Genomic DNA, 288358 nt, shown 5'->3' with positions numbered 1-288358 from the left:
AGGAGCATGAATCTGCCATTTGAATGGTGAAGTAAGATGGTAGAAAGAAGACTCCTTAAAACTTTTTTCCATAGAAAGCATTAATAAAAAGATCAAAGCTATATGATCTCATAAAGAATCTTTTAACAAAGTCAGTTTATGTGTTAATTTCTGAGCCAATGGGAAACAGTCAAATCACTGTCTTTTTTATTGTTGTTATTATTGCTTGAGCTTGTGAGAGATTTATTTTGCCCCTTGTTGATCCACACATTGACCTCTAACTTCAGAGGAAGCTGGACAAGGTGCGTCCTCACAGTCTGGCATCACCCTGGTTTATCCCAGCACCCACCCACATCACAGAACTAAAGTAAGGTCAAGAAATTCTGCCCTCAATCACAAGGGAGGTGAGGTCCTCTCCACTACTAAAAGCAGAGGCAAATCTATTTAAATACAAGCAAAATGCAATTACACATCTGGTAATCAGTGTTGGTGCAGGTGTTGCTGGAATAAGATTCAAGCAGATTAATTATTTACACAGATTATGTCTATGATTTGCAATGGACTTAAGGGAGGCTTCCTGGCAAGGATTGGAGGAGGATTGTTTGTGATTAACTTAAAAGCAAGGATAAAGCAATGCCATTATTAAGTAAATACTGCAGTCTGAATCAACATTTACTAACTGCTTGGTAAAGTCTTGCATGCTGATTGGCTTCAGTAGGCAGGCTGGAGAGGAGGCAGGAAGAGTATGGGGCGGGCAGGAAGGGGCAAGAGAGGAGCATCTTAGCTGAGGTTGCCCAAATTCTGTGTTTGTGTTTTTGTGCACACTGCCTAAGAATGACTGTCTCGCAGCGAGAGAGTAGGAATGATTTAAAATTCTCTAAACACTGAGATTCTGTTGCTGTAATGTGCTTATAGGCATTATAGTGGAAATGAGTATCTGGAGGCAGATTGAAAGACTTGACCTAATGCCCTTATCTCTCAGTCCTCCAACTCCAATCTAATGAACATATACCCATAATTATTTCTCAAATAGTTTTTATCTAATTTTAAAGTGGATAATTTATAGCACTTGTAGAAAAATGCTCTAAGTTTTATTAAAATATTCAGCATTAGGAGAACTTTGAGCAGAATATATTTCCTTACTGTTCTACAAAGTCATACATATTTATAATATTAAAAACTCTTCAGTTGCTTTAATAATAGCATTCTGTTCCATAGATCTGAATACTAATGTTAATATATCTGCTTCATGCACTAGACGGTTGTGCACAGGATAACATACATTTTATACTTCCTTTTATTTTTGTGTACTTGCTTCTGATTTTCATTACTCTGCCTTTAATTAAGATTTGTTTTGTGATAAAAAACCATACTGTAAGTAAGACATAAAAGCATTGGGAAGAAAACTAGTGTTTTCTCACAGCTGTCAGGCCCCAGTCTGATAGTGCTTAGCATTTAGAATAGAATTGTATAATCACATAATAATTTAGTTTGGCAAAGACCCTTAAGATCATGAACTCCAACTCTAAAGCTAGCACAGCCAAGCCCACCAATAAACTATATCCCTAAACACCACACCTACATGTCTTTTAAACACTGCAAGAGATGGTGACTCCACCACTTCCTTGGGTATCCTGTTCCAGTGTTTGACAACCCTTTCAATGAAGAATTTTTTTGCAATATCCAATCTAAACCTTCCCTGGTGCAACTTGAACCCATTTCTTCTCATCCCATCCCTTGTTACCTGGGAGAAGAGACCAAGCCCCACCTCATTACAACCTCCTTTTAGGTAGCTGTAGAGAGCAATAAAGTCACCCCTCAGCCTCTTTTTCTCCAGGCTAACCAACCCCAATTCCCTCAGTCACTCCTCATAAGACCTCATTATTATGAAGTGCTGCAAGTCTGATTGCTGACAGCTGAAAATGCTACATGCTTTGGAGGAACAGACCTTTTGGTTGCAACCTGATTTTACTCAGAACAAAGGTGAGACAATGGCAGTGGGTGGAGGTGTGAAGAATGGATGTTCTCATCCACCATATATTGCCAAGCCCAGAGCAGGGGCATTGAAACTAGATGATCTTAAAGGTCCATTCCAACCCAAACCATTCTGTGGTCCTATAATTCTGTGAATCTACACAATGTGGCAACTGAGCAGAACTGCAGCTTTCAGAATGTTCTCTGATTTTTATATCCTTGCCCTATATGAAGTGCAGAACCAGTCAAAATAGGAGGCTCTTTTTGAGCAGGAAATTCTAAAGCAGTTGGGAAAAGTAGAACAGCAGAAGAGTAGTGTCAAGTTAAGGATCTAGGAGTACCTTTTCCTTGGCCTTCTTAGCTTATCAGCCATCTTGATCCAGGATGGTAGAGGGATGTATCTGCTGAAAGAGTGGCTACAGAAATGGACTTGAACTGTGACTGGAGAGGGTAGTTATGTTAGTTATATTTGGAAAAGATCATAGCTGTGCATCAACTACCAAAAAATTCAGATCTGCTATTACCATGAAACAAAGCAAAATATACTGGTGCTTTTTTCATTTGTTGTTCATAACTGCAACAATAGGAAAGGCTCTATTTCCTTATCTTTCCTGATATGCTCCAGTCAGAAAAGACCACAGGTACCTAAGACCCATGAAGCAGCTATATAAAGCTTTTGGACAAGCAGGTAACAGACTAGACCTTCTACATCCTTCTCACATTTAAGCTCCTGCTTCTCAGTAGTTTTTCTACCCTTACACAAATAATTCAGGGATCTAAGGACAAGGAAGTTGGCACAGATCCATGGGTTTGTCTGACTGACTCACAGCCATGATAATTTACACTACACAGTTCTAAATACAAATAATGGGTTTCTTTTTGAAGACAAAGAAGACTCCTGTCCTGTTGCATAGGATAACTTTGTTTTCTAGCTCTGGCAAGGCAAAAGTTGTGATCTTCTAGATGTGGCCCAGGAATCAAAGGGGTCCAAGTTCTAACCTCACTAGTCTGTAGGGAACACTTTGAACCTTAGGAGAACAATTTTTATCAAGTTTTAATTTCTGTCTATGCTTGTTTTCTCTTTCCTATTGGTAAGAGATTTTGGATTTATTTACTTTTCTTCCTTTTTTTTTTCTTCCCCCCCCCCTTAATACTTTAAATACTTTTTTATATTCAAATTCTGCTTTAGGGATTGATCCCAGATTGGACACCAAGTGTTAGTGGTATGATGTCTAGCAGAGAAGAAAGATAATACATAAGCAGGTGTATGATTCTAGTACCAGGGAAACCCAGGAATTTTTAGATTTAAAATGCACACACAAAAAGGACCTTGCAGTAAACCTGGAAATGTTGTCTGCAGGCAGAAGCTCCAGAAATGTCTGATTCATTCATTGAAGCTTCAGCATGCTGGTGTTTTCATTGAAATCTCCTCCTTCAGTTCACCATGTGTCTTTTGCTATGTGTGAGCATTTGCTTCTGTCTGCACCTATGGTTTTGGCAGCTCTCTGGGCATAGTGGACAACTGGTAAGAGGGAAGAAGGAACCTTGAAAATAGAATCCTTAAAGACAGAAAATTAACTAAGGTTTATGTTATCTTATTTTTACCAGAAAATTAAATACTTGAAAAACTCTCTGTTTTGTTTTATAAGAACATGAGCCTGTGATCTTTTGACAATGCTTCACAATGACTACAAAGCAGATTGTGAACTGGGCAGTATGAAATCAGCAAGCAAGAAAAACCAGGGAGAACAACCATTAAGGAAAACAGTGTTAGAAGAAAAATATGTGTGCAAACCCAAGTGCTATTTAGTAATAGGCACAGCAGGAGTAAAAAGACCTGCACTATATTGCTGAATAAGGAGCTTCACAAGGGGATTAAGAGAAACAAATCAGCTTAGGACAAATATAAAATATTAGAGTAGGATGGTGAAAACATAAACATCAAATGAAGGTTTACATAAGTACGTGTCCATCCCTCATCCATCTATCTGTTTATGTAGGCATGAGCAGGGCACAATAAATTTTTTAAAAATGCAGGAAATTTTGCAAATGTTTACAATGCAATTAACTGAAAAGATGGGTCAGCAGGGAACCCTATCACCATTTAGTATAGTCAAGCTGTCTACTCTCGCAATTTGGCAGCTAGCAGCAGCCAGAATAAAGTGAGGTGGTCTATCAGGACTTGCCCATGCTCACAGGAAAACAAGAAAGCACACTCAGACTCACAGACAATGTTATAAAAGGAATGCAAGGGCTGCAGTCCAATTTATTATTTCCACTTCCAATCAGCATGAAACTGCTGGGCCATTTTGCACAGTATACCTTTCTGTTCCTGCAAAACATGGGAGCCCTTGTAGAAAAGTGTTCCTTTTGTTGTGAAATGTCAGTTCGGTAAAGCTAGGATTTTCTTAATGGGGAAAAAACATGGTGTGATGCCTTTTCAGCACTTAGCATTGGAGAAAAATTTTGGCAATAGGTGAAAAATTAATTTCAGCTTTTCTTAAATGGAAATGAGGATTTTATATCTTATCAATGCATTAATCTTCAAATACTGCATTTTGAATGTTTAATATGCAACTAGTAGTGACCTAACTGAACAACTTCTCAAGTCAGCAAAAAGGAAAAAATAATAGAACAAAATAAAACTGTTTTCTTTCCACGTCCTACAGCAGCATAGTTGTAGTGAGTTTTTTCTTCTGAAAATGTGCTGAGGATAACATGTCTCCTGAATTTAGAATAGAAAGGGTTTAGAATGAAAAATTTGGGGGCTTTTTCAGATTCACATATTTTCACAGACAAAAATCTACTTTTACACACCTCTAATCTCCACCCACTGCTGTAAAGATAGCAGCTGTTACTCTAGGCAGTAGGTTACAGAATTACAGAGCTTGAGACATGCTCTTCTGGGGGAGAGGGTGTATTCTGCTATGGGATGTTGCTTTTTTTATCTGTAACAGAAATTTTGCAGAAAATACAGCCTTCAAGAAGTGCAGTGCTATGGAAAAGTAAAAAGTTTTTTGATATGTCAATGAAATATCCATAAAAAAACTCCATAAAAAATCCATTTTGAATGGGAGATGGAAATCAAAATATGATGTCACTTCCTCTTTGAAATCATAAGAATTTTTTATTTTAACAAAAATAATCCAATATTTTTGTAACCTAAAATTAGAACACAATAAATGTCAAATGCCAGATTTTATACTGGACTGACAGTTCTGGTAAGGAATGTGAATGTGGAGTACTGGTTCCTAGTTATTTTTCCATTTTGGAAAAAAAAGAGGTTTTTTTTAGCGCTTTACCTCCAGTGCTTTATAAAGGATAATGATAGCATCTCCTTCAGTGTCAACATTATACAATTTATTACCAAATCAGAAGAAACCCAAGAAGATGCAACACCCACCACAAAGGATCTCCACATAACAATGCTGAAGGAAATGGTAGTTGTAGATAAAAGCATCATAAGTCAGAATTTCCTATCTTTAAAATGCTGTACCAACTTTAAGTACTGTAACAAGAGAAAAGACAGCATCAGTAGAGATTATTGACAATATTCCCTATCAAGGAAAGAAAGGCAAAATTTCTAAAGCTGAGTATAGTATCAATGTTTAATGTCTGGTTTTAAAGAATCAGAAAAACTTTGGCTTTATGTTGATCATTCAGGTATGAAAATTTATCTCAAAGCAGCTTATGAAGTAATCATGAATCAAGACCAATATAATGCAGCAAATGAAGTCATAGTAGGAGCAGGAGAAATATATAGATAGATCTATGCAACTCTAAGCAGTCCATCAAGCTAACCTATTAATCCATATTTGTGTTGAGTGCTTAAGTTACTGATATTTTTACACCCCCAGTGTAGTGAGGCCAGCGCTCATTGTTTTGACATTTGGATACAGTACAAAAATATGTAGTTGCAAAAGAAAATAGAGGACTGCTTACTAAATTATTAGTTGTGGTACTACAGAAAGACTGTAGCACAGCCTGCCACAATAAAATCTTTATACTGTCCTGTTAATATATATGAAACTAAGTACCTGCTTTTCTGCCAGATCACTAAAGTTGCCTAGTGGAGAACAAGGGTTGCAGATGAAGAGTGTCTCCCAAAAGTCTCCTTTAGGCGTGACTGCACTGAGTAACCAAGCCAGGAGATTCCTTGTATGCTGAGCTGTTGTGTCAAGCACGAGGGCTTTTTCAGATGTTTTGCTTTGCTGAACTGCTACAAACAGTTCCTGTTCTGATATTGTAAGGGTTTTCCTGTAGGAGATGAAAAATAAAAGGCACATTTATTAATTGGTGAGAAAATATTTTAAATATCTGAAATCAAATAGACAGAGAGCATAGGTCTTAGCAGAATGAGGCCCTGATTAGGACTGTATAAGATCCTGAAGAAAGAGAACCAGATTTTCATGAAAGCACTGTTTGAGATAATTTAGTCAAAAACAGAGATAATGGATTTATGTTAAAGAAAGGATTAATCTATAAGCAGTTCAGACAGAATATCTTTATGCAGAGGGTTACTGAATAATGGAACAAATTGTCAAAGGCAGTGATAGAAGCAAGTGTGAATTATTCTGACACATTTCTGGAGGAGAGAATTGGAGACTACAGTTGTGAGCTAGATTTCCAAGATGATAAATGGTGATTTATGATTTGACTTTATTTCAGGCAAGGGAGGCTAAGGGTGGGAGGAACTGCATTAAAAAATCCCCAGGTTAGTTATGGGTTATCTTAATGGACCATGTGTTCCTCCAAGTTCCCTTAAAATTCTTTTGGGCTATTATGAGGCAATGTTTTATATAATTGGTTATGTAATGGACTAGCTTAGAGGGGAACCAGCTATTTATTGGTAAAGACATGAAAGATTATAGGATCACAACACATTCAGTCACTTTGCTTTGTACCAACTCTTTCTACTGAAATAGATTTGTAGGTATGATCTGGGAACTTCAAGGATACGAACAGAGAAAAGTATGCATTAAAAAGAAAGACCTTGTTAGGCAAAGCACTAAACAAATCCTTCAAATGTAATATCCGTAGCCCTGTGTTCATACTGTCACTTCTGTTGAAGCCATTACCACCATCAATAATTGGTTTTCAGGTGTTCTTAACATTAGAAGAGGTTGTAAACAAAAAGGCCAAGAATGTTTCATTTCAAAAAAGAACACATTAATATTTAAAACTAAAAGAGAAGCACTATGAGTTAATCACTTTCATATACAGATTGACTAAGGAACAGAAAATGGGACATTAATTTGGCTCCTTTCCTCTACAAGACTAAAAGTCCACTAACAGTAATGAAAAGTTTAACTGGAAGAAAATAAAACCTGAACACTTTGCATAGAAGTAAAGCAAAATTTGATATGCACCTGATGGATAGTTACTGTCTTCTTTCTCAGTCCCCAAGTCAAAATAATGCTTACTAACAAAGGTTATGCTAAACCTGAAACTGCACATTAAAGAGCATGTGATACACATATCATGTTAAACCTTGGAAGAAGAGTCTTTCATAAACATCTTGTTTATCTATTGTTATTTCTTCTTGAAATAGTTATGCTGGTGTTAATTTTTTTTTTCCTTAGGTTATTTTTGGCATATAACTTCCATCACTGAGTGAAAGTGTATCAGCACAGGCATGTTCACTACTACAACTACTGTGAAACCAAATATGACTGGGTCCCAGAGGATTACCGAAAATCTAATGAAGTCTGAGTGAGAGAATGCATAGCTGTGCAGTTTTTTGCCTGAAACATTCTTCTGTTGAATTTATATAAAATCCAGGGTGTCCAAATTTCTCACAGGGAAATTAAAATTGTGACTCTTACTGTCTGTGTGCTTTTGACGGTTTTCCTGTCAGGTTTACTACAATGTCATAAAATACTTTTAAGTAGGCAAAGCAAATTTTAACCAATTTGAAATTTTTATTTCATTAAGAAATAAAACTGTTAAATTTAGCAATGTTAGGTTGGTGCAACCCGGAAAATTATCAAATCCTCTCAATTTTTATGGAAGGCCCCTTTGCATAATCAAGGATTGTGGAACAAAACTCCTATAAAAACAAACAGTGGATCTACAGACTAGAAAAGCAGCAGATCACCCAAACTTCTGCTTGAACTCTTTCAAGAGACATCTTAGGTGATAGAGACAGGAGGGATGGGCTTCAGGATCCCTTCATGGCTTTGTGAGCTCTGAAGAAGTCTCATTAAATCAGAGGCAGGTCTAATGAAGTAGGCTTAAAAGCTAGGGCAGCTAAAGAGGACGGTGGCCATTAAACACAATTCTAAAGATGGGGCTTTGTATTTCATCTAGATTATTCCACTAAGGAAAATGTATGCTTTTTAGTGGAATATAACTGTTTGTCCTAAACCTGTTCTCATCATAGGTGCAACTGGATCACCTGACATGTGAGGTATTCTGGTCTCCTCACGTTGACAGATCCACTGCTCTGCCATGCTAAGTCAAATTTCCAGAGACTGCGTAACCCAACAGACTGTCAGATGTTGGACAAACAACTAATAAAGTGAAAGCACTCAACAGAAGACTAGTACATTAGGCATCTTGATGGAAGGCCATTGGTGCCTCTGAATTATATTTGTGTTCTTTCTTCACAAGCACTGAATTCAAGGAATACCTCCTACTTTTTTTCCTGTTCGCCTACAAAACAAATAAAACTGTATATTAATTACTGCTCTAACCACAGTCATTCCTAAGCAGATTCTCAGATGAGCTGAGTCAACTGTGGATTCTCCCTAAGGTCTGATCTGGTAACAGCAACACCAATGATGAGAGAATGAAAAACAGAATGGGACTGTCCTTCCCATAGCCCTTTCACAAAGGTTTCTGCTCTCTCTGTGGGATATATTTCCATGTCCCAGTGAAACCCATTATCTAGTCATTATTTATCATATCAAACAACCCTTTTTAATTTCTACTTCAATAGATTTTGTTGTTGTTGTTGTTGTTGTTGTTGTTGTTGTTCTGCACTCTCCACCCCTCCCGTATGTTTTTTTTAAGTTACACAACCTTTAGGGAAAAGGAAAGTTGTTTACAATTTGTAATTATGGTACTAAAAAAGAAATCAAACCACAAATTCATTGCAGAGTGTTTGATCCAGTATATTGTTAGAAACATAATTAATAGCTAAAAACATTTGAAACAACAGTCCTCAACTTAGTCATTAGAAAACCAGAAAAATAGACATGCAGTTTTCAAGCTTTATTATATTGATGCTTGTTTTCCATTTCAGTGTTTGAAGAGTTAATTTGGTGGATCATGTTGTTTTCTTCTATAACCTGAAAACAGAAATTTTCACCACTTTATAATCTGAAAATACTATACTCGTTTAAGTGCCTGTTTAAGGCTTTAATTTTGAAACCCCATCTTCAGAAATTCAGCAGGTCTTCAGACACAGGAAGTACAAATGGAACAAAGCATGCAGGCTGGGAAGACCCACTGACTAGTGAGCTACCTATCTAAACAGGTTTTAAACTACATGGGAGCAGCACTATTTTTCGTTTGTTTCTCCATCTGGTGGAAGCCAGTGGATTCATGTGACACAATATCAGCTTATGGGGGTTTGGACATTACCAGAATACTTCACTGTTTCCTTGCAAGTCTCTCTTGTTTCCCATAGCCTTTATTGTACCTGAAAAACAAAAGAGGTTAGTATTTTAAGACTTTCTACTCATCTATTAACACTCGGGGGGGGGGGGGGGGTGTTTGTTTGGTTGGGTTTGGGTTGTTGTGAGGTTTGGGTTTGTGGGGGTTTTTTTGGGGGGGTATTGTAATTTATTTTTGTTTGAATTCACACTATATATAGGTGAGTCCATCTTAACGAGCCTCAGTTGTTCAGATTAATTATTTTCTATTCTTTTACTTTTCTCCCTCTGCCCTTTCTTTGGTTTATTCATATCACAGTAGTGCCTCTTTATGTAAGAGGATGTCATTGCACACAAGAAAAGTGTCTCAGTGCATGAACTGATATCTGCTAAATACGAATATCTTAGGTTGTACCTGTTAATTTTGTGAAGGCATATTGCTGCCAAGAGTATACCAAGAAGGTACGTAAATGTCTGCAGTTTTCCATGTCCATTGCAATACTGGAGCAGGAGAAAGGCTTGGCACAGTATGTGGACATAGAAGCCAGGTAAATTCCTTCAAGAACCATTGATGACATCTTGAGTCATGCTGAGTTTTCTGGTGGCCAGATACTACTGCTTCACACTTAGAGAATGACAAAATGTGGGAGGGGTTCCTTCTTTGTTACTTACTTTCTGTTATAACCATATCTAATAATGTTTTCAAGACAATGGAGTTTCATCAGTGCTCATACACTGGGGCAAGCAGACCGTGGGCATAACATGGTATCTCTGTACCCAGTGTTACTGTGGACAGTGTCACAGAAGAGCAGTTAGCTTCGGGCTATTCTGTCCAGGGCTGCCCTGTACGCATGGCAGGTCTGTCCTTGCTGATGGAACTGCACATCCTGCACAGTCTTGCCTCTCTGGCATTGACTTTCAACAATATCTATCAGGAATTATCAAATCTTTGAAGTCTGAATTATAAAAAACAGTGAATGGGGGGTAAACTGGAAAAAAATGAAGATGCTCTAAACAAATTTTCTTTCTTCATTTTATGAAACATATTCTGCCAGCTCAGCCTCTTTATCAGCATTCTTGACATCAGGGTTTTGTAACAGAAGTCTGTATTGTGAAAGGAGTTGTAGAGTTTCTATTTAATTTACACACTAGAGATTCTAGGAATACTAGTCTAACTGATCATAATTTGTTTCTTGCCCATTTCTATTTCAGTTCCTCTCAACATTGCCCTTATATTGCAAGGATTAGAAAACTTAGGCTGGGTTTCTGTTAATTAAGTATATGAAAGTACAGTGATTTGGGAATTTCACCTTCTATAAACCAGCTAAACTTTCATCATCTCCTAAGATCTGCATAACTAGTAAGATTTAAAATGCAGATGCTTCTTGCCTTTCTCAGAATGCTTTGTTTCAGTGCATCACAAAGATGCTGTAAAATCTCAAACTATAGTTAAAATTCAGTTGCAAGACAAGTTTGCCTCCAATATAAGTACAGTAATGATCATCTTGTGTGTGTAAGTAATAATGATTCAAGTGTTCCATTGGGATATTTTAGAAACATATGGCTCAACGGCCTTCTACTCATGCAGCAAACTGATGAGAAGTGCATCTATTTGTTATTAAATACAAGCAGATATTGTTATACAACAAAGGCAGGAGTCAGGTTACTGTCTGCCCCCATCACCACCCCACAAGAAAGCATGAAAACAGCAACTGCCTTCCAGCTTTCCTGTCTGTTAAACAGAAAACTGGGGTCTAAACATCCTGATGCCTCAGTAAGACACTAAGAGGGGTCTAAACCAATTAGCCGAAACCTCCAGCTGGTGTCTTTACTAATTCTAGTCCAGACGCGGGCTGTCTGTACTAGAAGTAACAGAGAAAATCCCACAAGACTGTTACGTGCCTTCTGCGGGAGTCAGCCATACCCAGCAGACTTCCTGAATCCTGTGTAGATTTTGATGTGCAATTGCAACAGGTAAGAGACCATGCTGACTACTGAGGCTGGAATATACATCTCTTGTCCTTCACCCTACCTGGGACCCAGGTGTCAGTTGGGGAAGTATTTGCTCCCCATTGTTTCTGCCCCTAGCTTGACAAGTGGTTTTAATAACTTGAGCAAGGGCATGACTCCAAACTCTTCCTGGAGGTGTGATTTATACCTGGGAAACGACTCTGGGATTAAGTCAGGGAAGAGTTTCCTTGTCTTTTTTAAAAGACATTTCTTACAAGGTGACTAAACTTGGGATACCACGTGGCTCACAGAATCCTTGAGAACTATGAAAGGTGGTGAAAGGACATTTCCCCCTTTTTTTTTTTTTACTTCATTTAATGACTATGTGTTATTCTTTCACAAAAGGAACGAGGCTCAAGACCTCATGTCATTGTAGCTATGTGCTCTGTAGTGGGTGCTATCTTTACATCACGAAGTTGAGCTGGATCAAAAATACCATTTGAATGACAGTTAAGTTTTCCATCGCACCCAAGACTTAATGAAATAATTCTGGCCCCTTTCCTTTTTATTTTTACTTCTGCTTGCATTCACTTATAGCCTGTGCATTATTCAAGCTGACCTTTCAACCAGAAAGCTCCTGCTACCAGACTTGCAAATAAAACACAAACTATATACTGTGAGGAAAATTTTTGACCAATGAGGTTTGCAAGAGGCCTAAATATGGCCATTATAAAACCATTCCACTGAAGTAGTTTCCTGTAAGGCTAGCCTTGGAAATTACTGTCTACCTATCACTGTCATTGCATGTGTCACGACTGAATTATCCTAAGAACACTGCATTTTTTTGATGTAAGTAACACCAAAAGCTATCTTCTTCTAGCTGACTCCACTCCTTTCCCCAGTTTTTTTTCTGTCTTTGACTTGCATGGATTCAGCTCTATGAGTCCAGTGAGTCAGCTCCCACATTTGCTACCTAAACTCCATTACAATGCATCAAATCTACTATAAAACAGATGAGGGAAGAGGGGAGCAGTGGTGGACGAGGGAGCAGGAGGACAGAAAAATATACAAACAGTATGTAAATAGTAGGAAGTATGTTTGCTTGCAGTAGTTTCTATAAGAAAATTGTAGCTTTGCTTTAGCTATTAATAAAGTAGGTATACCTTTTCTTTGGTTCTGTAATCATAAACACATTTGTAAGTCACTGTTCCTGAAGTTCTTGCAGGACTTGGTTGCATACTTATTATCCAGACAATATTTGCCATTTAATTAAAATGTGCCATTAACATAACTCAAGCAGAAAACATTGTAAGATCTTGATTTTCTAGAGTTGTATGTTTTAGAATGTTTTCCAGAAACAGAATTATTTTTTTCATTAGGCTGTAATTACAGGAATTACGCAAATCTAAATCTAAACTGCATGAAGAATTACATTAGATCCTTTCCTATTTTCCTAAAATCTTCACTGCTGAAAACTTTTAAAGGAATTTTGTATGAGAGGAACCTTCAAGTATACATGATATTTTCAAATCTATTGGGTTTGGATACATTTCTCTAACCTTTCATTAAGGCACATCCACAAATAAATGGCTACCATCTTACCCAATGTCAGGTCTGGTTTTCAGAATGTACATATTTTACCCAGGTCTAGTATGCATTTTAGAGTGGAAAGAACAGAACATGTAAAGAAAGTGTTTTACACTACAGGGACATAAATAATGAATGAAAAGGAATGTAGAGTATAGCTCCTCTGTGTCTTAAAAATACATAAGATTCAAAATTGACTGATTTCATTGGATAAATCACACTAAATGTCATACTTCCAAGAAGAAATGGCAGGATTGTGCAATGCACAGAACAAAAGTTCCATGATAACAACCAGGAAAAGAAAGATCCTCAGAAGATGCAACTAGATTTCAGGAGTCACGTAATATTTTTCTGTCCTATACAATTTATTCTGGACTATATTGGCAAAAATAATCTTTGCTGTTTTCTCTTTTTTTTTTTTCTTTCTTCTTTAAGCTTACATATCCATTACTATTGAATTTACAGCACAGCGGGTTAAAAGTGTATGAAGTCGTCCAGTGTGTTTAGCTTGAAATTTCATCATGTCTGAACAGCTTAACTGATAGCAGGCTGATAATTCTTTATGAAGCAGGTTTTAATAATGCTTTCATGTTTCTGGTTTATGGTGCCATTAAAGTCATCTTTTGTCATATTAGTAATAGAGATATTCTCAAAATAACCCAAGCAGCAATTTACTATAGCTTTTAATGTCAGCATAAATTCCTATATTACTAAACTTATTTGAAATGTTAACAGTGTTGTTTGTATTTCTGAATATATGTTTCATGTTATTATGGAAAGCAAATCCCTTAGGCTAACAAAAATGTCCATTGTCTGAAAGTCAGGGGAAATTCAGTAATACTTTCGGCACATGATTCTGGGATGCAATTCACTGAACAAGAAAATTATGGATTTGATTATAGTGTTATGGATCAAGTAGATACCCATATGAAAAAGCTCCGATTTTCAAAATCCTTAGCAACTAACAGCTCTCTTGAGGATATTCAAATTAGATCATGTAGCCTAAACATGGAGCCAAATGTGCCAATAAACACAATACCTTGACCATGGTTTATAATTAATTATGGCAAAAAATTAACAGCTTTATAGCATAGAATTAAAAGTTATTCCATATTGCCTTATCCTGATAAACCTATGAAAAGGACAATTATTGTACCTGATGCTTTTCACCTTCCTGCCAAGAAATATATAGGGTCCAAACATTTGTTTCAATGGAATTTGTGTGCAGTTTCATATTCTGTCTTCTTTGCTAGACTGAAATCAGAGAGCTGATGAAGTATACTTACAGAAGGAATAGGTTTCGAGTGTACCTTTTATTGTCAAAGTTGTTTGCAGTACTGTTTTCATGAAAAAAAAATCCTCATACAGAATGAAAGTAGGCTGGATAACAATATTATCCTGGCTTGGGGAAAGAAACACAGAAGCTGCAGAGCTGTGTAAAGTACCAGCTGCAGCTGTACAAGGCACTATACTCACTAAATACCAAGATGCCAGCATGAACCAAATTCTTCCCTTAGTCTGTTTCTGCTGCAAGCAAAGGCAATTCTGGCCTCAGTCCAACAGACCGCTGAAGCACATGCATAATTTTGAGATTGTGACTAACCCTGCTGATTTCAATAACCTTCTCAAACGAATTCTTGATGCATACCATAGAAAGGAAAAACAAATTATAGCAAGATTGTCTCAACTAGATAGCCATTCCTTGACAGATATCTGGAATTTGTTAAAGCTAAATTGTTTAAAAACTTCCCAACTGAGAAACAAGAACATGCATAAATTGTTTATCCTTTAGCCAATAGAAAGCACTTCTTTAAATCAATGGAGCTTCCTTAGAATTGCATGTGTGAGGACTTGCTCTAATAAACTAAAAAACAGAAAAAAATGTCTTTCCTACAAGAAAACAAGGACATCTCCCACTTTTCCCTGTGGACTCAGCACATTCTATTCTTGTTGAAGCTGAGAACTTAAACTACCTATTCTAAGAAGTGCATATTTTTAAGTGTTAACAATGATGGGGTAAAATCAACTGTAAAATGATAAGGTTACTGAGTAACTTTTATGAGGGGGAAAAAAGCCCTATACTTTTGCTTCTCTAGAATGTGATTCCAGTTCTCAAGAAAGAGATGTTTTCCTCAGCACAGTAGAAATGTAAAATTACAGTCTCTTTAATTAAATGTCACTTGTCAAAAATTTAACAGGATATAAGGAAGATCATATGATATCAAAGAGGAAAAAGACTTTTAGTCTTTTCTGTTTCTATACACATTTAAACATACTCTCATAAAAACTGTATCTAACTCAGAAGGTATGAATTCAGCATATCTATCTCAGTGACATCTGCAATATAACTTAGATTAAGAAACTTGCCCATATTTGATGAGAAAAGTGTTAAGTAACCAGCAAGTACCATGTCCTGCATCTTGCCATTCTCACATTATGTTGTATAATTCAGAACTCCATAAATACTTGGTTTACTAACATTTAAATCTTGTCTGCATTCTCACTCTTTGAACAGTTCTCTTAGATGTGAAATAGAATATTTATGGTATCAGATTTACGATGGAAGGCTATCTTCTTCAGAAAAGATACATTGTCACAGCTGGCTCAAATTACCTTACTGATATTTTACAAAACTATAGGTGAAGAAAATGCAATAATCTCCATGTATCTGTGCACAGGTAAACACTATAATGTGAAGAGGGAAATATTATCTAGGTTAGAGAAAAGAGATCAAACTTTACACTATGATAAAAGCTTTCTGCAGAATAAGCAGCTGCTGTTCCTCTTTCAGTTCAGACTGGAAAGAGGATGCCAGTAGAATCCATCAAAATCAAATTCTGGAACTAATCTTGATTTTTAATTTTTTTTTCAATAGAAATAAAAAGTACACATACCCTGATACATAGGAAGAACAGGATGATCTAGAGGGCCATATTTATACATCTATATGTATATATAAATATATGTTTATATACATACATGATTACTAATGAGAACTACTATTTTAAATTGTATGCCCATCATTTGGGACTGACAAAGTAAGAGAAAGAGAAAAGTACAATTGGCATTAGCCAGATTTTACAATAATTCACCTAAATAATGAAGGTGTGAGAGGTGTGATCAGAAAAGATGCATTGTGCAGTATATTCCCAGCAGAAAAATGACTTGGCAAAAATATTGCAGAATCTGTAGTTGGAATCTTTCAAATGCCTATTGTACAACTTGTAGAAAGATCCAAACATTATCAGACACCGAAAGATGATTGAATGGTTCCCCAAAGAAGACACAAAAGAAAAAGACTACATTATCCTAAAAAGTGAAGACTAATTATGAAATATATATGCACACTATTAATAGGTTTATTGTATAAAGAAAGGACCATGGTGGTTTGACCTTGGCTGGAGGCCAGACACACACCAAAGCTGCTCTTTTCAGATGGACAGGGTAGAAAATACACATTGAGAGGCTTAGGAGTCAAGATAAGGATAGGGAGAGATCATTCTGCAATTAGAGTCACAGACTCAACATGGGCTAAAAAGAAAAACAAAGCATCTAATTTATTAACACCCCTTCCCACACTCCAGATCTTAAAGCACCTTCCTCCACCCCTCCCTTCTTCGCAGACTTAACTTTAGTCACTTACAAATTGTTTTCCTTTTTAGCAGGGATGGCGGCTTTCCTCACACCCTTACCCTGCTGCACTGTGGGGTCCCACCCACAGGAGACAGTCCTTTATGAACTTCTCCAACATGAGTCCTCTCCCATGGAGCTTCAGCTCTTCACAACCTGCCCCAGTGTGGGTCACTTCTATGAGGTGTTGCCTCTCAGGCCCAGGCTTCCCCAGCCTGGTCCCCCACAGAGTCACGAGTCACCTCAGAAAATCTGCTCCATCACGGGCCTCTCTCCACAGGCTGCAGGTCCTGCCAGGAGCTTCCTCCAACACAGGTCACAGCATCTTCCATATGTCTCCACCAGCTCCAGTGTGTGGTCTCTCCATGAACTGTAGACAGGATCACTGCTCCCGACAGGGGACAACCTGCTTCACCATGGTCTTCTCCAAGAGCTGCAGGGGAATCTCTCTCTCTAGTGCTTTGAACACCTCCTCCCTCTCTTCTTCACTGACCTTGGTGTCTGCACAGTTTCTGACATTTCACTCCCTTCTCTGCTGGCAAAAAGTGGGTGCTTGCATTTTTTTTCTCTTAAATGTGATTTCCAGAGGTGCTGTGACCATCGCTGATGGGCTCGGCCTTGGTCAGCAACCACTCTGGCATTGAGCTGGCTGGTGTTTGCTCCGTTGGGCCTGCAGAGAGCTTCTGGCTGCTTCTTGCAGAACCACCCCTGCATCACCCCCTTCTCTAGTGGAACCCAGCCACACAAAACCACCACAAGGATATGAAGTGAAAGGAAGTATTTTAGAATATATATATATATATACATATATATATTCATATATTCATATATATATATTTGTATCAAAAATATTTATTTTTTGTCTTTTGAGATCACAAAGTTGGGCAGTTTAGTAGAATCTGGACTACCAGAGGAATTCTGAAAGAGCTCTCCAAAGAAAGTATGAGGATTAACATAACAACTAAGCACAACCAAACAAAACCTTCATACAGAGCCTAGCAACCTTATGAACAACATCACATCTCTGCTGGAAAACAAAACTGAAGACCCATTGTATCTATGCGCCTGTTGGGGTTTGGGGAAGATTTTCTTGAAAAGAAACTTTCCTCTAGAAGAAAAAAATAACATAAAAAAAATAACAGTTTAAAAGACTTTTAGATGAGGGTCAAGCTGTATGTTTTAATGTGTTTCTACCTATTTCAAACTCACAACTATTTTGCAGGCACGTTGCACAATTTGTTTGAGAATGCTTGAAGATGTTGAAATTATCAAGTCATATGTGCATACTGCTTATGCATTCTTATGCACAATGTTTCACTTGAATTCAGAGTACAGGGTTTATGCACAGAGATGCGTTGCCTTACCTACTTTTTTCTGTGGGAAAATGTTGTTCATTTTATAATTTGTGCACTTTGCATTAGTGAGTGATGCTCCTTGATAAAGTTTGCAATTCCTAATGTATATTGTGTCATATATACATTCAAGACATTGATAAACTACTAAGAACAGCATGTGAAGCTCAGCAAAACTATTTTGTAATCTTTTGACTTTAGCTTAAAAAATTATTCATTTGAATATGGAAATAATTTTTATGAATATGGGAAATAATTTTCATTAAACAATGTGCTATGAAGTGGTCATTAAAGTAGATACAGGAAACTCAACTGCTAGGGCTCGCACTGAGACATTAATACTTCTGCTCCAGACAAAAAAAAAGTTTCAAAGTAAGCTGGCATCCAAAATGACAGTTGCTATTTGTTAGGTTTTGTTACTTATACAGAATTACTTACTTTTCATAATGGCAAAAAACCTACAACCCTGCTGTGATGTATCTGAGGAATTTTTGTTACATCCAGAGAAAAATGTTTCAACTAACCCAACATGTAGGCAGAGAGAAAACTTCAAGTGTCATTTCCAAAATGAATTACTATGCCTTCATATTCCTATTATCCCATCAATTGAATAAGTTTTCAACTTTGGGTTTGAGATTTTTTCAGACAACAGTGAAAATGAATAAATATGAAATGCAATATATTGCATTATGAAAAAGTTACTTCTGTACTGTATAGTAATAGACAAAAATAAGATCATTCTATTTTGATAGAGTAAAATAATGAAAATGGCAATAGCAAGGTGAGAACAGTAAGGAAATAGAATAAATCAAAATTACGCTGCTTTGCTCATCATCTCTCATTTCTTTCCCCTCTATTTTTTTCCTGTATTCTCTACAGAGGTTAGTCACTGAACTTACTACCAAAATAATCAATATTTTCCCTGAAATATGGAGGGGTTTAGAAAGAAGCAATGAATTTATTTCATAAGCCCCTTTGCTGCCCAAGCACTGTTGCAAGTGATCTAGACTTAGAGGTTGTCCTTCTCTCAATGCCAAGAGAGGTGGTGTCATGGCCAGCATACTGATGGGGGATGGAGGGTCCAGCAGAAGCTGAAGTCAGACTATAAAATGAAGGCTAAGGGATCTGTAGCTATGTAAATTAATTCTGGCTTCACTGTAGCTTCACCATTTTGCACCAGCTGAGTTTGGCACAAATCTTAGAGGATATATCTTAATTAAAGATGGGACATGGAGGATGAGAGGCAAAACAGTACTGCCCAAGGCTAATGTTAGAATCCGAATAATTCTTTCTAACTCTGCTGTGCTTTAAGATCCTTTGTTGGGGGACAAAGAAGTTAAGTGTGAAGCAAGAAACAGTGGTCAAACTGCATTCTGTGTACCTGATGCCTTTTTGTTACACATGAAATACTGAACAATTTCAAATCTACATAGCTTTGAAATAAATTGCTGTTCCATTTGTCAAGCTGTAAGAACAAGGTGCTTGGCATAGAAGGTTAAAGTTAAGCATCTGCTTAACTTTCCATACAGTATAAACTGAAATTGGATTTTAAAGTCAGCGAATGAAAGCAAGAGATGAATGACAGTGGTACATGCATTGTGTCTACAGTTCCTCCTTGATCTACCACCCTGTGGCAGCTATGGGTTGGCAGATCTCTAAACAGCAAAAGTAATTAGCTTTCATACCAGATTTTGTTATTGTATTTCCTCTCACTGGTCACAGAATCCTTACTGTATTAGTCAGAGTTAAGGAAAGACAGAGTAAGAAGATCTGTGGCAAAGATGATTCTTGAAAAAAAGGCACAGTTAGATTTCTGTCATCTTCAGTTTTGCCACTGCTGTGTTATTCACAGCATCCAGACCCATTTAAATATATTCAGCCTGCAGCTTCCTCTGGAAAGGATGAGGGTAGACCGTGCAAAGATGTTCTCATCATTGGTAGAGCCTGTTATCCAGTGGAAGTGAAGTGTGTCTCTGGGTGAGTTTCAACATGGGAGTCATCTGGCACCCTGTGAATGGAAGCAGGGACGCCCATGCTCAAATGCTGAGGTTGCTACTTCTGCTTTGTCCAAAGCTCCTCAGGTCAAAGGGCATGACCACTGCCTGTCTGCTTATGAATCCTGTTTCAGTTTTGATTTAAAAAGAGAACTATTTGTGTATTCAGGTAATAAAAAATCTTTTCCCAAAATATTAACATTATGAATGCTACCAACCTCTTTTATTGTGTACAGTCAATAACGTGTGCGCTCAGTTCAAAAGCAAATGAGATGATGCATCCCTTCCCAGGAGAGCTTGTGCTCTAGTTCAAATACAAAGTATTTCAGGCACGGACAGCACATGGTGTACCAGTACAAGGTGTTTGGAAGTAAAGTTGGAACTGGCCTGGTTTTCTTGTTCTAGCTCTGATAAATTGTCTCTGTGTACTTTCTAATTTCTTCATTAATGCTGAAATAGTGTCAGAGCAAAGGGATTGGTAGCTCCTTTTTTTATTATTATTAAAGAGGCAAAGGAAGTAGCAGAGGTGCAGGGAGAGCAAGAGACACTGCTAGTCAGTGTGGCTAGCTGGTTACAATAAACTGTACTGATGTATGCATCCCTACGCAAATTCATTCAGTAAAGCTGTACAGTTAGCATATACACCAACTTTCCAATTGCATTACTTGAATAAATGGATTTAAAGACAAGCTCAGAACATGGATGCAGCTCTCAGTTTGGTCTTAGAACTTGTAAAATCTCATTAAATTAGAAAGAGATGTCTTAAGCTGAGATAAAAAGCGTGGCAAGTATATGCAGTATTTGAATACAAACATGTACCTGATACTCTTAGAAATTTTTTAAAGGTCTCTCACACATCCTTAATCCATTCTACTGATAAAGAATTAACGCTTGTTGGGGACATTCCTTTCCTTGTTTCTATTTATTTTTTTTTTTTTTTAAACAGTTAAATTGGGGCTTATGCATGACAAAATACAGCACATCTTACACAGATTTTGCTTTTCCTTAGACCTCAAAAGTGCCTAACAAAGAAGGATAGCCTTCAAAAAAGACAACACTTACAAGAATCTTTTTTTCCAGCTAACTTAATATTATACCTGACACTAGGACAGACTGGCTCTATCTTCAAAGTGTACTTGTAATGACTATGACACTGATGTGACACTGCGCAGATCCTGACATTCATCATTTGTTTGAATAGATACTGTTAAGATCACATTATAAATATTAGTTCTGGTCCTTCTGTCACAGTAAGGGAGAGCAAAATATGCCAGCAGTGGTACTGATAAACTCTTTCCCTTACGGTTTAAAATAAGTATATATTTTTCTTTTCAGGAGAAGACATATAGAATTTGTAAACCTCTGTACAAGTGTACTTTCAACTGAGTCTTGATCAAGCTTGTATTTATTTGTGAATGAATCCTCATGGGGAAAAGAGCAGTTCAGTAGAGCAGACCCACTCTATTTATATAAAAGAAAGAAAAAAAAAAAAAGAAAAAAGAGACAAAACAAGTTAAACTAGTTGCAGTTATACAACATATATTTTTGGCTAAAACTGTGTGAGGTGAGAATGCTGTTTCAATTACAGGCAGTAAAAAATAACTTGGTAAAATCACACAGGAAGTCCTTATTCAACACTTTGCTTTGCTCTTTCCATTTCTTTGAGTAAATCTGACGTTATAAGCATAACAGACTCTCTGAGGACCTCTTAAATAATTTAAAGATGCTGAGCCTCATATTCTACAGGAGAAAGATGCTGACATTATTTTAAATTAGGTTTTTTATACTTAAAATATATTGATGTGCATTTTGGGGAAATGAAGTTTTGCTACCTGTGCTTTTTCTGAGACCTACAATGTGTAGAACAATACAGAGACTCTGGGTAGAATAATGTCCACGTGTAATTTTTTAATATTTTAAAAAACATTGTTAAGCACAATACTGTCCTTTTCAGAGATTATCTTGAAATATCTCCATTACCTTCTGGAAATGTACTGGGACTAGGATGGGGGTTTTTTTGTGAGTCTCTATACCCAATAAAATGCAGGCAATGTTTAATTAGAGTTTTGTGAAGAATTAAAAATAAACACCTGGCAAAATCTTACACTGGCTCTTCCGAAGGGTTCTGTGACTTCGGTGAAGGTCGTAGAATCATAGAATCATAGAGGTTGGAAGGGACCTCAAGAGAACATTGGGTCCAACCCCCCTAAATTTTTCCAATTGGCTTTTTTTGTCCTAATTTGTCCAATTTGGGTTTTTCTGCTGGTAGCTCCAGCACAGTACCCTCACTGTTATTTATGCTTCCAACTCTTGATACTTTGTTATTTGTCAGAAGCAGCTGGCCTCTGTCTTACTCTCCCACATTGTTCTCAGATGTCCTTCAAGTCACAATCCAAGTGAGAACATGTAAAAAAGAGACTCTTGGATAAACAAAATTTCCTCTTTAAAATACGGGGAACACTGAGTGGAAGAGTTGGCGTTTGTATGTCTTGTTTCTCAGGTTTATTTTTGTCTTCTTAAGGCTGTTGGATAATGCTAGCTTAGCAAGCAGATGACAAATAAATCTTCAGTAATTTCCCTGAAAATAACCAAAACTGAAAGTGCCCCCAAATTGTTCTGACTTTGCTGCTTGCTAGAACCAAGTGCATTCTGGGATTGGGCATTTGCCAGTGAGCTTATTGATCATGTCTGATAGTGCAGACATGATCAATAATGCCAAGAGTTGTGTATCTCCATATGAAATGCCATTGCCTCATCTGTGAGGTCCTAGAGATGAAAGCACGCCACAAAAGCAGCATTCTATGCTCCCTCTCAGATTTGGAGAAGAGCTTAAAACAAGGCAGCTTTTGAAATCATAGAGAAGTCAGCTTTACTGTATTTGCCATCTGCTTTTGGAACCATAGGAGTCTACCTGATAGACTTTTACAAGCTTTGTTCTGAAACTTGGACATCTAAAATCATCTTTTCTTTCTTTGTAAAATGTTGCAGGTGCAACAGCCATGTATTTTTGCCTTATTAGGAAAGGCATAGGAAATACATGTGCAGATCTAGTTTCCACCTTGCAGATAGTGCGCTTCCCAAGAGAGAGGAGGAGCTCACTGTTCCCCTAAACTCACCTGGTACGTTATGAAATAGTGTCATTAATGTCTCGTTTTGCGACTGCACTTTGGGAAGTGAAATTTGGATGGTAGCAAAGACATGGGCAGCCTCTCTTTCCATCTGTTTGCCACATTTCCAGCAGTCCTCCAGCTGCCCTCACTGATGGTGACCCTTGGTGCTGGGTGTGGCTGGTGGGAAAAGCAAAATGAATATGAGAGAGAAGGAGGTAAAGGCTAACATCACTTCAATCTTTCACAAGATCCTACCTTTATTTCATCAGTTTAGTCAATTTACTTTTACATTTCAGTGAATCCAAAAGCATTTTTCTCAAGGATGGTAGAGCACTTGAACCAAAGAACTCATAGCACTTCCCTGTTAATGAAGTTGGCACAGAAGGTTATGGGACATTGTTCCCTCTTTGTACTTCAATTGGGATGCCCTAAGAAAAAAGGCATTTAATTTTTTTTTCAGCTTTAATGGTGGTGGCAGCAAGCTCACACAAAGTATGATATGAACTCTCATACTGACCAATGGCTTTATGTTCAGTCAGTTCTAGGTGACACTAATGACTGTTGTCACTTATTAATGAGTTTGAAGAAGAGAATTACTTTCATCATAGCAACAACTATGCCGTGCCTGCTGCATACTAGCTAGAATTGGACTAAACAGATTAAAGAAGCCCTAGGATTGAAGGCTGTAAGCTCAGTGACCTGAAAACTGCAGCTTTCTGAAGTCATCCAAAAGGGACTTCCACTCTGGTCAGAGCAGTAGAGCTGCAATAATAATGTCTTGGATGGAACATACATTTTTTGGTGTGTAGACTAATACCTCATACACATGCATGCACAAAAACACACACACATTATCAGAGGTAGACACTTATCCTAGATACACCATATGGCAAACTGGAATGAAAAGCAATCAACACTTCTGCATAAGACTATGATCTTGTGATGGAGACTGTCAAATTGAGACACTGCTGAAAATTATTTGCCTGGAAGTCTTGGAAGTCCAGGCAGGGAAGGCAACAAAGAAATTATTGGATCCCTTTGTCATTTATTAAAGTCTGTATTAGAGATGGGAGTAAAATAAATGTTGTTGCTCTAGGCATGCTTTCAGTGTACTTTTATTTTATGGTTGCTACTCGGTTCATTGAGCTGGTTTGCTTTTAATGGTTCACTAAGCTATGGCTACTGTAGAGATTATGGTAATTTCCTTTACTGAAGTAGTGTCTTGGACTGAGCATATGTTGGTGCTTTCAAAGCACCAAATTAGGTAAATATTAATAATGAAAATAGTTTTCTCATCTTAGACTACCCTCTGGACTAAAAAATTACAACATTGTTAAGTGGTATACATAAGTAAAGGAGGACAAGGGTTATTGTTTATTTAGGAATTCATGGTCTGGTTTGGTTGTGTGGTATTTCAGATATCTTGATTTGGAATTTAAATGGACTCTACCTTCAGTAGAGGTTTGACTGAATTGGAATTAAAATACAGTTGTTTAGAGTCACCAAAACCGTGGGGTTTCTAAGCTAAACTATGTTCACAGACCTTTATCTTAGGAATAGACATCCATGTGTGTCTTGTCTTCTGAACAAGCAAGAAGAAGGATCCAGAGAACTACAGACTAGTCAGCCTTATCTCAGTCCCTGGGAAGGTGATGAAACAGCTAGTCTTGGGAACCATTTACAGACTCTTGATGCACATGAAGATGATCAAGTGTTGTAAGCATGGATTCACAAAGGAAGAGTCGTGCCTCACTAACTTAATAATCCCACAAAATGACTGGTTTGGTGGATGAGGGGATAGCAGTTGATATTGCCTGCATTGACTTCAGTTGACACCGTCTCACAGGAGATCCCTGTAGGGAAGATAATGAAAAACAGGCTGGATGAGCAGACAGTGAGATGGATTGAAAACCAGCTGGAAGATCAGACCCAGAGGATGGTGATCAGTTTTGAAGTCTATTTTGAGGCCAGTAACCAGCCTGAATCCCAGGGGTCAAACTGGGTCCAATCCTCCCCAGCATCTCCATTAATGATCTGGATGATGAGAGAGTGTACCCTCAGCAAGTGGGGTGCTAACGCAAAACTGGGAGGAGCATCTGATGCACTGGAAGTGCTGCCATGCAAAGAGACTGCAACAAGCTGGAGAAGTGGACTGAAAATTCAAAAGTGAAGTACAACTGAAGTTCAGAAAAGTGAATTGCAAAGTATGGAAAGAATAATCCTATGCACAAATGCCTGCTGTGGACAAACTCTCTGCAAAGCCGATTCAAAGAAAAGGCCCTGGGAGTCATTGTGAACATCAAGTTGGGCAGGAGCCAACAATGTGCCCTTGTAGAAAAAAAAAGTCAATGTTATCCTGGGCTGCATTAGTAGGAGTGTTGTAGCAATTCAAGGGAGGTGATCCTTCTCTCTTCTCAACACTGGTGAGGTCACACCTGAAACATTATGTCTGGTTCCTGGGCTACTCAGTATACAAGAGATAGAGACATACTTGGAAGAGTCCAGTGAAGGGCTGTGAAGATAATTAAAGGACTTTATTATCTCTCCAATGAGAAAATTCTGCAAGAGCTAGGACTCTTCAGGCTGCAGAAAAGAAGGCTCAGGGAGAGTCTCTCCAATCAGTAAAACTATCTCAAGAAAGGGTGAGAAGATGTAGCCAGTCTCTTTTCAGTGGCTCACAGTGACCAGACCAGAAGCAATGGGTGCAAATTGAAACACAAGAGATTCCCTCTGAACATGAGTAAACACTTCTTCACTGTAAGGGGTAACCAAACATTGGCAAAGGGTCCCCACGTTGTTCTAGAGTCTTCACCCCTAGAGATCATCAAAGCTGTCTGAACATGGTCTTGGGCAACTTTCTCTAGGTGTCTCTGTCTGGGCAGGATGGTTGGACCAGATAACCTCCAGAGATCCCTTCCAACTTCATCCTTTGTGTAATTCTGCCTCTGCTCGGATGTTGAGGTTGGTCGTGAGGTTCAGAACATAACGGAAACATAAATCATAGAGGTGTCACTATGTGTTGTCAGCAAGAAGTAATGGCCTCCTCAAACATAGCCTTCCTTGAAGGGCAGGAACAGGCAAGATGTTATGTTGACATCTTGTCCAACTCTGTAATCCATAGTTTCAATTCCAGTAAGTCTAGAAGAATTCTTTCGGATTTCCAAATCATTGTTTTTTGGGGGGTTTCTTTTCCCCATTGACAGTATTAAATGTTTCATATAGCAAGCAATTTAAATAAGATGATTTCATGATGCTGAAATTATGGTGCAAGTAACACACAAAATTCCAGTAGTCTTGCAGCTCTATCTCATTTCTCATTCCACTCTAACCAATACATATATCTAGTCTTAGTCACATCTGATTCATATTAAACAGATTTACTGTTTTTTTTTCCCTCACAATGATCATCATGATTTTCTGCCCTACAACGAATAGAAGTAAGAAAAAATTTCATATAAATTTCTTAACATATATAATGAGGAATTTATTTTTTTTATTTTGACCTCTCAATTATTTGACTGTTGCTTGTGTCTTATCAATGTAAACAAAAAAGCTTTTGCTTTTCTTACCCTAAAAGATGCCTCTATTTGATCCTTATATTGCAACAGAGTGTGTTGAAAGTTTTTAATACTATTTTGAGTGTATGTTGTTTCCAGCCAGTACTTGCAGACATCATAGAAGAAATTTTCCTTATTCAGAATTTAGAGTCTTTGCTGAACTTTACAATTCTCAGCTATCAAGTGGAACTCATATTGTGTAGAGGAAAAAAAAATTAAAACATGAAAGTCAGTGACATAAAAACTTTAGAAAAACTTTGAGAACTGAAATTCTGAGTATTCATCCAGTTCAGCTGTTTTATACATTTTTGTGTAGACATTATTGAAAGCTGTCGGAACAATTGCTTGAAGAAAGCAAATTTGTACATAATCCCTGCAAAATGCAATAGTATGTTTTTAACTTATTATAAATGATCAAATATTTTTCTCTAAAATTAGTATGGTTTCTGATATTGTTGATTCTGGCCAATGGGGTTCAAAACATTTATGAGTAATTTGACTTGAATAGATAAAAAGGTAGCCTAACAAAAATAATTCAAAAGAATATTCTTGCTGTTTCAAGAGCTACAACAAAAATGTGACTATGAATATGTGGTGTATCTATTTTTGAGTATTATTGTACTGTTATTACACCAAAACATATTTCCAATCTTAATTGAATATAATTGTGCCAAGGGTAAGGTAATAGTGGGTCAGTTTTCCTAATCTCAAGGTCCTTAGAAACCGTGAAGGAATACATGAAAAAATAGAATGAAATTCAAACCTACTTTTTGATATCTTTTGCCTTTTTCCAGCCTGCTACACTGCTATCCCTAGAACTCTGTCATGATGGGTTTGGATGGCATAATTGCTGCCCTTATGCCATCTGAAGCCTTTCATTTTATAAAAGAGAAACTACAAACGGGAGGTTACATTCCCTTGTTTTGATTTTAGCAGTAAAAGTTTAAAACAGTGCAATAAGCAGTAGAAATGAGTTTTGAAGCTGCAATGGTATTGACACTAGATCTTCAGAGATGATCTTGAAAGATTCTCAAAAATGAAATGCATTCAGAAGTTAAATCTGCCTTTCTTCTTTCTTTCATTTTTGAGTTTAGCTTTTGTTTTAAAGATTTAGTGTTCATTAATTAAACGTTTTATGCACTGATACATCCTTTCTGCTCAAACAGGAGTGAATTTCAATGACTAGTACACCACAATCATGCAAATTTACTGCTTTTCATATTCATAAACTCTACACCTAACATATCCAACTTCACAGCCTCACTAACACACCTCAAGGGTGTACAACTGAAAAAGGAGGCAGTCAGCAACTACTTTACATGACTTCTTTTTTTTTAAGACTTGGAAAAGTTTCAAAAATTTTAGGAGTGCAAATTATTTCTGCTAAGGGCAGAAACAAAGTTTGTAGAGTCTTCTTAAACACTGACAGAAATAAATTCTTAGTACTTTTTTTCTTCCTGTAGAGGAGCGAGATAACAGCTTGGCTAGTGCTTTGAAATGGTTGCCAGCACCAATGCTATACATAAAGCTGTTTGTTGCTGTTCTTTTTCTTCTCTGTTCTTCTTTATTTCATTTCTAGTTTACATGGAGTCAAATCGCAGTCATAGTGAGCTTTCACAGTGACTTAAAATGGGATCAAAATTTTACCCAGTCTTTCACTACATGCTTTAGAGGAAGAGAACAACAACTAATTGTCTGGCTAGTAAATGTCTCTGCACCCTATTCTGAGTCCATTGAGGCTTCTGCAGGCACTGAGCAAGGCCAAAAATTTAACTGTATCAAACTTGCAGACCATAAAAATACAGATTAGATTCCTATACACTCATAGGCCTTGCACACAAAACAGTGCCAACCAAAGGGCTCCAAAACTAGCAAAGAGAACAAGGGGGAAAAAAGTGAAAAAATTATATCCAAACCAAAACTTCATTATATTTTCAATTGCCTTCCATTCATGCTGTTAATTGATAAGCCCTGTAGTTCCTGCACTGTTAGGACATTTACCCTGATGCAAATCAAGTTCTACAGGAATTCTGTCTAAAGGTCACAACTGAGCACAAAGCTCTGATAAATCTGTGTGGGCTTATGGTTGGTTCTGTGTCTTCCAGTCATTACAAGTGGAGAAGTTTCAAAGTCAGGACATGACCTCAAATAAATTAATTATCTCCTCTTACAAAGCCATTCTCTTTCACTGTTTACATCCTTTTGGACTAGATGAGATAATATTTGAGCTTCTAGGGATATGATGAATCATCCTCTGTGGAGGTTTCTGTCTTGTTTATCATAAGCTTGGCAGACTTCAAATGAAAAGCTAAGTGCTATGTAGGTCCAATTGTACTTTCACATTTTTTCAGCAGTGTTGTATCTTCCAAATGTCTATAGATATAAAATAGGACACATGAAAGGAGAGTCAAGCCCTAGAATAGCAAAGTAACATCATTTTGCTCTCTGTTGTTTTTCTTCCATGTACTATTCCAGTTGTGATAGTTCTTGTACTCAAAATCAATGGCAATGGTATAGCAGTCTATATGCACTGGGCACATGTAATTTAGGGGGCATAAAGCCTTTCTGTTGTAACAGGCTTCTGAGACCCATAACTTCTTCCAGCCGCACTGGCAATAGGTATACGTTACCTTGGCATCTTCTGTCACATAACTGGATCTATTGCACATACCTGGTTCAGTAATGCTGTGATGCATCCAAAGGCTGATGCTACCTAATGCGCTGGGTAGCAAAAGAACAAAGGAATGTGAGCTGGGAGTTGCCTGAATTGTTCATACTGCCCACTTGCCATAAGACTGAGTACTGAGTGAAAAATAATCTGCTAAATTACTGTGTCTACTCTCCCTGCCCATTTACTTACTGGCTTTCTGGAACAACAGCATATTCCAAATGTAACAAAATTCTATCACTTCCCTGCTTGCTGGTCCAGATTGTTAGAAGAAGGCAGCAAGGGAATGTTTTCCACATCAAAAAAATTAATGTCCATGTCCAACTAACTAACTAAAATGGGACTGAAATATGCTGAACTTTACTATCCCATGTAAACCTAGCACGTTTTGATAGCAGACGTGGTTTTCAAAAGGAGCATTAACAAATTTGGGAATTAGACTGATCTACATTTAATGTTCGGCTCTGAAATCCCTAAAGGAATGTCAATTTGTCCATATTAGAGCATGCAAACTTGTCAATGTTGCTTCCATAGTTAAATTAGTTTATTTAGAGCTACCTCAGGTATCTATGCATTTATTATGCCATGCAGATGTTTCAGAAAATTTTGTCAATCATCTGTCTATCTTTGTAACTCAGCTGGCTGGTCATATGAGAAAATGGGATTAAAACCACAGAAAGGCACTGAAATTAAATCTTCAGGTATTTCATTTTCTTTTACAAGGATTTATCTTTTATATATAAATATATATATAATATATATAAATGGAAAAGATGCAAATGGGAGAGGAAAAAATATATAAGGTCTCCCCCTTCACACACCTGTCCTCTTTCACCTTTTGTATCCTTCTGGACTAGAGAAGTTAATAGAACTAATTAGTCTTCTGTCCATTCCTTGTATGGTAATCAGGAGGATTTCTAGCTACAATTTGTACACTTTAAACTATAAAAATACTTCAATACTACGATAGAAAAGTGAGCAAATTGTAGTCCGCTAAACAATAGGTCTTTTCAAGCTTTCATATCCTAACAGTGAGATCTCCTGGTGTAGTAAGTATAAAGCTCCCTTCCTCCTGCACACATACACACGCACACACACACACATGCGCACACACACACATACATATAACAAGAAGCTGTTAGAGCTCTAATTTTCAAAAAAATCCATTTACTCTCCAGCAAAGCAGAACAATTCTTCAAAGGCATCCAGATTTTATTTTTTTTAATCAGAGGTACTGAGTGATAAATTTGTTGGAGATCAAATGCATTCAACTACATGAAAAAGATTGTGATAGAAACTTATTAAGGCATTACATGAAAGAGGTAGAGAAGCATTCCAATTCAAAAGGAGACCAGATGCAATATAAAATGATCTCCTTGCTTCCAGGTAGAGTGGAAGATGTAAATGTCAAGATGACTGTGACAAAATGTTCTGCTTCTCCAACTAAATGAATAGGGTGTAGAGAAATTTGGCACCTTTTGTATCCTTTTGCATGGGTTGAATAAATATGTCCAAATTGCTCATGAAAGCAAATATTTTTCTCATAAGGCATTTGTGACCTACATGGACCATTTGCTTTCTTTCTCATTATTTATCCTATTACCAGATACTATAAGCTCTGTACACGCACATGCATAACCTGGTAATGAATATTGTACTTATGCAGACAGATATTAAGCTTATTCTCATGATGGTCCTGACTACTGCGTCAGTCAGTGTCCTCTATCCCATTTCAGTGGCATGCCTTCACACTGGAAAAGATGGGCCCTTTACCCAGATTACCCAGTTTGAGGGTAAATCACCTGCTGATTTTAACAGGACCAGTTTGTCACTGTCAATTCCTATTTAAAATTATCTCCATTAATTTGCATAAATACCCTCTATGTGTTATCCTTACAAGTGTCGATTAAAGAAGCTGACACCTCTAATTTACATGTGGCCTGATCTTAGCAATGTTTGTACCATGGACACAAAGGTGAACACAAGGCTAGCACTGCTGCTTTAATTGCTATTTGTTTTTAAAATTAATCTAACAAAAATATTGCAGAGTATCTTTTGTTTGCATGGGTGTTGGGGTTTTTGTTTGCTTTTGTTTGCATTTTTTTTACGATAACAGTCAGGTTTTTCTGGTGATAATAATCTAATGAATTTCAGATACATCAGTTTAAATAGTCCACTTCATTGCTTCATGTGTAGAGAAAAAAAGGATGGGATGTTCAGAAATCCCTTTATCTTCTTGGTTGGGGAACTCCATAGATTTCACATAATTTCTGAAGGGATCTCTTTTTAATTTTGGAAAACAAGGATGACATGGAGAAAGCATGTCTCAGTGTTAGGAATGTCTTAACCAGAGGATGAGGGATACTCTGCCCCGCCACAGAATTTTCTGTTGCCTTGACTGAGACATTTAGCCTCTTGTCTACAGCTTCCCATTCAGTGGGAATAGGTGATCACACCTGAGAAACAGCCTTAGTCTTCCCCTACACCCATTATTAATCTATAAAATGAGGATTAGCAGCCTATCTCTAATTTACAGAAAGTGTCCTATAGGACAAATCATTTTAATGTAGTAACATATAGTTATGTCCTGCTCTCTTCACATGTCAGTGTTCCCACAGAGTCTCTGAAGAAGAGTCACATCTAAAGTGACTCAAAGAAAAGGCGAGTGAGGTAGCAATAGTTTGCACCCAGCCAGTTAAACTTGCCCTTGGATGCTAGTTAATATGAGTGAACATATTGTTATCTGGGATGAAGCAGTGTAAATTCTAAATATACATTCCTTTTATAAAAAATTAGTGAAGGGAATATGCTAGAGAGCAGGAATTGTTTGTAGTTCGATGCCTGCTATAAGTAACTTCAACTAAATGATCAACAGAGTTCAAAAAGGTCTCAATTGGACATACCTTATGCAAAGGACTGTCTGGAGCTATTAAGCAGTGTTAGGTTAAGTTATCACACATCAGTGAAAAAGATTTTTTTTCTCATCTTTTTTTTAATTCCATACTCTTTCCACTAAAATTTTCTCCAGTTCTTTTTTCTGTGTTTTCCATCGGTTGCATAATTCTGCAGGGCATTCTGCGTTAAAGCTTCCTTCAAAGGTAGGAACATAAGAAACATCACTAACAAACTGTCTCAGATCTTTCATCTCCTTTGCATTATAAGGGCATTCAACCAGCTTAACAAAGAAGTAATGCTAGCAGAGTGTTGTACCTGCTTAATGGCCTGGTCAACTTGCAACTGCCAGACCTTGCTAGACAGATGATAGTAAAATTAATAATGTGTCATGCCTCTCAAGCCACAGGATGCCATAAGTGTACTGAGCAATTGATGGCAAACACTTTTATGGACAATTCCATCATCCAAAAGTGCTTGTAAAGAAATGAACTTTAAAGTAACATGTACCTTCTTCCCATTTTAAAAAACTTGTGAGCTAGTATCGTATTAACTTGCCTTCCAGTCACACATCTTTCACTAGAAGTTGCCATACTGTCATAGTATTAGGAATCAAAAATCAGGGACAAAAGGAGGACACATTCTGAAAATAAAACCATGAGTTCTAAGGGCATTTCTGTTTTGAATCTCATATCTAACAAAGTGTAGTACTGCAGCTAGGCTAAAGTTAATCAGATCTCATCATCTGTATTCACAAACTCCAACCACATACAGTGCAACTTAATTGAGATGTTAAATTGGGAAGTGGTTATCTGTACTACAGAATTAATCTATTACGAATTTACATCCTTCCCCCATCCAAACCTAGCCCAAAATATCATCATACATTTTCTTAACCCCATGCATTCCATGTGTTGGTTTGAGTCAGGGCAGTGGGGGAGTTTCTGCTTTCTACAGCAGTGCTTATTAAAAGCTGTATAGCATTGCATGAAGTTGATGCTCCCACACAAGTTCAGTTTAGTCTTTTAATAACTATGTGCTGGGTCTAGGGAACTTAAAAGGTTGCACAGAGGATTTGGGGATATATTTCTTTCTCTTAAAGTTGGCTGCTTGTATCCTGAAAGAGTCAGAGCTCATGGCCTTTGAAATCAAAACCAGAAAGTTAATGAGGAAAGTATTAATCTTCTTACAGAAATGTAACTCCCTTTTAAACTAAGTAATAAATTCACTTTAAATCATTTTCAATAAGTTCTTCTCTGACACTTGAAATTCCATGTTTGCATGGCAACAGTGACAAGGATTGCCAAACAGAAGAGATACAATGAGGCCGGATCCTGGTAAAGCAGACTGCTGGCTTTTACAGTTTGAAGAGTTTGTCAAGTAGAAAATGTTAACTAGTAAAGTCCAGGTATTTTTTTGAGCTGTTGGAGAAATTATATCAATGCCTTTAATTCCAATCAAGCAAAAGAATTTCCAAACACAGTATTATTTCAACGACTTACAATGTTCCCTTGGTAGTTTGTACTCCCTAGAAATAGTGAGACTAATTCATCTTTCAGTTATTTCAGACTGATTGAGGAATCTGCCTGTTGAATGTTATAAATAAAAACATTTTAAATAAGGGAGAAATGAGAAAGCATATTTCTCTCTCTAAAAATGAATGTGTGCATACATACACACATGCATATTAAATTCTGATATTTGTTAGTCCAGATATAGGAGCTTTGTTTTTCCATACTTGAGATCATTTCAATCCAATTTATTGGAGGTTTTCACTGTCTTTTCCTTAAGGATCATTTTTAAGTCTTCTAAGTGGTTTAGGAAGATTAAAACATATTGGTAATATTGGAGATGGTATGCACCAGGGACTGAGTAGCACGAAAACAGAGCTAATTCCACCCCTGACTATCACTCTGATAGAGTTATATTAAGCATGTATTTGGCACCACATAACTAAGGATCAAGGATATGTGATGAAAAAATATCTGCTGCTATCTGCATTATTTAACAAAACTCAATTCTGTGACAATATCTTTGAAGCTGAGCACCCAGTACTTTCTGTGAGTGGCACAATTTTAGTATTGCATCCTCAGCAATGAAGCTGAAGTTATTTTTGAAAAAAAAGAAAAACCCAAATATTTTATCAAATTTCTTATTACCCTAGTACACAGAAAGCAAATCAAACTCTCATCCGATTCCCTTGAAATCAGCTACTGTGTTGCAGTGGGAACAAATGTCTTAAATGCTGTTGTCCACCATTTGCTACACTTTTTCTCACTGCCTTGTTTATTTTCCAAAATTATGTCTACATCTAAGTATTTTTCAATATTTGTCAATTGATCACTTATTATAATAATGAAAATGACAGTGTTATACAATAGCTGGAATATATGTTGTCAATTAATTGCTTTATTTTTAGCAATAGAGTGTATTTTTCTCCATGATCATGCTGTTTCACATTATGATGAGAAACAGCCTCTCTTTCTGGGGAAAAAAGTGAGCTAACCCAGAAACTATGTATATGCTGTGTTATTTTCACCTTTTCCATTAAAGTTTATACACCTTCCGAAGGATGGAACTGCACACATTTGTCTGTAGCACTACATGTTTATTGCTGACTGAGGCTACATAGGGTCTTGCTGCAGATTCATATATGTCATGCCATAGCTTGGTTTTGGCTGAGAAGTGGTATGAATGCGAAAGAGCCCAGTACTAAAATGGATGATGGCATAAATAATTCTGAATATGCTTGAGATATTTGTTAAACAGATGGCAGATAGCCCTTAGAGTGGTGAATACAGCAAAGAAATCCTTTCCAGTATTCACAGAATCACAGCATAACAGAACATTAGGAGTTGGAAAGGACCTCGAAAGATCATCTAGTCCAACCCCCCTGCCAGAGCTTGGATCACCTAGACTAAATCACACACAAACACATCCAGGTGGGTTTTGAATGTCTCCAGAGAAGGAGACTCCACAACTTCTCTGGGCAGCCTGCTCCAGTGCTCCGTCACCCTCACAGTGAAAAAGTTTCTCCTTACATTCACATGGAACTTCCTATGCTCTAGCTTGCACCCATTGCCCCTGGTCCTATTGCTGGCCATCAATGAGAAGAACCTGGCTCCATCCTCCTGACTCTCACCCTTTACATATTTATAAATATTAATAAAGTCACCCCTCAGCCTCCTCTTCTCTAAGCTAAGCAGACCCAGCTCCCTCAACCTCTCCTCATAAGGAAGGTGTTCCACTCCCTTAATCATCTTGATGGCCCTGTACTGCACTAAACTCTTTCAAGGAGTTCTATGTCCTTCTTGAACTGAGGTGTCCAGAACTGGACACAATATTCCAGGTGTGGTCTCACCAGGGCAGACTAGAGGGGGAGGAGAACCCTTCTGACCTACTAACCACATCCCTTCTAATACACCCTAAGATGCCATTGGCCTTCTTAGCCATGAGGGCACATTGCTGACTCATGGTCATCTTGCTGTCCACCAGGAACCCCAGGTCCCTCTCACCTACACTTCTCTCCAACAGGTCAGTCCTCAACCTATACTGGTACCTGGGGTTGTTCTTGCCTAGATGCAAGACCCTACACTTGCCCTTGTTAAACTTCATTAAACTTCTCCCAGACCAACTCTCCAGCCTGTCTGAGTCTTGCTGAATGGCAGCACAGACCTCTGGTGTGTCAGCTATCCCTACGAGCTTTGTGTCATCAGCAAACCTACTGACTGTATACTCTATTACCTCATCCAGGTGACCAATGAATATATTGAATAGTATAGGTCCCAGTACCAGCCTCTGAGGCACTCCACAAGATACTGGCTTCCAGCTAGACTCTGCCCCATTGATCAAAACTTGCTGGCTTCTTCCCTTTAACCAGCTCTCAATCCACTGTTCCAGACCACACTTCCCCAGTTTAGCCGTGAGGATGCTGTGGGAGACGGTGTCAAATGCTTTACTGACGTCAAGGTAAACCACATTCACTTACCCTACCATCATCTATCCACCTTGTTACATCTTCGTTGTCATTTTGAGCTGCAGAAGAAGCTTAACTAGAAATGTGTCCCAATTTCAGTGACAGTGTTGAAATGGATGCTCTGTGTCTTAGGGAAAATTTTTTGCATTGGATAGGATAGCAGTATGCAAACTACAAAATTATTCAAATACTTTTCACCCCTCAGTCTTCAGAGTTTTGCAGTCTTTCTTTGAAACGAAGTCATCTCTAAACATAAACTGTTCCCACATAGTTCTCTACCAGTACAGTAGAAATATACTGAATGGTGCGAATATCAAAGGTAAAAGCAAACCCTAGCTATGTAAAGACAGATTTTATTACTTAAGTGCCATAATTGCTTAGTACAAAGAATAATGATAGGTGGCAAATAGAAAGTCAGGCAGGGAGCTCTTCTCACAACTGCTAAGGGAAGGATGCCAGCCTTGGACTCATTAAGCATATTTATTAATTACAGCACAACTGCATTAAAGGAAAATTAAGACTGCAAAGTAAAGCAAGGAAAAGTTAAGAAGTGCCAAATTAAAGTGGCATGTGCACTCTTAATTCATCCCTCGTGTGTGTGCCTTAATTACATGATCAGATGCTATCTTTTTTCCCCCGGACCCCAGCTTCATTCAGTGCTTATGGCTTAGCTGCCAAGTCTCTAGACTCTCTCTGAGATTATTTTAAAAAAAAAAAAAACATGTTCTGCTTTCACTGTACGTGAAAGCATGTTTTCCCCACATATTTGAAAATGTGAGATTCTGCCATAAAGGACATCCCTCTCTACCTTTAACCTTTCTTTACCCAATTTTAAAGATGGAGGTCCTATATTTTTTCCAATACTTGACAGATTGTTCTTAACGTGAGTGAAGACATGTATTTATCCTGTTATATATCTTCCAGAAGCAAATGTGACTTGTGACTGAGGAATATATATATATATATATATATATATATATATATAGTAATGGTAATGTTTTGAGCTTGATTTGTTAACATTTGACAAATTCAGAAGCATTGGCAAACCAATCATGAAAGAGGGGTGATAGACTTAATTATTGGCAGCACTCCAGCTGTATAATAGTGATCTACTGCAAAACAGGTAGAATTGAACATAAACCCTTTTAGGTAAGGCAGTCAGCCAGTGTAACTTCTTCTCAAGAGAGAGCAACTGTAATGTATAGAACACTGCCTCTTATTCTTACTGTCTTGTGGGTAAGAATTAAGAAGGAGACTAATATGGGTTACACTGTTGTGGGTGTGTACTACAGGCAACCTGATCAGAAAGAGGCCTCCTATTAACGCCTGGAAGTAGCTTCATGAGCACAGGCCCTGGTCCTCATAGGGGACTTACTGGAAAGGCAGCACAGGCAGGCACGCACAGTCTAGGAGGTTCCTCCAGAAATTGATCATAATTTTTTGACACAGATGATGGAAGAGCCCATTAGGAGACAGGTGCTGCTGGACCTTGTACCAACAAAGAAAGAAGGATTGGTTGGGTATGTGAAGACTGGGGGCACCCTTGGCTGAAGTAACCATAAAATATTAGAATTCAGGATCCTGAGTGGAAGGAGTAGAGCAATAAGTAGGATTACAACCCTGGACTTCAAGGCCTCTTCAAAGACCTGCTTGAGGAACCCCATGGGTTAGGAGTCTTGAATGTGTGAGGTTCCAAGAGAGCTGGTGGATGCTGAAGAACCACTTACTTGAAATTAAGATCAGTGCATCGTGAAGCATAAGAAATCAAGGAGAGGAGGCAGGAGACCTGCAGGAGAACTGCCACCTGTGAGGAATATAGGAATGTTATCAGAGTATGCAGTGATGCAAAGAGGAAGGCTAAGGCCCACTTGGAATTAAATCTGGCAAGGGATGCTAAGGACAAGAAGAATGGCTTTTTCAAGTACATCAGCAGTAAAAGGGAGACTATGAAAAATGTGGGTCTGCTGGTGAATGAGGTGGGTGCCCTTGTGGGAGAGGTTACAGAGAAGGTGGAGCTACTGAAAGACTGCTTCAGTCTTTAGTGTTAAGGCTGGCCTTCAGGAATCCCAGACTCTGGATGGGGGAAAATCTGGAGAAAGGAAGTTGTTCCCTTGATGGAGGAGGATAGAGTTAGAGAACATCTAGGCAAATCTGACACCCACAGATCCACAGACCCTAATGGGTTGTACCCATCAGTGCTCAGGGAGCTGGTAGATGTTATTGCTATTCCACTCTCCAACACCATTGTAAATTCATGGAGAATAAGAGAGAACTGTAGGAACAACAATGTCACTCCAGTCTTCAAAAAGACCAAGAAGGAGGACCCAGAAAACTACAGGCCAGTCAGCCTGACCTTCATCCTAGAAAGGCAATGGAACAGCTTATTCTGGGGGTCATCTCTAAGCATGAGGAGGAAAAGAAGGTTATTGGGAGTAGTCAACAGATTCACCAAACGGAAATCATGCCTGATCAATTTGATAGCCTTCTACAATAGCATGACTCGGATGGTTGAGGGGAGAGCAGTAGGTGTTGTCTACCTTGACTTCAGTAAGGCTTTTGACACTGTATCCCATAATATCCTCATAGGTAAGCTTAGGAAGTGTAGGTTAGATGAGTGGCAGTGAGGTGGATGGAGAACTGCCCACATGGAAGACTGCAGAGGGTTGTGATAAGCAGTGAAGAGTCTAGTTGGAGGCCAGTAGCTAGCAGTGTGCCCTAGGGGTCAATACTGGGTCCAATCTTACTCCACATATTCACCAGTGACCTGCATGAAGGAAAGAAATGTAGCCTCAATAAGTTTGCTAATGATACTGAACCAGGAGGAGCGGGCAACACACCAGAAAGCTGTGCTGTCATTCAGCAAGACCTGGACAAGCTAGAGAGTTGAGTGGAGAGGAATTTAATTACATTCAATAAAAGTGTAGGGTCCTGCACCTAGGGAGAAGTAACCCCATGCCTCATTACAGGTTAGAGGTTGCCCTGCTGGGAAACTGCTCTGCAGAGAAGAGCCTGTGAGTCCTGATGGAAAACAGGTTATGTGTAAGTAAACAATGTGCCCTCGTGCACAAGAAGACCAGTGGTATCCTGAGGTGCATTAAGAAAAGCATGGCCAGCAGGTGGAGGTAGGTTCTCCTCACCCTCTACTCTCCCCTAGTGAAATCACATCTAAACTATTGTGTCCAGTTCTGGTTTCCCCAGGTCAAGAAAGACAGGCAACTACTGGAAAGAGTCCAGTAGAGAGGTCTAAAGATGATTAGGGGACTTAAGCATCTCTTGTGTGAGGAATGGCTGAGAGACTTGGGTTGATTTAGCTTGGAGAAAAGAAGAGAGAGTACTTCTCATCAATGCTTATAAATATCTAAAGAGTAGATGTCTGAGGAAGGGGGCAGAATGTTTTCTGTGGTACCTGGTAACAGGAGAAGGGGTAATGGGAACAAACCAGAAGAGAGGAAGTTTGGTCTGAATATGAGGAAAAACTTCTTCACTTTGAGAGTGACAGAGCACTAGAACAGGTAGCCCAGAGAGATTGTGGAGTCTCCTTCTCTGGAGATATCCAGAACCCATTTGGACACAATCCTGTGCGATTTGATGTCAGTGATCCTTCTTTTAGAAGGCCTATTGGACTGAATGATCTCTAGAAGGGTCTTCCAACTCCTGCCATTCTATGACTCTGTGATTCTGTATTGTCAATGAAAAGTAGTATGCAGGTTCCCCCAGAGAGTGGACAAATACTTGTCAAATGCATTATCTAAGCCCTGTTAAACAGGTAACGTATACAGGGATCAATAAAGCATCTAAATTAAAAATTTGGTTGGGAAAGTATTGCATTTTCTTGTGATGTTGTTAACTTTTCCTAGACCTCTACTTCCGGTGCATGCACTTTTGTCCTCTTCTGACTAGATTGGTCTCACGTTTTTTCTATGTCTTTGCTTTGTGGCTCTGTATTTCCGCAGGCAACAGTATAACCTATATATTGGGCAGTGTACGCTCCAGAGGGACAGTGACTTTCACTTTGTTCAGACCATTATTGAGGATGGCACCCTGCAGATGCTTAGCTGGAACCCTGATATCTTCTTGTCCCCAGAGATGTCCCATTCAGATAGAGTTTATCCTGCTTTAAATATCTAATCATGGTGGATACGCCCACCTGGTCACTTTGCTCACTCATTCAAAAAAAGGGAAAAATAGGAGCTTTGGAAGAAGGGGCAGGTGTCTTGGGCCAACTATAGGAATGTAGTGAGATCATGTAGGGAGAAAGTCAGAAGGGCTAAAGCTGAACTGGAACTCAGACTGGCCAGTTCTGTAAAAGATAATAAAAAGTCCTTCTATAGGTACATTAACAGTAAGAGGAGGGGCAAGGAGAATCTCCAGCCCTTATTGGATACTGAGGGAACATTAGTGACAAGGGAGAAGGACAAGGCTGAGGTCCTTAATTCCTTCTTTAACTCAGTCTATAATAGTAAAGATGGATATTCCCTGAGTACTCATCCTCAGGATCTGGCTGACAGAGAGGGGAGGAATAGAAAAATTCCCATGGTTACGGAGGAAATGATTAGCGACCTACTTGGCCAGTTAGATATCCACAAGTCAATGAGGCCAGATGGGATCCACCCGAGGGTGCTGAGACAACTGACAGATGTGCTTGCCAAACCCCTTTCCATCATCTACCAGAAATCCTGGCAGACTGTGGAAGTTCCACTCGATTGGAGGCTGGCAGATGTGATACCCACATATAAGAATGGGTGGAAGGAGGATCCAGGGAACTCCTGGCCTGTCAGTCTGACCTCAGTCCCGGTGAACATCATGCAGAGGGTCATCTAGGGAGCTATCATGCAGCACATGTGTGATAGCCAGGGGATCAGGCCTAGCCATCATGGGTTTATAAAAGGTAGAGCCTGTCAAACTAACCTGATCACCTTCTATGACAAGGTGACCCACTTAATGGACAAGGGGAAGGCTGTGGATGTGGTCTACCTGGACTTCAGTAAAGTCTTTGACACGGTTTCTCACAGCATTCTGACTGAGAAACTGGCTGCCTCTGGCCTTGACAGGTGGACCCTTCAGCTGGGTTAAAAACTGGCTGGATGGCCGGGCCCAGAGGGTGGTGGTTACTGGAACCAAATCCAGCTGGAGGCCGGTCATGAGTGGCGTCCCCCGGGGCTCAGTCCTGGGTCCAGTCTTGTTCAACATCTTTATCAATGACCTCGATGAAGGGATTGAATGTTCCCTCAGTAAGTTTGCAGATGACACTAAACTAGGAAGAAGTGTTGATCTTCCTGAGGGTAGGGAGGCTCTTCAGAGGGATCTGAACAGACTGGATCAATGGGCTGAGACTAATGGGATGAAGCTTAACATGGCCAAGTGCAGAGTGCTGCACATGGGACATAAAAACCCCAGGCGGCACTACAGGCTTGGTGGAGACTGGCTGGAGAGCTGTCAGGCAGAGAAGGACCTGGGGATGTTGGCTGACTGCAGGATGAATATGAGTCAGCAGTGTGTCCAGGCAGCTAAGAAGGCCAATGGCATCCTGGCTTGTATCAAAAACAGTGTGGCCAGTAGGTCTAGGGAAGTAATTGTGCCCCTGTACTTGGCACTGGTGAGGCCACACCTTGAACACTGTGTGCAGTTCTGGGCTCCTCACCGTAAGAAGGACATTAAGGTCCTCGAGCGAGTGCAGAGAAGGGCAACCAGGCTGGTGAAGGGGCTGGAGGGCAAATCCTATTAGGAGCGGCTGAGGAAGCTGGGGCTGTTTAGCCTGGAGAAGAGGAGGCTGAGGGGAGACCTTATCACCACCTACAACTACCTGAAGGGAGGTTGTAGAGAGGTGGGCGATGGCCTTTTCAGCCAGGTGACAGGAGATAGAACAATGGGAAATGGCATGAAGCTGTGCCAGGGCAGGTTTAGATTGGATATTAGAAAAAAAATTTTTCACTGCAAGAGTTGTGAGGGCCTGGAACAGGCTGCCCAGGGAGGTGGTTGAGTCACCTTCCCTGGATGTGTTCAAAAAAAGGGTTGATGAGGTACTCGGGGATATGGTTTAGCATAGGATGGGAATGGTTGGACTTGATGTTCTTCAAAGGTCTTTTTCAACCTTGTGATTCTGTGATTCTGTGATTCACTGATATCGGATCAGGATCTTTGCCCTTGTACAGCAAGTGGTCTATGTTGGTCACAGGAAGTGGAATGCAACTTAGAAAGGGTGAAGCTCTTAAACCTCACCACCCAGACACATAGCTTCTCCTCTACGTCCTAACCTCTTGTGGATATCAACTATGGCACTAGTTTGCATGGAGTATTCATCTCAACCAAGAGAGTTGTTCTTACATTGCTGGTAACAAAGACTAGCTTAACAGAATCCTGTTCCAGGAAAATGGTCAGTATACTACAGCCCCAGCAGGAATTGTGCAGAGAGTGATAACCTGCAGCTAGAAAAGAGAAGGCAAGTAATATTTTTCTGTAGACAGAAAATGTAGGATGTTTCAATGTTTTCTTTCTCATTCCTGCCACCAGACAGTAAACAAAAGCTTTTCATAAGATCTGAAGAAAGAGTACAACCATCTGAGTGGCCCGCTGCTTTTCTGAGTCCCTCTAACCAATTTTATCTGTTTTATTTCCAGTAAATTTAAGGGGTTGTACAAGAACTCCCTGGCCATTGCAAAATAGACCAGATGCTTGACTGTGCTGTAGTATTAAACAAACATCCTCCCAAAATCTGATGAATTTTGACCTACATATATAGGGAAAGGGTTCTGCATATGTTACAGTGACTCTAGATCTCAATTTGCAAGCACTGTGAGAGAGGTATTGCCTGTGTGAAGGGAATTTTGAGAGAAACATCTTGAAGATCAGAAGGGGAAAAAAAAAAGACTGAATTATAAAGAAAAATTGGCCAGCTGTTTGCCAGCTGTTTGTATATACTTTGCGGGGGGGAATATTACCGCTTCATATATGCAACTACTGTCATAGAACTGAAGTTGCTTTTACAGGGGACAGAATGCAACTAGTTTAAGGGTAGTAGACTAAAGCAGAGAAAAGGATCAGGATTGGGAAGACTACTCTAGGACTGATGTCAGATGAACAGCAAGTCTCTCTCTAGGGTATGGGAGAGTTTTCAACATATAAATCATTTAATATTGAACTGGAAAGGTTCTTGAGAACATTCTGTTAGCACAGAGAAAGGCAGGACAATTTTACAGAGCTTTCTTCAGTATGCTAATGTAGGATTCTTTTTTAAGGGTATTCATCATCTTGAAGCATGTTCCATTAGGACACAGCAGTTACGTAACTCATCCTTTGAATCAACCTTTTTTGCAAATAAGAGTCTTTCCTTAAAATTAAATTTCACTCTGCTGTGAACTATCCATGCCTTGAGTATTTCTCCTATTTTGTAACAAAATGTATGTTCAATGTAGTCTAACAAATAACAGTTTTCAAAGATTTAAATAAAATTCCGACAGCATACAAGATTCTGTTTGTGCTTTCTGAATGACACTGGTAGAACTATATGATGATAGCAAGCAAGAAAGAAGGATAATACAATGAGCAGGACTTTTTTTTAACTTTCCTCTCCGAGAAAACTTGAGTTGACCACAGAAGAATATGTTCTTCTTGTCTCTTGTGTGATGAACATTTTGAATTACCACGAGTCCTGAGCTCAGAAGTGACTTGTGGCAATATTTGACATGTTAAGCACAGTAAAACTTCACTGCTAAAACACAGCAACCCCTTTCCTCTGTACTTACCATCTTACACGCCTTTTAGGACTTTCTTCTTAGTGCTCCCAAGTGGACACTAACTGTTACTGCGTCTGTAAGGCAGAAAAAAATGTACCATAACACCATACAGAACAGACAATCTTTAAGGGCCCCTGCGCTGTTCTGTACCAGCCTTGTCTGTGAAAAGACTGGATTAGCATAAACCCTCTGAACTGAAGGGTAATTCCAATGGAATAAGTAAAACAAAACCTTCAAATTTTCCAAGATACACTTTTCACATTAAATTTGCATTTTATTCAATGATAAGTTGCTTTGTAAGATGTTTTCCCATGGTAGGGACCTTTTAGGTTTTCAGTTTTATTAGACTGTGAGGAAAAAGTCTCCCATATACTGAAGCATAAATTACAACATAAGCAGATGTTTTGCTGGGTTCTGTTCAAAACAGGATGCATCCTGGTGTAGGGATACTCTTGGGTATAACAGGCTGTCTTGCTAGGACATGCAAATCTTAGAACCTTGTGTCCAGGCTCAAAAGTCCACAGATCTCTCAGGATGCATCAAGTCCACACTTCTACTTGTTTCAGTGATTTTTATGTAAATTTTGACATTTCTGTACCTTTCATTTTTCACTGTTCTCTCTAACCAATCTCAATGAGAATGTGTCTTTCTGACTTGGGTCATAGAAGACAAAATAGCCACTGCAATTTTAATTATGGGGAGCAATAAATAACATTTTTTCAATGATATTATCCTCTTTACATTATTGGGTTTTTTGAAAGTAATTTGCTTTTTATTAATTTTCTTTTAATTTCAAAACATGAATTAAGTAATTCATATAGCTAATTCTTAGCTTTTAATTTATTTATAAAGTTTGTCATTAATTTCTATTACTCTTAATAAGGTATCTCAAAGCTGCACGATACTGGCTTTGTATGTGTGCTGAGTAACATTGATTTTTTCAATTTGTCTACTTTCTTCACATATTCTGAATTAAGAATTTGCATTGTGCTCTCAATTGCAGCATACACAGAGCTCATTGTTTCCATGAACACTCCTGGCAGCAAACTCCCTACCCAGGTTATTAACAGAGAACAACAATAAAATGGGGCTAGTTCAGCCAAACAAAATGCAGCCATAACCCCAGGTTGCTCCCATCAGCACAGCACCATTGTAGTGAAAAGAATTATGTTAGTAAATACTGGTGCATTATATGCCAAAGCTTGAGGTAGTCACATGAATCTCGTTAAAATTGTGAGAGTTACTACCTAGCAATACCACTCTCTTTATCATCAACCATGTCATTATGCTTGGTACCAACGTTTCTAAACAGCTTTCCTATGATATGGATTGAATGTTTCACAGACAGTGCTGCTTCTTTTTTATCCCACACGTGCATATTATGTGGCAGTTTTTGTCTCTTTCAATGAGTACTTTCAGATTGAAGTTCTCTCACAGATGATAAAACCCAAATGGGTCAATATCTGATGTTCCAGATGAAGCAACTCCACTATGAGATCAGTGAGATCAGCACATTGATTTTGAAGATCGCAATCCCCACAAAAGCTGTCATCAATGGCTAGCATCAGAGAATACTGGGTTTCCGCACCTGAATTGTTGCTTGATTATGGTTTTTTTGCACATATTTCAAATTAATAAGCTAAAATTCTGCTGATCACAAATAATGACAGTGAAGTGCTCCTCACAAATTTCAAAGTTGTGATTAATGAGCTGTCTTGAGGTTATTTTTGTGCTGCGTGAAGAGGCCATGGTCCTTTAGATACCGTTTTGCTGTTCTATTGTTGGACACACAGAGAAGCGGCGTTGTTTGTGAGAGGGTGTCATCCTTGAGCACAACCACGTTGCACTTGCAGACCATGCAGAATTGTATTTCTGCACAGCCATGCACGACTTGCTGTAAGCAAAGCTTTTTAACTCAGAGTGCCTGAGGACATTTCTCCCTGCAACAGCAGGATGTCTTGTGGACTGTTCCAAAGCTCCAGTTTACCTGCTCGGCAAAGATCCCTGTGTTCATCAAAGCTATGCCAGTTTAGTCAAAACTGAGAATGAAGTCCTGAAAGTTTGGAGTTTTTGCCTTTCTAATTTGGTGGTCAAAACATTCATTGATTCTACCCGGTAGCTAAAGAAACAAGACCTGCTTCCAACCTGCTTCTTGCATTAGGCACCATTTTATGCCTTTACATGCAAACTATTTGGAGGAGGTCAAAGCTATTCCAGAGTGTGTATGTTTTCTGAAAAAGGGTATCCCAGTGATGCGTTAATATATAGTCTGATTCATGCTGAATCAATGAAGTAATTTAACTGTTGTGAGCCTGTGGCCAGTGATGCATAAATCAAAAGATGGGGCCTCACAACAGTCATGCTCATAGTCTGTCAACATGATCACCACTGCATTCCCCTTACTTATTGTCATCACTTACAGAAGTCTGTGACAGTTTGCCTATTATTACTACCCAGAAAGTGTTTTGACTAAAAATAGTCCTCTCCACACTACAACACACCACATCATCAGTTTCTGACTGAGAAAATACTGGCATTCATAGGTTGCAGTTTGTTGATTTTAGCCACTCACTGGTAATTCTGCTGGTTTGGCAATTGGTTGTCAGCACAGAAAGGTCTGCAGTGCAGAGGGCTGTGCAACTTTGTTCAAGCTGTGTCTTGATGAGATGAATTCTAATGAATCTCTCCTCTACATGCTGAAGCTTAATCCCTATTCAGAAGGGATTAGTATTCAAATTTATCATAGAATCAAGAGTGATTAGTGATCTATCACATACAGTATGTCATGGAATATTCACTGGAAATCTTAGGATGTTTCTTCTTTATTTCTTTATTTTTATGATATTCCTACAGATAGCAGGGTGGTCTTTCTGTCTGTTGTCATTTGCCATTAGAAATTGGTCATTAAAATGTTGCAAGACGCTGGTAGGGAAAACTTCAAGTCTGGCTGTACTGTGAGACACTTAGCAGCTGTATGCAAATGACAAGAAAAGTTCTTAGTTTCCTGGGGGAAGGTCAGTATGAATTCTGGTTGGGTGCATTTGCTCAGTAGACATAGTTTTGATCCTGCCTGTCTAAAGAAGTTTCTGATAGAACATTTGATCACAAGCGTATGCTACAGTGGAAGGCATGTAATAGAGCATTTGACTGAAGAAGACTTGCAGATGCAGGACACGGATAGTCCATAAAAATGCACTTTAAAAGTTCCTCCCTTGATAAGATGGAGCTAGGTTTCTTCCAAAACTTAGTTAAATTTGTATCTTCTGAGGGATTAGATAGAGCTTGTTTGGATAAAATAGGAAGAGTAGTACACCTAAATTCACCACCAATCAGTTCAAACCGGCAGTGGTTGCAACTGTGAACTAAATAGTTCTGAACTTCTGGAGTGAAATTTCAGCACTGGAGTCTCTGTTGACTAATGATGTGGTAGTGGGCTGCAAGATAGTGGCTAATAGATTCTGTATGTACATTCTAAGAGCACCTTTCTGTCTCTTCATTTTCTTCCCCAGTCCACATTAAGACAAATATTTCAGATTAACTCGTGGCAACAGGGATTATGAAGCACAAATAAAAGCAGCATTTCTTCCCATTTGCATTAAAAATGTAAGTATGTACTGTTTTCTGGCATACTTGTTACAAGTTTTTCATGTTAGTTCCTGATTCAGAGATGGCTGAAATCAATGGAAATCTTTTTCTTGATCTCAGTGTTGTGTGAGTTTTTGTTCCAAAGAAGTTTGAGATACAGAAGAACTGGGAGTGTTTTCAGGTCAGCAAAAGAGGCAAAGCACCTGATTAGTGTCTGGGTAGTGGATTAAAAAAAAAGACCAAACATCTTGTGGTTTTATTAGACAACTCAGTATTTATTATTTGCATATCTATATGATCTAGTTAAAGGTGTCCCTGCCTACTGCAAGAGGTTGAACTAGATGACCTAACACATTCTGTGATTTTATCTATGATTTCATGATTCATATTCATACTATGAACCGGTCTCCTGCGGTCCCAGAATGTAGATAACCGGTCTGATCATGGAGGAGTCCAGTGCTTCATGCATGTATGAAATATTTTATATAAATATGAAGTGTGAGCAAGGGACGGTAAGTGAGGGCCTAGAAGCAGTAATGGTTGTCCACTCCCACTTCATCTTGAAGCTGTAGTCTGCCAGGTAACGTGACACCAGTTTGCAATTCCTTATACATAACTTGGGTGTATGGTATTTCCTAATCTCAGATGCTAGGTGAATATGACTTCTTTGGTGCCCATCACCACATTTTTAGGGCATTCTGCCATGCTGGCATTGTGCTTATAGAAGCAGTAAGGAGTTAACTGAAAGCTTAAATTGTCAGATGTGTCACATAAGTACCTTAAAATCTAGTTTGCACATATATACTTAGCTTTTACTGACTCTTAAATTAGATGTAGGTCATGGTCAAAGTGAACTGCTAGTTTTGGTACGGAGGGGGAAATCATGTTCTTAGGTGCAAAAACTGGGCTACTCCTTTGTTGCAATGAGTTTCAGCTTGCTTTGTGATCTCTTTGTTGAATATCAGTGCTCTGAGGGCAACAGAGTACTCATTCACTGGTGTAAATTAGCTGAGCATCAGTATCATCAGCTGTCAATACCACCTCTGCAAACAGCTGATTATACTGAAGGAAGCAGGACAGCCAGGCGAATTGGAAGCCATAAAAAGGATGAGAAAAGCTCTAGGAGATGTGACATTCCTATTACAGCTAACCATGCTGTATCAGCTCCCTGGTCACACAGAAGCCAAAGCCAAATAACTGTGGATTAGGCATGTCCCCTCCCCCTGCAGTCTCCAGTTGCAGCCTCATTCCAAAACCATGTTTATTTAAATGAGAAATATTGTACAGTATATGCTGGAGCTTGGGAGCTATTCCCTACCAGTAGCAAGCAGTCATTTCATACCTAAGAGTGTAGAATTAGATTACATTACTTGCCTAGCTTCCTGAATGTTGTGCTCAGGTTGTGAAAAAGTCATCTAAAAATCTACCGATGAATACTTCAAAATAATATTTCGTTTATGGAAGAATCCTGCCAAAAAATATGAGAACAAGGAATGCAAAGGGTCCAGAGAAGACAAGGCAATGACAAAGAACTACAAATGGCTTGGCAAGTGATAAAAAAAAATTTCTGTTGAAAGTCCCACCCTTCAAGAGTAAAACCAGTTTGAATAAGACTCAGGAAAGAAAATAAAAGACTGGTCCAACAGTGAGGAAAGATATAGATCACCTATCCAGTGAAGGTGAGCTATATCTTTGTCTGCTGTAAGACAATTCAGTTCAAAAAGACAATATGGCCCACAAGTCTTAATTGCCAGTGTCTTCATGAACCCTCACAGGAACAGATATTTTGATCCATCTCAACACATGCATCACTGACAAGATTGTGCTCTTCTGTTTCAAGGGAATCGACTAGAAACCCTGACAAATAGGAAAGATGAGAACAGGCATACACCAAGACGTAGGTAGGGAGATCCTGGTAACTGGTGAGGTAGTATGTGGCAAAGAAAAAGATAAAGATGATCTCTAACTCATTCTTGAAATCTGTTTTTTGAGCATAAACTAGGCACATGGCTAAAAGAACCACGCCTGAATAGTCAGATCGCTACATCCCTCTCACTGGAGGCTCTTACGTGGCAAAATACCCTTTAAAATGCATGCTGTACTGCTGTTTTGTTTCATGAAAGAAAAAAAAAAAAAAAAAAAAAAAGCAAAACCCAGCAAAAATAATGTGTGGCCCCAAAGCATCCTTGTTCAGGCAGAGTCTCTCAGAGAATCTTCTCTCCTTGAGTGCAGTGCTTCTATTCCCATTTCGGTGCTTCTGAGCACATAAACCTAGAACCAAATAATACACATAGGGATTTAGCTAAATCCCTCTGCTGGGTAATTATTGATTAATCTTAGTAGCTTGAAGGTATTATAGCTAAAAAGGGGAATGAAAGAAGAAAACTGTATAGCCAGGTGTCTTTTATTTCCCTTTTGTATCTTAAAATAACATAAGACTTCACAATGGTATGTTGAATAAGTTCAGGGCATTAATACAGAGGCTGCTCTGAGACCGACTGTGAATGGGAGAACACGGTAAGAAATAGCAAAGTAAAATCTGTAATCCTGTTTATCATCCAATCAGAAAATTTACCACAGTAGTGTCTCCTGTTCTCTTATGCTCATGCAGTTTAAGCAGTAATCTTGTTCATTACATAAGGGATACTGATTGCCTTCCAGGTGTCTTGCATTACTCAGAGTATGTTACCTAAGTCTTGGTTACATTACATCCTGTTGGTGCCGCAGCTGGCTGTGCTACTGCTAGCTGTTATGGATTATACTGTCTCTATCTCCTGACCAGGTATTAATAGAGTTTCCTCAGTAAACCAAAAGTGATTAATGAGATGAGAAGATAAAATGCTCCACCTGCTGCAGCAGCCATGAAAACTGAATTAATGAGTAGAGAAAAAAGGGAAAACGAATCTCAAGGCTTCACTGTGCTGAACAAGTCAGATCAGCTGCTTATTTGCCTCAGCTCCTAATGATGCTGTTTGCAAATGAGTTAGTGCTTCCTGAATTAGACCACTAGCAGACGGTCAATCCAGGGAAAATTATGCATTACTATGATAATTACTGTATACCGTAAAAAAATGCCTATCTGTCTTCAGGACTGTAATCTTAGGAAAAATGCCTTATAATCATTCCTCCATTCTGTAGTATTTAAGAACAGTAAATTGCCTATTAAAATACACAGTGGAATAAATGCATCGATGAGATTTTTAGTAGGAAGTAGAGAATGTGCATTGGATATAGCTGGTACATGTGTTCCCAATGTTTTGTTTGCAATATGAAGAAGGAAAACTATTATGCTAAGCAGTTTAACAAACATAGGCTTGAGGTGGGTCTAGAAAAGCATGGAGAATTCTTGTCAATCTATATTTCAAATATATTAGTAATCTTTATTTGAAAGATACTACAGGTAAAACGGTCCTTTCTTGACTTAAATCCATTTTCCCTGTTATGTTTAAAATGACAGAAACCATAGCAATGCAAATCTAAAGAGTCCACAAGTACTTTACCAAGCAAACAGGCAACCCTGTGCCCTCTTTAAATATGTGAGCCTTGCAACAGTGTCCACAAAGTAAGCTACTCAAACTGTTGGACCAAAGGGAAACCCAGTCATAGAAGATACTGACTGAAAATGTAGTCACTACTCCTGTTGCTTATAAAAGGAAAATGCCTCAGCAGCCAGGTGGATGGAAATGTAAAGGCTTTTACATTTTAAAATCTCCCATTTTAAAACTAGTTTATCAACTTCCACTTTTTTTTTTTTTTTTAAGAGCTGCAGAGTTTTGAAGACATCATTTGCAGCTGATTTTTTAAACCAACACTTGCAGTTTTCAGTGAACAGTCAGGAACTGACATCTGCAAGCGAGAGTTCTCACACTCAGCTACTGACTGCCAGCAGTCTTTTCACTTTCATTTCCATGGAAACTGGGCAAGGAAAGTTTGTAGAAAGTTTTTATTTTAGTTATTTTTTTATTCCTTATTATATTCACCCAACCACTCAACTTGCAACAGTGGGAATTAGCCCACAGCGTCTAGGGGTGTTCATATGTGACTGGTCCTTTCAGCAGATGGAGTCTAAAACTGCTGCAAGATCTAAAGATCATTGACTGGAGCTCCCTATTGTGACATTTTTACCCTTTTCAGTTTTGTTTACTGAAACTCTCAAAAGCTTTGGTGTTTTATTCCTTAGGTGCATACTAAACAGAGGGCTAATAGAAAGATGTACATCACTTGGGTAGACTTTTATATCCCGTTTCTATACTCCAGCCACCATCTAGCCCACTGCAAGTGTATGTGTATCAGAGATGGTGGTTATTCAGTTCAGAGCTTTCTCTTATCAGAATGACAGTTTGTACTTACACAGGCTCTGAATCTGTTCTTGTTCACTCCAGTTCACTCAATTCAACACCACCGAAAACATAGGTCCTGACTCTGAATTTGTTTCTTTCTTATTTGCTCATAGAGTCATTCCTCTTCTCTGAGCTGAATAAACTCATCCTGGATTTTCCTGAAAATTAGATCCAGTTTAATTCCATTTACAAATGCAAATGTCAGTGAGTACTTTGGAAACCATTGCAACACAGTATTTGGTAGTCATGTCTTTGACAATACTGAAGCTGCCCAAGAATAATATTAGTGCAAGTTCTAGAAACCCACCTATTATAACCAAATGAGTCTCTGTGACTCTGTTTAGTCCTGTACAACAGTGAGCACTGTTTGCAAACAGAAAAAAAAACCTCCTTAGAAAAATCAATTTTATTCACTTTTTCTAACAGTCTTCATGATGGTGCTGGATCTCATTAGTCCACTATTTTTGAGCAGCCTAAGATATTCAAGAATTCCAGAAGTGGCTGGATTAATCAGGTGTCAGTGAATACGTTAAGATGAATAATGAAAAAAAGAAACCAAGTCTATGAAAGTATTCCAATGGTTGGTAATAAAAAGTTCAGCAATTATTCGATCATATTGCTGAATAATTAAAAAAAAAAAGCCTGAAATTTATTCTGGAAAAAAATGTCAAAATTTGTATTATGAATAATTCATAATGAATAATTCATCCATCTCCACACTATATAGAAATGTGCTTGCTATTTTGCACATACATTTATACTGTTACTTTAAAGCTTCAGTTCCAGTGGCTCCAGGCAGTGTTCAGCAGCTGAATAAATCCAGGACCAGAGCAACCTGTCCATGCAAACCAGAAGACCTAATAAACAACATTTGCTTGTGACAGTGCAATTGACACTCTCACCATGTTAGTCCAGTCTGATTATGGGTGCCCAAGAGCTGTTGAATGCACTTCCTTTTCAAGAGGGTGTACTGAAATCGCCAGGCTTCAACCACAACAAATCACAGTATTTCTGAGATTACATCCCCTGTTCACATGCAGAAACCTTTCTAGAGACACCCTTCTCATCTGCAGCTTTGATTAGCAGGGCTTTTATTTCTCTTCCTGGAACCCATCTTTTTCTCACTATCACGCTGAACTGAAACTTCGCTTGTTATATTCTCCACCTTACATGTCTCTTTGAACTGCCTCTGAACACTCAGACCAGAAGTAGACCTGCCATTGACTAACATATTGGATGCAGTCCAAAGATGGGTCCTTCACTTGCTACTAAAGCACGGTATACTGTTATCAACCATTCATTGGTGCAGTACACGGTGACCTCATGCATCAGCTATATGCTCTTGTAAAAGAGAACAATATTTCTGGGTTGCTTTACAGTTGCTGTTACAGTTTTCACAACTTTGATTCTAGGGGACCTGCAACTTGAATGTCCCACTGCACCGCAGCTGTGGCCTTTAAGTCCACTCAAGCATTTTGACTTCAGCCCACTTGTCTCATTACTTTTACTAAACTAGACATGAAGCTCCCTACATACAGTAATGTAAACCATCACAAGCTCTATAAGGAAACAGTTAGGTTAGTGCATGTAGTGCGTGCAGGGAATCTTTTTAAGATGCAGAACAGAAGATGACAGGAGCCCCCAAATATTTCCCTCCTACACTGACTTTGATGTTTCAATTTGGATAATTATATTTCATCAAGTAGGAAGTCTGGCCATTTTCACTTCCTTTTTCAAAAATGTAACCTGCAATGTTTTTTTCTCTCTCAGATTTCCCTTTTATGTAATTTTATAAGTTTATTGTGATAGCATTCAAAAGGCTGCGCCTGAAAAGTTCTATAACATATGGCATATATTTAACATTGCTTGTGAATTAAAAATAACAGCCTGCCATCTGCCTTTGTGAGCAGATTTTATCAAAGTCTAAATGAAAAGCCCAAAGATGTGAATGTTGTCAATTAAAATATGAAACACTCAGGTTCATGACAGGGTAAAAGTGCTCAGACTTACCTTACTTGAACCTGAGTCACTAACAGCTTAGCCACCATGTTTGAATAGGCACTTTATACAGGAATAAAACATTGTATTGAGAATCAAGAACAAATCTTGTTTTGAGCAAATGTAAGCTTCACAAGTCAGCCTATTGCCTGTTGGTTTATCAGATACGAGCTGTTGGAGAAGGTGTGATATTAGTAATTTTCACTTATGCTAGTTACTTAAATGAACATTTCTATAAAATTCCTACAAATATTTTCAGTAGCTATTAGCTGATGGGTTCAGAGTTTTAGCTGTAGTAGAGCAATACATTATCAGCAATACCATTCTCCATCCTTCCCTGCTCTATTGAAGTTACAGCTACTAATAATTCTCATAGGTTCCTTTTGCAGCTTCAGGGGGTTTTGCCAAGCATGTAGATGTTTTTTACTTTTTAAATGAGGTAAATCTCTAAATGATAATCCATTTTAAAATAGAAAGTCAAAATATTTCATTTTGAAAATGTCAAAAATGAAACATTGAGACTTTTAAAAGAAATCTCCCTCTCCCTCAATCTTACTTATTTTTTGGCTAAAATTACTCACTAACTTGTCAAAAGATATAATGCTAGCCAAGCTGACACTGTCTGCCCATAGAGTTCTATATTCTTATGACCTTCTGACTTGATTATTGCAACTTTTTACATGAATTGCTTTCAACTGGCGTAACAGGACCTGTCAAGAGAAAGTTGATCCAGAGTTTTGTTCCGTTTACCTGCCGGGACTTGTTGAATCCAGAATATAACTGAAAATACACACTGGTACTGTATACGGTAATAGGACAAAAATCTCAGAACTCTGCTGTTAGCTGATCTGTGGTTATTCATTCTGTTAGATAAAAATCTTTTTGCTATTCTGCACAGGCTCCTTAAATCCGTGCACTTTTAAACCGATCAAGCTTTCTGATAAACTGAGAAGAAAGAGAGGGAGGAAGCACCACTTTTGTGTGTATGTGTGTTTTAATATGAAACATGACTTCAGATGTCATAGTGATGCTGTACAGTATCCACATTGCTTATAACATCCTGCAAAATGTCAGTGAGAAGACAGAAGCTGATCAGTATTTCAGCCAATTGCTCCACCCTTTGCTCATGTACATACCAAAGCTTACACAAAGCTCTTAATGCAAGTGAAACAAACTAAAATTGCATATGTAGGTAGTGGAGAACTGAACCTTTACACTTTTAGTTTAGGTGGCCCTGGACTGTTGAATGCTTTCAAAAAGAGGGATCCAAGAACAATGTCTACAATCTGATTGCTGCACAAAGATGTATTTAAATTAATTATTGAGTTTGCTTTCATTATTTTTAGTAGAACTTGAGCAATTTCAAAGAAAGTAATGAAAGCAAGATTTCAGGGGCGGTTTGTTTTGGTTTTTTGTTTTTGTTTTTGTTTTTGTTTTTGTTTTACAGAGAAAGGCTTGAGATACCCTTTTGAGCAGCACTATGAAGTAGAGAAATACAGGTTTGCAACCAGCACTGGACCTAATCAACTCTACGTTAAACAAGTCGGAATAGATTTGGTTTAGATTTAACTAGGAAAGTGTTGGAGGAAAAGTTATGCTTTATTTAGGTAAAAGAGAAAACAAGTCTTACAATCATGTTCTCTACAATATGTAAAGCAAAAGGTGTGACTCCAAATGTGGATTGTTAGGGAAAAATATAACTCCATGAAGATTAATTTTCTCTTCATAAAGGTGCATTAGCATCAGAAAGTGTCTTGCAATAAAAGCCTTTGAATTAGTTTCCATAAGACAGGAAAAAAGGTTCTTCAAAATCAAGAAATAACTCAAAATTTACCCTCACATGAAAAAGTGGAGATCTGAATAAATAGGAAGATCTTACATTAGGAGCTCCAGAAAACTTATGTGGTTGCAAGAGCTGTGATTCCTCCCTTACTTTTTGATAAATATATCTGATTAAATGCATTAAATTTTCACAACCCACCAAGTTCAGTATATCAGTGTCCTCTGAGATACAGTGAATTTGGCTGGCTGCAAACATTTACAGGTCCTCTGTAGGACAGCCGGAACTTTTGGATTTTTACCATTCCATTGGCCTTGACTTGCCTGCTCATTTACACCATCTTGTTCTCCTCCACCAGCTAAATAAAGAAAGAAAACCAAAAGGAAAATAGAGCTGTGCAAATTTTTGTCACAGATCTAGTGAAATTCTTGCATTATTTTCTGTGCAAGTGAGGAAACAGCAACATTAGGCAAAGAGAGGTTTTGTGGTGAAAACACAGGACTGGGAGTCAGAAGGTGGGCCCTCTTCCCCACTTGCCACAAATGTGCCCTGTGATGATGAGTCTGGTTTCTGCGTGTTGATATTCAGACTCAGCATTGATTCAGGTGGAAGCAGAAGCAAACACCTAATCTTGCTCTGTATCGCTTGTCATTTGGAAAATGAGCATCTTCTTTCATCCCCTAGAACAGACTGTGATCCTATAACTGTCCTCAAAAGGCTCTGGGAAGAACAAAACCTATTGTGATGACAAGTAGGCAGTCAATACTTACAAGTTTATAAAAAGGATGCACCTATGAATATATAATTTACAATGCATTCTATGCAGGCCTAAGTAGATAACAAACTTTTTGGAAAAAAATGACACTACATTTACCGCCTAATTATCTTTCCTAATGAACTCTTCCACATTTGCCTCCTAATATCATGCCCATTCTCTGTAATTTTTATTTGACTATACTGCAATCATATGCTAAACTATAAGAAGCAGTTGTAATATATATTTCCCAGACATTTCTGAAAAAAAAAACCCACAAAATAAAACACCAAAAGAGCTCCCCCCCAAAAAAAACCCCACCAAACCAATCTGTAAACCAGTTCTCTCCTTCCTCTCCATATTTACCATTGGCTGGGGAGCTGGGAGCATAGTTCTGATGTCATTGCAAGAGTATGAAGTCTCCTTCAGTTGCATGCTTGTAACTTAATAAACTCTGCTGAGTTCATCATTACTTTCAGATTTACTTAAAGGTCAGGTGTCAAAAAAGCCGTACCAAGAAGTATCTATCTTCTATAGTCTACTAAATCCCATCAGCATGTGAGAAATATCAGAAGATCCCTGTTCCTCAAAGATCCTAGAATCACCTAGACCTAGGGATCTAACAGTATTTTACAAATAACTCCATGTACAGTGAAAAATCCTGCTCCTTCCCATCTTCCTTCTGTAAATGTCTGTTCTTCTTTAGAGGGACACTTAGAGTTTGTCTGGGAAAGGCTTTATGGTTACACGAGAAAAAGCTTTTTTTTTCTTGTTGTAGGTTCTGAAATAGAGAAGCTAGCATCCAGTGATCCTGACTCTTTCCTTAACTGGCAGCTGAGAAAGAGAAATGTCAAAATGTCATTTACCCAGTGCAAACACATAAAATCGGCTTCCTGATGCCGGAGATTGGGGAGAGGGAGAGTACAACAGTTGCTCACTTTGGCTCTCCCAAACACAAAAGCTAGTTTTGACCACTGGGACAGCAGCTGGGGGTGCCATACAACAGAAGTCATCTCCAGTGCCAGTCATTCAGTTTCCCTGGTGGAACTTTTGCTTTCCCTTTATCAAAAGCAGCTATAAGCCCATATCAGCCCCTTAGTTTGAAGTAGTGTTCTCTCCAGCATTGACAAACCCTGACCCCACCATTAGTTTCAATCATGAAACACTTTACTTTCAAGTTTTTAATGTAGCAATCACTGACACTTTATTAGTTTATTTTAAAATTTAAATTATTTTTAAATGTTATGATTTTGAGATTTTTCAAGAATTTTAGGAAAATTATTAATTTTTAATCTCACAGCCTCAGTTTTGTAGCAACCATTATGTTCCTGGCAATATGTTTCATGTATTTACTTAATTAAATTGCATTTTTTGAGGAGGCAATTTTTGCTTCAGAATTTTTTCACTGATTTCTACCAAAACACACAGAAAATATTTGGGTTCCATAAGAGAACAAATCAGCAAAGTCTATCTCCCTGTGTATGTAAAACCTGCAAGATTTCAATTTAATACAATGCTTTTATTATTGTTATTTTTTCAAAGCAAGTCTAATTTCTGCCAGTGCTAACTACTGCCTGCAATAGCAATATAGTTTCTTTACCTCACTCATTTTACATATTTGGGAAAACGCAGCAATTCCATCCTAATTTTCTTCACATTTAAGCTGCTAATGAGAATTCTTATAGTTTCTGTTGGAGAATGGACCTTCCTATGCATTTCAAAAGGAAAAAAATGGACCTGGTTTTCATTGTAAATGACTTGTGTTGTTTCTGGTAGCATCTACAAGAGGCAGAGGACTTTTGGATCCATGTTCCTCTTGCTGTGCCTGACTTGCTAGCTTTACAATGCCAGTGGCCCTGCAATACTTTGAAATGTGAGGCATGCTGTGGCTGAGGTGAACTTGTGTAACCACATAGAAAATTTAGCAGTAGTGGGATATGGCAACTGGTTGATTCCAAAGTGGGAAAGGAAAAGGTTTTAGCTAAGGAGAGCTGAGAGGCCAGCAATCTAGTCCCCACTGAAGAAGGACTGAAGAAATGGAGTGTTGTGACCTGGGATGCAGGCAGGGTTTGGCAGCAAGGACAACAGCTAAGCTCTTTCATTTCATCTTTGAAGATGCCTGTGGGGCCCTAGCACATTACTGAAGTGAACAAGGGCTGCCAGGTGTTGCTGACAAAGCAGGGCTTCCAAAACTGCAGATCACCATGCAGCAGCACCCTTGCCACATGCCTAGAGCTACTGCTGCCAAGCAGCTGATAATCCAGCCTCCAAACAAAGGGAACCAAGAGGCCAGAAATGCACAGCTTTACAACCATGGGCAGAAAGCAGGTGCCAGCAATCCAAGAATGACAATAATAAAACATCTGGAGCTCAAGCCTTGAGGCAAACTGCATAAAAAGGGAAGGGAAGAGAAAGTAATCCCAACAGCGCAGTAAATCTATACTGGAAGACGAAGATATCAAAAGATGCCAGGACTCCTACAGAGACAGAGTAGCAGAAACCACTCTGTCACCACTCTTCATGGTGTGGTGTGCTATTAGTTGTAAGGCATTGCCTGTTTTTCTCATGCCTCTTCTCTGTAGTTTACCTGGGGGGAGGAAGGGGGGATTTTTTTGGTTTGCACACAGTGGTATTGCAAAAGGACTTCTGAGAAGATTCATGTTGCTTTAAACCCTGTAGCCATTCTGAAACAAATAGCTTGTGATTAAAAGATCAGTTGCTAGCAATAGTGACAGATGTTGTTGGGGCTTGACTGGGTAATGTGTACTCTCCTTTTGAAGCAAAGTTTCCTTTAAAAGATACATCTAAGTGCATCTTCCCCTGGGGATTACAGTGGTAAGTAGGTTTTGGGTTGTGGTTTTGCCTGTATTTATTTCCCACAAAGGTCTGTCCAATATGTTACTTTTCCTTTGCTTCAGATGATATGTTGATCGGGAAGTCTATTTTTTCGAAGGGAAAAGGATCGTTTACACAAGTAGCCTTAAAATATTCAGGGGGCTTTTTACTGTTTAGCCGAGGTGAGTCTACCCCAAGTTGCTCTAATAAAAACATAAACCAAGTTTAAGAAGAATTCACTAATTCCCTTTTGACCAGCATAAGAAACTGCTGTTTTATGCAGTTTGTGAAGACCAGTTCAAAGCCACAGAAATCAATGTGAGGCTTTAGTGCGATCTGTGTAAATCCTTTCCTATATAATTTAATCCTCTCCTATATAATTCAGTCCTTTCCTATATAATTCCAGCCCTTATTCTTTGCATGGACTTCAGCTTCTCCTTTTCTATGTGCCCCTGGGTTCATACAGTATCATGCTTGGACCAAATTAAGACTAGAGGAGTCAAAAAAACCAAACCAAACCCAAAACTAAAGATCCCATGTGGGATTAAGTGAACTGGGATTCTGTATTAATGATAATATTCTGGAAAGACCTTAATTTCCCTGTTGTCCATGTGTTGCAGGTAAGATGTGATACATCTTAAGATTTGCTCTGGTCACTGAAAATTTCTGGACTTGTTACCCATCTAAATAAGTCTGCCATACAAAGTGACAGAAATAACTCTTGCCAGCTCTGTGTAGAGACATCTAAATTCCTTTAATAAAAGCACGTTATGACTTAGCGATATACTGTTGCATAGAGATAAACGTAATCCATACTGATAATGCTGGAAGAAAAGGAATTAGATTCTTACATGTCCTTAACCGTTCTTGTTTAATTAAAATTGAGTTTAAACATTTCTCCTTCTAGAAGTAGTAGAGAAAATTGGTGTTTTGGGGTTTGTTTGTTTGTTTGTTTAGTTCCTACACAAACCTTTGTATTGTATCAGTGTAAAAAATCCAACAGAAACCCTAGAATAGGGTTAATTTTTGTAAGAAGGTGGGTTGGGACACAGCTGGGATGGATGACCTGAACTAGTCAAAGGGGGTATTCCACGCCATAGGCTGTCACGCTCAGTATAAAAGGGGTCTAGTTGGGGAGGGGTGGAGTGTGACTCAGGGACAATCCAGTTTTGGGACAGGTCTGAGCATGCAGTCTGAGCTGTATGGTTTTTGGGAGAGAAGCTGCATTTTCACCAGTCCATATATTCCGTTACAAGTCTTGTTGTTATTTCACCCTCCCTTTGCTGTCCCAGTAAACTGTGCTTATCCCAACCCACAAGGTTTACCTCTGTCTTCCCATCATCCTAACCCCGAGGTCGTGCATGGGGGGTAGTGTGAGCAAGTAAGTTTGTTGCATAAGTGATGTTTGCTGCATTCCTTTTTCCTTCCTGTCATAATCATCATAATCCTGTACCTCTTAATTATGTTGGGTACCTTGGAAAGGCAGACCTTGTAGTGTTATCATGCCCATTGAAAATATAAGGGCAAATCACATTTAAAATATATATTTTTTAAAGGAAAACAGTTTGCAATACAAACTTAATATCTTTGAAGGCTAAAACATATTTTGTGTGCTAAAGAGTAAATCAACAACATAAAGCTGTTACAAAAATGCTGTGTTTCTACCCCTTTAAAATTCAGCAAGATGGTACTGTTCCTGTTACTTCATCCCTGCTGATGAACTTAGATCAATGGGAAGATTTACAGAAATATCCACCATTGGTTTTACTAATGTGACTTAACAGCAACACTAGAGTAACCCTATGCTCAGTGATTGTTATCTGACTTCAAGTGCCAAAAGAAATATATAATTGACAGAACAGGCAAATACAGCGCATTTCAGTCAAGTCACGATGTAGGATTGATTTATTACAGAACACAGAAGCAGTGCCAGTGGTTGATGATCAGATAAGATTCATACAGGACACTTGAGGCTTTTGAATTTGTTTTCTTTTGCTAGAGAGCTCCTGTGAGGAGGAGGCATAGGTTATGACCTGTGTCTGACTCAAAAGGGGAAATGAAAGAGGTCTGTTTTGAGAGTCATCGAAGTAGTTCTCTTTTGTAAGACAGTGAAATTTTGGTATTTGCCAAACAGAAGTCAAAGGTTGGCTTCCTTGAAACAAACACCTAAGCAAATCTGATGTACTGGCATATGATGACAGACGGAAAGTAATGAGGAGACCTTGGCAGGAGGGCAATGACCTTTGTACTTATTCATACCAGCTTGGTTCTTGAGGCTAAATATAAAATGGGAATGAAATACATGCTATCTAGACAGGTGGAGCGGCTGTGATGTTCTTTGCATGCCTTGCTGCCAGCTACTTCATTAAGTCACACTGGATTTGATTTAAAAGGGACCTATTTGCTCTGAACTGGCTAACTGCAGCCAGTGGCACAAAGAAGATATAAAAGGACTAGAGTGGAGAGTGATGGGTCCGTAGAAAAACTTGCAATAAAAGCCCATGAAGGGAAACTTATACATAACCCGGAAACACCCTTACAAGAAAGTCTTTTAAAAAGATGAAATATGCATAGATTATTAAACTGAAATCTCCCATTCATCCCCACAGTCATCCTAGAGACAGTGTGCAGGCCAACTACAACCTTTCTCCCTATCTTCCTCCCTTGTTAGCATGCCAGTCCTTGGCATAGAAAGCTTAGATCAGGAAATGAGGAAGTACGTGATACTCAGATGAAACTATGTTGGAAATTTAAATAGCAAAATGTAGTTATCTGAAAAGAAATTTTGCTAGAACACTTAATTTAATGGCTCAGTCCTACAAGACAATAGGCTTTGTATGCTCTTGAACATTGATTTGCACACTTTGCCGAAAGAGAACAGACTACTTAATTTCCACTAGTGTAAATACAGAGTATCATCATCACAGTTAGGATCACTTTTCAGAGAATATAAAACAATACTATTCTTCATAGCAACTCTGTACATATAGTCCTTCTAATGCCTTTTTGATACAGAAAAGACCTGTTGCTACTCATGTTTTGCATAAGGCTTTTGGCTATGTCCAGAAGCATTCTTTCCCTGATTATAACATGGTGCCGATGCGGAGCTATGAAGCAGGAATGGGAAAGCACCAAAGACATCTAACAGGAAGAACAGACTGACCAAGGAGTAAAGAACTTCTAACAAGCCACAGCACTCATATGTGTTTTATTTTGGAGATTCTTCCAGAGGAAGGGAGTCATCAAATCATCTTGTTCAGTGTAATAACGCATAGTCCAAACTCATGAATAGTATCCCTTGCCTTTAAGCATCACAGCTCAGGAGTTCTATGTGAAGATGAGAGAAATCCTGTACCGTACACAAATACTTCCCACCACACATCTCCTGGTCTTGGTAAGGTGGCTTTCAGATTTCTTCTGCTGGTCCAGTATCTAAGACCTAGCCAGGATGTGTTGGGTTTGGAACCCATTTTGCTTCTGGCTTTTAAATTGGGGAAAGAAAAACAGTGAACTTGAAAATTTGGTAACTGTTCAGCCCTAGCACTGTAACATGTTTATTCAGCTTTGGCTCAGAGCAGTTCCATTTAAGTGACAAACACAGTTTTCCCTACAGGTCGGTGTTTGATTTGTTGATTTATTTTTTTTTTCTTTGCAAGGCAATGCCCCAGTGAAATGAGGAATTACTCTGGTTTTCTTGCAATATATGGACAGATCGTTTCATGACAAATAATGCTAATGGAAACATTGGTCTCAGGGTCTTGCCTCATTGTCATAGAGGCACTGTACAATACCTACACAGTATTTCAGTTTTGGTGCATCCCTGGGAAGATTGCTTCACAATTCATATTTCTTGATTCTTTTGCAAAAGTAGAGATTTGCTGCTTACTTCCTGGTGTGCTTATGGATAGCTGCCCGCTCTGTTCTTCACTTGTGCTTTGACCTAGGAAATGTGAGTTTAGATTTTACTTGCATTTAATAGGGATAACCATGGACTTTTTTTTATCATTTCGCAAAATTCCATTGTTAATGACAGTAAACAAGCAAGAAAATACCTCATTTCCTTCTTCATTTTCTTATGACTCAAGCGGCTCTGGCAGATCTTCAGCTCAACAGTGAAGAAGTTGGGGAATGTAATTGCCCAGGTTTATCAGTGCATCCTGCTCTGTACAATGAAAAAGCAAAATCTTTGCTGTAACAGTCCAGAGTGCATTCTGTGTCATTGCAAAGCGTACCAATGAAAGCAATACATGCTGAAGTGAGAAGCTCACTGCTTTTCGTTCAGGTGCAGTTCTGATCCATCCCTGCTTCTCTGGCTATGCCCCAAAGGATACATAAAGCACCTATTATAAAGCAACTATTGGTCTCACTGAAAATGATACATATGGCAGTTTACAGTCAGGTAATGATTCTCATTTCTTTTTTATTTTTTTTTATTTTTTTTAAACTGAAATACTTTGCACGACATAAAAAAAATTAAATCTCATGTAGGGTTTTTCTGCGTTTCTTTCGGAAATTGAAAGAAGAAAATTTTCTGTCAAAATCATTTGTGTCACATATGGTCTTGTTACATGCCATTTTCCTGAGCATTTCTCTGATCCCTTCTTTGCCTAATGCAGACACCTTGACAATGCCAGTACTGACAGTATTGAGGACCTTAAGCAATTTCTTAATTTTGTGACAGTAATTTGTTGATGTTGTGACAATATAGAGAAAGTAGAGAATAGAGTACAATAGTACATTTGTAATAATATCATGTTATTTATAGGGGGTATGTATTTGATCTCTAGCAAACTGTGACAAGCCTTTGACTAAAAAGGCAGATATTTTTTCTGTCATGTGCTAGTATGTGGCTCTAGATGTGTAGTTTGCTACAAGAGAAGTTTACTATGGGTTGGTTTTCGTCCTTTTATCAATGACTTCAGGATTTATTTTATTGTAGCATACCTTTTCAAGCACTTACATTTCTTTATAATTGGAATGGCAGAATAGTAGGCTAAGAGCTGGTGTGGGAAAGTGCTGAAGACACAGAGAGACTTCACCTCTGTTCTTTAGGTGAGAAACCTTTTTTCTGAACTGTAGTTCAATTCTTGTCTTCTGTGCTGGCAGTGGTCCCCTCATGTACCCATACCTGATGGCTTAAGTGATATGCCTTATTACAAACACAGTACCAGGCTATGCTCTGTTCACTCTTACGTGCACTGTTTCCCTGAGCATTGCCTTGGCTCTACAGGGACAGTTACGCATGAAATGTTGATGTGTAAGGGCTTTTAATGTGACCTCCAACAAATACCACTAACTTTATATGTGACAGAAGCATGACAGGAATGGGGCATACTGTGTGTTCAAAACAGTAGCAGAATCTTGACCTTGTTTTAAGAGAAAGATGAAGAAATCAGACCTGCACCTGTTCCCTCCGCTCCTAGGCTGTTGGGACAATCGCACTGTCATGTTTACCATTTGTCTCTGTTAAGCAACTTTGGACAACAGAGTTGACTGTCACGCTTCACTTCTCCCTGTTTTGCTGTCTAGCACTAGTGACTTAGCATCACTAGTACAACAAAGGGAGGAGATCCTCACTGAAATCAAGAGCCATGGCATGTGATGCTTACAATGATCTGTGTTCTTAATAACACCGACATTTTTAGAAAAAGACAAGAGAACTATAGGTAAGAGTAAGAGAAGATGTGCTCCAGCTCTTTATCTTGTAGTACACAGACATTTCCTTCACAATGAGATGGCGTGCCAAATTGACACAAGTAAGTAAAAGCCTATGAACCCTTGAATTTGGTCATTTCTTGTGGTGGTCGGAGGTCTCCCTCAGGTACGTGTTGAAGGATCTTCCTAGACTTGGTTGACAAACACTAAGACTACTTGCTGCTGAGGCAGCTGCAACTGGTTCCCCCCCTGCTTTTGGTTGCATAAGAAATTTGTTGCATAGACATTAACAATGGTCCATCTGACTTTCAGGCATAGCAAGCATTCTGTTGCTTTGAAGTGAGGCTGTATATTTGATTAAATAGTATGTCAGCCATTTATTTCATCATTAAGAAAAGCACAAGGTAATTCCAAACTCCCAAGCAAATGACAATCTTAGTGTTCTGTAACTGGATATTATCTGCAAAGGTAAAAGATAAATACAAAGCTTTGGCAAAAATGCTCTCTGTTTTACTTATGAAGTGGAAAAACAACATCTCTGTTTCCCACCCCAAACATGTCAGTTACATAACATGTATGATAATGGAAAGCAAATTGTATTCATCACTTTAGATGCTGAATATATCTCAGCACCATGCAATATTAAATCATTTTTAAAACATAAGCAGAATTAAACACTTCTACTTTATGGACCCAGCCATGTCCACATATTCCAGGTGAGTCTAAAATGCTATCACATCAAAATGGTTCACATCTACTGAGAACATTTTCAGCAAATGTATAGAAGACAGTGATGATGTCTTGTCCATGAAAATATAGCACCTATTCAATGTGTCATCTGCAAAAGGGTGGAGTGGAGTGGGTTTTTTAAAGGGTTGTAGCACACACACAGACTCCAACAACAAAAGATTTGCCCTTAAAGGGTAATTTTATACAGGCTCTCATTCCTCCACAGACATTCATGTGTTTAAACTAAGCTTTCACGCAGACAGTTAATTTTTCCAGTGACATTTCAAAGTAGGGGACTAACCAGGGCACTTTAGATCATTGCCATGAAGGAAGTCATCTGTACCTCCAAGTTGTAGAGTAAGGGTGGGATTGCCACCTGTAGGTTTGTGTTGGCCTTAACTCTCCTCTAAAACCTTTGCCTCCAAGACAAGATTAAGTAAGCTGGTTTTATCTATTAGAGAAATAATGATTAAATAAATGGGGAAGGTATTTGTTGCTATAATTGTGATCAAACAGATGGACTGAAGGATAGTGGGATGAAAGCAGAAATTAAAACTGTTGCTCCTCTAGAGAAAGGATTTCTCCAGAACACAAGAGGCATTAAACTTCATAGATGCTTTCAAGAAGGTTTGTTACCTAGCTGTTGGGTAATTGCTTTCATTCTAAAATGTTCCAGACACCTAGGAGACACTGAGCAAGCTGTGCACAGCAGTTCTATCTCCATACTTGAGAGTTTAGGGGGTTTTAATTTATGGTTTCAAAACTGTTTTGAAAAACTTTCTCAAATGGCCTAGCTTTCATTTTCTAATTGTGCTTTTTATGTATAGACTGGGATTTTCCATTTAAAAGGATTTGAGTGATAAAGGCAACAATCCTGGCAAACATTATGGTAAATATTTTCAGAGGGTTTGGGGACTTTCTTTCCTTATTTTTTCACATTTTCCTTGTGCAAGGTGTTAAGTCAATATTTAGCAATAAATCAAATGTTTGGGTAAGCTATCAGCACAATATACCACTGAGTCTATTATAAACTTCTGGGATTTACTGTAACAGTGGAAGAACAAATTCAGAGCTACTTGCTGAGTTTTGGCACATAAACATGTGGTTATTTTCTGATCTTAGATTATATACTCAGCAAACAGAAATGCTTCTCCTAAACTAAATTGACCAAAACACCAATCTGCTAATAGTTTGAAAATGTAATAACCTCAACAGAAATGCAAAAAAAGAAAAAAAAAAGTAAGTTTCTCATTGGATAAAAAATATTTTATACAGGCATTTGATTTAATGACAATGAATCAGTACTGTAAATGTATGTATCTGCATGAACATTTGTCAATAAGGGATGGAGTGCATCAGATTTGTATTTTGACTATGGTGATGTAATGCTAGCCACAGAAAAAGATGTGCAATAGTGTATTTCATGAAAATTAATGTTTTAAAGATTATGGATAAATAGCACGTCCAGGTAAGAAGATAGTTATATTCATGCTTTCTGCTGTTTCCTTTTATAGACATTTATGATGCGTGGGTTTATTTATCAGTTAAGAGAGAAAAATTGTCAGAATTTCCATTAGAAAGGGTTTTTATATTTTTTTCCTCAAACCTTGACTAAGTGACTAAGTGACCTGAGCCATGTGACTAGCTAATTCACCAAAGAGAATTGTGGGAGATGTGCAAAGGACAGCAGTGATGTGTTTACTCAGAAATAAGCATCTTCAGTGGTATGTTTAGAACACAATAGGCTTACTTTTTGCCTTGAAAAGCTTCAATAGTCTCATCTGAAGTCATTTAATTTTGTACCAATAGTAGAAATGTCACATTTGTAGAATGAATATCACATTTTTCCATGAAATTCTTTCTGGTTCTTGACATTAAAAAAATTATTGCCCCAATACTTTTAAGAGCAAAAAAAAAAAAACCAACCCAAATCTGTGAGAAATCCTATGTTTATTTTCTGAGAACTGGAGATAAAAAAGAAAACTTTTAAAAAGTAAGAACTGCTCTACAGTTCTCCAAAACCTAGAACTTCTTTAGTTCCATTACTTCTATGGATCAATACTCACACACAGGTTCTACATTTTTGTATGGTAGGTACTATATTTTTGTACAAGGTTACCAGATGTGTGTCCCAGGAATAGGTGTTTGGTTTTTTTTCTTGGTTTTTGCTATTTTCACTGAAATGTAAACCAAATGTTTGCAAAAGGCCTAAGTCATAAGTCTGATCTTTTACCTAATGTCTTATTCTGCCTACTGCAGTAGTCCTAAGGGATTGGCAGGACTAGCACTGTCTTTGATGCTTGTGAAGCAGCACAAGTTTTATGCCATGCTGGGCTAATGGGGCATCATCAAGGCAGGGAAAACATGAGTCATTAGATACCTATGCTGATGGAGCATATTTATAGCTAATTGGGATACCTTCTCTTGATAAATAGATTTAGGGGGAAAAGTCTATATTTACTGTATTTCTGACTAGTATGGCAATATTTTAAAGTTTGGTAAGATGGCTAAAGATCCAATTGAATATATGTAGTATAAATGTAGTAAGGTCATGTATGAATCAAATCTAGGGTAATGCTGCTGTGCTGAAGGCCAGTACAATTGCCCATTTTTATCTCCAAAGGATACAAAACCCCCAAAGAAACGAAACCAAAACAAAACTTACATCATTAGAAAACCCAGCACTTAAAAGCAAGAGTATAGTTATGAAACAGTTACATGAAAAGGGATAACAAAGGGTAAACAACAAAGTTGTTAGTCATACTAGGTTCAAAGAAATGCATATTTAAGACAATTTAATACACCACCCCATGTTTTCTTGAATTTAAAGTTTTATTTTGGTTATCTTGAAAAAATGTATGACATTATATAATTAAAACTGTTGTATGAATATTATTTCCATTAACATATTTGTCAATTGGCAGTACAGGTCATTGCTAATGCACTTATCATTGTTGTCTCATGAGAATAATGGTGTATCCTTAACATAATAAAAAAAGTATTGAACACTGTTCATACTAAAATTAGGTCTGTGTGATTGCATTTAAGACAGATCAATACATGACATTGATGTAACTTATTTCATCTTCATATTCCCATTGCAGGAGCAATTTGTGGCAAGTTCATAGTTCATTAGACTGCTGTTGAAAGACCTGAATATCTGTGAGGTTTGTGTTTGTGATGATACATTATATTATGCAGACAGTGTGGTGCGAGTTTGGTCTTAGATTTGGTTCAAAGAATTGCAGTAAGGAAGGTTATATCACAGAGATTGTGTTACACCTTGGTGAAATGCTTTGCATACCCAAGAATATCTTGCAGAGAGCTGGAATCAACATGGAGTGTTCACCAGAACAACTCCAGAAGTTTTTAGTAATGGAAAATAAAATCTTCTTCATACGGTACTCCTTTTATTTAGAATTAAATGTGGAGGATCATTCTAAATAATGAATAATTAATAATTAATCTTCCAATTAAACATGGTTTTCTTCACCAAGATTGACATTCTTTAAATTTGTTGGAACTGGATATTTATTTTTGTTTTAAATCATCTCTACATCTTAAAGCAATCATGTTATGGATGCATATACCAGTGAGAGGGAATACACCAAAATGTTTCCCAACACAGTATCAGTGGAAAAAATGGAGAGAAAATACATAAAATTACAGTGATTAATATTTAAATAATTAGGCTGCATGATATTTTAAGTATTATTGCAACAAAACTGTGAGTATAACTTTAAGCTCTAAACATCAGAGCTTGGACTCCCTTAGGTCTCATATGGGTCAGAAATACTTCTTCATTTAGATGTGAAATACATTTTTCTGTCTCTAAATATTAAGCACCTAAGTCTGCAGTGTACTTTAAGGGGTTCAAGAAGCAGGACTGATCTTGAAATCCCCACATACAACCAGTCACAATAGCTTTCAGGGCCAGCCACAAAATCACTTAAGAAATAAGGAATGCAGGGTGTGCTCTTGGGGTCTGAGTGAGTAGAGGCAAAGGCTGCAATACCAACAAAGTCATACTCATATTGGCAAGATGGGCTCTATGTCTGAGTTAAATTGAGATGGGTTAGCTTAAAAAAAACCCAGAAACTGTTTTTCATCCTGAAGTGCGCTAGGACAGAGAAATGGGGGCAGTTTCTTGCCTTGCTCCAGCTGGAAACACAAGATGTCTGCTGCAACTACTATATGTAGGTTCACTGGCCTCTGGCAGGAAAGCAATGAATTTCAGATCTGTCCTCCAGTGGGTGATAAGATTTCTGTTAGCTTTCTTCTCTCCCATGCTCTGTATTTCTGTATTCCAAGCACTGGCAAGTCCACAGTGAAAAAAGTCAAATCAAATGAAAATCAACTACATGTAAATATTACCACTAAATAAGTGCCTTCTAGTTTTGCTTTAGCGAGGCAGGACTCATTTTTCCCTTAGAAGAATTTTTATATTGCTATTGCAGTCTGGTGTATTTGCCACAACATTTCTAAACTGTAGTTTCTATGTAGTCTCAGATGGAAATATATTTACTTGATGTAGCAGAGAATTTAAAACTTTTTGTTTATTTTCTTATCAGGTGCTGTTCTTCCCCTCTCATTTGGGATTTTCTGTTTTTAATTTGATACGTCTTCTTTTTCATTCAGTAATGTGAATCATCACAACTTGCACTGGGCTATTGTTCGTAGTTAATGTGTCACCTCTATCTGTTCTTTCACAAGCTATGTACAGTCAGTTCCCAGCTGATGCGTTTCCACTGTGATATGAAGATACTGCTTTGTTAAGACCCTTGCTGAAAAGGCTGAATACAATTTCAGCTCTTCAAAGAAGATGATTTAGCTGCAAAATTTTATATCGTCACCTAAGCCCAGTGCACTCAGTTGAACTTCCCATTGGCAGAGTATTACATACACAAACGTACTGTCAGCACTGTCAGTAATTGGGTTTTTTTTTTAAATAGTGTCTGATTGTCTACACATGATGTATAGAGTATTGGTCATGTTATTTTATTTTAAGAGAAAGCAAAGTAAAATGGACCTCAGAGAGGTGCTGCTCGAATGGTTTCTGCCTAAATTTTGTAGACAGAAACCAGAAATTCTCTAAAGGGGTATAAAATCCAAGTGGTAATATTTGAGCAGGTCCTTTAGCCTGCTGAACTGCTCAATCTCAGTCCACAGGACTGTGGAGCAGATTATGTCACCACAATTTATACTAACGACGAAGGTTAGGCAAATGACATTTTGTGGCAAGGATTCTATTTATTTTGACCATGTCAAAAAGTGTCATATTAACTTCAGTCTTCTCACCCAGTGAATGGGTTTTACTGTGTTTCCTTCTATCATGGACTAAACCCCAATTGAGAAAAATGTAGCAGGAGTAATCTGCAGACAGGAGAGAGAAAAAAAATTAGCAATAATGTATGTGCAAAATAGTAATGATCTGTTTACACACAGGTAGGTGTACGTACACTCAAACACAGACAAGCACACACCAATATGATAGTATGTTCTTATTTTGAGCATTTGGTCAATATAGAACAGATTGGTTGTTTTTCCAAAGCTACCTAAAAGGATACTCAAAAGAGGAATTTTACAAGCAATGAAAAAAAAAATACTATAACCAGACAAGTGGAAAAGCTATGCACATTTTATGAAACGGAGAGAGAAATGGACATGGGAAGTTCCTTACTCAATGTGATATACAAGAAACATGGACCTACAGGAATAAAATTGACATTTTCAGTAGGTTCAATCTTGGGAAGACCCCAAGGACTATTAAATAATGAATAAAATATCACCAACAATGATGAGTTATTCATGATGCTGTATCCTTCTATAAACTCAGTCTTTTCTGCTGAAAAGATATCAGATATTGGAAGCTGATAATTTTTCATATTTTTAGCCCTTCTAGCCTGTATGCAGATAAAATCTCCATTAGGGCTTTTTCTCTGGTTTAGTAATATTTTTTTCTTAATAAAGAGTGCATAGTGAAAGGAAAATATGTTTTTCATTTTGCAAAGGTTATGCAAAATAATACTTCAGTATCAATAGGAGATAAATCAATTCTGTTTCCTGCATTTAAGACTACTGTTCACTCACTTTGCTTTTCACATTTAATTATGTAGATTTCTCAATCCATTAGCTAATGCTGTTGAAACATAATGCTCAAACAAGAAGGTTCCAGGAGGAAACCTTGCCTGTTATATAATCAGCCAACTTAACAAACTCAGAAAAATTTAGAGCTAGGATTTCGAGCTGCAGAAGGTAAAAAGCCCACAGTATGTTTAGGAAGAATAGACCGTGCGGCTACCAGTTTTAGGACTTTGTGAGTCTGTTGGATTCTCAAGATGAACTGCAGTTCACTGTTTCTATCACTACTGATAGTTAATAATTTTAAGTTACAGAAGGAAGTAACTTCAAATTTACTGAATATGACACAGGTGTGAACCCCTATTCTTCCACAAAGACAAAAATATTTTTTAGCTTCTTTATAGGCGTTAAGTTTAACTTCAGACTTCAGATTAGCCCCATTGTCAGCTGATGATAAGGAGAACAGAGTTACAAGCCTGATGCAGTGATCAGTAAGAAGTTTCTACAGCTCTCCTTACATATATTATTTCTTGGGTTTCTCTGACTTTTTCACTTGCCTAGTGAGTCTGCATTCAGAAATGGTAAGAGGTAGAGAGAAGAAAATTATCTATCATTGCATCTTCCTATGCCTCTGGCTACAGCTCTGATCTGCCCATATTCACACATTATTAATGATTTCTATCTGAATCTATTCCTGTAGCACCCACAATGGGTTAGATATTATATGAACATGGGAGAACGGTACTGTTCCCACCCTGACTATTAAAAAAAAAATTAAAAAATCAGATAATTCCTGATAGAATCATCACTAAATGTCATCTCCAGTGAGCAAGGAGGGTTTGGGTAATACACACAGAATTTCTTTAAGATGTCTTTGGATATTTTGGTGGACAATTTCCTTTTGTAGTGTAGAAATGATGATAAAGTTTATATTTGTGAAGTAAACAAAGGAAATTGAACCGTTCAATTTTTCTTTTGAACTTTAGAAACCTCTCTGTTTCTATAGAGTAAATATGTGTTCCCTGAGGCAGTGTGGAATGAGTAGTTAGGAAGAAAATACAAATTTTTTTTCATTAAAGAGCAAAAATCATTCATGAGCAATTATAAAAGACATATTATGAATCTCTGAATTCAGAGTAGCACCTTCTTCATTACAGCTAGGGAGAAAAAATAGACAAAAATCAGGAAAAAGTCCTTTTACACTTTTTCTTTTACAAGAAGGCACTAATTTTTAAAGACTGTTTTTAAAATTGCATTAATCAATTAAGATCTCATATCAATGACTTAAACCCATTAATGCTAGGATTTGCATTTACTATCTATTTTAAATGATATGCTCTCAGTACCAAGTTACAATATATACATAGTTCCATTTTTCCTTTCACATTCTTCCCAAGTAATACCCCCAAAAATCTAATTTTTAATCTTTTTTCAATACAGTCTGGCATTCTAAGAAGCTGTATTTGTATCTGTCAGTTTCATCAGCAGCTCAAAAAGTGAACCAAATTGAAAATTGTATGAAATATTCTACTGTCTTAATTTAATCCTTTTTAAGACACCTTTGAAAACTAACCAGCAGGTACTTGAAATTTAAAATGAAATGAACAAACAAAACCAAAAACCAAAAAACACACAGAGCTTATGTACAAGATTGCCCAGTACAAACTAGAGCTTACTTGGTATGATAGACATGAAATGAGTGAAACGCTACTCAATTTGCAAAATTTATACATACATTTCTCTATATATATCTTTCTTTTTTCTTTTTTTTTTTCCCATGATCTATCATCTATCCAGAGGCTATGTTTATCTTGCCTTCAGGATGCACTTGTATCTGAAGTCAGTTTCTCAGACGTGGTTGTTTTCTGCTTTTTGCCTTTGTATTTTAGGTTGGTAAATCAAATGGGTCTGCAGTGTAACTCATGTGCTGTGGTTAACAAACAGGTTGTGAAAGGTAAGGAAAAGAATAACAGTGGTGTGCCATCTCAGTCATCCAGAGGCCGTGTTCCCTGCTAAATGTGGTCATGAACAGACACAAGCATTGTAATTCCATGCAGGATTCCTATTCTATAGCAATGCAGCATTCACTTGTCTGACTATGGAGAATGTTCAAAGCCATAGGCTTTTCTCAGGTTCAAGATGCTGGAGAGAAAGAGCCGTCAGGGAGGAAATACACATGACTATGTCACCTGAGAGCAAGAAGGCCATGAAACTTACACAGCTGTAAATACTTCAGCTTCATTTGGTATATACTCTTTTCACATCTCAGATGTTCCCTCCTTCTTCAAAGTCAGTCCTTTTTTCTCTACCAAAGGCTCCTGATTACAAAATGATAGCTAAACTCTGAGGATAAATGTACTTTCATCAGAAAAAGGCCTCTGCTGCCTCTCAAAATACATTTCTTCTCTCACAATGGCGGTGCCTGAAAGTAGTTGGTCTTTCCTGGATTTCTCTTCCCACCATTACATTCTGCTCTCCCTCTTCCCTGATCCTTTCAGACCAGTCATCCTGCAACAAACCTACCAGGCCCTGAATACCTCGGAAGCACAAAAGTTGCATAGAACTCTTAAAAGTCATATTTATTTCTTCAGGAGCTTTAGTAAATAAGGTCAGACTAATGTACAGTGACAAAATCACTAACAAAATTTGAGACTACTCTAAAGGAAAATATTGTCAAGAAGACGAAGAGCAGCAAACCTACTACTGCTGTAGACTTGATAGAGAAAAGTTAATTTGGCCTGTAGATTAAATATTGTCTCTCAATTAAGTGTTTTTAGCCTCAGCTGGGTAGCCAGGCATGAGAAAAATACTACTTTTCATCTTAATGTATCATTGTTGTACTGGGTTTGTCTGGGGTGGAATTAATTTTCTTCAGAATTAAGCAGCCTGCTGTAGTTTGCAGTGCTGATAACACACTGACATTTTATTCATTGCTTTGTGGGCCCTTGACACATCAGAGCATCTAGGAAGAGATGCAACTTTGTGATTGAGGGGTGGCCATGACCGGTTGAGACCATTGCACAGCTTACCCTGTGAACACAGAATATGCCATAATCAAGAAAGCCAAGCAGGTAAAGCTTGTCTTTCTGTCAGAGTATGATAGTATGGGAAGACCTGGCAGATTGATTATACCACACTGCCAATGCAAACATCACTTGCTTTACAGCACTGGAAGTCATTACCAGATGGCTAGAAACACTCTGTGACCCATACCACTGCCTGAAACACCATCTTGGGCCTTGAAAAACAAGCCTTGTGGCAATACAGCACTCCAAAAAGAATCAAATCACAATACAGGACTCACAGACACCTGGGCCTGTCACATCCCCTAACACACACCAGCTTTTAATGTAAGTTAAAAACTATACTTGGTGTGACAAGTGCTGGGACCTTCAGGCATTGGAGTACAAATCCAGCAGAAGCTAATTGGCTTACTAATACTAGAGGAACTGCTAATCAACCTGGTTCTCCTCAAACAAAACCCTTATACACTGTGGAAGAATATAAACTCCCTATAGTGCACATAAGCTGGATATGAGCCACTGATGTACATCTGCAGCCCAGAAGGCAAACTGCATCCTGGACTGCACCTAAAGAAGTGTGGCCAGCAGATCGAGAGAGGTGATTCTCCCCTTCTATTCTGCTCTGGTGAGACTTCACCTAGAATACTGTGACCAGCTTTGCAGCCCTCAACACAAGAAGGACATGGAGCTGTTGGAGCACATCCAAAGGAGGGCCACAAAAATGATCAGACGGCTAAAGCACCTTGTTGTAGTTTTGTGTGGCTGGGTTCTGGTGGAGGAGGGGGACTGCAGGGGTGGCTTTTGCAAGAAGCAGCCAGAAGCTCTCTGCAGGCCCAACAGAGCAAACACCAGCCGGCTCAAGGCTGGAATCGTTGCTGACAAAGGCCAAGCCCATCAGCGATGGTCACAGCACCTCTGGGAATCACATTTAAGAAGGAAAAAAATAAAATGCTAGCAGCTTCTTTTTTTTTTTTCCAGCAGAAAGGGAGTGAGAAATACAAGAAACTCTGTAGGCACTAATACCAGAGAAAAAGGAGGGAGGGGCAGGGGTGGGTGATGCACTCCAGGTGCCGGAGGGAGAGAATCCCCTGCAGCCCATGGAGAAGGCCATGGTGGAGCAGGCTGTCCCCCTGCAGCCCGTGGATGATGATGGGGAGCAGAGATCCCATCTACAGCCTGTGGAGGATCCCATGCCAGAGTCGGTAGAGACACCTGACCCTGTGGGAAGCCTGCATTGGAGCAAGCTCCAGGCAGTAAAACCTGCGGACCATGGAGAGACTGACGCACAGCGGAGCAGGTTTGCTGGGGGGACTTGTGACTCTGTGGAGGACTAGGTTGAAGCACTCCATGGAAGGGAGCCACACTGGTCAGTTGGTGAGGAGCTGAAGCCCTGACCTAAAGGGCTCATGTTGGAAGAGTTCATGGAAGACTGTTCCCTGTGGGTGGGACCCCATGCTGGAGCAGAAGGGTGTGAGGAATGCACCAACACCACCACGCCCCCCCCTTCTCCACTCCCCCCCATCCAAGAAGGAAAACAACTCCTGAGGAACTGACCAAAACCCCCATTCCCCCATTCCCTCCCTCTCCCTGGGCCACAGCATGGGGAGAGGGGTGAAGAAGGGAGCAAAATCACTGTGCGTTTAGTGTAATAAATTAGAGAGTTTTCTTTCCTTTATTCTGTGTTGAGGCTGTTTTGCCTGTGACGCTAACTGCGGAATGATCTCTCCCTGCCCTTATCTCAACTCCTAAGCCTCTCAATATATATTTTCTCCCTTGCCTAGTTGAAAAGGCGAGTGACAGAGCAACTTTGGTAAGCACCTGGCCTCCAGCCAGAGTCAAACCACCATACACCTCTCCTGTGAATATAGGCTAAGAGAGCTGGGCTTGTTCAGCTTGGAGAAGAGAAGGCTTCAGTGGGAAACTTACAGCAGCCTTCCAATACCTGAAAGGTACCTATAAGAAAGCTGGGGAAGAACTGTTCATGAGGGCATGTAGCACAAGGGATAATGGTTTTAAACTCAAAAGGGGAGATTTAGGTTGGATATTAGGAAAAAGTTCTTCAATATGAGGGTGGTAGATCACTGGAACAGGTTACCCAGAGAGGTTGTGGAGGCCCCATCCCTGGAGGTATTCAAGGTCAGGCTTGGTGGGGCTCTGAGCAATGTTGTCTCTGCTTACTGCAGGGTGGTCGAAGGGGGTGGACTAGATTACCTTTAAAGGTCCTTTCCAACCCAATACATTCTGTGATTCTAAGTGAGCCTCTGAGAAAGACAGTGTGGGCTACTCCTTCCTTGGGATAAGGTAAATCCATTCATGGGATGCATTTTGTTCAAGGACCTGGCTGCATGCAACAGGATGGGGAAACCTAGTGTCCATTTCAAGCAGATTTAACCTTGGGTGAATATAACCCACAATCTGAACTGTATGTTGCCATTGCCATATGATGTCATAGTTGTACGTCAGAAGTTTCAAAGTGGTAGTCACCCAAAGTCACTTCAAACCAATGGAGGATGAACCTTGAAGTAACTGGGCAAACATAGCAATGATCCAGCAGTCCAATAGAGCACACCATCTCTCCTGTCCTGAATCACCATCACAACCAACTCATGGACTAAATTAACTGAAAAGACATTTGAATGAGTGTTTGAATGGGATGGTCCATAGATAAAAGGAATTATGTGGGTTAAACGGTATGGAAGGTGGTAGTGGTAGCTGATGAAAATATGTTGAATGAAGTAGTACTTGAGCACAATGCAAAGGGTATGGAATTTGTAGATAAAGATTCTACTGCAGTGGAGTTAACTTTCTTCAAAGCAGCACATATGGTGCTGTGGCTTTTGCAACAGAAACTGTGTTCGTAACTGACCAGTGTCTTAGCTGCTGCTGAACAGTGCTTGCACAGCATCAAGAGCTCATCCGCTTTTCACTCTGACCCCCTGAGCAAGTGGGTTGGAGTGTGCAAGAGACTGGCAGAGGACACAGCCAAGACAGCTGACCTGAATTAACCAGAGAAATCCCATATAACATTATATTCTGCATAGAAGAGGGAGTTTTTCCAAAGTTGGTCTTCCTTGGGAACTGTCTGGGCATTGATCGCTTTTGCACCATTTGGGTTTGTGAGGTTTTTTCTTTATTTTCCTTCACTTATTGAAATGTCTTTGTCTTGAACAACAAGTTTTCTCACTTTTGCCCTTCTGATTCTTTTCCCCCATCCCTCTGGAGGTGGAGTGAGTGAGTGAGCAGCTGTGTGGTCTTTAAGTAGCTTGCTGTTGAAGGCATACATCTAAGAGGGAGACCTTATTGCCTTGTTTTAGAAACAGATTTCAATGGAAAACTATATTCTATTGAGAAGCCTTCCATGCTGTTTGTAGTCATTGATACATAGTATAAGTCTTTCTCATTTTGGCTGACAGGTGTTCACTGGAGAAGATTCTGAATATTGTATTCTCTCACTGAGGAGGAGAATTTTTGGAAATGAGCTTTTAAATTCTTCTCTTTCCCTCTAACCCCTCAAAAAACCCTAAACAAATTTAAAGTTTCAGAAAAATAACCAGCTTGTTTTTAGATTTATAACAAATTAGGCTCAAATATTTGCCATGAGTGACGGAGTAAAATTTGTGTTCTGTGTTTTTTTTGTTAGGACTGCAGAGTTAATGTCTAAGGAGTTAGACAGCAATAGTGGTGGCGGTCATATCCTCCCTTTCCTTATGTAATGCCTTTTATTTTACACACCCAGGAATTTAGATTCAGCTCTAAAAAAAAGTTTTAATTGCCAAAATGAGGAAAAAAAAAAAAGATAGTGGTTGGGCACTAAACCAAAAAGTCCATTATTTATAAAGGTTTATGCGAGAGGAAATGACTCAAAAGCAGAATTCTGTAATGAAGATGTTGTCTCTAATGGATGAAATAATGCCACAATTGCTGTAAAAGAACAATTTGTAGTTGAAAACTTAAAATGGCACAGACAGTTGTTAAATGAAATTATTAAAACAGTCACTTCATCCCTCTGTAAAGATCAGTTCACACATGCATAAATATATGTATTCATATATACATATGAAATGAAGACTGAAAAGTTTCCAGGCCAATATTTTGGACTTGCATTACCAAGAATTGTTTGAACAAAATTATCTGCCCAAGACAGTTTTTATCAACCAACATTTTGGTGTAAATAATCTTCGGTAAATTGAAGTCAACAGACAACATATGAGTGGCTGGCCCATGTTCTTTAAACTGGAGCTAGTAGACACACCTGTGTATCTTGTACACAGTGGTGTGCTTTAGACGCAGCCGGCTGGCAACCGCACCCCACACAGCTGCTTGCTCACTGACCCCCACACCTCCTGCGGGATGGGGGAGAGAATCAGACAAGTGAATGTGAGAAAACTCATGGGCTGAAGCAAAAACAGTTCAACAGGTAAAGCAATGCTATCTGCACAAGCAAAGTCAGGTCAAGGAATTCATTCCCCACTTCCCACAGGCAGGCTGGTGTTCAGCCGTCCCCAGGACAGCAGGGCTCCATCATGTTTAACAGTAACTTAGGAAGACAAGTGCCATCACTCCAAATGCCACACACCCCCACTTATTTCCTCTTCCCTCAGCCCCTTATAAGCTAAGCATGATGTAGAATGGAATATCTCTTTGAACAGTTTGGGTTAGCTGTCCTGTGTCCCCTCCAAACTTCTGCACCCTCAGCCAGCACACTGGCAGGGTGATGTGAAAAGCAGAAAAGGAATTGGCTCTATGTAAACACTGCTCAGCAACAACTAAAACATTGCTATATGACAAAAAACATCTCTAAATTTTCAACACTGCTTTCAGCACACATCCAAAACAGCCCAATAGTAGCTGCTATGAAGAATATTGACTCTACCTCGGCTGAAACCAGGAAAGCTGTTCAGGATAATTGACAACTACATTAAATAAAGAGATTATCTCAATTTGTGGTATGCTGTGTAGCAACTGGAGGAAAGTTCACAGTTTATTTCAAGCACTGAAATTTCTGTGGGGTTTTTTTATCTTAAGATAAAATAGCCAGATTTTTAAGAATGACTTCGGTAAATGTTCTTTCTGGCTCTGAGAGCCATTTTCCAGAGCTGTAAAAGGATTAAAAAAACCCTTTTCTCTACAAAATAAGAGCTGGTTATTCTTTTTCTGGGAATCAGCAGTTTCTATTTGAATTCAAAGACAATATAAGCACATGCAGGAGCAAAGTTCCTTCCCTTCAGAAAGGGAAGCTGGAAAATAACAGAAAGAAGAGATTATCTCTCAGAGCCACTTCTTTTGCGGATTTGTAATTAAGACATTCAAAATTTGATTTTTAAAGAGAAATCAGTGTAGGGAATCTACTTGAATATGTTAAATATGAAAAACCTGAAAAGTAAAAATATTTTGCTGTGAAGAAAATGCTTGGTTTGATCTTACTGACATACTGCAGTTATGATCTGCAACACAATATTTGTGTTATGTTTTAATTATAAGACTGTCACTCACAGCAAGAAGGCCAGGTCTCTGAAAAGTGGGTGAGAGAGCCCTAGTAACAGTCTAGAAACAGAGGCCTGGAGAACTGCAACAACTATGAAGTCCAACGAGAAGAAAGAAGCTGAACTATTTCACTTAGCAGCTTTAAAAGTACCTTAATAGAAAATAAGATGCTCAAGAAAACAACACCCAGAGGACTGACTGAATATCTCCAGGGCTATGGAGAGAGGACCATTTGTACATCCAGAGCAGGTATGATGGAAAAGAAAGAAATGCCATCTTTAAAACAAACCCGTTTGAAATATCCTCCAGGGTTTGGATATGCATTTTTCAAGGCAAATAATTTCATCAAAACAAGGGTTGTTTCAGGAAAACTGATCTGGAAAAGCCAGTTTTGAACTAGACAAGAACCTGTCAGAGAAGGTAGTGGTGGTCAAATACCTGAACTCTACCCCTTCCTTTCCACTGGCAGCTGCAGAGGTCAACGGATATGCAAACAACAAAAGCACTTGGATTTATTCTTTTTTCCCATCTCCATCCAGCTTGGCTGCACATTATTAGCATTTTCCTAGTAGCAGGAGAAGAAGGTGCAGTGAGGAATAGCCTTTTCTATCCTTTTATAACTTCTTGTTTTTTGAGGAGAAACATTGAGGGAAAAATTATTTACAGTTTATGGGAGGTCTCAGCCATCTGTGAACATCAAACACTTGTGGAAGGTGGTATAGATGCAGGAGCATCTCTGAGATACTAAATATTTTTGGTGCAACAGCAGAAAGTAAGAAAAAGTATAATGATCTACCCCATTATTTGGCCTCTAGTAATAATCAGGTAAAATAGAAAGACTGGCAAAGGATCAATGGCCTTGCCCAAACAGTCCTCCATTTGCAGATTAGGGTTCAATACTGCGCTAAAGCATAAATACCTTCATTAACAGCATGTGGAAATTAGATTAAGAGTATGGTTTTAGACCAAGGAAATTCAGGTATAAGATTGAATATCCTGGAATTAGTCTTGATAATCAAGACTATCTTTAAGTGTGAGTTTAAATCAGATTTTTGGTCTCATTTCATGATGGATTCATATGGTCAATGAGAGTCTATAGGCTTTTGAAACTAAAAAATAAAAAGCTGTGATTAACTAGCTCTTCCAAAACCAAAACAAAATGGAGAATATGCTGTAGCAAGTCAAGACCGTGTATCTCTCTGATTATTTAATTGTGATAAATAATGAGAGGGAGGCTGTTTGGGTTTTCTTTCTGTTCTACTTTTAGCAGAATGTCATTTTTTCCCCATGAGCTTTTGAAAGAGCTTAAGCTTTAAATCATCATTTTTCTTCTGATGAAAAGACTTCATGCCTTCCTCACTGACCTCTGCATTCACTATACAATGCATTTATACTTGGCTAGGAGCTTTGATTCAGGTTGAACAAAGTAAAGGGGCATCTTACTCCTAATTGACTTAGGTGTGATATTTCCAGCCCATTCATCTAAAAAAAGTGCAGAAAAAGGCATTGTTTAGAATGAAAGATACGTATTATAACCTCTTACTTATGTATGGCTCACTTATATAGCTTTTCTCTTAACTTTGCACATCTTTTTCATTTTGCCTTTTCTTCTCATACTCCACTTTTTTCTCCTCTTTTTTGACAGTAACTTTTGTTAACATGGTGTTTCTTCAATTTATATGCAGTTTATTTTAATGGGGTGAAAACAGATACAGCAGAATTCTTGTGCAATACCATACAATACAGATCATTCAAAAGCAGTCTAGTTACATACAGCATATCAGATAGTTTCTCAGGTAGTATCTGCTGTTACAGGAGTACTGTACAATACAAAACATATGTGGCAAGCAAAGCTGTTTTCTTCCTTATGTAAACTTAAAGTATCATCATCAAAGTCACTGGAGTTATTTCACATTTATTCAGGTCTGTGTGGGAACTGAAAGTGCCAATACTTTAATTTAATTAAGCTTTTGCATGTAAAATCAAAATGGACTACATTTCCTTCCTGTTGTATTTCTGTCTACTCAGTGACAATACACAGGCAATAAATCTGGCACAGTGTGTGTGGAATATGGAAGGAGGCTCCGATGAGAACCAGGCAGAAGGAGACATAACTCTATTGATCTTCTGCAAAAATGGAGCCTGGATTTGGAATGCAGTTTAGGAAAAAAAATGAGGCTCACACAGATTTCAGAATACCACCACTCCCTTTGGCCTCATTCTTCACTTACCAGTTACATTTGTGGTGGTGTACCCCAACTGAATTCAAACCAGTAGGGAATTTGTGCCCTTACTCATGTAAACAAGAGAATTAGCTTCATGAGTCTATCCAGAGGTTTATTAAAAACAATCAAGGTACAATTTAAAACAGTTCTTCATTTAAAGAGAGTAAGATTAGGAATCTGCACTCAAATTATGGGGAATGATATTGTCAAAAATGGTCCGTAGCTCATATTCTATTAAATTCCTTCTGTTTTCTCTGTATTTTTTTCCTGTGCTGGAGTTCAGTTTTTAAAGATACTATTCATAGCTGATACTTAGAGAAGTGAAGCTTTAACAGTATGATGAATTCCCAGATCTGGCTGTCATGCAGGTAAAGATATCAGCAGTGTGGCTCTAGGGCAGATTCCAATTCGACATTTCTGATTTTCCTCCCTGACTTTGGAGATACCAGTGTACAAACCACTTTAACCCACTTCAGAAAGTTGGTCCCTTTGCAATGAATGCGCATCCTCTGCCATTTGGTTTGCACAACAGTATTCAGGTCATTGATGAACACATAGTTAATCATCTGCCTGGATCATTTATTTACCACAACCTTAAATATTATAGATTTAAGGGTATGTTCAGTTGTCAGTTACACCAATCTAAACCCAGAACCATTTCTGTGAAGTCTGTGTTATGTGACAAACATTTCTTCTCACCTTTGTTCTATTAAATACCCTACCAGGTTGGAATTTTGCAGGTTAGGCCTGAAAAAATGATTTCTGATGATATATAAAAATATCAGCATTAGGATTTCATAACTTAATCACCTTCTGACAGTCAGGAGTACTTCCAAGACATAGCAATGTACCATGATCTCAGGCTGACACAATAGTCTGTTCAGGGAATTTATGGTCTTCATTATCTAAGAAATCTCTGAAGTACCTCTAACTTATACCTGCACTGAATCAATCCATTTCTCCTCTCCAAGACCATAATTTTTCAAAACCTGTACTTACCACTGCTGTATGAACAAAAGAAGGGATACCGCAGGATAGTTTTAATGTACAAAATAAAATTCAGCTCTGGTGCACATGGTGTAATTTAGCTCTCAGCTACCTTCTCCTTCACTTTTTTCCCTTCTTGCTGCACTGTTGACAGTGGATGCAGTTCCTTTGGTTATGTGATAGACAGAAATTCTCTGTAAGGAATAATAATTTTGAAATTCACTTTTTCTTGGAGAAAACACAATTTCTACAGGTGTTTCAAAAGCCACCTTGGGACAGGAACTGGATAAGATGGACAAAGATGCTTCTGATTAAGGTAATTTTGCTTTATGATACCTTCTTGCCAAATAATATTATGGTGGGTGATAAAGATGGCACCTTTGTCACATGCTTATTTTAACTGGGTGAAAGGAGATGAGGTCTGCCTTCATAAGTGGATTAAGAATAAGTAAATAAAATTGGGGTTATACAGGCTATTTTGCAAATCTCAGCCTATAGAAAAATAATACATAGGTCCAGGAGAAGATGTTACCATCGAAGGTTATGTAATGGAATGTGAACAAGCCTATAAATTTTCTATCAAACAGAATTTTTAAATTATAACAAACTGGTTTGCTTTGAATAAGAAAAATTTGCAGGGGATCAAATTTAAGTTCAGCTCATAAAAAAATGCTGTGGTTAAAACATTTCTAAAGACCAAAAAAATGAAGACTGGTAGATATCTGCTGATGAAGTTGCTAGTGTCTTTTCGTAAGCATGTCATCTCCACTGTATTGATAACCCAGAATGTTTTAGCTTTAAATGGTTATCTGAAGTGGTAAAAATATAAGCCTTGAGACTACTAGAACAGTGAAGTGCTATTTTTCAATTACAGAGCGGAACTTAAATAACCCACATAATAATGTTGAAATTCAGCAACCACAGGCTATCAATTGTGCCTTCTTAAAATACAATTCTTAACACAGAATCACAGAATGGTTTGGATTGGAAGGTACCTCAAAGATCATCTAGTTCCAAGCCCCTGCCATGGGCAGAGAAATCCTCCACTAGACCTGGTTGCCCAAAGCCCCACCCTACGTGGACTTGAACACTGCCAGAGATGGGGCATCTACCACCTCGCTGGGAAACCTGTTCCAGTGGCTCTCCAGACTCATCTTAAAAAAAAATTCTCCATATATGTAGTCTAAATCTACTCATTTTTTAGTTTAAAACTATTACCCCTTGTTCTACTGCAACAGGCCCAACTAAAAAGTTTCTCCCCATCCTTCTTACAAGCCCCCTTCAAGTACAAAAAGGCTGCAGTAAGGTCCCCCTATAGCCTTCTCTTCTCCAGGCTGAACAAGTCCAATACTTTCAGACTGACTTCATAGAAGAGGTGCTCTAGCCCTCTGGATCATCTTCATGACCCCCCTCTGGACTGTGTATTTGCATGGAAAGAGAACGAATGCTGCCTGGTATCTATGCTGCATGCTGTAATTGCAAATGCAGTACACTCTTCTATGATGGGAAAGAAGTACTAAAATTGCCAAAGATGAAATACATTTTTTTTCCAGTTCTCTGTCAGTTAAGAACTTCTAGTTTGAAAATCACCCTTATATTTTAAATATTCTTTAAAATCTATCAGAATACCAGTTAGAGCAGGAAAACAATGTAACAGAAATTTAAAACTTGTTTACTTCAATATGAATTCTGCTATTATCTTTGCCTGACAGAGAATTTCACTAAGTGAAGTTCAGGTTTTGCATATAAAATTCCCATTATATTGAAATATGAAAAAATGTTGCTATCTATGTATAGGTGCTTTTTTTCTTTTTAGATAGAGTGTGGTGAAGATGTAGCTGTTTCTAGTAAAACTACTCTAAAACACCTTCCAAGGGATAAGGGGAAAATATCCTAATTGTAAATATTCCACTTTCCAGAAAATTTTTATTCAGAAACACAAAAAAGAGAAAGAAGTCCAAAATAAGGAAAAAAATTATCTTTTTCATCTGCTGTATGATGAAATTTAAAGTGTGATTATCTGTCCATATGCTCCTGTGATGTGCATGCCAAAGAGCATATAGAGATTTTCTTTAAAAAGTGTCTTCTCTGCATAATCTATAAATCTCCACTTGTATATTCAGTGTATTTCAACAGAAGCAGCCTTGCAAAGAAGATCCCTTAAAAGAGACTGCGTAAAAGAAATGAAAAAAATTGTTTCCAGACAGGAAGGAAATCTTGAAGCCCACCTCAGAAGACATTCTTGAGAAAAGTCATATCGCTCACTCACAAGCTTTTTAACATTTTTGTAACTAGAAAATATTTAGAAAACTTCCTTAATTTTTATTTCATAATAATTTATATAATGACAATGGCAAAGTTCATAATGAGGGACTGTGAACAATAAAATGTGTAACTCATGAAGAATACTTAATATGAAGCCTGTAACATCTTATCTTATTACATTGCAGCATCTGAGCAATCCAGTATGATAATAGACATATTTATCTGCAGTTAGATTGACCAACACTAACTGCCATAAATGTTACATGAATGCTTATCAATGATTAAATGAACAGTGTCTCAGCATCCACTGTTATTAAGGCTGGATCCCTCGATGATGTTTAAATGATCTGTCTATCTCCTAAAGCAAGTAGCAGAACTTAATCTGTGCTCATTAGTATTAGCTTTTGATGTGCTGAAAATTTAGCAGAATATTATATTCTCATAGTTATGTTCATTGAGGTTTTAGTATTTCAAGAGGAAAAACACTCAGCAGTCTGGTTTGCACTGGAATGCCAACGTGGGTTGCAAGGGAGAAATCACAAACCCTGAATGTGGTGACAGAGACGTGAGACCAATTTAAATATGTCCCCATCAGTGTGGACAGCTGGAGTTCATGGGGCAAGCTCATGCTAACCAGGTTTCTATATCTAGGAGGAAACAGACACATGATGGAGCAGTTGGGTGAGGAGGAAAGATTGGTGCTGGGTTGCAGATCTCAAACAGCGTAGTTGGAAAATTGCTGTGGCTGCATCAGAGAATGATGGTCTTGTCTGTAAAGGCTTGCGATGCCGGGAATGTCCTGGCAAGCCATGGGGCATTCAGTCATACCCCATGCGGTGCTATTTTCTATAGTTAATCTTTGTGCATCTTTCTCTTTTCCAATGCAAAAGCACACAAAAAAATCAGATGCCATGCTGACTAAGATCTTTTCAGTCTTTTGAGAAAAAGATGTGCTTTTAAAGCTTAATTTTTTTTTTTTCCTTTCCCTTCTTCTTTTAACTCCTAATCTTAGTTGGGACCTTGATTTGTGATCCCATGTGTTTACAGGCAGGGCTTAGCATGTCTTCACTTGGAATAAATCTGGTTAAAAAAACCCCAAACAAACAAGCAAAAAAAATTTAAAAAATAAAAAACAAAACCCAAATAAACATCTAATTTCCAGTGACCCAGTACTGAAACGTGCTTATCTTATTTGGAAATACTTTTTTTCCTTTGTGGTGACAGACAAGAAAAAAAATTACTTGTAGTTTCATGCAGCTACCTATCACCGTCATTATTATTATTGCTGTTTTCTTAAAATGTCTTTTTTTATAGTCTTCTACCATTACTTGCTATAAGCATTTTGCACAGCTATATTTTTCTTAGGGAATGGTGGCAGCACCATGTCAATTTTCTATAGTAATTGCTGAAAATAGCCCATCCACCAATGTGCTCAAATAATGCCTGTTAAAAGTATCTTTCCTGATCCCTTCCTGTGTTCATTCCCCTGGGAATTCCTATAGCCATGGCTATCCTGAAGGCAAGAATCTGCTGCCCGTAGAGAAGAGGTGGCTGTTATTTTCTGAGCTGTTGTCGTTCCCATAAGAGACCAACTCACCAAAGCTATGGTTTGTTAGTCACTTATAATATCTAGCTCTTCCAAAACAGACTCAGACAAATACAAAATAGGCATTCCCTGCAAGCTGAGTTCAGCTTTTGAAGAGTAAACAAACATTTCATTAAAATGGTCTCACTAAAGACGGGCAGAGAGATCTGAACTGAGCTGTCACCTTGTATTAGTCACACCCATAAATTCTGCCATGTTACAGTGCTCACTTGCAGTATCCCAGAGAGCTTGGAAGAGGCAGTTCTTCAGGTTTCCCTCTCTTTGTTTTGGAGTTTTGTCGGGGTGTGTGGGGGGGAGGTTATCATCTCCTTTGCAATGTCCAGTATGCGTTTGCATCAGTACTGCCGCGCTCACTTTGTGTGTGTACTCTAATACTGACCCTAACAGCAATAATTTCTATTAAGCCAGTGCAAATAAATATTTGTGTTAGGAAGACCACTTTTTCTGTATCAGCTCCTCTCTTTTCAGGTCTGAGACACAGCATTTCTGATGTTGATGGTTTCCTAGTCTTTTGGATTGTTTTTTCCCCCCAGTAGCAGTGACAGTGAGCTCAGTCCTCACATTCACTCTGACAGCCTGACAACCGATATCAGCAGGCCACAGCTAGGAGTGGTTTATTACTTTTAGTAGGATTTATTTAATTCAGCCTCACAGCCTAAGGGGGTGGGGGAAGAGATTTAACTCGAAATTAAATTCTTGTAGGAGTCCTTTTAATATAAGAAAAATGGACAGGAGGAATATGGTGAGAGGGCAGAAAAGCAATGGTTGGAAAAGCATGTAATGTGGACATGATTATTAAATGCAATGAGTCATGGAAGCAGGGTTGCTAAAACATGTATGAAGCAAAAAAAATGTAGAGGAAAAAGAATAGTAACAGACTTTGTAGTACATATGATAAGGTATGAATAAAAACCTCTGTCTCCTAAGATTTTAATGGAGTACTAGCTGGATGTTTTCTTTCAAAGTATAGCTTTGAAAAAGAAAATTTAAACCAAAGCCTAGATGAATGATGAAAGATGTCTTTCCAAAAAAATCCAATAGAAACAGCTTTCTAATAAATAAAGATTATTTTGCTTTCCACAACTCAAATCCTGCATTATTTTCTAAATGAATAAAGGGGGGAAAATAGTTGTTTTAAAAAACATCCATAAAAATAAGGAAGGATTAAATTGAGGTTTTCATGGCTTACTTCTGTGAGCCCTTGTTAAAGAAGACTGCATAAACAATGAAACTACAAGAGTGGCCTACTGCACTCAAGTATTCCAAATTCAGACACAGTTCCCAGACCAGCCCTCCTGTGTGACCAGGAATTTTCATCTCTAACCAGGCCCATCAGAAAGCAATTGTTTTGCCTACACAAACCCCTGAGTCCCAAACAAGGAAGTTCTTTGAGGCTGCCTTTCACTGCTTATGGTGAAATTAATTTATTCATGAAACCCAAACATGAAAAACAAATGGGATGGAAATAGGTGAACATAATTAGAAAATGTGCTAATCTCTACCTTTAACATAATTAGCATTGGAGGACATTTGTGTCTCCACTCAAGGAATTGTTTTTTTTTTTAAATCGGTAAAGGTTTCATTTCACTACACCACCAACTACCAAGTCTTTCTTGGATACTTCAGTTGTTTCTCAAACACAGGAACCATCCAGTCTGCTGTGAAACTATGCAGTACTTAGTAAAAACCCAAAGCAGCTTCCTAGCCCACAAGGAAGTAAACTGAATTGTCTTCCCCTGCAGCACTGGGGAATGTTCTACATCCACAGGGAAGCCCTTCATGTTTATGAAGTTTTATTTTGTCTTAATTAGCAACTTGCTGAATAAAACTTTGTCAATTAAGTGACAGCATTGCACTGGCAAGCAATATTCTCAAATAGTAATGGTAGTGAGATAAATTTGTTTCCATAACAGTCCTCCAAGCTTGCTTCAAAAAGGAAAATGGGATTAGCAAAATATAGTCCTTAAAGTATTCCATAATTTCCAGGTTAATATCTGCAGTGAATTTACCCTGAATCAGAACAGAGTAAGAGGGGGCTATGTAGTCACATATGAATGATGGCATTTTGACACATACACTTCAGCACTACTAATGCTCTCATCCTCCCACCTTTTGTCACTTTCAGCCTTCAGTAAAACTGTAGTTGGCTACAAGGGAACGGGGCTTTGACATGGGACCTATTTTTATTCATACATAGTGCTTGCACAGTAGAAAGTCTTCAGGACATTGTGGAGTGGCTTTTGCAAGAAGCAGCTAGACACTGCCCCTAGGCCCAACAGAGCTAGGCTCAAGGATGGAGCTGCCACTGACCAAGGCCAAGCCAAGCAGCAACGGTCACAGTGCCTCTGGGATGACAAATTTAAGAGGAAATAACCGCAATAGACACTTGTTGTGGCAAGAGAAAAGGGAGTGAGAAGATACCAGAAACTCTGCAGACACCAAGACCAGTGAAGAAGGGAGGGGAGAACATGTTCCAGGTGCCAGAGGAGGTACTTCTGTGCAGCCTGTGGAGAAGACCATAGTGCATCAGGTCACCCCCCTGCAGCCCATAAAAATTAGCAGAGATCCCACATGCAGCTTGTGGAGAGACCCTACACTAGGTTGGGTGGAGACATATGGAAGACACTGTGACCCATATTGGAGCAAGCCTCTGGCTGGGCCTGCAACCTGTGGAGTGAGAGGCCCATGCCACAACAGGTTTGCTGGGTTGGTGGGGGGATACTGTGACTCTGTGGAGGACCAGGCTGGAGAAGTCTGGGCCTGAGTCTGAGAGACTTTCTATGATTCTATGACTGCACCCCATAGAAATGATCCACGCTGGAGTAGCTGGTGAAGAGCTGAAGCCCTGTGGGAAAGGACTCATGTTTGAGAAGTTTGTGAAGGACTGCGTCCTGTGGGTGGGACCTCATGCTGGAGCAGGGGAAGAGCATGAGGAATGGCCCCATCCATACTAAGAAGAGAAAAACTCATGAGGAACTGACCAAAACCACCATTCCCTGTGTCACACATACACACACACATACAAACACACACAGAGCCCTGTGTGTCCCTAGGGAGGTAGAAGGGAGAGAAATCACGAATAAAGTCAAGTCTGTAAAGAAAGCAAGGGTGAGAGGAAGCTTTACTGGTTTTACTTATCATTATCCTACTCTGGTTTCACTCTGTGTGTGTGTGTTTAGAGTAATATATTAAATGGTGTTTTTCCATTTTAGTCAATGTTGAGTCTGTTTTGCCCGTGACGCTCATTGTGGAATGATGTCTCCCTGCCCTTATCTCAACTCCTAAGCCTCTCAATAAATATTTTCTCCCCTGTCCAGCTGAAAAGGAGAGTGATAGACGAACTTTGGTGGGCATCTGGCCTCCAGACAGGGTCAAACCACCACAGCATGTGTAAGGAGACCATTCTTTTTTCAATGAATGTTCACCTGAAAAAGCAAACTAATCAGATGGTTTAAAGCCACTGTCATCTATTTCTGCAAAAAGGTGTGAACCTACACTACTCATGCCTGTTAAAAAAATATGGCAGAAGAAATGAGATGATCTTGGGCATGGTATTAGTTTAGGCAAGGACCTTAAAACAATCTTTTTAATAGCTGCTGGTAGAATAACAATGACCATGTGACTACCCAATATCTGGCCATATACCCTTGTTTGCCTGTACTGAGCAAGATCTGTTGGAGAACAAAAATACTTGAAGACCTCTTATATAGTCAGCTTCTTTATGGGTGAAACTTCATCCTTTTGCCTCTCCTGTTAAAAAGAAAATGGAGTATTAATGACCAATAAATACTTCAACATTAGCATATTGCTCAGAAGAGAAGAGGCGGGTCACTTGGGGAACAAATTACTGGGGAAGAGGAAGGCAGTACACAACAGTTCCTCATCTGGGTATCATTGTACAAAGTGTATGTGCTTTAGCAATGGTTAGATTTAGAGACTGTAAGAAATCCGAATAAATCAGGATTCTGTCAAAATTGCACTTGCTCTGCACAGAAACATCATCAAGAAATCCAGATGTATAACCTAAAAAACATCCTGAATCAAGTAGTCTGCATAAAAAAAAAAGACATATAGCTGCCACTAACCTGAAAGTCTGCTATTCAGATCTTGCAGCCTGTGACTTACGCCAGATCTGGGCAGCTCCCTTTAAAGCCATTGAACTCACAGAAAGCCAAAACAAGCTATCTTCGAGCTTTCTATGTTACATATTCTCAAACAATTTAAAGACCTCTGATAATCTTTCTAAATGAAAAGTTAAAGCTTAGGGGCCATATTCCTTCTGGTGCTTGTAGAGGGCAAAATTGCAAAATTCAGGTTTTAAAATATACTTTCTACCATGTTTTCCTCTCTGGCTTTACAAAAAACCATAGTATGTTCCTTATGTAATTTAATGTAACTGTGGTAGAGCTTAGAAAGGTAATTATTGGACAGTGTAAATCACTTCAGCTCAAATTACTTCATCTGCTAGAGTAACAAAATCAGATACTTTCAAAAACATCTTTCTCTGCTATACATGCATTTAATTTAACTGCAAACATTTTAGAATAAGAGGCCTTCTCTGACCTTAGCTGGCATTTGGAGCAAGTGTGTCTACCCAAACACAACAATTTTTAATTCTACTGCCAGCATCAATCTGGCTTGACAGATAGTACTGTGAAGTGATGATGAATAAAGTTGATAGATGAATGGGCATAGAAGAGTATGTGGCCCAACTGAGGAAAAGGTCTACAGGGCAAGTTTGCACCTTTTTTGCATAAAGGGAAAAAAAATACTTTTTAAAACCTCAGATCAGTTATATTTTATTTGTAGCTCACACTTTCTTACAAGCCAAATCAAGTCACCACAGGAAACAAGTCCATGAGATACAGCTCTTAGCTCCAAGTCTTAGGGAAATGCTTGCAACTTTTCATTTGTTATGCAAAATTAGTGGCAAACAGGGACATAGTCCACAAAGAGAAAAGAACCTTCAAGCTCACTAAAACTGTACACACTATTGTGCAACAGGTGTTTTTGGAGAGGAGGAAGAAAAAGTAAAACTACTTGGAAAACAAAAAATCCACTTTAATTTCACATATGATTGACAGATTCTTACCAAATTTTGCAAAATAATGTATCTTAAGAATTTAGCCCCTGAAAGTATATGCTTATAACGGATTCCTTAATTGAGGCATTATGAATACAACTCTCTCTAATGCCATATGTGCACAATGTAATTACTGAAGCATTAACTTAGATGCTCTATTCAAGGCTGTAGAACAGTTTCAATGGACTCACGTTTCAGGAGCTGGGCTAACAACTCTAGAAAATCCACCATTTGGGCAAAAATGTTTTGTGCTGAGTCACAGGTAAAGACCATAATAGTTACTTTTTAAGTTGGAGGAAAGTTCCATTAGGAGCACTTGAATACTCTTGAGGTTGAAAATGGTCCAAGGTATGAGAAATATCACAAAAAAGAAAGGATTTCTGAAAATCACAATAATGGGAGTATTAGGTGACCTAATTCTATCAGTTTTTCATCGTTTAAGGAGACTTAAGAGACTAAATAGTATCAGGAAATCATCACCTAAGCCCAAAGCTAGTGCTTTTTCTCAGCCCAAATGTGGTCTATTATTTACAGCTGAAATACCTAAGTTCATATGACTGATACAAGTGCTCTTCTGCTCCAGTTGTGTCTCATGTAACAAAAAGTAACAGTCGACACAGGAACAGGAAAACTGAGTTGTTTTTAAATACCTATCAATCTTTCCTGAACAGATTTTCTATGTCATCCAGAAATTAAATTTCTGCAATAGAACTCAAGAAAGCTGAGATAAAAGTTTGTCGCTGGCTCACATGCTCCTTGGGTGATCCTAAATGTGTCACTTGGATCAGCATTCAGAAGCACATAAACACTCCTGCATCTGCTATGATGAGGTAAGGTACTTGATTCAAGCTTCTGGTTTTGATTCTTGGACTATAAATCTAATTTTTTCTTATCACCTCTCAGCTAGTTTTTGGAAGATGTTTGAGGACATGTCTACCATTCCATTCTGTTCTATTTTTATAAATGCTTCTTTCACATTTAGCTCTCACAACTATAGTCAAAGGCTATTCTGATTAGTGGAAATACTGAGGTTAGTGGTTTCGATAAATTTATCAGTGGTAGCTGATATAAACATAGTTCTTACTCTCAGTTGATTTCTGTCTGTCGCATGGCTTTCTTCTTCTCAGGGGTGCTCTCTGGAGAGGCGTGCTGGCAATCAGTTGCTGCAGTGGGAGCCTGGTGTGCCCCATGCTTACTGGAACCCAAAGCCTTACAGAGCTGTGAGCCGCATCTGTTGGAGAAGATTAAAGGGTTGTTATTGTATTATATTTTTAGGGCTTGAAATGAATAAATGAGGGTCCTCAGAATTACTTATTTCCACAAACAACAGTTATTATTTTAGTATTCACTTCATTTAAAGATTTTTACCTCAATCGGGGATTAAAGACTTAAATAAGGAAGTCTGGAGGCTGCTCCATGAGAAAGAAAACCTCCACATGGTTTGTAATGTGATGACTCTGGGATCCTAATATCAGTGTGGATTAACATAGGTCTCGTAAATTAGAAAAGGCACGTAATGGAATACCTTCTCTGGAGGTAGCAGATGCAAAGTGTATCAGACAGTGATAGATGCTTGAGCCACTTTGTAAGAGGGAACGGCCTGGGAGATTTTAGTTACTAAACTCCATCAAATAATTACTTAGCCAGGTATTAGCTTTGATTTCTGAACAGTTCATAACTTCACCAACTAAGTTGAATTTGCATGATGGTGGCAAAAGTTAACCCTTGCCAGTTGCAAATACTTGTTCTGTAGTGCAGGGCAATAAAATTACCAATTTTACACTGAAAAGCAAGTATTTTGCCCTTGATAGTATCTGAACTAATTTAGGTGAGTATATAGGGGAAGATAAAGTAACGCTTACATAAAAAGCTTTATGGCTTTGGCAACATGCTTTAACAAACCTTTATGGTGCTGGCTACAGCTTCCACAGTAATCTTCCCATTTATGTGAAAAACAAATGCTCTTATTTCATTACAACTGTAATTTCCCTTTAACATGACTCCTGAAGGATTACAGGAATTTGTTTATTTACAGTGGCTTTGGAGCAAGGGGCTCAACTTAAAAAAAAGTTTCAAAACTCCATAAAATTCTGACTTTTCCTAATTCTGAGGTTTCTTGGTACCCGAAAGAAGGAAAAGGTTGCCCTTTTTATTAAACTTCTTTTAGAACAACTGAAGAACACAAATAACAAACAAACTACAACTAATCATATGGCTAATCAGAGACAAGATAATAAATTAGGAACCTTATTCACTCTTTTTTTCAGAAATATGTTTTATTGGTTTTGGGTGACATACATCTCTATGCCACACTCTGGCAAATTTTACATGGAAAAATGTATGTACATATTTGGAATAAATATTTTAAAAAGAAAAACAGAGAGAGAGAGAAGGAGGAAGGGAGAGAGGGAATTCCTTATGAGAAAATGTCAACATGTGGTATCACAAATAACTAAAAATGTCACTTTTTCATTAAACTGTTTGACCCTGGTTTTGTTTTTCTCCTTCAGCTGATTATTCTCCTTCCTAGATCTTTCTGATTCCCTCTGTTTAAAAGAATAAACTTAGGAAAGGAAAATCTAAAGGGAGAAGGAAGAAGGCGAAGAAAAAAAATGTGCAACGTTTGAACTGTTTGCTTCATTGGTCTCTGTGTCTGGTGTTACTCCAGGAAAGACTGGCTCTGTAACTTACTGAGAGGGAGGAGGAAAGGTTAGAGGACACCCTAACTGTTCTCCCTAGGCTGTTATTCCTTGCAGTCTTCTCCCACAGAGAGAGTTCACCTCCAGGAATGTCCCCAGCTGCATATGGGCCACAGTTTCACAGCCAACTCTCTCCAGAGTCAGCTCTGTTCTTGAGAAGGACTGCCCCTTTTGCCCCTACCATTTTTCCACTGCCACTGTTTTTTTGAAGGCTGGCTGCTAGCCAGCAACATTACCTGATCCATCTCCCTCTGTAGCTGCAGCAACACATTGTCCAAGGGAGGGAAAGAGGCAGGATCAACCTCTTAACTAACAATCCAGATTTTTCTCTGGATTGAACCGCCTCTTTGCCTACAGACTCGGTTCAAGTCAAGACTGCAGAATCAGTCCTTTGATCTTTTACAACTAGAAATTTCTTTCGTGACACAAATTTATCTTTTCTTCCAACGCACATGTGAATTACTTCAATATTGTCATGTCTTTTCTACAGCTGTGAATACTGAAGCAGTTTAAGAGAGGTGCCTCTAGCTAACCTGAAAGGCAGTGGCAAAGAAAAAAGTAGTAATTCAAAGGTTCCTGTTTTACATATCCCTCCTAATTCACTAGATTATGCCACCTCCAGGAGTGGTGTCTCAAGCTTTAGGAATGATACTATAGATTTTTTAAAATGTCATCTAAATAAAACCAATACGCTACCATGCACCTTTAAATATGCACTTCACAATGAACAAGGAGCTTTTTAAGATTATTTAAGGTTATACTTTTCTCATTAAAAATCATATTTGGAGAATTTGTTCAAGAATATTTCTGACAAAGTATAAATGTGAAATTTTCAGCATTGCAGCTTTCATTTTTGTGTGGGTGTATACAATGAGAAACACTCTTTTTCATTTTAAAATAGATTGTTAAACAAAACATATGATAATAACACTAATTAAGATGAAGCCCTGTGTTGGTGCTTAGCCACTTTTGTGGGTTTTTTCCAAATAATTATTTTCTTGTCCTCATTGACACTTCAGACTAAAGGGAACATTACTTACCTGAATCTGTGGACATGTGTGGGCAATAATCTAACCTTTCTGAGAGATAATGATAGTCTTACTCACCTAACAGATTCTTCCTAAAGACTGCAAAGATGAACACTAAGGCCAAAATCAATTTGCATATCCTACCCCATAAAAGACACCTTATCTTTTCAGAAAGCAGGATTTTAGTTGGTTATTGACATCTGTAACTTTATTAACAAGACTGAAATTTTAAAGTTCTCTTTCATGTAGCATTTCAAGACATTTTTCCAATCTTTTATATATACAGATTAGCATATGGGGAGCTATAAGGAGCGTTCCATGCTGATTTGTTACTCTTCTGAAGTCACGTAGAAATAATCTGAATCATCTCTAATGTGTAATTGGCAACATCACTCTGCATAACCTCATCTCTCTGTCTTTTTCCATAATGCCAGAATGATAGGCACTCTCTGCAAAAACATGAAATAATATTTGTGTGCATCCTCATACAGAGGACCTTACTGTGGTTTGACAGCTAGAACTTGTGGAAGAAATCAGTTTACAGTCATTGTTTCCAACAATTCTCCCCCCCCAGGAATTTTATTTTGAAAAATCATTAAAATTATATTTTTAAAATTAATTTTGAATAATGTCTTTAATTTCTAGGTGGGAAATGAAGGTGGCACAAAGGAATTAATTTGGAGCCTATGTTCTGGTAGTTAAGTGAGAACCTATGGTTGCTGTTCCATCACCATGCTTGTGTGCCTGCATTGTGAACTGGATCAGGGAACCACTCTGGTTGGAAAATAACCATTTAAGACAATATTCCACATCATGCTGTCTCCAGGAGAACAGTGGTAATTCAGAGCTTTCCAACTTTCAGAAGAGTGTCCTAGCATACAAGTCCTGTTCATTTCCTCTGGTAGAAAATGACTGTAATTGCACAGTGTAAAATGGAACCAGAACAACTAAAAGAGTCCCAAAAATATCTGTGGGTACTCATTAGACATTGAAACTGCATGGACCAAGTTATCTGAGCCACCTAGAGAAGGAAGAGAGGGAGCAACTATAGATGTGAAAAAACTTCATTGGAAAAATAATACAAAATTTCATATTATTCATTCCCCTTCTGTGAGTTAAGAGCGGTTTATGCCTTTATGCATACCCGACATAGAACCTTGGTGACAGTGGATTAAGGCTCTGTGAATACTACAGTGATCTGTGAAAAAAACATGTTGATAGGCTTTTACAACCTCCCCCCAAAAATGAGCGAAATCTCCTTCTGCAACCTCGTGATGCAGGTGTGATAAAGCTTTTGACCTTTTGTCTTTTTTTGTGTAAGGATTCCTACCTCTTCCTTTACATTTTCCAGTGTAAGGATGTCATTTTTTTCTGAATACCACGTAAGTATATGTTAAATGGTAATAGTCTGTATGATGTTTTTTCATAAATAACCTACCCCAAAACATTTTTTTCCAGATCTTTCAATTCACACATTTCAGACACTAAAAATATCCTGTCAACCTTGAATGCAAAGCTGTCAAGCTAGATACATAAGAACCACCAATTGAAAAAATGATCTGAGTTTGCTTCAAAAGCAACATTGTGATCCATTGTGAGTTAGGTTTCGCCCTTCTTTTTAAAGAATGAGGTGTCAGGTGATGAAAAAAAAAAGATTTTATTTCAAATAAAAATGAATGAATGAATGAATGAATGAATGAATGAATGAACGTTACAACATAATAAGTCATAAAAGCTGTTGCGTTACAGTGTCTCGCTGACATGTCACCATGAATCTCAAGGCATTGAATTCACTTTAACTGTTAATGATGCAATAGAAAGCAAGTTTTTTGTTCCATAATGACACTGATTTCTTGTTTCCTTTGTGATGGGCCACCTCCTGTACTGTGGAAGAAGCATTTCTTTGGCAAGTACAAACAACAAAAGGGAGTCGGGTCCACAGCGTGCAGCTTCTGGATCTAAGTCTCACTACAATCTGAATAATGTGAAAAGAACATGGTAACCTCTCCTTGCATCACGAGTTCAGAAGGAACACAGTGCTGTGGCCAGAGAGAGGGTAGTGGTGAAACTTGCTCTGTAAAAGGCTTAGAGCTTTCTTGAGACTGTCAGCTAGCCATGTTTACTCTGAGGCCACAAAGGAGATGAAATTGGAGGTGGAATGAAAAAACTATACCTCCTGTACATGGAGATACACGAAGCAAACATTTAAGCCAGGGTGCTTGCAATTTGGCCATCAGCGGTTCTTTCATTTATTAATGTAAATTTTACGGTGTTCTGTAAAACAGCAAAATATTTTATCTCATTGAGGTAACAATGAAAGCTTCCTCTCCCCCCTTTCTTCCCCATCCCCCTCGAAACACAAGCCTTACAATTTTAAAATGGAGGTTACATACGAAAATACCACACATGTTTTGGGAACTTTAATATTTTCTTTAAAATGTTGGTTTGAAAAATATCTTTAGCAATGTACAGCTAAAACCAGGGAAATGAAAGGTGGAGATGATCTTCACTGAAGAGTATTTTCCACTGGGGACTCCACTGGCATTCAGTTGTCTCATTTAATTATCACTTTCCTGATTCAACCATTATTCATGAGATTCCTTGTGTTCTTAAAAAGCTCTGAGCTGTGCTTGCCAATGTTATGGCATATTATGAAGCACAGTTATGCAGCAAGAGGGAGGGGGTGATAATGCATTGGTCTATACTACTGGCATGTTTTCTGTTTGAACTCCTCGGCTGCCAGCAGAATGCAGAGTTCTTTATTCAGAATCTACTGCTGGGGGGGGGGGGGGTTAAGCATTGTGCTCGCATTGCGATCCTTCACATTGCTTCAGTAAATACAGCAGTACTGGACCAGTATGAATCATTTGCATGAAGTTTACACTAGTTTCCATTTGACTGCATTTCTCCTTTGTAACAGTGATGAAAGAAATGCATGGAGAGAAAAGTTCCTAACACATGCAGGCAGAATATACGCGGGTAGGTTTGAGATGAATTTTAATTGGCATCAGTTTTATCCATATGTGAAGCTGGAGTATACTCATTTCCTTTCTTCATGTCCTCTCTGCCTAATTTAAATGTTTAGATTTTTAGCAGAATTATACACTGCTAATTTACTAGGTTTGGAATTTTACTAAAAATACATATGTCCAAGGTAGTCAGGATAAAGATAAGGATAGAAAGGCTAAATTAAAAATAGCTGTTGTCCTAACTGTGCCTCAAATCATGTCATAGCTAATTTAAGGGGGATACGGGGGGAAGGGGTGTGGAGGGGTGGGATGGAGCAACCAAATCGGTATCATTTCTGTTCTAAACCACTGAATTTAGTTTATAATAGCGATAATCCTTAGGAAATCAGTCATTAATGAAGTTAACAGCCAGTTTTGCTAGAGTGTTATCTGCCCTCGGCATCACCCTAGGCCATTAAGTCAAAAAACATAACTTTTCGATACAGATGATTTTTCTTTTTTTTTTAATTATTGCTTAAATACTGAATTGGCACTTTATAAGCACGTATGTAAGATTCAGAATACAGTTAAGCTGGAATATTTATTTACAGAGAGACCAGAAGTACTGCTAACACTTTATTTTCAGATGTGGAAAGCAAAAACAGGAAGAAAGCTCAGCATGGTTCTTAGCTGTCTTGCATCAAATATATATGAGAGTAAAAGCTGATTCTCCCAAATTTATGCTAGGGTGGAAGGAAACACGGACCAACACTTTCCACACGGGCTGGCTGAAACATTTACTATTCCAAATTCTTCTTTCACGCATGCAGATTCTTTTGGATTAAATGAAACTATAAGGCAGTTTGAAATGAGATGCAGTTACAATAAATTCAGCAGAGTTGCCTTTACCTCAGTGGCAAACAAGTTTGAATCTGGCAGAGAATTACACACTAACCGAGAATTTACAAAATCCTGAAGCCTTCATTTAGTCAAACCTTTCATTAATTTCAGTGGGAACAGTAATATTACATGAGTGGGAGGATAAGTGTTATTTTCATATCCAAATACGTTAACACTAGTATGAGCTATGAATGAATAAAACAGGCCAGCATCTATTCAGAATTACATCAGTGTAACTAAGAACAGAACTTGGCTCCATGTGCTTGGCTGGGGCTGTAGTTGCTTAGACTAGTCTATGAATTGAAAGGGCTGCTGCAACCAGCATGTGCCAACTGAGCAAGTGCTGGAGCTCTTGCACCTCCTTTGCTCCACGGGCTCATGGGCAAAACTGCTTGCACGAAACCTACGTTCCCTCCAAGCAGGGACCATCAGGATTGGTTGCCATGCCGGGTGGTCCCTGTCCTGCACTGTAGAGTGGGATATTCAGCAAGGCACACTCAGAAAGCAAGTTACCACTGAAAGGGGTAAGTTTTAAAGACAAAGCCCCAGTAAGTTGACATGGTGTGGGTTTAGTTTAGAGACAGTAGCTTAGATTTTTTAACATGAAGAGTAAAAGCCATTAGGACAGCTTTAGAGAAGGACACAGTAAATTATTCACGGATGGCAAATTTCAAATTAGTGTTGCGTGTTTCACCTAAAAAACCCCATGCCTTAATCCAAACAATTCCCTATGGAAACTCTATGGATTTCACTGTAAGAGACTGTCACAATATTTTCTTGCATTATACTTCATAGATATGTTTTTCTGTAGATTTTTTATCACATGCACTGAATGCTGCTTCTTCTTTTGTTCCTTGTTTTTTTAAATTAAGATGTTTGATTTCTTGCACTTTATTTTTGCTACCTGTCAACTAGTCAAATGAGGATGATCCACTAAAATCTTTTTCATTATTGTTGTTGTTTTGATTAAGAGCTTTTGTTAATGTTTAACATACTATGTGATCTATTTTATATTGATCTTTAGAATCAGGTTTTCTATTTCTATTTCTATTTTTTAATTTTTTTTAAAAAATAAAAAATAGCAAATCCCAAATTACTTGGTACGATGAAGCAGTCTTTCTTTTTAATATTCATTCTCTTTTTTTCCTCTTTTTTTTTTTTTTAAAATGTATGTTATACAGTTCAATATAACCAGTATGTGGCCCTGTTTAAATTCAGGTTTGAGATGTTAAAGAAGCCTTATTAGGTACAACTCCTCACTTTTTCTGTTTGCTATATTTTCTTTGACCACATCTACTAGGTAGTATAATGCATGGGTGGTGCAGAAGAATTACCCAAGCAACAATTTCACAAGTTGCAAGCGCAAACCTAAATAGAGGTCTTATTTCTAGCTTTTACACAACAATCTTTCTGTTAGGCATTGTGTTTTCTTCCACTGATCAGCTTAGGTCTTGTACAACTTTTCTTCCTAAGCCACTACATTTCAGTGATCATTTCTCAGTTTCACCAACAAAAGTTTATTTGCCTGGGACTTTATTTTACAGCTTCATAAACCCATGGAACTCACAAAGGTAACAAAAAACCATACTTTTCTCTAATACTGATAATCTGTGTTTTTTCTTTGCCAAGTACTAATGCAGGGGTACTACACATTTTGCTTATCTGACTGCTTTGCCAATATAGTTTGACCATATCACACTGATAGTTTTCCTTCCATTCCATCACATCAAATAACCACTGCTATTCGCAGGGACTTCTCAATGGTATCACAATCTGGCTCTGCCAACACTGCATACTAACGAAAAATATTTCTCCAGCATGTGTACAGAAAACTGCACCTCCCTAAGTACACTATGTCACACTATTTGGTATGTTTTTAAAAGCCTGTATTCTTCAGATCATACAGAATGGGGTGTCTGGTAGAAATATGTAACGAAACCAATGTATTTTGACTAGACACAGAATCGGGGAAGCTGGATGGTGGTGATGGGGAAGTGGTGTCAATATAACATAGCCATAGACACAGAAAAATTGAAAATACAGAATTAAGAAAATGCAGTTTTCCCTAAAACAAAAAAAATTATATGGTCTTTATTGCTGCAGACATTAATTTCAAGTGCCGGTCCAACCTGAAAGATGTCTTGATCTCCTACATGTTTACCCTTATCATAGGAATTTCTATTGTGCCAGAAAAATGCACATGTCGTTCCAGAGCTTTAGGCAGTCCCCTCTGTATCTGGAACAGAACAATAAAGATAAGCAAAGAGTCTTTGAACCTAAATGAAAATTATATAGGAAACCACTGGAAGATCTCCTATGTTTGAGGTACCTATGCAGCTAATGATACACCACAGCTTTCTTGAGCTAGTTGGAGTTCCCTCATCAGCAGTAGCGTTGCATCCATCTCTGTTTTGGGGCTGTAGTCACAGGACGTTATTCTTCTGGCGGAACTGGATGGAGTTTCCCAGTCAAAAAGACATGACTGAAAGCTTTTTTAATTGATAACTTCTTGGACTGAACTTAGCATCAGCAAGAACACAGGACTACCCACATGCTGCACACAAACCAACGTTCAGGTGAAGGATGCTGTGCCAGCACTGTCCGTAAGTAATCACTTTCTTCTGCTCTCTCCAGTTAGGATGCAGCTTTGGCTGGCTTTGACCAGCTCATTCCTTTCTAGCCAGACTAGCATCTGTAACTGCAGCACAGGGCAGGTAGACCTGAGCATCATGTATCTGCTGCCAGCACTTGCATTCGCTTCTGGCTTAGAGAAATTCTGTACAGAGCTGGAAGGAAACAAAATTGATCCTTGTGCAGTGTATATTTATATGTTAGGCATCAACTGAACTGACAGAGGTGTGGTTTTGCAGGCAAGACAAAGGTATGATCAATAGTTGTAAAATGCGGCAGAAAGACCTGGCAGAATGAGAAGAGGTTTAGTCCACAGACAAAACAGTATTTACCCAATGTTGACTTCAGGTCTCGCTCTGAAACAAAATAGTTTAAGATCGAAACTGAAACCTGGCCTTTGGCTTCCTCCTGCACAAGTGTATTTGGGAATTAAAGGTTTGATTCGGCGTGGAAGCTGTCCCAAATGTGTCACATGCAACCTGGCTGGCCAGGGGGATGTGCATAGAGCACACGTAGGTTTGCTGTTTGTTTGTTTGTTTGTTTGTTTGTTGTTGCTCAAATTACTGTGCATTTGACAAAGGGAAAATCGTCTGCTTCTTTAAATTACACATCTGTTTCAGTGGCATAGTTCGTAAGACAAAGGAAGCAGGGAGAAATCTTGTTAAATTTGGTATTTTTAATTCTTATTTTTGGAATAGAAAAAAGGAAAGCAAACATACTACGGCTTTTACAGCTTTCAAGGAACAACTTGACACAATTGTCATTTGAATAATGTTTTCATTATCCCTTTGACTTCATAAAATGACTTGATTTTTTTTTCTATAATTTCGGAGTAGTTCAGTAGTGCTTGACGTTATTTTCTTTTATTTCTTGATAATTGACTCTCTTTTTTATTGTTACTATGTTCCCAATCAAAAAGAAAGACGGAGTATGGCAGTCAAAACCAGTCTACAATGTATAACAATTACCTAATCTATCTTCACAATACCCTACCAAAGTTTTCTAACAAAATACTTTTTTTTTCTCCTAAAGTCAACGCATTTTAAAATTATTTTGACAGATACAGTGTCATACAAGCATAGCCCTTGCATCTCCTAGCTAGCTTTTAGGTGCTTATTTTATATATATATATATATATATATATATATATATTTTACATATATATATATATATTTGAATTATCATACTACCTACTACCATGCCCTACTATCATATAACAGTCTATGGGAGTATTTATTCTCCAACAATGGTAAGCACTGTACTCTTTAGATGAAAATAAATCAAAATCCCAAGAGCTTATAGACTTCTTCAAGAGCTGAAAAACAAGTTTGAAGAAGTTTTCCAAAACTTTACTCTTAGCAGCCTTCAAAAACAAAAACAAACAAACAAAAAAAAATCACTCCTGTGGATTGAGTACAGTCTCTGCTACAGGAGGAAGGTACCAGTGTAACATTTGCAAGTTCTTCTAAAAGACAAAAGGCTGCTTCCAAGAAATATTATGTAGCCTTCCACCCCCTCAGTATTCCCTTTTGCTGGGCTCATCACAGTAGTTGCAGTGTGCTGGGTAGAGTTATGAAAAAAAAAAGTTACACAAAACATGATGTAATACAGTACCAAGTAGGGCTTCAAGGGATTATATAGGGCTTGTAAGGCTCCTTCTTAATTTTATTTGTTTATTCTTTTGTGTGCTTGTTTCTATCAGTCCTTATCTTCCTATTTCCTCTCTACCCTGTTGTTCCTGTAAATAAGTAATTTTAATACAAAGGCTTAAGTAATATGCATAATATAGAATAATATGATTGTCTGTTCTAGTTAAGGTAATACTCTAATGTGGTGCACCTAAAATGGCAGCATTTACAAATAAACAAAGTTTTTGAAAGATAACTGGAGTATGAAAATTGTATTAATTTTATTTTGTTGTGGTAGCAAGACAGTTATCTTTGTTTCCATATACATCTCTAATCTCGGGGTATAATAACTAATGTGTGAATACAATGGGCTTAGCCTACCTTTTATTGCTTAGTTCTGCTGTACTGAATCCTGTTAGTCTGTCCCCTTCTGTTCTTTCATGAACATTTTTCAAATGTTTCTGTTTCTGCATTTCGTCTGTTAATTGAAATTACAACTGTGTTTTCATACTCCTTCATCACTGGACTTAACACCTCCTTGGACAGCCATCCCTTGCCCACCTGCCAAGAAAGTTAATGTGTTCTGACACATAACCATCTCCCTGCAATGCAGTGGCAACCCACCATGGGCCTGGGGGTTGAGGATCTCGTTCTTTGTGACTGGCATTAGAACCAAAGAGAGGGAGAGAAAGAGACCGGTGGGGGGACTTGTGAGTTTTTGCTGCATCCCTTGCAGCAGAAGCAGTCTTGAAGTTGGTCATCGCATTTGGGAGTCTTGCAATAATTGCAGGTGTTTGGAGACTTGCTTTTATATTTGCATGCATGTCCCATTACAAAGAGTGAAGTAGCCCTCCTTTAGAAACATCTCACTTCTTTCCTGTTCCCTGCACGTTTTTGCTCTGGAGAAAAAGCGGTTGGGGCTCAGGACCAACTACTTTACCTCCAAGACCAGCTACGTTTCACTTGGGAAAGTTCTGAGTGAGGGCGAAGTAGTATCATGAACAGACAAAAACTGTGAGGATAATTTGCGCACATGACAGCGCAGCGCCGCTCTAGCCCCGCGAACTGCTTCTTGTCATGTGCCTCCACTCTGTTGGACACATTCTGCATGAGAGGTATTATGCAAAATACTGTGTTGCAGCCATCTTACAATAATAGCGTGGGGTGCAGGACAGGCTGCTAAACTTGCCTATGCAGCAGAATAAACTTCTTACGCAGAGTTAGCTCTCTGCTATCACAGCTTGACTGTTGCCAGTACCCAAAATAATTCATTTAAAGCTAGCTCTGGCATCTTTATGCTACACTGTGTCCTAGTGGGCTTTTAGATTTTACTATTCTTAGGGATTTAAGCCGGAGATACCAGCAGAGAACATTTGCAGTTTGTCAGGTACAACTGACCATCCTGGAAACCCGAGATTTAAAGGAGTATTAGCTCCTCAGCCTTGCTTATTTGTGTTCAAGCTGTGCATTTACCCACTCATGAGCCACCTATGCTGGAGGTACTGAGATATTTAATACATGAAATATGGAAGTGTTGCCTGCTTTTATGCTGGAGTGACATTAGTACAGAGTGTCCTGTGTGCCAAGGACACTGGCATTTATTAGTTTCAAATGCATCTTACGAGAACTCTTTGCACGGCTAGCCACGAATACCAGTTGTTCAGCTTCTTAATATCACCGTATCTAGAAGGTGTCTCCTGGACTTGGATGCAGTCATCGTCACAAAAAGTACAGCAAAAAACATTTTGGAATTACAGCAGGCAGTGTTTATTAGCTAACTTATGTCTGCCATACAAATACCTATCCTACGTAACTTACCCAAAATGTACAAAACAAAAGGAACATTCAAAACAATGCCACTTTCTGTATTAGGTCAGCCAGCACGGGAAGCTTTTCTTAATATCAGAACTGTGGCTAAATAAGCATCCTGACACAGATTCTAATTCAGAAAAGCACATAACCACATGTTTAATCTTAAGAATTTGCATTAGTACTTTCTCAGATCAAGACTTTCTAAATCTGCCTGCCTCATATAAGGGGTTGAGCTGAGGACATTTGTCCCCACTTGGGATTGGCCTATGAACTGGAAAGAAAAATTAACTGCATGAATTAAAGTAGTGCTAACAGTTTTATAGGAGAAAGAGGGGTTTTTAATGGAAGGGGAGCAATGGAAGTCGCATCTGCTTCTGGAGACAGTTTTTGTTATCTGACGTAACGATCTTGTTTGCTTTGCGTTAGCCTGTAAATGGATCATGCCAAAAATAGGTGTAAGCAATCTGTAGGCTTTTTTATTCTCTTTAAATATCTACTTTAACACACACACACAAAAAAAAATCTGCTTTTTGGTATGTGTATTTTCAAAAGGCTGACTCTATTCTCATCCCCTTCGAAAACTAGGCCATCAATGGGCACTCTGAATATCTCTGGCCTTACTGTTTGGACACTATTGAAACTTTTTTTTTTTTTCAGCTATCTGAAAATAAGTTTATTTTGGGATATCAGTTTTAAAGGTAACTGTGCTTAAAGCAATTTTAGCTTTCACCATAGAAATAGGAGGTAGCCGACTGTACACATTTCTCAAAGTACTTGCAGTACATATAGTGTGAATAGGTTGCATCTGTTCACCAGGGACTTTTGTGGGGGGGGTTTTGACATTACAAACATAGGGAAAATAAAAAGAATAACTCTGTATATAGCGCTGGAATACTGTCATGTAGTAGGTGCATATTCTGTGAAAGACTCTTTCTTTATCAGATCATTCTATGAATACCTTTGGTCCAGAAAGAAACAAAGAAAGAAAGAAATAACAAATGTAAAAAAGTTTGAAGAAACAAAAAATCCGCTTTAGAATAGAAGTCCTTAAGCATCCTTAACTGTAGCTGTTGCTATGAGCTACAGCTAAAGCTGCGGAGCGTAGAGGTAGACTCAATGGGCACGGGAGATTAGTCTAAAACAGAACCCAGATATGAATACCTAAAAACTCACAAGAAGGGCAAAATACCAAAACTTAAACATTTCCCAGTTCAGTGAAAATTTGAAAGAAATATGTCTTTTTTTTCTGTTCAAAATCATGGAATACAGCCATTTTAAAATGCTGAGTCCAAATTAACCTTTTATCTCAAGCCCACTGTTGTTTTGGAGGTACCAGTTTATTGAAAAATAGTAATAAATTGCTGAATGTTCGAGAGGTTATAGAGAACTCGCCGTCAGTGTGTTTCATCCTTCTAAAGACTGGCATGTTAGACACTCTGAATTTTTCTGGTTCATATTACTGTCTTTGTATCTGAGGTTCCACATTCACTCATAACCTGTGTTTGAATTAATAGAAAATGCTACTCTTTCCCTTAATTTTACCTTTTGCAGAACAGAATTACCAGTGAGTATGTGCTTCTTGATCCTTCTCACAGTGACGGATTGATTTTTTAAAATTATGTAAATACATAGTTCATCAAAATGGATTGAACTAAACCCCACGATTTTCTAAATGGATATTATCTCAGAAATAATATCCATTTTGCATACAAATAAAAAAGCAATTAATATTTTAAAATCAACTTTTGACCTTCTTTGATTTTAAAATGTGAAACTGTAGTGCAAAAATCTGAATAGGAAAACTGGGATTTCAACAGAAAATTAATTCATTTCCTGATAAATACAATATCTCTATTCTGAGTTTTGCTTTTTTTTTTTTTCCAGTGAAGCAACATTAAAAATTTAAAAATATTAGACTGCTTACATGAGGCAAAAAGAATGTTCAGCTGTTAGGTCAACATCCATTTAAAATGGAAAATCTTTGGTTGTAATAGATCCTTGCTTTACAAACTACTGCATGAGAGCAACATGCATTTGAAGAATCATCTCGTTCCCAACCTATAGCGCCTGGCGCCTGAGGCTGCGAGTAAGGAGGATCTGAAGCACTGATCTGTAGGTAGGTCTTCTGCCTCCTGCGTCTTTCCTAGAGCATTTTAATTTTGACACTTTTTCCTTCCAACTCTCATCTTTCTGCCTCCGTTGCTGAAGCCCATGCTGGCTCTTGGGTTGCCTCAAAACAGCTTAGGAACACCTGGCCCTGCCAAGGAAGGAGAAGGAGGACACACACGTCAGAAGGTCATTGCCTCCCAGCAGCTTTTTGTTCTGCAGGAAGGCAGTCTTCTGCTGCCGCCTCCTCGCTTCATCAACAGGCAAATGTGCCGCAGTTTCTCCAGAGCAAACACCGGGTTATTTGGGCATAGGCACTACCACCAAACTTAGTGCTTTCCCTCTCTGAGCTTTATGACCCAAACTATCATTTTAAAGTTCGTGGTGGCGTCTGGTTAAATGTGGGTCCAACGAGCAATTACACCTTACAACCATTGGGTAAACATTGCGGTGGGGGGTAGGAATTCTCACCTATTATTGTTCAAAGATATATTTACATGAGACATGTCATACAATGATATGGAGACTGACTCTGTACCTAAGGCAGGGGTAAGTCACTATATAACTTCTGCCATCAGGGCAGGGAAGAATATAAGGAATGAAATGAGGCTTTGGTAAAACTTAAAGAAACAATGTATTTTGACGGGAAAAAAAAAACAAAAAACCAAAACCCTAAAAACCAAACCTTTTAAAATATATCAACTATGCAAATTTTATAATAGATTTGCAGTATTATAGAAAACATCAGTTTTTAAATGTCATGAAGTATTTTCAGGAGTTGAGATTCCTTCTCTGTGGCTAGGGATTGCTTTTCATCTCACAAGACAGAAGAAATAATCAAGTATGGTTTTTCATTTTGCTTTTTTCAAGTTTCTCGTTACCCTGTCATGCATAATGCATTACATTCTTAGCTTCTAAAACTAAATTGGCATAATTAAAGATTTTCAATTACTGAATATTGTTTCTGATTGTGTCAGGAATTTCTAAAGCTGCTTTTAAAACAATTTTACTAGTTTGGAAAAAATACACAGTTCTTGAATTAAATAATATTCTGTGGAAACGGTTTGAAATTTCATAATGGTCACAAGGCTTTATAGGAGATAAACACAGTGCAGTATATGTGACTGTTTTCAAGTTGCAGCCACAAAGAAATGGGAAAGAATGTAGAAAGTGAGTATAAATTGAAGGGTCTATGGGAGAAGTTCAGATTCCTGAGTTTGTCAATAACTTGAGGCAGAAGTCATAAAACAGAAAAATTAGAAAGTCTTTCTCATGTCTTACATAAAGTTAGGAATGCTTGGCAATGAGACTGTGTCTGCTGGAGACAGATGAGATGAAGGAAACTGTGACCAATCTTGCTCCTATTGAATCTGAGAAATAAATTTTGGCTATGGGATGCATCTGGCTTCCTTTCATGCCAACAGAAATTAGCCGCTGATATCCAGGGGAATGAAATGGGGCCTGTAGACAGAGTTTGCTTTGACTATTTTCTGTTCAGTAATTCTTAATGAAACAAATAAATTAGGCATAACTTGCCACAGCCCTAATGAATATATTGCAAATGATTAAAATGATAAACCTATGTGGCCTTAAATATTGTCTTAGAAGATTTGTCACCCAAAGAGCCTTGGGAAAGGTGCAGGTGAGTATTCTGAAAGGCAATTTCTCATTGCTTAGTTTCACTGAAAATGTATTAGCAATGCTTTTTTTCTCTCAAATATTTCTTGATATTTTGAAGTAACATGACTTATTTATTGTATTTTAACTCTTTTTGTCTGGCTTTTTATGAGCTTTCCCTCTCAAGCACTCATCTGAAATGAGAAACCCTTTTTAAGGCTCTTCAAAACCTAGATAGCTACCACCATCTTAGAATCATGGTGGGCTGAATTGTGTCACTTGCTTTATTTGATCATGAAAGGTAAGTGTTCAGATTTTAAATATACTGCAAATTCTTGTATGTCCTCAGATCATGTGGCTTTCCTTTGTGTTGTTTACATGTTTCAACGCGTAACAGTTTCAACCAGCATTTCAAAATAAAGTATTTATAATTTGCCTGGGGCTCACTGAAGTCCACATGTTTATTACATGTATCATATTATTGCTACACTTACTAGTGCCTAGGCAGACGATCTCTCATCCTAAGTATTAGAATAAATTGCAAATTTAACAACTTGCTCCAGCTAGTGAAGTTAGCTCAGGCATCAGTATACATAGACTACATTGGACCAAGCCAGCCAGCCAAAGTAAAAGTCTATAAGGACGTCTGAAAAAAGATAAACAAATAAACAAATAAATAAATAAAGCTACTCCATATGGTAAAGAGAAAAGCATATGAAATTCAGGGGCTAAATTATTTGGGCTTCATTGACCTAAAAAAAAAGAAGTTTGTAAACAAAATTTTCTCCATTCTCAAAAGCACCATATAAATTCTGAATAAAGGTGTAACAGTACTTAGCGTAAGGTATTCTGACTGCACTGCTTAGCAAGTAGACAGCTTGTTATTTACCTGTCAAAGTTTTCACTGGTGTTAAGATACAGGTTTACAACAATTAAATCTAAAAATCATATTGGCATAGACAAGAAAATAACACTCAGAATATGAAAAAAAGAAAAAAAGAGGCATTGCCTCCTCTTCAAATTCAGCTAGGTTTTGTTTCTGCTGCTAGGTGGACATCCAGGAGGGGGAAAAAAAAAAGTGTCTTTGTTGCAATACACCAAGTATGAAGTAGGTGGAATAATCTCTGCTCTTTCTTCCAGTTGCGTTCCTAAAGCCACGAGGGTTAGCTGGGAGCTAATTAGTCCTTCACCCAAATTCCAAATAGATATGCCGTTAATTTATACCCATTAGAAAGAGGAGATGAGGTCCTCATGCTTTCTAATTTGCTTTGCAATGTGATGTGTGAGACTTGCTTTACTGCAATTACCTCCAAAACTTTTCAGCACAATGAACAAGTGGGCGAGATGGCTGATGGGAAAATCTAAAGGAGAAGGACCTAGAGACAAACCTGCCTGCTGCCAACCACATCTGCTGAAATCTCAATTCTTTAAAAAAAAAAAAATGTGCCACTGCAAATTCCTGGTCTTCTGAAGTGAAAAGATGGATGGCATGTAACTGAGATTGGAAGATGTGCTGACATAAGTGAAGGAAAAAGTAAGCAGCTGGTAAGAGTTTCTGAATGGGATCCTAAGAAAATGCTCCAAATAACTATTATCAACTTAGTGTGCAGCATATAAATTGCATAAATACAGTGGTCAAGAATGTAAAAAACAACTAGTCCATTAGGAATTCAGCATGATTACTTTTATTTTTAACCAACTGTCTTCACCACAGTGAATGCAGTTAAAATTCACCCCAGTCGAGGAAATGTGAACATTTTCAGTGTCGGCAGAGCTGATGATTCGTGTCTTCCTCAGTTTGAGTTCAAACAAGTGTTTTGAAAGAGACTTAACCACAAGAAATGTTTCTTGTAAACATGTTACCTTGTTCTCCAGGACTAAAACTTTTGTGCACCAGGAGCAGAAAGTTCACTTTGTCTCTTTGTTATATTGATCCCCAGCTCTTCCAGAGCAAAAGAGATCATAGCTGCGATCTTTGCATAACAGACCTAACAGAACTTCATCTGATAGCCCACAAAAGAAAGAATAAATCCACTTTATCTTAAAAGCATCTCTCTTTGAAATGCATCCTGGTTTGATTTAGTAAATCGGTATGAATAATATTGCATGGATGAAGGGGCACCCTTTTTCGTTTTAGGCTTGGAGTTAGGAGCTGTGATCCTTGGTACCAGGGTCTTACTTCTATGATGACGCACTGAGATGCCTTGTGGTTGTGTTCCACGGTTTACCACGCAGAAAACAAAACAAACAAAAAAAAGAAACCCAACCCAAACCCAAACCAACCCAAACCAACAACATCGAGAAGAGCCTGCAGGTTTTATGTCGGTTTTTTTTTTCTCACGGGCAAAACAGGAGTTAATTCATAAAGGGGGTTGTTGTAAGTCAGGGAAAAGGCTGCTGCCCGCGGTACAAACCCGTTTATGCTGACCCGCCTGCTAGTCTTACACGGGGAAAACCGCTTTCGACGTCCAGACTGGCTCTTTTACGAAGTAAAACACACCACCAAACTTTCCCATTCTTGCCGGAAAATGCAGCTCCCCCGTGACCACCGCAGCGGGGGGGGAGCGCTTTAATCTTTCTCCCCAGGGACGCCCCTCCTTCCCAACTCCCCCCGTCAAAAACGACACAAAAAACCAACAACAACAACAGCAAAAAAAAAAAGAACCCCCAAATTTAAAAATAAAATTCAAAAAAACCCAAAAATTAAGGCACAGTAGGCTATTTTCTGCGCCTGTTACCTTTCTCCACGAGCTCCGGCGCCCTGCAGATGGGACTCACATCTGTACCGCCACACCCCGCCCCGGCCGCCGCGCAGGACCCGCCAGCAGCCCCAGGAGTAAAAGTTGCCGGGAACGGCCGGCGCGGAGCTGCGCGCCCCCTGCGCGGCCGGGACCGGGACCGGGACCAGGCCGGAGCCGGGCCGGTGGCGGCAGCGGCGCGGTACGGTCCGCGGCCGCGGTGCCGGGCGGCGATTGGCGGCGGCGTTGACAGCGGGCGGGGCCGCGCCGGCGGCGCCGCCCGCCCCCCGCTATAAGCCTCTTTGCCGCTTTCTCCCTGGGTCTCACTCCCGCTTCGCGCGTCCCTGTGGCTGCGCAGTGGAAATCCGCACTGGGGAGCTGCTGAGGGGCGCCGGTGTCATGTGAAAGCGCACATGCTCTGCCATCCACGCAGCCCCCCCGCTCTTCTTCCTCTGCGTGTTTTTCCTGCTTTTTTCTAGCTTACTCCTTTCCTTCTCCTTCCCCTGCTCCGCCGCTAGCCTCCTGCCGCCGCTCCGCGGCCCAGGCGACCCCCGCAGGGGCTCCGCGGCGGGCGGGCGCGGGGCGGCCACCAGGGAAGAGCGCGCCCGGCGGCGGGCAGCCCGCGGAGCCGCGCCCCGCGGAGCCGCCTCGGAGGTATGGTTTTCCCGGCGGAGCAGAGCTGCGGTGGCTGCCGCCTCCGCGGGTGCTGAGACGGGATTTTTGTGGTGCGGTTCCCGGGCTCCCAGCTTCATGACTGCGCGGAGCGGGGAGCCAACACCATGCGAGGTAAGCGGGGCGGCTCTCCTCTGGGAACGCTGCTGGGGACGGGGCCGGAGGGGGTGAGATTTCGTGCCGGGGGAGACAGTCCGGGGGAAGAAAGTTGATGGGTCGCGCCCGCCCGCTGGCGTAGCCGCTCGCAGCGTGTTTCCCGCACCCGCGGGGGGGACGGGGCCAGCCCGAAGCGCCCCCCGCGGCAGAAGGGTGGGGGGGACACCCCGGACGTACCTGTGCGAGAAAGCCCGGCGGCGGCGTCGCCCTGAGGCGCAGCGGGCAAGGGTGGGAGGGAAGGGGCGAGGGGCTGGCCGCGTCTGTGTCCCCACCCGCAACTGTCCGCGGGGCGCGCTCGCCCTCGGCAGGTGTCCCGTACCGCGGGACCCGCCTGCCTCTTGGTCCCGGGTCGCAGCCAGCACGGGGAGGGGCTTCCCCTTCCTTCCCCAGAAGTTGTTCTCGGGACTTTTCCGCTGGCTGCGACCTGTTCCCCAGCCGGCACGTCGCCTGCGGGGACCCCTTCGCCTGGGGAGACGGACCCCTTTCCCTGTGCCTGCTAGAGGGGAGAGAAGGGTAGCGCTGCCTGGGACCCCCCCTCCTCGTTTATGCATCTCTTTTGGTGGCCCTCCGAGCCAGTGTCCCCTGTGAGTCCTGTCTTAGAGGGCAGCCAGAGCCTCCCCCAGGGCTCGCAGCTCCACCCAGTAAAGGTCCCACGGGAGAGCACAGAGCAATCCCACCGACGGAACAGACCCAGGCATGGAGAGCTGCCGGGGTGCTTCTCCTGAGGGTGCCACTGGGGGTGGAGAGGGGCTTCGTGCTGTGGCTGACATGCCGGACACATTAAGTGGGTGAGGGAGACATGAGAACGCGTTGTTTCCGCGTGTCCCGGACCACACTCCGCCGGGCCAGTTCCCCGGGCCAGGCTGGCACCGGCTGCGGGACGAGAACAAGCCCCCGCCAGACCTGGGCACCCGCAGGGGTCACGCAGCTCAGCTACTCCGCCCCCCATCTTCCACGCTCCCCTTTATCTCCCAGTTCTCCAGCCCGGTTGCTCTCCCCACCCACGACGTGGGAAAGGGGCAAAAAAGTTACTGTTTTTCGGGGTATAGGGACGGAGGAGAAGGACATGGAAGACGCTCAGCGTTGACAGCGACATCGCGCGCGAGTTTCGTGGTTCTCCGGTTTGCGTTAATGAATGGGGACGCACACGCTGGAAAAGAACTTTTTAGCTAGGATTTTCTCTTGCGGGATATCAGCTCCTGTAGTTGACTGCGTTAGCAGCGCTAACAAATCACGCGTGTGTATAATTTTCTTTGAGGGGATTGTAAGTCTGACATTTGCGCAGGGAAGGGAAGAACCCCTCCTCCCCCGTGTTCTCAGAAGATAGGGTGTCGCTTTGGGGCATCTGACAAGAACTTTCTAAACAGTATTTCTCTTTCATAAGAGCTACAGGAAACGGAGGGGAAACCTCTCAGTTCTATAAAGCTGCCCCTGTTGCAGCTTTGCTGCTCCCTTTTTTTTTTTTTCCGCTTTTTTTTGCTTTATCTTCTTCCTCCCCCCCCCCCCCCCCCCCCCCGCCCCGGAGCGCCTCCAGTGAGAGCAGAGCTTATCAGTTGCTCGGGGCTTATTTTCGAAACATGCCTGTAAGTACCCCCTTGGGCAGAAGCCCCGTCTCCCCTTTTCCCGGCAGTTTGTCTACCCAAGCCACAGCCACCCACTCTTCTCACTTCGGGGCGGCCCGTGCTGCCGCGGCGCGCAGGAGCCCCCCCGCCCCGACAAGCGCGAAGTGAAGTAAATGTCGCGTCCCCCTCCCTCCTCTGACCCTTTGCTTTGGAACAGGGTCCGGGGCGGTCGGGCGGCCCTGGGAACGGAGAGGGAGGCGGATCTTTCAGCTCACCTGGAGGTACTCACCTGGAGGCTGCTCACACTGGCAGGCTTTGCCCCTTCTCCGCAGCCACCTCTGCCACCCCTTAAGCCGTGCTGTCAGCTACTGCTCATGAAGAGGTGCTGCGCTGTCACTAGGACGCAAGTTACATTTGCATTTTATTTAGGTTGCTCAATAGGCATTTTATGGGTGGGGAGAAAGGTGTGTGGGGGGAAAACAACAGGCAACTTCCATCCTTGCACAAAACTCACATGCAAGAGCTTACCGAACTGATGCTTTACATCAGGTGTATGCTGAGATGAGAGCACCACTTCACACCCCCTCAAATGAACAAGAACATTGTATGCTAATAGAACATCTGTCCATTGCATTTGTGGCTTTCCTAATAAAGGATATAAGTGTATATTGCAATTAACAGATTGTGAGCTTCCATGAATTAATGCTTTTAGACAGCTGTAAGCCGCCTTGTGAACGTGTAATTTTCGACTATGCTGTATTCACTGTTGGGTTTGAAGGCAGAGGCTCTTGAGATCTTGTACATGTGAGCTCTTCCCCTGAACTTTCCCAGCTGAGCGGTGTTCTTCCAGGAGTTGATACTGCAGCCTGACATGCTAGTGATGTTTATCTGCCCCATGCTTGAGATAGAAGCCAGAGAGCTTCTAAAAATACCCAGCCGGTGTTGCTGCTGCCTGCTGCATCCCAAAGCACCAGGTGGTCATAGGGACAATGGGTTATCCCATCCCATGGAAGCACGGCTAGCTTTGGTTGCAACTCGGCTGTCATGCCACTCAGTTAATACTCATTGGGCATGATCTATCCAAAATAATAATTCCCTCTACTTCAGGTCTTGGCTTTAAATCCCTTTGGGGATACGTAGCCGTGCTGACTTAACCCGTGGAACTATATTCTGGTACAGGAAGCTGAGCCCTTGTGCTTTTAGTGCTCTTGTTGTTGTGGGGGTCCAGATATTTTCCTCTGAACTGGCAGTGGAAGTTTTGGAAGATGATGACTCTTATACCCATGTTTTATAGAGACAATAGGTAAGAAGTTTGGCACTCACAATGAGCGTTCATCATGGTATGCCTTCCTTCCACCTGTCCCACATCCGCCTGCCAACATCCTGTGAGAGGGTTAAGAGCATAGGTACCTTTTTCAGAGAAAGACTGAAATTATTATGCTGACTGAAAAAAAAAAAGGATTTTTTTTAATCTTTTGTTTTTTATGTTAATCTGATTGCAAAGTTTAAAGCTGTTACAAGTTAGTGACTTCTGTATATAATGCAGCATATACGCAAACAGAAAAAAATTACCAATTGCCCAAAACAAAGTCAAATCGCCTAATTCTGCTCTGGGTGTGTGCTACCTATACATACCCAAAAAACACGTTTGTTAGCACAATTATTTGAGTTGTGAAAGCGACATTAGAGCAATCCTATGGAGTACGCAGGCTTTCAGTTGGGAATCTTACTAAAAAGCTTTGTCTGTTACGCCTTAAAGAAAAGGAACTCCACAAAACCCTGAAGCCAAGGTATTTGAGCAGGTTTTTCTGCGTGATTTTTCTTTGGTTTGAGTCAGGAGGGAGCAATGTTACATATTACATAATGTTATATAGTTACTCTGTTTTCTTAGCATCCCTGATATATTTGTAAGCAATTAGGGAAGTGTGAATCAAACAAATCCTATCTGCAGTATTGCTGAGAGAGCTTATTAAGTAACATATACAAATGGTCTAGATAACTGAGAGAGTTCTCCTCAATTTAGTAGATGAGTGCAGGGGATCATTAAATGCTCAATAAAGCAAAGGAAACTTATTTCACAAGTTATTCCAGGAAAAAATAAATATGACTGAATTCGGAATACATAGCATTTCTAACCTCAAATACATCAACAAATGCACTGACTGTTTAGAACAGAAGTGGTAAGAGAGAAGCAGCGCTGATTCCAGCGGACCTAGGACCCTACCCCACCGCAGCAAAACCCATGTGTCAGCATCACAGCATGGTGCATCCAGTTATTACTTTACCTGAATAAGGCTGACCTCATTGAGGCCTCTTGATACGTGATGGCACATGAGGTTCTGCTTTTACACTTTCGCAGGGTAGATTTTAACAACTGGCAGTAAACACCTAGGAAATCATAAGTCAGTAATAAACACTGCCGTGATATGTAATAAAAAATGCAAACATCGGCACTTGATCTAGAGGGACACCTCTCTACAATGAGCAGAAATCAAACCTGAAGCATTCTTATTTTGTACCACTGCAGTATTTCTGCTTTGAATTGCACCATATCTGCATTCCAAACGGTATCTTGTGTTTCTCTGTAATTGTTGCTCTATGCCATAGCATTGGGTGTGGGAGGGGAGTACTTAATGGAAGTTATGCCATGGAAAACTATCTGTTCTAATATCATTAGAACTTTTACAATAGAAAGGGGGTGGGGTTTTTTGTTGGGTTTCTTTTAATGAGAAAATTGCTTTTCATTAATAAAGGTTTGGTGACCTGTAATATGACAGTTAATTTAAAAGCTATGAAAATTATCATGTGCGTTAGCTAGAAGCAGTTTCTCTTTTGTGCTATGGAAAATGCCTGACATCCACTATTGGCTTTTACAAATGCCGTGGCAAGCAGTCACTCGGCATGAGTTACCTACTGGACAATACAGTCATGATTTCAAGTAGAGATCACTTAATTTGTGTTTTGTGATTAAAAAACTATATCGACATTTTTGGGGAAAATATACCAGAAGAAAAAAAATGTATGTTCTGAGTAGGCTGTAAGTCAAGAATTGCTGTTTAAAATGCAGTTTTCCTAACTAGTGGAAAATCTTTAGGATTCCATCATGGGTACTGTGCTGTACGCGATATTGACGTACCTATCAAGAAATGTGTGGATGAAGGATATCTTCAACAGTACTGCGTGTTATTAAATAGTTCCATGAACTAAGATCTACCATAGTATGGACAATGGTTACCTGATACAGGAAAGCAAAATCAAAGGACTGAAAGATTCCCAAGCTATCTAGGAAATCATTTTCCTTTCTTTCAGGCAATGCAACTAATTCAGAAATATCAAGGTCTGTGCTATGAAATTGAAGAATATATGCTTTGTTGCTGAAGACAAAAGATGCACACAGGAGTAAATATTGATTGAACTAATCATCAGATGAATAGAAAACGAGCTTTACCAGTGCACTAGTATAATGGGTTATGTTAACTAGCCCTTGCGTAGCCCATATGCTGCCCTTTCAACCCGCAACCCTATCTATTGAGCTCTTAATGAGGGAAAACACAGGTGTTATAACGGCATTTATGGTAAATCGGGCTAAAAGTAATAGTTGTATAAATAACCAGTTGTGATGACATAGAACAAAAGAGAAATTATTAAAAAGAAGGGGAAGAAGAAAAAAAAAAAGAAACTTTGAGCATTGTTACACGATCATGAGGTAACAGAAGCGCATTAGTGGGTACACGTTGTTTTGCTCTTCTAAGACACTGTCCTAGATCACTTGCTGTTGAGCTTAGTAATAAACCTGTTAAATCAACTTCAACCAAAGCGTAAATTTTAAGAAACCTGATACATTTGAATTTAAAATCAGTTTCTTTAAAGAGCAATTTTAACAGCTTTGAGCATTTAGCACAGTTGGGGCTTTCCATAATGACTTTCATAGACAAACTATAGATGTCAAAATGTTGTTCTTTGTGCTTCGTGTTTATAAAGTTCAATGTTGTTGTTCCTTTCGGTTCTGTATGCAGTCTGGGCAAAGTCTGCAGTGCAGCTTTGAGAATAAGACATCACACAGTGTCACTGGGGGTGGCAGACAGAAGGTGCCTTTTGGATTGTGATGCTTTCCCGTTTGTTTCTAATACCGCTTTCATGAGCATATTAAACACTAATTTATGCACAAGGTTGGGAGTGGAATACGTTTATGATGGCACGGTCCTTGTTTGACCAAACAACGCTTATGCATTCAAGTAGTCCTACTGATGAGACATTTGGCCCTCTGTATTTCTGCCATCTTGGAACTACTTTTTATAAAGCAGAAATGCTCACGCTTAACTTTGCCAGAGACATTCTGCTGGAAATTTATGCAAACAGAATGACAGCTGTTTCTGCCTCTGCTACAAGTATATAGACTAATTTAGTTTGACATAAATGTTGTTATTATGCTGTTAATGATGAATTAATTTGATGAATTGTCAATTACAATGCATCTACACAATTTTAAAGGAAGATCCATGTTTTTATCACTGTGCAAATATGCAAAAAATTTTAGAAATCATATGTTTATCTGGATCTGCATCATGGACATGTAAAACCACATACTCTTTAAAGAATAAATGTTGAGTAATTATGCTTGCTTGGTAGACAAACTAATTTTGAAAGAGTTTCCATGTCATCATGGGCTATGTTTATGCAAACAGCTCGGTTAGATTTGATGGGACTGCTCACATAAATAAAGCAAGCTTAATTTGGGGCTGTTTGTTCTACGTCCCTTTGAAGACCAATGACTTTGGATTGTAAGAAACATGGATGATATAAAGGCTTACAGGGAATCAACGTCATAAGATGCATACTTGTTAAAAAAAAAAAATCTTACACCGATATTTCAATAAAATGGCCTTCCACCCCTAACTGCCTGCTACTCTTTGGTGCTCAAATATAGGTGTTGGCTTATTGGAAATGTATATTCGATGGGAAGAGATGTTAGTAAATATGCTCCTGATATTCTCATCTAATGCTGGTGTGTTAAAAGTATTCAAAAGCATTATTCTTCTTCCAGTTATCAATACATTACTTTGTTTATTTGTTACGCTTATGCTGATTGCTGTATTGCTGCTGGTTAATAGTGGCCAAATCAACCTTTAGGTAAAGATGAATAAAATATCTACATTTTTAATATATTCTGGCATGAATATACTACACAGAATAACAAATATTTCAGCATGTCCAAAAAGCAGTAATTTGAACCAAAAGTAGTAATTTGAACAATTATTGTAAAATCAGTCTTTAAAGCTTTCTGTCTGCTTATATACATTCTTGAGGTGGTCTCATAGTTAAATGATTCTTTTTGGTTGTCTGTGGTCACTTAGAAGATTTTCTGAATGTAACAAACACCTTTCATGCCAAAATTGTTCCTTTTAAGATTCTTATTTCTGCTTCATTAATCCACAGTAGCCACAAGTGACTTTATCCTTGAGGGTAACATTTCCAAACAAGACATGCATTTATTTTTTTCCCACTCTCTGAGGCAATCCTTTAGATTTAAAATGTCTTTACTCTTACAAGTAATATGTATTATGAGGTTTTTTTGAGTGATGGTGTTCATAGGGCAGGATGGGGGGGGTGATGAAGCTAGATCAAACGAAAACAAAGAAGAAGAAGAAGTTGTTAAATTGTGGTTCAGTCTACTGTCAAAATAATGAGCTGTCAAGAGGGTAGCATATTATGCTTTGGAGCAGGTTGTTGTTGGTCTCAGATGAAATTATGGCTCTCCCAAAATAAACTTCAAGTGTAAAAAGTGAAGACAAGGCTGTTTATAAATAAGCAACTCTCAAATTACCATTCTCACTACAACATGAGGTAAAGCCTGATAGGCTCTATGCAATTTGGTAATTTGAGGTGGTTGGATTATTTAGTGTGCATCGCACACTGAATGTTTGCACTTGTTTGAGAGATATTTGGAAACTGTAGACCCAGGCCCAAAGTTGATGGGATGTTTCTGTTTGTTAGCTAGTAGAGTAAAAACTGTGAAGTATACCATTTTCCAAGAGATTTTTTGGAAATGGGACCTCTTTTTTTTTTTTTTTTTTTTTTTTAAGTGGACAGATTAGTAAATTCACTATACGTGAACTGTATAGAACTGAGTTTAACTAAATTCTGAGTTTAACTAAATTAAGGATGACATTTTGATTAAAAATGTTCTTTAGAGACTTTCATCTGCATTGACTTTTCGTTCCATCTTAGAAAATTGTGCCCTGTTTTACTAGGTGACGATAAACTGCTGCCAGTTAACTTTTTTATTTAAGAGCCTGCCACAGGAGGGCTTTTTTGGAAAAACCTAACACCACACTACAAGCGCATTTCCCGTGATCACTTCTACCCTTCAACAGTGTAGCACCGATTTTGCCCCCCCCAGAGCAAAATGGAAAAAAAATGAAACTTAATGTTGCATTTCAGGTCCTGACTGGAGCAGTGAAACAGGTGCTCTATTGTTCCTTTTCATATTTGTCTGTCTAGAAGAAGAATGAAGCGGCAAACTGGCTATGAAAAGCATTGCTTACTTCAGTGCACATTGTTTGGTGGATTTCGCACAATATTTGTACAATGAACTGTATTTAGTATTTAATTGGAAAGAACTGAAAGGAAGGAGAGACCATGCGCAGGAACTGAGGCCAGTTATTCAGATGCGGTGGGAGCACAAATACGAACAAACGCAGCACAGTCTAGTGGCACGGGGAAGTAATGGCACTAGAAAAGAAACGTATTAATAAGGCACAATGCCACATAGTGATTTCATCCTTGTGAAGAAGAGGAACTTTTCGTTTGGAGAAAGTCCCACTGATGACCAAGCAGAGATTATTTTGGTTTGTTTAGGAATTGATATTAAAGCTGTCATTGTTTTCTTCCAGTGCATTTGTGAAAATTATGCAAGTCCTCATAACTAGTATCTGTCAGCAAGCCAGACTTCTTTTAATAACACAAGCCATTCTCTCCGTACCAATACATATGGAAACAAGAAATACCAACTTAACTGTTTTGTTGGGGTTTTGTTAATGTATGGAAACCTATTGCGTATATCGCACTGTAGATAGTATGTGGGCAGACTGCACTGGTAATCTTTATTAGATGTGCCAACTAGAATAGTCAGAGATTTGCATTTAAAGTTAATGTTGCTCTTATGTTAGAAAATGTAAAAATAGGAACACTCTTTTACTAGATTTTCTCATTCAAAAATCTACATATTCTAAACTTTTACCTAAAATCATTAGTATGAAATAGCATGACCTACAGCCATGCACAGATAAAATGAGTGTTCTTTTATTTCAATAGGGTGCACTTAACTGAGGAATCACAGTTGTTAATGTATACTAGTTTCCTCTTATCCATAGCCAATTTTGTAAAATTCTGATTATATTAATCTCTCAAACAATTAAGTAGGAATAAGGAGGAAGATTAAACAACAATGTCAGTAGAGGCAAAGTACAGTTGATTAGCATCCATTGGGATTGTTCCATGGTTTAAAGAATGTCAACATCTTGTTCCACTACAGTTTGGAAAGCACTTCTGCACACTTATGAAAGTTAATTTCTTATTCTGAACTGGTCAGGAATAAAGGAATTGCTAGTGTTACAGCAGCTGATGGAAATATTAAGTACAAAACTTGAACAGTGTCTAGTAATACCATAATTTAGCCATAATTCAAAATTAATAGTTGGGGGTTTTTAATTAAAAAAGCACAACTGTGGGAAACTTTGTGCACAATATGTACTCTTACATTTTGACAAGCAACAAGTATCACAAAAAGATTTCTGGAGAAAATGTTCGTATGTGTCAGTAATTCAAACAAATGTATGTTACGGTATATTACATCAACTGAGTGAAATCTGTCTGCAGAGATGTGGTTGACCTAAGCTGTATCTTTAATTTTGAAACAGAAGTCTCTGTAGACTTGGCTGGAAGGTTTTACTGTAAAACTAATGGCACAATATGGCTCATTGGTTTTTTACAGTCTACTGATTTTCAGAAGATGGGAGAGCTAAATAATGCTCTCACTTTGAGCTCTGCAGAGAGGTGGAAGAGAACTTACATTGTCTTAGTTCAGGTGCCTGAGCAGAAGTTGCTTTCTTCATTTATCATTGATTTAAGTTAGCCAAAATTCCAATATTTATTTTTGTAAAAGACAATTTACCAAGATGTGTTCTAAATCAGCAATTGCTTCATGCTCTGGTAGGAGTGCCATGAGGAACGGGACACTAAATCAGACTTTTTGCAACAAACCCTTTTCAGGTTTCAGCAGAATCTAGGTGAAAAAGATTGTGACAGCTTCATCATAAAACTGAAGGAGAGAAATACACTCTGTCAGCAGGGAGTTTAAGCAGATGCGAGAGAAAATGGGGAGAAGAAAAAGGACAGTGAATTTGGATAAACAGCACACTAAACAAAAGGGGTGATGTTTTGAAAGAGAGTGATGTGGAAGAAGTAGGTGGAAATGTAAAGGAAAAGAACAGAATATGAAAAGGCAGTGAGGAGATAGGAGGGGTTTTTTTTACATGAATGGTCCTCTATTACAAAGTGCTGGACTTTTCAATTTCTACTCATTGCAGGCAAAATTAACTACAGTGCGCATGCTGTTAGAAATTACACAGAAAGAGAGAAGTGGCAGTAATAGAAAAAGGAGGGAAATAAGGGAAAGGACGAAGGTACAATATGAATGTATTCATTGTGCTACTTTCTGTTGCTTGGTGTTGCACGTAGATTTGTTGTTACGGGGCTTCAAACTATTTGGTATGCAGCTAAACACGAACGTTAGACATCCACTCCCATTCATTTCGCTATGTATATCCAGAGCTCCGCTACTCAGGATTGCTGCGAGTTGGAACATCACATATACAGTTATGTAAGCTGTCTGTACAAGCTTGGCATTCACTGCACTTCAGCAAAGTTAGTCATTTGCAAAATTAAAATGTCATTTGCAAAATATGTCCAAAGCTGATCTTTTTAAACTCTGGATTAAATCAAAACTTTTTTTTTCTCTCTCCCAACTCTCTGTTATTTTTCTGTCCTTTATTTTCTCTATATATTTTTCCAGTGACTTTTGTTAAAAAGCAGTACACTCAAGAAAAGTCCTTGAGACTTACCTTCATTCACTTGTTAGAAAACATGCAATTGGTTCATTAGACCATGTATCATATATATGCCCATGTATTATGGAAAGATGTTTTGTTCTTTTCACCCTTTTGTTCCTTTTGGTTTATCTTTGGGATATGCTGTGGGGAAGAAATAAACAGTTTGTTATGTCTTGGCCTGGCTGCATCTCCATCTATTACATTTGTATGCCTGTAGCCTTGGAGATAGAAGAGGTGCTTGAGAGAGAAATCTCTTCCCTATACTGCTTGGTTGCTAGCACCTGCTCTTTCTTTTGCATGGCAAAAGAATTTGCCTATATCTTTGGAATTTTTTTTTTTAACTATCTATTATGTAGAGGTCACCTAATTCATATAATAGGCTTTGAGAGACAATGGAAACGTGTAGCATTGAAGAGTGGCCTATCTGATTGCAGCAAAACATTTTTTTGTAAGGCAGGAATAATGCCGTTAGATCTTTTCTCCATGCTCAGAAACAAGAAACAGAGAATGTTCTTATGATGCCCTCCATTTCTCCAAGACCAGGGTGGTTTTTAAGTATATACCCTTGAACTAACTTTTCTTCCTGTAGCAGCCCCACGGAGCCTGTAGCAGAACCAAACAATCACAGAACACTCCACAACCAAAAAGAATAAGGAAATCTGAATTTTCAGAAAACTACTCCGGTAGCGTAGGAGGTTCATTTACATGAATTCTCTGCTTTCCCACCTCCCCCCTGTAGTTTTCTGTAAGTCCTAAGCATAAAACAGGCAGAGTGCCAAGCTGTCATCCGTTAACATCTATTTCATCCTTTCGCAGGATCAGTTGAGCTAGAGGAGGGTATGTGTCTCAGAGGAAAGTCTTTATGCTATTACTGAAATGTTTAGGACTGCATCAGTTTTTGACCCAGCGTTAGCCTACATTATCTTTTGGGCAGAAGTAAGCATCAGGATAAAGTAATTTCAGGCAGACAAATGCTACTATATGCATATTGTGATTTTTCATACTCTCCAAAATAGCGTTTTTGATAGATGCTTCACTGTGGAACAAGTCAAGGGATGAAATTTAGTTCACTTAATTATATTAAAGAATAATATAAATTGTTTAGGAATTACTTTTAATTTAAGGAACAAGGCTCTGTTAAACTGCTGATCGCTGTCTGGAGATTACTATTACGGTATTTTAAGCAGTACTAAGTATTTTGCTTACTGCTCAGGAAGGTAAGGGTTTCATATTTTAGACAGATGTATAGATATCTTTCATATTTCATGAGGGAGTAGGTGATATTTTGATACATTTATGCATAGATTGGTTGAAAGTTCCTTAAAATAATGCTATTTTCCTATACATGAGTTTAAAGAAAAATAAATCCATTTCCAATAGGTGATGTATTCACATCCAAACATTCAAACTTAACCTGACAACTCAGCGTGTTTTTGTAGTTTATAGTGAGGAGGTAAAAGAGAAGATAATTTTGCAGTCCTGTTTGGATCTCAGATTTTTCTCTTAGAGCTAAGCAGTCATTCTGATACACATTTATTGGGCTTGGGTTTTATTGCAGTTGCATATTAGGATGTTTTTTGGGTTGGGTTGGGTTTTGGGGGGGGATTGGTGCTATATCAGTTTAAATCCTCACCTCCACTGGTTGTTACTTACTTCTTGTTTCTTGGTATGCTTCATATTCTTGTAGGTTTCGTGGTTCTTTGTTTTGTGAGCTGCTTGTGTCACAAGTATACTTTTGCTGGCAGACTCAACAGGAGAAGGCCATTGTTACAGGTGTTAAAGATGAACCTGTAACAAGATCCTTCCACACTGTTCGTTAAACTCATTAGAAAGGCAGGTTGAAGAAGAGTTTGTAAATATCCACACCAGACTACTCTATAGTTATGCAAACTGATGAATGTTTTCTGTAGTGACGTTTCAATTATTCACGTACAAGAAAGCCAAAAGACTGCATTTAAGTTAATGTCTTTTATTTGCTTTCTCTTCCTGCATGACTGTTTCTGCCTATGAAAGAGATGAAGTTGTCTGTCTGTTGCAGATACAGTCAGCATCTTTATACAGCAAGGAAAAGGAGCAGAAAGCTTTTGTGCAATGGAATTTTGTCAAATTAGTATTTTCCTAGGGGTTTTGCTATGAATGTCTTCACATGTGATGTATTCTTTACTTGAAAAAGGTGCCAGATATATGACTTTTCTGTACCCTGCAGAGATTTAGGATGCAAAGGGAGGATTTTTGGCATGCAAATAGTTGCCTGGGTGAGGTGACTGATGTGCAAAAGTCTTGTTAGGTGCAGACCTGACAAGAGGTCCTGGGAGCTGAGCTGCCCACAGCACTGGGGCTGCCTCTCTCCCATGCCATTTCCCTATTGTGCTGCAACACTGACCTTGAAAGACCCTACTCCCGTGGCCGTTATAACCTTGGCCTTGCTGCTGACAGTGCCAACAGGGGTGCCAATTAGTGCTATGTGGTGGGTTTTGTTTTTCCTTTTTTTTTTTATGAACAAAGTCCATTGAGGCCTAGTTTGAGACCACCAACTTACTTTACGCAGGCCACCAAGTGCCATGGCATTATATTGTGCTCGGTCACTACCAACCTGGTATTGAACCTTCATCTGTAATCTATATACAGCCTCTGTATATTAATCTGAAATTGTTTCACGTGGTGGAAGATGTTTGATTCTGAATTTAGGTATGTTAAAGTAGTGCAGTATTATGTTTCAGATACGTAAAATACCTCAAGTTGCTCCTTGCAACTTGCTGAATCTGAATTTGAGTTCACAGGTTTTATTAAAATTTTGAAGAATTGACCAGGCACGGAAAAAAGGGGGCATCAGGAATAACAGGAGCATCACATTGTATATCAAATAAAGAGAATCCCATGTTTTGAAATAAACTTTGTGATCTAATATACAACCATGCGACTCTCTATTCTGTTACCGACTTCTCATAACGGATCTTACGAGATTTCTAGTTACTAAAGCCTTTCCATCAAAAATATTTAAGCATATTCAGACATATGCCAGGCTTCTAAGGTTTCAGAGAGAGAAAATCGAGCTGAAAAACAGAGTTGTTCTTAAGCATTGCAGGGAGCCCAGGATTAAATCAGTTGTTCTGAAACATTATTCTGTATTTTTCTGTCTGTCAGCAGAAAAGTTATTTCACAGCAATCTTGATTTTTATTTTTTTTAAAATACATGTGAACAAGGTTTTCTCAGTGTCGTCTGGAAGTGGTAATTGCCAGTCTCCATTTAAATCTCCAATGCCAAATTTGGAGTAACATGCATACATATATATATATATATATATATATATGTTGTGGGTGTATTCTAGATTTCTCGGCTGAATACAACATTCTTGATTTTATGTTTTTGCAATATGTTTAATAATTTTAAATTTTCATAACTAAGCAGGAAATATATTGCACAGTTCAGATTTTTGTTGGGTTTTGTTTTCTTTTTTTTCTTCCTTTTCCCTCCCAGTAAAAGCTCTGATCACTCATAGTGAGGTATATTATGTGTCTGCAACTTTAAATCCTGTGGTGATGAAACTAAAGTTGAGGAAATATTCATTATTAGCAACAGTAAATGGGAAAGCACAGAGAGAGAGGAAAACTGGTTTGTTATTAAGTCATTACAAGGCTGCAGATTGGACTGGGGATATAATCTCTTACAATAGCTGTCCTAACGCTGAAAAGAGTAAGTGTTCTTACTTATTTTGAGTGTATATATCCATGAAGAGGCTGCAGAAGGAATCTTGCAAATGATCGAAGTTCTTAGCAAATTATGCCAAAAAAGATTTTTGTTACAGTTCAGTAAATTTAGCTGGCTACATTTCTGAGAAAGAGAGAAGGCTATAAGCAGGAGGGGGAAGTGTGTGAGTGAAAGTGAATGATTTTGTGAAGCGGGTAAAGGAGTCTGTGTTAAAGATGAGAGAATTGGGGGAGGGAGACACTTTAGCCTCTCCTTTAAGTACATCTCCCTCCTGAGTACATTTACTTCATCACAATGGGCTAGAAGAGATCTTTGTTTAGTGGTGCAGTGCCCCTGAGACTTAATTTAGCTTTTATAGCAAATTCAAAAAGAGACGGAGTGAGCAAGAGAGACCAGAACAAAGATATGAGTTTGCACCGTGAATATAGATACTTTTGGGTTGCTTCTGTAAATCCTTTAAAAGAAATTCTTCTAGAAATGCTGACTTGGACTTTCTGCTAAAGGAGGGCTGAACTTAGAGATGCACATTGTTTCATTATTCAGCTGTGATAATGAGGAGATAGTATAAATGTGTGGTGTTGGGCAGCAGTGCTGCTGCTGCTTTAAAATAACAAGTAGAAAGCCATTAAAAGCAAGCAGAAGTGCATCAAAAATTAATTTTGCTTCTAAAAATGCTTTTTTTTATTTAGTCATGCTGTTAGAAGCACGTATTGTACCTAGTTCTGTGCATATTACAGAAACATTCTCAGGAGTGTCAAAACTTAATACGTGACATTTCTCATTCCTTTCTTGGAGTAACTTGTCTTTGAGTGTTTGGAATAGTTTCACTTTATTTATCAAATTATTTTGTCAAGGTCATCTTTGGCCTTCTGGATTTAAGTGCACTATGATATTTTAATTTATTTTTTTTTAAGTTTTTCCTCTGTATTTTCATCATGAATAATGTTTATTGTGTGTTCATCTAACCCCATGAATCTTAAAGCAGTAGGACTCATTTCCACAGAGTCTTGACATCAGAGCTCTGCTTTACTGCAGTACAAATGTGCCTTGTGAGTATCACTATTGTAAAAGTACAACATGAAACAAATTCAGATGCGGGGGGAAAATTTGCTTTGGAGTAACATGCTATTCTGTTATCCACACAAGAATGTTGCTTTGATGTCTACAGAGTTACAGAAAGCTGCAGAAATGTATTTTTGGTTAAAATGAGATGAGATTAATTTAATTACCCATTAGTTGATTTAACTTGAGGTTTTATCAGTACTTATATGGCTGATCCAGTTGTCCTGCAGGTTCGTATTTTACTTGAACATTCCCTTCAAAGAGTATTTCAGAAATAAAACTTAACCTCTTCAACAACATATGGAAGGCTGATTTGAGTCAGTGCAAAAAATATGCATTTAGAAGCGTATACTTCTAAGGAAGTCGTATTTATACTTTATTTGTAATTTAATTTCAGCTGCCTTCCCGTTCCTTCTCTGAAGGGCACTGGCTAGTAAATATCCTGCTTCCACAAACTCGTGTCCACAGAGGCAGCTGCCAGTTTATGTCACATTCGCCTGGCTGAAACTTGTTGCCGTTGTTGCTAGGCAGGCAGCCTGATTTGCAGCGGCCAATAGCACGATGTAATTCCCCTCAGCAGCAGATTTCAATTACAGGTTTGGACTAACAGCTGGTTTCTTCCGCTGGTCAGCTCCAGTAGTGAAAGGAAAGGCTTCAAGAGCTGTGCCGGGCAACAGCTTGATTCCTTAAGGTTCTCTGTAGTAAATTCAGATTGGGTATCTTGGAAAAATAATTTAAGCAAATAATTGAGCTGTTTCTGTTCTCTCTTATATAAATCAATTTGGACGGGAAGCTAGCAGTTTTGCAGTCATGTTTATTTCCTTCGTTTTCCAAGTATATTTTATCCCCTCTGTGGTGTGTTGAGGAGAAAACCATTTGAACATGAACCAACAGCAAATCCCCTTTTAATCTACAGTGTGATTAGGAATCCCTCAAAAAGACCCTGTGCTGTTGTTCTCTTCTACCAAAGAAGGCAGCGTATAAGAAATTTTCCAAATCACTTTGGGATCTGCATAGAGATCTTAAGCAAAAAGATTTGAAATTAAGCAGTAAGCTTTGGGATCAACACATTACCTTGTGGTTTTAAAAAAGGACTCTTTTGGGATGTTTTGAGGGGTTAGCTGGAAAGTCAAAAAATCTGGGAAAACAAAATGTTTTGAAGGACTATGTCATGGGGTGTTGAGTCATGGCTGGATAAACGGAAGTGGCAAAAGCAAATTTTGGGATGGTGTCATTAGCTAAAATTTAAGTTAATTCTATGAATTCAGTGAAAACAGGTAATGAAGAGGTGTTTTTACAGACATGTGGCTATCATGCCTCACCAAGATGGAAACACTTCATTTTTGGCTATCATGTTTTAAAATGTTTTTCTTGTTGCATCACTCAACTTTCTTAACATACATCTTTCGGCCAAACATAACGCAGAACTTGCTTCTCAGAATTACACTGATCTCAGCTTTGCTGTTGCTGCACTAGTATTTTTATACAAATTCTGATAGGACTAGTCTATTATTTAGTCTTTCTGTGGGGGAACATTACTGAAGAAAGAAGCAGTAAGAGCATAGAGAGAGCAGTACATTTTATAAGGTTTTCCACAGAAGCACAGTGACATTTAATTCAATTTCTATTCTGGTCTCTGTTGGATGGGTGCAAATCTGTAGTTTCCCTTCATTTGCCAAAGTGTTATTGTAGAGACCTTTTGTAAGTATTTTCTCTGATTTTAAAGGTGTCCAGGGGCTCTCTTTCCACCAAGTTCTGTCCACATGCAAAACATGCTCCTATGCTTTGGAAAGAAAGAAACGCCATGTTTCCATTTTAGGTAATCATTTGATTCTTGGCCCATATCCAGGTGGTTCTCCTAAATAATTCCTGAGTTTTGTTCCACTCTTCCAGTGTTTCCAGTTGACGGAGATGGTCTCTAGGGCACTGTCAAGCTGGATACGTAATTCACAAGTTCTAAGAGCATATCTATCAATATCCTAATAACTCTTAATACTCAGAACTGTTGCACATTGTGTTTTCTCTGTCTCATCTAAAGCTATCTATCCATCCTCTAGGGCTTTCTTACATCATCTTCTTGGTGGTATCTTCACATCACCTGCTGGAGGTCAGCATAATTCAGTAGCACCAAAGGGACTTGGCATAGAGAGATGAGGGGAAGAACTGAAAATGTCTGTAAAAGTATGTATACAGGAGAAGATGAAAAATTGGAACAGAAGCTCTTCCGCAGGACATTGAATCAAGAGAGAGGGAGTCCAGGATAATACATGCACTTAACATTCAACAAGGACCAACAAAGCTTATTATTGGCAGGGACCCAGTGCTGTTCTCATTCAGGAAGTAGATAGCAACAACAGCTCTGCTCAGTTAAAAAAAAAAAAAAAAAATTTAAAAAAATTTAAAAACCCAACAACAGCAATAAACCCAAAACCCCAACAACCTGCTTGTCCTTAAATTTCTCTACTTTGTTTTGTTCATTTGTTGGGGTTTTTAACCAAAGCTGTTCAAAGGACTGGGTAAGAAATCTCTTCTTCACACATCATGTAATGCTATGAAATTCAGAACTGTTGAGAAATGAGACTGAAGACATCATGAGGTGAAGTTTTCATGAAAAATGGACAGTAGCAAAATAAACATCTCCCACTGGGGCCTTCTGCAAGAAGACTTTTAAAGTAATTGTAGGTCTATGGCCACAACAGTTGATCTTAAAAAAACTCTGTCACTGAAGACAGACACATCTTATTCCACTTCAAAAATAAAATGTTTCCTTTCCAGGCACTAAGACTGCATGAAAAAACATGGGACAACCCCCCGAAAAAGCATTGCACAGAAACTCCTTTTATAACTTCAGGGCTGTTGCTGTGTTCCTAGCCTGAATGTTTAGTGTTCAGCTCATCTCCAGAGTAGGTATGCTAGTGAAATATTCCTGAAGATTATGCTGGAGGAAGACACTCATCTCGAATAAAACCACACCAAATACTGTAAAAAAATCCATTTGAATCTTCTGTCCTAAATTTGGCAAAAGGAAAATAAATCCTGGATTTTTCAGAGTCACAAGATATAGGCAGAAGGGAAGGATGGGCATCTCTTTTCCTCTAGTATGGCAGCCCAAATAATGATGAGGTTGGCATTTACTGAGATTGGACAGGCTGTGATTATGGTCAGAAATAGCAGGTCTTGTGGACTGGTTACTTGGTTATTGAGGAAAGATGGGGGGAAGATGGAGGGGAGAAAAGAGAGTGTAGAAGCAGGCCAAGAGTGCGGTTAGATTAGGTGCTGTGTTTTTTGCCATACAAAGTCACTTTCTTATTTTATGTGTGAAATATTTTCTGTATCAAGCATTTTTTCGTCTCACAAAATGTAAGAGCTACCCTAAAAAGTTGCTACGTTCTTTGCAGAAGTGATGCAATGTATCTGATGGGCATATTTTGGAACAATAGTTCTGAGAAGACAATCAGGTGAATGCTGCTGGTCTTAGAGAGAGGAAATCCTTATGCAAAGTCAGTGTCAACATCTGTCCATGCCCAGATTTCAGCCCTCTCCTGAGGAGACATTTGAGGCCATGACTCAAGTCTATCTGAATGTTCCTCTTTGGGAAGTGGTGTTTAGTTTTGCAAGGAGCTAGCTATAGACAGAGTCCAGGAAAGACTGTGGCAGAAGCAGAGGTGTTTCTTGGGATCACTCTGTTGATGTCATTATGGAGTACTATCTATGGCAAGCAGTCCAAAGGAATCTCCTTCTCAGACTTAGGTCAACTTTCAGGTGTGGCCCAAGGCAAAGATAGTATGGACAACAAGGAGGTTTTGCCCAAAGGAAACGTCATCTGTGTTCACATAGGACAGTGTAGATGCAGTTTAGAAACAGTTTGTTACTTGGTCTTTCAATCATACTGCTATATAACATCTTACATTCTCTTAAGTGTTGAAACTGAAAGGAGGTTGGTAGTTTAGTCATGGAACACTTACAGAATATACTATGGTTGACAGGCATGTTCTGACCCACTAAATCTGTGCAGAGAATGATGGAAGCACTGTATGTCAGAACTGTACTAGCAGATGTAGGTATTAGTATAGTGCTGGCTTTCATGTGGCTGCATGATACAGGTTTTTCTCCTTCTCTTCATGTGAGCAGAACATCAATCAAGCATTTCTCAAGTTAAAGTAGCAGAATTAGAGTTCATACAGAAGGGAATTATGCTGAGAAACGCTGAGTTCACCTGCTAAATAAAACACAATAAAACAAAAAAAGACATAGGGAGGTAATCCTGTAAACCTGCCTTCTGTAAAAAGTATTCACTGAACATTTTTAAGGATTTCAAATTCAAGACAGGGTTACTCTGGTAACAGTGACTATCATTAGTAGCCCTATCACTTAGCATCAAATGATGGTTTTGTGACCAGAAAAGGTCAAGAGGAACAGATGTGTTAAATGTTTCTGAAGTGAAAACTGGGAAGGTATAACCTGCAGATAGTCAGAAGGTGCTTGTGCACCATTTGCACTCTTTTTTTGTGATTCTTCAAGGGAGAACACTTTCTGCTAAGGTTAAAGAAGTCTTTAACTTGAATGTCTGAGGTCTCTTTCCCAGCCCTGACTTTGTAGGAGGGAGCTGAAAAGGATAAATTAGGGCCAAAATGTTTTCTTGCCCTGCTATGGCAAAGCATTCCATACTGCAGCCAACCCCAGTATGGACTACATCACTTTGATATAAGAGACAGCTTTGCCACTGTTGCTTCCAAATTCATATAACCAATAAATAGTAATGATAGCCTTTTCTGGTGCTTTCAGCATCTTGTGAGGAAAAAAACGTATTCTACATTAAGTGTTTGAACTTTTCTTTCGTAATACATCACTTTTTTATTACATGTTTAGCTTTTTTGTCCTTCTGATTATCTTACTTGTTACTATTATTAGTATTTTATATAGCTTTACATTTGCTCTTTTTTTCTTCTACTTTTAGCTGTATTTCTCTTCTAGTAGTCTCTTCCTTTGATCTGACTCTTCCACACTCTTCTGTTTTGTTATTTTTTACTCTTGATTCTCCAAATGTCAGCATTTCTCCCTGAGCATGAATTGTTCCTTCTCTGTAGTAGTAACCCTTAAAAATCATAACTTTTTACTAGTCATAGCTTTTAATGGCCAAATTATGTTGTCTAAGCCTCTCAGTCCCCAAAGTTGCAATTTGTCCATAAATGCAGTCCAGGCTTTTTAACGGAATTAACTCAGTGTCTTTTTAGTGTTTTCACCATTGAGGGTGTGTCTGCAAAATTATCCAGTACTTATCCTGAACAGTGTTACATAGCTCTTTGGTAGGTTTACACAGTTCATATCGCATCCATGAAAGTTAAATGTGTTATAGAAACTACAGATTTCACTCTGACGCCTTGCGGATTTTGGAGACGCTTGTGATGGGAAAAGTATACTAGTGTTTTTCTGGTGCCATAGGAATTTAGATTATAATACACCATATCATTATAAATGAAATTTAGTTCCTGTGATAGGTGCTCATCTACAAAACTGACTCTAAAAGCCTCCTCTTAGTTGCAGAATACCTAATCTCTGTGAGTTTATTTTCTATTAACATTTAGGTTCTTCAGAAATTGAAAGTTCCTGGGTTTTTTCCTGTCTTTGTTTGCATCTCTCATCTGTGTTCTTTTTACAGTGCAGAGAGCGTTCCTCTCTCTGTGCTCTTTGGAGGATCAAATCCATAAGTATACAAGGATACACCTAGCAGAGCAAGCTATATATTGAACACAAGTGAAGTGGGAAATGATGGAGACTTTCTATCCATCAGGGCAGAGTTAGGTATACTTCCACAGGACTTTAGTAACTGTGGCCATGTCCCAGCTCAGAAGACTACTGCAAAGACATTGCTGTTGGTGACTTGTAGCAAGAAAGGAGTGGAGATATTGGTCTTCCATCTAGCTTGTTGATGCTCCTCAAAATAATTTTAGAGATTTATTGGGTCAGAAACAGGGCAAGCATGATCCATCAGCCCCATAGAGCAAGACTGAATATCCATATTTCATACTGTGACATTGGATTTATTTTCCAAATTTTAAACTAGATTAAAAATAGCTATTGAATTGGGATCTGGAGGAAGATCTTCCTCTCCAGGTGACTTGATGACAGTGCTAATCATTTTCATTCTCATTCTCTCTTGATCTCTTCACTTCCCCCTTTTTCTAAAGAACAGGTAGTCCAAAATTGAGCAGTTTCATGTGGACAAACTTAGAGTATACACCACCCTCATAAAGTCTTTAAAACCCGTGTAAGTCCCTAAAGGTGAGTATTATGGTGTCTTCATGCCTTTACATGTATAGCCCTTAGTTGCCATACTATACAGCAGTAAACTGTCTGGGTTTTCAGCTTGTATTAGTCATCACTATTCTGCTGAAAATGCTACAGTTGTGGTAATTTTCTCCAGCTGACAATTTGCATGAATGGGTGAGTTGTATCAATGTCTGTAAAGATTGTAATTAGAAGTGCATTAGGAGATCACTGTCAGAGTGAGAAGTCATCTTTCACTTTTAATGGAACGGTGATGGCGTCTTCTAAATTAACAATTTCAAATGCTAAACAGTAAACAAGGGTGTGAAGGAGTAGCAAAGTCCTAAAGAACGTACCTGTATAAGGACAGTTTGTTCCATTTGGGGTGTTTTGTTGCTGTCAACGTTTTTTTCCGTGCTCCATGACAAGGTAAAATATCTTAGTTTCCAGTTATGTACTGTGTCTGCCTTGATCACAAGTTCATAAAGCCAGGCTTAGTACAGATGTTATGCTAAGAGGCATGGATCAGCAGTAGTCTCCGCAGCATTGGACAGTGCTGTCCTCAGAGGGACATGCTGCCACCAGCTGCAGGCCTGGCTGTTCAGCGGAAGAGCGGCAGGGTTGGGATCTCAGTCACTTCTTGTCCTGCAACAGCATGGGGCTACTGTTGAAAACAACTGCCCGATTCAGTCAATGCACTTGAACTTATGGAAGACCCTGCATAGCAGATTGTTCTTCAAATGGTCCCCTTGTTTTCGCTGAGGATAGAGTAGAGTAAGAATTACTGAATGTCAGGATGATTTTCATCTCAGACTGTCTGTCCCTCAGCTCCATCCCATGTGCACAATATACTTCTCAGAAATTCAAGGGGTTTGCTATTAGATAGCAAATTGAATAATTTATTCTTTTATACAAGCTAAACTTGATCCTCCTGGCTGACAGAGTAAAATCAGTCAATCTTTTTCCACCGCTATTTGTAAGACAAAGACAGAGGGTCTCCAAAGATACGCTGATCATTTGAGCTGTGTGTATCTGACTTCCAACACAGATAACCAAATGTGCGTTGTTTGGTTTTGGTTTGTATGTTGGTGGGCTTTTTTAATAATAATTGTTTCTTTAAGAAATAAAGCCTGGCTCCTTGCAATTAAATTATTTTCTTATTTTCCTTTTGTTGTTGTTGATGCTGTTTTTTGTTTTCTTTTAATACTCAGAATGTCTGCATGCAGGAAAGAGATATGCAGTATAGAATTAATGTTTGCATATTCCTTACATTTTCTCTTACTTGGCTCTGAATTTGTCTCTTAAGACTTTTACTTGTGTCACATTGCCGTGTTGTCTCTGTGAGCCTCACTATTTCAGGTCCTTTCCCTTCAGCATTCTTCTTGTCCTCTCTTCTGTAACCTGGGTGTTTCCAGCTGTTTTGGATGCCATACATCCTTAAGGTTTGAAGTAAACTTGAACCAAAAAACATTTTTACTCTGCTAGTGAATTTTTTTTCTTGTTAAACATTTAGAGCATGTACAGTGCAGGCTGTGTTTATACATCACTTCACTATTACTTGAGGAAAGGATGACGTTCTGTTGTGTAAAGGCTGTTGTTCAGATTATATGTAGCTATCATAACAGGTAATGTATGCAAACCCAGCCCTTTATTTTGTGTTGCCCCCACCTGCTGAGGGAGACCATCCTTTCACTGAGACATCCTTCCTCTGATGCCAAGGTTTCCTTGGCATTGCACCAAAAGCCTGTAACTCCATTCTCTTGATTTCTCTTTCCTCAACACACTTTTACTTTCAGACAGTAAGTCTGTTCTTAACACCATACTAAGTATAACCCTTTTTTTCTCTAGATTAGCAACCCTTAACTCTGTTTCTTCTTTTCTTATCCCAGAGGTACTTCTGCGAATAGACCTCTTGGAAACTGTATCCCCAGTTGTCTCTCGCCAGCTGTGATGATATAACATCTAAAAGAGTAACATCTCTCTCTGTTGGCAGCACATACTAATTGAATCAGGAGAAATTTCATAAACTACGTGCCTAGATAGCAATGCTCTCTGCTCTGTTACTTTTCAGCAGATACTCTGCAATGTTGGTTTCCTCTTGGGGATATCTAGCTAAACAATCAAAACACTCTCAAACAAAGAAGGTGAAAGCACAGACTTTCTGGCTGAGTCACAGAAGTATGAAGTGTTCCAAATTCTGCTGTCACTACACAAAATAATGACATCATGATGTCTCTAGTAACATGATGCGTTTGAATAATGATCAGTTTCCATTCAGTTGCCTTTCTAATAACGTCAAATACGGAAAACATTAATTTTTATAGGGTGTTGATAGTTTATTCATTCTTCTTTGCTCTTCCTTTTATTTTTAAACTTTCTAATGCATTTTGTTTCAATTAATACTTTGCCACAAATTTAATTTTCTTTATTTGCTCCTGTGCCTAAAACTGCAGAAGTTAGGTGGTCCCAAGGCTACCTTTTTTGCTAGCTTTCTACAATCAAAAGTCAATTTCCCAATATCTTTTAAGTGTACATGCACCTCTGTAGTTTGATTTTTGGTTGTTTTAGTTTTGGGGAGTTTTTGATTGGGTTTGGGTTTTTTTAACGTGTTATTTAACATTGTCGAATCATATCACAGTCACTTTGCCAATCAATTCCTTTCATGTGTCAGTGAGTGACTAGTAACTCTGAACTGGTCAGGTAACTGGCATCAGGTAGTAAAATGTGAGTGTTTTCCTGTATCTTGGCTCCGATGTTTATTTGAATTGCCACCTCTTCTCCAAAATTTTCTTGCAGAATTGAAGGTTCAGAAGAGGCACTGGAGTCAGCTTTCCCTGCTACGTTTCAGCTTTATTTCTTTGTAAAGCAGGGGTAACAATTGCTGCACTCCTGGGACGTTTGGATGTTAACTTAATACTTGCTAAGATCTGCATGTTGTTACATCAATGGCAGGGTATTTTCTTAAGTTTCTTTTACTAGATAGTGGATTTTCCTTTGGGGCCTTCAGACATCAATGGCTGAAATGGGATGCAGCCACTGCTTTTTCCGCACCCTGTGTTACACACTGATGCAAATGAAGAAGTGGAGGAGGAGAAGTGGGCAGGAGAGGAAGGATAAAAAGTTCCTACTGAAATAAGCAGGGTGGCAACGAGTATTTGCCGAATTCAAAAGCTGCTGTAATATTTTTGAAACAAACCACACAATGAAGTCATCTGATACCTGATTGCCTTTACTTGCTGTTAGTGTATCACCTTAAATAAACTGTCTGGACCTTGGCCAGAACCATTTCTAAAATGTTTGGCCCTGAAGACGTAAATGGGCTACGTGTTGGAGTCTTTCCCTGCATTTTTGGCACATTCATACTTTTTTGCCTTCAGTATGGTACTGTAAGACCTTATTGCAGGCCATTAGTATTTTAAAAGTGAAGCACATGGGAAAAGTATCACATTTTTTGCATTTTCACCACAGTAATTTATTTTTTTTTATTTTAGCCAAATTATTTGCAATTGTAATTATCAGAGTTTTAATACTAAGCAGTTAGAGTTTAATTCTGTAGACATTCAGTGTTTCATAGATGTCCTCAAGTATTCTCAATGTCTTTGGTGCATTCCCAAAATTTCACTGATATCTGTGTCTTTTGGCTGATTTTAGTAGCCTTGGAGTATTTACTCTGGCACAAAAATGTTACCATTGTCAAGTGAGTTATAGAGGTGCCTTTTGTGGTTTTTTACTGGACCTTAGTATTTGACCTAAGAAATGTGTTTTATGGAGGAATGAGTTCAGGCTGGAAATTCATATATTTACTTTTCCCCCACTGTATTCTCTGCCTGCGTATATAAGGGGTTCTATTGCAGTTATTTGGTTGTGCCAAAAAAAAAAAAAGCTTTAGACTTACACTATGGTGTAAATGAGATCATGTTTGTTGTTTGTTCTCTCCAGGATGTGGAAATACAGGAAAACTGCACTGTTGTTCCTTAATCTTACCTATTTTTTTTTTCTTTATGTAAAATCTCGTGTTAACTTTTCAGTTGAGACAGTGTTCTTCATTGTGTGAGGAAATGAGTTTTCCCTTTTCTGTTGCAGCTGAAGTACTAGACATAGCTCATAAATTTACTTGTCTCAAGTTAGAAAATTGAAACCAGCAGTTTCAAATACTCACAAATGCACTTAGTATGTAGACTGTACAACATACTAAGTTGAGAGTTTGGGTTCTGTGAAGGTTGACTTGTGTTGCCTCTAAATAGTTAAGACTGATAACACAATTTTAAATATATAATAATTATCACAGTTAAACAAGCAATGGATTTCTTTTTTATAAGTTAAACAAAGACATACACTTTAAATCAAAGAAAATAATATAGGGAAAATGCTGACATTTTGTTATGAGTTTTTTGTTTGTTTGTTTAATTTTGTGTATAAACTCTAAATGAAGAGACTGATCAGCTCAGCATGTCATTAATTACAGAAATGCCATCACCAGTTCGCATAGTTGGAAAAAAGACTGAAGAAAATAAGCAAAATAAGTTTCTGTGTTGCTGGGCATCGTTAAAGACTCAGTGAAATAAAAGGCAGGCATTATGAAAACTGGATGGCGTATTGACTTTTCATTATAGGATAAAGGTTTACTTACAATTGAAAAACTGTGGCAGAAAGTAGTAATGGCTCTGAAATCCTGCTTTGTGGAAAGCAACAGAAGAGGGAACAGCTGTCTGCTTTAGTTCTCTGGTATGTGTGGTTCGTACAGATAGCGATGTGAGACTTTCTTATTTCTCATCTTAAGAGCATGTGAGGGAAAAGTTTGGTTATTTTGGCTTGTTTAGTGTATGAGTGTAATTAAATCTGCAGAATGCAGACAAACTCCTTTTTTAAGCAATTTCTTCTCCTGTGTTCTCAAGTACATGAAATGAGAACCTAGATTCCTTCAACTATTCACATTTAGTTCTTGAGTTTCCTCCATAAACAATCTCATACTCATTAATTCAAAATAATGATCATTAACATTCCTTCATATTTCTTTAAAATCAGTGGGTTATGGAAGCTAGTAAATTTGTTTGCTGAAACATTTGTGGAAGGTGAGTGTAAAGGTAAACAAATAAATTGAAATTAACTATTTCTTAGAAACATTTTCTGTAAATACTGTTTATATTTGTCCACGTTGTACCTACTTAAAACTCTCTTACAGAGCTGCACATCTGTCCCGATCTTGTACCATAGTTGCAAACATAGGTTGCCACTCTGTAGACCTCACTGATGAAGACTGATGTCCTCACAGTGCAGGCAGAGGATATGTGAGCTTTTTAATGACCTGCTACTGTGGTACACAAGGTTGCTTAGTGCCTCTGAAGGGGTCAGTCAGCACCTTTTAGTACTAGATCCTGTACATTTAATTGTGGACTGATATCCCTCTGTTTAATTGAACAGTGGTTTGCTTAATTTTTTAATCATTGTCGAAGGGACAGTATCAAACTATTTCTGGCACCAACAGTGATTGCTGAGTTGCTGGTTTTGTAGCAGAACACAACAAATCATTTAAAATCATTCTTTTCTGACCTTGCTGCACAGACTCCACGTGACACTCATTGTAAGCGCAGCTGAAAGAAGCTTTTCTGGGAAACTTGGAGGAAATATTAGGAAAGGATGCTGGTCATAGCTCAACTCTTGTTTTTTTCCGTGGTAGAGATTACTTAGTGCTCAAATATGTATTTCAGTTATTTAACATTTTGGGTGAATTTTGCAGAACTATCTGTGTGTCTTTATAGTCTCATTCTAAGTGATCAGGAGAGTGGGCTCCTAATTTCCAGTAATTTCCAGAGCCACGTAGCCGCATGGTTCTCAAAGGACTTACGCACCCACTGTTCACACTTTTGGCAGTTGATAAGTTTCCACAGAAATTTTTTGAATTTGACCATGTAGCTTTCAACCTCACAGGTTAGAAAGGCACCACTGAGGGTAGTAGTCAGGTGCACAAGCCTCGTAAAACATCATACGAAATTACATCTTGAACTTCTCGGGTTTATGATTGCCAATGTTCTGTTTTCATTACCAGTCTTAATTTTAAACTAGGACTTCTCAGTGCAGAGATATATCCTCAGACATGAATTGCTTCAGTAGTGCTAGAAATTGAAGTTTGCATTTAGTGGCACTGAACTAAATTGAATATATGTATTTCAGGTAGACATACATTCCCACTGCAGTGAGGCTTAATTTCAGATTTAAAAAGCTGGCACTGTTATAGTGTTAGCCCCAGAAACACTAAAAAATGCCTTTGAAAAATGTGGCTCTGTGTTGTTATTGCCAGTTTGTTACTCATTTCTGACACTTGCATATTCCCGGGAGCATTTTTCTGGTAACTTTATTATCTGAATGAGATTATCATTAAAAATTGAACAAATATTGTTTGACTTCCCTTTGAATAAAAGAACAGCTCTTCTGAGACACTTATTAAACTTTACTCCAGGCATTGTAATACGTATAACAGGAAATCTGGCAGTTATGGTGGAGGAAAAAAAATAAAAATACACCACAAACACTTTTGATTGATTTGTAAGGTGCAGGGGCAAATGAAGAAGCAAGAGGGCCTGCTGCCAGTAGGTTAAATCCAGACTGTAAAACTTGGTGTTCAGACTTCCCACCTAGAACGAGGGTTACTGCCCAAGATCACCAATGTCCTTATCATGAATAAGATGCTGGGGTTAAATTTTGTACAACAAGATTTCCCTCAATTCGTTTGTATTACAGACGACCTTTGACCTACATGGCACCCAGCTCTGCTAATGGAACCCAGTAGCTGAAACTGTATGGGGAGTATCACATAGCACCTCTGCCTACTAGCCCCTCTTGGGTGGGATAGAAGTCCTGACTTGTTCCTGTCAAGGTTCAAGCCCATGGCATGACAGTTGTGTGGGTCCCCCAAGATGTGATAGCGGAAGAATGAGAGCACAATAAGCAATCAAAGCCCCGTTGTACAAGATTGGACTATTGGAGGTCATAGCAGAAGCTTGCTGGTCATGTGCAGTAGCTGGAATAAATCCATGAAAGAGCAAAATGTTTTTTCCGCATGGAACACTTATCCCATCTTCTGAGCATGAGGGAAAAATTAGGTCTGTATCAGCTAGCCATGCTGAATTTTTTTTTCTCCTCCAACTGAAAACTCTTTTTGAGTTGCATTTTGCTGCTGAGGCAGTGAATGTCAGGTGAATTTTAATAAAACGCTGAATGGGGGAGGGGGTAGAAACAACAGCAAAACCCCAAACCACTCCAGCGAACTTGCTGACATCTCTACATGTGTTTAGATACTGCTTCCTATTTAGGTGCTTCCCACTGAAGATGACCTTGGATTTTGACCTTCCATTAAGGAGATGGGATGTACGCTTGTACACTGAGTGCACGCGTACCGTTTCTCAACTATTCCCTTTTCACAAAAGCACTATTCTTCAGGTTGCTGAGCTTAGTCTTATCCTATAGAATCTAATTCTGTAATTCTGTAGCTGAACTTGTCTTGATTAATAGAGAAGGACAATTTGGTTTTCTCTGACCGTGATTGAGCATTGTATTTTATCCTTCAAAAGTACTGTCAATGACTTAAAAATGTAGTATAGAATACAAACTCTACTGTATGCACAGACTGTGTGCAATGCATATTAAAAATTCACAATAAAGATTATATTCTGCCCGTAATGTGCAGGGATTTACATATGTAACACTGGGATGAAAAGTTATTATACCCACATTAAAGAGCTACTTGAAAATGCAGAACATGGACATTCTTCCAAAGTGAATATTACAATATTAAATATTTGTAATACTGAATATGTTATTGTAATACAGCATGTGTGCCAATATTTTAACAGTGGCCATGCTCAAAGACTCGCCCGTTTGCAGTTAGATATATTAACTGAGTTATTTCAGTATTATTTGGCATAACCATAGCCTTCCTGTTCTTATTACAGGAAAAACATAGGATAATTAAGATGGTGCTGTATAATTACCTCTGACATTATTAATCAGTGAGACTGTTCTGTTTCTTGTTATTCTAACGCACATTTCATGACTGAAATTGCACTAAAAACGGGTCTCGATGCTTAATTCTATGGTCCAAATTCTCATAATTTGTTGTTCCCGTATAAGTAAACCTTGCGTGTAAAGTGTCCAGGATGATACTGCAGCAAGGGGAGGAAAAGTCTAAAAGAAGTGTTTTGACAGCCTGACAGTATTTTGACAGCAAGACCTCCAGGAAGAGTAAAACTCAAAATAGCAAGTGAAGAATTAATAGGAAATTGCGTGATAAGAATAGTTTGAAAGATGGAAATTGCTGAAAGAAAGAGAAAAGAAAACAGATCAACAGCAAAATAAGTGCTAGAGGGGAAGGAGAAAGATTAAGAAATCCCTTTGAAAACATGCTGCTCAAAATTATTCATTACAGTGAGGCTATATGAGAGGCTTAAATGGCTCTATAGCCTTCTCTTGAATACAAACTAAATTCTTGCCTTTGCTAGACAGATAGTATTTCATTGATGTAAGAAAATGGTTTTGTGAGAAAATATTTATCAATTTCCTACTAATTCATGGAACTAAGGAAAACTTTTGAGATCCAGTAAGAGTCTGGTTTGCTGTGTTAACCCAAGAGTTTTCTGTGAGGTTTGTGCTTGCATTTACTGTCTTCTATCCAAAGTTCATGCAACTTTTCAGGCTTCATTTAAAGTGGATTCTTTGTGACAATGTCCATACAGGGCTTTTGTATTAGGATAGTGCTTCCAGCACTAACAAAAGAGCCTGTCTACAGTGGAGCCCTGAATAACTTGGTAAAAAGACAAGATGGCTGATTCACACCAATGATCATCAATAGCACCTAGATTAGGTGGCACTGAGAAGCAAGAAAGGGAGGGAATTAGATTTGCGTAATATTTGAAGCTGGAAAAAAGTTTTTCCAGTATCCAAAGGAAAGATCACCACCCTATTGATTGTGTTGAAGGTAAACCAAATAAAGGCGGTTTCTTGCTTAACAAATTGCATGGACACTCTTATTCCAAAGTAAAGATTCTATTATTCCTTTCCAGACTGCTAATACTGAGATATTTCTAAGCTGTTGGATGGACTCTAGGCTTTAAATGCACAGCTAACAGAATAAGGCACGTGTAGTTACATGGGTCTGTCACTTTCACACAGAAGAGGATGAGACATCACCATCATTTATACACCTGGGCGTATAAATCCGCATCCTAGTCCTTTCCTCCACCTTGCTCCTGCACGAACACAGATGCATGTGTGTATCACATGCAGTACAACATTTGCTTCTAAATCAGACTTACACGTGGCAGACCCATAAAATGCATCACAGGACGTTATAGTAGTGATTATTCTCAACTCTATATTAAAACAAGTGTTTGTGCTGTTGCACATTCTTTTTCTTCTGCTGGGACTGTGCATTAGGCAGAGACTCAGGCAGTCCTTGGGAAAAATCTATGGAAGGTGTTTTGGTACATTGGGTCTCCACATCTCTTGCAATCTCATATAAACTAAAGAAATTTTCCAGTTCTTAGTTGATTTAGGCATGTATCAGGAAAAAAAAAGTTTTGGCTGAGTCTCTACTCACATTATTGTTGTAAATAATGGGATTGATTCAACTAGCACATCAGCTATTGTGAATGTGATATGGCTGTTACTAGCTAACACTGAAATATGTGTTACAAGATGACAGGCAGGTAGTAGATCACACACCAGAAAACACTGATGGAAATATTTACTTTTTTTTTATAATGACCAGTGGGGATAGCACGGCATAAGTAAAAAGAGCAAATTTTTCCAATTGGTTTCCTTGGTTCAATGGCATCATTATTTCTTTTTTCTGCATTGTCCTTTAGAGAATGTTTAACCTTTCTGTTTCAGGAAATAAGGTGGGAGGGATTGCAGGAACATACTGTGATTCTCGTTTTATAGGAAGCTTGGTAGTAAACAAGACTCTTAGATATCAAGTTTTTTTTTTAAAAGGAACACAAAATTACATTCAATAAGTTTTTCATTAATAAATTAAAATTTAAAGGGTATTACAGTGTTGCAGCAAAGCACTTATTTTGTATGGCATTAGGAACTTTGTAGTGGTGAAGTCAGTGGAACTAAAGCCCTCTCATAATAGTCCACGAAGGCTTTAAGATTCAACCATTTAAAGAGCAAAACCTTAACATGAATTAGATCAGACATGATGCTGAACCCTCTGCAGGGTGCTGGTACACACAATGGCTATATTGTGAGAAGTCTGACTCATAAAGAGTGTCTTACATAAAGCATATTATATAAAGTACCTCTTCACCCGCTGGCATACATTCAGGACTCCAGAAAGTTCTGCAAATCTCCCAAAGTTTGGATGTGTCACCACGCTCGAGTCTGTCTGTGCATGTAAGTGGCCACTACTGTTAGATTTTATAAATACGTACGCACCGATCAAACATCCAAGTGCAGCTATAGAGACAATCAGTGAGGAAAGAGGAGCATGCCTCTTGGAAAACTTTGCAAATACTGCCTTTTGACAAAAAATGTCACTGCAGCTTTTGTGTCTGCACAGAGCAAATAAGAAGTTACCCTGTGCTTCAAAGATTTTGTGTAATGAACTGCATGAAACACAACAGGCATCTTCATGTGCTAGCATGAAACCGCTCATCATTCTCTTTATTATGATTAATAGTTATTATTGTATTATTTTATTTTTTTTAATTGCCAATATGCTGAAATGTACAATAGGAGTTACATTTTAGCCTACAAGCATGTCTCGTTCAGATCAGCTTTGCTTTACGGCTCACAGCCCATTAATCACAAGGTGACACTCCTAAGTGGTAAACCTGATGATACATATTAATATTTATGGTTTTGCTATACTGTACTCTTGCTTTCGCTATACTGGGAAAGAGCAGTGCTGTCTATCAGCATGAGCTAACACCTCTTTAAAGCTGTAAACTGACAAGCAGCACACTGGCATTTTTACTAATTATTTTACCAAGCCGATGACAACTAATCAAACTGAACTGCCAGGCAGGCTGCCTGTACGGTGGCTGGCACTTCTTGCTTTCTGTACCTGCTCTGTGGTCTTAGAAGTTCCCTTTCTCACCAGCATCTGCTGAATATGACAAACTTCCCTGAATGCAGATTGGTTTGCTAATCTTAACAGGAAAAACAAAGCAAGTGTAAGGTCAGCTCAAAATCTTCCATCCTCCAAATATTCTTTTATTTAAAGCAAACAAATATTGTCCGTGGCAGATACTGAGTCATTTGGAGATCAGACTAAGCATCGAGGTATATATTATTTTCAATACAACAGCCATTTCCAATACAGTATTTCTGTAGAGTAGTACTTTGCCTACAGTTGGGTATGAGGCCTGCCAGCATTTTGAAGATAAATCTTTTCAAATGAGCATGACATTCTGACTTATTTTGAAATATGGGGGAGTTCTGGCTTGGGCTGTTTGGTTTGGGTTTTTTTAACAGATTTTACATTTTAGGGAATAGGATGATTATCTATGACTACTGTAAAAAGCACTGTTAGAAACAACAGTGTTTTCACATTAAAAGCTATGGCACCATTTGACCTTTAAAAGCAGTGATTTTTTTCATCATTCTGAGGCTCTCCTGCTGCCTTATATACACAGACCTTGAGGCTCAATATTAAACATGGATACAGCCACTCGTGTGGAATTTTTTCTATTGAAAATATTCTACCTTGAGAATATTGGCTCAGCTGATGTTTGGGTTCATGAGTTCAGAGATTTCTGGCAACTCAAACTTCTGTTTAAGTGCATGAAGAAATGCTGTGATCTTTTTTAGCTGAGCTGACATGTTGTCTCTCTAGCTGAAAATAAACTGATCTAGTGTGCCGAAGCCAGATTCCAAGATGTGCGTTCTGTCAAGGCTACTTTTCCTTAAGCAGCTCTGCCAATCATATAATCATAGACTCACAGAACCACAGGGGTTAGAAGGGACCTCAAGCGATCTAGGGGTCCAACCCCCCTGCCAAAGCAACTCCCCAGCTCATATTGCACAGATAGGCGTCCAGACGGGTCTTGAATATCTCCAGAGAAGGCGACTCCAGCACCTCATCTGGTTTCTCCCTGCCCAGCTCTCCAGCCTGTCCAGGTCTCTCTGGATGGCAGCGCAGTGTTCCTGCGTGTCAGCCACTCCTCCCAGCTTTGTATCATCGGGTATTTGCTGAGGGTGGATGCTATTCCCTCATCAAGGTCATCAATGAAGATATTAAACAGGACTGGATGCAACACTGCTAGTCACAGGTCTCCAGTCAGATTCTGCTCCACTGATCACCACTCTGAGCTTGGTCTGACAGCCAATTCTCAACCCACCTCACTGTCCACTCATCTATCCCATGCTCTCTCAGCTTTGCTATTGGGATGTCATGGGAGACAGTATTCAGAACCTTGCTAAAGTCAAGGTAGACGACATCCACTGTTCTCCCTCTATCTACCCAGCCAGTGATGACATCATAGAAGGCTATGAGATTGGTCGAGCATCATCTCCCCTTGGTGAATCCACGCTGACTACTCCTCATGACCTTCTGCTCTTGCAATTGCTTGGAGATGGCCTCCAGAGCAAGCTGTTCCATCACCTTTCCAGGGACAGAAGTGAGGCTGACTGGCCTATAGTTGCTGGGAGCCTCCTTCTTGCCCTTTTTAAAGACTGGAGTGACATTGGGTATCCTCCAGTCTTCAGGCACTTCATCTGTTCTCCAAGACCTGTTGAAGATGATGGAGAGCAGCTCAGCAATGACCACCGCCAGCTCCCTCAGGACACGTGGATGCATCCCATCCGGGCCCATGGATTTATGTGTGTTAATCCCTTTGAGACACTCCTGGACCACCCTCACCTCAACCAGAGGGAAGCTCTTAATTTCCCAAACACTCCTACTTTCATCCAGTGTCTGTGAGTTCCGAGGGGCCTTTGAAGTGAAGACCGAAGCAAAGGCGGCATTCAGTATGTCCACCTTCTCAGCATCCCCCGTTACCAGGACACCCGCCTAGTTCAGCAAGGGATCCACATTATCCCTGGTCATCCTCTTACTATTCACATATCTAAAAAACCCTTTTTATTATTCTTTATGTCCCTTGCCAGTTTTAATTCCAAGCGGGCTTTAGCCTTCCTCATCGCATCCCTACAGACCCTGACAACATTCCTATATTCTTCCCAGGTGTTCAGACCCTTTTTCCACAATTCATAGACCTTCTGCTTCCCTTTGAGTTTACTCATTAGCTCCCTGCTCATCCACACAGGTCTTCTGCCTCTCTTTCCCGATTTCTCACTCAAAGGGATGCACCGGTCCTGGGCTTGGAAGAAGTGCTGTTTGAATGCTACCCAGCTCTCACAGGCTCCCTTCCCTTCTAACAGTGTAGCCCACGGGATAGCTCCTGTTAGGTTGTGGAAGAGATTAAAGTTTGCTCTTCTAAAATTCAGGGCAGCTATCCTACTTTTTGGCTTGCTTCTTCCTTAGTCAATCCTTACTCAAGTCTTTGAAAAATGTATTTACTGCAGTAGATAATAATGCATGTACTGGTGTCATTTTGTGCAACTGTTAAGGAGTGAATTGTGATTATTCTCTGTTACTAACATCTAATCACTGATAAATGATAGGTTCAGAGGAAAATCTGCCATCAGATACTGTAAGAGCATGTTGGAGAGCATCTACAGCTTGTGTGTGAATCTATGTACGTATATTTATGTGTGTGTGTATATTGCATGTGTATACTATATGGATGGATTTATACACATATATGTAAATTGTGCTATATGTAATCGTGCATTCATGTAAATATGTATACACATGCAGTGAGGCACACATAGATTTCTATAGCCACATCTTCTGAGGTCATGTTTTGCCACGTTCCACCACCTTCTTGCTGTTTGAAGAATTCATTATTGATTAATTTTAGAATAATAAAACCAAAATAATCAAAGTTTTTGATTAATCAGAAATACTCTGTATTTGTTCATGGGGTTCCGTCCTAATTTTTTTCTTTTTCTTTCTCTTTTTTTTTCTTTTTTTTGCATGGATTGGAAGGGACCCCAAGGATCATAGAGCTCCAACCCCCCTGCCACAGGACACTAACCTCCTAAATTTTATAATCATACATTAGCAGTGTTTGTAGAAAGCTCCACTATGTTGCCTTACTCTGTGTGTGTATATTTATATGTGCCAAACCTACCATTCCACATTGACCCAATAGGGTCTGCTTAACTGATACTGAATGTAAGTTGTAAAATACAGGAAAAAAAATGTTTCTGTGACAGCTATTTTAACATGTCAAGCACAGCGTCTAGTTCTCTATGAAAGAAAAGTAAGAAAAGCACTGCAACAGCACCAACAGGGTAACTCTCTTTTCCTTGATGTACTAATTTCCTGCCACCTTGATTCCTCATTGTGCTGAAGTACACAGAAAGATTATGCCTGTACTGTGTATGGGGTTTGCCCTTGGTGAATCCAGTCATTTCAGCTCTCACAAAGAACAAGCCTGTCTAAAACCAGAGTGGATTTGTAAAGTGTTTACTAAGCTCTAAAATCTGGCATAACAGGCATGATTAAATAGACACCAATGACAAACAAACAGTTCTGTAAAAAAGCAGCACAGCACATAACAGTAACTGTTCCACAAGTTTACTGTTTGTTGCTGCTGCTTTCAGGGAAATTGAAAATGTGCAATATTTTTTCTTTCAGAATTTGTTGGAGTATTTGAAGAGCTCTGTTTAATGTTTGGGGTTTATGCCAATTTACTATAAAATAATAATGCTCTTTTTACTTCCAGTGGAGCCTCAAATAAAATGGCTCTTGTGAACAATACGGTGTTTTTAACACTGTTGTGCTTCAGGTGTGTGAAGGCAGTGCTGAACAAGCAGCTGGTTATTTCACTCTGTGGCATCAGGCAGCTGTATTGCTTTTCGGCTACACCATGATGATGAGTGAGTTGTCTGTTTCATGGTCTCCCATTTAAGGGACAAGCCACTTAGAAAACTAATGGTCAACATTGCATACAATGATTGCAGCAAGGTCTCTCTTTGGAAGAGAGGGGGACAAACAGGGATGTTCAAGCACAGGGAAGCATCCTGGCTGTGTGGAATGAGCTCCTACAAGCACCTAATGAAGTTCTCCATGTGGATGACATGATAAGTGCCTTGCCCAAGTCTGTCAAGGCTGGAAATATTTAGGAACACTGGTTCTTTTTCCTGTCCTTACAAACCGCTGCATGTCAACGGTTACCTTAATCTACGCAAATGAAAACTAATACAGCTGCAGTGTTAGTGGGAGTAAAAAGGTAAAACAGCTTGTACTGCTGTTCCTTTGACAAGTGGTAAGGAATGTCAGATTCTGAGTGGAGACTTCTGTCCATCAGCAGTAAAACAACCTTTAAGCATTCTAATTATATACACTTGATATTATCTCCATAATGGCTCCTTTAGTTCCAAAAATAATAATAGAGAATATAAATCACCCCTGCAAATAGGAGACCAGCAGTCACAATGCACAAAAAAAAAAAATAGACAATTGTCTAAAAGCCCTGAAAAGGGGCAGACAATGACCTACATTTAGGCCAGCAGTCTCAGGTGTTTCTGTAGTTTCTAGGAAAAATAAAGAGATGAGCTGGAAAAGGCTTCTGTAAGTCCTGTGTGCCTGACATTTTGCTTTGTCAGTTTCTCAATTTTGCACCACTGCTGAAACATCTGTAGCTGTTAGATAATTGTAATTTTGATGTGCTTTTTTCTTAGGACAGTTAAGGTTACTTTACGACTTTTAGGTCTAATCTGCCTATGGTCAAAAGTTCTGACAAAGCATGTCATGTTGGGGAGATTGCAATGGAAGGACTCCAAGGAGCAAGAGGGAGGAGACACAGGCAGGAACAGAGCATTAACTATGCAGGCACCCAGCACATTCCTCTTCATCCCCTGTTCCACACCTGTGTGTTACCATTTTTGACTTGGAGTGGATGCTACATGCAGCTTTGTGTAAGTTGTCACCCATGTCTCCTGTAGAGATGTGACGGCATCTCAGATGAGGAGGGTATGTGTGCAGAGACAAAAGGACTCTTCTCCTTGGAGATCTCAGCCTCTATCTGAGCTCTGAACTGGGATAAATAAACATAAATTATCTCAGTCCATTGAGTTATGTTGGTACTTGGCAATGCTCGCAGTAAGAAAAAAAGTCAGTGTGTCATCCAAAAATGATCTGGTAGATCTCCACACAGTGTGTTGTTGTTTTGCCCCAGACAGGGCTGAGCACCACACAGTCACTCTCTGCCCTGGGTGGGGAGATGGGGAGGGAAAAGAAAACCAAAGGCAAACCTCACAGGTTGTGATAAAGATAGTTTACTGGGACAGCAGAGAGAGAAATAACAATAACAGGACGCAAAATACATAGAGCTGGTGATAGACAATGCAGTTTCTTACCGAACCACACAACTCAAGCTGTACAACTCAGAGCCATTCTGAAGCTGGACGGTGCCGAAATGGTGTCCTGGCACCGTGTGCTCCTCCCACACCAGCCCCACTTTATGCTGAGAATGACAGTATTGGTATGAAATAGCCGCTTTGGCCAGTTTGAGCCACCAGTCCTGTCTGTGTCCCCTCCCAGCTCCCTGGGTGCCCCAGCACCTTCTCCTTAGCAGGGGAGTGTGGGGCGCTGAGGAGTTCTTGACTGCTTGGCAACAACTAAGCTATCTGTGTTGTCAGCACTGCTCTCATCCCGAATCCCAAACACAGCACTGCACCAGCTGCCAGTGAGAAAATTACCCCAATCCTAGCTGAAACCAGGACACAGGGGCATTTTTTCCCAGAATTAGCCCACTCAGGACCTACCTGTTTGTGACCAGGGTTCCGAAGTTTTAAAGCAAACCTAAAAGAACAACATTCCTTTGTACACTACTTCAAACACTTAAGGAGGGTTCTCCTCCCTACAAGCAGAGGTTCTCCTTCATAGTGCTGTTCCACAATTTTATGGGTTTTAATAGTGACACATTTAGGGATACAAAATATCTTCATCATTGACAGCCCCAGGAGAGGTAGGTAGCTGTAACTGCTCTGTGCTGTGCTTAACTGTGTTTTGAGTGCACTGCAGTTGACTGGGGAAAGGTTATGAAACAACTCCAGGACCACTGTGGCTGCCCTGCAAGATGGAGCACAGCACTGCAGAGGTTATAAGAGTCTCCTATTCTTCATGGTTATTACATCCCAAAGTGGTTGTGTCAGGACATCACTACTTCTTTTTTCCGTTTTTTTCAACCACAAAACTAGGCTCAGAATTTAATTTGGCAGCTGCTGAGCCACCCTGATATAGCAGCAGATGAATCCAGGCAAAGAACAGATCTATCACTATATCTGACTGATCTCTCTGCTTATGCACAGTGACAAATTCTCACCTCTCCTTATAGATCAGCAGGCTCTGTAACCAGTCAGTCACGCATAAGTTGTGACAGCGCATCACAAGATTGGCAATTTGGAACCCTAGAGTACAAGGTAAAACATGCCGATTTTTTACATGAAAACAGCAGCCTTTTCCATTCCAATACTTTTTACCACCTTCACTCCCCATCATCCTTTCACAAGAAAACATAATGTTCTTCTCTCTATCTTCCAATACACAGAAAAGCGTACAAAGCAAGGAAGTAATGAAAACAAATCTTTCAAGATGAGTTTTCTGTAACATTTATATCTTTTTATTTAACGTATCTTCTCTCTTTTGGCTGAGGACTGGTTAAGGAAGAAATTCTTATTTGCTATATTACTTTTAAATTTGTGAAGTTGAAAACATCAGTCTTGAGAGAAGAATTGTAATTGATAAGTCATGAGAAGAATAATAGAAGATATAAGTATCATCAGCTGTCTTTGACCAGTGAATATTGGAAATATGTAGCTTGGTTTTAGAAGCTGTTGACATGGATGAATGATATTTTAAAGCTGCTTTACATGTTGCATTGTGTTTATATATGCATTTTGAATTACTAACATACTAAGAAACAGTATATTCATATATATAAACATATATTTCAATGAGCTGCTGAAGAACGTGCATTTTGTATGTCTGCATGTTTAATGATGCCATTGGTAACCACAGAAATAGGGAAATAGAATTGAAATATATAAAAATTCAGTTAAATAAGTAAAATAATGAAGTGGCATTTCAAGCATTTTTATCGTTAAGAAAGGCTATGGGGCAAAATGATACGTGCTTATTCTCCCTAATGTAGGAGCATTGATAACACTGAAAAATAATTGTGTCAGTTATACAGTTTCCTCTGAAAATGTTAATTAAAAAAAAAGAATTAATTTCCAGGTCAGAAAGCTGAGAGATTTAAAGAAACACAAAATAATAAATAAGTTTCTAAAACTTAGGAGTCTAACTTTCATGTTACACTTGATGTACTGTGTTCTGTTGCTAGGTAAGAGTCTAATGGAGATCTGCCCATTGCATTGTATTGTGGGACAATCTCTCAAATAGATGCTTTTAATGACATTACATTTAAATATGATGGTTCTCAAACTTATTTTTCATCATTGCACCTAATACATATTCAAATACTTTATGCATCACTCCTCATCCCTAGCATTAAACTAATAATTTAAAACTCTTTTTAGGAAGATACAAATGAAAATAAAATAGTAGCTTCTCTGGAGCAGCTGCAGGCTGCTGAGCATGGACTCAGAGACCACCCACTAATCTATAGACCACTGTCTGGAAATTGCTGTTTGATGGGCTTATCTGATGTTTTTTTTTAATTTTTTTTTTTGCAGTTTGCATATATTTAGCTGGGCTCAGCTTGTTTCCTAGAGTTTTATCCACTTTCTGAAAATCACAGTTTCATTGTTGGTAGAGATCACAAATCCTGAGTTGGACATAAAACGGACCTATCTTCTCAAGAGATAGGCACTGATTTCCAAAGTGCCAGCATGCAGGATTTCAGAAAATGCCAGTCTGCTGCCACAGTCTGTGCAGCGAGAATGACTAATAAAAGAACATGTTGCAAAGTATGGCCTTGGTCACGGAGACCAGCACGGAAGCCTGGCAGTCCTTTGGTATTAGAAAATTCAGGTGTCAGAATAATAGAAGCTTTGAAACCATCCAGTGTATTAATTATGCAGGGTGTATTGTTCTGGATCCCTGGTTTCCTAGTCCTGAAGTGTCGTTGGTTATAATGATGATCTGGACTACCAGTGTAGCAAGGAGAACACACATGCAATATCTTATTTTCTTTCATGAGAGGTGAAGCCTCAAAGCTTTATTTTTTTAATGAGCATAACGGATAGAAATACCCAGTTCACCAGTGTACATTGGTATACATATAACTTTGGATTCTCAGTGATATTTTTCATTTATATAAGATGAGGACATGAGTTCTGAAACAATTATTGCTGATTTTTCTATGTGAGAAATAATGTGCTTTTGCATCACTGTCAATTCTGGAGTGAAATGGCCGTGTTCAAAATGTTCCATATGCCAGTGGTTCTAAGAGGGTACACGCCAGTCAAGGCAGCTCATAAAGGATAACTCTTAAGACAGTCAAGTTGAGACAGTACAACACAAGCCCTTTGGGATCTGTCTTCCCTCAGTAACAGTTTTAGGGCATCACTTCCAAAATCTTCTTTTTACTTCAGGTAACAAGATGTTGGTCAATCATTTTAGGACTTTGAGAACCCTGGGGACATCCACTTCAGTGTTGTGAGTAGTAGCTAAAAGTAAATTAACACATTCCAGCTTCTAGGGCTGTTGCAGGGTATGTGAGTATTTACAAGATGGTCCATCTTGTTTTCTCCTCAGTTCATGAGGATGACCTGCTTTGATCAGGTGGAGGAAAAAATGAGTCCAAAATGAGGAAAAAAGTATAAGACTCTAAATGCTTCTACATACGGCAGAGAAATCATCTGTTGTAGTGAGCCATAGGGATGTTCTTTGCATGCCAGTCCTTACAGAAAATGTATGGGGTGGCACATGAGAGAATGGAGGAACTTGAACTACCGCGTAGCTCCTTCCAGTCAAAGGTACTATGGTAGCTCTGGTGTAATGCACAATGAAGCCGATTTCCAGAAACATTTAATTAAATAAGCATCATTTCTTGAATGTTGCACCACAGCAAAACAACAAACAGAAAATCTAAGCAAATACTATTTCCAGCACCATAATGTTAATGATATTTATCATGGAATAATGAAATAGCAACCTGACTTCACTTCAGAGATACATTGAGGGAGCAACCTAGTACTTCTGATGCTTGCTTTCTCAGTAATAGGACAAGTCTTTTTTCCAGACACCTCTTAATCCTCTGGACCAGATATATGAACTGTCTTTGGGTGTTCCATAAAATTAGTAGCATCTAAAAAAGAAAATAAACTATCAAAATTGCTACAAACTAGCAAATAATCTCCGGATAATCTGTAAAAATAGGTGGATTTCTATTTTTGTTTTAAGTGGAAGGAATCATCGTCTGCCCAACAGAAAAAAGTACTAAACTGTTGAGAAAAACAGAAAAGTAACATGTTAAATTCTAAATCTAGTGCCATATCACCATGTAAACTGAAAATGTCTGTAGCAGCTACTTTTCAGGCATAGTAGCACCACATAACCTTTAACTTACAGAAGAAAGAAGGACCTTTGTTTTAATTTTAACTGTTACTCAGTAAGTATCCCTGTCCAAAGTAAGCTTTACTTGCCCTTCATAGAAGCATGCTACAATGCAAGACTTGGAAAAATAGTTGTGAATTAATATATGTAGCTTAGTACAAAAATATCTTACTCTCTTCATGTTTTGTGAGGTAAAATAAACACAGTGCAACAAAAGCAACATTAAAAATCACAAAACTGAGTCTAAAATGCATCCTGTTATATCACAACACAAAGGGAAATACTTAGACTTTCTCAGTCCTTGAATGTTTCCTTCCAAAAGATGAAAGTAATCTGTGAGACAATTTTCCTCAAAGTAAGTTATGTTTTCAAAATTCAAACATGTATTCAAAATATTCTTATCTTCAGGTGTTCGGGTGGCTGAAATCCCTTTCTGACTAGTGGGAGGGGGAAATTAAGCTGCTTTGCCCTTTATTGCTGCTGGATTTTCTAAGTTAAGTTCCTGTATTTCATGCTATGTGGGTTTTGATTCTTTGGGATTTTTGCTGCTTCTTTTGACTACATTTGCAACTTCTACATCTGCATGGGCAAAATGTTACCCCGGTGCTCTTGGTTGCACTGAAGGCAGCACAGAGAAGGAAACACCGAGCTGCTCCAGCACTTTGAATATCTCCATGGCAGATGGATGATTTAGCATGTGCTGTGTTTGTGACTCACCTGCACTCAGCCAGTACACAGGGAAGAGCACCGGTTCTGCCTGGTATCCACAGGAAGCTGGGCCAAAAGAAGCAACATAGGAGAGCAAAGCTAGTCCCCGGTAGGCTTCTGGTTAGTGTCTAATGGTCTAAAACATGAGCAAGTGCTCTGCAGCTACCCATAGCCTGCTTCCCAGGGAGATACCTGGGCAAGATCTGTCTTGAACGGTGTGAAATTTTGGGGGAAGAGACAGTTTTACTGTTGCCTGTGATTGTTAAGTCATTGTGCAAATCTGTGAGAACATTCTATGAAGAAGATAATCGCTACCCTTTATCATCACAGATACACAATCAAACAGTCACTGGATATGTGCTAAGCAGAAAGTAAATTGATTGGTGTATGAAAGACTTCTTTTTCCATGCAATGTGCAACTATTGTCCTTGCTCCCTTGCTAAAGTATCCATTTCTTGGTAAGCTTTTTCAGAGAACAGAAAACTTCACTTAGGAGAATAGCTTCAGTTCCCTTTCATTTGGCTAACTCAATGAATAATCGGTAATATAAATCCCTAAGTAAAAAAGAAGTCACTAGTGTGCCTAGAAGTGCCATATGGTTTGTATTTTCTCAAAAAAAAAAAGGTTTTTTTTTTTTAAAAATCACACACACACAAAAGAAAAATAAAAGAGTAGGGGAATAAAAAGGCAAGAAGCTACATTCTTCATTTAATTTCACTGTATTTCCACTGCAACGGATTTGGAAATGGCTGCAACTGAAAGTCTGATTAATATATCTGCTCCTAAAAATATAATATAGGAAATAGAGCATATATTCCAAATGTATTTTCCTACATTAAGGAAATCAATTTATACTGGCATAAGGTAGCAGGGAATAAGGTGTTCTGTCTTTATTCCCCTGCAATCATACACATGCTGAACTAAGTTTTGATACCCTTTAATGAGATAGGACATCTCTTTAGCTACTTTCTGTCTTGCAGATAAATAACAATAATTTGGGGGAAAAATAGGGGGCCTGGGACCTTTGGGAATCATATAGAGCTGAAATGCTGCCGGTGATTAAATAATAAAATTCAGGTAGTCATGCTCAACCAATGAACTGATTTGCAGATACCTTTAAGTACATTATATAATGCCAGGAGCTGGGGTATGCCAATGGAGACAAACTGCTTGGCATTAATAGATAAAATGAGAGGTCTGCTCAAACCTGTATTAAGATAGTAATACCTAATAGTGGACCATTTTGTGTTCAGAAATATTATCTATAGCTTGTGTATGTGCAGTACAAAAGAAAAGTTTCATGTTCCGATATAAACTAGTTGATGCTGGAGTCAGAAAGGCATTGTTCAGTTTGCTGTTCAAGCAAGAAGTTCGACTGGATGACTTCTTCCAGGCTGAGTTATTCTGTGATACTGTGATTATCCAGTTCTGTAGCTAAGCATGGACAGAGATGTGTGAAATTATGGAGGCTTTTACATTTCTCTAAAGAATTAGGGCTCTTCTATATGGAAGGAAGATACCAAGTTTGTTGGACTCTCTTCTCAGATCCTGTATGATGTATCTTACCTTCCTAAGTGTAATGCTTCTTAACCAGTGCCTGCATAGCTTCATGTTTTAGACATTTCCTTGTGCTTCAGCTAGTGAAATGTGGCTTCAAAAGATGAAGTCCTTCATTGTCATCGACTGTAATGTAGTCTAAGGGAAGGAGGTTTGGATGTGATCAAAGGAAATGATCTAGTATGAAAAGATGCAGGTACTTTGTCATTCACAGATGAATGGCTATCTCTTTAAAGTTTTTTCCCTCTACACCAATCAATATACCTATAATGAGAAGAGTCCATGTCATAGCATTCAGATGTGCATCAGGAGGTCATAAATTGTACTAGCGAGGGTAGGGGAAGAGTAGAGGAGTAGGAGTCCTGCATAATATTATAGTGAAAATCTGTGTTTAGGTTGTGAACCAAAGATTAGGGATTTTTGAGACAGGGCATTAGTGTAGTTCATCTTTAATATAAATATTTTAAACAAAAATCAACATTTTATTTGGGGGTTGGATATCAACTACTATCCTAAACAGTCTAAGTGAAATTTTATGCTAGTTTATGCAAAATGTGGTTGTGCATAGATTAAGCATGGATTAAGCCCACACTACTCAAAAGTTGCCATTAACTTTTCAATTGTCTCAATTTTAGAATGTAAACTGAGACCTGCAAGGGCTATTTTTACCATATGGTACTTTCACAGTACGGTAGTATATCAGTTTCACTCTAGAAGACATTACTGTGAGCTACATTCATGCAATAACTGTAAAAATCTGCAACATTCATTTGAAAATTAAGTAAGTATTTTCTGAAGAAAAAAGCATAGGCTCTCTCTATGATCCTCATTGCTTACACCTGTAGCATGAGAAAGACTGTATGGGTCATGCTACAACTATATGCTATATACGTTGATTTTCTCTTGTCCTATATGCATGCAAACATACAATATTTTCTTTCGTTGCTGGTCTTTTTCTTGAACATTGAGGATTATAGCCACAGCTTCACCTCGGTGGCATTATTTTGAATCCTCCCTCCCTATACTCCATAGTAAATGTGAGGACACATCATGCTGCCACCTGAGATTTAATTTCTTTGAAAATCGTGTTTGAACATCTTTAAGAAATAAATAGCTGGCCATTATTCCTTTCACAGAATCCTTATCTGATTGAAACTTGAAGATAAGTTCCCTTTTTGTCAAAGAATGGATTAATGCAGATAGTTCCAGAAGAAACAGAAGGTGTTTGAAATACTAACCTAGCTGCTCTGATGATCCAGAAGTACTTAGGACACACAGATTGGGTGACATTTTCTTCCTTCTTCCCCAGACAGTTTGGGTTAAATGGTGTTATACAAAATCTTGTTTGTAGCCTCTCATTGCTCCTAATGTTAAAGTGAATAAGTGCCATGTAATTGCCCTGGGGAGCATATAAATGGAAAAAGCTGAAGCTGGGAATATTATGTATTATGTAGGACAACAACAAAACCAGGTTGAACCTTACTTTCTTTCCCAGTTCCTCTTTTCCCTGTCCCTTTGACTGCTTGATTTCCTGATGTGCTGAAGGTATAACATGGTCTGCCTCTTATGCAAGTCTGAAATCAGAGCTGGCATGTGGTTTCTTTCAGCCTGTCAAAGATGCAGTATGCTATATTCTATTCAACAATGCTGCTCAATACAGCATATGACTGTAAATCTTCTTTTTACGTACACTGCAGTAGAGACCTTTGTCCCTTGTGATTTACCAGGTTTTATTCAGCTGTGAAAGGACTGGTGTTCAAGAGCTGTTTCAGGAGGGACTTAACTAGTCCAGAGAAGGTTCAAAAAGAAGGTAAATTCCATTATTTGGAAAAAAAAAACCCAACCCCCAAAAAAAAACAAAAGAAAAAAAAAACCTAAAATCAAATCAATACAAAACAATTCACAAACAAATAGAAACAGATCATAATTTTTAGTTACTTCAGGATTGCTGCAAAATTTCTGAACACATATCGATTACAAAATTTTAGATTGGGAGCTAATAACTGGAAACATAAATGCAGAAGTCTCTACAGTCAGGAAGGCAGTATTTTGTTTAATATGTGTTCTTTTTAAGTCCTGAAAGTTTTTACTGTTTATCTTTATACTACCACATAACCAGGTTAGGGCTTGGACTCATTTTTTAAAAGTAACTGCAAACAAAAGCTAATAATGCTGTGTTTAGCGGCTTCTGAATGTAGATTTGACATGGCAGCTTGTGTATGTCAGGAAAAAAGAAGGAATTAGTATCTGTAAGCCTACCAGAAGTTTCTACAGAAGACATACATCAAGCCAACACTGCTGAACACACAGTTTAGACACTTCTTAAAAATATATATTTAAGCCTTAAAGTCCTGTCAGTTATTGTATTTGTATTGCCAAGATTTAACTAGACTCCACTAAAATCATGTATTGTATTGCTACTAAGTGTCAGCTATCTTCTGCCTATATGTCATTTCAACCTAGATTTCCGAATAAAGCATTTTTTAAAATGTAAACCATGAAATTAACCCATTCTACGCTCAATTTCTGAGCCATTAAGAAGCCTCATGTCGATTAGTTTGAAAACATTGCACCAAGGTTTTTTATCATTCTTAATGCCAACATCTGCCTGGAAGCACAGTGTAGGTTCCCAGATCTCTGCAGAGTGATAAGGCTTAACTAGCCAACAAAACTTTTGTCTCTCCTTACAGTAGGGGGGACAGAATCATTAATGCATACAGTTAAGAAACTGCTGATGTTGCAATCGATCCATAACATCCAACATGCATAGGCCAATCTATTGTTCTGCAGACAGCTAGGATAAACAGAAAAAGCTCACATTTGAACTCCAATATTCTGAATATGGATTTGAAAAAGAATACACTTTTTTTTTCTTTTGCACAGTTTTAAAAAAGAAAATGAACAAAAAACCCTCACAAAAACAAACAAACAAAAAAATGCTTTGGGATGATTCAAAAGCACATAGTGTCAAAGGAGACATAGGGTCTTAGATAAATCCATTAATTAGTACCCTAAACAAGGTGCTCCATTAGGCAGAAAATGCAAATGATGTCATGAAATAAGAAAGAATTAAGAGGAAACTAAAAATATGTCTATTGTTTACTTATTTACAAAGATGAGAAAATGCAAGGGAAGTGTGTATACAAGGCGAAGGTTTGGGTTATTGTTGTATTGCCCATAAATATAAAGGAAAAAATTTGAGAAAAAGTGGATAAGGGATTATGAAAACAGGAAAATTATGGGATGGTTTAAATCAACTGTTGTTTGGTCAACAATTAAGATAAAAGAAGCTATTTTTTAAATATTTGAGAAGAGTTTGCACATGCATTGAAAATACTATAAATTATAATGCAGCATTTGAGAGATATTCAAATTCTTACCACATTTTAAGGTTCATTTCTTTATATAATCATCTGAAATGAAATTTCAGGTATTCATTGTACATTGCTTGAAGTTGTAAAAAAACTCAGCTCTCCCTTGCCTACTCATTTTCTTGTTTATAAAAGATAGGAATTACACTTATACTGGGATGATTGTAGTAAATTTTGCACAGAAAAATTACTGAAATGAGGATTGTGCTAGAAACTCATGTTACTAATGTTAACTCATGTTAACATTAAATGCTTTTCAAGTTTCAACTTAAAAATACATCCCCAAATGAGAGTTTAAGTAGCATGGAAAATATACTTTCCAAGTTTGATGATGAGTTGTACTTGAATTTACCTTCTGTCAAAACCTTGCTCTCAGTCCTCTAAAACCTTGAATGGAATCCTTGATAATCTTAAATTATTAAACATTTCTATAAGTTTATAGTTTCTACTATTGCTGTGGTGATTGTGTAATCAAATAGTTGTCATATAATTTGGATTAAAATATGTAATCCCAGAAATATTTAGAGCTATGTAAAATTCACTTAATTTAATTGAAGAGTTTTGAAGGTTAGGAATGATACTTTAAAGGAGTGCTGTGGTGGGAAGGATTTGAGGTACACTTACACATTTTCATACTTAGCTGAACTGCCTTTCATATTTTTTGATCAAGGAGAAAAAGAAATTTATGGCAGTAAAATAAAGAGGGCAGGAAAAATGCAATGTAATTTCAGAAATATATCTGCAGATCACTGAAAGGTTTCAATTCTGTGGATTACCTAGGAATGCAGAGGATAAAAACATTATTTTATTTTAATTGGGTCTGAAAAAAAAAAAAACCTTAGCTAATACCTGGTATTTAGATTCTCTAGTTGTAACTAAAACAAGACATTTGAAGACTTTAAGCATGAAATTTACTGTTAAAATCATGCCAAGTGGAGCGTGTGCATGATTTTGTATAATGCCCAAATGTCACTTGCTTACAGGTCTGCAGAAATTGATATTACTTCCTGATGTGTGGATAAAAGATGTTCAGAGGAAATGTTTCTTTTGGTAACAGGCTCTGAACTCTTAGCAGATCCATCTACAGATTTTTTTTTTTTTTTACAGTTCAAGAACAATTTTCACAATTCATATAATGTGCAAAGGAAAAAGGTATCATGTACAATAGCCTTCCAGACTGTAGTGGCATGCTTGTTGCTTTTAAAAACATCTTTTATCATGGTTAAGGTTGCCGGATTGGTATCGGCTACCATTTCTCCCTCCCACTTAAATCTGATGTGTTTAATTAGCTGGCTTGCTGAGATTTTTTTGCTTTCCTCCATTTGGATCGGGTCATCTAACATTCTGACTAGCTCTTAAAATATCCTGAAAGCTGAGGAACCGCAGGTCATGGATATTTCTTGTAGAATAGGACCATATTTTGTATCTAAAAAATGAGGATTGAAAGTGCCAGGAAACAGAACGTTTTGGCTGATCTGTTACAGAGGACACCTAATTAGGTGTCTGCTAATAAAAGACTTTTAGAAGTTTTTGAACAAGTGATGTTTATTTTTGGCTAATCAGAATTTCTGCAGCTACACTGTACATGATAAATTGGAAAACAACATAAAGTTTCAGTAGCAAAACGCACTAAATCTTTTCCATGTGTGTCAGTAGCCTCCTTTGTCCTCCCATCTCTACACCCAGAAACACATATCAAAATTCAGCCTGCAGTTATGATACTGAATATGTATGACATGGTAGAATACAAAATAAAACATAGTTCAGCACTGGACAGCACTTTTGGAATGATGAGTGAATCAGGTTAAAACCACTTCGTTTTTATGTTTGGCTGCAGCATTTATTTACATTAATTTTCCAGAAATGAAAGTCAATGTGGTGCTGATGATGATAATATTTCCTATTTTACCTAGTGATACAGGAAAGTGACAGCATGAATGTGGCTATAAACAGAACTATCACTTCTTCTCCCCAGAAGAACCAATTAGAACATAACAGATTTCTTTTCATAGTAAGTAACCTGTAGCTTTCAATCTTCTGTTCATGATAAAAAAAAAATCAAGTAAATTACAAGTGTTTTGCCATTTAAAGTACTGAGACTTTTAAAATACAAAATAGAAATAACTCTGACTCTCATCAAGAAAAATAAATATATTGCAACTATCTCTAAGCCTCTGATGTTCTGGAATTCATGCTGTGAATCTAAACAATGAAATTCATTAGTCTCAACATTGTATATTCATAACTGAAAAATTCAGAAAAAAAACCACAAATGCTACATGATTATGTCCTGTTTATACATGCAAGCTGTCACCATCATATAATGAACCCTGTGAAGATGCTTTACAGTGAATGTTTGAAGGGTAGGGTTAGACTGTCGTCAGAGACATTTAGAAAAATTGTCCCTGTATAGCTGATGTGCTGTGGAAGTGGTACTGTATTAGTAAATAACCTAGCATATGAATATCAAGCTAATAAATGTTTGTACAGGATGGTTATATATTTGGATACACGTGTAGGTTGAATGGCATAACTATGCAGATAGAAACTTGCTGCTGTGTCTTGGAGACACTAAGGTCTGTTTGTGGGGTTTTTTGACCTGAATATAAAGTGGAGATCACAAGTAACTAGTTTAACAAGTTACACAACATTTTGGTAATACCTTACACATAGTTAAAAAAAAAAAAAAAATTACATTTTTAATCTTGTCATTATCAAATGTGAAATCATAAAAGTCAGCTTGCTCAGGCTCTCAACTGCGGTGAGTTTGTATCTCCATTAAAGTCACCATAATGTTAATATACAACAGGTATGAACCTGTGGTCTGGAGTTTTACTTGGCATGGATTTCACAGGTCAGGTACCTGTGGTCAGGTACACACACTTGAGTCATGACAGGCTTACCATCGCCAGCAAGTACTGGAAGGTACTGTGGGTGAAGACAATGTTTCCAACACGTACAGTGTATATGTGAGAAGGCAAAGACCACGACTTTACTCCTCTCACCTGCTTTAGTGATTCACACCTCTTGCAACTAGACAGCGAAGAATGCACATGTATACATAGATCCATACATATGTTACCTGAATGTAAACACACAGATTTGCATTATCTTGCGATATAAAAAGTCTTTGTTTCTTAAATAGCCAAATCTTTCAATGCAAGAGCAGGTAGTAAACAACTTTTTCATATTAAACATTAAGGAAAATGTTCCTGTTGTTTACTGCCGATAGTGTGCTTGTTGCTTGAAAGGTATTGTTCAGTATCAAAAAACTGTCTCAGGGTGGGGTATAGAACCTGATTCTGCAAAAATTGTTCTTTGCAGAAGCTTGTTCTACAGAGACCGTGGGTACTTTTTTTGCTTTCTTATATGCTGTCATGGATTTGGCCAATATTCAGATAAATTTAGGCTGTTCTCAATGATTCATTCTGTTATGGTCAGATATGCAAATTGCTGTAAGGGTTGGTAATGTTTCATAAGTGTTTACATTACAGGCAAGTCAAGTGACTTCCACTAGATGGAACCAGATTGGCTCCTCTATGCTGCTGTATCAATATGACATATTTATGCTCCTCTAGGAAACCATGTAATGCAAACAGTATTGGACATTTATCATGCTACTCGTTAATATTAGATGGTATTTCCTTCTATGGCTTTAGCCTTCTGCAATTATAACTGAGGGACTTGTCTAGTTTTAACTTCAAACCAGACATATTCGTAAATGGAATATGGAACATGAAATGTGATAGAAGCACAGCAATAATCTCATGGATCCATAGTCTTATAGCAGCCAAAGTTTTGGTTTGACAGTTAGTAAGGCCAGTGCTTTGATGGAGACACATATATGCAAGTTCCCTTTCCATTGTGTAGATTAAATGGCTTAGTATATGCTTAGTGTGACAATAGTTGTAAGCTTCTCAGTGATCTCTGGGTGTCAGAGTCTAAAGTAAAAAGCACCCCACGACTTCAGATCAGAATGACTCCAAAACCAAACAAGAAGTTATTTTCAACCATGAAAAGTCCACAAGAATCAACAAATACAATGCATATGAACTTTAGACCAAGCTCAGGCTTGTTGCAACTCAGTAATAAACTGGTCCCACTGCACTGGCCTGCAAATAAATAAAATCTATCCAGCATAGTTTCTTAACACATTCTTTTATAAACTTAATCTTTAGGATTATTCAAATACCTATGACATCATGTAGCTCATAGCAGTAGGTACAGCTTCATCCAACCAGTGTAATAAATCAATCAGTGCTTTAACACGGGTGCATCTGTTCTATTGGATAGAACATTATAGTTGTTTTCAATCTGTGAAAAAGAATTCTAACTGAGCATTACTATTGTAAATTTATAATAAGAGCCTGATTTTTCTATCTCTCAAATTGTAAAATAAGACGAGTGTTAGCCCCACAGTTTTCCTTGCTTGGATAATCAGTAGAAAGATACAGAGTGAATTGTTGTTGTTGTATTGTCATGATATTAAAATATAAGAGGTTTGCCAGAACACGTGAATGACCAACCCTTTCCTTCAGGACTCTGGTGCATATTAGTTTATTATAGAATTAACAGAAATGCTATTGCCTGAAGAAATCAGAGACATTTTCTGAAATAACTGTGATGTATTATTAATTAAGTAGCTGGATATGCCTGGGCTTGTCTCCAAACTCTGCAAGTGTCCAAGGAAAAAGGGCTAATACTACTGCTGGAGTTAAGCTGGGACCCACCACAGCTGGTTTCTGGTCACCAGAAGATCTCCTTAGTGATTATAGCAGGAGGTTAGAGCAAATGGAAAACTGAAAACTATATTCTCAATAGTATAAGTATTTATCAACCTGTGGGGCTCAGGCAGAACCCCCAGTGATTAGAAACTGTGCTAACAAACACTGAATTGGAAGCCAAAGATTGTTTGTCTTACTGGGTAAATTTAATTGTAGCACTATTAAGTGCTGTTATTATTAAAACGCTATTAAACCCAAGTGAAAAAAAAACAGAAAACCAAAGCACCCAACCTTCAAAGTCTGAGTGGGAAAAGATCCTTTGCCTTAGGTTCCTCTAAATTAATTTACTGCAGTTATAGGTCCTCAGTTTTTTCATAGTATAAAAATCACATCTGAGCTATGACACTGTGAAATAAGGTAGTATTTCCATGACCAAGAATGTACCAAAATGGCTTTTCCTGCACCAGAGCCAATATTGGTAACATAACTTTGAAAACTCTTATCATTCTAAAAAGCAATTTATTTCAGTTTGACTAAGATTGGTAAATTTTTGAGTTGATAAAAAATGTCCTATGATTTTTTTTAATTTTTTTTTTTTAAATCTGAAAATGTTCTGTGTTCAATATCAAAACTGCCTGTGGAAGCAGGTATGCCACATTTACCGGGGTAGAATATTTGGATCAAAACCAGAAGTACTGAGGATGAAAAGGAAGAACTAGCAAAATCTCCTCCTGCTGCAAACAGCCTTTGCTGGAGGCTAAACCAGCCAGATGGACTGTGGTACAATGTAGTTCAAGTCTCTTCTGCAGTAAGTATTTTAGTGTTTGTTCAAGGTAGGTTAACCCTAAGTTGGACACAATAGCCAATGGACAGTTAATGAGGACATCACCTTCATTACAGGAGAGCATGGATTGTATCCATAATTGGAAGAAGCAGGGCAGATAATTAAACTTTGGTACATTCATATAAAATATTTGCCTCAGTCCAGAGCTATGCTAAGGCTGGTATATCACACTGAGGAATTTTTTATAGAATATTTCTAGAGAGTCCTTGAATTTCCTATTACAGAATGAGAAAACCTGTGAGATACACAAATTTTTCAGAGGGTAGCAAAATACCTTGCCACCATATCTGAAACAACATCATCAATCCTTTGCAATCAGTGGATTGCAGTGAATGAAACCAGGTATCTGGCCAGCAATAGTTCAGATCAGGTTCTTTTGTGACTTTAAGTTGTCATTTCAATTGACAGTTTCAAGATTTTGTACATGTTTTTGGTTTTCTCTTCCCCTCTTTAGAACAGATACGTTTATAGGATGCTTTGCCAGATCTAGAGAGATGAAGCCATATGTTTTTATTTACGTTTTTGGGAATTTTTCAATCTGAGCAGGCATTCCTCTAATTCAATCTGTCATTCTGGGCTTTTCTCACTGTATCCTTCCTTCAAACCTCATAAGTTACATACCAAAGCTTTCAGCTGTGTGAAGGGTTTGTCATACAGGACAAAAATGGTAGCTACTTGTGAATTATGTTGTGAACAATTCACAGTACAAACAAGTTTCAGGAATTTTTTTAATACAAAGTTCCCTATAATTTTTAGACATGCAAAATTTGAAGAATGGCCACAGCAATTAAAAATACACAGACATGTGAAACTTCACGTAGCAGTTCTCTTTATATTTCTGCATGATTAGGTGAGTAATTGTAGGCCTAAGTGTTTTCCATTGTGCTATCTGATCCTTGGCTTTGGATACAAAAGTATAACTTCAATTACTTGTGTGACCCCATGGAGAAATAGGCTCACACTGGAAGAGGTTTGATGGAGGGACTTAGGACTCCATGGGGGACTGTGTTGGGCAGTCTGTTTCTGAAGGTCTGCACCCCATGGGAGACATACTGGGGCAGTTGGTGAGGAGCAGAAAGGGGTGTGCCCTGAAGAAATTTCTTGATGAAACAGCTGGTCTGTCTCCTGAAGAAAAAGCTAAGCATTTTGCAAATGATAAGACTATACATCAAGTCCACAGTTTGGTTGTTCAAGAAGGACAATATTGAGATAAGGACAGGGAGAGATCATTCAGCAATTAACATAACAGGCAAAACAGACTCAACACGGAATAAAAAAACCCCACCTAATTTATTACCACCACCCCCAAGAAAGTATCCAATGAAACCAGAGTAGGATAATGAGAAATAAGACCAAATCTTAAAACACGTCCCCCCACCCCTCCCTTCTTCCTGGACTCTATCTATTCTTTCTTTCCCTTATTTCCCCTCACCTAGGTGGCAAATAGCGAGACAGGGAATGTGGATTTCAGTCAGTTCTTCATGAGCTGTCTATGTTAGTCCAGCCTTCGTAGGGGAGGATTCCTCACAATCTTCCCCTCCTCCAGTATAGGATCCCAGAGGCAGTCCTCCACAAACTTCTCCAACATGAGTCCTTCCCCATAAGGTTTTAGTTCTTCACAAACTGCCCCAGTGTGGGTCACTCAGGTGCATTCCCTCAGGCCCAGACTGCTCCAGCCTGATCCACCAAAGAGTCACAAGGGCCCCAGCAAACCTGCTGTGGCGTGGGACCCTGTCTTCATGTGCTGCAGGTGCTGCCAGGAGCTTGCTTCAGTGCAGGCTTCCCACTGGGCCACAGCATCCTTCATGTGTCTTCACCTGCTTGAGCCTGCTGTCCTCCATGGACTGCAAGTGGGTCTCTTCTTTGGTACCTGAAGCACGTCCTCCTCCCCTTCTTCACTGAATTTGGTGTCTGCAGAGTTTCTTAGATCTTCTCCCTCCCTTCTCTGGCAGCAAAAAGCAGCCGTTTGCGGGGATTTTTTCTTTCTTAAATATGTTATCGCTGAGGCGCTATGACCGTCGCTGATGGGCTCGGCCTTCGTCAACGGTGGGGTCTGTCCTTGATCCCAGCTGGTGTTTATTCTGCCAGGCCTAGGGGAAGCTTCTAGAAGCTTCTTGCAGAAACCACCCTTGCAGCAGTCTCCTCCCACTGTCCCCAAAAACCTTGCCACACAAACCCAAAACTTGTATGATATATTGACTATATAGTACAGTTTATTAACACTTTTTTGAATATTAATACCATTGACAAATATATCACGTGCCTGAAACTACTTACTCCTTGTCAAGAACTGTTGTTCCATTTTCTGAAATTGCACATGACATTATGATAACTATTTTAGAAATATCCCTTGCTCTTTTAAGGGCCATGATCTCATCGTGAGTAATTGCACTTCTGACTTTGTCTTGAGATTTTGTCAGACGTCTTGAAACTATGTAAGATTAAGTAAGACTGTGAGCAAAATGGCAGTGTAAATGCCTTATATTGCCTGGAACATCTCCCATATGAGGAAAGGCTGAGTAAGCTGGGTCTGTTCAGCCTGGAGAAAAGAAGGCTTAGGGGAGACCTAATTAGTGTTTATAAATATCTTAGACTTGGGACGCAGGGGGATTTGGCCAGCCCCTTTTCAGTGGTCTGTGGGGACAGGACTAGGGGCAATGGCTGCAAGCTGGAGCATAGGAAGTTCCGCACCAACATGCGGAAGAACTTTTTCACAGTGAGGGTGACGGAGCAGTGGAATAGGCTGCCCAGGGAGGTGGTTGAGTCTCCTTCTCTGGACATATTCAAGTCTCGTCTGGATGCCTATCTGTGTAATATGAGATAGGGAGCCTGCTTTGGCAGGGGGGTTGGACCCGATGATCTCTTGAGGTCCCTTCCAACCCCTAAGATTCTGTGATTCTGTGATTCTGTGATATTCTTTACTTACGAGTCTTCTGCCTTTCTGGTGCAGTGACTGTGTAATGCAAAATTTTTTCAGACCAGGAGAGTTATATTAAGGAGTTTCATTAGAGTCTTTTCATCATCACCTTCATTTGAAACTGGCAAGGGACATAAAGGATAATAAAAAAGGGTTTTTTAGATATGTGAATAGTAAGAGGATGACTAGGAATAATTTGGGTCTCTTGCTGAATGAGGTGGGTGTCCTGGTAATAGGGGATGCTGAGAAGGTGGAGACACTGAATGCCTTCTTTGCTTCGGTCTTCACTTCAAAGGCCCCTCGGGACCCACAGACACTGGAAGAAAATAATAAGTTATTGGGAAATGAAGAATTTCCCTCTGGTTGAGGTGGGCGTGGTCCAGGAGCGTCTCAAAGGGATGTCTGGAGGGAGCTGGTGGAAGTGATTGGTGAGCCACTCTCTATCATCTTTGACAGGTCATGGAGAACAGGAGAAGTGCCTGAAGACTGGAGGATATCCAATGTCACTCCAGTCTTTAAAAAGGGCAAGAAGGAGGATCCCAGCAACTATAGGCCAGTCAGCCTCACTTCTGTCCCTGGAAAGGTGATGGAACAGCTTGCTCTGGAGGCCATCTCCAAGCAATTGCAAGAGCAGAAGGTCATGAGGAGTAGTCAGCATGGATTCACCAAGGGGAGATGATGCTTGACCAATCTCATAGCCTTCTATGATGTCATCACTAGCTGGGTAGATGGAGGGAGAGCAGTGGATGTCGTCTACCTTGACTTCAGCAAGGCTTTTGATACTGTCTCCCATGACATCCTGATAGCAAAGCTGAGAGAGCATGGGATAGAGGAGTGGACAGTGAGGTGGGTTGAGAATTGGCTGTTGGACCGATCTCAGAGAGTGGTGATCAGTGGAGCAGAGTCTGACTGGAGACCTGTGACTAGCGGTGTTCCCCAGGGCTCGGTGTTGGGTCCAGTCCTGTTTAATATCTTCATTGACGATCTTGATGAGGGAATAGCATCCACCCTCAGCAAGTACCTGATGATACAAAGCTGGGATGAGTGGCTGACACGCAGGAACACTGCGCTGCCATCCAGAGAGACCTGGTCAGGCACCAGCTGGAGTACTGTGTCCCGTTCTGGGCTCCCTGGTATAAAAAAGACCGGGACCTCCTGACGGAGAGTCCAGAGAAGGGCTACAAAGATGATTAAGGGCCTGGAGCATCTCCCCTATGAGGAAAGGCTGCGTGAGCTGAGACTGTTCAGCCTGGAGAAAAGAAGACTAAGGGGGGACCTTATTAATGTTTATAAATATCTTCAGTATGTGATGCAGGGGGAAATGTCCAGCCCCTTTTCAGTGGTCTGTAGAGACAGGACAAGGGGCAATGGCTGCAAGTTGGAGCACAGGAAGTTCCACACCAACATGCGGAAGAACTTTTACACAGTGAGGGTGACAGAGCCCTGGGACAGGCTGCCCAGGGAGGTGGTGGAGTCTCCTTCTCTGGAGATATTCAAGATCCATCTGGATGCCTATCTGTGCAATATGAGCTGGGGAGCTGCTTTGGCAGGGGGGTTGGACTCTATGATCTCTGCAGGTCCCTTCCAACCCCTGTGATTCTGTGATTATAAGATTCTATGATTCTTCTAAAAGTAGTGAAAACTTGGCTTCCTGTCTATTTCCTTTCTGGTCTTTTAGGGAATATCAGCATACATATGATTGGATGGTGCTTTGGGCAACCTGGCCTAATGAAAGGTTTCTCTGTCCATGACAGGGGGGTGGAACTAGACGATCTTTGAGGTCCCTTCCAATCCAAACTGTTCTGTGATTCTGTGTTAGAAAGAGCACAAGACATTTTATTTTTTCTCACACTTGTTTGGAATCCTTTTCTAATGGAAAAATCCAGGCTGTGTACAATTTTAATCTGTAAATGTAATACAAAGCCCTTTCTACTTTAAAAATATAGTCCCATGCAAACAACTGTAATCCTAATGTAATGTAAAGATAATCCTATCATTAGGTTTAAAAATCTTAGAAACATCAGAAATCATTAGACCAAAATAAGGACATGGCAGCCTTGTTTCCAAAAGTTGCTTGCCAACAGAATCAGGCACTTGGCAGTTGGGTCCTCTGGCCAGATGATGGTGAGAGTGGTGCAGAACTTCAACCAGCAAAACCATATTGTAGAGGTTTGGTTTCCTCCTTGTAATTAGTCATGTCTTATGTAAGCAGTTGGATTTCAGCAGCTTAAAAATGGACATCTTTTTATACTTCATTTGGTTGTTGCTAACTGGAATGACACAAAGTTACAGAGTTTAAAAATACATACTAGACAACTGAGACGTTGTCTGGTCTGTTTCTTTTACATAAGGACTTGATTTTTTCACAGAATAGTCTAGACGGCGGCAGAATGAAGTGAAGCAACAGCCCACACACAATTTGGGGAGCAAATGCTTAAACAGGTTTCCGAGTTCTTCTCCCACCCAGAGATTTTGATAAGGAAAAGACTAAAAATTTCAGAAGCATCTTGAGTTCCTCTGAGCACAGGGTAGGATAGGGACAAAAATCAGCAAGTGGTCAATCCCATTATTCTGACCTTTGATAGTAAGGAGACACTATTGTAGACCCAGGGTGGATCACAAGGAGATAGCTGGATGTTAGTCTCTGCAAGTCAGCCAGTCCTGAAGAAGAGGCAGCAATTTGTCATGAAAACCCTGTTAGAGAAGGATGTAGCCACATAGCCACAGAGTAAGGATTAGTAGATTTCATGAAATGGGGAGGGAAATGGCTGATCTGGGTGAAAGCAATCTGTACACAGCACAGTATTACCCCTTATCATAGGTGAATCAGTTCCAGCCTGACAGGAAAGAAAGAAATTCAGAATCTGCTGAACCAGACAGCAGACTGTCCAACAGACAAGCCGTTCACCCAGTGTTCAACTCAAAGTCCATCTGGAAGGGACAAAGTTCATTATCATCAGAGCACATGTCTTAGGCTGAAGAAGACGACTAGGAAGTTCTAGGATTATTTTCTTTTTCCTTGCTGTAAATAGGGTACAGAATATTTTAGCATTAATAAATGGGAACACAAAAAAATTGGCTAATCCCATTGATTTTGATTTGCTAATATTTTAGCATTAATAAATGGGAACACAAAAAAATTGGCTAACCCCATTGATTTTGATTTGCTAGGTAGAAATGCATCCTGCTCTCCCAGGTAATTCTTTGCTTTATTTTTTTGCAAGGTGGTATATGTATGTACACTGTGTTAGGCCATCAGTATTTTTAGACACGCCTATGCAGTGCACCAGTTAAATGGACTGCCCTCCATCAAAACGTTCCTCAGTAGTTTACAGTACTGTTCCGATGACCAAAGCTTTTGAAAAAGTGAGGCTGTAATTTCCCAGAAGAAATTATATAAAAATCAAAATTACATAATGTGTGACATGAATTAATAGCGTGATTGTAGAAAGGAAACTTCCGAAAATCTTGTGCCTGCTGTGTATATGATCAGCCAGTTGCCCTTTCATAGCTTATGTAAGGTATGTCCACACTGCATAGAACAGTGATGGGGGTGCAGGGTTAGAGCTGTCCAAGAGCTCAACTCAAGGCCATGTATACACACGTGTGTGGTAGAAAGCAGATATGGGGAGGCCTCTCATTCCTGGTCCACCTCCACGTCTTCACGGAAAGCTCTCTGTTAAACCCTGAAAATGTACCCTCATCATGCAGACATTTCCCTGAGATCATTTGGGATTTATTACATTAATTTTAAGTGTTTGATAAGTATCAGTCCAAACACAAAAAGATAATAAACAGTCAGTTGTGAGTGAAAAAGCTAGGTTAATCTGGAATACAAAGTTTTCTTTATTTCATCTCAGGCTTTTAGGATTCAACATAAGAGAAAGTAAATTGTATACTGCTGATAGGGATATACAGTAATGGACTGAACAGAATAATTTTTCTGTTGGAGCTCCTCAGGCATCAGTTTTTATGCTGATCTTATTTAATATTTCCGTTAATGACCATGGCACGAATATTAGGGATATATTGATACCACAGAATTGAGAGGCTTTATTAACCTGGAGAGGGGTTTGGATCTACTATAGAGAAAACTATAAGGACAGGAATAGAAATGAGGTGAAATTCTGTAATACAAATTTCACAGTGTATATTTGTGGATTAATGACTGAAATGCTGTTATGTGGAAGCTTAGCTGTGGAAAATGATAAGCAGAAGGATCAACAGAAAATGGTCACTGGATAACTGTTGATCATAAGATTTCAGTATTTGCACTGTTTGGGTGTTTTTGTTTGGTTTGATTTGGTTTCATATGGTTTTCTTTGTTTTCAGTTGTGATTCCAGAGTAGACTTAAAATACATTCTCTGTATTGAGTGATTTCAATAAGGACCCTACTGAGACCACTGCTACCTGGTATTTCAGTATCTATGGCAGTTTGCCGTGTTCTATGAGATAGAGGATCAATCGTAACTGTTACCGAAGGGGGGGGAGAACAATAGCAACAAAAACCTCTTTGGTTAGGGATACATTTGTACACGCATGTAAAACACTACAATAAAAAATTTGTGATGGGGTATCATGAACCCCAGAGCTTCATGAACTTCCCCCTTAGGAGAGAGAAGCTCTATGATGTGTAACTAATTAAATACTCACTGGTCTTAAAAAGGAAGAGTGTGTCATCTTAGTCTGGTGATGGCCCAAAGAGGAAGATCAGCTTGGATAGTCAATCCAGCGAATGGTTCTTTGCAAGTGTGAATAGCACCTTCAGGTTTTGTTCTATATTTAATTTATTATTGAGTATTTTCCTTCTGGGTCATTAATGTTCAAAATCTAACTGATATTTGCTCTTGCGGGTTTTGTTTTCTTTTATTATTTATTTTATTACTAGTAGTAGTATTAAGGACAAGTCCCCTGTTTATAGTATTTGAAACAATTTTTCGCTGTTTATTGTCATTTTAATTTGATCAAAGAGCCAAAAAAGAAAGAAATCTAGCCTTACTCTACCAAAAAGCTGGGTACATATAAATCCATAATTATCAGTGACATACTTTGAATCCAACTTTTCCTTCCATATTTTTATTCTGTTTATTTGAAAGGAGATTTATATTGGAAAAACCCAGTGATTTTCCTAGCAGACTCGTTCTTTCAAATCTCTACTGGTCTGTGGGGTTTTGTGTTTTGAACAGGATAACTGAGATCAGAAACCCCAAAAACAGCCAAGAGCAGCATTTATGCATGTCATTTGAACTAATGAATTTCTCCATTAATCTTATATTTTAGATGGCAGCTTTGGCACTTTTCTTTATTTCATGTAGCAACTGAAATGCAGAGCCCCTGTGAGTCTGATCTGACAACCTTCACCACAAAGGCAGAGCTCCTGTTGTTAGACAACTGGACTTAATGATCACAGCAAGCAGGATTGAAATTTTATTGGTGTGCTTCTGTGTGACTGTGACAGTGTTGACACTAAATCAAATTCAATTAGCAAGGGCTTGCTAATGAGTTATACTGCTTTGCGAAGTAGAAAGGACAAAGCATTTTGAAATCTCCAGCCTGCAGACTGGTTACTCTCAGTGTTAACAGAGCAATAGCTTAAGGAACCACTGCAGGATTTTCTCCCTAGATTAATGTTAAAGAATGCTTTGCTAATGAATCCCTGAACAAGTGTGCTGTGTGTTACTGGAGAGGGGGGTGGCAGGAGAGAAAATGCAAGCAGCTTTTTTGTCCTCAAGTGCTCTTGAAGTGATTTATAAAACCACTGTGGAGCATAGAGAGCAGTGGCAACTGCATCAGCAGATGACAACATGGCTGAACAGAGTGTCTCATCAGGAAATATGCCCTGTGACCTCCCAGAGCTAACACCACTACCCCTCGCGCAGTGCTGCTGGGCACTGCACATCTCAGAAGCGGGCAGCAGGCAGCGTGCTCAGTCCTGAAGCGGCTCCATTGCTGTCCTGACCCTGCTGAGCATTTCTGCAGCCCCAGAGGCTGAGGGCATGTGCCATGAAGCCTCAGGGACTAAGAGCCTTTGAGTGAAAAAGCACATGAAGGCGCTTGGCCAAGGTTACAGTCAGCACCTGGCAGAGCTGGGCTCTGTCAAGTGAGCAGCTCAGTAAACATGGCAGCTTTCCTCACACAGATCTCACTAGGGCAAAGTGGAAGATGTACACCATGTACCACAGGGGTGGCTGGACTGCTGGTTGCCTTCATCACTCCTCCACTTACTGTTTACTTGGTAAACCAGTCTGTGCAAGGAAAGTACCTTCTGAGTAAAAAAGCATGAAAAAAAGTTTTAATAACCTGAGTGAGGAGGTCCCTGTTTACATTACAAAGTAACAATTATAATTTCCCCTTTAAGGTCAGCTGACAAGACCAATGTTGAATTCTTGAGCAAGTTATACATGCGTCTTTCAAACTGAATTACCACGTTTGTAGTCCTCTATATCAACGTTATTTACAGTGATATTTTAATTTAATGTTTTGAAATATTTTAATTCCTAATTGATGTCTATCTCTCATTGGCTTGTGCACATACTTCACATGAACACATGTATATAAAATCAGTGTTACACACTGATATTATATGACTCAAATTTTACTTTATAAAATTTAAATAATTTTGTAAAATCTAAATAACTTTGATATTTTTTCCCTAAAACTGATGATGTCTCTCTCAATAAATGTTCTTGGAAAAGGTTAATTGAAATATTTCAACTAGTTCCACAGTGAAGGTTTGAGGACAGTGCTTCATGCTGTTCAATATAAAGCCATGACCAAAATTAAACTCTGTACTTTTGTATAACCAAGCTCTTAATATTTGCTCTGGTTTGCCCCTGAGCAGACATTGATACTCCTGTCATGTTAGCAGATGTACTATGTCATGTACTTAAGGAATTGTTTATGGCAGCTTGAAGGAGGTTCCAAAGTAAAAATTGGATAATTTACAATTCCAGTCTTCTCTATTGACATTTTCTTCTAAGGCTAAGGCGTGCAAGCCAATCACTTCCCCTTGCTGTAGTTCCCCATGTCCCGTCTTTGCTTTGTGGTGATAGGATGTTCACCAAGCCATCCAATTTGTCAGAGATCCTAACACATATCTAAGAGCAAGGGTGAGGAAATGTAAACCCTTTAGGAGCAAACTACACTGTCTTTTGCAGCAAATTACTGGTGTGGCCTCAAACTTGATCACTGTGTGCAGTTCTGGATGCCTTAATATAAAAAGGACACCAGGAGAAGGTGATTGAGATGGCGAAAGGCCTCCAAGGCAATGCTTACAAGGAGTGTCAAGGTGACTTGGCTTGATCAGCTTGGAGTAGAGAAGGCTGAGAGGTGACCTCATTGCAGTCTACAACTTCCTCAAGGCGGGGTGGCAGAGGTGGAGTTGCTTATCTCTCTCTGGTGACCAGGACATGAAGAAATGGAATGAAACTGCATCAAGGGAAGTTCAGACTGGACATTAGGAAAAGGTTCCTCAGCAAGAGGGTGTCAGCCACTGGAACACATTTCCCAGGGATGTGGTCACAGCACAAAGCTTGTCAGAGTTCAAGGAACATCTGGACAATGCTTTCAGTGTTGTGGTTTAGTTTTAGATAGTCCTACAAGGAGCAGGAACTTGGACTCAATGATCTTCATGAGTCCCATCCAACTTGAGATACTCTATGAAATGTGGACGGTTAATAGGAGCCACCTAATTCTCTGAACTATGTACTGCCTGTGTGTGTAACGATGAGGGGTGAAGGCTGAACTTCTTGGTAGCTGGTTGCTTGGGGGTTTTGGTCACCAGTTAGTGGTGTTCTTCTGCCTGCCTGAGGCCCATGAGAGACTTAAAACAGCCACCTCTTTTGTTGTATCTGACTGTCTGTCTTATTTGACAACTAGCTTTTCTATAGCTTCTGGCAGTCAGGAAACAGCAAACATCTTAAACTTAAGAAACCCTTTCTGGGAAACTTTTCTCCAAAACTGTTTTCACAAGCAGCTGACAAATCAACATCTTAGAAGGTAAGCCTTCTAATTAGGAAAGCTTCTGAACAAGTCTATTTCCTTTATTTTAGTCTCCCCATTCCTCACCTGCTGCTTTTTAAAATTGGCACATGCATATCTGGTTAAGATGCTGTAAAAATAAATATAATAGTATTTTTAAAGAATTTATCTACCAATTAAAATTTATAAAAGGTCTATCTGTGAGAAAATTAAGAATTCTGTTTTCAGAGCACTGTTGTGTAGTGTGTACAGTAAATAAGACCCCAGGCCAAACATTAAACAGCTAGCAGAAAACAAGCTATTGATTGGTTGCTTTTTCAATGCACACCATCCATACTATGTATTAAGTGAGGTGGTGGAGTTCTATGGAGAACACATTATTGAATCTTATAATTCACAGCTGTATCATAATGCGTACACACCAGAGGGAAAAATAATTTCTGTTATTTCCTAACTTTAGAGAGCTTGAACCTGCTGCTTTGGTAAGGTTCTTTTAACTTACATTGTGTGTGTTATGCACGTTGTATAACATCAGTGATGACGCTGTCAGACCATGAGATGGTTCGATACAGTCCAAATATTCAATCAGAAACACTTGGAAAATACAGTAGTTTGCTTCATCAGTGAATCAGATTATATTCGGTATTTTCCATTGCTGAAAAACAATGTAAGAGGAGACTGGATCTCCAAAGCTTTAATTTCTGCTCTGCTATTTTAAATTAGTGGTTACTTTTGGGCAAATAATTTAATCAGGCTCTGATCTTGGTTACACTGGTGAGCCTCAAATAATTCAATCAAAACCAAACGTGTTAAACTAAATGTGTATGACAACAGATCAAAATCTGTTTCTAAAAGTGCAGTATGAGAGCTAGACGGGTGTATAATTATCGTTTATTGGTTTATTTAAAACATCAAAATTTTGTGTAATCACACAGTTTGTGTAATTCTTTTTAAGTTTTACACTTTATGCTTTCAGGATGTTTCCTATCCCCTTTACATGATGGCAAAACAAATAGTTGTGGGGGAAAATGGGATGTTTTCTTCCCTGTTAGAACAGTATTTCAAACATACGATGCTTTCTTAAATATCTTCCATTGAGAAAATTGTTTGAGGTAAATATGTGGAAAACTGAAAACAACTAAATCATAGCATCCTATTGTCCTTGAGCATGTTGTGTTGGAACCTAAAGGTGTTGCATTTTGTTTTCATATATGGGAAACCTTTTTTTCATATAGTGAACTTTAGGGTTTTCTCTTAGACTTTGTAAGAAGTTTTGTGTGGCCTGGGAGTTACGCTTTGCATACAGTGGAGGCTTCCATCCATGAAAGGGTCACAGTACTAGACAAACCTCACAGTTGTCCTGAAGGAAGAAAACACAACTGGTTGAAAATTAACATTTACTGTGACATAGCGGTTCAAGTGCCAGAGCCAGGAACTGAATGAGCCCCTGTTTTGGCTCTCACTTTCTAGATCTAGACACATCACTGTCTCATGAAGATAAAAGGTCCAGAAACTAGCTTCAGTTAAATCATGAATTATGAACCTGGTTTAGACCACCGTCTACAACAGCAGCAAGTAAACACAAAGTGGATGTACCTGCAAAATGTTTTAATTGCACTCACTTTGTGTGAGTCTAAAGCTGTAACACTGAGGGAGAATGCAGAAAAAGGTGGAGCCATGGATGTGTGATGGCAAGCAGGCTCATGGTTAGGAGGTGGAAGCTCCTTGTTGGGTAAGCATATTGGAGCCATTTATAGAGGTAAGCGAATTACAGAGGATTTTTCTCAGGATAAAATCCTCTTGTATTGAAGGATTAAGTCGCTGTAGTTAACCTGATCTTAGGTAGGCAGCAGTATGAGTAATATTAATAAAGGTATTTTTCTTTCCTTGTCCAAAAATAAAATGCAAATGTGCTATAGATGGATACCTAAGTACAAGACAAGTAATCCTTCTTCCTTCTTTGTTTTGCTTCTCTCTACCTAAAATGTTTTTAATACGCTATTTTGAAACCAAATCAGGCTAATAGGCTTGTTCATTATTAGGTAAAAGTGAGAAACTATATAAGAAAGTGTAATTTCATGTTTAACTGGAAATGCTTTTGAAATGTTTCTTTATTATGACCAGTCTCTGAGGAAAATCACCAATTCAGACTTGATCCATATTCCAAAATAGAATTTTGATTTGCTGACTTCACTCTTAAATGTTCTTCATCTATTCAGTTTAGCTATGACTTACTCTTCTGTAGAAGAAAGGCTGAATTTCTACGTAATAGCCTTTGGTGTAGGAACACTGTGAATGAGGAGCTGTGGTGGCATTTTAAATTTATCGTTCAATAGATTTGTTTTATTAGTACTGCTGACGACAGCTACTCAAATTTTGCTTTTCATGGTTGCATCCGTGCAAGACTGCAATAAAGCTATTGGATGCTTCCCACTCCTACTGAGACTGCAAGTGTCAAGGCCAGTAGAGCATGGGGTCTGGAGAGAAGCTCGGGCAGGAGACTCTCTCCAGGAAGTTGAAGCTGAAGAAATGTACTGAGTTGTTGAAAAAATAGGTAGGTAAAGTAGGATTTGACCAGTGACAGGTGCAACAACCTGTTAGAATCCTGGGATCCTTAGTGATGATTGTGCTAGGCCTGTGGGGTAGGCTGGATTAGACTGCCTTCCACTTCTCAAGCTCTGCCATGTGCTTTAGAGACTCTAAGTATTGTTTTGCATTCAAAATCAGTGTTGGAATAACAGAGACATTTTACGTGCTGCTAATTCTGCAGGTTAATATATCCACTTCTTTATTTGACATTGGGAAGAACACAATGACGTCAGTGCCTTCTCTGGATCTTGAAAGTGTGATACAGCAGCTTCCTGAAGAATTTAAAAAAAAAAAAAAAAACCCAAAAACAAACATGCCAAGGAGTTTACAAGTCCTGATAGAGCTAGGGGTGAAACCAAAGTCCTCTTTTTCGTGTACATCTCTATGTTAGGAAAGAGATGTTTAGGCAAACATGCCTTGCTAATTCAAATTTGTTACCCTTTTCAAATTCAGACTGTTCTGCCTTAGCTAGCAGAAAACCCCAAGTTAAACAGCATCCTGAGGTGCATGAAAACTGAATCTAAGTGTTGAGGAAGCTGAATGTGATTAAATCTGGAATGGCAGTTTGACCCCATTTGTCTACTAGTGTAGGCATGACTGAGCCCACCCTCTGGTAAGTAAGTGTTCAGTGACATTGTTTCTCTGGGAGTTATTAAAATTTATCACCAATAAAATATTAATTATACAAATACTATGAAATCTCAGTGTTCACTCAGTCAGTGGGTCTCTGCATATTTATTCTCCAGAATGACAGGAAGCCCTAGCTGTTTTGAACAGTTCTTAAATTTACCAGTGCGGGTTCTTAAATCTCTTTATTGAGATAAGAAAAATATGGTGAAATCTTTTCAAAAGTGAGCTGTTGTATGGTCCTCTCTTCCTTCTGAAATACAGGGGTTTAGTCCTTTCACTGTACGGTTTACTGGCCAGTACTGTTAAACAATTTTGGACAGATTCCATTACAGAATATTTTTGTATCTTCATTTCTTCCAGTACCACTAAAAACTGATGTTATACAAAATCATTACTGTCCCTTCCTCCCAGTGTTTTCTCTTTTTTTTTTATCTTGTTTGGATGACTTTTGTTTCTTTATCTCTTTGTATGCGGGTCAGCCCTCAATGCACTTAATTTATTCAAGTGTTAACTTGCATTGGGTTACTAGGTCAGTTCATAATAAAGCAGCTACATTGTTTGGGGACTTTATTTTGTTTGTAGTACCTGAAAGTGACTTACAGAATTTCTAAAAAAAATGGCTGATGCTCTGTTTTGTATGTGAAACTCTCTTTCAGAAACTAAAATGCATACCTAGGGGGCAAAAAGTCAGGTTTGTGTCAGGAAGATGGAGATACTTCTGCATCCTGCTACCCTTTTACTCTGTCTAATAGAAACAAGCTACTTCATGAGATCCCAGTAAAAACTTCTCAGAACTTGGCAAGCACATATGAACAGGAAAATACCTAATACGTGAGCAAGAATCAGGCCTGCTGCCTAATATCATTGTACATGTTCATTCTACCCTACATTGTGGGATAAACAAAAAGTATGCTACGAAATAGCCATTGGATGGTTCCCAGATTTGAATATGTGGTCACAGTGATGTACAGACAAATTGGTGGGTATTTACACCATTTGTAAGGGAGGGCACATGAATCCATGTAAAAATCAAACATACCATCTGGCTTTTGCATCGTTTGAGATTGATAGTCTAACTGATACGTGTACAAGTAGTTGTAAGGACTTCTAACTCTTGCTATCAATGTCAACTTCTACAATTTTAAAATACTTCTTTTTTATTTCTATGATAAGTGTAAAATAACATTTCTTTCTCAGCTATGTGATCTGTCCTCATTTCAGAATTAAGTACCTAAAAAATGGGCTACATTTGAAATGTAGAGTCCACAAACTTACTGTGTTTTTAAATATTTAATAGAATATAACAGTAGAGAAAAAAAGTATTTTTTTTCTCTTTTAGTGCTTCATTCAGCGCTCATGGTGATGTATTTTTAACAATTAAAACAAAATAATGCTTATCAAGCTGGAGTCTTCTACTATGCACTGTAAACTTTAATGAGGTCTCTACTTATCGTAAGCCTAGGGACAAAATGGAAAAAAGCAATCATCTAATGAGGGCTGAAGATACGTAGAAGAGGTTATTCTGGTTGCCACTGCTGTTGCTGAATTTCAGAACTCCTTGGTTTATTTTTGTCACTGTTCAAATGCAGAACTTTTTTTTAATGTTCAGTGATGTCATGGCTACGGATTGTAGTTAAAAAACAAAACCAAAAATTCTATTTGATTTAACTTTGATAATTTCCTGGACTCAACTAGAGCAGACTTGCTTACCTAGTTCTCGCCAAATAAAAAGTATAAAGTGTGTCATATTTTGCAATTGATGCTTATATTTTTGATATCGAAAATTTCACTGCAGGTCAAGACTGCAGTTGCTGTCAGGAAAATTGAGAATTATATATTGTATGGCTGATTCTGGGAACTGAAGGACTGATAGTTGATCACTTTATGTCACATAAATAATCATTGAGAATTTTATGCCGGGAACAGGGTGGGAAAGGGATGGGACACATGACATGACTGTAACAGAGGATGTCACCAGGGCTTTCAAAGTTCCTGTTTTAAAAGTGCTACTCCAGGTGACAAGATATGATACAGAAGGATCCAGTGGGACCCCATGAGTATTTGAATTTACAAAGCTATCAGTGACAAATGAAGCTTCTCCTTTCACTTATAAACCAAGTGCATTTAGAATTGTAATTATTGAGAGAAGTGCATGTGGAGCTTCGCAGTGCTATTTTTAGGGAGCTTTTGCAGAGAAAAACTGAACTTCAGCAAAGTTTTGTATATTAACACTGGCAAGTGTAGCCAATGCTACTAAGATTGCTGTGTATGGAATATTGAGGATGGCAGGAGCTACCCAGGAGCAAGGGAAAGCATGCTAAATAGTAGAGTAGCTGTATATTACTTCTTATTACAGCACTTGGCACACACTTACGGGTGTTGGGGAGAATAAGGCAGGTCACTGTTAACGTTGCACAGAACAACAAATTCTCCACCTTCCGTTCATCTGTCTTGAAATAGTAGGACCATTGGCAATAAAAATGGCTGTATTTTCCTCTCCAAGTGATTCATGTATCCACTGTTACACAGTCTAAGCGAGCCAGGTGAATTTCTTTAATGAGGTATTTCAATTATTCTACCAAACTTCATATCACTTAGGTGGGCAACGCTTAAAAACATTGACCTAAGATACAGAAAATTTGTAGAAATTTATATTCACGTCATCAGAACTGATGCTCCCTTGCTTCCCAGCCTGAAGACAGCAATCATTTACTGCACTGGGGAAACAAATTCTTTGTGGTTGCTAAGCAGAATTTCACTGACACAAAGATTAAAAACAGCTTCAGATTCACACTGTAGTTATAAAGAAAATATTTACATCCTGTGAAGAAGCAGTGATTATTTTCACTGGAAGAAAATATAAAGGAGAAAATGTTACTTAAAATATATGGGAATGACATTTATCTGTGAATGAATAACATAGCTGAGAGACGAGTTCATAACAGAAAAACACTGTAGGCAGATCTGCCATGCAGAGCAGAGAAAAAACATTACTTCTAAGTCAGGAGAAAAATTAAAAAAAAAAATTCATACTGACAAATGTAGAAAAGGAAAGCACAGTTTTCACCCGAATAAATTACAGTACCTTGCCAAGCAAAAGAAGCATTTCAATCCACATCTGTAAAAAATATTTCTATTTTGGAGCTTCCTAAGTAACTCCAAAAGTAAAAAAAAAAAAAAAAAAAAAAATAAAATAGTTTGGTGCTTAAATAATGTTGTAATTTTTGCAGAGAATAAAAAAGATAAAGATATGTTGAAACTGATTTTGGTTCAGCCAGCAAGCTAAAAGCCAGTTACTTATCCTTTTATGTAAAAGGAGAGGCTGAAGAAACATTTTGTCCCACTCCCCTACGAACATGTGCAGGAGAGAATTTGGTTACTATTACTAACCTCAGAAAGCTATCTTGGTATTATTAAGTCAAAAGACTGAGGATATTTTCTAAAGTGTGTATATATTTTTTTTTTCATATAACCTTATGGGGCTATTTGTATGATCAGATGTTTAGATTTACTTTTTTATCATTTGTTTTTTCATATAACCTGTTTTAAATTGTTTGTAAATTGCTACTCTTCCTTTTGCAGCACATTAACACTGGCTGTCAGACAAAGGACAGAATGTGTTAAATAAATTCTTGTGGGTATTTCATTGTGTAACAATGAGGTGTGAAGTATTTCTTCCAGCTCTGCCTCTCTGCACATTGTTTGTGTATTTGGGGTTTGGGAATGCTGGGAACAGTCTCTAGATAAGTGCTCAGGGCAGGTATTGCATGAGGCATCACCTTGCTCTTAGGCGCTAATTTTCTGACCCTTCTCCCAGCTTGAAAGTCAGAAATTGAAAGCAAGGCACCAAAAAATTATCCATATCAGTCATCTAAATTCCTAGATTACTGGAGTTATTTATAGGAAGTGTACGCCTCTGGGGTGGACGTGAAGGTACTCTTTCAAAAAGTCACTGATGTAACTAGAGTTTTTGTTTATTCTTGCCTAGTGGTTATAGTTACAAAAACATTGTTGGGAATGGCAGCTGTCTGAAAGGACCTCCTAAAGATAAACCTTGAATATGAGTGTAGAGACAGGACAGTGTGAACATTATGAAAGTTTGAGCGTTAATGAACACAGTACTTTGTACTTCAACAGAGACCATGTAATCAACACAATCCTATAAGTTTACCTAAATTTGTCAAAGTACAAGGCTAGTCAAAATGTATTTCACTGTTGTCACCATTTCATTCACATTTGCCATATTTATCTCCCTGGAGTTCTGGCACTTTGAGGAAAATTTTAAAATGCGTAACACTTGTGGCCAGTGTTTGACATCCATCAGCACTTTGGTCTTACATTGCAGAAAATAAATAACTTGGGTAATGAACATGCTCCCAAGCGATGTTGCTGTCAGTACACAAGATTTCTCTTTGCTATATGCTTTTATAGAAATCTATGCATTTTTAATATTCTTAAACAATAAAATAAACTAAAAGCACAGCTTTGACTCTGAAGTTTAAGTCTCAACCCTTGCTTGTAAGCTTCAGTCTCCAGGGAAGATTGTATGTACCTGTCAGCTTGACTGCTTTTCTCACTTATGAATCTATACTCAACTCAGTACTAAGCCTTGTCTTAGCTATGTTTTTAGGCCACCACAGCTAACCATTACCACTATTGAAACAGAATCAGAGCATCATAGAATACCTCAAGTTAGAAAGGGACCATAAGGATCAAGTCCAGCTCCCTGCTCCTCACAAGACTGCCTAAAACTAAACTAGACAACCGAGAGAATTGTCCAGAACTCTGACAAGCTTGATTCTGTGACCAAGAGTAAGCCCATTCCAATGACTGATCGTATTCTCACTGAGAAACCATTTCCTAATGTTCAGTCTGAACTTCCCCTGACACAGCTTCATTCCATTTCCTCATATCCTATCACTGGTCATCAGGAAGATGAAGATCAGCAACTGCACCTCTGCTGCTCCCCTTAAGGAATTTGTTGATGCCATGAAAAGCCAAAATAAAAACTCAATAATCTTGGCAATTATTAAGCAGGTATTCTTCATTGCAGTGCTGGGCAGCACAGGGGATCGATCCTCCTAATGTGCACACCATAAAGGGTCAGTTGCACAGCTTTTATACAAGATATACATGCATATTCATGGTGTTTCCAAGAAATGGTTCAGTTTTGCCATTATGAGAACCCATTATCACCCACACGAGCATTATAATCTCTTGGTGGGCTTCAAAGACATTGGATGGCTATTCACTTCATTTATTCTTCTTCATTACATGTCCTTTTGGTGAGCTTTAGCTTTTGTCTTGCTAACAAAGCCACAGAGCTTGTTCTGCAGACTCGTCTTTCTCACTAGATAAGACTGAGGTATTACAATGTACACAATATGCTAACATTATAGTCGTTTAGGTGGAACTTTGCACATGTTTCACATAGCAGGGTGCAGACACTGATTTGACTAATATTTATCGTGTTCTGCCCACCCCCCCACCCTTCATTGTAAAGTGCGATGAGTCACCCCTCGGCCTTTTCTTCTCCAAGCTGATCAATCCAATGACCTCAGCTGCTCCATGTAAGTCTTGCCCTTGAGGCCTTTCATCATCTAGGTCACCGTCCCCTCTAGACTACTCTACTAGTCTAGTGTCCCTCTTATATTAAGGTACCCAATACTTGAAGGGGTTGCAACAGTGCAATGTGGAGTGGGACAGTCACCTCCCTCAATTGCCTGTCTATGCTGTGTTTGATGCATCCCAGGATGCAGTTGGCTCATTTGTCTGCCAGGGCACACTGTTGACTTGTATCCAAGATGTCTTTTTGTGGAACTGCTCTCAAGCCTCTCATCCCCTAATTTGTATGTATAACTATGGTTACCATATCACCAGTTCAGAATCGAGCACTTAGTCTGTGTTGAATTTGATATGGTATGGGGATTGCACAGCTCTCTCATCTGTTCCACATTTATTTGTAAGGCCTCTCTACACTTGAGGAGGTCCACAGCTCCTCCTCCTTTGGTGTCATCACCAAATGTATTTAATGTGCATTCAATTCCTTTGTCCAGATCATTTTTAAAAACATTAAACAGGACTGGTCCTAAAATCATGCCCTGGGGAACTCCACCTGTGACTGGCTGCCAGCCTGCTGGAGCCCCATTTACTATAATTTTTTGAGTCTGACCCATCACTTGCTCACCCAGCATATTATGGACTTGTCTGGCTGCGTGCTAGATACCTTGTTCAGGAGAATACTGTGAGAGACAGTATCAAAAGCTGTGCTAAATTTAAAAAAAAAAAAAGAAGACCCCACCAAAACCCACATCTACTGACTTCCTTTATCAACTAGATGATGGGTGACCATATCATGAAAAGACTTAAAGTTGGTTAAGGAGAACTTTCCCATCATGAATCCATGGCTATGACCAATGACTGTTGTCTCTCATGATGCATTTTTCAAGAACTCCCAGAATAACCTACTCCATAATTGTACGAGGCTCTGATAGTACATATTCTAATGTAATATAATAAATATTCTAAAACAACTCTTTGATATCTTTATTGAACTATGTATTTTTATCTGCCTGGTATTGAAATCTGTCTGGTCTGGTTCTTTGTGACACATTTTTATTGTTAAGATTTAATGTAAATAGGTGCTTTTGTTATTGCATGGAAATTTAATAGCAACTTGTAATTTCTGTAAAAGTCCCATTTTTCACAGAAGTCATTTGGACTAAACAGCATGAGTGTATTTGTAGATTATATCAAACTAGAATAAATTATTTGAACCTTTTCTCAAATGTTTTCTTGAGCCTTTCTATTTTACTGAAAGAAAGTCTCTGATAGTTATAGTTCATTTCCTTAGGACTGAAATCTCACAGACCACAGTCTTTTAAAAATCATATGCTATTTTTAATTCATTTTTGTGCAAATTGCAGGTCTTCTTTTTTTTAAAGATTGTTCTTTATCATATTTATTCCCCACTGTGGATTTTGTAGCATTTCTTCCTTCTTCATCTACTGGATCATTCTTCAAAACTTGGATAACTCTTAAGCTCCTTATCACGAGGGTATTTCAGCATAAAACATACATTTTATTCAAAATAAGATTTGATACAAAAATCTTGCAAAACTAAATGGTGATTTGATTATTTAGATAGAATTTCAAAGTAATCCACAATGCATTGCTTATGCTGGAGAAGCATCCACTGCCAATGAACCACTTAAAGAATTTATTTGAAAAAGACAGCACAAAAAATTTATGTAGAAAAACATTTGACTTATTTCCTTTCCTCTTCAGCTCCTACGGACTTTCTGGTTTATTCAGAGTTTCTAAGGAGTGTATCTCACTTGAGCCTTTTTCTAACACCATATCAAAAACCATGCCCATATTTATGTCTTCATTAACACAAACCTGTCAATCCATCTCTGACCCAAAAGCTGATCTTATGCAGTGATGGTTTTAATTACCATTTTTCCCTTATTTGCTCTTTCAGATCAATCTCTCTACTGCCCATTGGGCCAGGTTCTACTGATAACTATTTTGGAATCTGCAATTACTGTTACAACTCTATATAAATATACTGCGGGATTTTTATTTCCATTTTGTTTTTATCATGAAGAATGCCATTGTTGTTTTTGCTGGTTTTGGAACAAAAAGCAAAGCTAAGTAGAAAAGAGTACTTTCTAATACTGGAAGGAGAGAGGCAAAATGCAGAAAAGCATTGGTCCATCAACTGCAACCAAACTGATTTTATGCCAGCTTTTTACTGGTAGTAATACATACACAGTCCTGAAATTTTCTCTTGTATGTATAACATCAGCCCCACTTATTTGTTCCATTGGGGTCGATCTTCCATATTGGTCCAATGCCAATAGCTCATTTTAAACATCAGGCACACACTCTTTGTGACAAAGCTGCTCACTTACACTTCATCTGAGCATCTTGGTGTTGAGCAGACCACTCCATATCACTTCAGGTTTTGTTTGCAATTACCAATAATATTTCCTTGTTGTTCTGGCTGAGAAAAACTCAAATGGCTGAAACATTTACACAGTACTTTTCCTCTTTTTTTTTTCTTTTGGCCACTGCTCACCAGCAAGCTTATGTCACAATCAGTGCTTTTGAAAGAAGTCGGTTAGCTGAGACAGTTATTTCTTTACATGAGGTGCTTGTGTTTATCATCCAGCAACATGCTGGGTGAAAAATTTGCCTCATCCCTTCATAATATTGATGGTGAGTGACTGTCCAAAAGCATTAAATGTCTGTGTCAAAATACTCAGAAAAAAGCATACTTAATACGTTTTTCTGTTTCACACAGTTCTAAGATTGTGGCTGTGAACATAATTGTCCGTTGCCTGGTCTCGGCTCATGCAAGCAGTCCATAAACTGCCAACATCTGTCATTTCAATATCATACAGGGCTGATAAATCTTCAGTCAGTAAAGGGGATAGTTAAGTTTAAGTAGAAATATTTTTTGTTAATATGACATCACAAGCTTCAAACTATTTGACTGGTTATGTGTTCCCAGGTCATATACCATATAAGCTTTATCTCCATCACTTGTTTTCCTCTCATGAGTTCTGTACTCACAAATTACTGTATGTTCAGCTTGATGTTTATCTAATCGGGAATTTTACACTTAGGAAATCCAGAGAGATGCGAGGTGCACCTCTTGTTGCAGAGTTAATGTACATCAGAAGCTGAAATTTCTTTTGTGCCAAGCTAGCAAGGCATAATGTGTCTAATTTACATAACTTACCTGCATTGCACTTTAGTTGAATTACCTCTTTAAAGTTGCCTATGCTTATATCTGTCTGTGATGATAAACTGTTTATAGATATGAATGCACGGCATTGGCATTCATTCAGTTATGGGTACAAAGTACTTCGGACACTCACAAACTAGCGTTATGTTGGGGAGCACTGAGTTTTGTATTGGGATCTCCACCATGGATGAAAAATGCATGCTATTTGCATGTGCGCTGACAGCTTCCCATTAGCAATTCATTTGAAGAAATAGCTACTTTGAATATGTAATAATCAATGCAGGCAAGCACAGAAATGTTTTTTTGAGAAATTATTAGGCAAATGGAAGAGGTGTTGTTGACAATTTGAATTTGTATGCGTGCCGACATGTTAGTTGTGTGCTAGTATTGTCATAAGCTTAAAATAGACACGCTGTTATGTCCCCATATGCAATGGCACTCTAAAATAGCTTCTGGATCTGAAACTGTAGAAACAGAAGAAGAGGAAGCAGTAGTGGAAAACTAACCTGTCACGAGGACTGAACAGCTTTGCCAGTCATTTATATCTGATCAGCTTATATCAGCTTTCACTTGTGTTGCCCAAAGTGAAACTGTGTAAACCGTTAACAGGGCTGTATTGCTTAAATGAAGCTGGGGCTTGATACCTAATGTGTGATTCAGGAACTTAAACAGATCTTGAATCAGCCTCAAGGGAAACAGGCAACACAATAAAAATGTAAAAAAACCCCACTGGGTTACTGGCATCAGCCACTCAAAGTAACCATCCATGCTTTTCAGCAGTGTTAATCGTATTATTAAGGGAGGCATATAGTTTAAGAAAACAAGAGACATTAAACCTGTTGGTTTGGTTTTTTTTTTTTACTTCAGAACAGTGTGTTTTAAAACTTGCTCCTGAAATAGAAAGCTTGCTCCTGAAATAGAAAATACACTTCTGAAATTGTGGTTAAATAAATTATTTCCTGGCTGTATCAAGATTAACATAGAAGATTGATTTACCCAGCAGGCTCACTCTGGAGAAAATTTTCCTTAGGTTCATTGTAAATAAAAAGAGGAATAGTACAGGCTCAAGAAAGTTTATTTAGACATGTACTTAACAAGGTAAAATTTTAAAGTGTTGAGAGATGCCGGTTTGTTTTCACTTCTCATTCTTCAAATGAATTCTTCACTCTTAGGTTTTTTTGTTTATTGGTATTTGTATACCATTATGGCAGAGTCTCTATCATGGAACTTTCTGACTGAAATTTCTGCAAGTTCTATAGTAACTTTAGTCCAAAAGGAAGAGGGTTTTTTGTTTTAATCATTTGTATGACCCTTGCAAGATCCAGACAATCTGAGAGAGGGACAGCTGTATTCTGCTTTTTTTTTCTTTGTGTGTGTGTGTGTGTGTGTTTGTGTATCAGCAGATTGATTGTTAAATTTCAGATTTTAGCCATTTAGGTAAGGAATTTATGCTTTGTATGTCACTAAAGACTTAATTATGAGACAGTGGACTCAGAATTAAAAAGCTTTTTTTTTCTTTTTAACACTTATTGCCTTATTTATAGAATAAAACAGAAGCTGCTTGATTCTTCAGCTCCATGCTGAGCTTTCAGGGCCTGCAATTAGTTGAAACAGAAATAAAATCTTCTGTAAAATATGCATTTAAAAAGCAAATATGGAATTTTTAATGCGGAGTTTTTTTCTGCATTTTTTTCAGAGCCCTCTTACTGCATATGTAAAGAACCAAGTTTAAATATTGCAATCATAGCAGGAAAATCTCCTCTCCTACATTCAACTGGCTGGGATGTTGTGTTGTTTCTGATGTTTTCCCATTCTGAAATAATTCTCTGTGAAAAAATAAATAGAAATGTCAGGAAAAGACTTAGGGAGTTAGCTTTCTGGGCAGGACCCCTACACCTAAACTGCCATAGATGTGCAGCTACAAATAAGATTGTTCCGTGCATCTCACAAGGATTTCTCAGGGTTGTTGCTACTAGCTGTGATAAACTTCTGAATTTAGCCATGGAAACCTGGCTATCACAACTGATAAGCTTATGCGTAAATCAAGAAGCACAAAGATACCTTCATTAATGGCTGGTATGCTAAATAAACACCTGAACCCAGAGCTTCACCTAGAGATTGATGGAAATGTAATCCAGAGGGATTACGTAGAAAAATATGCTTAAACAAGGTATTTTCTCAGCGGAGATCTGGGATGAGATCTTTTTTCTTGTGCCTCAGTAACATCTGTAAAATCAAAAAATTGGTCCTCCCTCTACTAAATACCCTTGTTCTGCTCTGCAGGTACCTTATCCATCTCACCTTTTTTTGGAAAAAAAAGAGAAAGAGCTTAAAGGCTCCTCATCTTTTCCTGACTCCCTGTTTAATGACAGTAGGGGCAGTTTGGATCCTTACAGTTATTTGCTTAAATCTCTGAATGAGCTGGTTCTTTGTTAACCTCCAAGTGGTTAAACTGAACAATGTCCGTTAAAACAAACGTTATTTTGTAAGAAGCAGCACTGTCTGGATTCAAGTTGCAACTTTCTCTCTTCTGTGATACAGAGTAGAGATAGGAGTGGCTCAGGCATACACTCCTCTCCACACTGAATGGCTTGTAAAGGCGCTCTGCACACAGGGTCAGTAAGATCCATAATACTAGTCTCTTTATTTGTGCCTTCTGAAGTGAATTCTCCTTATGTAAAACTCACATTGCTCAAGTCACATGATTGTGCTCCTGCACCCAATGTTTCTGAGCACAAAACATCTACTATACAGTAAAACTCCAGTGTCCTGGAATAGAAGAATGCTTTTCCAAATCCAGAAATTGGATAATTAATCTCTGAGTAAGATGGAAATCCAATTTTAGTCTTTGCTGGAACGTGATAAGTAATTCACAGAGGAGATGTGACTTCAGATCCCTTAGGTGACAAGAAACTACTTATCCTGCCAGTGGGCAACAATCATTAACCTCTCTATTGGGTTAAAGGGTGTGCCAGCATGTCTGTTTCCTTGCTGATTCTGCATTCAGATTCGTATACATTTGATCCTGTTCCTAAGGAGAAATTATTCTTTCTGGCTCCAGACAGGTACCTTACAGTAAATAAACACCTAGTAAACAAAAACCCAGGAGTAGCCGAAATCATCACATTTTGTTCATTTTCCTAAAGGACTTAGTACTAATTCTACTACTAAAAATAGTTTTGATTATAGAATCATAGAATCACGGAAATGTTTTTATTGAAAAAGACCTTTAAGATCATTGACTCCACCATTAACATAGCAATGCTGAGTCCATCACTGGACCACCGTGTCCCTAAGCACAACCTCAACGCATCTTTAAACACCACCAGGGATGGTTACTCCACCACTTCCTGGGAAGCCTGTTAAGGTGCTTGACAGCCCTTTCGGTGTGAATTTGTCTCCTAATACCTATTCTAAACCTCCCCTGCTACAACTGCAGGCAATTCCCTCTTGTCATATTGGTCCTTACTTGGAAGAAGAGACTAACACCCACATGGCTACAGGCTCCTTTCAGGTAGTTGAGCCTCCTTTTCTCCAGATTGAACAACCCCAATTCCCTGTGCTGCACGTCATAAAATTTGGTCTCCAGACCAAACTTTGTTTGCATGTCTTTGAACGTACTCCAGCATCTCAGTGTTGTACTGTTTGTTTAGACTTCAGTTCTCTTCTATCTATAGTAGAGAGAGACAGATAAAATAGCAGAGAGGATTACAGGCGTCTCTACAGGCATGGTTATCTATCAGTAAGGTGACAAAGGTCTTCAGTCTCTGGGTGCCATTTTCAAAAGTGATTCATGAAAGTGAAGCTTTGCATGCTATCAAACTCCAAAAAGAGTTAAGTTTGTGTCGTGATTTTACCCCAGCTGAGAGCCTAGATCCACGCAGCTGCCTGCTCTTTAAAGGAAGAGAGCAGGGGAAGTGGGGGTGGGGGGTGAGGCAAGGGAAGGGAAAAGGAAGGGGCAAATAACAACCCCAAAACCAAGAAACCAAAAGCCCATGGGTTGGGATAAGGATAGTTTACTAAAATAGCAGAAAGATAAAATATGACAATGCTAACAGGACTTTAGAGCAAAAAATATATGAAGCTGTTGATACACAATGCAGTTTCTCACCGAACCCACAATTCAGGCCGTGCCACCCAGAGCCGTCCCGGAACCTGACCATCCCTCAAAAACTGCACGTCCCAGAGCCGTCCCTGCTCTACTGAGCATGATGTAATTGGCATGGAATACTATTTTTGGCCCATTTGGGTCACCTGTCATGGCTTCTCCCCTCCTTTCCCATGAATAGAGAAATATGAAGAACTGAGAAAGTCCTTGACTGTCTGACAGCAACTAAAAACATCAGGGTGTTATCAGCACTGCTTTCATTTTAACTCCCAAACACAGCATTCCATCCGCTGCTACAAAAGAAGTTAACTCCATCCTGACCAAAACCAGGACAGTTTGTCAACTCAAATTCTTAAAAATCTGTTTTGTAAAATTTTTTGGTACTAGAATCCAAAACTAGTTTTTCCTACCAAAAACACCTACTTAGTACTGTTATCAAGACTTCATTAACTAAAGCCTACTAACATAGTTAGATGTCCTGCAGACTTCCAAAATTTCTGTCACTTTTGAAAGTGAAGGTCCCAAGATAGCTAAGAGGTTTTTAAACACTTTATCATGCACACTTAAATAATGAAAACTTAGGCATCTTCAAGAATGAAGGTTAATAAAATAAATAACTCAGTATTTTTATATTGATTGGTCTCTAAGGCAAATGTCAAAGCACAAAGAATTCTTTTGAAAGATTATGGATATATAGGTGAGGGAAAGAAAAAAAATGCACATTTAGTATGATGTATGCACAGCTTCAGAATTATGATTTTCCAGCATTCGGAAGACTCTTGATGTATGTTTGTTTACCTACAGGCCAAATGCCTTAACCGGAAGAATCAAATGTGTGTCTTGGATCACATTAACACACTTCAAAACATCTGGAGACCTATGGCATTGATATAGCTTGAGATATGTGGCAGTTTCAGCTACGCATCAGTGAGGATTTTCTTCTTGAACATGTTAGCAAATGCTACTTAAATGCTGCATAAATATAGTTCTCTTCCAGAAGAGTTATTCCATATGTTGATTAATATTGTTTTGAAGTTTCTATACAAAAAAGGTTTAACTAATATATTAGCTTTGAAAAAAACCATGTTTAGGTACTTACGGTCAACAAAAGAATAATTAGCAAGAGTAGCAGGATTATTACTTAAAAATCTGCAGTTAACTCTTCATGTAAGTCCTTGTAACAGATACTCCCTTCCAGGTGATTGGTGAAAATTGTCTTGTACAACATTTGACATTTGTGTGTTTATTGCTTGCTCTAAACAAAATATATTTGAAGTCTAAAGGAATTCTGTTGAACAGGCTTTTATATTTCGACTACCAAAGCACAGCAGGTGGATGTTAATGGCCTTGCAGTTCTCACCTCTTCCAATAGCTTGGCATATTTCTCCTTACAGGCCTGTATGTCAAAAAATTTAATTTGAAAATACTTACCTAGGACTGTTTCTGTAACAGTTCCACATGACAAGAGCGACACTGCCATTACTTGCTGTGAACAACAAAAGAATTACAATTTGTGGAAAGTTTGGAAAACTTTGGGAAAAAATTGCAGGAAAAATCCCAGTGTGCAGTGTAGTGTACTTGGAATGAGTGATCAGTGTACAGGGCAGGTAAGCTAGTAGGAATGTAACCCAGTGGTGAACAGGCAATCAGTTGGTCCCTGCAGTAAAAACCTACCATCCACTTTCAAAATTACACATGGTATATTGAGCCAGAGTTGGCAGTAACAAAGCAAACCAAGAGCATCCCCTTTGTTCTGACTGCAAGAAAGAAAGAGGAATTTGAAAGAAAGAATACATGCATGCAACCTCTACTGGAGGGGAAGAAACACATTTTTATATATGTCTATATAAAATCCATGAGAACTTTCAGGAAAGGAAGTGGCAAGTAGAATTTGAGCACAAGATTAGTAGTTATGAGCATTGGGAGACTATCAGAAAGGCATCTTAAGCTGGCTTTTGGGAAAGGAGATGGAGCAGCAAGCAACAGTGCTGAATTTATTTGTTCTGGAATTAAGAAAGAGGAGAAAGAAAAGGCAAAAGAAAACCCAAACATTGTCCTCTAGCTTCCTGTAGGCACCTGGAGAAAATAATAGATTCAAATTCACCATGGAAGTAACCAGAGAAACCACTGGGTGTAATCCACCCCTTTTTCAAGGAAGCTCAGTGGTCTAGAGACATCTTAGAGCCATCTAAAACTCTCCTTTTTTTTGTTTCTTTTTAGTGATATACAAATTACTAAATAATTATATCAATGAAAATATGCAGTTGCATAGTATATACTCTTGTGATTTCAATCCATCTTTTAACTTAATGTCTACTTGGGGCCGGGGGGGGGGGTATGGGAGAAGGGAGGGGAGTTCTCTGAGATCAGAGAAATTCTTTCTGCAGAGGAGGTAATTTTGGAAGTTGTCCCGTGAAGATTTGTATTCTTATAGCTAGTGACTAACATTTGGATTTGACGGGAGGGAGAAAAAATTTTAAGTAGTCACAAACTAACAGTGTTAGCCTCAGCCGTGTTTGAGAAACCCTTAAGCAAAGAGCCTGCTGTTAGACGTAATAGCCCTAACTTCTTATTGGGAAAAGAGCACATGAGTCACTTGAAGTAAGGAGATTCATATTTTCTCCCAGACATGTCTTTTCTTTGCATGCTGTTTAAAGACTGAACTGTATAAAACAGGATTGACATTATGTAATTACTTGCCTCTTACACTGTGCTAACTCAATTTGCTTTTCATTCCCAGGTATTTAAAAGACCATTATTTTCCCATCAGACTTTACTGTCTGCCAATTAAAGCTTTAGATCAATGATGTGGAGAGAGAACTTTGTTATAAAAGGTTTCAGGTAGACATATTGAAAACATCTGCTTTAAATTGCTTTTCTTTCCCTTTTTTAATGTCTGTGATTTCTATCAGATATTACAATTTTGCTGACATTTGTAATAATGTTTTTCCAGAGTTTTTCTGCAAAGCAAAACATTTGTGTCTGAATGCCAGATTTGCTCAGCAATAATTGCTAAAAATGAGGATAAACTCCAAATATGGCTAGATTTTGTGTTTCTTTTGCCCTCTTGATTCTTAACAGCTAAAGCTGCACTGAATACGAAGAGGTTAACATGGGCTGCAGTTATGCCATATATCCTTGGCATATTGTTTTCCCCTTACCTATGTAGGTAATTCTCAATGGGACCAATATTAGAGTTTTGTTCAGATTTCCTGAGTCATGTGATCAGAAGTCATTAGTGTCCAAGGAAACATGAGGTACAGCTGGTTAATAATCGAACACAGAGCCACCTGAATTGAAAATACTAATGCCATCTGTAGTTATTCACTGTCATCTTTAGTAATATGAGAGATGTTAGTAAGGTCTGTCTCTTGTACAGTAATTTGAATTCAGGTCATTTTCTTTCTCTCTGTGTAGTTATGGGAAATGGCTGCACTTTTGAGGTGCAGAAAATCATAGTAATTGCATTATGCATGAGAACTGTGCAAAGGGGCAGGTGATATACACTTTTCCCCCTCAGAAAGAGCATTTGTGGAGAGAAGAAAAATGGATGAAAAGGTCATTATAAGCAGACCTGAGTATACTGTACCATTAAAACATTTTTAATAGCAATGCCATTTCTGACAGCTGTAATATGACTGTAGTTCCATGTTTAAGAATACAACAGACAGTATCTTAGTACTTAACCTTGATAAGTATGGCTGTTAATGTTGTACCCTTCATTTAACTTTTTAAAGCAAATTAAGTTCTTAGTCTTGGCACCTAAAATGGGAAATCTTCCACTTTCAATTAGACAAGTAGATGGTATCTTGTCTAAATAAGAATTAAATATTCCAAGAAATGTATTTCTGGTTGTACTTTTCTTACTGGATTCTTAGATTTCATCACCTATCCTGTTTCATTAGGAGATAGCAAATTTGCATCTAATAATTTCAGTGTCTTCATCAAAGGTGGTATCTTTTACTGTTTTCAAGAATAATCAAAATATACCAGCAAAAATGGTGTATGTATCATGGCCTAGAAAAGCAGATTGTCCTTTTATACTTTTATGAAGGAGGCTAACAATCACTCAGTATTTTGTCCCTGATTTTGTTTATTTTTAATCTAAGAGACAGATGGTAAAGGTTTATGCTTTGTTTCTCTAAATTCATTGGCAGCTCCTGGAAGGTGAAGCCAGAAAGGCACGCCCAACCTAATGACAGAGCTGTGTGACAGTGATAAAAAAATTACAGTAACACCACTGTTCTACTGGTGGTCTCTTCTCTCCTTGCAGTTTGTTCTCATTTCTTTTAAAATAGCCGTATGAAAGGCTTCTGACAAGGATGCATTCTTTCACTAGCGTGGCAGGAAGCTGCTGTACTTGTGATTCATTTGATATTGCTCTTTCCTTTTATCCCATAGATGGTGATGGGTTTATCAGTTGCTGAAAGGGGTGAGGGGCACTGACTGAGGGCTCTCTCCATGTCTTGTGAAAGTGTTCTGACACATTGTTCCTAGGACACCAGGCACATTTGCCTAATTAACTAAATGCCCCAAAGTTCTGTGTGGCTAGAACATTTTGTGTTTCTTGGTCTGTACTGCTATTTGAAGCTTACAAGCTATTGTACTTCGTCTCAGATGTGACCCCATCCCAGATCCTAACTGTTAGGCATGCACTGAAGAACAGGTTCTCCTTTACTTTTTAGCTTTAACAAAACAAAACTAATTTAAAAACCAAAACCAAACAAAAAACCCCTAACATCCCACCTCTCTGTTTGCTACAGGTAGGATGACAAAGTTGTATTCTGTTAGCCTTACTGAAGTTACAGCTATGTTCATTACAGTCTTGTTGGAAAAAAAAGTCAGGTACTTCAAGCAGAGGGGCAAAAACATTACTGTAAGTATTTGGTGTATCTAATGATCAGAATAGTTTGTTCACTAGTCCTCCTATATTTTGATGACACTAAAACAATTTTATTGCATAGTTTGTGTTGAGAAGGAAATTAGGTAAATTTTCAAAATTAAAAACTCCCATAAGAAGCTGTTTGCCTGAGGCATGTAAGGTACTTTCTTTACTTCGCCAACTTTTGTGTGTGACCAATCCACAAATGGCCAGATCTAATGTTGAATCACTGGACTGTCTACACCCTGTAGAAGCATTTAGGCACTTTGTACAGGTTTACTAATCCCACTCTGAATCAAACTGCTCTCAAAAGACAGGTGTCTGAACACCAAGGTATTAGGAGTCTCTATTCTTTGGTTCTTTGGATCTAGCCCTAACATATCTCAATGTGGGTAAGTATCTTTTTCATGTCACCAGTCAGAATAAAGCTGTCATACTGATGCAGTTTCTCTCCATTTCATGCCTTCCTGTAGGACTTTCAAGGACAGTGCCACAGGCTTTGCTGTATGCTTGGAAATCCTATTGAAGGCAATAGCTAAAATAGCAGAACAGTACAGTGGTGATTCACACTCACCCTCAGTTACACATCTTTTGCTGAAACAGACATGATCTTTAGTTAGTAATTAATTATTTTCATTATTTTAAATTCGTTGGCCTCTGCATCTATTATTCACGTGCTGCACTTGGAAACAGAAGCCTGTGGTAGTGTTAAGAGTGACTTAAAATTACTTGCTCTTTCTGTCAAAAACACAATCTGTGTCTTCAAGAGAGCAAAGGAGAAGTGCTGACAGAGGTATTAAGGGAAAGTTCTGGGCTTGTTGTTTTAGAAAGGTTTGATGTTCTGTTGTGTATTATTAATGAGCTCAAGATTCAAGATTAGAAATCCAGCAGAGATGCTTTCTTTGTGGCTGACCTTATAATGTGGCATGCAGTGTTCTTGTTTGTGAAAGCTTGAGTTTAATGTAAGACACAAAATCCCCATTCTGCCCTCCCACCCCCGCAACCACAGCTGGATGTAGCACAGATTCATGAGAGATTCAAGATCCCCATTGAAATAATTCTGCTGTGTCCGTCATTCCACCCCACTGTATCCAATATATGGGCTTGGCAGACTGAAGGGACGTGACACAAGCAGAGTTCCGGAGCAGCACTGCTCCCAGTCAGGAACCATTTCCTGATGCAGAGGTGCTAGAGATATATTACTGTTTCCTTACGTTAAAGTGGAAACACGGAGTTCTCAGACTGTGCTATGTATAGTTACACTGTCCTCACTAACTTACCGAAGATGATTGTGGTCATTGGTAGGTAAATTGTCCCATCTTACTCGGTTTTCACCTAGATGTTATAGAGTGCAATCCAGAGAGTTGAGAGTGCATTATAGGAAGGAGAGTGCAGTTACAGTAGTTCATAGGAGTAAAACCAACTGGTTTCAGTTCATGCTGTGCTTAAAGTTTTGAAGGGTAAGGCCAGCATTAGATACTACAAAACACTTGAAAATGTTTCCTTTTAATATGATTTACTTAATTACCAAATTTGTTTAAATCCTTCTGCTTTGGTTTTTATTTTGAAGATGTAAGGGCTACTCTTCTCAACAGATCAGTAATTACAGAAAAAAATATTTGAATTGCTGGTTGTTTTGTTTTATAAAGACCTGTAGAAAGCAATTTATTCCTTCTTAAAGAAAAAAAAAAAAAAAGAACAACTTAGACACATCTCTGCTTTTCTCATGAGACACGAGTCTGTGTAAACCATACTTTTCCTTAATGGGTCAGGCAAAGCTCTCAAGAGACAATGGTCCTGTTGCTCGAGAAAGCTGAAATTTATTGCAAAGGCACAAAGGCGGGCAAGCAAATAAGGCTTCATAAGCTTAGGAGATTCACAAAGAGACAGTCTGATTCTTGTCAAGTCTGTTGAACTTCCTTGAGAAGCTTTTGTGCAGTGAGAGTCTACCAGAGTAAGTTTTTTTCTTACTCTGGGAGGAGTCCAGAAGAGCCTGGACTTCTTCCTCTATGATATACATCAGCCCCAGAATCTTGAGGAAGAAGAGATATTGGCAAACAGATGACAAGCTTATTACAGTCACAGTGGATGCCAAAGGAGGGGCAATAACATATACACTTAAATAAGAAATTATGCATTAGTATGTGGGAGGAAACAGTGTGAGTCTTTTTATACAACCATCATAATAAAATAACTTCTGTAAATCGCCAATATTTAGGGCGTATAACTATCCTGTGCAGGAAAATAAATCTGCTTTTAAATAACCAAACTATATAATTCATATTCAGGGTATCAAGCAAAAAGTGAGGCATAAAGATCAGTGGGTTCAACCTGAAAGCAGCCATCAAAGTATTCCTACTTCTCAGAAGGTGACTTGCAATTAAAAGAACATTTACAGGCTGTTTTAATCATAGCAAAAATATTGATAAATTGAGTGATCAATGAAGATTGGAGCATAGCATGTTGGCTGACACTGTTCAGTGCTTCAGATCTTTGGAAATGTGTCTGAAATGCAAAGTCAGCTCCTTGTACAGAAGTGCTGTAATTTATTACACTTTGGGTGTAAGATGGAAGAGAGTGCTTTGTTTATGTCCAACCTAATGCAAATTTTGCTGGTAGTGCTGATGATCTTCAAGCATAACAAAAATACATCTAATTGCTCTACTATTACAGGTGACTGTTCTTCCAGAAGAGATGTTAGACACATCTTCATGATACTGATAGTTGCAGTCACAGCAGAAAAAAGTGTATGGTCCTACAGAAATGCTCAGTAGTTCCACAAGCAATAGACAAATTATTTGCTTCTATGCCAATATCCAATAGCAAGAGATTGATACATGAGACATGACATTTGAAGTTTGAAATCATGAAAACAGTGATAATTTTTCTGGAAGATCAGTGGTTTCCTACAGAAAAAGTTTTGTACTCTGATTAATTGGTGTGTGAACATCTGGACTGTAATTGAGTAAAATACCTAGCTCGTTTCTGAATGTATTTAGCAGTGAATTTCCCTTTACATGTGCCAAGGAGATGCAGCAGCCATTTTAGGGAGAGTCTTTTTTGTTGAGAGGGGTCTGTCACTCACATTAGAGGGTGAAACAAGAAGTGGTGAGTCAAAAAAGTCACGCAGAACAAGTCAACCATATGCTGCAAGTTTCCACAGGGAAGTATAATAATAGACCAGCTAAAAATCTGAGGTCAGCACTTTCAGTTTGGTTCAAAGATACTATTTCCTACATGTCCACGATTTTCTTCACATTTTCTATGGATACCTGCCTAGTCCTTAGTTCTTAAAACTCATTCAGTGTTTTTCAAAGCCATTAGGGGTCATAGCAACAGAGGAAGTCTGTCACCTTGATGTTATAAGGTTCTCCAAAGATCCTTCTTTTCTGCACATAAAGTTATATCCTCTCTTATCATTTCTGAAGTCTTTGAACTTAAAATGCACTGCACAGTGGACTAATAGACCTTCAGAGCATGCTCTCTCATTCACGACTCCCTTTCACCCACTCCGGTGGGGTTACTTTTCACCAAGAAAAAAAAATAACAAAAAAAGAACCAACAGAAAGCCCTGCTACCATTTTCTTGTGCTAATCCTTTTGCTATGTCTCTCCCACATATAGCAGTCCTGATTAAAGCACCGGGATTCTCGATACATTTGTATTGATTTTTTCTTTAAACTGGGAGGTAGTTTCACCATTTTTCTATCTTTAGCCTGCAAGTGGAATAGAACTTGATTCACATTGTTGAAATGTCCCCAGGGCTGTAGAGACTTAGATGTACAGATTACAAGGTTTCAGGAGGCAGCAAGACTTTTCTCTCTGTTCTCTATCCACAAGGGAGGAAGGGCAACATCCAAAAAAGGACATGTGCAAGGTGGATCAGAGCTTGCATGGCTCAAGAATATACAAAACAAAAGAGACCTAGGTTCATCTCGTCATATTCCCCAAGAACAATACCTAGTTCTTAAAATGAAATAAGGACCTTCTTAAAAATTGTGCAGGGCCACCACCTAGAAGCTGCTGCTCAATTTCCTATAGGTCTGACAGTTAAGACCAGGCAATGTATCATATGCAGCCAAAGTGATTCAGTTACCTACAGTCTCTTAATAACACCCATTTCCTTTTTTTCAACTGCCATGTAATGTAGGAGTACACCGGAAGAGGAGCTGACCCACAGTTAATAGAATTTGGTCCAGCTTCACTGGCTTCAGCAGCCCTGTATCAGTTCACACCAAAAGAGGTTCTGAACCAGTGCAGTCTTGCCCGTGCATACAGACACACACACACACACACTTCTTTTTTTTTCTTTTTTTAAATTCCCCATGCTCCCAAGACAGCTTAATGCTTTTTGATAAAAAACAGCAAGAGCAGCAAGAGAAAGAAAGTTCATCTGTATGAGTCCATCTAGTGCCTGTTTGTCACAAGAACAAGGTGTCTGGGTGGAAGCAGCTTCCCTCATATCTTCACATTTGTTGGTCTCTAAAACAATGCCAGATTCAGCTAGGTTTAGCCAATTAGTTTTTACCAGAGTCATCATCTAGAAGAGGTTTTACCTAACAAGCTGAGAAACTCCGCAAGCTATCAAAGTTCATGGACATGTTCCAACAGACCACATCCTCAAGAATTTGTAATTTCTAAAAAAACCCTAACAAATATCCACCAGAACGGACTGCCCAGGAGGGTTGTGGAGTCTCCTTCTCTGGAGATATTCAAGACCCATCTGGATGCCTACCTGTGCGATATGTCCTAAGGAACCTGCTTTGGCAGAGGGGTTGGACTCGATGATCTCTGGAGGTCCCTTCTAACCCCTACAATTCTGTGAATTCTGTGAATCGTATCATTTACCTTTTTGAATTTGAATACCTTTGTCTTCCAGGAGAGTGGTTTTGGTTGATTTGGGGTTTGTTTGGTTTTTTTTAAACTGTAGAGCAATACCAAGTTTCTGTGTAAATTCTTTAATAGTTTATTTTCTTTCTAATTTACTGGGATACATTTTTTGCATACCTCTTTTCCATTGTTAATCCTGATATAAACTGCTGAACAAATTAAACTGATGAGAGAATTAACTGTCAGGACATTAAGCAATAAGGCTATATTCCATAATATTCATTGGTGCCAAATTCCTCCCTTTATTTATCTTAAAAATATTTATCATTATTAAAAAAAGGGTCTTTTCTAGTGAACATCATCAGGCAGAAACAAACAAGGGCAGGATTTTTTCATTAATGTCCAAATAGGAGCTTTTCATGCTCATCACAGAGGGGTTGGACTAGATGGGCTTTCAAGGTTCTTTCCAACCCAAACTGTTCTATGATCCCATTGTGTTGAAACAGTTAAAAAGGATGCAAAGTGCATGAAGACCTCTTTTGTTTGTATTGCCCATTGGTTCAGGCTATTAAGCTAGATCCTTAGACAGCTCCCTGGTCAAAAGGCACCTAGTGATGCATGGATGTCAAAGCTTGCTTTATGCTATGCTATAGATGAATGAAGTATTAATTTTGTATTTGTTCAGCTCTTGTAATTTTTCCTCTTTTTTTTTCTTTTCTTGCACCTGAGAATCACTGGGGTACATTTCTAGAAGTACAAATATTTTTGTAAGAGTTTAAATATCAGCATTTTCTTCTCAAACTGAGTTCTCATTACAAAACATGAACATTGTGTAAGACTTTTCCATTCATATTCTGCCTGCCCTGATGCTTATAGAGGTGGAATATTCCAAAACTGGACATACAGAGTGATTTATTAGGCTGCTAGTCAAGTGATAATTTTCAATTTCAAAGCCAGTCCATCCAGAATCATTGCTCAGTACCAGTGTGATACTAATTCCTGCATCAGAAGGGTCTGTAATATTTGTTAGCAATCTATTGATTTATTTTTGACTCATTGTCCTGGTTCTGGCCAGGCCAGAGTTAACCTCCCCAAAAAGCCAGCACAGGGAAGCTGAGTTAGCTTTGGGTGTTTTCCACACCATCTGACATCACTTCCCCATAAAAGGGGCTGGTTGTGAAGGGGCACTCCTGGATGCCTCCTGGAGTGCAGCCAAGGCATCCGGTTGGTCCTCCCACAGTGCAGTACTCTGTGTTATCATTTGGTCAATAAGGTACTCTGTATTATCACTGGATATAAGTGACATTTGCTGCAGGCTGTTATTGTTCCCATTTCAGAGTGCTTTTGTCAGTAAACGTCCTTATCCCAACCCATGGAGACTGTCTGTTTCTCCACCAGGAGTGACTGAGCAGCATGTGGTGCTCAGGCACTGGTTGGGACAGAACCTTTTGGCGCCCAGCATGGGGCCTGAAGGGTTAGGATAACAGTAGATCTGACCCAGTTGTGTTAAACAGCTAAGTGTTTATCTTGTTGTTCAAAGAGGTGTTGGTAACAATGATGTTTTGCTTGTTCACCTGGCTTTGGCATGTGAACCCACATCCACTTTATGTAATCCCTGCCCAGGTGTTTGTCACCTCAGGGAGGGGAGTCAAGTTTCTCATTCTGTTATACTGTGAGACATTGATTTATGACAAGGTATCATCTGTGTTTGTCAGCATCAGAGGGTATCTATATGTGGCGTTTCTGTCATTTCCACCTATTGGGCAACATATCTTAGCATTACTTAATAATCACAATTTATGGGAAAGACAGGGAGGATGCTTCCTCCTCCCCTTTTTCCTTTAGGCATGTTACAACACCCTGTGATAACTATGAGTATCCCTGGGATGTTCAGACCAGTATATGCCTCTTTCTCACTCTCCTGAATGTCTTAGATGTTACCAAAAACTGTTTCAAGGATCTTCCCTGGGGATGAAGGGTCAGAGGTGGCATGGTGTATAGGAGGGCACGAGCAAATACCTAGACAAGAGACACAGATCCTTAGGTACTTTGATTACCCAGACCTCAGAAACCAACACTGTAGCTGAGCCAGAAAGAACCCTCAAAACAGGCACTGTAACTACTCAAATCTCAGAGGCCAACCCTGTAGTTGAATCATAAAGTCAGCCAGTACCAATATCAATTGCCCCTGTACAAAAGAAGAAATACACAAAGAAACCAATCTGCATTATGAAAGGCGATCACAAACCAGGACCATCATGAGAACCTGAAGAAGAGGCAATACTGGAAGTTATAACCTGATCCTTGTCCTTGAGTGACCTGAGAGACATGAGGAAAGATTTCAGCTGCCTTCAAGAGGAGCACAACATCACCTGGCTACTCCGATGCTGGGACAGTGGGGCCAGCAGCCTGGAATTAGAAAGCAGGGAGGCCAAGCAGCTGGTATCCCTGTCCAGAGAAGGAGTCATTGACACGGAGATGGAAAAAAAGTTCCAAGCCCTCAGTCTCTGGAGGCAACTTCTGTCAAGTGTAAGGGAAAGGTACCCATTCATTGCATATCTCATGTGTTGGCCAGGCTAGTGGATGACCATGGAGCGAGGCATTCAGTACTTCAAGGAGTAAGCCGTGCGAGAGCATAAGTTTATAAGGAGTGTACCAGCATCATATGCCAACTCACAATAATAGGCCATAAAAGGAAGAAGCACCAATAAAAAAAGAGAAAAGTCTATGAGCTTTGGAAGAAGGGGCAGGTGTCTTGGGAGGACTACAGAGATGAAGTAAGGTCATGTAGAGAGAAAATCAGAAGGCCTAAAGCCCAACTAGAACTCAGATTGGCCAATTCTGTGAAAGATAATTAAAAATATTTCTACAGATTTATCAACAGCAAAAGGAGGGCCAAGGACAATCTCTGGCCCTTACTGGATGCAGTGGGAACATTAGTGACAATGGATGAGGACAAGGCTGAGGTACTTAGTTCCTTTTTTGCCTCAGTCTTTAATAGCAAGGTGAGATATTTCCTGGATATTCAACCTCATGAGCTGGGAAGACAGAGAGGGAGAGCAGAACAAAACTTCCGTTATCCAGGAGGAAATGGTTAGAACCTTGCTGGGCCAATTAGACATTCACAAGTCTATGGGGCCAGACAGGTTCCACCCGAGGGTATTGAGGGAGCTGGCAGACCTACTTGCCAAACCCTTCCATCCTCTATCAGCAGTCCTGGCTGACTGGGGAAGTTCCACTCAACTGGAGGCTGGCAGATGTTGCACCCATTTACAAGAATATTCCCTCAGTAAGTTTGCAGAGGACACTAAGCTGGGAGGAAGTGTTGATCTGCCCAACAATTTGGAGGCTCTTCAAAGGGATCTGGACAGGCTGGATTGATGGGCTGAGACCAAAAGATTGAGCTTCAACAAGGCCAAGTGAAGAGTCCTGCCCTTGGGACATACCAACCCTGTGCAGCACTACAGGCTTGGGGAAGAGTGACAAGAAAGATGCTTGGTGGAGAAGGACCTGGGGGTGTTGGTCGACTGCAGACTGAATATGAGTTAGCAGCATGCCCAGATGGCCAAGAAAGCTAATGGCATCCTGGCTTGTATCAGAAATAGTGTGGTCAGCAGGTCCAGGGAAGTGATTGTGCCCCTGTACTCAGCACTGGCAAGGCTGCACCTCAAGTACTGTGTTCAGTTTTGGGCCTCTCACTACAAGAAAGACATTGAGGTCCTGGAACATGTCCAGAGAAGAGGCTGGAGAGAAAACCAGGAGTGTGAGGAGTGGCTGAGGGAACTGGGATTGTTTAGCCTAGAAAGGAGGACACTGAGGGGGGACCTTATCACCACCTACAATTACCTGAAAGGAGGTTGTAGAGTGGTGGGTGTTGGTCTCTTCACCCAAGAAACAGGAGATAAGACAAGGGAGACTGAGCTCAAGCTGTGCCAGGGCAGGTTTTGATTAGATATTAGGAAAAAATTCTTCACCAAAAGGTTTATCAAGCATTGGAACAGGCTGCCCAGGGAGGTGGTTGAGTCACTGACCCTGGATATATTTAAAAGATGGGTAGATTCAGGGATTTGATTTAGTAGAGGACAGATGATCTCAAAGGTCTTTTCCAACCTTGTGATTATGTGGATGAGGTGGCCAGCTGGCTCCATCTATTTCTTTCTTTCTCCCTCATCTCAGCTGTGGAGAAACTGTCCTGAAGGTCCAGTGACTTCAAGAAAATTTGTCCTACCACCCACCTGTGCAGACCATGATTTCAGCTATCAGAAGTAGGCATTCCCCTCTTCCAGAAAGACCCTTTAAAAAGTACACCCCACAAAGTATCCTGGGGTTCTGTGTGCATGGCTATGGGGAAGACATGAGCAGGTGGGATGGGAAACCTACTTTAGACTTCCAAGCCTGAGTGAATGAGCTGCAAGGAAAAAGAGTTAATAAAGAAAGATGCCTCCAGGAAGAATGCTGCACCAGTTTCCAGTAGACAGCCCACCAGACTGTGTGATTGTGGCTGTGATCCTCTTGAAGAGACTCTTAAGTCTTTTTTGCCAGAACTAAACAGCAAGATTAGAGGGGCCCTGACTCCAGCCAGGTGGAGAAAAGGGATAATCAGACTTACTGGACTGTGTGGATACAGTGGCCTGGCACATCAGATCCACAGAAATACCAAGTGTTAATAGACACTGGTGCCAAGTGTACCCTAATACAATTGAATCATGAAGGATCACAGCCCATCTACTTTTCCAGAGTGACAGGGGGATCCCAGAAGTTGGCTCTACTAGAAGCTGAAGTGGGTCTAACTGGGAATGACTGGGAAAAGCACCCCATTGTAACTGGCCCAGAGGTTCCATCCATCCTGGGCATAGACTTCCTCTGGAGAGGGTATTTCAAAGACCCAGAAGGGTACCAGTTGGCTTTTGGAATAACTGCCATAGAGCCAGAAGAAACTGAACAACTGTGTCTTTTGCCTGGACTGTCAGACAACCATTCTGTTGTGAGGCTGCTAAAGGCTGAAGAACAGCAGGTATCAATTTCTACCATGATGGTGCACAGATGACAATACCACTAAAAGACTCCCTGATTCCCTTTCAGAAATTGATTCATCAACTGGAGTCAGAGAAGACTGATCGGTAGAACCCATTCACCCTTCAACAGTCCAATACACTCACTACATGAAGGGTGTCTCACTACAAGAAGAATGTTGAGATGCTGGAGTGTTTCCAGAGAAGGGCAACCAAGTTGGTGAAGGCTTTGGAGCACAAGTCCTGTGAGGAGTGGCTGAGGGAACCGGGGCTTTTTCGTCTTAAGAAAAGGAGGCTGAGGGGAGACCTTATCACTCTCTATAACTACCTGCAAGGAGGGTGTAGAGAGGTGGGGGCTGGTCTCCTCTCTCAGGTAACAAGTGATAGGATGAGAGGAAATGGTTTGAAATTGCACTCTAGGAGATTTAGATTAGATACCAGAAAGAATTTCTTTACTGAAAGGATTGTCAAACATTGGAGTAGGCTGCTCAGGAAGTGGTGGAGTCATCATCCCTGGAGGTATTTAAAAGGTATGTAAATGTTGTACTTGAGGATGTGGTCTAGAGGTGGACTAGGCAGTGTTAGGCTGTGGTTGTACTTGATGATCTTAAAGGTCTCTTCCAACCTGAGTGATTCTATGATTCTGTATGGCAAGTGCAGAAGTTAATGGAGAGTGGAGGCCAATGGTGGACTATCATGGCCTGAATAAAGTCACATCACCCGTGAGTGCTGCAGTGTCAGACATGCTAGAGCTCTACTATGAACTGGAGTCAAAAGCAGCCATGTGTTATGCCACGGTCGACATTGCAAGTATTTTCTTCTCAGTTCCTTTGGCAGCAGAATGCAGGCCACAGTTTGCTTCCACTTGGAAGGGAATCCATTACTCCTGGAATTGACTGCCCTAGGGGTGGAAACACAGCCCTGCCATCTGCCATGGACTGATCCAGACTGCATTAGAATAGGGTGAATCTCCAGAGAACCTGTAGCCTATTGATGACATCATTGTATGGGGCAACACAGCAGAGGAAGTTTCAGAGAAAAGAAATAAAACCCTCCAAATTCTGCTAAGAGCTGGTTTTGCTATCAAATGAAGTAAGGACCTGCCCAAGAAATCCACTTTTTAGGAATAAAATGATAGGATGGCTGTCATCAGATTCCAGGGGATGTTATCAATAAGATAGCAGCTATGTCTCCACCAATCAACAAAAAGCAGACACAGGCTTTCCTGGGCATCATGGGTTTCTGACAAATGCATGTCCCAAACTGCAGTCTCATTGTCAGCTCTCTCCACCATGTAGCCCTGAAGAAGAACGATTGCCAATGGGGTCCTAAGTCTTTGAACAGATCAAACAGGAGACAGACCATGCAGAGCCCTTGGCCACCAGGGGAGACTGAAGGCCCAGCACTGGGGTTTTGAAGTCAGGGCTGGCTACAGAGGGTCCAAGGCCCATTACACTCCTGCAGAAAAGGAAACACTGGCAGCATATGAAGGGGTTTGAGTCACTTCAGAAGTGATTGGAACCAAAGCCCAGCTCCTCCTGGCACTCTGCTGGTGCTGGATATTCAAATGGAAAGCCCCTTCCACGCACCATACCACTGATGCCATGTGGAGCAAGTGCATTGCACTAATCAGGCAGTGGCCTTGAATAGGAAACCCCAGTCACCCAGGAATCCTGGAAGTAATCAGACTGGACAGAAGGCAAAGATTTTGGAATGTCACCAGAGGAGGAGGAGGGGACATGTGCTGAAGAGGCCCCACTGTACAATGAACTGTCAGAAAATGAGAAAAAATATGCCCTGTTCTCCGATGTGTCCAGTTGCATTGTTGGTAGACATTGGAGGTGCAAGGCTGCTGTATGGAGTCCTACACGACAAGTTGCAGAAGCTGCAAAGGGAATAGGCGAATCCAGACAGTTTGTAGAGCTAAAAGCCATCCAGTTGACTTTAAACATTGCCAAACAAGAAAAATGGCTGAAATTGTACCTCTATACTGACTCCTGAATGGTGGCCAGTGCCCTGTGGGGGTGGCTGCTGCAAGAGAAATAAAGCAACTGGCAATGCAGAGGCAAACCCATCTGGGCTGCTCCATTGTGGCAAGATATTGCTGCCCAGTTAGAGAACCTAACTGTAAAAGTACATCATGTAGATCCCACACACCCAAGAGTCAAGCCACTGAAGAACATCAAAACAACCAGCAGGTCAATCAGGCTGCTGAGATTGAGGTGGCTCAAGAAGACCTTGACTAGCAACATAAGGGCAATTTATTTATAGTTCTCTGGGCCCATGACACCTCAGGCCATCAAGGAAGAGATGCACAAATAGATGGGCTCATGATCAAGAGATGGATTTGACCATGGACACTATCTCACAGGTCATCCATGAATGTGAAACATGTGCCTTGATCAAGCAAGCCAAGTAGTTAAAGCCTCTGTGGAATGGAGGACGATGGCTGAAATATAGAGATGCTTGGCAGATTGAACTCTCCCACAGACACACCAAGGCAAGAGGTATGAGCTCACAATGGTAGAAGTAACCACCAGCTGGCTAGAAACTTATCCTGTGTCCCATGCCACCACCCAGAACACCATCATGGGTCTTGAGAAGCAAGTCCTCTGGAGACATGGAGCTCCAGAAAGAGTCAAGTTGGACAAGGGAATTCATTTCTGGAATAATCTCATAGACACCTGGGCCAAAGAACACAGCATGGAAAGGGTGTATCATGTAACCTACCATGCACCAGCCTGTGGGAAATTTGATACATTCAATGGACTGTGAAAAACTGTGCCAAAAGCAATGGGTGGTGGAACCCTAAAAAACTGGGATATGCATTTAGCCAAAGCCACATGGCTAGTTAATTTCAGGGGGTCTACCAATTGAGCTGGTCCCACCCAACCAAAACTCCCATGGACTGTAGAGGGGAATAAAGTCCCTGTAGTGTGCATGAAGATCCTGTTGGGGAAGAGAGTCTGGGTTGTTCCCTGCTTCAGGCAAAGGCAAAACCCATTCATGGGATTGCTTTTGCTCAGGGACCTGGGTGTACTTGGTGGGTCATGTGAAAGGATGGAGAAGTCCAATGTGTTCCCCAGGAGGATTTAATTCTAGGTGAGGACAGCTGCTTAATTGTTGGTGTATGGCAAAATCAGTCCATGGCAGATGGTTGAAATAATAGATAAATGATACGTTATGAACCTCCCAAATACGCTGAAAATGTAAGATCTGGGCATGATATCAATGGTGTGGGAAAAGCGGTTGATGATGTTCTGGTTTTGGCCAGGACAGAGTTAAACTCCCCAGGCAGCCAGCAGAGGGAAGCTGAGTTAGCCCAAACCGTTTTCCACATCACCAGACATCACTTCCCCATAAAAGGGACTGGTCAGGGAGGGGTGCTCCTGGGTGCCTCCAGTAGTGGGCCAAGGCATCAGGTCAGTCCTCCTATTGTGCACCACTCTGTGTTATTGTCGGGTCAATAAGGTACTTCTTGTTATCACCAGGTGTAAGTGACATTTGGTGCAGGCTGTTATTGTTCCCCTTTCAGGGTGCTTTTGTCAGTAACCTGTCCTTATCCCAGCCCATGGAGACTCTGTCTGTTTCTCCACGGGAGTGAGTGAGCAGCCGAGCAGCATGTGGTGCTCAGCTACTGGTTGAGGCTGAAGCACCACACTTATACAGAACTAATTTTCAGTTCCTCAAATTAGAAAGGGAGAAAAGTGAAAAAGAACCCTTAAATGTTCTTCATTTCTTTTGGCCATTTCTTTGATCCATTTTTTTTATCTGAAAGTGGTGTGTCTAATAGGGAACTGTAATATATTCTGAAACAGTGAGTCTTAAAAATCTTGTTAGGCAATCACTACTTCAGCAGAATGAAATGCTGTTGCAACAGGAGGAAAATTATACACCAATTATTTATCCAGTCAAGAAAAATTATGCCCCATAACATCAAAGGCTTCCATTTATGAAATAATAGACAGAACGGCAATTCCTATTCTTTTAGCAACCCAGGAAATTTTTCTTCATCTGAAATGTAGCAGGCCAAGAGTTTGAGACTTTATTTAAGATTATAATCCCACAGCATCATATGTAGCCTACGTGACTGGTTCTAGAAACAGTAATGAAAAAAATAGCTGTGTAATGTTTAGGCAGATTTAAATGAGTTATTGTAAGTAATTAACTCATCCTGTTTCTTATTATCTTTCAAATAATGTTTTGCTCAGTATTGGGAAAATATTTTTTCAGGCTGCCTGTTCCCAGCTCATGTATTTGTTTGTTTTCTGTACTTTCTTAATCTTCAATAATTCTCCTTATTTTCATAAACTTTGGAACTCTCCCTTAATATTTCCCCTTGCATTCGTTTCTTGTTTTGAAAATTCCTCTGCTCTTTTATCTAACCAGAGTGAGCATTCAAACCAGAGTTTCTGAGATGGTAGCAATTTTGAACACTTTTTTTATTTTAATATGTAGGATTAACAGTATGTATCTGTATCTGTATGTATCAGGCTTATTGAATCTTGAAAATGAACCCTCTCTGTTTTATCTTTGGCACAAATTCCAAGGGAATGAATATGCAGAGTTAGCAGGACAGAACTGTTAAAATCTGAATCATCTCTTATTCCAACAAGTACTTTCTGCAAAAGGTTAGGACATGAGAAAATGGCTTAACAAGGAAAGGTTACCTGGAAATTAAATAACCTTACAGAGGCTTGCTTCCAGCATAAAAAGTCTGGAAATGTGTTAAAGAAGAGGTGAGGGGAATTCTTTCCAAGTACAGAAAACTCACAAAGGCTCCCAAGGGAAAAGCGAATTAGTGAGAGGCAGTGTATTTAATGCAAGACCTGTCTTGTAGAAGTGCTCTTTTCTTATGTCTTGTTTTGCTTTGTTTTGTGGTTTGCTTTGTGGGGGGTTTTTGGTGGTTTTGGTTGTTTTTTCTTGGTTTTGTTGTTTTGGATTTGGTTTGGGTTTGGGGTTTTTTTTGACAGGAAGCCTGTGTAAAGCTTGTAGTGCTTTGAGTTTGTCTACAGCATGTTCGGTGCATGGTGGCCACTGCATGCCCGTGCCAGGATGTAATTCTGGCCAATGTGGAAGCCTGGAGAAACCACTAGTAATTCTAGGCTCTGAGCAAGTTTGCTAGAGAGTGACACTGAGAACATACCCCCTAAATTTCCTTCTTCCCCCTGGCTGTACAAACTAAGCACAACTGGGAATCAGTTGACACTCATTTAGTATAATGGGTGTCCAACAGGGACAGTACAGTTGGATCTGTCACATGGAGTCTAAAAACAATATAAGCAGATGGACTTTTTAGTTCTGGATGCAGGTAGGCAGAATAAAGGTGTTGTTTCACAGGACAGGGTTTTTATCTGTAATAATTAGGCATCTTACATCTGCCATTCTAATCCTCCGTTTCATATATATGTCTGAAACAAAAATAACTGACAGTAAAGGAAAGCCAAGATTTATTTTCAGAACTTCCAGAAAATAAGTATTGTTTTTAAATGATTGGGCTGGAATAAGAAATTAATTTTATGTGAAAATAGTATTAAAAGAAAATGTTTCATTACTTAATTCCTCCAGCAGTATTCCTCCCTTCCTTAATGAAATGGAACAGTCTATGCCTTTATCACTTCTTCCATTTAATCTTGTTAATGCAGTCTGTTAAGACTCCACTTTTGCAACAGCACAGGTGTAACTGTGAATAAGTAGGGTAGTAGGAAGAATACTGTTCTGCTCCTACGAGTCATTTATTTACGACAAAATGTGTGATATCCAACCCAGAATAAAAACTGATGCAACTGGTGAGTTGAAACATTTTTCTTCTTCACTTCCTTAACAATATGAGGTACTCCAATGAAGAATAAATAAGGAAATATTAACCATACTGTACCGTATCTATCCTTGAGACAACTGCACTTGGAGTTTTACTAAAGATTAGTTCTTCCTACTGTGTTAAAATATGGCAGATTAAATTGGTAAGTAGACAGTTGGGAAGTATAACATTTTTCAGGCAGCAACAGATGCAAATCCAAGAATATCTCCAGCTGATTTGATTGCTTTTCAAAAGATGGGGCAAAGATTTTAAATAAAAATGTGCAAAAGTGAAAATCCATAGTGATGATCAAAAACTTGAAAAAATTCAAAAAGCTCTAAGACAGCAACTTCAGAAGGATTTCAGAGTCATTTGAGACTGAAGTCACTTTCATTATTTGTTTACTGCTGCCTATGTCTCATCATTTTGCCTTGTAGGAGTTATATTGTGCCTTATATACAGGGGAGGGTATTGTAAGGAAAGTGATCCAGGAAAATAGATAAGAAATTATTCCATTGACTGGGATGGCAGTTACATAAAGTCCCAGATAATTCTAGTTAGATCCTCTTTTTTGCTGCACTGCTATAATTTTACTTGAGTGTGTTGAATTACTCCAAATTTACTTAGTGCAACTCAGAACCAAAATCTGTTCCAGAGGAAACACATTTCCCCATCCCTTCTTTCCCTGCGGCAGCGAGCCTGGTGATTTTCTATCTTAAAAGGAAATAGGAAGGGGGAAAAAAAAAAGGCAAAACCAAAAAAAGCAATTCCCATTTTTAAGAAGGCTTTTGCTGCTGAATCTTACTCATTAATAAAAATAAAGACACAAACTATGCTTATTTATTCTTTCCATGAGCAGTACAGTTGCCTATTTTTGAAAGAAGCTTTAAGCTGTAAAACGTTTAACATTAAAAGTTGCATTAATTAGTGGTTTATCGGGACTGCAAATATACAGTCTATTTATCTTACTAAAGCACTTCAGGTTTTTAAATTGCAGTGTTCCACTTGTACTTCCCTGTTACGCTGTTTCCACACTCTTGCTCATGGTCCACACTCTGTAGTGCTTAACGTTCTGTGTGCAGGACTCATGAAATCCTTCACCTTTTATGTAATTTAATGTGTGTGTTAAGAATGATGTATTTATTTCTTTACTGGCTAGTTCTGAGCTACCTTTTGTGCTTGATTTTCAGTATTAGGTAGAAGAAAATTCACAGGACTGTATTTCCAGAAATGTAGCTATTGTTAGACTTGCTTGCCACAGTAAGTGATCCAACTATAAAATTTCATACTGGGGGTGTAATATTTGGGGGAAATTGAGGATACGATCAATTAATATAATTAAATGTTTAAACAGTCTTGAAGTCATGCATATCCAAATAAACATAAAGAGGGGTGTTTTGCTAATAACAAAATGGTATTATTATTGTGTTACAAGCAATCAGTTATGTTAGCCTAACAAATACAATATTGGGCTAATAAAGAAAACCAAACTATTTTATATGTGATTGCTACAGCAGAATACTTACCATATGAATCATACCCTTGTTACACATCATTGTTAGATGCAAAAGGGTTTTTTTCTGTCTTGTCCCTAACGTAAATAGATAGGAGAGAGACAAAAAGTTAGAAAAGAATGTTTTTCAGAGTTTGAAAAAGCCATTTCTAATCACCAAGCATGGTTCAGCATTGTATTTAAATCATTTTAAGTCAGATTTTTATAACTTGTAAAATGTTATCTTTGGGTACAGTGTCCTGAGAGGTAATGTTTAAGGTAGTTGCAACAATGGCCACAAAAGATAATCAAACTTGCCTTTTAGACATGCACACAGGAGGCAAAATTAACAGACATTTTATATATGCTACGATATGGAGTGTTTTCTGGACTTCGAAGTGGAAATTTATTCCACTGCATTTTCAAGATGGCTTTTCCCTATGAAATCCTAGAAATTGCACAAGTTATTCCTGTTATGTTTATAATAAGTTTGGATCTTTTCAAATCTCAGCCTCCCTTCTTTCCTTTTCCAATATTTTGTTTCTAAAATTTTACTTTTTAGAAACACACTGAGACCTCAATAAAAATCAGTATGGATTTCCACAGAAATTGAGAATATAAAAAACATACATATATCCAGTTACTGAAGCTAAAAAACATTTTCAAGTATCATTTAGTGATTTTTTTAATCATATCCTTACTTGTTTTTATTTCTAGCAGTGTATAACTTACTGATTTTCAGAAGTGAGGTTTAGATCATTTTATTCTTCTCTGTTATATATAATTCCAAAAGAAGAAAGCATCAGTATTTTATAATATGTAGTCAGCTGTTGTGTGAGGTATAAATACTGGGCGGGGGTGGGGGGAGAGAGAAGTATTTGAGAGGTAGGACAATAGAAGAAGGTTCTGGCCCAGTTGTTTCTTTCTCTGGAGCTGCATTCTTTGTAGCTTCAGGAACCCTGTTTTTTGTGTATACGCAGATTGAAAAAAATTCCCTAGATCCTTAATCACTAACAGTGCACTGTAATATTGTGCTACTAACACCTATCCCACACGATGTTGCTGTTCTATGTAACTGTCCATCCCAGGTGTTGGCGCAGCCTTTCTTCCTTTTATGAGAGCCAGCTCTTGAGAAGCAGTTCGGAAAATAAACAGTTATAGAAGGGGAGTTAAATAGGATTATACTTGAAGCCTCCAGTTACGCAGAGGCTGGTTTCAGGGTCTGTTTAGTGGCAACTGAGTCAAGAATACTTAAATTGCTGAGCATCAGCTGGTTCTGAGGGAGGAGACCTGGACTGTGCAGCAGTCCTCATTTCCCCTTGATTTTGCATGACGTCAAATTCTGCGTTTGAGTCTTACTGGAAGTAGAGGAAACTGGGAATGTTTGAACAAAACAGTACAGGTGGGGGGAGGAAAGGAGAGGATGCAAGGATTGTGAGTCTGCTGCAGCTGCAGTCAAGCAGCAAAGTGCTGGAGAAGAGGGTGCTGCCACAGAAAGAGCTAAGAATAAGCATGGTACCTTCCTTCCTTTGCAAACTGGAGTAGGGTTAAAGTTCATTTCCACCCCACTTCAGCGAGCAGTAACACTGGCTGGGCGTGAGGTTACATATGAGCCCACAGCCTTGAGAAGAAAAGGTCTCCAGAGGCTCTTCCTGCAACATCTTTGTGCTACTGGGCTTTGTAACTGTACTGCAGTGATCGACACATATCTAACAACAACAGCTCCCACTAAGGTGCTGTATGTGCTGTGTAATGATTTCAGACAGGTCCCAATAGGCAAAATGGACTGTAAATATTTAGTCCATTTATCCAAAGATTTAAAAAAAAAAAAAAAGCCATGATTGTTGTTTTACAGGAGACAGTAATTCAGAAATACTGGACACACACTGAATAGCTTTCTGAATAAAGACAAGTAAGGAGGGGAAAGAATTTGTCCTGCTAAATGCCTGCTATTTAGTAAACCATTTAACTGAAACATCCACAAATTATGACAAATAGGTTGCCAGAGTAAATACTAAGTGCACTTCACATAGGAAAGAACTTCATGTGTGCAACACATTTTCTGTACAGGCTGCTATTTTTTGAGCAAGTGCACATTTACTCTGCAGAGAATTACATAGAAAACATGGTCATCGCTGCTGAAATAGCCAACCTGAACAGCTTATATAAACACTAGCTAAAGCTGCTGGAGATTATTTGCAGAACATTGGATCTGATGAGCTCAAATGTAAGATAGCTTGGGTAGTATAATATTTGGGATTACCATAATAATCTCTTTAGGGAAAGTGTGCAGTATCAGCAGAACCATTGCTTGAGTCTTTGAGGGAAGTAGAAATGTACAGTAATAATTCTGCATTTATTATACATTTAAATCTTTCCCTGTGAATTAGGCAAGTTTCTGAGCTCTTTATGGGGCCCAGGATAAGGCTTTGAGAAATTAATTAAATTTCTGTGATTTGAACTCACCTATGGAGCCTAAACCATCATTTCGGCAACCTGTTTTTGTTGTGTGGTAACTTGCTTTACTGCAGCACCATCCTTTGAAGTTATACATATAATTTGCATGCATATATGTTACTAGGGAAAAGAGTTCATAGATCAATATAGAGAATTCCTTGTTGAGAGGCAATGAAAATGCTCTGTACAAATTTACAGACTGCTAGGTGAGTTGTCAAAGTTTACTGATCCTTCAGCCTTCTCTGACCTCTTTGCACACAGCCTTTTAGGGGGCAAGCTTTAATCCATAGCTTCTGACAGGGGAGCAGATTTTCATCTTTTTGGACCTGTGCACAGGGCTGTACTTGTCTGCCATCATCACCCTGCAGAGGATACAGGCAGCTCTGCTTCTCTTCTGCTGTTTTCCCTGCCTGAGAACCATCCCACAAAAGTCAGGGACAGCCTTCAACACTTGTGCTTCTTATGCACTCCAAACACTCTGTTTTATCCAAAATAAACAAACAAACAAGCTGCTAGGTAGCAGTTTCTGTGTCTTTGGCATCTTCGTAACCTTTTGGTTTGAGTGTTGGACTGCCTTTCTGGGCAAAAAAGCTTCACAGCTTTTATTTGGAGTCCAGGAAATAGCATCACCAGTGCTGTCTTGTTATATCCCCATGGAAATACAGATTTTTCCATTAATTTATAAATGTTTAAAAGTCATTGAAATCATCACATCTTCAGGGAAAAAAAAATAGAGACTGGTAATCTAAAATAAGTGTATATCAATTATCTCACAGCATCACATCACTGTTCTTAAGAGTCTTATGGTCCTCTTGCCCACAACTACCAGTGCCCCACAGAGAATCATCCAACCTTGCAATCTTGCAGCTTTTCTAATTGATTAGCATAATGAAATTCACCTCTGAGCAGTTATCCTTAACCTGTATTAAGTTTGAAGTCCTTTGCTCCTACCTAAGGTTTGATAAAAAGCTAGGGGTCTAAACACATTTTTAAAAGAATAATAAAAGGTATTACATGTATCTGAAACTCTCATCTTGTCTATATACTCAGACCATCGCAAGCATAGCAACTTTTTAGTATTCCTAAATTGTTCAGTAACACTGCTAGATCCACTGGGAGATGCTAGTTACATTCAGGAAAAAAAAAGGGCATTTGAACAAAAATATTTTTTCTTATTTCTGTTCCTCCTGTGATAGGAAAAGATTGCGCTATGTGCTCATTTTTTTCCTATAATTTCACCTTCTCTGCTGAATGTAAAGGCAAATAATCTGTGCAGATCATTCTTTCCCAACTTGTTCCAAAATTAGTATGTAATAAGATACAAAAATATCAGATGAGTGGTTTGGAGTTTACCTTTAGCTCTGGAGCAATCATAATAATTTGAAGTCATATTATTTGGTCTGTAAACATTATTGTGGCCATGAAACAGACACAAGAAGTCTTCTTCTGAAGTATGTATCTACAGTGCAGATACAAAACTATTTCCTTCCTACCAAAACCTGCAAGAAGTTTAATATATAGCATGTCATTTTGAAACTTCATCGGTCTGCAGGCATTATCATGCATATTTGTATTGTTTGATTTTAACTTTTCTGTCAACAAAAATAATTTCAAATGAGCACACTAGGGATGCACAAGGTAACTACATGGAAAAAAACCTTAAGTTTTCCAGAGGTTCTTTTCCAATAGTCTTTAGAATAGCCATGCAATAAAGGCTGGAGTTGATCTGTAAGAAGAGTGGATGTACAATTTAGTGGGTTTTTTCCTTTTTTCCTCCTCCCTGCCCCCCTCCAGTTAATCATAGAAGAAGAAGGGGAAAAAGAAAACAAGTTCACTTCCAAGTGTCACTGATTATAAACTAGAAAAAGTTTAGCTAAGAGTATGAGACCATGAAAGAAATTAGACCGGTCAATTGCATGGATTTATAGAAAAAACATCTTTCTAGCAGTAATCTATCACTCTCTTATTTCCAAAAATGATCTATCAGATTTCTCAATATCCAGCTTCCAGAACTACCACTTACCTTGAAATCAATTACAAGTTTTTACAGGTCATGTACAGATCAGATTTACCTGAGTGTGCCCAGTGAGATGCACAGATATGTACAAGAACAACCACTCCTGACTAATTTGCATGTCTCTGCACATGAGCTGTAGGACTGGCATATTTGGGAGCCACCAGCCTTGCTGCACATGCAGAAAGAGCCCTGGACAGCATGGACCTGACAGTCTTTGTAGCTATAAAAACGTCTGGGGTCCAGATGCACAGTCAGAATTGTATCACTGTGCAAAAATGCTAAAATTTTTATGAAAGCATTCTTTTCCTCGGTGAATCCCTTCATATCTGCTTACTCTAATGGCTCATTTGGGTTATGGCTGACAGAAAATGCATCTACAGACACATTAATTAATATTAGCTGGCATTAATTAGCTTGCTGAGATATTGCTAACTATGTAGCTCTCACTGCTTGAGGTACAACAGAGGCTGCAAATATGACTAGTATCCTCAGCTATGTATTTTCAGATTATTGAATACAAATGCAAAGCACCTGAATTCTTGCTGTGAAACCACAGAATATCTAATCCAGTGGCAAAGGGGATACCAAGATCTAGCTGGCAGCCTAACGTGCAGTGGAAATTTCTGTTGATGGTAATGTGCGAGGAAAAAGCCTGTCTTACTCACAGAGGTCAGGGTAAAAAAAAACCCAAAGACTTGGCAACTAGATAAAAATGCTGAATATACTTAATTTGAAATCGCTCAGGGATACAAACATGAAAGTGAACTGGGCCAATCTACTAGCATTTTTCAAAGAACTCCAGTTTAAGGATTATGGGAATTCTTGGAAGGTGAAGGAGCTGCTTTTTTTGCTATCAGTTCTCTGATTAGCCTTGATGTTTCCAAGTGCAATCCCTCCTGGATCAACAAATTAGAGTGAGGACTTCTTCAAAGTTCATGCCCAGAATGCTTTAGTATCCTCTTTTGATCAAGAACTAAATGTTGAAAGCTTGAGTCTTTTTTTCCTTTGGAATTAAAGCTACAGATTTGGAGATTATAGTCCTATCTCTCCCAAATAGTTTCTCAGGTGTTAAACTGAGATTATTGGTTTTTATTGTTAGACAACATATGTATGAGAGTCAGTCCTCAAAAATACACAACAGACACATTAGTTGTCTTCTTGACTCTCATCTTTGTTTCAAGAAGAATTCAGCAAATCAACTGCGTATCTCCTAGATTTTTTTCCTAATTCCACCAGTTTAACAATTTGTGAAACCTGATCATTGCCCTGCTTTTAGGGTAATAAATTTTGTGCCTATGAGCAAATCATTTGCTGTTTAAAAAAAAAAAAAAATACAAAAAACAGCTCAGTGTACTTTTGATTTCTCTTTGGGCAGCATTGGAGAAAATACCTAATGCTTAGGTTGAATAATGGCTTTAAAGTACATACTTGTTATTATGCAAGTGTTCGTTTTGAATGTGTGAGATGAGTTTGTGTTTGCTTCCTTAACAGAATTTCATCCTTCTTCCAGTTGTCCTGAGTGAACGAATTAGGTTCCAGGTAGTAAAGACAGTAACTATGGACTATTACTATTACTAGACATGTAGAATTAATTTATTTCCATTGCAGCATTCTAATTTGTAGGACTCTATTTAAAACTAGAGGCAGTTCCCAGCCCCAAAGAACTTTAACTTAGGTATAACGTAAGAGATGAATACCGCAGAGAGACAGGATGACCTTGCAGTACTGTTGAGAGAAGCTATAGCTAGCAATAAGGAGCAGTCACAAAGCAGCACGTATTCAAACATTACCAATGTTTTGTTAGACAATAGGGTTATGGTGGGTTTGCAGGCTTTTATCAAGTGATACATCTCAGACTGGATGAAAACTGAATGTGCTTGTTGAAAAATTGGACAAATGGGCAGTTGATACCTGTGTTACTGCTTGGAAAGAGGCAGGAGCCATTGCTTTTATTTGTATTATTAAAGTTGGGGGGGTAAGAATGCAAGTGGAAATGCTTTAGAAGTGGAGATAAGTAGTTTTGCTCTTACTCTTTTCTCCTGTTTACTACACTGGGAGAAAATAAGTAATAAGTTCCATGCCTGTGCTGGTGAAAGTTATCATTGTGGCAACTCCACTGTTATTAGTTCATTCCATTTTTCCCTCAATATTCAGGAAGTGGTACTGAATCAATGCATTTTATAAGTGTAAGGAATTCAGAAGCGAGCTGCCTATTTTATAATAGCTATAAAGAAAGGTAGGATATACAGGTCCCTAAACTGTTTGTAGCTCTATGAGGAAAAGGATGAAGAAAAACAACATAAAATTATAGGCTGCTGAAAAAAGATACAATGTGCAAAAGGTGTAGTAGCCTCTGACAATCATTAAATCTGCAAAAGAAACCTGGTACACAGGGTGTTAATTACTGTAATTCAAGAGGTTTCTGGGAATACAGTGGCTTCTTTTTCATCTGGCCTGTACAATTAATGACTCGAGTTTTCTGTTACGAATCCTTAAATCGTTCTGCTGTCCTGTGAACAAAAAGAAATGCCTGGGAGACAGTAGCAGAGTCTACTTTTCCAAATTTCTTCAAATGCCTTCTGTGTCCTAAAGATGCTGCCTTTTCTGTGAGCTCTCTAAGGAGCCATGGTAGCGATTTCCTAGACATCCTGTATTTACTAATTTATAGAGCGGTGAGTTTTGAATAAGGGCTTGAATTAACTCATGAGTCACAAGTCTAAAGTATATATTTCATATTAATTGAAACCTGCAGCCTTAGCATTTAATGACCTGGCCAGCAAATATTCACCATGTACATAGAGAATGGAATTATTGATGGCTCACCGTAATGTGTACTGTGCTAAATTCAACATGTGTCATGGGATCAATCCTTCTGTCTCTGTTCCTATCACAGTTACAAACTGCATATGCAAGCCACATTAAAAGTACCTTCATGTTATTTTGGGGTTGGGTTTTTTTTTCTTTCTTTGTCTTGTCTTTTCCTGGATATGTCCTCACATTACCACTGTAGTTTCTGCCTCTGACATTGACATATGTCTTTGAGGCTCGTCAACGTAAAGCAGTGTGTGGTCCCAGAGCTGAGCCTTGCTCCCTCCACATGACTCTCAAGCAGACACCTATGAGCAATTACTCAAACTAGTCTCTCAGACATCAGTAGAGATGCATGTTTAAATGCTTTCATTATCTCAGTGGGGACATGGCATAGGAATTTTTGAGCAGGATAAACTTGGCAAAATTGCTGAGGAAATGCAGACAATTTCCTGCAAGGGATTGCCTTCTTTCTTATGCATCTGTTGTGCTCAGATAGCTATTGCATATCAGTTTCTTAAGAAGGGAAGGAAACTACCACCACCTAGTTCATGAAAATGGGATACAGAAGCTAACCCCAAAGTTTCATCTGACATAGGAGACTTTATTTCTAGATATGAACTTTCTTAAGTGCAAACACTGGCAAGATTTCGGTTCTGGGTTGTCTTCATCTGGAACCTGTTAACTACAAATTGCTATTTCCTCCAATAAAATTAATTCTATCCATCCCGGATTAGGACCAGCTTAAAACCTGGCCTGTTTGCCTGGACCTAAAAATGTGCTTGATCAGAGACAGCATTGTCAGGAAACTGAGCTCACAGTGGGGAACTAAAGTCTCTTTAGTCATCCATGAATACCTCTGTTCCATGGTTCCTTTGGGATGTGGCATCCAAGGGAAAAGTTATTTGACTTTTCAAAGAGGCCCGACTAGCATGCACGTATGTTGGTAGGCCTCTATCCTGATTGAGGTGCTAGGAGAGTAGAGGGAGCAAAGCATCGTTTAGTTGCAAGCGTGATGTCGATGTAGTAACATTTAGTTACACCTTTTACCACCATTTATAACCTTTTTCACTGTCAGCAGGTTTGAAATGGAATGCTTTTCTTAGGATGATCATCTGGATGATAATCTTTCACTGTCTATTCTGGAGTTGAATGTGTCTAGTTAAAATACTAATGGCTAGCAATCCTTGTGCTCAGGGTGGTCCTGCTACACAAGCTTTCGGCTTTGCTTCTCAAGGATTTGAGTTGTGTTGCAGAGAACTGCTGCTACTGTTGCCCTGGGCATGAAGGAAAGGCATCTACCAGACACCTTAATCCTTTACCAAGCATGGTACTGCTTCCAAGTGGCAGGAGAATTGCAAGGAGGCATGCATCCCACATAGGAAAGTGAATGAAAGGGAAAGAAAATAGGGTTTCCATTTCTTCTCAAGACATCTGACTAGAATAAAGGCACAGTCCTTCCCTGCATTTCAGCATATGTGCTCTTACGGTATCATCAAAGGAAACACACACACAGGGTTCAAAGTAGTTGAGGGAAGCTGTGTTAGGGAAATTAAAAAAAAAAAAAAGGAAGATAGTGAAAAATGTATTCTTTATTTGAATTAAATGACCATTATGTTTATAAAAGGATTTGAAGCATATCCATATTTGAACATTTTCAGCTAGTACCTGCCTCTCTCTGCATGTAGCCACTGGCTACTTAAATTCAGTCTGTGGGCCTTGCCTGCCTGTGACCTGGTGCTGAAACAAATAGCTTGCAGAGAAGGAAAGGTTAAGCAATCATTTGCAAGCCCATCACTGCCAGTGGGATCGATATATTTGTGTGTCTAGAAACCACAATCTGAAGGATGTGAAAATTTCACCTCTACTGCACTGAAAAATGCGTCAAAATATACTATGTAATTCTACCTCAGCAAAATGAAAAGTCGTGAATATTTTAAACGTGTGAGCAAGTAGAATCTAGATAATTATTTAGGACCCCTAATGATATTAGCAATAATGATGATGAAATATGAGGAAAAACTTGCTGATCGTGAGAAACCTTAAACTGTTGAAAAGTTTTGTGGGGTATGGTAGAAACTACATAATGTGAAGCAATTAAAATTTGCCAAATCAAGCATTCAGAGACACTCACAATAGACTACAGAGCAATGTAAGTCGGTGGGTGAACAGTCTATCTACTGTCTAGATCTAGTTTTTAAAATCTTCATTTGATAATGAAAGAAATCAGTAGAATTATGTGCTAAAAATATTTGTCTTGTTTTCTTTTTCAGCGCAAATTGAAGTGATACCATGCAAAATTTGTGGTGATAAGTCCTCTGGAATACACTATGGAGTCATCACATGTGAAGGCTGCAAGGTACGAGATTTTAATACAGCATAGTCATCAGCTTCTGCATTAGCCTCAGGCATGTGTGTACAATAATACACTCTTACACGCTTTCAAGCAAGTGGTGCCAAAGGCTGTATAGCCTGCTGCTGATACAGATGCATTTCATGCCTAATTTTACTAGTTGCTCTCCTTTTCATCAAATAGTCTTTAGAGTTACCTTCTCATTTGAAGCATGAATTAATCGCATCTGACGCAGTGTAAGTGCTGATACTGAGACTGGCAACTGTAAGTCACACCTGCTCTACCATAAATCAGCTTGAGGGATGGATTTCTTATCTTGTTTCCTATACAATGCATGTAGCATTAAAAGTTGGCGCCGTATCTCAGTTCAACATCTTAAAAGCTTACAGGTGTCAGTTTGGTCCTATTTTATCCCCTTTGCATTCTCTGCAGGCCGAATTGTAATCTCCAAAAGAAAAAAAAAATGCCTTACATTATGAGTAGTGTGAAAAGGATCCTTTGTCTTCTTCTTTATAGTCTCCAGCCCAGGGCAGTAGCTGGGGGGGGGGAAAAAGCGGGGTGGAGGGAAGCGCAAAACCCACTTCCATGCTGCTTAGTGTATTAACATATTATTAACATATTATCCCAGGCACTAGTTCAAATAATACAAATCAGAGTCCAAGCCTAGATTTTTCGATTTTAAAAGTACTCTGTGATTTTGTTATCTAAGTATTTATATCATTACTCAGGAACACCGGAATTTCCTACTACGTGTTGGTATTTCAGCTTTGACTGCAAATGTTCAATTTCAGAGACAGGCAGCTTCTCCAATTTCTTCTATCTGGGAACATACAAACTGGTACATGGGAAAGTGGGTGCACACTTACTTGCAGAGTGAAATGGCAAGCCTGTATTTACTTAATGCTTAACGAAGTTTTAGAACCACTGAAAAAAGCGAAAATTTGTGTGCATCCATTCCCAGAAGAAAGCTTTTAATGCCAACACACTGAGGTAATATATTGTCAAAGAACAGATTCCTTTCAGATACGTTAACAACTGTAAATGGAACAAACCGCAGTGTGTCACTGTCTTATTGTGACACTGGACTAGAAATAATCATCTTCTTACGATGATCACATGAAACAGGATTAGGCTAATTGATCTGATACTTCAAAATTGGCACAAAAACTACAGGAGAAAAATGCTTTAAGCAGAAAACCGGTGTCTTGTCTCGGTACTCAGCATCCACAGAGCAGTTAGGGGTAAAGTCTCCTGTAGATGTGATTAGGGTTAATGCTGGCCCTTGTGTGTGCCTCAAGAGGAGATGATACCCCTCAGCTCTGTGTGTAGACTGCTTATTCAGATAAGGAGCTTCTCTTCCACTTATGACAGTTTTAACCCTATTGTTTTTGTGCCAGTTTTGCAGTATCAGATCAATTAGCCTAATCTTGTTTTGTGAGCCTGTTGTGAAAAAAGCACAACAGGGTCGGATGGGAGGCATCTCAGTCTGTCAGAGATCTCTTGTAAGGTAAGCACTGTCTCGGGTAGCGCAACTCCATTGCCCAGCAATTAAATAACTATTTCCTCAGCCCACATACTAATAACTGGTTATTTCTGGCTCCTTTTGCCTGAATGCATTAGAAATCTGACTTAATTAAGAGGGAGACCATGTGTGGAAGAAAGAGGTGAGAAGCACTCCAGAAGCATGCACACGTGTTGAGCCAGGCACCAGGCAGCCCCAGCGTTTCGGGACACAGCATCCGTGGATTGTGCTGCCAGTGGCAATGCTGCAAACTTCAAGGGACAGGAAACCCTCTAACATTGTGTCCCTACATTAACTATGCCACAGCAAACGCATGTTATAAGTGCTTGAGGGGCTTCCTACTGCTATTTCATGTGCTGAATAACCTGCCAGAGTCACTGTCGTCACTGAAAGGGTGAAACCTGAACACAGGTTTCCATCCTGCCTGTCTCTGTGGCTTCCTCCTTTGCTGAGAAGCCTTTTATCATTATCTCCTGCCTACCCCCAGGGCAAAGTGTTTGGCTACCACTTTTTTGTCATGGCTTGGATGGTAGGTTGTGTGACCATTTTTCTTCTCAGGCTGGTTGTAGGTGACAGATACGGTGACTTGTTCATGATGCAGAAAGACTTGTTATTAGTATTGAGAATGTTAGGAAATCTGTCCTTAAGTCCATAACTTCTCCGTAATGAGCTGCACCCTCCTTCCACTAATGGAATTATTCTCAGAAAATACAGCCAGTATTATATAAAGGTATCATAGAAATTAAATGAAACGTGTTGTCTGTACTTTGTATGGCAACACTTGGATCTTAGGCAGGAGAGAGTACAACAGTTTCCTTGGAAAAATAAATTACCTGTTGTAGATTTATTTTATTATATAAATCTTATTTTTTTCCTAAGAGGGGCAGGAACAAACAAATTCTTCTGAGATAAAATCAGTCCTAATGGGTGAAAACTGCACCTCGGTATCAATGCTAGATGGCTGTGTGGAGTTTTTTAACATTGCTTAATTCATTTGTTCTCTCAAATCCATATCCACATAGGAGCTGCTAAAATCCAAACCTTTAAACCAGAAAATCCTTCATATGTCAAAACTAAAATTGGCTGTATAGTTCAGCAAACAGAGTAGAAATATTTGCAAATTAGCATCCATTTAGCCCTAAATTAAACTCACCTCCATGTTTTCAGGAAAGTTTTGTTGAGCCAGCATCAGTTAGGTCCTCTCCAGACTTTTTTTCTGAGAGTTCTCCTAAAGGACTCCATGTTCTCAAAAGTGCAAGTCATAAAACGCAATTTATTTTTTAGATATACTAAATATATACATAGATATGTTAGATATAATTATATACACTGAAAAAACCCAGCACAGACAGGACGAAGTGAGCCTCCTTACAGTCGACCTCAGGAACTAGTGCTACCAGTGTCCTCGGCTGTTACTGACACCCTGCGGCATCCTTATTGGCTTCACCAGGACTTGTGTGAGAATTCAGGCAGTACCTCTAGCAAGCAAATTGAATCCTGTGGCACTGTCACTTTGTCGCTTCCCCACTCTCATTCCCCCAAAACGTACGGCTGCTGTGATTCCCATTGCTTGTCATCCTGGGCAGAGGTGAGCCTGGTTTGCCTGATAAATGAAGTCAGCTCTTGCTCTCTGTCTCCATTCAGGCTGTTTGCAAGCAAGCTCAGAAAGGAACAACCACTTTGGTATCATTTCTGGTGGCTCTTGTGACTTCAGTAATGATGCTGTCTGCCTTTTCTGTCTCCTGATGGCTTCCTGCAGTGGCTAGGCTATCCTTCAGCTCTCCCACCACATAACCCAGCAGCTGCTGGCATCTACAAGCACTAAACTGGCAAAGGGACTTCTTTGTTTCTTTCTCTCTGGACTTGCTGTTTCTCTTGTCCTTTGTTTTACAGGAAAGAAAAGAAAATCATAAAATGTCTTCTCCCTCTCTCTTTCTCTCTCTTATCCTCACCCCTGGTTTCATGCCTCTTGTCACCTTTGCCATTTCATGTCACCTCTACCATAACAGTGCCCCTCGATGTCATTTGTAGCAGCTGGGAGCTTATAAGTCCTTACTTATGGGTTAATAGACCCCTTCTAGCCCCCTGATCTTTAGCCAAATAGCCCACATCTGGCCAGAAAAACATTCTAGGTGATAGAATATCTACAAATTTTTACATAGATAAAATGGGTGATGTTATATTCCATTCAAATGGAAAATGTCATTACTTTCTCATGGTAGTGTCCAAAGGTGTTGCTTTCTCCTTTGTGCATTGGCTTTACTTGATACAGTCATTAAATCCTAGTGCTTTTGTGACTCTTGAATTTGAATTACTTTTCACTCCTGTAGTGTATGGCCCCTCCAGATCAGATCAACATTTGCCAGGTTAAACTGAACAGCAGACTTTAGCTTCTAACACTGTGCGTAGCCAGTGCCAGTTATTACCCGTCTCTTTCATCAAAGGAAGAAAATAGTCAGAACAAGTACTTTTAAGTTATCTGTTTACAAATGCTGACAAGCGTTTCCTCTATTATGAGCAAACATTAGATGATAAATAGTCATTATTGCACAATAAGAATGCCTTCTGTAACATTATTGTTTGCATTTTAACAAAGTAGAATTACACTCTTCACAGATTAAAGCACAATTCTCTTTATTATAAGTAAATGTTCTTTAATTTCACTATACAAGGCCAGCACATCTGCAAAGCCACAGCATAAATAGCACTGCACTAAAGAAGTAGTCATTTACATGGGTGTGTAGGGGGTGTGTGTGTGTGTATGCACTGTGCCTGCATGCGTGCTCACACACACACACACATATATATATGCGCACATGATAATATGCTGTCTCTCTTGCTCTCTTGCCCCTAGGGATTCTTTCGGAGGAGTCAGCAGAACAATGCCTCCTACTCCTGCCCAAGGCAGAGAAACTGTTTAATTGACAGAACCAACAGAAATCGTTGCCAACACTGCCGACTGCAGAAATGTCTTGCCCTGGGAATGTCTCGAGATGGTAAGGAGTCAGATTCCTGTTTCACGCCTATATCCTTTGAAACTTTTCATAAATTCCCTGTAGATTTCTGGAGAAGAGAGAGGAGATGCTCCTGGCTTTGTAATGCACGAACTGTGAGACACAGATCTTTGCCATTCACTTAACAAAGGAGGCTGTTTTCATGGGGAGGGTGGGGAAATCACGAAATGGAGAGCAGTATTACTTTGGAACAGAAAGAGTCAGAAGTGAAATGTTCTGATCAAAGGCACAAAAAGGTCACCTCTGGAGAGTTGGTTTTGTATTTCGGTTTAGATAACCTCTTACATTAAACATTAGCATTTATCTTAACATTAAATACTGATGTGTGAAAGCATCCCTTTCTTTAAGATCTCTAAAGGTCTATGACAGGAAATAGGCAGTTAAGAAGAAATTCACACCTTGATAGCATTGGGGGATGTTTGTTTCATTCAGAGCACTTGGCCAAATATTTTTCATCTCTCTAACCCCCTTTTCTTTTGCCTGTATATTGACCCCTGCCCGGGTTAGCACTGAAAATGAACACTATACCAGAGAAAAAGCTCCACAGTGTATCCGATAGCAACATCCCTTGCTCCTTGCAGGGCTCTGGTCCACCTTCCAAACTTGGGGGTGATGAGCCATCATCAGCAAGCTGAGAATGTGCACCACACCACGCTGTGGGCAGTGGGAGGCTCAGGCAAGGCTCCCCACAGCCGACCAGCCCTGGACACTGCTGTTCATGCCAGGGCTTTTCCAGCTCACAGACATGTTTTAAATGGCCAGGAAGTACAAGAAGAAAATGTTCTGGTTTTTTAAGGCAGGTTATATTGGTTTCAATTGTCTGGCAGTAGTTTTCTGTCTTTTTTACACAAAATGTGTCATTTGAAACTAATAGTCATTGATGGATGAGTTACTTAAGGAGCTATTTGTTTAGGTGGTCCACAGACTATAAATCTGTTTTACATTTGGACTGTAATAGATCTTTTCCTAAGTCAGTGTGTCTCTTAGGTTGCACTGAAACGACTTGCTCACCAGTCTCACCAGTTTGGGAGGGGCTTTGCCACTTCACCTTTAATCCATGAACTCCTTTTGGTCCTAGCATGCAGCTTACTCGATGCCTTAGCTCCTGATTCTTCCCAGAAGAGATTAAAGTAGTAACATTTCAGTAATTTAACAGCACGTGCTTTCCTCCTAAAAGTAATACCTTCCAATGATTTGAGGTATCACAGGGGCATTTTAATGTGACTGACAGCACTGCCTTCCCAACCTATAATTCAGGGACCACTGCATACAGACAAAAGGAGTGATTCTTCTGACAGCATTACTTTCTCCTCTTATTGTTTATATAAGGGTGTTTATATTTAATGATATTAAGAGCTCTTGCAAGTTTAAAATAGGCTGTATGGATTTTTTTTAACAGAGAAATTGAATGTGATTTTTACCTCTCAGCCATGGAACAGATTCATTTTTATCATGCAGAGGCAGGATGCTAATTGACAGCAGCTGGAGAATCCAATTAATGAATATATAATGAGAATAAACAGTGGGTGTTTGTTTTTATTACTGAGGTCCTAAATTTGAAGAAAACACACAGTTGCGTTTTTCAGAATACAGTCATCATGTATTGTCTGTAAGGGTGTGCAGAGCACCGTGGACTAATTCCAGGGGCAGGCTGTGTTCATGTGATGTTGCTTGCAGCCCATGTGAAGGGTTGCAAATAAGCTGAGGTAGGCAACAAGAAAATAAAACTCTCAGAGTAAAAAAGTGCAAGTAAGTTGAAGAGGCTGCTATCTCCTCCGTATTCTGAGACTGCCTTTTCGTATTGCACTCTTCCTTTTCTGTTCTTTTTTCCTGAATGAAGACTTTCATGTTCATCCACATGTGAAGGTTCAGACTCTTCTCAAGGGCTATAGCTGAACTATGGGGTAGAAAAGTGAAAGTCAAGGCCATCCTGTGCCAATAAATGAGTCTGAATTGATCCAAATTATAGCTGAACTGGAAATTCTCAGAGCTGGAAAACACACCACATAATACACCGAAATTAGTATTTCCAGAACAACATCCTCTCATCTGTACTCTGATAAATTCTGCTGAATGCATCCCACATTTATTTTGGAACACAATTGACAGCTACCTCTGCTCTGAGTTCCATCCCAGTAGAAAGCCAGAATTTACAGAGAGATGGGGTGGATTGGGTGGGGGAGGATAATCAGCTGTGACCCACTGTATATGCCGGCTGTGGATTTACTCCTCCTAGTTCCAGGGCAATCAGCCTGTCATTTTTGAAAATTTCAATCTCAGTGTAATGAACCCTGTTCCTGGAGAGAGTGTTTTGCACTGATGTTTTCCTTGCTTTCTCATCAGAAGGAATGCATGGATTTGTGCATAGAGATTATGTAAATTGATTGTGTAAATCCTGGAGACTTTTCGTTGTGGAAAAGATGGCATACATTTATGCTGTTTACCTACAAATCTGCTATTTTCCTTTAGGTTCTAATTCTAACCTGTAAGATTATTTTTTTTTAAGTGTGAAGATAACACCCATTGAAAGGATGCGATAATAAGGCTTTAGGGCTTGTTTTCATCCAGAGTACTAATCCTGTTAGTGCACTGTTTAAAGGTTTGTGGAAAGTTGGTAAATCACATGGGATATGAATCTACAAACTATACGTTTCATACAGCTCTGGGTTGTTGTTCAGTGAACACAGAGATATAAAAGGATGCATGGTCTTTTTGACATTCACAGTGGGAAGTAAGTTGCTTGACTGAGGCTCTCCTGTCAAATAGGAGTCATTGTCGTCACCTTGTAAATCCAAGCACATAGTATTTTTTCCTTTGTGAACACACATGGTGTACAGCTTTGCATCCTCTCTCACATCCACAGAAAAAGACACGTTTCCGCAGCAAAAGTAATGCTGAAAGCAAAAATCAAAAGGGTGGTGGGGTTGAGGGGAAACAAGAAAGAAATGAAAGATGACAGTGGTTCTCATTGTGCTTTGCTTTTCAGCTGTGAAGTTTGGTAGAATGTCCAAAAAGCAGAGGGATAGCTTGTATGCTGAAGTGCAGAAGCACCAGCAACGACTGCAGGAGCAACGGCAGCAGCAGAGCGGTGAGGCAGAAGCCCTCGCCAGGGTTTACAGCAACAGCATCAGCAACGGCTTGAGCAACCTGAATAATGAAACTGGCAGCACCTACTCAAATGGGCATGTCATCGACCTGCCAAAGTCTGAGGGTTATTACAACGTGGATTCTGCCCAGCCTTCCCCAGACCAGTCTGGGTTAGACATGACTGGAATCAAACAGATAAAGCAGGAACCTATCTATGACCTCACCTCTGTACCAAACTTGTTTACCTATAGCTCTTTCAACAATGGGCAATTAGCTCCGGGGATATCCATGACTGAAATAGGTAAGGAAAATTCTTATTCCTCTGGCATAATGTGTGTGTATATATAAGCTAGATTGCAATATTGCCTTTATTAAAATACTCACAGGTACATAACAATTACATGTTCACACATGTGTGTATGTGCACACCCAGAGAGAGTAAAGGAGAGAAAATCAGTCTGACAGTGCAGTATTGAGGCAGCTCTGTTTTTACCAAAATCTGAAAATTATGCAGTTTCTTAAACTCAGCAGTTCATGTTCTCTTTATGAAATAGAAGCACCAAAGCAGGTGATGAATCAATCAGAACCAAGTGATAATTAGTAATGGGGAGCTTGTTTCAAATGAGCTCATTAGTGGCAAGGTTAAATGATCTCTTCAGCCAGATATCCATATTCTTGTCAAAACCCAGAATCCCTGTGGCAACTAATTCTAGGGTATGTATTGTCAGAAAGCACCAGCTCACTATTTCTGGTGCATGGATGTACATGCAGAGAAAGATCACTGATTTCGTGAGGCGCACAGACTCTGAATGTAGTTGTGTGGATACCCCTGCTCCTCTGCTTAAATGCCTTGGAGAGCCTGTGCCTTGATTTCTTCTTTGAAAAGTAGCAAAGAGACCTCTCTGTGAGACAAGACAGTTTGAAAGGCAATGGCTGTGATTCCTCCCTAAGAAGGATTTCTGTTCATCTAATGCCTCCAGTCGTACTTCTACAATGCAACTGCAATTACTACTTCTATTATAAAGAAATAACATGAAAGAAGATTGGCATCCTAATTAGGCACTTCTCACCTCAACAAGTGAAGTATGCTGAGTCAGCTGTGGTTGAAACTGTAATCAAACGGTAACCCTTCATTGATGGAATTTAAAAGAAATAAGAAGAAATAAAAAGAAGAGGCATTCAGGAGCACCCATAATAAATTAATGACACATCATAAAACCCCTCTCTAGTTCTGGTTGGGTCTTGCTGCCTCACAAATGTACACTGAGATATGTAAAAATACTCAGACCTGCTGAGGGCCCTGGAGGTGTGACATGCACTCAATATATGTTGCAGAAAGGGGATATGTAGTGCTTACTGTCTGATAAAAGATGAAGGTGAACCTACAACCTGTAGCATGTTTTCTATTTGTGCATGATCATGTGCAGGAGGCTGTACTTTGGTTGTGAATTGCACAGGACAAAGTTATGATTTTATCCCCCTGTTTAGTGGGATATTTTTTGTTTCCGTGATTGGCTAGGCTGCTGTCCAGTGAAGTCCTACATCCACAGAACAGCAGTACAGGTGATTAGTGAGGAATATCTGCTCCACCTTCCCTCTCAGCTCTCGTGGCTGCATGGTCACTCACATGTGGCCTGTGCAAACCTCAGCCCTTCAACAGTGGCTCACAATACCCCAAAACAGTTCAAAGACAATCTAAGCAGTCCTAAGAGCTGTTTCCCTGCTGCGCCTTGTGCCAAAGATAAAACGTTCCCTGAGACACTCAGAGGAGGTACCAGAAATATGACATTTCTGATAGTCCATGAATTAGGACTTGTGCTCAGCAATGGAAGTGAGCCCAAAGAGGGAACATGGCCACAAGACTACAGTCTTAGTGGCTAAAGGATCCCACTCAAGTCAATGGGAACTTTTGACTCATGGAAATGTAGAGAATAGTTTAACTTTTCTCCCTTGCAGGATCACCTAGAAGTGATGCATCATTCTTAAATTTCCTTTTTTTTTTTTTTTCCTAGCCCTAAACCAGCCAGCCCTCAATCCACAGCACATTTCCTAGTCTTTGACCCTCTGTGTCATCCAGCCAGTGTTCCCTTTATGGAACACACAAGGTGGGGAAAACCCCAGAGCACAGGGAGCGGGACATACCAAATGGCCTGTCTCTGGGCTCACAACAGAGTTCAGGTGCTGGGATTTATTTCTTTTCCTTTTGAAATTGGAAATGGGGCTCCTAAATTGGTAGGATTTTACTCAAGTACTGCTGCATGTCATTTCTGGCCCTTAAAGCAGAGAGCTAAGGGTGTTAGTGAGAGATAATGCAGTATAATAGATCAGATGACACAACTGAAAAAATTGAGATGTACCAGAAAATACTGGGATTAGTGCACAGGTAAATGATATTTTTAGTGTTTAAAAACAATCAGGAAATGCCTCTTCATGCTGCAATGAGTTGTTGGCCCCTCTGTAAAGCTGCAGTCTTGCAGACAAAGCAGGAAAACTCTTTAGCACCAGGATGCATTGATCTCATATTACATTGTGCTTAAATTTTACTGCAGCATTGTATCTTACTCCAGTGAGATTTAGGACTAGCCTCAACTCACATTAAATGGAAGCTACTGCCTTCACTGTTAGCCAAAATCGTAGAGAACACATAGAAGATGGAGAAGCTGTACTTCATTGATCCTTGTACCTGATAGAAAGTTCCATTGCTCTAAGTATCCCAGGTCACGTTAGTGCTTTTCCTTACTGAAGACTTTCTACCAAATTAAAATTTCCACCCTTAGTTGTCTTCTGGTCTGTGTGTTGTACTTTTTTAAGCACAACCTCACTTGCCACTTGCCTGATCTTCATTCAGTACAGTCCTCTTAATTTTTTTCATCGTAAACGAATGTGCAAGACTGCTTCCATCCTTCAGCTCTAAGCGATCCAAGGAACAGACTTCTTCACAGGTAGAACAGAATCGAAGTAGTTTTTACAGCTTCTGCATCACATGTCAACCTGTATCCTGTTCATTTATTTCTTCAGTGTTATTGCTTTGCTTGTTTCTCACTCACTTCTCTCCCGAATAGGGCAGGTTTTTATTAAGATGCCTCTGACATTTCCAAGTTTGAATCTCATTTTCCCCTTTCTCATTTTTCTAACCTTTTCAATCCTGTTATACTGTGTCTCAGTCCTCATTGATGCTTTGTGACTTCTTTCAATTTGGAACTATCTCTCATTTAATTAGCATGCTGTGAACCCTCTCTTCTAGATTATTAATGAAAATGTTAAATGCTTGTAAAACAAGTTCTAACAATGGTCCCTGCTGCACCTGACTAAACAACTCACTGCAATTGCATAAATTACTTTAGTATTTACTTTTTGCTTGCTATCCAAAAGGAAGGTTCTCAGAAAAACCCAAATAACAAATCTTCATTTCCCTGTCAGGTTGATTAGGTTATAAAAATAATATTTTCTATAATACACTGTGACATATTGTTTACATCATTTACAGTAATTTTCTAATCTCCTCCAAAAAGGAATTGAAGTGGTCAGGCCCCTTTGATCTTTAACAGTCACAGGCCGTAACAATGAAAAAAGTGTTCTTTTTTCTGAGCATGCCTTCACCCACAGTAGACTTTGTAGTGGAAATAGAAGTTGTTCAACTTAACAGTTTTGAAATTCAAAATTTTTACATAGCAAATGTTTCAACACATTATATTAGAATTGCACAGAAAACAAAATATAGCTCATCTTGCATTACGTACTTACTAGTAACTCTAAACAGTGTACCAGGAAGTAAGTGTAAGAGGAAGAGGTGCTGATAAATTAAGTTATATAGGGCTCCCTCACAGGTATTTAGTACTAGTATATTCCTCCAAATTTGCTGACTAGTCTAGGGTACAACTGCACACTCTTTGATCCCTATGAGAAGCAGGGTAGCTAATGTCTCCCTTGGAAGAGAGGGCTTTCATCCTTAAGGCATTCTGGTTGGAGATTTGATCTAGATTTGCAACTGGGTGGGCAGAGCACAAAGCAGGTGGGATGCAGTGAACAGATGTCTTGGGACTGCTCCTTCCGACTGTCTGCAAGTGGCATGACCCAGGTGTGTCCCATCAGCCAGAGATGCTTCCAGCACCAGAGACACCCATGTCCTGAGGATACATGTGCCAGGGACGCCACACATGATCCTCTTTCTCCCTCACACCATGCCATCTGCACATCTGGGAAGGCAGAAGTTCCTCATGCTGCAGGAGCAGATCAAACTGTGGGGTGAAATCTGCTCATTGTGTCAGAAGTGATAATTTGGTCATTTACAGAACAGCTTCCTCTTTGCAGAGGTCAATTGATGCATTGTAAATCCTAAAGGGAGAAAGGAGCTCTATTTCCTGACCCTCATAGCCCCATAGAGGGACCGTAATGCTTGCTCCCAAGAGCGATTCTAAATTAGCAAGTATTAGAGGCTTATTTTTAGACTTGGTCAAATTAAAGACCATCTTGTTTAAATATATGTGCATAATATTATCTGTCACTGAGCTGAGCATTGCATTTTCCTCACGAAATATGTGGCTTAAATCTTGGGCTGTAAAGTTACTGGATAGGTTTCCCTGCCTTGGCTGCAGCAGAGGTTACCAGACTGATTTCTTAAAGACGAGAAAAAAATTATTAGTGAACACTGTTGTGGAGAAAACAAATTGGTCAAAATGACCAGCACCATATACTGTGTGTATTTAGGTAGTCAGTAGGGCACCACTAGAGCATAGGTCACATAGTTCTGCCTCTATAACTACAGAAAAAAACTCTTGGTTGTGTATATTTACTTGGCATTTCTTCAACATCAACACTATTTGAAGGTACCCAATGGCTTGCAGAGCTTACATTTCTACCAAAATTAAAGTCAAATAGTAAGGTTGGTAGTCTCAGACTTGACCTTCCCTTCAAGCCGCCTCTGGCCCTGTTCAGCTGTATGTTAAGGTGGACAATAGCTCACTAGGGCAGCCATGTAGTGACAATGGGAGGAGGGATCTATCGCCTGCTGTACTCACCAAATCCACCACAACACGCAACTCTCTCGACCCTGACACATTGACTGGAAAATAACAGCAAAGCAAAACCTAAAAAATGTTATTAAGATTGGCTCAGGATGGATATGTAAAAGAAAAGCCCCCTTGGTAACTGCAAATAACACCCTGTGCATACGTAAGCCTTAATTTATCTGGGTTCTCAGGACCTTCAGTGAACAGCATATATTGTAAAGTTATTAAATTTCCATTGCTGCAATTTCTTACAAGCAGGAGCTTATCATTTAGTTCACTCCCGATCCCACCCTGAGAGGAGAACTTCACCCGGAAGCATTCTCAGTTCCTCTGCTGAGGGTGTATTTGGAATCCAGTCCCACATCTTTTTCCTTTCAATAAGATTCTTCCATTAACTTAGAAGCATTTAGCTTATTCCTCCATGCCTGTACTGTTTACACATGTCCACAGCACTGTCTGCTGCACATATACTGGCATCAGACTGTCGTCTTAAAAAGTGTGCTTCCTGTTCGAGGTTGCAGAAGCACTTCTCCAAAAAGATAAGCATTTTTTATTATTATTCTTTACCTCCTTTCTCTATACATCCAGGATTTGTTCCTTGTGACAAATCCAATGTTAATGGACAGCCTATTGAACATGTATTGGTCAGATGTCATCTGAAGGAATACTGTAGAGACCGTCATGTTCGAAAATGCAATGAAGTTCCTAAAACCCATACCTAAGGTGCCCTTAACATCTACATCTCTGTTTTCCTTCACAAGACCATCACCCGCCACACGGTGAAGCAGAAATGATGGGTTTGCGGCTGTAGTCCCATGCAATGTTTCTTCAACGCTTTTTCCAAGCCGTAGTTCAGTATCCCTCCCGCCAAGGTGATAGTCAAATTTTGCAGGGCAGGTGTCTACAGGCTCACAGCCGTATTTCAGCAGAGCAATGTTGCCATCTAGTGAGCAATTAAAAATGTGCAGCATGTGCGTTTATCCGCAGATGCCCTTAGGGCACTGTATCTTACCGTCATTACCTATTTAAAGGTGACAATCAGAATAAATTAATATTTCAGGTCTGTACTCATTTCAGCTCACGTGATAAAACTTAGAACTTATTCTGCTTTTTTTTTTTAACTAATTAATTTCTTCCCCTTTTCATACACTCAAGAAGAGAACAGAGAGCTGCAAGATTTAAAACTAATTTGACAGCGTTGCTCAGTTCAGAAACACTTCAACTTCATAAAAAATGGACAGAAATGTGGAAGAATAAATTAGAACATTATGATACTGAAGCATTCTAGCTGAACTGATGCTGGAGTGAAGGGTGGTTTTTTATAATTCTAGATTCCAACTTTTTAAAGCATATATTTAGAAATAAATCTAACCAATAAAATCAACAAATAATTTGGCAGAAACATCAGGGAAAATATAATAATCTTGAAAGTTTGTAAATTTTCTAGTTCTATCTTTCCTCACCTCCAAATTAGTAATCTCTATTTGTAAATTTTGAAAAAAAAACATCCTAATTACAGATTTACATAAAGGCTTTAATGAGTTTATGTTGCCCAACCTGGTAGTTTATATCATCCAAATGTTCATAAATAACTGATTATGTTGTTATCTTTTACTTAGTGCATATTTTAGCACTTATTGATTTAAGAGGACTTAGGGAGGGCAGAGTTTGCTTTGTAACTCTTGATGTAGATTTGAAAAATAAAGACTCTTCTAGAAGGCACTATATTTAAACACCACTTTTTTTTCCACCCTGTAATTTTCAAATCGCGGAGCATCCACTGCCTCACAGTAACTGCAGTGGACTTTGGAACAGTGGCATGTTGGTTCTGGCGGTTCTACTTGACTGCACTTAACGCAAATTACAGCAGTTCAATAAGCACAATGCAATGTGCCTTTTCACTATCTCCAGTTCAAATTTATACAGCAAAGCAATTAACCTAAAACTATTTGAAAATACAGTAGATAGACTGAAAGTATCCCTAAGACTGAGTTTTTCCAGCAAATTACAAAGCTCTTTCGCTATTTCTGAAAGCAATTTAAGCACTCTCTCTCTCAGTTAAGTCAATTCATATCTCAAATGCAGGACAACTAGTAACATCACAATGATTTTACCAGTGTGGCCACGGGCACTGCTTCTAGCTGGGGTTCAATCACACAACAGATCATGCATGATAATGATGCAGAAAATGCCATTTTACATATTGCCCTTTATGTTTTTGTGAGGATAAGTGTTTCAAGTGGGAAGAGAATCAAAACTTCTGTTCTGAGAGAGGTACAGTTTAATTGCTTCTGGCGTATGATGAAAGCTTTCAAGAAACAAAAAATTTTGACTGTTTTTTTCTGCAGCACCCAAGAAAATTAGGTACCCTCAGTTGTAGGTATGACTATTTGAGCAATATAAGCATCTGAATTAAGCAATTAATAAAGTTAAGATCATCTTTTAGCTTAGATTGAGGATGCTGAACACTTTGTGATCATTTGTTCTGTTTTACTTCTCAGTGTTTTACGAAGAAATTAAAAACATGCATTAAACCATATTAAAAAGAAGCTTACATTTTTAACACACGATAATATAGTTCTTTAAATGGCTACATTCCTAATCCGTTAAAGCAAGTATGTAAAAATCCTCCTTTTCTCAAAATATATTAATATTTTCTTGCATAACCAAACCTGACAAAATATGTTCATTCTATTGAGAATCCAAAAAGCAGTTAGAAAGCAACCATTTGTAGCAGTCAAAATATGTAAAGTAGTATATCATACATCCCATATATTACTATACATCATGACAGTCTTCTCAGGAATAGCTCTGTGCTGTGAATATTGTCAGTTTTCAAATCACACAAAAAGATCAATGCAGCACTAATGGTATAACAAGTACTGAGGCGTGCGGTTGCTGCCAGTCATAGGAATAGCCATTCGGCTGAGTTCCTGCTGTACCCTTCAGAGGAGCAATGCCAATAGCAGAAGAAACGGTAACTGGCTTTGTGAAAGAAGCCCTCAAAATCTGAAGGCCAGAGCAGGTGCCAGAGCATGGAGGGCATAGGACATGTGAAGGATGTTGTCCTGCACGGTTGTGTCTCAGGCAAGAAGGCAAACATAGCACTGTGGATGAAAATCAGGAGATCAAGGCAGTGTAGTATACAGAAGTGCCGTAATATCTGCAGAAATTGGTGTGGTTGGCATTAGTAGTGATACATTGCTTACTTCCTCACAGGAGCAACTGCTTTATCACAGTGTGAGTGTTCCCTGTCCTCACTGTTTGCATACGTTGTTTGTGGGGAGTCAGCACCAGCAATAGGCATACTTACCTTCTGCTTTCCGAGAGTTTAATTGGAGCCCCATACTGTATTTCTTTTTCATCATGGCCAACATTATTTGACACTTCTTTAATCTCATGCACAAGGAAGCCAACAGATGCTTGGTTTTGTAAATTGTTTTCTTTCCCAGTACACATGCAATATCCTGTTTGACTTCCCAAGGCCACAGTTCACTTATTCACACTGTGTGTCTTCTGTCTGGCGGATTTCATCACTCTCTTTATCTTTTCACTACTTTCTGCCTTATGCTTAAGAATAATGTAGTTCTGCTTGTTATGCAGTTTGTGATGTTCCCAGCTCTACAGGTCTTTCTTTAGTCCATTCAGTTCTGATACCTTATTTCACAGAACAACAGCAATTCTTTTATGCAAGAGGGAAAAGATATGAGAAAAAGTTGGGAGTGAAACACGCAGGAGAGGAACATGGATTTGTTTAGTGGAAAGATGCAATGCAACAAGACATAAGGCTCAGACAAATGCTGAAGCTGACTATCAGAGCACAGTCTTTAGAGTGCCATAGCCTTGGAGGGTTGAAAGTTATGTGTAAATGGGAATAGTTAAAGCAAGATATCAAGGCATGGAACACTGTCTTGTGTTCCTTTTTTACTGCATGGACACTTTTTCTCTTGATCAGTGAAATGTCTGTCATTGCTTATGATAATCAAATTGTTTCACTTTCTGACACTATACACTGACACCACTTTGATCCGAGACAGTTGCCACACTACAGGAAAACAAAACCATCACAGAATGTTTCATCATTGCTTTTTAAAGCATTCCTAAGCCTAGATTGCTTAAAAATTCTATATAAAAAAAGCTGAATCTAAGACTGTGACAGTAAAAGAAGTACTAAAATGTGTATCTAACCTCTTCCAGCCCTTTGCAGACTACGACAGGGCAAACCCTTCTGATCCTACTTTAAAACCCTTAATATTCTAATTGTCCCATGTATATTTGTAGGTTCCATAGTAAGAACACATTTTTGGGGGGACAGTCTCAAATTTCATATGAAGATCTCTTTGTGTAAGCTGTGCTGAAGAAGTTAGGAAGCAGCTCATCTCAGTAAATTTGTGATAATTATATAGTGCCTGTAGAGTCCATGTCCCGTAAGTTCTAGCTATTGCCTTGCTTAGTGCTTTTGCTGCCAGCTAAATTATTTCTAATTAGTACAAAATATACGTTTTTTGCTAAATTGGCTGAGACCCGGGAAAAGTATTATTAAGTGGAGACCTTTAAGCACTTAGAAAGATCCTCCAGGATTTAACAGAATTCTGGGTCCATCCTCTAGGTTCCTCCACATTAGGACTTCATTCCATTTTATTGTCAGTTCTTGTAATTATTAGCATTTTTTTGAAAGGCAAATGCAAAACTGATTTATTTTGAAGGGAGAGAGAGGAAATACAGAATTCACACACATAACATTCCTTCAATGTGCAATCTGTTCCTGACAGTAAGCATTCAATATCTTGAACACAAGGGAGGGTTATTCCTGAACTAAATTCAAGCATTTCTAGTTTCATATGAGTGTTTTAATGTCTTGTATCATCTTCCTAGGCTGCATATTGTGTAGTGTTACAAATTTATTAAACAAATGGGGCTTATGAAATTTGCTAGTCTATCTATAACAAATCTTGAAAGGGAAATCTTTCAAAATAATTCGTGCATTATGACATTGGGAATGCCAAGGACAGAGGAAAAATAGGATGAGCCTTTTGCAAGTATTTTCAGGAAAGAGTGTTCCTGCTTTCTGCAAAAAAAGTTCATGTTTTTCAACCAATTTATTTTTTAAAATCGGGACCCGTTATTCATGGTTTGGCAGCAGCCACAAGACATATTTGCTCTTTATTCCCTGGCATCACTGCCTCCATTGCTGTCTAAGAATTTCTTGAGGTGATCTGTGCAATGAAACCCATTTGCACAACTTGCCATTTTTCAGTCATAATTCCCCAGACGAGTGTTGATCTGATACACAGTTAGCATTATTTCAGATCCTAGAACAGAAATTTTATTTAGAATATATAGCTGGAGTTTTGACAGTTGTATGAACTGGTATGTGTGCTTACAGCAGCCAGCCAAAGCTGTGGTGTTACTGCAGCATTAATTCAAAGTGGATCCCTGTGAGAGCTCAACTTAGGATATAAGCTGAGATGAGCTCTTAGCTACTCAACTGGATCCTAAGGGTAAGTGGCAAATTAAAAATTCATTATTCATTTTAATTGAGGATGATTATCAGTGTTTTAGGAGGCACACTTCAAAGTTCTTCAGTTCCCAGTGCAAAAGAAGGGAATACTGAGAAAAACTAGAGTCTCTCCTGAGAAAAGAGAGACAAATGAAAGAGCTAAAGAGCCTGTAGGAAACAGACACTGCCAAGTACTGTGGATAATTTCCACTTAGCAGGCCAAATTCACAGCTGGTGAGTGTTGCATGCAGTCCGTGGAGTTATTACGCCCATCCCCACCAGCATTGTACTTGACCTCGAGTTGGGAGTTTTTCCTCAGTATTGTAGTTTGAGATCTCTGAATATTGCAAGGAGATGCCTGAAAAAGGCAGGACTGACTCACCAGCTGATGATAGACCCCTGCAGGTCTGTACTATGCTGATTTATATTATCTAGGTTGCAATGTTCCGTTTGCTGTATGCACTTCAGATTTAAGCAGCTCCTAACGCACTGGTGCAATACGTGTTTGAGCTATCATAACCTTTGGAGAGTGTGCCTTTTGTGAGGTGTCTACTGAAATCTAAAATAAGAAATTACAGTAGAGGAAAAAAAAGAAAGAAAGGAGGGGAAAAAAAAAAAAGAGTCCAGCAGAGTAGGCAAAACTGGAAACAGAAAAGGTCGTTTGCAGTTCTGGAAGTTGTGAGCTGCAGTCCCAGTTTATATGAGAGGTGCACTGCTACTCTTCCCTGGTAACATCTGCTTTTGGCCTGTTTTGCTGATGGAATAGAGCTCTGGTAGTTTTGCTTCCTACCCAGTCCTTCTGTCAGGACCATCCAATACTTCTTTAGCTACTGTCCAGCTCCAGTGATGGGAAGCAGCATCCTCAGACACTTGGGTTGCACAAGCTTTGGAGAAGAGGCTAGTAAGCAGGAGACAGAGACAGACAACCTTAGAGAAAGGCAGAAGCTGTGACCCAAACCCATGTTCACTCCAAAAGGCATTGGCTGCTAGCTGATTGGCCTGAACACAACTCTTACATGTTCATGGTGCCTCTTACCCACCCAAACTTGGGGAATGGGAGGTCAGAAGGGGAATGGCAACAATATTTTACATGTCTGTAGGAAACCAGGATAGGTTTGTTGCATTAATTGTGGTATAGGTTACGTCACTGTTCACTCATCCGTCCACACAGAATCAAGTTTTTTTGTTCCTTACATAGCTTTAGGTAGTCCAGGACAAATTTAAAGGCCATTTATTTTGCTAAAACAGCATTAATCTCTTATGCTCCTCCTTGTTATATCTTGTCTATGCCCTCTATTCCCCATCTCATCCATCAGATGCTGTTTTTCCCTGATAGCTGCATTTAATTCTGTTAGCACCCATGAGATCCCTCGTTATGCTTCAGGACAGTTCCCATCAATATTTGCATGTGGCCTCTTTTGAATATTAGCCCCAACAGTCTAATTTGTAACCACCGAGCCACAAGCCCATGAGCACATTCCATAGAGGTTTGTTTATTCTGTTACCATGCTGCCTTGCACACTGTAAAGCCTTTGGTTCGTGTACATGTGTGTCTTCCTGTTAGATTTTTGTTGCCCCATCCAGCCATAGACACTGAGGCCATCTTGTCTGACAAGCTGTGTGTCACAAGCCATAAAATTACATACACACACAGAGTATTTCTTTCCAGAAACCCACAATTTTTTTCTCTGAATGAGACAAATCATTTTGACAGATAATCCTTCAGCTTCCTGATACACAATTTTCAGCTTCTTCTGGACATCTCAGACTGTTTGACTTGTTTTTTGGTTTTTTTACCCTGCTGCATTGTAAAATGCAGATTAATTTCTCTCCCCACCCAGCTGTCACCTTCCAGCACCACACCAGCAGTAACAGAGCTGCTGTGGCAGGAAGGGCAGCGGTCCCACCCGCTGCAGGGACAGAGGCAAGCCCAGCCTCTTGGGTTTCTGCTCTCCAACCACACCAACCAACAACATCTATCTTCTCACCCCTGAGAACAGAAAAGACTTTACAGCTAAAATAGCGACCTGTCAGATACACACAGGCCAGAAAAAAAAAATATAAGTGATCATTCCAGTATATATCTCATTTGAGTATTTCTGATTTTTCAAGATCCCGTATTGGTTACAACTATTGACCATTTTCTTGATTATGTTGTTTCTGGTTTATCTCTTGGGAAGCAGATACATTTTCATCTCATGTAGTGTCAAGTGATCATGATGTGTGGTAGGAGACATAGTCCTAATACAATAAACCTAGTATAGACAGAAGGGAGGAGTGAAGCACCTAGTCTACATTTGTATATACATAATGCAGCAGATAGGCTTCCCAAACCCTGCAGTTTACAGCTGTAGTTATTATGATGCTAGTGGTGCACTACCATGACGGTTCAGTAATTCTTTAGGTTGGCATTAGTAATTTTCACTCAACAGTTGCAGCATTTGGTGCTTGTAAAGCAAAATGTTGCAGACATTGATTCTTACACCTAAATGGCCAGAATCAACTCTTTTGGTTTTGTTTTCATAAAGTAAACTTTGCAAACCTGCTGTAGCTTATTTAAAATGGAGGCTGACAATGTTTCAAGCAGAAATGCAGTTCACATTGGGGTCACAGAAATCGAATTGTCTTTTATAGTCCTTGCAACCCATCCAAACAGGACCCTCGTTGGATCCATGACACTTTCTGGTGTACAGGGAGCCTGTACTGGCTCAAAATAATCTCCGGCTCAAAAAAAAAAAGGAAAGATAAAAGTCAAGTCTTGCATAGAGTAACTGTGGCAGACTCTTGTAGAACAGGAGGGACAAAGCGGGCAGTTGAGCATCACCCCAGCAGGGCTTAAAGCCTCTGCATCAAGACAATAGGTCTCCTCCCACTGTATGGAGGTGTTTGCTTTCTTTCCTCATTGTCCATTGTTAAAAGAATCTGTTGAACTCGGTTGCCAGCAGTGTTTGCATGCTGCCAGGTGTCACAGAAATGTATCATATTTTGCATACAGTACAGTACTGTGTGGCAGGACAGGTTTACATTAGACATCAGTATATTATTCCCAGTGGTTTAGGAACTTCTTTCTGCATGGGATTTGGCAAGATGTGTACTGATGCCAACTTCATTAACAAAAAGATGCTAAAATCTGAAAATGTAACAACATTTTAAAAAAAAGGTTATGTTCTTTGAAGCCCTCTGTGAGTGACGTTCTTTACCCGCCCTGGATCAATCTGTTGCTGGACCATCTTGGAAGCCAAGACACACTTGTACTCCTTTTACTTTTTGCCTCATGCCAGCTCTGCACACCCAGAGTATGTTATATTTGCACAAAACTCCTTCCAGGGATGCAAGCAGCATCTTCTGCTGCTTACGCTGAGTGAGCAGTCCCCTCCTCCCCTGAGACCCAGTGTACCCTTTCCCTCACACACTCAGACTTGCCTAGCCTGCAGCGCAAGAGTTTCAAGTCTTGTCTTCCACCTGATTCCTCCTTGGATGTCAGCATTCAGAGCTGCTGCTTGCTGCAATTGCCCTAGGCCTTCACACATCTGAATGGGTTTTAATGTCAGCTCAACATAGCACAAGTATGTAAGGAAAAGATGTATGGGGTAAAATACAGCGTGCCTTTCCACAAAACTCTGAAGAGTTTGTCACCTCTTCAGTCCTAAGGTAAATATGTAAATGGTCAGAGAAAGAGTGGTGCTGAGAATCTTTGCAGCAATGTGGAACTGTTAATCAAGTATATTTTGAGGTCAGTGAAATAAAAAGATCCTATTTGCAGATTGTTGGCATCAGGTCACCTTGTCTGATTCAAGATCTGTCTGTGCAGTAGTACTGAAGCGTTTGTGCTGTGTATCAGTAGCATTTCTTTTAGTCAAGCATGTGAAGAGTTCCGGCTTTTCTAACAAATAGCAAGGCTAGAAGAACTGGACTAGGAAGCTCAAGAGCAAAAAAGACCAGCCAGCAGGTGCAGAGAGAGAAATCCTTCACTATTCAGGCCATGAAACTGTCATATGAGTTGAAATCACAATTCTTTCACTGGTGTTTTAGATGCAAGACCTAAATGTTCCTCGGACCACACCTCACTTCTGTCTGGTAGAATCCTTCCAGGAACATAAGTAACAAAACCTATTTCTTGAGCTTAACTTTTGCAGTCTGTTTTACCATGGCTAAGGAAGTTTCCAGAAAGATGGTGTTAAAACTGTACTTTAAGTAGAAACATCTGAAATTCGGTCTTTCCAGAAAAGGCAGGGTTTACTTGCTTTTTTTTTGCTTGAAGAAATGCAAATAAAACTTCGTCCAACCTTTAAAAAAAAAACTTGTTAAAAGTCATTGTGCCTTTATTCCAACATGCCCATTTACCTGTAAGTTTTTACTATAAAATGCAACAGCCAACCATCATAGGTTAAGACTTGTATCCAACCTTCCATAAAAGAACAATGGATAGATCCCTGTATTCACTAATAAGCGCTTTTAGTTACCTTTGTGCCTGAGTCAATTCTTCCATCAGGAAGCCTAAAGATAGTGTTGACCTTTAAAAGGATACCGGTAAAGATTGAATTGAGCAGGTTTTATTGTTCCTACAAAAACCTGGAACTCCTTTGTGTTTTCTTCAGCACCTTTCCACTGAATCTCAGCTTATTAACTGTGACAGCAGCACAGGCACCTATCCTATAAATAACACTCCTATAGCAATGATTGCAGGGAGCATATACATGTTTACATTAATTTTTTGCTTTCCTCCTTGCTGGTGTATATAAATTTGGACAACATTTGGCCAAAGAAACAGTGTTATTTTGGGACTCCAAGCACCGGATCCACCCACTGTATGCAAACTGTTGAGGATGTGAATGAGTAAATGATGACATTCCTAGTTCTTTCTACTTCCTGTGCTAAGCTTTGGCTAATGCCATTGCCCACGTCCCTTTCCTTTTTGGCAAACATGTTGTCTCTGAAAAGCTAGTTCTGCCACAAGGGCCTCAGTTCAGTTCTCTTCAGTTTGACTTTGTTCCATTGTTTACAAGATACTAATGCTAAGCAACGTCTTCAGGCTGAAGCACTGAGCTTTGTTAGATACAAAGCTCTCCAAGATGCAAAATGATAAATCATTACATTTCTATAGGGTGTTTTATCAAGACATTCCAGCTTCCGGTGCTGATGGGTTCATGTTGGAAGTTTTGGTGAAAATCATTGTAATCCAGTCAAATGGCTTAGGAGGCAAAGTTCTACTTTAAAATCTTTCCCTGAGAAGTTTACTCTTAGTTTCAGGCCAACACTGAATGCTTCTTTTTCCCTTTGCATCCTGAATTCCATGTTCAGTAGTTTTTAAGGCTGCAATTTCAGAATTGCTTTAAGGTAACTTAATCCCAAATGTGACATCTATTCTTGCATCATTCCTTCTAAAACCCAGGATACAAGTTCTGGCTTTCACCCCTTGGTAGCACCATTCTCCATGTTCATTGAGCTAAATCAGAACTTGATACAACTGAAAACTAATTTGAGAAAAATATGTGTCCTGTTTCCCTGGTAGGACCTACGCCAAGGTAATGCAAATGCCCACGTCAAGACTGAGCAGTCAGGAGTGAGCAGTCAGAGCTGGGCAGCTACACAGGCTTGGGGCAGACTGGAGTGATCAAGTAACAGGATCTCCAAATGACATTTAAACATGGGGAGGGGAAGAAAGAAAAAAGAAAAAAAGCCCCAAAGACACCCTTATAGAATGAGAGTTTGGATAGTTTCATAAGATACATGCAGATCTGCTATTTATCGGGCATTTCTTGGCTTTGGATTGAATATGGAACACTTTACAACAGTCATCTTCAGAAATTTTAAAAAGAGAGAGAAAGGTAGCACTGGAAAGAAAGATTCTTCTTTTAAATCCTCATTTTCCAACAACTTCAATGTTTTCAACATTCTGCTATGGCAAATCACCATTCACTGTTTCATGCAAGCTGTTTTTTATTCTCCTCTTCGCAGATCGAATTGCACAGAATATCATTAAATCTCATTTGGAGACATGTCAATATACATTGGAGGAACTACACCAGCTAGCGTGGCAGACCCACACATACGAAGAAATTAAGGTTTACCAGAGCAAGGTATGATCTTGCATTATGCTGACTTTCCTTCCTGCAGTTTGAAACTGTTAACAGTGCAATGTATGTGGCCAGGAGATGCTGATGAATTTCATGTAGGTGAAAATAACCATTTAAATATCTCTGAGGACCTAGTTACTGAAAGAAAGCAAAGGAGTGGCACTTCATAAAAAGAAGCAGCAGCTTTCCAGCATGTTCGGGTGTTTGCTAATGTTGAAGCTTAGGCATGGTTATGGAATCCAGCTTTCCATGCCTTGTGCATTACCACAGGACTTTTTTTTTTGCCTCATAAATTTAAAAGCACATCCACTTTTTATGTGAATAGCAAATATCTGTCACATACAGACAATGGATCACAAACTGAAAATACTCCTTAAATTGAAGTTCTTCAAAACAGGGTGGAAAAATTATCTCATTACACTACATTTTTTTCTACTTCTGTGGTTCTCAGGTGAAGTTCAAACTATTTCCCCCTGGCACTTCTTCAGATGTAGTCCAGTCAACAGAAATCTTTGTGCCAGAACGAGATGATTCTTCAGTGTCCTGGTTTTGGTCAGGATGGAGTTAATTTCATTTGTAACAGCAGATGAATGCTGTGTTTGAGAGTAAAATGGGAGTAGTGCTGATAACACCCTGATGTTTCTAGTTGCTGTCAGACAGTCAAGGACTTTCTCAGCTCTTCATGAGAAAGGAGGGGCAAAGCCAGGACAGGTGACCTAACTGACCAAAGAGAGTATTCCACGCCAGTTACGTCCTGCCCAGGATATGGGGGGCTGACGGGAGGAAGGCCGAGGGTGGCTTCGGGACGCGCGGTTCTTGGGGGACGGTCGGGTTCTGGGACGGCTCTGGGTGGCACGGCCTGAGTTGTATGGTTTGTTGAGAAACTGCATTGTGTATCAACAGCTTCATATATTTTTGCTTTGAAGTCCTGTTAGTATTGTTACATTGTATCTTTCTGTTATCTTAGTAAACTATCCTTATCCTTAGTAAGTAAGTAGTTTATCCTTACTAAGTTACTCAGTTTTCAGTTGCTGCATTAGTTGATCACACAAGAGATAGAAGAGACTCAGCTTGTTCTTTGAAAGTCGAGAGGCTGTGCAGTACTAGCAAGAATAAAAACACACTACAGCTTGCAGACCTGCAGTATGCAAGCCAAGAGCATCTGTTCACATCTGTATGCTTGTGTGTGCAATCAGTGTTCAGATCGCGATGATACTTAGATTATACATTAAGGTTCATGCTTGCAAAAATATTCTGTTGGATAACTTAATGGCACTGTACCACTTCTTCCCTAAGAGTACTCTGCAATTTTTACGTTGTTTGTGCCACTGTTTGTCTGTCTTGCACAAAAGCTGACATTAGAATTGTGTTTTAACTTTGGACAATGTGTTCTCCACTTTGGGGAGGCAAAGTTCAGATCAGTGAGGCAATCAGCTAGTGGAAACAGCCTTCTAGTGAACGGTATTGGATGCCTTGAGAGGCAGAGATGCTTTTAGGGCTCCTGGGGATGGGGGGAAGAGTCTAAGGAGTTCCCCTTTCTGCAAGTCATCACTTAATGCACTAATGAACCCACTTGCTCATTGCTTTGCTTTTCCATGTGTGTTTTCCTGGAAGACCAGAGAAGCAATGTGGCAGCAGTGTGCCATTCAGATCACCCACGCTATCCAGTACGTGGTGGAGTTCGCAAAGCGCATAACAGGCTTCATGGAGCTCTGCCAGAATGACCAAATTCTCCTCCTTAAGTCAGGTGGGTAAACACAGGAGGCTTGAGGCTGGTTTAGCACCCAGCACATTGGAAATGTGCTCTACTGTCTCGTTCTGCAAATTATTTTAGTTCTGAAGGAGGCTTAATTTCTGTCTGTTTCATTCACTACATTAACCCTTCCGTATTTTGCCACGTTAATCATGTTACTACCTTCTGATCCCCTTCCCTCTGCTGCCAATTGTGGTTATTAAGTACACACACACACACAATTGTTGCCGAAACCACAGTCTCCAACCTGACATGTGGTGGAAGGACCCTGCGACTTGAGCTGGTCGAATCAGTCATCTGCCATCCTGTAAAATCCCCACTTGTCATTAGTGAAACGAACACAGGCTCACCAGGGCCTGCCTCGGTGGTCATCTCTAATCTTTTTAATGAGACTACAGAAATACCCTCCAGCCAGTGCACAGGAGGGAAAATCCCTGCTGGCGCCAGTTGGTTTCAGAATAAATGAGAGCGGATTACGGCGGCGCGCTCCGGCCGTGCTCTCTGTGTATGCCTGGCTGTGCACGTGTGTGCATGAGGGCAAGGGGGAAATGGGTTTCCTTCCCCTGTCATGGGACTCTGTAATTTCTGTCCTCCGGAAGAATCGTGACAAGATTTATCATGACTATGTAGTAGCACCGCCACAACTCGGGAGCACAAAACGGCGTAACCAAGTGAACCGCGACTGGCAATTAACTGCATTTACCCTGTCATATCAGTTTCTTGCTCCCTACATGTGTAAAAGGCAGGATGCTATGTGAGGCGGCTTGTTAAAGTATAAGAAGCACTTCGTATTTCAGGAGAGAGCTCTTCATTAAGGCTGAAAGCTGGTGTGATTCAGCACTGTACACAGAGGGCTGTGGCTCGCGGTGGGGCTGGACCAGGACGGGGAGCACGAGTGCAAAGGGCAATGATACAGAGACCCTGGGAACACATGAGCAACCCCCTGGAAAAATGGAGTCATAGCACAAGAACTGTCTTTTTAAAGGTCGGACTAATTTCAAAGATTCTGCAGTTGTAGATTCTGCAGTAAATTCCTTCGTTTGGCAGGCAAGACTAACAACACAACTGCACCTTCAGCAAAAGATACAGTTACATTTGACTGTGTTGTTGGACAACTCCATCTAGCTTACACACGTATAAATATGGATTATTTTCTGGTTTGTTGTTAATGCTGAGCCGGCATTAGAAAATCAGGACTTTTCACTCAAAAGCATGTCTGCAGAAGAACAGAGTTCTCCTCACAGGAGATTTGGATTTAGTTAAGAGATGCTTATTTTTTTTTCTCCCTTTATTTTCCCAAAATGTATATCTTTGTAATTAGGAAATAATAGGGGATAGATAAGGAGGAAAAAGAAAGAGACAGGTTTCTTTGGCTATTCCCCAACCTTAGAGAAAAACCAGGGAGACAAAAATAAAACCCAATTTAGGGGTGTTCTTGGCAGTACTTTGTGTTGTATGTTCTCTGTACAAAGACTTTGTGGTGTTCTCCCCCTCCAGCCAAATGAAGTTGGGATTTATATACACGTTGAACAAAACTGGCTTTTTGTATGAAAAAGTGTTAGTTATTAAAAATGGGCTTCAATAAATGCCTAACTTACAGAATAAAATATTTTAAATTGAAAATATTTCCCCAGCTCTAAATTCAGTTTAAGTTTAGTTTGCTCCAATGGGCGTGGGGAAATCAACCTAAAGAAAGGGCAGTTAGACTGGACCAGAAATTACCAGAATACAGAAAATTTTTTTTCAATCATTTGGAGACATAGACTCTAGATGCCTCCAAAGAGTGTCTGTGTTGATATTTCTAATGACTGATGTCTTCCTAGATATTTTCTTGACATTTCCTCTATTCTGATGTTTTGCAGTAACGTGTGGTGCTTTTGCTTTTTTTTTTTTTTTTTTTGTGAATGATAGGCTGCTTGGAAGTGGTTTTGGTGAGAATGTGCCGTGCCTTCAACCCACTCAACAATACTGTTCTGTTTGAAGGAAAGTATGGAGGGATGCAAATGTTTAAAGCCTTGGGTATGTTGGTCTTCTTTTCAACCAAATACTTCACACCACATAGCGACAGTTTTGTCTTTCTGAAAACAGTGAGCCACAGTTAAAATCTTCAGTTCATGTTGAATCCCCAAACCTCCAAATCTCTAGGCTGGAACTGAAAAAGAAAAAAAAAGTGACTCCACTAGCTACTAGCTGTGATAGGGTTTTTTCTCTCTAATAAAAAGGGTCAACATGATGTTTTTTCAGATAGATACCTTATTCAGCCAACTGAAGCGTTGATAAAACATGAGTTTATGACAGCAGGCAAGCAGTTTGTCTTCACAGTTCGGCTATGCTTGATATAGCAAATCAGTCCCACTAATTGTGTCCTGCAGAAGGCAGTTTCAGCCCCAGCAACAATGGGACTAAAATGATGAACTGCTACAAATACGACTTACCTAAAATACTGTTAGGCCTAAAACTTTTAAGCTTATTTATGATTCATGTATTAGAACAATTGCTTCATTACTCAGCATGATATTGAATGCTACCTGAAATGTTAATACCTAAATGGATGTATTTTCCCTATCCGTGAGACTGCTACATTACCAGAAATTTATTCAGGACCAAACTGAGAGAGACACATTTTCTTCAAATGCATATATTGATCATATAAGTATATATTTTTCTTATTTGCATATGAATAAATGTAACCTAACGCTACCTTTCAAGTTTCAAGCATTTATGAAAGTGCCTTAGTTGATTTATTTTGGTGTTTACTATGTTCTCACAAATTTTTATAAATACTTACACTGTTAATTAATAAAATTATATATGTGAAAGTTATTTAGGACTGGTCTAAAAACCACTTAGATTTAATATCTGTTTAGAAATAGCCTTTCTTTCCACATCAGAAAAAGAAAATACTCTTCTAAGATTTTGTACAAGTTATTGCCTCAATTCTTGATCATTTTTGCACTGCAAAGTACATTTTAGTAATAAGTATTTAGGGTAGGTGAAATTCTAATAGCTTATGAAAGGCACTTGTTTTGAAAGTACAAAGATTCACTCACAACTTTTTTGACTGTCAGACAACACACTTTTCATAGCAGGTTAAAGAACTGATGAATTTCTAGCATTGATTTTGTCCTCTCTGGTGTGCAGGTTCTGATGATCTGGTGAATGAAGCATTTGACTTTGCAAAGAATTTGTGTTCCTTACAGCTGACTGAGGAGGAGATTGCCCTGTTTTCATCTGCTGTTCTGATATCACCAGGTAATTTTTCATTCCAAGCACCACAGTAATTTTTACTTTTTTTTTCATGTTTGTCCACCAGCTGTTTAAGTTGCATTAAGCAATGTTAAGCAATGTATTAAGCACTGGAAGAATACCTGATTTACCCAAATACACCTCACTGTCTTTTTGATAGACTGTCAGCAATTGCAGACACTGGAAATAGATCCGAAGAGTGAGGGTAATAGACATGGAGCAGGATCGTGTGGTTAAGCAGTGGCGGCTGGCGTTACTCCTAGGTTACAGATCATATACAGAGAATGATGGTACTCAAGAAGGTGCATGTTCCTCCTAGCATCTTCAGGGAGCCCAAACCTCACAGCCCTGAACAAGTTATATAGTCCCTAGTATGATGGGCTTTTTTCTGTGGGTGTAAGAACATGAGCAATAAAATTCTGTGTGAGGTCCTGTTTGAATTTAGCTTCAGACGAGATGGTGATTCCAGGGGCAAAAAGCTCTTTTTCATGTATTCATATAACTCTGCACAGGCAAGCATGCATACAGTGCGTGCTGGTTGTCTGACGGCAGAAAAGAGGGGTTTGTGATTGAATTGACTCAGAGGGTAGATCTACTAGATAAGCTCACAGTTTAACATGGGATTTTTAAACACGCCTCACAGGAGGTCGACCCCCCAGTTCCCACTGAAAGTAACCTCTTGACAGGCCTTTACAAAAAAACCCCACCATGAATTATTTTTCCAGCGTGTTCTGCTAAAGACTTCCTCTAGGTCACTTTGCCCTTCTGCACATCTGTGGTGGAGATTACGTTAGGCGGAATTAGACTAGCACAGATGGTGTCAACATGTTCATTCTCATCATTAATGACACCTACTGAAAGGACTCTGCTCCTTTTATTTTCGCTCTGAGCAGTTCTTGCGGTCATCTGCTCAGAGGTGAAATGGTTGAGCCAGTGGGTCTTCATGGTGTTAGGCTAGAGTGTTCCAGATAAGACCCTCCAAGCAGCCACCATTTCCACCTCAGAGGCATCCCAACTATGCGAAGGATAAGAGTTACCAATGCACTGGCCTCCAGATGCCCTGTCTTCTTCAGGGAGAGGGTACCTGCAGTGTCCTGATCGGTGTCTCTCTATTATCCCTCCCTCAGTCTGAAAAGACGGAAGCTGGGAGCATGACAGAGATGTTCAGCCAGTGCTTGCTCCTGGTTAACATTCATGGCCTGTTCAGCAAACTGACTCAGTACAAAGCTGAAGACAACTTAGACATTTGTTTGGGATCTGGGCTGTGAAGTTCTTCAGTCAGAGACTGCAGAAGATGGTTTCACTGGTTCCAGCTGACTTCACATTATGAAAGCAAGAGCAGCAGGAAGAAAGTGGCAGGATTCTTCTAAGCAGGATCTGTAGTTCTCTTTTGTGACAACTGAAGTTTTTTTCACTCTTTAGGGTTTTTTTTCTCACAGGAACAGGAAAAGTAGGAGTTAGCTGAACCAACAGAAACAATCAGATCATTTCAAAGCTGACTTCAAATCACGTTGGATCAGATGGGGACATCTCATCTACAGGGAAAAGGAAAATTCAGTTATGTAATTTCTAGAAAAATTACAAAGAAGTCACGTTTCTGTCTCCCAGGTAATCTGGGAAAGGCGAACTAGGTACTGGTCGCAGAAAGCTTCTAGCATCTCAAGAGTGTCCCGTGCCTTTCACCTGGTCCAAACCTATTTAAGTAATGGATATTTTCCCATTGATTTTGATGGATTTTTGGATCAAGTAATTTATGAAATGTGCTTGGATGCAGGTAGGCGTCAGATGGACATAAAAATTCTTATTCGGCTCTGCAGCTCCATACATGTCCCTTTAGTTTGCAAAAGAGCAAAATCTCTTGTATTCTTCCAGCACTTCACATTGCCTGAGTATCCACACTCATTCCTGCTTCTTGCAGCTGTACTAAGTACTTGAAAAGCTTACAAATCAGTACTGGCTTTGAGCTAGCTGTGTTGCAGGCATGTGTGTTTCCATTAACTCCAGTAATGCATTTCTGTCCTGATATACATCAGTCTTGATACAGCCTTTGAGAGCTGTGTGTCTCCTGAAGAGCAGCTTCTGTTTCTGCTAAGTATCACAGATACGTAGAGGCAACCCCAAGGTGGTTTTCACTATAATCAGGCTTCAGGGTTGAAGGTAGTGCTGTGAGATGCAATATTCCAATAATTCACAGCTCCTGATTTCACATGCAAGTTGGCTTTTTCCCCACTGTAAGCAAGAGAATATGTCTCCTATTTCTTTAAAAAAAAAAAAAAACAGAAAGAAAGTGATGTGGAAGTGCTTGATGCGTGCTGACCTGTCTGTGTGCGTGTGTACGTTTAGTCACAGAGGACACAGTAAGAAAGAAACGGGGAACTGCAGCAGCATCTACATGAATGAAAGGAAAGAAAATGTGGATTGTGCAAATGATTCCCATTTCAGCTGGGCTGCTACCTTTGCGAGTGGGAAGGCAGGGAAGATCATGACAGATGGAACCGACATTGAAAATTGCCATTTTGTACAAAAATTATAACAGTAAAAAATAAAGAAAGATTCACGTCGATACTAGATGTTCCAGTTTCTTCACAAGGAAGTATTTCATCTTGGGAACATCCATAAAAGTTTAAAAATTAAGCACTGCTTCAGAGAACTACCTGCACCAGTCCTTCTGTCCACTCACGTAGGTACACAGCCATTCCCTATGGGAAGTACCTGTATTCAAGTGATGGGTGATTCTTGTGCCTTGATCTTCAGAGGTTTACAGGAAAAAGGTTGGTTACATCAGCAGTAAGGGGAGCTAAAAAGATACATTAATACAGTTGCTAAGGCTGCAAACCCTGTGTCAGGCCCATTTACCATTTGATTCTCAGCACAAATCCAGACCTTTCACTTCAGGGTAGACCTAACCACTCTTCCTGGAAGTGATTCTTTATTCCTGATTATTGGCTGGATAGTGTCAGTCAAAGACTTGTGGTCAACTGCCCAATGTTCAAGTGGGTGCCAGTGATGAGTGGTGTTCCTCAGGAACTGGTATTGGGTTTAACATCTTTGTTGGCAACATGGACAGTGGGATTGAGTGCACCCTCAGCAGGTTAGCTGACAACACCAAGCTGTGTGGTGAGACCGACACACTGGAGGGAAGGGATGCCATCCAGGGGGACCTTGATAGGCTGGAGAGATGGGCCCATGCAAACTGCTTGAAGTTCAACAAAGGCCAAGTGCAAGGTCCTGCATGTGGGTCTGGGCAATCCCAAACACAACTACAGGCTGGGCAGACAATGGATTGAGAGCAGCCCTGAAGAGAAATGATGCTTTTCCATGCACTTTTGTGACTATAACTAGAGATACCTGGGAATTCCAGACAAATTTGTAAATTATTTTCAGTTGGTAGAAACTACATTTGGGGAGACAAACAATACCCATTGTAAGAGTTTCAACTAGCTCTTGTCATGAATATAGGAACTCTGGTGTTATATACAGCATGCTCCATGTCAGAAAAAGGATTAAATCTGTACTCCAAAAGTTTCAATCTATTTTTAAGCTTATTCTTATGACAGAAAAATAAATATTTAAAGATTGGTCTCTTTTTCAGCTGTAGTCTGCCAGAATAAACCTTGATGCAACACTATTGAAAGGCATGTTTTTGCTATAGCATAAAATTTGGCATCTAACTTGGAAGTCTAAATGTTACTGTGTGCTTATTTGTACAGATGCTGAGTGTGGTCTCAGCTAATTCTGTTTCTCTGGCCACTGGTGGCACAGGATCCTTTGGCTTACTTTCTGGGAGCATGGTTCTCTAAGCCCTGAAAAAAGACGATTATCTTTTCCTGATCATCTATTAAGTAGCTAGAGGTTTGGTTTTGTCTCTTTTCATAGTGCCTGGTGACAACCTGGTGACACCTCTCTCCACAGACAGTCAGACAAGTGACAAAATACTGCTCTTCCTGTGATGAAATACTGTTCAGTTTCAGTCTCTCTGGCACATGTGCTCATCGAAATACATTATTTCATTTCTGTGTATTATTTTAGTGACTGGAAGTGGGTGAAAGAGCTCTGAAAATGAAAGGGATTTTTCTGTGCTTTTCAATCTGTACATGAAGATTCATGCTCTATAATAAAATAGATTTTCCTATTTCCGGTTTGAAAGCTAAAATCTGTACCCAAGAATTGGTCTGGATTGAGAAAGGGAGAGGGGGAGGAAAAAAACATACTTGCAGCACAGAAAAACAGAATGTTTAATAGTGTTGTAAACACACTGTATTCATGATTTTGGGATTGTCTTGGGGGTCTGCTGCTTCTGTGTGTTTATCTCCAGAAGCTATGACTTGTGAGAATACAGATCTTACGGAAGACCTCCTACACTTGGGGTTTGAGTTCAGTAGAAGCCATATAGGTTTCAAACCAACTGTGTTTCTAACCGTTATTCTCCCAGACAATCTTTTATTTTGTGTTGTTTTAAAAGAGAACATTTTTAAATAATGAGAAATTTGCACTTCAAGACATCGCAACAACTCATAATTCTTTTGAATTATTAAAGAAATTCTTTTGAAGGAAGCCATTTCTTTTTATTCAGAATATAATATTTGGTCTCAAAATGTTAGCCTGGTAAATAATGAGATATTTTTTATTTTAATTTTTAAATAATTATATTCTATTATTTTCAAAGAAATGTTTTGATCAATATGTTTATTATTTATGTATTGAGACTCTCAGATAACATGACATGTTTTTCACCTAGCCAGTATGAAGCTAGAAGAAGCAACAGAGAATAATAAATTGTTTGGACCTTGTTTCACTTCTAATCCCATCTGTATCTCTAATATCCTACTCTAACCAAAGAGATGCAGAGACAACATTGTGTTCCTGTATTCTTTGGACCTGTTAGTTAAACTCTCAGGTGATCCTTTAATGGATTAGATACTTTGCCTCTGAAACCATGTCTTAATTATCATGCAACCCTTCCTCCTGGGAATTATGATTGCTGTGAATGCATGCCTGCATGGGATGCCGTGTTCATCCATGAGCGTGCCCCACATCTGTTCAGTTCTTTAGTTCTTGGTTTCCTTTTTGTCAGATCGAGCCTGGTTAATAGAGCCAAGGAAGGTCCAGAAGCTTCAGGAAAAGATTTACTTTGCACTTCAACATGTGATCCAGAAGAACCACCTCGACGATGAGATTTTGACAAAGGTAAAATGTTAAAAAAAAAAGAGCTAAGCACTCCTTGATCATGACATATTTTTTGTTGCCATTTCTCTATGTATTGCCACGTGAATGTAAGATAAAAGCAGCATGCTATGTGCTTGCAATGTCTAGGCTGGTTTTAGTCTTGTCCCTGGTTCCCCTTACTCCATTTTATGTACAGTCCACTAACTATTTTAATTGGTACCCTGGCAAGAATGAGACAGCCTTACAAAAATACCCCTGAAGGCAGTTCCTGGTTAAATACATTTTTGGCACATGGCTAAAATTTCCAGGACAATTTTAGTCTCTCACAGTAAGAGTGACGTCTGGTCCTTTGGATGGGTAGTTTTGATGGAGTTCAGAGTGTTGTGTTCAGTTACCCAACAAGATGTTATCGTAGTTTGTTTTGGAAACTGTAATTTATACTAAATTTGCCTTGTCCCTCTTCCTTTTCTTTTTATTTTAATGTCTCACAGTTAATAGCCAAGATACCAACCATTACCGCACTTTGCAACTTGCACGGAGAGAAACTACAGGTATTTAAGCAATCTCATCCAGATATAGTGAACACACTGTTTCCTCCATTATACAAGGAGCTTTTCAATCCAGACTCAACCACTGGCTGCAAGTGAAGGGGATAATAGAATTTTCACGTAGTCATGGAATGCGTCACTATTAAGACAAAAAGAAATGTTTTCATGAAGAACTTATTAAAAATGTCACTACTGCAACACTAGGAATGTCCTGCACTTAATAGAATTATTTTTCACCGCTACAGTTTGAAGAATGTAAATATGCAACTCTGAGTGGGGATGTCTTTTTTCTCTTTTCTTTGTTTACTTTTTTTTTTAAAAACTGACAATGAATTTACAAATTTAGAAAATTTGGTGTTACCTTTTTTTTTTCTTCTGTTTTTCTTTTTTGCTTCTCTTTTTTTTATTTTATTGGGTGATGTTTTGGGAGACAACTGTTCCTAGAATTTTATTGTAGATATACATGAGAATAGAGCAGTACTTTGCAGTATTACTCTTGCTGTTTATTGTTCAAATATAATTTAAGAAAATTCCACTTATTAGACTTGCCTATTTCTATGTTTTTAGATAGTTTAATGCATGTGGAAATTTGTAGCTGTCTTGAAAATTATGGTGCATGTATGGAATACACACATATATATATATGCGCTATATACTTTTTTATATATATATATATGTGTAGGTATTATATGCATACATGCTGTAGCTTAAAAATCCCATGCCTACTTTCAACGGATGCTCAGCCCGGCTCTCATGCATTTTTACTCTCCAAGTAATGTATTAGATTTACTTTGGGCAATCAAGATTTGCTTTGCCAGTCAGAGTTAAATTATCAGCTGCCGATGTGTAATGATAGGATCACTTCCGAGATATGTGTAATGTAATGCATGTATGCAGTCTGTAAATGAAACATCAGGAATGTATCAATGGTGCAAAAGCCTTGTCTGGATGATTTTAGTGGAGGGAGGAAAAGGTGTTTTGGTTTGCTTTTTATTTTTTCCCTGTTACAGGGATAGAGCATATATAAAAGTGGACGTTGTAGGACCCAATGTCAGTGAAGTATCTGAAACACTGAGTAAAAATGTAGACTATCCCACACATAATTTTTTTCTGATTCCAAGCATGATTTTATTTTATATATACTTCTTTGAAAAGTAGTTGCAAGGCTTGGGTTGTGGGGTTTTTTTTTGCTGAACTCAATGGAAAGACATATAGTGAATTCAGTAAAGACTGTAAGAAGCCTAAAATGTAGCTCTGGATAGTAGCAGCAGAGGGAGGAAGGGTGGGATGGAGGAGGGAAGTCAAAGTAAGCGATGTCCATAATTATGAAGGTGAACATCACTGTTTCTGACACAGCTATTACGTGATGGGACCAATGTTTTCCATTACATACATACATATATGTATGTTATATACACAGCCATATATGTATGTATAGGTCTGTACGTGTGTACCTGTATATGTATACATATATAGCATTGATTTTAAATGCATTTCTGGAGGGGAGAAGAAGATCTGGGCTTTTTTTGTCTCTGGATTGACTTTATGTGCATTTGCTTGCAAAACCAAAGGCAAACACAGAGGGGAGTGGAAGACTGCCGTGGACTTAATCTTGTGGATTAATTAAGTTTAATTAGCAGTCATGATTAATGTATTTGGATTCTGTCAGAGATGCAAAACATAGACTTTTCAGCTATGGAAGAGGAATCCAGTTTCTGCTACAGCTCTGTCCTTACCATCACTTTTACCCATCGTGAGCTTTTTCAAAGAAATCTCCTCCAGGGATGCAGTGGAGGGACTAGAGCAGAAATCAGAAGGAACAGGCAGTAGAGAGGAAACGAAGTAAAGGCAGGATCACGAGAGATACATTTCTTTATTTCAAATCACATTTGCAGTCAGTGCAATCTGAGGCAAGGTGAGAAGGATCACGCTGGCAGGGAGGCCAAAGGACCTGCCATTTTCCAGGCTGCACGGTGGAGCAGTGTCACAGGGAGCCCACGGGAACACACACTGGGCCCCAGGGTGGGTACAGAAACTTGCTTCGTTGCAGTGATAATGCCTCCAGCTTTTCCAGCACACTCATACAGCTCTTGTCTCAATCTTCTGTTCCTTTTTATGCATGACCAAGTAATTAGCAGGCTATTCCAAGTACTTTATGGAGTTTTCCCTTGATCCCCATCAGCCAGTTTGCGCATCCACATGCATGTTTCATGACAGAATCCAGCCTAGGCAACATCAACATCAACATTTGTTTGCCAGACCAGACGCAAAAGCCCTTACAGACTCTCAGCTGAAAAATGTTTCTCACTCTAACTTCAAAAAGAAAAAAGAAAAAAAAAACCAGACCCTGCACAACAAAGTTAGTTGTGATGAGAATTTTGTTGCAAACACAACATACACTTTAAAATTACTTATCCCTATAGAACAGACATTTCTGAAGTGACCATTTTTGCTACAAATTCAGAGCACATTTTCTGATCTCTACTGATTACATTAAAATGTCTTCAATTAACATAATAAAGCATTGCTCTCAATGCTTATTGATACCACTTAAACCCTAAGACTGGCAGTCCTTTACACGATGATTTATCTGTTTGCAGCCCCTTTTACATGGCAAATCCATGAAAAGGATCCAAAATTCCAACACTTTCTAATATTAAAAATCTTAATTAACTACATTTATTTACTGCTTGTGTGAATTTATTTTGGGAAAAAAAAACCTCAAGTCAAACTGAATTCTAGAAGTGCTCAGTTTCAATTGTAGGAGACTCACGTTTTCCTTGTCTTTTCCAACACAAGAAAACACACACACACGTATCTGGTTTAAATCCTTTATAAACTTGTTTTCAGTATTTCTGAAGTAACATAGTTAGCCAAACCACAGAAATATAAAATATATGATAAGTATTAGTGTTCTTAGTGCTGATAAATAAAGAAGTTTGTCATGTTTATAAACAGTCCTTCACAATTACATGTTACATCTTGAAAATGTTCCATTCTTTTAAAATAAGCTAATTAGGCCTTGGGATTTTTGACATGTCTTAGGTGAGATAACAAAATGGAGATCACCAGTGAAGACAGACATTATTTAATCATTATCCACAGGGCTTTTAATCCTTAAAGTACTGTTCTTAAATTACTGCAACCTCATGACCTTTTCAATCAGTAAGAATTACTGCCACTTTTCAAAGATGTGGAAATGAAGGAAAAGAAACTAAATGCCTTGCCAGAAACCACAGAGGAGGTAGCAATGTCCAGTCCTGGAATAAAAATGTATACTTGCCCTTTATCGTGAAAACATTAAGATGCTGGTATACAATATCTTCATTGCCACTGATAGGCAATATGCCCATACAACCAATTACAAATATTGCCAAACAAAATTTTACCTTCACATTTTGTTCTAGGTTTACAGGATTTGAGGAAATAACCTTGTTGTTTATTTGGAAAATAAAAATTTGTTCTCATACATTATTTATTTGTGGTAACTAACACTGATACACGTCACTGAATTTTCTGTGAATTGAGGTTGGTCACACAGGTAAGGTAGTACCTCATATCCCTTTCACTTGACTGAATTTAGAACAAAAAGTAAAGATCACATGCCACAGATTGGATTTTTATTGGTTTTGGTACATAGTCATTTATACTCAAAATATCAAATTCTTGATACTGGATTTCATGTCCAGCTTACCCATAGACTTTAAATAATGAAATGTTATGAATTCGAATAAATAACTTCATATTCTGCTCACAAAATGCATTTCAGAAAATATCAGTACCACATTTTATTTCTTCTTGGCTTTCATTAGTCCACATTAGTATCTGAAGCCCGTCAATCTCTAAACATCTGCTTTCTGCAGTAGTTGGTTATGTTTGTTGATTTTTTTTAGTAACCAACTTTTCAAACAGGACATATTTTTTAATGATTGATTAACTCGGGATCTTTAACAAACGGATATTTAAAGCATGTATTGAATCTTCTAGCATTGCTCTCAGATAATTCAACCACATTGATCTAAATTATCCTTGGCATCAAGGAAGCAGATGTAGGCTGTTCGTTACACTACCACGGAGACTTAATTTTGGTGCAAATGTCACTCTTGCCAGCTCTTTGTATATAGAATTAATTCCAAGAGTCATATTTCCTTCTAATGGCAAGATTGCTGTAGCAATTGCTAGGAAAAAATGAGGGTAATAGAAGGAACTCAGTTGAGACAACTTCTTTCTAAAAGCAATGTGTATTTTTTGATTGGTCTGTGGTAGGCAGCATTTAGGAACTGATTCTGCAAGTTACCAGGCTCCCTTAGCTCTAACAAGAACCACTAAAAACGGAGGCACCTCAGCACCACACAGAAGGTACTCAACCCCTCATAAAGTCGTGGGCCCTTGGTGTTAAGAGGTCCCTTTTGAGCTTTGTGGAACACCAAGTCAGATGTTATTCTAATACTTGCATTTTAATGCTTTTACTTCACGCTTCCCATTGTTCATTTCAGCTCCATTTCACAGGGATCAGTTTATTCCTCTTGTTGCGCCTTGAGCACCAATGCTGTCTCGATGCCTGCACCAGAGTATGGTGCTCCCGGTGGAGCAGCTACCAGACTTGCCTGTGAAGATGAGCTTTATTGTTTGTTTTCATGGTGGCAGCTTGCACAGGTGTATGTTTCCCTTTGGGATATTTTGCAGGGATTTCTGACATAACAACTTCTACAAAGAGGGTGCAAAGCTGCTTTTGCCCATTGACCTCTTAGCCTCCCACCACTGGGCTGTGGGAGCTGCTCCAAGTAGCAGCAGTCTCAAATCAGTCAGGCAGCACAGTTAGATGTACAACTGATGGCTCCTTCCCCTGTTGACTTTTTCATCCCCTCTAAAGTTGTGCTACAAAGCACATTTGAAAGATGTTCAGGATCCACCTTCCTCCAGTCTCCTCATTGATTGTGCTGTTTCCAGGAGAGCCAAGGTCCAGCCAGGTAATTGGTTCCTATTCTCATAGTCATTGTCTGTTGGACATCCCAGGAACATAGCACTGGGCAATAAGATCAAACTGGAACATTCAGTAGTTTTTCTATCCAGATACATTATGTATAAGCACATGTGAAATGGAAACCTGAGACAGAAGAGTTTGCTTTTCCCTGACAATAGCAAAATAGTGCATTTACACCCATCAACCTGTCCCAGCACTTTCTGCCTCCACTCCACAAACTAACTCCTATCTCTGACAACCATTAGGAACAGTCTGTTGGAGACCCAGTCCTCTTCTTTCCTTTTTAAGTTTCATGCTTTGTAAATGACAATCACTGCTCGATGCAGATGTTGCACTGTATGCCACTCAGGGATGTTTCATTACTAAAAATAGCTACATAAATATAACAGTGATAACAAGGACGAGAATGCTAGAGGCTTTGAAGGGCACAGGTTGAACTGCCCAAATGAACGTGAACCAGACAAGGCTTTCAAGCCAGTGATTAGAAATAACACTGATACAAACTGAATTCACTGTCAGCATTTCCTCAGCTTGATGCAGAACTCACTTCACCCTTTGTTTCACAGACAGTGGACCCCTACTGACCCACCAGTTGGTGATGTTAAAGTCCTTTTGGAAACAAAGCACAGGCGAGCTTTGTACGAGTTACTGAATTTAGACAACTGACAAAAGAAAGTGCAGTTAAAGGTACTGAGTTGAGGTACTGTTCTTGTGAGCTCATATTCAGAATTACTGCAGCCAGGTAAGAAGAAAGGTTAAGACGTGGAACAAAAGATAGTATGTCAGCAATGACAGCAGCAGTCATGCCGAGCTACCACATGGAGAAATCACTATGGAGAGCAAGTAGGATGAAGTGGCTAACAGCTACCCATTTCTCTCAGGGATGCATGAAATCATAGCTACTCCCAGGCCTCTGTAGCAGTGCTTCTCTGTGGCATGACCAGTCGTTTTTCTCACCTGAAGCAGGCATGACTCAGTTTTATACTGCTCTTAAAAATGCTCACATTTCCTAGAATTTTGAAATGCACTTCTGCTTATCTCTAGCTTTACACCACATGTTTCCTATAGAATCTTTACAAGAACACACACAGAAAGACAAATTGCAGTGAATTATACTGCTAGTCATTGAGTTAATTCCAGGTCTCCAACCAAGAGGTGTTCTCCAGCTCCAAGTATGTTCATTGCTTGTATTCCCACAGTAACTATGTATGGGTTTTGACTCCCTTCATCTTCAGAATTCCCTTCACCTGGAAGGTCTGTGATCAGCTTCAAGAGATGGAAAGGAGAGGCCAGCATCCCCTTTGCATCAAAGTTTTCTTAATCATACTCTTCACCAACTGCCCCACTGCAATTTGAATTTAATCTTTCAGGTTGCTGGGAGACGTGTCCAAGTGACTGAAATACCTGCTGACATGATACCTGAACAGTCCTCTGGCAAGAGGACTTGCCTCTCTTGCCTTTTCCTTTTGCTCCTAGCTCATAATGAATGAGGCCTGGAGTGGCAAATGATCCATCTTTGCTCTTTCTCAAAGCTGATCCTTAACCCGGAGCCTGCAAGGGAAGCTCCACTCAGACGGTAGAAAGCAGGTTCCTTCCTCCTCTTCCTCCCAGCCTCAATGTCCGCACTTAGCAGTACTGTCCCTACATATGTTGTCCCCACAAGTAAGTCTCTGTGACAATAAGCCCAACACCACAGAAATTTACCATCCCTTAAGTGGTTTGCAGCAGATGAGTTAACTGTGAAAGCCACTGATGTATGCAGCCTGCAGACAAAAGCCATTGTGAAAAGTTGAGACCTAAAATTTCTACAGTGGTAGCTCACAGATCAGTAACTTTCCAAAAAGGGCAGCGTGAGTGTCCAATCACATGAAGGATGTGTCAGTGTCCTCCAAACAACCCTCACGTTTCATTTGTGGGAGAGAAAGCAAGGCAATGCACAAAATGCTCTGGGAAAGGAGAGAGATTCCCTGGGTGTTACTGCAGGCAGCGGGGATAATACTGCTCACAGTGACTTCAGTAATACGGTGTACTACATTTACATCATTTCATCATCCTCACAATTCAAGCATAGCATGTAGGGAGAGTTAAAAAAAAATCATTGGATATAGCAGCAATAAAAATTATAAGTGTTTCTTTGTAACTGTACTTGCAGAAATTGTTTGCTTTGCACGTGGTCTTCTGTACAATAACATAAAGAAAAAACTTCATCTAATGTAGATATCACAGTGGTTTTGCCTATTTGTTGGATTCATTGGCTGGAGCTTCTAATTTGTGATCGAAGATACTGCTGTTGATAAAAAATGTATGTGCTTCAAGAAAAGGCCTAGGGCCTTGTTTATGCCTATACATTGGCAGCAGTGAAGTATGCTCAATATAAAACTATGTCAGGACAGAATTTTAAAAATGTCTCCTAGTTTCCAATATTGTGATCACGTTGGTCCCTTATTTGGGCAACAAGAACGAAACCGTATTGAAAAACAAGCAGGAGTGGATGGTCAATCACAAAGAACAGGATAGAACAGGCTTTACCTTTAAGACTGTTCAAGATAAAACCAGCTTATTTAAAAAAATATAAAAAATACTAAAAAAAATAAAAGCACTTATACTTGTCTTGATTAGACACACAGCTTAATAAGTCCAAGTAACTACATTAGGCTGTTGACTTTGGGGATTCAGATTCAGATGCACTACATTTGTGTTTTTTTTAATGTGTCACTTCAGTGTCAGAATCAGGCAAAAAATAATAAAAAAAAAAAAAAAGGTGTTTTGTTGTTAGTAAGAAAAGCTAATAATCATTTAACCCTACAGAGTGTGGACCACACATTCTCGTGCAGTAGATGGGGATTTATTTGTGCGCTTGGTCCTAAGAAGCCACTGGGTAGCATAGCGAGCGAACCAGCCGTGATAGTCTTTGCCTCTTTGCGTGACTGCAATGTGACCTCTGGTAGGCTGCAGAGAGCGGCTCCGTGATTGTACTTGTGGCCACAGATAAAGCACAAGCCAGCTCTGAGCTGTTGTCAACACCCAGCTAGATCAAATGCATGGGGTACTTCGAGATTTATGCGAACAGCTATAAGGTAATTCCCGTGTTAAACCCTGGTTGCAACAAATGGACGGTACAAATAAGTTAGGAATCAGAATAGCAACAAAATCCCTTATTTTACAGCTGCACTCTCTGCCTCATCTGGTTAACACTAAAGAAAGTTGCTTAAAAACTAAACAAACAAAACAAGAAGAAAGAAACCTGAGTATGTATTGTAGAAATGTAGAAGACAAATGAAATATTTTTTCAAATGTAATTACTTTTAATATATGCTTGTGGAAGGTCTGATACTATGTATGCTGTCTCTGTAATTTTTGCTGTAAATAACTTGGGACAGTGAATACACTGATTTTTTCTATGTCTCTGTTTAAGCATAAGACTTTGTAATGATTTTTTTTAAAGAGGAAAAACATCAAAGAGCAAATTATGTACTTGCTTCCTGTAAGTGTAATGTACTCTTCAGTTTTTATGGAAACTGATTGTAATAGATAAAGCCTTTTGACCAGACGTTGATGTTTAGTGTATACTTCTGTTTGTAATGGGAAAAAAGAAAAAGAAAAAAAAAAAAGAAAGAAGAGATGGAACTGTCAGAGAAACACAATCCCAGTGAGTCTGTACAGTGAGTATTGTATTAATACCTGCAGACTGCATTTGACTAATATAATTTGAAGAAAGGTTGCTCAAGCAAATAATGTTTCCTTACAGCATATGGCTTTTATGAATCCTTCTGGCATGAATTATATTAATAGAAACATTTCTTTCTTTCCAATGAGCAAAATATTTTTGTATGCCTTTAATTTCTTATTCAAATTTGGGGTCAGGTCACTCATTAGCTGTAATCTGAAGCCATAACTGACCTTCACCAAATACAAGTTTTAAAGATCGTAATAGAAAAAAGAAATTCTGTCCAGTTTAACAACAGCTGTAATAACACAGGCAGGAGCATAAATAACACGCAAAGTATTTGGATGCTTTTCCAGCATCCCAATACGACTTTAATGGCTAGTATTTTATGATTACCAATTTATAAAAAAGAAAAGCATAATTAAAATAGATATTTAGATTTAAATGAAACTTTCTAATATTTTTGAAATATCCCTGAAAATGCTTCCTTGCTTTTAGGATTATGAAACTGATTTTTCATATACTCCCCACTTTCAAATATCTAATGTTTTTATCCTGTTTCCAGTTCATTTTGTTAGAGTTAAATGAGATGTTAAGACCCAGATCTCCAAGCCCTGAGGTATTTGGTGCTTGGCTGTAGCTATATTGTTGTAAAACAATTTGATTTGAATTCTGGGGGGGTGTTGTTTGCTACTTGATAAGCATGCTTGCCACTGCTGGTAACACACAAGAGTTGCATTGCCTGTCAAGAAGTGTGATAAAAAACAATCAAATAAAATATGAGTTACACACAAAATTAATCATTCTGAAAAGCTGAATAAAAATTCCTTTCTAAAATCAAATGCCTCATAGAGTCATCAGTGATATTTTTTTTTACGCTTAATTGTATAATAATTATGATGTATTTTAACTGGCTTGTAGATGCAAAAAAGCAAAACTGCAAATGAACCATGACATACTGGGTAAAAATCTGGCTCCATTGAAAGCAAAGGCAAAACCCCTCACCGATTTCCATGGAGCCAGAAGTTCATCCAGCATTTTTACATCTGCAATCTTCTTCTGATCTTTCTCCCTTGTTTAATATAACTGACCTAATTTATGTGTATGTGAGTAAAAATACAGCCTGATTCATTTAGAAAGTGACCATTGAGGGTTTTCTTTTTTATCATGAATTTCGTAGGACCAGCATCCCTGTCAAATGAAAAGGTTCTATATTACTTTAGAATGTAATAGTTTCTCGTCTTATTTTACGTCCTGTAAATTATTAGTTCAATACTGTTAGCATTCCATAATAATGCACACATGATTTTTGAATGTTTTCTGTAAATGACAATCAATGTTGATGAAGTTCCTTTCTTTAATGCAAAATTAAAAAAAAAAAAAGTATAAGAAAATTAATTCTGTTGTGTGACTTTTTTCACCCCATCCCTTTAAATTGCTTGGGTCTGTCAAGAGAAGATACCATGTGTGTGTTTCCAAAAGCGATGGGTAAAAAAAAAAAACCCTAAATATCAAGAGTTTACTTACTTTCAGGTATTCTCTTAACCTACTGAATTAAGTTTAGCATGCTGCTTGATCAGTGCACCAAAAGTAGCTCTGTTTTGCAATTTAAATTAGAGTTGCATCTTTTGAATATGCAAAATGTTAGATTTATTCATTTATTTCTTGATTTATTTAGGGGAAAACCTCAGCTAGTAGAAAAGCAAGACAAGAGACACTTGCATGAAAATAAACTGCGCAGTAATGTTATAGAAGTTATTTGAAAGAAGACATTGTATTAAAATAAATTATATCAAATATTTAAAATATTTTTTCAGCCTGCAGATGTCTAATAATAGTGCTAAAGGATGGAAGAGAAATTTCTAGCTGTTAAGCCTGAAGATGATACCTTTTAAACATAACCATCTTTTCATTTTTAGGATCCTAAAGGAGGAGTAAATTTTAAAACACAATATCTAAAGGCCTCATTTTGCAAACTTTTAAGCACATGTTTGTAGTGTCACTGGCTTCATCAGGATTAATGCATACTCTTAAAGCCAGATATGTGCTTAAATGTTTCTTCCATCACAATACAAGCGAGCATGTTCAGGTTCTGAGCTGTAGTAGGTGCAGCTTAACTTACTAAGATTTTCAAATTCTACATAATTAAGAGTCATTTGGAGATTTCACATCCATCTGAAATAATTTCAGACATCTGAAATAATTTCTGGTAAAAGTAATATGGAGTTTGAAAATAAACGTTTGTATTTCAGATATCATGAAGCCAAACACTTTAATAGCCATATGAAAAAAATGTACTGTTATATTTACATGTTGCTGAACAGGGAACCCTGCAATAAACTTGGTACTTAAATACGTAGCAACACAGTGCCAGAGGTACTTATTTTGTGCTAACTTGTGGGGGTTTTTTCCAGTTAGAAAATCAGAAGCAGTGATTTTTAAAACAATATCAACATGTGTGTGTGTGTGTGTGTGTGTGTGTAGTACATGTTTGCTTACAGTTTTGGGGTTTTTTTCTCTTTTATATTTTAAAACTGCCTTATTTTTCTAATCTCTCTGGGGCTGGGGGCAGAGGGGCAAGGGGGGAGTGGATGGAGGAGGTAGTTTTAGTAAAATACTCACTTTTCCTGAAAGACAGAAAAAAACCTGTCATCAGTTCTGAGCACAGTGATCAACATTTTGTGAGAGACCAAGTAGAACATTAGTTTGAAACACAGTTACATGAAAGCCTCACAGGCTATAATTTAATAGTCTGTTGTGCCAGTTAAATGTCAGTGTAAATGTCAGCATGCCCAGGCCCACAGCAGATTTACTCCTACGTGTATGAACTATTGTATATGCTTTGCACTAAACAGTTTCTCAGAGGTGGCTGGTTTAATATAAGCTTTCAAGAAAGACAATGGTGCAATGAGTTAAACAAAGCTGTGTGAAATAACAATAGCTGTCAGTCCCAGGAGGATTATATATTTACAGGTGTTCACTTAATTAGAAGCCCATCCAAATGCAGCCTTCTAGATCATAATATATCATGGATGTATTTGACCATAACTTACTGTGCACTTTGAGCAACATTTTCATAACAGGAATTGTCTCAAGAAATGTAATCAACATCCTAAAAATAGTCCGGCATTGGCACTCAATAAATCAAAATCTGGCTAAGTAATTTTTCTGCCTCTTTCCCTTCTTACTCCTCCATTGTACTTCCCACCCTCATCCCCAAGACAAATCTTTAAAAAAATCCTTTGAAAACTGGATTTCAGGTTGCTTTGGGAGGACAAAGACTGATTTGTTGTGCTACAGGTGTGAAATGACTCTTCATTGTGGAAGGCAGCTGTCATTTTGATGTTGCAGGCCATGCTTCTGTTCTGGAAGTTGTTTGCTTACCTTCCTGTTTATGCAGGAGTTCTGTTGTAGCTTTAATGATCTATGTATATGAGAGAAGTGAGATTTACAGAAGACTTAAGAGCTTCAATTAGTCCTGATGAAGGGACTCCAGTCCCAGAAGGGGTTTATTCCAATTATATTGAACAGGCTAATAAAAATATTATCTCCCCCTACAGACACACATTCAAATCTTGTCTGTAGCTATAATTCTTTAAAAATCTGAGCAAATCTTTCATCTGGATGTTCCACATGTAGGGGCTTGATTCAGTTGGTTAGGGAGGTGTGTTGGTCCTGTTAGCATTGCTCTTGGATACCTTTCTTGACCTCTGTCTGCTGCTTCTCAAGGTCTCAGATCCCTCATGGCTCTCTGTACATGGACATTTTGGACAACCCAGGGCAAGTCCAGTGTTAAGTCTGTGACAGTGTTCAGGTGTCCGTAGAGAGTTTAACCATGTAACATGCATACTTTGTATCAAAACCTGGAATTTCCATGTAAGAAGATTAGGCACCATCAGTGATAGAGAAATAATTTTTGTGATTTCCCTTCAAAATCCCCACAACAGTAACTACAGTACAGAGCTTAGGAGACTACTTCCATGATTAGGAAATTCAGCCCAGTCCTAATAAAGCTTGCATGTAAGGCACTTCCATTTCAACTAATTAAATAATAGCAATTTAAGCAAATTTAGAGCTTAACTGAAATTTCTTCAGATTAATAAAAGCCTTTAACAGAGGGCTTTAAAATGTGCATTGTCTATCCCTCTGTTTTTGCTGCCTTTTAGCATCCAAAAATGTATTCAGTTACAAAGACAGCATCACTAATATTGCAGTAGTGGTCAATAAGCTTTGCAACACTCCTGACTGACTGACATGGGCAAGGTATAGAATATCCTTTGCTTCCTTGTGACAGCTGATGATCAAACACTGTGAAGTCTTAGCAAGTATAGGTTGGTATTACTCTTTTATCCATAAAATACTCCTTTTGGTTTAGAAGTTAGATTTCTGGGCTTGTAATTGGCACATCATCACACATCCACGCAATTTTTTCTTGAGGCAGTGCTCTCTGGAGCACTGTGTTATCAAATGTGAGGTAAGAGGGCTGGCTGGCACATGATGATGTTGGGAGACATCTTTAAAAGGCCATACCGCCGTAATCAACATGACCATCTTCTCACTATGAAAGGATGAGGAAATTTAATTTTATATTTCCAGGTTGCAAAATAGGTTTGTGCACAGAACTTTATACCAGATGTTTCTGGAAACACTTCCAGCAGATGTGAAGGGGGAATAGAAGACTTCACCTCTTTGTTCCACACGTGTTTGCCTGCTACGAATGTTGAACTGCCATGGGTTGCACTTCAAGGTAATTTAAAAAGCGAAGTACATTTCAGGGGCACTCCCCTATTTCTCTCTCTTCTAAAGGTCCTTTACGACTATATTATCAATTTTCCTCTCTACACTCCCTGCCTTCTAACAGAGAGGAGGTTGAAGGCCATGCTTTAGACGAGTCCCTGAAGAGTCAGTGGCATTAGCTTGTGTGTGCTTTTTAAGCTCATACCCTATCCAAAGAAATCAATACCTCCTCCATGAGCTTAAAGTTAGACATGTGCTTAAAAACCTGTCTGAATATAGCTATTCATGCAGCTTCAGGCAGTTCCAAAAGCTTTCCAGTTTTTAATTCTTGAAACTTTGCTTCAAGAAATTAATGTTTTCTGTCCACAAACTCAATACTACTACATAGCTAATTCAGAGGCTTACTGAAAACGGAACTCACCAAGTTTAAACACTATGTTTTGGGGATGCTGTCTCTGATCATAGAATCATGGAATCATTAAGGTTGGAAAAGACCTCCAAGATCATCTAGTCCAACCATCCCCCCACCACCTATATTAGTAACTAAACCAAATCTCTAAGTACTTCATCCAACCTTCCCTTAAATACCCTGAGAGACAGTGACTACACCATCCCACTGGGCAACCCATTCCAATGACTGACCATTCTCTGAGAAGAGATTTCTCCTAATTTCTAGCCTGAACCTCCCTTGGCACAACTTGCAGACATTCCCTCTTGTCTTGTTGCTAGTTATCTGTGAGAAGAGGCTGACCCCCAGTTCACCACACCCTCCTTTCAGGTAGCTGTAGAGAGCAGTGAGGTCTCTCCTGAGCCTCCTCATCTCCAAGCTAAACAGTCCCAGGTCCCTCAGCCGCTCCTTATAAGACTTGTGCTCCAGACCCTTCACCAACTTCGTTGCCTGTCTCTAGACGTGCTCCAGGACCTCGATGTCTTTACTGTAATGAGGGACCCAAAACTGAACACAGTATTCGAGGTGTGGTCTCACCAGAGCTGAGTACAGGGGGATGATCACCTCCCTGGTCCTGCTGGCTACACTAATCCTGATACAAGCCAGGATGCCGTTGGCCTTCTTGGCCACCTGGGCACACTGCTTGCTCATGTTCAAGGTGTATCAGGAGGAGTGTGGCCAGCAGGTCAAAGGAGGTGATCCTCCCCCTCTACTCTGCCCTGGTCAGGCCTCACCTGGAGTATTGTGTCCAGTTCTTGTCTCCCTGGTATAAAAAGGACAGGGATCTCCTTGAGAGAGTCCAGAGAAGGGCTGCGAAGATGATTAAGGGCCTGGAGCATCTCTCCTATGAGGGGAGGCTGAATAAGCTGGGACTGTTCAGGCTTGAGAAGACTAAGGGGGGATCTAATTAATGTCTATAAATATCTTAAGCATGGAATGCAGGGGGAATTAGCCAGCCCCTTTTCAGTGGTCTGTAGGGACAGGACAAGGGGCAATGGCTTCAAGTTGGAGCACAGGAAGTTCCGCACCAACACGCGGAAGAACTTTTTCACAGTGAGGGTGACAGAGCCCTGGGACAGGCTGCCCAGGGAGGTGCTGGAGTCTCCTTCTCTGGAGATATTCAAGACCCATCTGGACACCTATCTGTGCAATATGAGTTGGGGAGGTGCTTTGGCAGCGGTGTTGGACCCGATGATCTCTCGGGGTCCCTTCCAACCCCTACAGTTCTGTGATTCTGTGATTCTGTGAATGTCAACCAACACCTCCAGATTCTTTTCCCCTGTTTAGCTTTCCAACACCCCTGCCCCAAGCCTGTGGTTTTTATGACCAAAGTGCAGGACCCAGCACTTTATCATGTTGAACTTATCCCAGTGGCCTTTGCCCATCAATCCAAGCTATCCAGGTCCCTCTGGCAGGCTTTCCTACCCTCTGGCAGAGCAACACTTTCCCCCCAACATCTTGTCATCTGCAAACTTACTGACAAAACACTCAATTCCCTCATCCAAATCATCAATAAAGACATTAAAGAGGATGGGCCCCAACACCAATCCCTGGGGAACATCATTTGTGACTAGTCGCCAGTTGGATTTAACTCCATTCACCACCACTCTCTGGGCCTAGACATACAGCCAGTCTTTAGCACAGTGAAGAGTGTACCTGTCAGGCCATGGGCTTCCAGCTTCTCTGGGAGAATACTGTGCGTGACTGTGTCAAAGGCTTTGCTTTAGTCAAGGTACACTATGTCAACAGCCTTTCCCTCATCCACCAGGCATTTCATTGAAGGAGATGAGGTTGGTCAGACTGAACTTGCCTTTCATGAGCCCATGTTGGCTGGGCCTGATCCCCTGGTTGTTTCATACATGCTCTGTTACTGCCCGCAGGATGACTTGATCGTTGACTGCTCCTGTCATTTTAGGCAAGAAGATAAATTGGCATCTGTATATGTATTTATCTATTTCTTGGCACTTTTTAAGTATAAGCACTGTCTTCATCTTTACTGTAAGGTTTCCAGATGTTATCAAACATACCCATACTGTCTTGGCAATGACTATCTTGTTCTCTTGCTGCCATCTGGGTTACTAATGAAATCCAGCCTGCCTCTCTCCAAGGTGAGTTATCATCCCAGTGTCTCAAAGTGACTTGCTCTGTGCAAGTTAGTCTGAACCGTAACAAAATTTTCATCCTTAAGGGGAAATCCTGCAATCCTGTCATATCGCTGAAGTAACATGCTGGGAAGCTGCGACTATTGGCAAATCAGGGTTTAAAGTTATAGCTCCTAACCTTCAATGCTTTATCCTAAAGGATATCCAGCTCTGATAAAGTGTGCACTGTTCACACATTCTCCAAACACCAGCAAAGCATACATGCCATGCCTTTTACACATCACTGAATAGACTTCAAAAACTTTTTATGAAATAAGCAATCCAAATTTCTTAATATGTTTTTAATTTAAAAATAATCAGTGACTGCAGTCACTTTGCACTTCCAATAGCATTGAATTTTTAGCCCCCAGGCAGAGATGTTTTACACTAAAAACTGTTTGAGGGCATTTGTGACTGATGCTAATAAAGGTATATGCAGTCAAAAAAGCTTAAAAAAATCAATTGTTATTAGACCTTGTGTTCTTACAGTGGAAAACAAAATTTTCCCAGGGGCATAGTTTTCCTGTGAGGAACATGGCATTGAAAGGTAACATAATATTATATGAAAATGATGTTTTGGGTTTTTTTTATTACATTTAAAAGAAAATGGCATGTGTTTTTATGGCAGGGGGGTTGGGGGTTGGAGCTCTATGATCCTTGGGGCCCCTTCCAACCCAGATCATTCTATGATTCTATGATTCTACCCGCTGTTGAAAAGATCAACTTATAGTAAAATTAGTCATTTCATCCTGTCTCCAGCACAGAAGTGGAGGCAGAAGTGCCTCATGCTGGACCAATCTATTTTGTTCCACCAGAAATTATGTTTTCCCAGTATTAAGTAGACAAAGTATGCAAGAAATCATACACTTCATATGCCACCATCATGTTATGTTTAGAGTTTTTAAAACAATAATAATTTATTTACTGGTGTAGAAAATACTGGTGAATGTTGCTTTTGCAAACTGAAATAGGTGGTGGTATTTTTCTGTGCTGACTTGGGAAGTGGAGGACTCTGGCTGCCTCATCAGAAATCCTTTGTCAGGGATTTAGGAATAGGAAGATAAAGGACAATTGTCAAACTAGAATTGCAACAGATAGCACATAAAATAAGGGGAAACACTGTTAATGATTATAATTTGCATTATTGTAATAAGTTTTGCTGTTGGTTGTGTTAAAGAATTATGGTAAAATTGCTCTCAGGTAAGGGTTCAATTAGAAACTGAGGAATACATAGCTCTGCTAAAAGATACAGATGAAATTTGCACCCATACATCGGACAATTTAAACATATAAGTGGTTAAATTATGACTCAGGACATGGGGTGGAATGTAACTAATGGTCTGGCTCAGAGTTCCACAAACAGGTTTTGGCAATGTCTAGCCCATCAGGTGACTCATGGGGGGTTGTACAAGCGACTCAGCCTTAGCTTACCTTGAGGCCCCATCTCAGCAGAGACAACCCATAGGGAGCTGTGTAGATAGCTGGGACTCCAGTTGTCCTGTAAAACGAGATTAATCAGGGCACTGCTGCATAATTCAACGAACTGAAACCTGGGTTGAGTCTTGAATTCCTTCAACAAACAATCTGCCCTGAGTCCCAATCAAGCCCCACTATTCAGCTGCCTTGCAGTAAGATAAAGGCAAACATTTGAAGGTCCCCATTTGGCTTCAATGGGCCTAGACAAAACAAAGATGCACAACAGTTAAGAGCTATGTGAGATAAACAATAGTATCTTAGAAAGATACAGCATTTTGCTCAGTAAGCTCATAAATATTAATTTTCTTCACCAATGGGAAGCAGGAACCTGCCTGACATGCAATGTGTATTATATTATGTACTGTTGTCAAGAAGGCACCTGTAAACCTTGGAAATACCTAATCCATAGGTAAACAGGGTAGGGATTTCCGATGGGAATACGGTATAAAATGATGCAAACTCTGACCACAGGTGTGCCTGCTTTGCTAGGTCACCTGCTCTTGCAAGAACTTATAATAAATTGCTGCTTTATTAGTACATCTACCGCGAGTCCTTTCTTAGGATCTTTGGCATTTCTAACACTGGTCACAGAGATTCCCATTTGGAAGTAAAGAGCAGAAAAATATGAATACATGAAACAAGGGAGGGTTGAAATATTTAAGAGTCAAGTTGATTCCTTTTAGAAAAGTATTAGCCCTTAGTTACTCTGAAATCAGCAGCATTATTTGACAGTGATGGAACTGAGGGCAGAAAATCCTTGTGAGAGTATAAAATTTACATGAAAAAATGCATGCAGAAACAACATATTTTTAAGCATAAAATAGTGGCAGGCTAGAAATGTTTACAGTCACAACCACTCTACATTTTTATGCATAAATTCAGTCTTCTCAAACTAAAAAATAATAGCATTTTCACTGAGGTCCAGGCTCCAGACTTTGGCTGCACAATCCCAAAGAGTGAATAAAAGAACACCTCTGTTTTATGAAGGTTGTTTGCTGAATTTTGTTTCTCATCTGCCTTTGGCCAAACAGCTTGCAGATTGGTATGATGCCAACAAGACATTCCGAGAAGGTGGGAAACTTTTTATCTCATTATCTTTCTTCATCACGTATGCTGGTCCTCTGTCACTGATGGTAGTTTTTGAGAACTCTAGCCTAAGCAGGAATTTCCAGCCCACAGATGAAATGCAAGCCTCTTGGTATACTGGTCTGTATTGTTGCCCCTGTGGCAGTGCTTTTTAGCCTTGGAAGGGAGCTGTAAACAGAAGGCTTTAAAATAGCATTCACTGAAGCTGGTTTAAATTCTAGTCTTTAAGAAATTTAGATGACATCCTTAAGAAATTTTCATAGGAAGCTATTTCTGCTGCAGCCCTGATAGCCCATAAAGATAAGATTGCATAGCACCACTCAACTGTAATTAGAAAAAAGTAAAAATATTCTCTTCATCCCATCCAGCTGAATACCTCCATGAACATTCTACAGCCTCAGGTCACAACACTGTTCTTCCTCCTTTGTGTTTTTCTTGTCCCTTTTGCTGTAATCACAATGCTAACCAACTGAATATGCATGAATTGAATCAGAGCCTGTGTTCCTGCAAAATCTTGTGTGTGACTGAGCTCGTTTCTAGATGCAGAGCTGTCATTTGGAGAGTTGCCCTGCTGAAATATGTTGATGGGAGATAGAGGATGCAGTAAAAGTACCAAGTTTCTGCAACAAATGCTAGATATAGGAAGACAGTAAAGTTTAGGGGACCATGGAAGAGGTGAAGCAGTGTGAAGGTGTCACTGGCAAACAGAAACATAGTGAAGTTCACTAAGAAAATGGAGCCTTCACTCTACTTCAGATGTTAAAGCAGCCCAAACACTCCAGAAGAGTACCCCAGTTTCCCCTCTCTGTGAAATCTGGTTTAACACTTTGTGGTTTTTCTTCACTTCATTTTGAATTTAAACCTCCCTGAAAGTTCTGCCCATTTACCTCCAATGGGAGCAGATAACGATGAAGTCCCCACCTCACTGCCCTGAGGCTCCCTCAGTGACTGGGATTTACCTGAGTAGCTGCCAAATGCAAGTAGATACAGATGAGCATTTGCAGACTTGAGGTCCCACTTGTATTATAAAATGGCCTGAAAGTTTGATAAGAGACAGTAGGCTTTTGAGAAACATTATTGTGTGTTCCTGCAACAGATAGAGGCCTGGGAGGTGCAAACTTTCACGGAAGACAGCCCATGCTTTGTCCTGAAGAGTCCTTCATTCTTCTCTTTGTCAGTATTTTAAGAATTACCTCTCTGGTCCACACCTTCTGGTGAAGATAGATTCAGGCATTTAAGGTCTCACTGGTCACCAGCATCCACTGTCTCACCTTGCTGGGTGTTACTGGTTGTGGGAATGGCAGCAGTGAATACATGCTGGTGCCTACACCATATGATTCACAGGCTGATGCATTAACCAAAGCACCCATCATCTCTCACACTGAGATTTCCTAGGAAATAGTGGTCAGAACTTTGAGGTTGCAATATTACAAGAAGGGGTCCTCATAGAGTCCATAAGGTCCCTGTAAAGGCTTGTGATCACATTAGTTCCAGCTCAGTAATGTGGGAAATATCGGACAGGAGTGTCTGGTTCCTGTTGGTCAGAACAGAAAAGTGCAACAGCCTTTTCTGGCTACAACATCTGTGGAGGAAGTTGATACCTCTGTCAGAAGTCTTCAGTCCAAGCAGGACCAAGTTCTCATAAAGACTGTTAAACTGCTGTTCATTTTTGTCTTCATTCCATCTTCCAGCTTCTTTCAAAGTCAGAGAGTCAGAAGCAGATAGCAACATGAGAGGGCACTTGGAAATAACTAGGAGAGAAAGTAGGCAACGTAGCATCTGGGAAGCTGAGGACTCTGTAGCATGTCCTCCCCGATGTGGAATGGAAAGTTTCACTGACCAGCTCTTATTCCTTTATCTTCCACTGCTTGGAAAAGAAAACTCTCCTCTCACAGCACCTTCATCAGAGAGGAACAATTGCCTCCATATTTAATGCAGCCTATAATCAAACCAAGTCATCATTGCTCTGTCTGGAGACAGAAGGGTACAAGGCTTTTAGGCTGATGCTATTGAGTCTTTAGCAGACATCAAAGAATTTCTCAGGAAGAAAAAAAAAATAAACCAAAGCTAAGCACAGCCCTGCTTAGTAATGAGCTTACAATTAAAAAAGAAACAAATACATCTGGGCGACTCCCACCTTCAAAAGCCTTGAAAGAAAATAAGCCGCATAGCTGCATACAAAGTGCTGTTAATCATGCTCAATCTATTTCCCCTCTCACTGCAAATCAGCGCAGTTTTCAGCTAACAAGAATGGGTGCCCTACTTGAGCCGACAAACCCTATTCCCCCTGGTAGGAGAGACACTTAGCATGGCATTACCATCATTACATCCCAAGGTTAAAGGCAATGAAACTCCAGGAGTGGCAAAGTCAAATCAGTTCAATTGTCTGATTGTTCATACTCATGAAGTAGTGAGGCTGGCAGGGGTCCAGAATAAAACTTAGGGCTTTCCAGAGGAGCTCCTTTAAGGTAATTCATTGCCCTCTGCAGTAGCTTAAATCAGAAGGGCTAGAATGGTCACAGTAAATGTGGCTCCTGACATTTCTTAAGAGCAATATTAGCAGATAGCCAGCTGCTAGGCCAGATGTCAAAGGTGCATTAAGAGCACTTGGTTTTGATCTAACCCATTCCCAAGAAGTAGAATGGATTTGGCTTTGAGCAATGCAATAAAAAAAGATTGTGATTAATGAAGCAGTACAACTTAATAACATAAATTGACTCCCGCTTCCTTCTCTCAGGCATTTTCACTGTCCACAAAGCAGTTCTTTTACTTACCAGCAGGGACATGTAAAATGTTAATCATCAATCTGTGGGCCATTAAAGAAGTTGCTTTTCCTTTCTCAACTTGAAAACCAAGGGGGAAGGATAATAGGTTTGGTTAACAGAGCTGTTCAGATAATGGAGAAGTTCAAAGAAAAGCTTTCATGGAGTCAGCATGGGAGCTTGGTGCTTTAATCCATCCTTCTTACTAACCTGAGTTAAACATCTAGGTAGTGGCTAGAATTCATGATTGAGATGGAAGAGAAGGAGTCTTTCTCGTTATTGGATGTTCCAGTTCAGCATGGCCTAGAACAGCAAAAGATGGAAGGGTATTACTCTTCATGCCTCATCATTTGATCAGAGGGCACATTGCCATAAATCCCCAGTTAATATCTGCATTTTTGGACTTTCCACCAGGTAATGAAGTAAAATGCATGCAATTGCAAATTCAAGAGAGAAAACTAAATAGAACAGAGTATCTAATAAACATGAGATATTTATAGCAAAAAGTGAGCATACAGAGCTCTCTCTCTGTGCTCATTAGATGGGTACAGAGCGCATCATGCACAGAAAACATTTCTGCATGAGCTTGTGCTTGGAAATTTTAAGTGACTGACAATATTTAGAAAAGGCTTCCTGCAGCTCCGTGGGTAAAGGGAATGCCAGTTCTACTGTTCCAGGGAGAGGAAGGGGATGTAATTATTCCAAATACCAAGAGTTACTGGGAGGCAGCTGGTAAGTCAGAGGGCCCTGGAGATACTACCCAAGTCAAGAAACCTGTCAAAAGTTCAGTCCACCTGGGACCTCAGGCTGTCCTTGCACAGCATCTAAACTTGATCCTCAACTTCATCTAGTATGAGATGTAGGGCAAAAAGAAACCCAACCAAAAAACCCAACAAAACAAAACAAGAAAACAAAAAATAACCCACCAAACCCAAGCCATTTATTTATTTTGTGTATTAGGCATCACATACCAGAGCTTATTAGCCAAGCAATAACCTTGAACTACTCAAAAAAACCTGTAAACCCACCTTGAAAGTTTCTGCAGTAGATTCATCTGAAGATACAAGTACCTGATTCCTTGTGTTATTACATTAACTGTATTCACCACATCATAAGACTGACCTTAGCACACCCCTGAATGAAACAGCAAGCGTACGGAACAAGAATAATTTGGGTTCAGGTGGGGGTAACAAACCTCAAAGCTGCACTTCCAAACATTTTAAGGCTGGAAATAAAAGATCTTTTCCTTTCTCCTTCTTGCTCACTTTGTTTTCTTATTATTTATTATTTTATTTTCATATATTTTTGTCTTTTCCTGAAGTGAATAGTAAACATCCATACACACTTTTACTTCTGTGGTTATATTGAGGCTTGTGGAGGAGTGGTGGTGGAGGGTTTTTTTGTTTGGGGTTCATTTAGGCTTTTTTAGTAACACAGATGCTTGCTAAAGGAAATGGTAATTTTACAAATCTGTCAAATTTTAATTGGAAAGCTGGCACTAGTACTGTCTGTAATTTCTTCCATGTTGTGGACCCTGCATTCTGCAATTAGCTGCCATTGCTGTACCCTTGATTTCAGTTTTCTGAGAAGAGGAGGAGAGGGACCTCGTTGTAAACCCATGTTTCCCTTCCCACAGTTGTGCTACAAGCCCCTGGGCTGCAAACTCCCTTGCTGTGCTCAGGCAGGTAGGTAGGTGGACTGATCTGTGGGGAAGAGGTTTATACACAAAAATGAATGGAACACAGGTGCGAATCATGCACTTTATAAACTGATGTTCTAACAACAGCCATGGCAATCTCAAACACCCCTCATATCAGATTTTTTTTCTCAATGTTTCTTTTTTCTGGTTTGTTTTTTTGTTTTGTTTTGTTTTGTTTTGTTTTGTTTTGTTTTGTTTTGTTTTGTTTTGTTTTGAGGGGCAGGCATTGAACTTGGTTATTTATAAGAAAAATCCAAACTCATGCTATTGGTGTAATCAGTTATGTAAACAGTGCTGGGTAGATGTAGTACCAAGAAGCTACTGGATATGAACTTTGCAAAAATGTAATGCAAGTTTCTCATAGTTCAAGCCCAAGTTCACATAAGAAGCAGTATTGAGAAGCCAAGTGCAACTGCTGTGCAAATTATGCCTGACCCTAGAAAACAGAATGACAGGTTTTAACACCAAAGAAAACACAGAGCAAATCAAAAGCTTAATCATTGCCAGACAACAGTACAGCTTTCTTTCTGAAAATGTGCTTTTTTTTTTTTTCCCTCTGTATTACATCAGCAAACAGGTGGCTGATTAGTTTGCCTAGCCTCAAAGAACAGAGATACCAAGAGAAGCTCTTTATTTACTTTATATTATTATAAATGTCTGACTGTGGGAATAGCCTCCCACAGCATTGAAATGCAACCTCTGGTGAAGAACACATAAGATTTTTGCTAGTTTTCATCAGAAAAAAAAGAACATTACATATCACTCCTGCTTACATGCATGAAGAGCCCATCTTGGTCCTTAAGTTTTATTTACAACTCTTTTAGATTAAGAAAGATGGCAAAGAAAGAAAGAAGCAATGAGATGTGGCAAATAAGCATGTGGGAGGTTCATGAAAAGATTGATGTGTACTGGTCCAATGTGTATTACCAGGGTGTTGCTTTAACTAATTAAAACAGGTTTTCTGGAGAGTGAGTGTTACCATCATGCCCCGGCAGGAACTGCGTGTGCTGTTCTTTTCAGGTTTAAGGTATATGACAAAAAAAAAAGTCATACAGGCAGACCTACCTATGGTTCATAGAATCATAGAATTGTAGGGGTTGGAAGGGACCTCAAGAGATCATCGGGTCCAACCCCCCTGCCAAAGCAGCTCCCTAGGACATATCACTCAGATAGGCGTCCAGATGGGTCTTGAATATCTCCAGAGATGGAGACTCCACCACCTCCCTGGGCAGCCTATTCCAGTGCTCCGTCACCTTCGCTGTGAAAAAGTTCTTCCTGAACTTCCTCTGCTCCAACTTGCAGCCATTGCCCCTTGTCCTATCCCCACAGACCAGCATCCCTATGGTTGGGATGCTGGAGCACATCATTCCATGAAAGACACAGCTTGATACCTTTCAAAGACATATTTGTGTTCAGAATTTTGGTCAAACTTGGAACATTGAATAGGAGGAGCAGTTTTCCTATATTAAATGACTCTCTGTTTCATGGGAGCAAGTGGATCATTCTGCCACCACCTCTGAGAGACAGTTAAGGTTTAGTTTGCTCAAGAAAATAGTAATGATCTTCTTGTAGTGAGAGTTACAGCAGTTAGAGCAGGTATTGACTGGAAGATAGCAATCCCAATGAAGCAGCTGTGAAAAAAAAATCTCAAAGGAAGTCCTAGAAGATACAAAGGATATCATGATGCCTGGTCAGACTTCCATTTCTTATTTGTAGTCCTGCATGACAATGCAAAAAGCTTTGTGTTTGCATTCAAATTCCACAAAGCATCAAACACAGTAGCAGCTTGCTGATGCATTTGTTGCTTTGAGTACATGTTCCCCAAGGCGAGAGTGATTGAGGCCAAGACTTAAATGTTCATATAGGATCCAGGACTGTAACTCATGGGAGATAGCGAGATAGATAAGGAGATGAAAGCTTACCAGCAGAATAAGGCCATGGTTGCTGAAGAATGGAAAAGGAAAAAGTGAGTTATTGGAAGCATTGTGACAGGAGACCTTCAGTTAGATCATGCTCCAGAAGACCAAGAGTGCAAGACAGCAAGCAGATGAGGAGTGGTAGTATGAACCATGTAAAATACAGGTCATGGCTAAGAGTAATAGCCTGATACTGAAGTGAAGGAGACTGGTGTTGAATTTCTGTGACTGGTAAGAGAGCCTATAGTTTCAGAGACTAGAGGAGGCTTGAAAAACATATACCATTAACTACAAAATAATGCAAAATAAAGCCTTTTATTTTTAAGGTGCTGTGCCCTAAGAAAACTAAGGCCTCATGCCAATTTAATGGCAGTCAGTGCTGGTAACTCAAAATCTTTAGTGGCTGCCCAGTAATTAAAATTGTGCAACCCTGACAAGCTGTTTCCCATTTATTCCTCCTAGCAAACACAGTTGATGGAGTAAGGTATAAAAGTATTCTTCTGTTCATGTTTTCAGTGCTTCCATAAATCTGAAGCAACACTGTTATGTCTAAAGGCCACAAAAAACCCTAAAATTTCGTCCTTATTCATATAAATAGTTGTGTTATATTAACTAAATAGGAGCAAGAATGTAGGTAGGAGAAAGTAATTATCTGAAATTTGCTGGCACATAATGGGTAAACAGCCAGCTGTCTGACTTCTCTCCTGGGATCCCTAAGGTTTCCAATTAGTGTACACATTCATGCAGAGGAAAAAGACAGCAAATCCATTCTGTGCTGATACTTAGCCTATCCAATTTGTTTCATAATGATCTATTATGTACTTAAAGGATAGTAATATAGATGTGTCTACAGAAATTTAATTTGAACATCAGATCTCTATGTACATCTCCAGTAAGTCTATTAATTTTAAATCAATAACATAGAATTATAGAAAGATTTGGGTTGGAAGGGACCTCAAAGATCATCCAGTTCCAACCTCTGCCATGGGCAGGGATACCCTCCACTAGACCAGGTTGCCCAAAGCCCCATCCAACCTGGCCTTGAACAATGCCAAGGAGGCAGGGGACACAGCTTCTCTGGGCGACCTGTTCCCATGCCTCACCTTCCTTATTGTGAAGAATTTCTTCTTAATATCTAGTTAAATCTATCTTCTCTCAGCTTTGTACTATCGTTATATGCCCTTGTAAACAGTCCCTCTCCAGTTTTCTTGGAGGTTCCCTTTAAGTACTGGAAAACTGCAATACCATCTCCCTAGATCCTTCTCTTCTCCAGGCTGAACAACTCCAACTGTCTCAATATTCATAGGAGAGGTGCTCCAGCCCTCTGATCTTCTTCATGATCACGTGCTCTATGTGTTCCCTGTATTTCCTGTGCTGAGGACTGCAGAGCTGGATGCAGTACTCCAGGTCTCCCTAGAGAAAAGCAGAATAACCTCCTTTGACTTGTTGGTCACACTGGTTTTGATGCAGCCCAGGACACAGTTGGCTTTCTGGGCTGCAAGCGTACATTGCCGGCTCATGTTGAGCTTCTTTGCCACCAACACACCCAAGTCCTTCTCCACAGGGCTGCTCTTTACCCAGTTTCCACCCAGCCTGTAGTTGTTCTCAGGTGTGCACTGACACACAGTCAGGACCTTTCACTTGGCCATATTGAACTCCAGGAAATTCACAGACACTCACATCTCTAGCCTGTCAAGGTCCCTCGAGATGGCATTCCTTCACTGCAGTGTGTCAGCCATACCACTCAGCTTTGTGTTAATGGCAAGTTAGCTAAGGGTGCACTTGATCCCACTGTCCCTGTCACCAACAGAGATGTTAAAGAGTGCTGATCCCAATACTGACACCAGAGGCATGCTACTTGGATATTGAGCCATTGACCGCAACTGTTTGACCTCAACCATCTTGCCAACTCTTTATTCATTGAGTGGTTCATCCATCAAATCCGCGACTCCCCAGCTTAGAGACAAGGTTGTTGTGTGGGACAATGTCAAATGCTTTGCACAGGTCCAGGCAGATGACATCAGCTGTTCTTCCCTTATTTACGACCACTGTAAACTTGTCTTAGAAGGGCACCAAATTTGTCAGGCACGATTTTCCCTTAGTGCAGCCATGTTGGCTGCCACCAATTGCCTCCTTTTTTTCTATCATCTGCCATGTCTATTCAATGCTAGAATTTTACTAAATTAAGAATGCAAGCCTGGTGTACTTCCAGTCAAAGCCCATCACCTTAAATCTGCCCACCAAGGGAATATCAGTCTTCTCTCCCACCCCTTACCAAACTGCCCTTCATACACTGCCCTTCACACACCAGTGCACAGTAGCAGGCCTTTCTGCACAGGCACACTTGCAGTGAGAATAATTTGTATGCTTTACGATTGCAACATTCTTGTAGATTAAAGTAGCTACTACAAGGATACTTACCTAACTTGGAAAGAGACATATTTTTCCAGTTTTGACCTTATGTCTTTTCCAGTGGCTACAGATTTGTATTTTATCAGAGTATACTTGAATTACCTGGGAAACATTCTTGGTGTTCCATAAATTCAAAGTTCATTAAAGCAAAGGAAATATTAAACATTCAAGGAGCAATTAGCCAGGTATGTAATACATATGAGAATCTGAGTTTCTATTGGGGCTCAAAGAAGAAACTTTTCTTTCTGTCTGCATGAAAGTGTATCACACAATGCTAGACATCTGACAAAGCATTTGGCATACTGTGGAAATATCTCCATTTCAGATACAAAGCAAGGTAACAAATACAAGTTAGCATGAAGCTGGGCCTGGTGTTATTTGAAATACAGAATACTTTATCATTCCGTATGTTGTACAACGGCTGTTATCACCTGCTGTACTTGTAGCTGGAATGTGTACAGGTTCCTTAGACTAATGATGAAGGGGCAACAAAGGGTATCTTTGCTTGGTTCTATCTAGGATTTTCTGCACCTCAGGATCTGTTACTGTAAGGCTATTTTTATTCATGTAAAATATGCAGTGGTCAGAAAAGTTCTATTAGGTTGA

At 39.1% G+C, this 288358-nt stretch overlaps 1 protein-coding gene across 1 annotated transcript; it reads left to right on the top strand.

Annotated features, from left to right (window-relative positions):
* Positions 1-114942: 114942 nt before the first annotated feature.
* Positions 114943-260523, top strand: RORB (RAR related orphan receptor B; the record flags this gene model as incomplete). The annotated part of the gene is made up of 10 exons (XM_084278401.1): positions 114943-114948; positions 225383-225508; positions 229879-230020; positions 233025-233426; positions 249593-249714; positions 251326-251458; positions 253376-253483; positions 254606-254716; positions 259785-259897; positions 260368-260523. The coding sequence occupies 10 exons, from the start codon at positions 114943-114945 to the stop codon at positions 260521-260523; spliced, it is 1419 nt and encodes a 472-aa protein (XP_084134527.1).
* Positions 260524-288358: the final 27835 nt, after the last annotated feature.

Source organism: Gallinula chloropus, assembly GCF_964237585.1.
Source record: "Gallinula chloropus genome assembly, chromosome: Z".
NCBI classification, from domain to species: domain Eukaryota; kingdom Metazoa; phylum Chordata; class Aves; order Gruiformes; family Rallidae; genus Gallinula; species Gallinula chloropus.
The sequence above is the reverse complement of the archived record's forward strand: the minus strand, read 5'-3'. Positions and strand labels throughout refer to the sequence as shown.